Source organism: Aythya fuligula, chromosome 4 (assembly GCF_009819795.1).
Source record: "Aythya fuligula isolate bAytFul2 chromosome 4, bAytFul2.pri, whole genome shotgun sequence".
Lineage (NCBI taxonomy): Eukaryota > Metazoa > Chordata > Aves > Anseriformes > Anatidae > Aythya > Aythya fuligula.
This window is the reverse complement of record NC_045562.1, coordinates 35,485,484-35,729,276: the sequence shown is the minus strand read 5'-3', so window position 1 is coordinate 35,729,276 and position 243,793 is coordinate 35,485,484. Positions and strand designations below refer to the sequence as shown.

The 243,793-nt window shown below is 38.9% G+C and overlaps 3 protein-coding genes across 5 annotated transcripts; 2 read left to right on the top strand and 1 right to left on the bottom strand.

The window, feature by feature from the left end:
- Positions 1-2,579: 2,579 nt before the first annotated feature.
- GAB1 (GRB2 associated binding protein 1) lies at positions 2,580-99,379 on the top strand. 3 transcript variants are annotated; one of them, XM_032187502.1, is made up of 11 exons: positions 2,580-2,936; positions 57,576-57,870; positions 68,959-69,172; positions 75,631-76,235; positions 78,158-78,243; positions 78,542-78,752; positions 91,319-91,408; positions 93,549-93,642; positions 93,976-94,099; positions 97,108-97,230; positions 97,478-99,379. In XM_032187502.1, the coding sequence occupies exons 1-11, from the start codon at positions 2,865-2,867 to the stop codon at positions 97,634-97,636; spliced, it is 2,073 nt and encodes a 690-aa protein (XP_032043393.1). In that variant the 5' UTR covers positions 2,580-2,864; the 3' UTR covers positions 97,637-99,379. The 3 variants fall into 3 exon arrangements, with proteins under 3 accessions (XP_032043393.1, XP_032043391.1, XP_032043392.1); XM_032187500.1 differs by having other exon boundaries at positions 2,581-2,936; positions 78,449-78,752; XM_032187501.1 differs by lacking the exon at positions 91,319-91,408 and having other exon boundaries at positions 2,582-2,936; positions 78,449-78,752.
- A 9,261-nt stretch (positions 99,380-108,640) lies between these two features.
- Positions 108,641-132,453, top strand: SMARCA5 (SWI/SNF related, matrix associated, actin dependent regulator of chromatin, subfamily a, member 5). The gene is made up of 24 exons (XM_032186253.1): positions 108,641-108,820; positions 110,803-110,877; positions 113,679-113,845; positions 114,584-114,684; positions 115,349-115,449; positions 117,329-117,508; positions 118,310-118,465; positions 118,563-118,694; positions 119,640-119,708; positions 120,268-120,377; positions 120,956-121,182; positions 122,760-122,881; positions 122,971-123,123; positions 124,310-124,442; positions 125,097-125,245; positions 125,490-125,609; positions 125,838-125,948; positions 126,510-126,623; positions 126,821-126,943; positions 128,206-128,338; positions 129,283-129,401; positions 130,426-130,638; positions 131,113-131,223; positions 132,125-132,453. The coding sequence occupies exons 1-24, from the start codon at positions 108,641-108,643 to the stop codon at positions 132,188-132,190; spliced, it is 3,165 nt and encodes a 1,054-aa protein (XP_032042144.1). The 3' UTR covers positions 132,191-132,453.
- A 5,986-nt stretch (positions 132,454-138,439) lies between these two features.
- Positions 138,440-143,146, bottom strand: FREM3 (FRAS1 related extracellular matrix 3). The gene is made up of 4 exons (XM_032186252.1): positions 143,089-143,146; positions 142,717-142,842; positions 141,172-141,423; positions 138,440-138,558 (listed from the first exon to the last, which is right to left on the bottom strand). Exons 1-4 carry the CDS (start codon positions 143,144-143,146, stop codon positions 138,521-138,523), a joined length of 474 nt encoding a protein of 157 aa, XP_032042143.1. The 3' UTR covers positions 138,440-138,520.
- Between the last annotated feature and the right edge of the window lie 100,647 nt (positions 143,147-243,793).

Below are 243,793 nucleotides of genomic sequence, written 5' to 3'. Positions count from 1 at the left end.
TGCACTGTTTACGCATTTCATTAGAGTTCTTAATTGCTTTGGTTTCCCTTACTATGAGATACCTAAATTACGAACTGTGGAACCTTGCTGGTTATGCATGGAAATCCACTGTATTAATATTCTTGGTTTTGCTAGATGTTAACTTACTTTGAAGAAGTACTGCTTCACGCAGCCCTTTCTTGACATTGCTAGTGAAAGTGCAGGTGGGACTGTGAATGGGTAATTCAAATAGCTGAGAGCAGGAAGGGAAATCCACTGTCATGATTAGAAAAGGAGCAGTCCAATAGACAAGATCTTAATTAGGCACTTGGAAATCTTTCTTTGATATGTTATATTTTCATAAACTGAACAATTTTACAAGATTCAGCAACAAGATATGGTCTAAAAGAAAGTTTTTATTGAGTTCTAATTATTTATCACTATTGTTGACATTAACTCCTTTTCCCTAACTTGTGATTTATCATTATATGGCAGGGATGACACCTACACATAGAATTTGTCTCTGGACAGCTATTTTCAAGCAAGTAGATTCTTACCGAAGCTATATGACAAACTAATGCTGGACTCCAGGCTAACATTGGTTTCAGGGTATTTTAAAGTGCAAATGTAGTGTTTTGAAATTCGAACTCAGGGGCAATTTTGTGTCTTTGGGCCAGAAAGCTTGTTCGGTTGGTGCTTCCATAGAGTCTGCTTAGCTAAAAGACTGTCTGTCTTTGATTAGCCCTCAAGATTGGGGTTAATTAATGGGATTTAAATGAATGATTGGATCATACTTTAACATGCTAATGACAATGGTATTTTTAGTATGTTCACACCCATTCTATGTGATTGTGCTCTGATAATACTCAATTGTCTCCAGGTTTCTAAAGAAAACTGGACAATTTTGTGGTCTTATCTGACATTTGGAAGTAAACTCAAATGTCAAGATTCTTAAAAAACTGCATTAGCAACTTAAGCGAGGTATAGTGAAACCCAGCTTGAAATCTAAACCTAACACTACAATTTCAAGTTATGCTACCAGCTGCATGCATCATGTCACTTTCCTTATTATTCCTGTCAATAGCCCAATGAGGCTGTTGCAAGGATGTTGTGTAGAAATGTCAGTGAGGGTGTTTTGGATGCTAGGATGTGTGCAGTTCTTAACATTGACAAAGCACATAATTAACCTATTTTCTCTTTTTAAATGTTTTTGGCAAAAAAAAAAAAAATATATATATATATATATATATATTTGCTCGTTGATGATCTTTCTTTTACCACTGAATAGCATTTCACCTGTCATAACACTTGAAGGATTAATGAAAATAATTATGTGTGAAGATTTACAGTGAATTGATGTACTGGTTTTAATCCCTTCAGGCTTTCACCTTTAATTTTCCTGTTATTTCTGCAAATGATCCCATTAAAACGATACAGACGTTGTTTTGCAGCTCTTTAATGTGATACACCTTGATGGATCAGAGCAAGCGGAACAACACGCTGCCTTCAACAAAGGCACACTAGGGGGACTAGCTCTCTGTGGTGGAAGAGAACTGTTGCTAGCAAACAACACAGCAGCCCCATCCCAGAAGGCTGCAATTAAATAATCTGTAAAATAATAAAGCAATAATCATAATAAAAGACTTTTTATTAGGAGATACTTTTCGGCGGAGTGCAAAAGACGGAGAGCACTATCAGCAGACTTGCTCCGGAGAGGAGCGGCTCTGCCGTTTGCCTTTTCTGCTCTCAGAGACCAACTTTGTATGTGGGGATTTTTTTTCATAATAATTATTTTTTTTCCGTCAAGGCAGTTTGAAACTTGCTGCGAGGCGTTTACTTCTGCTGAAGTGCTTTTAATGCACTTTTAAAAGTTTACTTTACTGAGGTGTTTTTTCATGCAGATTTTTTAGTTTTTGTTTGTTTGTTTCTCATCTCAAACGAAAGATTTTGCGGTGCGTTTCACCGAATTCACCAACACTTGGGCGCCGGCTTTAACATTTCTTCTCCACACAGCCGCTCGCCTCAGCCACCCGGCCGTGGCAGCCGGGACCCCCTCACCGCCCCGCCGCTCCCCACGCCCCAAACCGGCCCTAAAACCGGAGCGGCTGGGCTGGGGGCGGCGGGGCTGCGTTTTTCGGTGTGTTAGTGTGCCGGTTTATCGTTTTTTCCCCTTTTTTTTCCTCCCCTCAGCGAAGGGCCCGCGCCCCCCTCACGCCTACAGCTCCCAGGATCCCTCGGGGATGGCGGTCCCGCCTCTCCCCTGCCGGCCCTTGTTGTTGGGAATGGCGGGGGGGGGTGCCGTGCCCGGCCCCCTAATGGCCGGCAGGGGGAGGACCCGGCCCCGCCGTGCGCTCGGGCCGCTCCCCTCGGAGGAGGAGGAGGAAGGGGAAGGGGCGAGCCCAGCCCAGCCCGCGGAGCCGCTGAGGGAGGGGAGTGGAAGGAGAGGGGGAGCCCCCAGCGGGAGGATCCCGGGGGGCGGCGCCGGCTGAGGCGGGGCGGCGGCTGGATCCTGCCCCGGGACGGCGGAGCCCAAGTTGCGGCGGGGCGGCGGCCGCCCCTGTCTGCCTGCCTGCCGCTGCCGGGGCCAGCAGCAGGAGGAGGAGGAGGAGGAGGAAGGGGGGAGCCTCCCGCCTCAGCCCCGCTGCCGCTCCGCTTGTTGTGCGTGAGAGACAGACACACACACGCCGCTCCCCGTCCCTCCTCCCTCCCTCTCTCCTTCCCTCCCTCCCTCCCCTTCCCTCGCCCCGCACAGCCCCAGGAGGCCGGAGCGGGCGCGGCGCTGCCGCCGCGTCTCGGGGCTCCCTCGGCCCGGCCCGGAGGAGGAGGACGAGGAGGAGGAAGAGGAGGACGAGGAGCGCCCCGGCGGAGGGGCGGGCGGCCCAGCCATGAGCGGCGGGGAGGTGGTCTGCTCGGGCTGGCTCCGAAAGTCGCCACCGGAGAAGAAGTTGAAGCGCTACGTGAGTGCCCTCGCCCTCCCTTCTCTTCTCTTCGCCTCCCTTCCCTCCCTTCCCTTCGTTTCCCTTCCCTTCTCTCCCCTTCCCCGCGTCCCCCCTCGCCCTGCCCGGCCTCCTTCGCCCCGTCCCTCCCGGCCGGGCCCGGCGCCCTTCGCCCGCTCCCGCAGCCCGCCGGGCTCCCCCCGTCCCTCTCTTTCCCTCCCCTCCCTTTCCCTTTTTTCTTCTTTTTTTTTCCCCAACTCCTTTCTGCTTTCCCCCTCGAAGCGCCGAGCGGTCAGCTCTGCCCTGCCGCGGCTTTATCGCCTTTCCCAGCAGAGTGGGGAGAGGGGCGGAGTTTTTCCGCCTTCCCCGGGGCTCCGGGCTCGGGATATTTCGGGTTTTTTGCCTCTAAACACTGCTGCCCCGGCCCCGGGCGGCCCCCCCAGGCGGGGATGCCCCGGGAGCGCTCCCCGTAGGGCCGGGGGAGCCTTTGCCCTTGGGACCGGAGCCCTGCAGGAGGAGGGAGCTGCGAGCCAAGCGCCTTTTCCTCGTGTTTCCCCCAGCTGCCCGCCGGTGCTCAGGAGGAAATATTTTAGCGGAGCCGAGCCGGAGCTCGCAGGAAAATGGAGCGTGTTTGCTGAGAGGGCAGATTTCGTGACAGGGCAGCGGCCAGGCGGCTGGTGCTGCTCGGGGCTGGCGGCGACGCTGCTGTCAAGTCACGTAGGAGGCAGGGGTGATGCCAGAAGTCAGCTCTGCTCAGCCCTTTCCCATTGGCACCGCCGCAGCCTCATGGTATCTGTGTAATTGGTACAAAATGTGTGTTTTTTTTAATTCTTTTTTCCTCTCTTTCCGTCTTTGTTTAGCCCGTTGGGTGGTATTTAAGTAGGAACGGCCCTCGCAGCTCGGCGTCGTTTGGAGAGGCAGCTCAGCCTTTGCTTGAGAGCTGAACCTCAACGCAACCCGGCTGCTGTCCGTCAGCTGGCGATTCGCGGCCACTACTTGGGAAGGAGCTGTTGTAGGCAACTTGTTAAATGGCAGGGGATTGGTGAAATCGGCTCTTAAAGTTAGTTGTTTAAAAAAAAAAAAAAAAAAAAAAAAAAAAAAGAATAGCCCGTTCACCGGTTCCCAGTGACAAAAACCCTGCTCTCGCCAAGGGCACAGGATCAGACTTGCCGAGAATGACCTGATGGGTCACGGGAGGGCTGTGCTTCCCCGCTGAATCGGACACAGGCTGTATTTTTGGCTGAGCCTCTGTGTGTGTATTCAGAGCGTGCTGCTTCACCAGTGTGCAAGAAGTGGGAAAACTATTAATGTTTTTAAAGTTTGAGTTAATTTCCCACTCAAGCCCTAAATCGTGTACAGTTACACTGTCTGTTAGTGGAAGAAAGCGTAAGTGAGAGTTGGCTGCTCTAAATCAATGCCATAAATCAGTCCCTAACATGTTAGCTATTTTCCATATAACTTTCTGTTCAGCATATTTCTAGCTCTGTTTCTGTATCAGAATAGTATCAGAACCTTTGAGGGTAAAAGTAGCCGTAGCGTTGGTCAGGTGGATCCCTGTCCTAACAGAGTAGTTCCTTCATTTTCACTTAAAACAGGGATCTGCTTTTTGAGGAGGCAGAGTATCAGTGATAGTATGGTTGGCCTGTGTTGGCAGGGCTTCGTGTAACATCTGTGTGCACCCAAGGCCATAAGGTCAGAAGTTTAAATCTTGCATGCTGTCGCAGATGACTTTCTGCTTGTATTCTCCCGTGTAAGAGAAAGGAGAGACTGTGTTTAAAGGAGGACTTGAAGTAAAATTCCTCTTGCTTGTCTGCGGTGCTCGATCAGTTGTAGGCTAAAGGGTCACACTCATTTTTAAAGCCATAAAAATGACCTTGACGTCGTGATCGCAATCTTTAAGCAAAGAGAAAGTTGACAAATAAATTGGAACTGAGTGCAGTGATTGAAGCATTGGCTTCTGCTCTCTGTAATTCTAAACTTCTGCTAGGGCACAGAAAAGCTATGTTTTTAAAGCCATATTTTATCCTGGTGATATTTCAAGAGACTGCACCAGGAGAAAAGATGGGAAAGTGATTTCAATAGGAAACTGCTTTTCTGCAACGCATACTTTTCACATATATATATGGAAAATTGTAACTTCACGCCCTATTAGATTTTGCATGCAAGTGTTGGGGCAAATCCAGGTTACCATCTGGGAAGGGAGATAAAAAGTCTGAAATTGCAGTTAAATATGGCTTCAGTTCTTAGGAAGGGTGAAAAGGAGCACTTTGAAGCTAGTGCATAGACATGTGTTTCACAGGGACTTCAATTTTTAGTTTGAAACAGTTGGACATGGTATTAAAGCTATCTTGCAATCATTTGGGGGCTAAAAAAAGAAAGTAAACTGGCCTACAGGTGGCAAAAACAGATTTACTTGGATATATGCCTTAATGCCATGTATATTTTCTCCCCCTCAAAGCAGTCATATTTTGATGTCATGTTCCTGTGTTTCAGGTGTGCAAGTAACTTTGCAATAACCATTTGCACCTGTTGTTCGTTCCCCGGAGCTGGTGTTCAGAACAGTTTCTTTGCTGGAATAGGTTTTCAGCAGGAGATTCTGGGGGGAGAATACTGTGGCTCCAAGATCAGGATGTGGATTTAGGAGACAAGTAGGGAAAGAGTATTGGGGCTAAATCCTGCACAGGTCTCTACAGCCTGTGCAATGCTTCCATGAGTAGCAGGAAAGGACTTGTGTCTGCATGGGGAAGCAGGACCGCTATATTTTATGGCTTCTGTTACCTTCTGTGTTGTTTGCTATTGCAACTTCTGTTGCCTTCAATTTTGGGAACTTCTGTGCCCTTGTTTTAACCCACTGTCACCAACTTGCACTTTTACTGCTCTTGTTCCCTTATTTTTAAAGACATAATTGGAAATCCACTTTATCCCAATTTGTACTTCAAAAAGCACTTGCAAACCCTGGCTTCGTAGTTCTCTGCTACATTGCACATGCCAGTTAAAATAGCTTGTTCTTTGTGGTAGCAGTACAGAGAATTTTCTACTGTCATAGTGTTAAGAAGCAACCAGATATTTAAACACAGCTGTCCTTGGTAAAGCAAGGAAGGAAGGAAAAACTTGAGTGAACGGGAGTAAGTCTTCTCAATTCTCTCCTAGGATGACTATGCTTTCATTTGGGTGGTGTCTGGGGCTCAGTGGGACGACCGAATATGCTTAAAACCAGGGTCTTAGCGTTGATGCTTGGTTTATACAATTGATTTGTAGTGTCTACTGAGGTAAAGAGCAGCTCGTGCCTTTTTGATTTTTAAATCTAAGTGTGGTGTAGCTGAAGCTAAGCTTTTTTTTTTTTTTTCATACCCATACTTAAGACAGTGTAGGTATGGAAGTAATAAAAGTGGAATATTTTACTGTGGTTTTGCTTGGCGTTTACTCTTTGGCACTAATCACATAGGTACCTTTTTGCTCTTGAGTAATACTTAAGCGTGCTAAGATATGTAATGGTGTTAAGAAATGTTTTATTCAGCAGAACAGTTGTAATCTGGTAGAAGCTGAAGTGCATGACAAAAGCTCATTTTCTGGAAGACACCTGTTTGTGTTAAAACCTTCTGTGATCTTGCATCAGCGTAGTGAGCAAATCTGAGAATCCAGTTGATTTACATGCATGAACACACATACACAAAAAACACAACAAGATGAGCTTGTTTCACATCGAGAGCTGTCCCTGTAAAGCTGGGTGGTCAAGTTAACTCAAGGTAGGTGAGTGTAATCAGGTAATGTTCTGTGACATCTTAGTATTCAGAACTTGATTATACTTGTGCCTCCTGCAGAAGTTGGTGAAGATCTTGCAGGAAGCAGTGCAGAAGTGTTAGTGCAGAAGCCTTACGTCTTGGACAGAAGTCGGTCCCTTCCCTTCTTCTGTGCACACTGCAGGAACCAGTATCTTGCCTTCTGATATTTGTAAACATAAGTTAGTGAACCCTAAGCCACGTATTTGAAAGCACAAGTAAACATAATGCTTGTGTTGCTGATTGAAGGAAGCTGCGTTGTTTTATGTGCTGACTGAAGGTGCTAAAATGGACTTGGTTATAACTTTGGGGGTATACCTACATTGCAAGCTTGATCTTTGGGCGTAAATCTCAGTTCTGCAGCACAGAACTCAATCTGCAAGTATTTATCCTGTGCAGATTTGCGAAGAAAGACAGTTTTCTTCCACTAGTTAGTCTGATTTTTTTTTTTTTTTTTTTTTTTTAGGTAATATACCATACTGATATACACTGTGAATTTAAATGTTTCTTATTGTGGATGGTCAGACAGCTAGTACCTGAACTGTTTGAGCACTTGTTGCTGGGGCAAGTAGGAAAATCAAGAGGAAAGCGCAATTTCTGTTACTTCAGTCTGAAGTGTGGGTGAACTGCTGGATGCAGGAAACAAGCCATATATTTCTGAAGATGTTTCTTGATGAGAACAGTTTTTCTTAATTCTGTTAAATAGTAACATTTATTTTGAGACCAGAAGTTCTGAGAGATGATAAAATACTCGAATTCTGACTTAATGTTATTGAAGATCATTCTCAGTTGGATCTATAGCAGGCTGTGGATACCCTTTCATCGTGGTTCTTTCTTGGTAGATGTGTTAATAAGATTTGGTGCAGCTAATCACAAGGGATTACAATTCAATGAAGACTAACTGGGAGCAGGGGGAGGAAGTGGCAAAGCCAATTATTGTCTCCAGCTTTCTGTGATGCTGCACAACATCTGCTATTCCGCGTAAGCACAAAATCTTGCGGTGCTGAACATTGAGTTTATGCAACATATATATTAAAGCCGAAGGAAATCATGAAATACCATAAACTTAGCTTTCAGTTTTCTGCAGATGACCTTGTTTTGCCTGTCTTCCAGTCAACTGTAAGCCAGAATGCTAGAGAAAGCAGCTATCTTAAATAAATGTGAATTGGATATCTTGAGAAAAGGAATGTTTTTATTGGACAGTTTAGTTCTAAAAAGTCTAGGCCTTGACTGTCAAAAAGAGCATATATTTTGGAGGCTGCTGGAGTGCTTTATTACTCCCCAGTGTGTGCATAGCAGTGGTGTTATTTTTGGTTGATGAGGACACCTTTCAGATGGGATATAATCCCTCCATTTTCCTTCTGTTTTGGTATTGAACAGCCTGCTATTTAGAAAGGGGAGAGTGCTAGTCAGAAAACTGTTTCCAGTGTCCTTTTTTCCTCTGAAAATTTTAAAATCTTGGAATGATGGCTTAGAAATTCTGGGGTGTGTAGTGTTTTGTTTTTTTTTTTTTTAAACTTTGCTAGCCTTTTTTGACATGGCTTTTGGATCATACAGCTAGAATCCAATTTAATCTCATGCAAACGTTTAAAACATATTTATTTCTCATTAAATTTGGCTCCTGGCTTTGACGGAAGTCTCACTTAAAAAGTGAAAGGAGCATCAGTGATTCAAGATGTAGCAGTCTTAATTAAGAGTAATTCCATGTATTGTAGATAGCTTTGGTTTGGGTATTTCATGTGTTTTTAGTTTTGCTATCTTTTTTTCTAGTCTAAAAATGGACTTGACCAAACTATATTAGGTAAAATGTTTTCTTAAATCAAGAAGGTGAGTACAACTGATGGGATGCAAGTTTCGTTTTTACACAGAGCAAATCAAATCAAGATATTATTTTATATTACCTTATAGTTTCATCCACAAATCTGTTTTCTCCTTATTTTCATCCAAACCTCTTCTGTAGCATTGCAGTGACAGTGTCTTGGGACTTTTCTTAAACTGACCTTAAAATTTTCCATGCTTCAATGACTAAACATTTTATTGCCAATAGAAGCAATTTAATCTGTTGCAATTTAATTGCAGTATTTCATTAGGAGGGACAGACCTTGTGTCATGCAAATTACTTGTGCAAGGCAGGCAGAAAGATCAGACAGAAAAGGATAATCTTGTCAAGGCAGGTATGTTGTGTACAGGTGAACATTGTTAGTCCAATACAATTTGCTGCTGTTCTAGGGGCTCTAATGTGAATTAAGATCCTTATATGTACAAACAAGTATTTCTAAGGCAGTATTACATTTTTCTTTTTGGGGGGATGGGGGAAGAACAAATTCTGCTATCTCCAGATCAAAAGGAAAGTGCTGTGTGTTTGTAATTCCTGCTTTACCAATTCTTGAATAGGCTATTGCAGTTCTTTTTTATAGATTTCTGGCTTGTTTACTTTAGAAAGTGTTTGTAGTTGTACAAATAGTATTAGCTTTATGCTGGTTGTAGTTTTTCAAAACCGGCTTCTAATAAAATTACGTAGTCTGTTTTTTCTGCTTGTATTTGGTCTTGCTTCCAGCTGTTAACAAAAGTTTTGTTTCTCATGATTAACTTCTGAAGCTTTTTGGAACATTCTGCACACTTTCAGTTGTAGAAAATAATCTCACTTTATAGTGTTTGCCTTCTTAGTGGTGTACATGAGGGAGGTGTTCATAAGCGAACTTTAACTGAGATGAAAGAGACTGAATTAACTGCTGAACTCTCTAACCATCTTTTTTTATTATTATTTTTTTTAACCAAAGCCTCATATAGGAAGGACTGTATTTAATTGCATTACTTTGCACCAAAATTACAACTTCAGGATCAAAATACCTGAGGCTATGGTGACGTACTTTCCTTCCTTTTTGCAGGTAAATGGCAGCAATTTTGGATAAATGACAACGTGATAGTTGTCTGTCTTGGAGCTGGTGGTATTACAACATGTAATTAAGAATCAGGCATTTGTGTCCGTATGGCTTGTGTATTATTAAATATAATATCTGTTCATAATAATACAAGTAATTCCGTGTAAAAACATACCTTGAAGAAGTGCCACTTCTAGAAGAACGTGCCAAGATAGCATAGTAGTCTGTCACTTCTGGGCAAAGCTGAGTTTAGGCCCCACGTCAAGAACTGAATTAAGTGAGAAGGTTTTGTTCATAGAGCAATTCATTGGCAGAGTGACTTGAGGAAAAAAAAAGATGCATTTTCAGGAGCTACTTTCTTTGAGAATTTGGGGCAAGCCTCAAGCTTTGCCTTCTCTGCTTTTTCTGAAACAGGTAACTTTGGTTTTCTGGCAAACCCTGGTAAACTTGGATTAGGGGTTCTGGTGTTTGCAGATGGGGCCCTGTGGTTTTACCCCGTGGCTCTGCAGGTAGAGGTGGGTGGGAATGACAGTAGGACATGTGGATGACCTTGCCTAGCAGGAGGAAAGCAACCTCGTGTCTTTGCCTGTTTTCCACACTAGAGTTTCCCAGCAAGCTAGCTGGTCACATGTTGGTTGTCCTGCTCTTTTATAAGTGAAAACAACAACAGATAAACCCTTCATGGCAGTGGAGATAGTGGCTGTCACAAACTGAATCTGCTTCTCCACCCATTTTCCAGCACAGCCAGCCTTGGGGCAGGGTGATGGCAGATCTACTGCCTGCCTTCCTTGAGGGTAAGTCTGTCTCCACCCCAAAAGGAATGCGATGGGTTTCAGAGGTGCAGGCAAGCACGTTCCTCTCCTCTGGGGTTACAGCTACTTCCAGGCTCTTCGGTATTTTTGCCTCAGAAGAAAAGCAAAAAGAAAAACAACACAAAAATAGACAGACTTCAGTTTATTTTTCTGTGTTGTCTGGGGCTTGGGATTTAAAAGCAAAATAAACCTGTAGGTGTTTATTGCTGACAGTAGGAGTTCATGGGATTAGTCTTGGGGTATGGAATAAGAATACAGGAAGCTATTCAAACACAGTTAATACCCCTGCCTTCAAATAGACTTTTGATATGACCAACACAAAAGAATTACGTTGCACTTGGAAGAGTTACTGTAAGTGAAGATATGTACATAGTATCAAATGAAAAACAGGTTTTGAATTTTAAGACTTAAAGTAGAATGATAGCCGTTAATAAAAAAAAAAAATATCTGGGAAATCTGGGAATAGTGTCAGTTTGTCGTCATCTCTTTGTATAGAGAACTGCACTGAGTCACGTAATGTGCTAGACAAATGTTCCCCTTCACACTTAATGCATGTTTCTTTTACTATTTTCTGACGCTTGTGTTTCCATGTAGGTTCTTAAACAGCATCAGATGTAGTAAAGAAGCTGGGCTTGATTTTTTTGGGGGGGATGGTGCAGAAGAGGATTGACGCGTCTGATGGATTGCTTGTTGGAACAGCTAGATCTAGAGTGTATGAGCCATAGTTAATCAAGTCCAAGGCCATATGCAGAATTTGACAGTTATAATTAAAAAAACAAAGCATATAAATCATTAGAAATGTAGTGAAATACAGACAGTAAGTCTGCGCTTTCCCAGCAAGCACTAAGAAGAAAAAAGAATATTAGGTAAAATTGTTGGGATCATTTATCTGATGCTTGTAGTGGATATGGTACAGATTGGTGTTGTGTACTTGTCAAGAAACAGCTAAGAGAGAATATCAGAGTCATCATGTGTGGACTTAAGGAAATGAATGGGCAATTTGTCTTTCCATGGTTCAATTAAAAAATAATAATAAGGAGGGAGTAAGAATGAAGAGGAGAGGGTACTTGCTGCAGTTTGAGTCTGAAGAGGCTTGCCCTACCTGGAACAGATTAGGCAGCGGAGCGCCCTGCCACACGGAAGTGTCAGAGGTAGGCTAGGGGTGGGATCCAGTCTGGCAATTCAGCTTTCCTAGAAAGTAGTGATCTGTATGAACTTGATTTGAGATTTAAGCCACAAACTAATAGAACTTTATCCCCTTTGATTATTTCACTTGTTACATAACTCCACGGGGTTTTCAGGGATTTTTTTTTTTTTTTTCTTCTCTCTGTGGTGCTATGTTTCTTTCAATTATATGTTTTACTGAGTGATGTTCTCAGGGTGGCATTAGAGAAACTTTTTATTTACAAAATCCTGTTCTGTTGCTACAGGAGATAACTTTTTAAAAAAGTGCAAGGGTAAGTATGAAGTGCAACAGTATCTTCTGGTTCTCGCATGTGCTATTGTCATCTCAGGTATGGTATGCAATTATTACTGCGAGTTTGCATCATGCTGTGCTTTTTGCAGTCTAATGACTTGTTTCTTATCTAGTGAGAAAACATCCTGAAAGCTCAATGCTGAGGTTATGTCATGTTCTGGGTTGTGACCTAAAAGTTGCCTGTGTGCACAATTCAAGTTGAAATGCATAAATTTGTCAGCACGGTGAAAAGTAACTTAAGCTGCTGTTCGCTATTAGAGGTCCGTCAGCAGACAAGATGCTTACACAGACTCCAGAGTTCGTTCTTTCTAAGTTGTCACCTGTCTTCTCCTTGCTGGGGTTTTGGGAAGGGAAACTTTTTGAGGGGTGGGTGGGAGGGGGAGAGAGATAAAGTGAAGAGTAGCATTTAAATGAGTCATTAGTGTAAATTGGGAAACATAGCCTTGGTTTCATCCCAGAGTAATTTTGTCCCAGGACAAGTAACTGCAGAGTTTTCTGCTGTGGTGTGTACTTTAATGCTAAGTTAATTGCCTTTTCACACTCCTTTGCATTTTTCCTTGACCTGACATCTCTGTGAATCTCTACTGCTCTGAGATGAAATAATAATAAAAAAAAAAAAAAAAGACATGAATTTATTGTCTGATTTATAAAGAATGGCAGGGATGTCTTTACTGATTATATAAATGAGGCACCATCATCATTACCTAAACTTGTCAGTGTTCTTTGGTGGCATTTTCTTGTCATACAGCCATAGCCGACTGATTCAAATCTTCCAGTTCACTGTTTGGGCCTTGGAATGGGCACATCTTTAAATTGCAGTAATAGTCCGCATAATTACACCTTTTTGCTGGGCATGTGCTGTTGGGAGCTTGATCTAAAACTCCGTGGAGAGGAGGTGCAAAGTCATTAGCAACACTGGTGAGATGCCTGACAGCTTCCAAGGACTGCTGGCGAGGCAGAAGCGTTCCCAGCGGGGGTGCTTCTGCGCTCTGCTTACGGGAAGAGGTTTTCCTGTCAGCCTCTGTTACCGGTGTCCAGCAAAGCCAAAGCATGTTCCTGCCTTCTTAGGTGGCTGGGATGTGAGCCTTCTTTCTGGTACCTTTTTCCCGTGTCCATTTTTTTCCAGTGCTCCCTTCTCAGCGTGTTGCTTCCCATTGCGGGCAGCGTGGTACGGGCTGGGAAGGTGGCAGAGGCCTTTCTGGTGACCTCCTTCATGGTGGTTTCTGTTACTTCAGGATGCCCAGTGACAGCAAAACCAACCCGAGTGTCACGGCTGCTGCTCACACTTGTGATGTGGTTGATATAGAGGGAAGAAAATGTTCACTTGGGAGTGGTTCGAATCCTTTGCTGCTGGTGGCTGTTGTTCAGAGGGAGGGCGGGATGGAGCCTTCCCCTCTGAAATGTAACTGCTTAAAAGAACTAGGGAACAGGCAAGACTGTGATCAATCCTTCCCAGCTGGGCGACCGAGCCGGACAGATGTTTCTTACTCAGTGCTGAGGAGGAAAGTCCCTGGCCAGCAGCTCTAGGGTAAGGGTTGAAAGGTGAAGAAATCCTGCGGGGGGCCTCCTGCTGTGATGATGGCTTCAGCCCTGCACAAGTGAGAGAAGATCCAAAACTTGTCTCTCGTGTCCTTTCCTCCTCCTTCCCCTTGTTGCAACTATTTTCTGTTTATTTTCCTACTTGTAAATTGCATAATTTAGTCCTTCCTGTCACTTCCTAATGTCTGAATCATAGGTAGCTCTTCCTGCCTGCAGTAAACAAACATTTTACTCCTGGCGCTTCTCCAGAAGTTGAAATTGTATTTATGGAGGTGGGGGGGTCCCCCTGGCAATGTGCTTGGGAAGCTACATGTAATTCACTTGTGTACAGATGGGAAAACAAAGACATCAGCTGGCTGCAGAGGGGTGAAGTAAGCAGCTTATCCAGTCTTCTAAACTGATGTAGCTGTTCAGCTGATCAGGACAAGCAGGTGAATGGTAGCACATGATAACAGGGTATAAACAGTGGGTTACAAGCTTCTGAAGTTGGAAATGTTATCAGCTAGGGAGAACCATCAAGTCTTCCTGTCGCTGCTGTTACATCTTTATCCAGTCGCAGACCTTGCGTGTAGGTACAGTGCTGAGATGCAGGGGGTCTGTCATTTAACCAGTGACTTTTGAGCAGCGCTGTCTGGTCTGACAGCAGGGCTTTGCTCACTTTTGTTTTTTTTTTTTTTTTTTTCCTATTTTAGCACAGGACAAGAAGATAATACAGGGCACTTGGGGATACAAGGTCTGCCTCCATTAGCCTGCTGGACTTCTTAGGCCATATCTGCAAAAGCTGCAAAACAGATGTCAACCTGGCTTTTCCTGTTACTCCTATTATTTTTAAGCTGTGAAGAGCCTTCATTTTATTTTAATTTTTAGATTGACTGAGTCCACAATGAAGCATGGAAGCTAAAACTAACCCATGGAGGCCTCCTACCTCCTTCTCTCTTGCTCTCTCCTTCTCACTCCCTGTTGGTCTGTCTTGAATCTTGGTAGACGAGCCTTGTGGCTGGCACAGCTCCCTACATTGAAGCTACATGTGGAACTGTTAAATGAGTTTAAAATGGTAAACAGAGACAACAGAGGAAAGATGCAGTTCTTGTTATGGCAACTTGGCATTTGTACCTTCCCATCAGTCTCTGCATCCTCACTTCCCTGATTGCTCCTGCTAAAACGAGAAGGTGTGAATAAGTCAGATTTATTAAGGACAGACTAGATGAGGTAAGAGCACTCTGTGTGTCACACTGATGTCCTAATTGTTTTCTTGAAAAAGAGATTCTCTTCTTTTTAAATGTTACAACCTACCTTGATTTTAACTGCTCTTCATATAGCATGGGAAGCAGATGATTTAAAAAATAAAGATACAAACGGCGGATTGTGCCAATCAAAGCAATAGAATATTACTCCAGCTAAGTTTTATACCAATTTCAGAAAAAATGGTTGAAGCAAAACCAAAAACCAGCACCTACCCTCACCCTATACCTAAAAAACCCCACTGCTGTTACATGCCATCGAAAAACTCATGTTCCAGCTTCTCCTGGCCGAGATTACATAAGCGCAGCAGTAGGTTTTTCATGGGCCATTTGTTCCCTTCCAGTCAGCAAAAGAAAGGATGGATTTCCTCACAAAGAGAAATTTTGGAACTATTAGTTCGTCTTGGAAGTTGTGAATGAGTTACTCTTTCTGTCATCATCTTCTATTTGCACTATTTCCCTACGTGTAATGAAGGAATCTAGATTTCTTTCCACAATGCTGGGAGGAGTTCTTGATTCCCATGGTTGGGCTTGAATTGAATTTTCTGTATTTGGAGTGTAAAAATAATTTTGTGGATGCTGTTTGGGTAATGAATAATGGTTGAGAATGGTAATGAATAATGGTAACTGAGAAGAATGCAAGTGTGATAGAAGACAGTATGCTGTTTATAACACTGCTCTAGTATGATGGCAAGCTAGTTCTTAAAAACACTCTACCATGTGGGAAATAAATTCTGAAACAACCATATTTAAGGTGTTTTCATTACTGTCCTTTTGCTACCTGCATTTTGCAGTTTTTGGAACTTAATAGTACAAATTGAAGTAAATGCCATGTTAAATAATGTAGGAAATACTTGTGTGTCCTTTGTACGCTGCATGGTGGACGTTTTGCTGAATCAGAAGCAAAAATGCAAGGGCTGGGTCCTGTAATTATAGTATTACAGGACCTGTCTACTATTGCCTTTTAATTTATGTTTGTAATATGAAGTTTTTCTGGTTAGAATAAAGATAACACTGAACAAAGAATAATGAATCCCAATTTTTCTACCTTTTGCATTATTTTAAGTTGTCTTGTAGTGTTCCATGGTGATATTTTGTCAGTTCTAGTCGATAAATTATCGCATTGGTTTGTGAATCTTTTAATTTGAACTTGAAGCTTTAAAATTATGATCTTGCAATAAATTGCAATGATTGTTACTGGCACTGCTCATTTAAGAAGATGACAGTCATGCCCTCTCAAAGAGTGTTGGGTGTTTTTCTTGAAGAAGGCATAAGTAATATTGAAGTCAAATCTGTTGGAGAGTTTTATGATTTTTTATTTTTTTTAGCGAATAGTTAAAGCAGTGCTTCTATGAGCTGCTTGTGAAATTGCAGTAAGTCTCAATTTAGAATGCAAATATTTCTCTAGGTAATTGAACTACATAGCCTTTAGTTGCTATAAAACACCTTTATAGCATTAAGAAAAAAAATCATGCTAAGTTCTATACCAAAACTTGTAACTCTGAGAGCAGGCGTAAGCCAAGAAAATGGTTGGGACTGTAGTGGAAACATACTTTCCCACGAAATAAAATCCAAGGATGTAGCCACCATAATTGTGCAATGAATTATCATAAGTGTGATGTCATAGTCTCTGCAACCTACTGAAGGGGTAGTCTGATTTTGAAATCAACCAAGTAGTGAATAACAAGTTTCTGAATTGGCCCAGACAACAGCAGACATGTCTGCATCGTTTGGGGAAAGCAGTCATCTCCGTAGAGAATTAAACTATTTCAAAATAGAATTTGTTGACTTAATGTGTTAATCTTGGCTTTCCATGAAGAAGTGCAGCATCCCGCACATATTAATTACTTTTAACAGATCACTAAACTACTACTGGCTTTGTAGGTAAAAGACTGATTGAAAGAAGGTTCATTGAGGCCATTAGGTGTTTAAATCCTACTGGACAGTAATTACAGTTTAGAGGAACTACAACTTCTTACTCTCCCTTGTGGAGAAGGGTCCCAGATACAGAGGTGTAATTGCAGGATTGTAGCTTTGGATTTACAGGGATAAATCCACAGGTTTGCCCAAGGGTGTATTTTGAGGATCAGGCAGAACCAACAACCTTTAAGGTATGAATAGTACAATTTAGAAACTTTATGATAATTATTGTATGTGATAAGAAAAATACATTGCTTGAACACCAGCTCTGTTAGGCATGCGTTATCTTACTGTAAAACAACCAAGTGAACGAGTCCTTTGTTTGTCACACTTTTGGATTAAAAATTAAGTATTGATCATTAAATTATTAGAACAAGTTGAACTTAATTTAAGTGTAGTAAATACTTGTCTCATTGTCCAAATGAGTATATATTCTAAATATAACAAAGCACAGTATACATTTTTAATCTTTTACTATAACTTCTTGGTGTGGTTATATAATAACTAAAACAAACAATTTATAAACTAGTGATGTGCCCACGAAAGATCTCTTCACTTTCTTAGCAGAAAAATCTTTACACCCATCCCTGTGTCCTTCAGGCAGAAACCTGGGTAAATAAACAGGCCTTGCAGTATGCCCAGAGGGTTATCGGTAAGGGGGAGGCGGGAGCAAAATCGAGAGCCAAGAGCCTTCCCAGAAAACTATCTGCTGGTATGTTCCATGTTTGGGAAACCTTGGCTTCCGCATGGTTCAGTCTTTCCTCATGACTCTTACAGATGCATACAGGTGACCTTTTCCAAGCTAGTTTCTCATGTCAGCGGTTCGTTTGTTCTTCTTATGTGTTTTTTCCTTCCATCTTTATTCACTTTAGAAACAGTCAAAACCTGCTTGTTTGAGCTCTTACATATAGCCTTGTTATGCTATAGCCTGCTATTCTGGTAACCTGATTAGTGTTTCCACTAAAGGATAGTAGGTTTTGCTTCTTTTTTGATTTTGGTCTCACTTTCTCTTGGGGAAGTGCAACTTCTGTATTACTGTGTATCTCTTTGTTGGTATCGACCTGTCCCTGGATGAGTACCCATGCTCATTTTACTTATGTTTTACATCAATGGCACTTTCTTCATTCTTTCTGTTCCTAAATCTTGCCTCTTCTCTGAATTGTTTTCTGTATGTTGCTATCATACTCCATTTGTTAGTGCAACATTAATATGTTCTGTTTTCTTGTAAGAAGTTTTTGCAGTTCACATTCTCCATTACTTTAAATTATACCCATGTTTTCCTAACAAGCAAGTCTCTTGCACACGAGTTGGCCATTCCAGGAATATGTAGATGACATGGCCTGCACTTGTCATTGGATTAGGCATGTAGACTTTTTCCAGACAATACAGACTATAGTTGCTGTCATTTTTTTGTCAGCCCTGCTAATCAAATTGTACATTTCTAAATGCAACAACTAATTTTGTCATAAATGCATGAAATGCAGATGATGTGAAGGTGGTATCCAAAGCCTTTTGTAACTACAGTGTGTCCTTAGAGAGACTTATATAATTTTTTTTACTTGTTTGCTCCAGCAGATTTATTTTTTTTAACTCCATGTTAAGTTAAGCATTTCACCCCTAAGTCCTCTCTAGATTATTAGAACTTGAGTTTTCTCATTCAGTTCTGACTTAAGGCTGACCTATGATGCGTACAGATGAACTGCAGGTTATATTTAACACATACATGAAATACTCCTGCCTAGAAGGGTAAGGTTCAGTTTTGGACAACAAGAACGGTTGTTACTCTGGGTGTGTTATTTAGCACGTTATTTGTCATGTTTAAAAATGACAATAAATGTATTACAACTTTTTCACAAATATGCTAAATGGCCACAAATCCCTTGAAGAGCAACTGACTTAAGTAACCATGTCCCCATTTTCCTTCTGTCTCCCGTCTTTCTGAGATAGTATGCTACTGAGGGAAGGAGCTTGTGGACTATGCTGTGAGGAGAGTTTACACTGAAAATGGTCTCATCTCTCTGCTTGGAAAGCACGTTGTAGACTTTAAAAGAAATGATTCTTATTTAGTAATAATATGGGTAGAGTGAGAAATCCCTCTGTAGCTAGGGCTTTGACTGTGTAGAGATCCATAAGGCTGAAACAGATTGAATTAGTGCATAGGAACAATTGACTGAATACCAAGTGGAGAGCATGGGAATTATCTGCGCTCTGTTAGGAGCGCTGCCAAGATAAGCTGCTGTCTTCTGTATCAGCTGCAAAGTTTCTTCGTGGTCATCCCTCAGTAAAGCCCCAAATAGTGCACGTGGTTTGAATTCCATTGAGATATGAAAGCAAACACAAATATGAAAGCCGACTCCTGAAAGAATGAAACATTTTTTAATTTTTAAGCCAAATTTTCTTTCACTTGATGATCTCACTGTTCTAATAAAAAAAAAAAAAAAAAGTGAAGCCAGCAGAGTCCCTCATCTGAAGGGGCTGAAAAGCTTCTTCTCAGTCTTCAAATACTTCCTTCAGTGTCCGCGCTGCCTCTCCCGGGCTGAGCCTCTGTCAGGTACGCGTCTCCCGGCCTGTGGCGGGCCAGGCCCAGACAGGCTGTGTGGGGCTGGGGGCTGTGCTTACAGCACTGATCGGACTTCGGGGGCTTCTTGCTGTTTTCACAGATCTTAAAAACGCTCTGTAAGTCAGTTATTGGAAAACTGAACTGATTGCTCAGCCAAGAAGTGGATCTCTGTATCCCAGATACTGCAGCGCGTCCAAGCCCCTCGCTCTGGGAGAGGAAGCAGTTGTGGAGCTACCTCAGGGCTGTGCGTGTACCGAGGGAGGTCAAGGCACCAGAGGTGGCTGCTGCTAGCGTTAAAACTAACCAGCCTGTGCATTTTGGTTTTGCCATGACCAGTGGTAGATGCCTGGGGGGAAATAGATAGAGCTGTCTGCATGTAGACGTAAAAGTCACCTGGAAGTGATCCAGAAATATTGCTTACTCTGGCAGTTGTTCTCTTGCACCTCTCCGTGCAAGAGATTCCTGGAGCGGAGGGATGGAGATGATGACTTGTTATTTTCTGATCTTGCTAACCTGCAGTGTTCTTAATGGGAATAACTGGAAATGAAGAGGCTACTCAGGTGTAATGAGGTTTAACTAATGTAACCAATGTTTCAACTTGTTCTACTGCATGTTTGCTCTAAGGCTTGTTTACGTATTGTATAAGCCAAACTCGCCTGTCTCGTTGGGTGAGTGTGGTTAAAAGTCTGCAGAGCTAAGTGAACTGCTGTAATATCTTACATAGCATTAACAAAATATGCCCCTGTGGTATGACACATGGCATATGAAATTTAAGTGCTTTTGAGACACGCCTCATAATGGTGATAGGCTTTTTTTTTTTTTTTTTTCAGATGGTGGGAAATTAAGCTTGCTCAAAATGTATTGTAACTATCTTTAGCTAATCAAAGAAAAAAAATCAAAGGCAGAGGGGCAGGGATCAGAGGCCCTAAGGAAGGTAAATGGAAACTGAAAACTCTCACCACTGGTCCTTGGGCTTGTTATGAAATGAATTAGAAATGTTTGCATTGATGGACAGTTTGTATCCTGTGAGGTGATTTTTTTTTATTTTTTTTTTCTCCCCCAACTTCCCAAGTACACTGCCTTCTTGGGCTTCGGGTGAGCTTTTTGGAGTTCATCATGTGAATATTTTTGGTATATTATATATTATCACTTCTTTGGCCAACTTCTTTCACTGAGATCTAGTGTAAGAAGAATGTACTAGTCACTCAGATAACACTTTCAATACCAAGGGAAACTGTACCACTCCACGTTTTTTCCTCTAGTCCTAAACTTAATGAGTTAATACGAAGCTAAATTTAGTAAAGAATTTTTCAAGTAAGCTGCTTATTCAGAACTACTGTAACTTAATCAGTATTTTGCTAAATACTTTTTGCTAATATGAAGTAAGTCTGGTTTTGAACCAAGTTCTGTAGTTAATCTTTTTTGCCAGTTTTGCTCATGAGAGCTGCTTCAGCTGTAGGATATGGTTTGTTGTAAAAGCCTTTTGTGCTTAGAATTGCTTTTTGTGGTCCCTTGTTAATGCTAGCATGTAACATCTGCATTCCTGTAAGAACCTGAAGAGTCTCCAACTTTCCAGGGTCCTATCAGAAGTGCTATCTAATGGAAATATTTCCTTATAACACATTGACATAAGGAACTTTCATAGAAATGTTTATTTTGAGAAAAATAAAAAATATTTAATTTTAATGTCACAGGAAAAGTATTTTAACAAGAAAACAGATAAATTCTTCAGAAGTCTAAAAATAAAGCTACAGTGAAGCAAAAGACTTCCACATTATTTTTTCCTTTATACATTCCCTGCTCTACTAAAAAGTTGGAAGGAAACGCAGCTCTGTAATCTCAGGGTTTCCTGGTTTTTGTCTTCTGATGGTCTTCCTAATATGTGTGGCATGGTTTGCTTAGTACTGACGGTCTAAAGTTTTCTAGGGTAATGTAGATAGTAGGCATGTACTCATGTAAAGATGTGTTGTGGTTTGTATCTCAGTTCTTCAGTGTAGTTCTCTGACCTTAATCTGTGTTACTGGAAAGAGGCTTGTGCAAAACGCTGGCTCCTAAGGCCATACAGGTGATTTTCATCTAGAAACAGTGGCTTCAAGGGAATATGCTGCCTTGTGTGAAGTTTCCTAGTAGTTTTTTCATTATATCCATTTTCAGTCCGAGTGTTTTGAGTGTCAGGCAAGAAACTGCAGTCGCCAGACTGCACTGGCATGAGCGCACTGAGTTGCGTAGTGATGAGGGTCTGGCTTTTCCCCTGGGATCCCGATGTGAAAGTGAAGCCAATGAGGGTTTAGAAGCACTGCAAAGATGCTAGACATAGCAGTTCTTCATTGTGCTGTGAAATTTCTTTATGGCTTAAAAATTTCTGCATGGTAGGGCAAGTTCCAGGTGGTAGATCAGTCTTGAAATTAAGGAGGTTGTAACTGGTCAACTTTTCTCTGGAATAGGACAGATCTGTTTATCCAGCAAATGAGAGGTGGTATAAGAACGCCTTGCTCTTCTTACTGCCTTAAATTGAGAAGAAGGAGAGAGGAATCCAATAGTGTGAGCTGAGTGCACCATGGGTGAGTGGATGGCCTTGTGTATTTACATTTGACTTATTATAGTGTAGTCATTCTTCTTCGTCTTCTAAAATTAGCAGAGCACAGCATAATTATAATACTTTCATGCTTCAGGATAACCTTTGCATTTCATTAGTTCATTGGTTCTTATTTATGCTACGTCAGTTCAGGAAGAAAAATGCTAAACTGGAAGAACTTGTTTTGAAAGTTCAGTACAAGTGTGTGCTTTCTTCATCTCTAATTTTGTATCTCCCACCTCTTCTCTGAATGTGAAAGTCTGTTTGCCTTGTCCTTTATAGTAAATGGGAGACTTCACTGTGAAGCAGCATCAAAGCAGTTTATTTGCCTTCAAATACATGTATGTATTTGATTAGAAGTTGAGTTGACACCCCTTAAATCCTCCTTTCTTCCTCCTCCCCCACGCAAATATTTTTAGGACAAGATTTACTGGTAAAAATAGTAACAGGTTTGAGGCGTCTTGCTTTTTCTTAGCTCTGCTTTCCATTCTGCACTCAGGCTTGTGCATCTCAGCGAGGTGCGGTGGTGTTTGGACCCTGCCAGCTGATGTTGGGTCAGCAGCACGGTGCTGTGCTGCGAGCAGCTGCTGGCTAACAGGCAGCTCGTCTCACACACGTCGGTGCAGGTTTTTCCCATAAGAAGTTGTGGCTTTCGGTGACTGTGCAGTACAGGGGTTTCTAACTATTTTGGGAGCTTTTCTGGAGGGACAAGTAGGCAATCTGGGGGCAGGTTCTTTTCCTCTCTGGTAGCCCTATCCAGTGTGGGACTGGTGGCTGCTCCCTCCCCTTGGCCATGGGCTCTGTGGGGCCACATCTTACCCTGGATATCATCACCTGAACATTTGGCTTCACTGTCACTGTGTGTAGCAGTGTGTGGCCAGCTGTCCGGGCCCACCCGGGTGTCCCTGCTTGGTGCTGGCATGATTTGCTTGCACGCCTGGCTGGGTCTCACCTGCAGCAGGCTTGTGCTTTGCTGCTTGGGAACTGCGGGTGTGGAAGATGCCCGTGTTCCTATGGGAAGGGAGGCTTTGGTGTTTATCTGCCTGGAACACCACTTGAAAGGTAGCCGGCGAGGAATGTGCACCCTTTAAAGATCACAGTCTTGTAGTATTTTATGGATACTTTGAAAGGCAAAAGAGTGTTTGACAGGGTTAGCGGGCAAATAAATGTATGTGGCCCTGGGGCTCTTCACCCTGTTGTGCTAACATAGCTTTCAGACAAAACCAGAAGGATGAGCTAGTCATATTCTCTTCCTTCTGTGACTTGTTGCAGAGACTGGAGTGAAAAATGAAACATTTGCGCTTCAGACCGCTCTCAAGTGTACGACGCGTACTTCATCTTAGTGTCTTTCCTTGCCGTTGATGTTAATGGAAATAACCTTTTTCGCCACCCATTTTTCTTGTTCACAGTCTTTTATGTGACCTTGCAGTGAAGTCATAAAAGCTTGAATCTTTGCTATCGCAATCCTTGCCATAGCAACATGCGTCATAGCCGTATAATTATTTATTTAATGGGTTTAATTATGAAAACTGGAAAAGGCACTTATGAAAACTGGATCAGGTAGGAAAAAAAAAGTAGTACTTTTTTAAAAGGAAAAAATACTTTCCAGATAACTTGAGAAAGGAATAAGTTAAGTTCTGGAGTGTTTGTTTTAAACTTTATTCCCTTGCCTACCTTTTCCTCCTTTTTCATTGTTTTTTTTTTGTCCGCTGTGCAAGAACTATGCAGCTGCTTCAGTGACTTTTTTCCCCTTTGCCGACCTATAAATACACTTCCTTTGTCATGTTGTTTCCTAAGAGCTTGGCTTCTAGATAGCTTTGCTGTTTAGAATTTTTCTTCTTTGAATTTCATGTTCTCATGTAAGAAAAAGTAATTGGAAATCCTGAAAAACAAATGCTCTTTGTTGCTCTTTAGATTTTAGGTTGTTGCAGCTTTCACTTCTCACATTATGAAGTCAGCTTTGCTACTGACAATCATTCCCACAATAATCTACAGGAATAAAATTTGAAGTTTTTAAGACCATACAGACACTTGCATATTCACAGAGCAGAGAAGTTTTTTATAACTCAGTGCTGTGCTTCGGAAATTCTCTTCATTTGTTTATTGACAGCATGTATACACCAGAAGTTATGCAATCAGCAGTGTCTTGCAGGAGTACGCAGGTCATGAGTTCTGATTAACAGCTGAAAGCAATGGGTCCTTTTCCTTAATTCATGAGGGAAGAATGAAATGCGACAGCTGTATTGATTCCTCTTCAGACTCACTGACATGTTGTGAACCTTTCGATATAAATCAATAGACAGCTCTGATGCAGTAGCAGGAAAATACCTGATGTTCTGGCAGAGTTGCCCTTTCCTGTATCTCTGCCTTCAGGCTGCGCTGGAGTCATGAATGAGAGTGGGAGCTGGTGGAGTGGTAGCATCAGAGCAGGTCTTGGCAGCTTAAGATTTTATAGGCATTCCTTCTACAACTACATTAAAGGCTGGTTGTGAAATATGACTTGGTGACAGAGCAGTGAATTGTTAATCCAGGACGGGGCTAGAATTTCAAATTTGTGAACTTCTTGGCATGGAGGTAAGGGTGGGGTTTTGCAAGGAATTTCATGAGTTGGTTCGTGATATAAAACACCTCCTAGATCAGGTTGGCCAAAGCCCCATCCAGCCTGGCCTTGAACACCCCAGAGATGGGGCATCCACAGCTTCTCTGGGCATTATTGTGCAAGTTCCTCTAGGCCTTCAGAGAAAAAGCAATATGAAATTAAAAGTACTGCGAAGGGACACGGAAGTCTGTATGAACTTGACATCTATCTCTGTATCTGTTTTTACTTAAACTAATAATATTTCCTTTAGTCAAACATCTGAAACCTGGAGGAGAAGTTGAAGTGGAAAGTGGACAATTAAAAGTGACAGGAGAACTCGTGTTTGAAATCACTACGCTGTCTTGTCAAATTAGATATGCAAGAACTATATCAAGTCTTCTGCAGCACTTTGTAGGTTTTGTCACAGTTGCTGAGGAACTGTTGATGTCTTAGTGGTGGCTGGCAGGCATCTTCAGATGCATCTCTGTTTGGTTGAACTTTGAGGGCTCAAAAACTGTCGTTTGAGTCTAGCGTAGCCTTTGCATTTGGAAAGGCAGATGGAGTGTACTTTCTTCTGAAGTTTCTCTTCCCTTTTCTGGAACAAAGTGGTCCTTCCATAAGTCTGCCACCACCTGGGGTTTGTGGTTGCTATGGGTGCGTGTGTGTTTGTGAATTTCTGTCTGCAGCAGCAATGTAGCTCATCCATGGTGGGGCTCTTTGCTGTCTTATTGAGTGACACTTGAAGAAAAATGGTTTTGTACAACAAGAACTGCTACATCTTTACAGACTGACTCCTTTCTGTGCTGCTGCTTATCTCTGCTGGGTGCCTTCTCTCCTGACTTGATGAATGTGTCTCACTTAGGTAGCAGCTTTTCTTCTTTTTTTTTTTTTGGGGGGGAAGGCTGTGGGAATACAGAGACTTGGGGAGTAGCTGTCCTGTAACAGCAGAACGGGCTGCACTGGGGTGCAGAGGTGGTTTACTGGGAGCTTTACAAGTGAACCTACACCTGGTGAGAAGGGAGTGGCGGGAATAACTTGCACCTAAGAAAACAAACAAACAAAGCGGAATAGGCGAATTCTGTAATGGTACAATCTCTTCCACTCGCCTAAGGCAAGGTCACTACATTCACCTTTCACTTCTGGAAAGCTTTCGCTTGTGTTACAGGGCTTCCCACACCAGTAACTACTGCAAAAAAATCCCGTTTATTCTTTCATGTTCTTTTTTTACTTGCCTGTATTTTGACAATTCAGCCTTGTTTCTTCTGAGGAAGATCAGATGTTCTTTTAACATTGCAGCAAAACTGTACCACTTAACCATGTTTTGATGCATAATGTAATCAGCTTGATTGCTTTTTAATATGTCATTCAGACATACAGTTACTGTCAGCTGGGCTGAATAGGTTCTCTTGGGGAATTTCTGTAATGCGTTCTGGTGGATCACAGCACCTGATGGTAATTTTTTTTTTTCTTGAGGCCAAATCTGTGTCCCAGGAGTAAATGGTGATGTTACTGTGTAAAGCTGAAGCGAGTTGTGGAAGAGATGCTGGATTCTTTGTCTTCCCCTGCTGCAGTGGGGAGGAAAGGCCAGTTTTTCCTTGGGTGGAGGAGCTGAGGGGAGGTGAATTGGCAGCTTGGAGCTGTGCTACTGGGAAGTCTTCCTCCTTGGTTATCAGTTGTGCACACCTCATTGTAGTTTGATCACCGAAAATCTAGCACTGAGTCTGTAACAGCTTTAAATGCGGTCCTGTTCGTTTTGCAAATCGTAGTGCCAGGCTGCATTAAGACACAGCTTACTTTTTTAAGTGTTTTGTTCTTAAAGAGCTTTACTGAGTGTGTGAGGTGTGAAAATAATGCAAGCATGTGGTTGTGCTTTTTCTTTTGTCTGATTGTGGTGGTGTATCAGCTTTAAGGTGAATATGATCTCACTGAAGGATCAGCTGGTTGAATGTGGGACCTCTTAATGTTATGCGTTACTGATTACTTATACCCATGTACTTTGTAACTAATTACATTTTTTTTTCAATTTTCTTATTGGTATGTGATGGTCCTAGGAGATACAGGTGTCTCCTTTTTTCTTCATTGAAAGGAAGCATAAAAAAATCCACGTGGGCTCATTGGATGTCTGGAAAGTACATAGATAAGAATTTACACTTGACTTTTTCGTGTGTTTGCTTACTTAAGCACGCTGCTCTTCAGTGATCATTCTCTTCAGAGCAGTGTGCTTTGCTTTGAACTTCGGGGTAGTGATGCTTGGCTGCAGCTTGCATTAGTGGAAAGTGGTGGGTGGCCATTTTGTGTGTACTGTAAGAGTTTTTCCTGATGTAATGAGGTACCTGTGAAGTGTCCTTAAGGGAAACAAGATCTCTGCATGGCAGTGTGAAGAAGGGTTAAAAGCGAGGCAGTGAGTGGTCCCCCTTTCCTCTTTTTGAAGAAATAAGGATTTCCAAGTAACATTGACTAAATTATTAGAAAGGGTTCAAGATGGGAGAATATTGGTGAAAACAAGACTGATAGCTCACCTCTTCAGGCTGATTGTGCACGGCAGGCAGCTTTTTATTTTGTGTAACACAGAAGATAGTGATTTCTTATTGTCACATCTGCTCCTCTGTTCTTTCCTCCACCCCTCTTTTTTTCTTCAGAAAATTTCTTGGCGAGGCTATCGATGCAAATTTGACCTTTAAGTTTTTGACGGAGCAGCTCGTGTTTCAGGAAATAGTTGAGAATGTGCAAGATAATTTATTGCAGGAATTCGGTGCGTTTTTATCACGCTTTGAAGCTGTCAAGGCCATGTAAAAAATCCATCCCTTTCATCTTACCTTACACCGTGGAGGCACAGGTCCTGCTCACGGCGCACTCTGGGGGGGGTGCTCATTGCTGTGGGCGCTGCACCTTGACGTGCTTCGTCACTGGGCTGTGGGCTGTGGACAGTGAGAACCACCTGGAGGGTAGGAGGCATGTACATGGCTCTTGGTTTTGTTCTGAGCCACATCGAGGCCTGCCTCAGGTGGCACAGCAGTACCAGTAATGCTGCAGGGCTGATGCTGTGTGAGGCTGGGGGCTTCCAGCTCTCTGCTAGCAGCAGTGGCAGGCCTGAGCTCACCCTGTGGCCTGCTCCATGTTCTTCTGCTGTCCCCTGTGCATTGCTTCTGTTAAAACAGAGCAGCTGAAGACACTGAGCTGTGCTTGTGGAGACCACCCCAACCAGCTGTGGAGGTGAGGTGAGTCGGAGGGAGAGAGGCAGCGACAGGGGAGGTGAGTTGGGTCCTTTTGTCCTGCCTGCTTCAGCATAGCCAAGTCCCGCTCCTGCACTTGCTGTCTCCTTTCTTCTCCTGACTAGCCTCACTTTCTATCCCACTGGGGTAATTTTACTTTCTTTCTGGTTAGACAAACCGACGCTGTTTTGTAAGCTAATGGTCTGTCTCCATTAAGTCATTAAGGAACCGTGTTTCATTGATGAAAGTCAAGTTCAACAGACCTGGTGTTTAAGGTCAGTAGACTATCTGTGTAATAAGTGCAGGTGTGCAGTCATGAGTGTATCATGCAAGCTGGTTTTCTTTAAATCATATGTTCTTTCACACATGATAATTACTGGTAGAATAGAAATACCAGCAAGGTTCATCTTGAAAGCTTCTGTATTTACCTTCCATTTCTTTACAAATGTTGCAGCCAAGTGTTTTCTCTAAATTACAGAAGTTAGTTAAGTAATAGTGAAAAACCATGTGAAAACTGAGATCATCTTGACAGGAATTCTGTGTCATAATTTGATAATCCATTTCACATACTTATTACTTGTTATTTCTTTCTGCTTGTCATCTCAGGTTTTTATTTGGATGTTCAGACTTTAAATGTGGTAAGGAGGAAACCCTAACTGGATTTATTATGTTCAATATGCTTTTCCTTGAAAGAGCGTTGGTCAATTTTGAAAGAGCTATTTTTCATAATCTTGTATGAGTTCTCCTCAAGTGTGTAATAATAACAAAAGGGAAGATGTTTGAAAACATACCACAGAAAGTTAGGGGGAAAAAAATCAAAACAAAACAATGAGTTGTACCTCCTCAAAACATGAAGGGGGAAAAAAAATCCTGTTAGGGTTTTGCTAATAATCAAAGTTCTCTTAACTATTGGAGAAAAAAAAAAAATAATAAAAATTAACAGTTGAAAGACAGTCCTTGGTGCTAAGGCATCTTTTAAATCTGTGATAGTGCAGCAATCTGAGTGTTTGTTTAAATTTCTGACTACTAGTTTACTAAGGGTGTTGCAAAACTTTTTGTTTATTGCTAGTGCATTAGATAGAAGTATCTGATAAGTGATTCACTCTATGCTTTTAAGAAAAAACTCTGGGATAGGCAAAGAGAAAATAAGGAAAGTGTGTTTTGGAGATGTGCATTGCCTCTTCTGGGAAGAACAGGTTTTTTTGTTTCCCTTGTGCTGCACCTGTGTTAAAGAAGCCATTGGGAGTTAATGTGTTCTCCAAAGATACCTGGCAGTGAAAGATCTCTTAGAGAATAAAAGTAAAACTAACCTTGGCTGCTGTCAAATTCTAGGTACTGGTATTCCCATTTTGAAAATAAGCGAGCTATTGCACTGTGTCTGCTTTTAGGAGTGCTCATACTGATTTTGCTTTAAAGTAGGAACTTCTGACTACACCTTCAAATGAACAAATTACATAGCAGTAACACCCGTGCAGAAGGCTGGCTGATTTTTTTTAGTAATTGCAGACCTTTTGGTATGTGATCATCAGGCTGGGGCCTGAGATACTATGTGGTTTGTGTGAATTCCTGTATTTTATATCTGTAGTCTTCACCTGCAATGGTCTCCCTTCCTGTAACGTATGAAAAAAAAAAAATATTTTCCTTTGGCTGCATTTAACTATCCAGTCAGAAGCGTAGGAGAAGAATTTGAAGGTATGTTCTGAGCAGCAGAATTCCTTCAAGGCTGGTGTGAAATAGAACGAGGCTTTCTCATTCAGGTGTAAGGACCTGATACCAAGTTAAAATGAGAACATCTGCAGAGAGGTGAAAGAGTTTCCAGTCACTTATTTTGATGTGAGTTATTCAGACTTTCTGTATGCTTAATAAAAGGGAAAGAGAGTATTAAGTGGCAAAGCAGAGAGGGAACTGGGGAGATAGCAAGGCGTTTCTTCATCTGCTGTCTGTCAGATCAGATAGCATAAAATTGAGTGTGGTGTTAAACATTTTCTGTGTGCACGTTTCTCCTTGTGTTTATATATTTTGTTAATACAGCACTTCTAGGAGTGCCAAAAGTGTCCCTTAAGCTTCATTACAGGTAGCGTATGTGTTCTTGGCGTAAATCCCGATCTTAAACCTTCACCCCAACGTGGATTTGTCATGAACAAAAAATTGTTTATGCTCTGCTCTTACCCATAGTTTTTAGGTGATTATTTGTAGTTCTCAGATGATAATTTCCTGTTAAGAACACATTTACATAATTCCAATTGATCCATTGCTTCTCATTTTCTAATGATCTAAGGACAAAGTAAAAATGGGGTGTGACAGGAACCGGTGTGTTCTCTTCACGGATCAGTGCTTTCTCCTCGTATTGACTCCTTTAAATTGTTTGATCTACAAACTTGGTTTTATTCCACTTAAATAGCATTAGAGTGGCGAGATGGATTCTGTCTCCCCTAATGTACCCCTGGTAAATAAGATAGATGTGTGTTTCCTGGCGATTGAAGTGAGGCAATCAGCTAATACCAGGATAGTGAGGAAATATCTATCCAAACGCTGGAGTTGTTTGTTTGGACTGTATATGACCTTCTGTCATCACTGTTGATATTCAACATAAGCAAAACCTAAAACCAATATGGCAGCTGAGATTTTTGCCTGGCAATTTTGGAGATTTCTGAGAACCTTAGTGCTTAGCTTGTTCTTGGAGCTACCGCTGCTATTGCTGGGCAGTTGGGTGTCTGAAAATGGACCAAGTTCATGGTTTAAATAGTTGCTTATCACCAGAAAATTAGAATTTGCCTGTGTGGACAGCACATCTTTGAAATTTCCATGCTACTTGTGGACCTGCAGGTGATAGCAAGAGTAGTCTTGCATTCAAAGGATATATCAAGAAAACTCCTTGCATGTGACAAACAAGAAAAAGCAGTGTATAAAACAGTTGGTAGCAAGTTTTTGCATATGCGACGCTCCACAAAAACTACCTGTATTAAATGGAACAAACTTGTCCAATTTAGTAAAGCTTCTTTTTGGATAATCCACTTAGGGAACTTCTTTTTGTCCTGTACAGAAGCGGAGAGGGATTTAAAAAGCTGACGAGGCAAAAAATGACACTTTAAAAGGAGTTGGTTAATTGAATATCGTAACAGGGAATGTGTTCTGTTCTTGCTCAGAAGAGAATCCGTAACTTTGTACCTGGCTCTATTTTTCCATTTGAACTACTCTTCATTTTGTCAAGACCCAGGCTAACTGGAAAAAAGAGAGTGCTCTACTCTCACTAGCTACACTAACATCCTCAGCAGTATTGTGTATCAGTGTAACTGTTTTAAGTTCTTCACTAATATTAGAGGACGACCCCCGGAAACTGTTTCCTTCATTTTGATTATTTATGTGTTAGCATTGAGTCTGACAGAAACAATTGTCCTCATTAATGTGGAACTGAGACTATATTAATTCTGTTGCTCAGAAATAACTTCTTTCTAACAAGATGCTACTGTGCAATTCTATTCCTTAAAAGTACTTTTACTTTAATCTTTAAGTACTTTTTTGCATTGGAGCCTCAGCTGGGCTTCAAATCAATGACCATATAGTTAAAGTTCATCAGCTTTAGTCCATGAAACTTATTCTGACTTTTTTTTTCTGGATAGTTGGGACTGCGTGATCAATTTTTGCCCGTGGCATAGCATGCAGATAATAATGGTCTTAATGAAGGGATCGTGGAACTGAGGCAGTTGCTAGAAGTATATTATTTTATTTCATAAATGACGGTCACAGTACCAAAGCACACCAAGAGCAGTTGTAATCCAAAAGAAACACATCTAACAGTTGAAAATCAGAGCATCACATCTTGATGACATCTTTTACTTTCTTTATGGAGGAAATGTCATCAGCATCTTCTTGAACTTAACTTATTCCCTTGTTTTTGCAAATTGGTAGTAGAAGACTTCTAATATTCCTTTGACTTCAAGATGTAGGCCACAACTAATTTGCAAGCTCCTTCAGTTGAAGCTTCTTCATTAGAGATAATGCATAATCATGGTTAATGACAGTATTTATTGTAATAGAGTATAGTCTGGAGCAGCTTCAAGTAGTGATTTGTTACTCAATTCTGCTGAATAATTAAGTTGTTCCAGCAATCACCCTGTCCATCACTGTTTCTTACAACAACACCCTGTATTGGAATATGTTTGTCTGCCTTTACGTACATGCAGTGGTATATCTATAACTTGATCCTTTCTTCAGCACGCAAGATGCCTAGGTGATCCAAGCTGTCATCCCGTTCCCTGACTCCTCCTAGAAACCATTCAACTGCTGAATGTGCTCTGAAGCCTGCCAGAGAACAGCAGAGTTCTTAGAAAGACTGCAGTGGTTCTGTCTTCCAGGACCTGTAAAGCTGAGGCAACATTTTTGGTTTATTTTCCTTTACAAGACATGCTGCTTGTCTGCAAGTAAGACTAACCTTAGGCTTGTGTGACTCTGTAATGGCAAAACTTACTGCACAGAATTTAGGCACCTCTCTTACTGCACACACCCCAAGCGTTACCAGTGTTTTGTTCAGTTTACATCATTATCTCATGTAGATAAAACAAATTACTTTTTCTAAGTATAATTTAATAAGCATTTACACAATGTAGTTTAGTGTGGATGACCCTTAATCACTTGTGATTCAACTCCTTGCATGAGCAAATTTTACAGTAGCTATTTTATCGAAAACACAGAAATGCAACTTTTAAATTAGAGCATGTGTTAGCACAACTGAATAATTCAGACAACTGTGCGTCATATTGAGCAACTGAGGACAGTTGATTGCAGGAAGTCTAAAAATACTATGTATAAGTTCATTGCTTCATGCACACTTGAAGTGGCTAGAAACTCAAATGTATGTTTGTTAATGTCCCACAGCTTGAAATTCCAGGACTCGGGTGGAACAGAGAGCCCCTGTAGAAAAACTAGTGAAATCTTGAATTTGTGTGTGCAGAATAAAGTGCTTATGCAGTCAGCTTTCTCGTCTTGTGCAAAATTATTATGGTTTGTCCTTCCCCTTGTAAACATCTGGAATTGTGATAACTCTCTACATCACCTTGGGGGAGAGGGAGGCCAGACAAATAAACAGGACATTACATTTTCAGGAAATCAATTGTTGTTCTAATTCTTCCAAAATACATCTGCAAGCTCATGTGCACACATGCACAACTTGTAGGAGATGCTTGAAGGATGAGCAAGCGTTGTTTTCCTGTGTGTTCAGGACACGGTGCAGTGTGTGGAGTGCGGTGTGTCTCTCCCACCAGAGCTGGAGGGGGCACCAAGCTGGTCCTGTGCAGGCAGGGCTCGGCACTGACGTGCATCGTGTCTTGCTGCTTGCTGATGCGTTGGGTCTTCCTTGGGGCTGATTGAGTATCCTCCTTCTTCCAGACGAGGTTTTTCCATAATATTTTGCACCTGCAGGAGCTAGCCAGTACTTCCCTCTCTTCCACAAAACCCACTGTACTTTGTGAAATACTTCCTGTGTGCTTTTAATCCAGTTAGATTGAAACTGCTTGGTTTTGCTTTTTGACTGTAGTTTTTTACTGTAAGATCTCACATAACTTCAGGAATGGCCTAATACAGTGACTACTTGGTAGTCTTGAAACCGTGTCTGAAATCATTTTACCAAATGTCAGTCAAGTATAATTATACAATCATGTAATTTCTGATGTGTGCATATCATATCACTGTGTGATAATGTAGAACAGAAATTAGGGGCAGGAGGTAGAGTCCAAAAAAGATATTATGCTTTATTTTCAGATCTAAATCCCCACTACAGAGATTGGAAGATAGCGCCGGTCGCTTATTAGCAACATCTTGGGCTCAGGGTTCATTCTGCTCGAGCTCTGCTGCCTCTGCAGACTTGTCTAGGCCAGCTTTTTATTTTGACTGTTAGTAAGACAACGCCCTGGAGCTGGTTACCCTTCAGATGGTCTGTCCTCTGATAAAAATTGTTCACCGCTCTCCTGTCTGAAAGGCTGTCGGGAGCAGTATCAGTGGAAGCCATCGGGCTTACCTTGTCCTGAACTGTTTGGATACAGTTCATTTATCAGCCTCTATATGGACCGTATATCTTGTCTGGAGCTGCTCCCTTGGGTTTTTTTAGTATATTAGACAGGAACAGCCAGGGCAGGCTGAGATATGCCTTTTTACAGACGTGGTCTCGGCGGTGCCATACAGCACATATGTTGAGGTTTGTGGTTCTGAACTATATCCATTGTAAATCCAGTAGGTGAGGTTTGAAAGCACGTTGGCCTAAGGAGCACCTGCACTTTCCCAGGACAGACTCTTTTAAATATGCAAAAATACAAAAAACACCCAAACAACCCCAATCCCATATGCAGTGTGGTCAAATGTCCATCTCCAGAAGCATTTTCTCATCTTTAAAGTTTTCTGTGGGTGTAAATTCCAGCACAGCTTCACACTCTGCTTCATCATAATGGAGTCAGAAAGAAATTACTGTCAGGTGGGAAGATCTTTCTTAAAATGTTCTTTCAACATTTGTGTCTATTGCAATGTGTTGGTTAGAAGTGTGGAGCAATCTGTAGGTTTTGACCAACAAGAAATGTGTCAGAAATGTCATGTTTTTATGACCCAAAATAACTTGTCAGACATTCAGCATTATTATAGTCGTATATAGTAAGCTTGAGATGATAGTTTCTTGATATATGGCAATAATTGCAAAATTCTTTCTGAAACTGCAGTTCAGTCTGCACATTTCTATTTCCTGTGATCACGTGCTGCAAATCAGTTTCTTCCTGTCTTTTGCTCTTTCTCATTCATTGGTCACTTCTGTGCTTATGGAGTTTCAATGCGCTTATAGGATACCTCACACTAGGAAAAATACTTTGCGAACTAGGAGTTCAATAAAAATGAACTTAGAAATTGGATGAACGTTACTTCTTGTCTATGAAATAGGTGGCTGGCAGTTTCGTCTCAGTCTATTTCCGACTAAGTTGCGTGCATTAGTTCTTACTTACTGATTTCTTCCTCTAATTCCACACGCTCAATAAAAATGAACAGAAAAGTGAGTAATGGCACCTCTCCTGAATGATACAATCTTGTTCTAATTTCTAAAAGTATCTTATGAAATGTAAACGATCAGGAGGGATTGCTAAATGGCAGTCTAAATCTTGCTGTCTTTAGAAAGTGGTGACTTAAATAGGTGTGTGGGGGAAAAACCCACCCCTGAACTTCAGTTCGGTAAACCTTTTCCTATTTTTTCTTTTTTTTTTTTTTTCCAGGGCAATGTATTTTTCTTGTCTTTTATCCTCTGAGCACTCTTGGTGATTCACCACTGTATTACCTACAAGAACAAGTGCTTGAGCATCCGTGTGACGCTCAGACTCGGTTTAGTCAGCAAGTACTCGCTTGGAAGCGTGTGCCTTTTGACTGTGAATAACAAATATTGTGGGAAAATAATGGTACTGCTGATAACTGAATCGCAGAAACCCGTTGAAGTTTGCTCTCTGTTATTAGAAACAAAGTCACCCATCGTTACGTGGCTGTGCTTCCCTAAGCTTCGTGTGACTTTTCTACCTGGGCTTTGAATTCTGTTTATCTAAATGACAGTTTTACAGAACATCAGCCAGAGGCATTGAGCAAACTTGGGATGCATGGGGAAACAAACATAATAAGAATTCGATCTCTCTCTGGTATTTCTTCCATGCTGAGGGTGCAACTTGCACTTTTCTTACTTTTCATTTAATTAGCATTTCAGATCTCTATAGAAATTAACATAATAACCTGAGGTGCCTTATTACAGATAGACCAGCCAATGAATATCCAAGTTCTAGGTTGCCTATGGTATTATTATAGTAGCTTCTTAATCACGTTTAAGCTGGTTGTGCTTACAATTTATCTCATCTGGACATGAGATAAAGGTAAGTTGAGCATGTGTGAGAAAAGGAGTGAAAATAAGACACTTATTGGATCATGTTTAAGGAAGATGTCCTCCCCTGTGGTTCAGCTCTTTTAGTAGCTACATCGAGAAACTCTTAAAATACATTAAAATACAGTATTTTTCAATATGAAGTGTATATAGGAGATGGGAAGGAACATCTTGGTTTCAGAAGGCTGCTAGCAGACTTGATGAATATTGTTCAGATTTGGAAGAAATACTAAGTTGCTGAGTGGGACAATTAAATATTTAGACCTATTAAACAAAAAAAATAAAAAATACACTCGTGCATTGCCAGTGTTCCAGTTACCAGTGTTGTGATTAATGTCATGAACTTCATGTTGAAGTGTATAAAATTGTCTTATAGTAGTTAGATTCTTACAAAGAGTATGTTGCTCTTTCTAGGTAGACTTCAGTGCTGTGCTCAGGAAAACAAAACAAAAGCAGAAAAGAGAAGAAAAGCTGTCGAAATGGCTCATGGCAGAATAATGCTGTTTTTAAGGTTGATATTTGCTGTTTCAAGTGGAGAAGGGGCGTAAAGAGTATTTTTCATATTCCTTTGAAGCTGATAGAAGTCAAATGAATTTCCCCTTGCTCCGATATTGTCTCCTTATTGTCATTGCAGTTATTTTGATGGGATGGTGGAATACGTGATTGTGGTTTGTAGCTAGATGTCTATTTACAGAGTTTCACCACTACAAAGGGAGAGATCAGGCTGTGTAGCAGCTTGTCTACCTACCTTGCTATTTCAGCTGTATTTCTCATTAGGAGTTCACAGATTACTGAAAATTGCTTCCTAAAGAGTAAATTATTTTGTTTTCAGAATGCTCTTGCTCAATAGATGATGTTTCAAATCACAGAGGATTCTAAGGTCTTTGCTTATGCAAACTGTCTTTTGGCTGTGCACTTGTGGGGGAAAAAACAAACTTCTAAACAGTCAACAAAACACAATGCTTGACAGCTGCTTGATTATATATTAACAGAATTACAGAGATTGGAAGGGACCTCTGGAGATGTAGTCCAACCCCCCTGCTCAGAGCAGGGTCAGCTAGAGCAAGTTGTTCATGGCCATGTCTGTTTTGTTGAGCATCTGCAAGGACAGAGCCCTTTATGCAACCTGACTCCGTGTTCAGTCAGCCTCACGATGAAGTTTTTTTCACACTTTTACAAGGAATTACTTGCACCTCAGTTTGTGCCTGTGGCCTCTTGTTGGACTTCGCTGTCTTTGCTTCCAACCACCAGGTATTTATTACACCTTGATAATATCACTTTCTTCCCTAGGCTAAAGAGCCTTCCCTGGAAAGCTGCTTTTGGGCTGGCTGGCCCCCATCCTACATTGATGCCTGGCTTATTCCTCCCAGGTGCGGGACTTCGTATTTCCTTTAGCTGAACTCTGTGAGATTCTCCTTGGCCCATTTTGCCAGCCTGTTGAGGTCCCTCTGAGTGGCAGCATAGCCATCTGCTGTATCAATTTCTCCTCTCGGTTTTGTATTGTCTGTGAACCTGCTGAGGGTGTGTTCTGCCCCATCAGTAGTGAAGGTACTGAACTGTATTGGCCCCAGCATTGACCCTTGGGGTACACCACCAGTAACTGATCTCCAGCTGGTCTTCATGCTGCTGGTCACAAGCCTGGAAGTACAGCCTCTGCAGTCCATGTCGCTGTCCATTTATCTAGCCCATGTCTCACTGTGTTCCTCTCTGAGGATGCCATGGGGATACAGTGCTGAAAGCCTTCCTGAAGTCAAGATAAGGGAAATTGACTGGTTGTTCATCCACCAAGCCATTTATTTCATCAGGCTAGTGAGGCGTGTTTTTTCCTTTCACAAATCCATGCTGTCTACACTCAATTACTGTCTTGGCCTTATTTGTTTGGAAGTGCTTTCCAGGGTTATTTGCTTCATCAAGGTAAGGCTGACCCATCTGTAGTTCACTAGATACACCTCCTTACCCTTCTTGAAGACAGCAGTGACTTGCTTTCTGGAGGTGTTCAACACCAGGTTGGAAGAGACTTTGGCAACCTGGTCTAGTGGGAGGTGTTTCTGTCTGTGGCAGGGGGATTAGAATTAGATGGTCTGTAAGCTCCCTTGCAGCCCGAGACATTTTATGATTCTACGAATATGGTTATATGAAACCAGAAGAGAAAACCTAGATGCTTTTAGCAATGAGGTGTTTTACATGGAATGTCAAATGCAACTAGGTTACCTTTTAATACTATACCCTCCATTTAAAAAAAAAAAAAAATAAAGTTTTCAAGAGGGGGAGAGACAAATCCTTGTTTCAGCTGGCGCATATGAATGTTTTTTTGATCTCGTCATCCAGTCATTGTGCTGACTTTCGTGTTTGTGTTTTAAATGAGTATCATGGCAGTGGATTGAGAAGCTTTCAGTAAAATTGAGGGATTTTACTTGGTGTATTAAAATGGGCTGATAGCAACAGGGTTGTAAAGGCTTAAGGCTACTTCATACTTTGTCTACAGCAGTTTCTTTTGTTGCTGTTGATTCTTGCTTTTTACAGTTGTCGAGTCTTAGGGGTTCTGTGCATTTCCAGCCTAACTACTACAAGATCATAGCCTTCTGTACTGCCTGATCTCCTTTATTTCACTTTGTTCCCTTGCCCTTACTGAAAGTAGCTAATAGCAAAAGGGTACTTCAGGGAAGGTGCTTTGTGGTTTAGGGGGCAATGCATTGGAGTCCCCAGTCAGGTCTAGATGTGTCTGTTGTCTTCAGAGAAGGAAATCATATTGTGAACTGTGTTTTAATATCTGTGCTTATGCTTCTGTGTTTTTTCTTGCATTGAATAAAGATGTGTAGAAATTCTGGTAGTGCTGATGTTTTCAAGAATCTGGGGAAAAGGAAAGATGAGATGCAAGTGCGATAAGGTAGCACAGTGCAATTTAAAATGTCTTAGATTTCTGCCCATGAATCTTGTGCTTCTTTGGACAAGGTGCTTAATCTCTCCTGTATGAAATGCAGATACTAGAGGGGCTTGCTTTGTTTGTCGTGCAAGCTATGTAGTATGGCTAGCTTTTTTTTTTTTTTTTTTTTAACTGCATGAGCAATAACTGGATCACCTTGTTGCCTATGTTGCCTAGAAAGACATTAGAACTCGGGGCTATTTTTTCCCATGCAACTGAAGAACAAAATACAGGCTAAGCTTAGTTTTAATAATTAAATCTTCTCATTAGCCTCATCTGTGAAATAGAACAAGTTTTATTTGTTCAGATGTTACGTTACTTAGAGGTTGGCTGTGTCTTGATTTGGTAAGTGAATGGCGTTAATTACTGTACCATTTTCATACTGGTAGTAGTAGAACAGCCAGTGCATTGGGCTGTGTGGTCTCCATTTGATGAGTTGAAGCTTGCATTTGGGGGAAATACAGCTACTGACACCATTCTATCAAGCTTGATAAATTTCATATCAGAAAACTATGAGCTGTGAACATATAAACTGCTGTATCTGAGCTTTGTGTTCTCTATATAGGAGCTGTTGTACTCGGCTCTGATTGAATATAGAATATACATAAAATTTCAAACGGGACCATAGCTCCTAACCTGTTGAATATGAATGGCATTAATGTTATGGATTGATCTATCAGTGTTTTCTGATAGCTTGGGTAAAACCTGGATCACAGTTTTTTAATCCTGTGAGTGTTGCTGCAATGAGGTAGATACTTCACAGCTCTGGTTTCTGTGCATGGCAGTCATCTAGTTGTAGGGGTGATATCAGAGTAAGCTGATTAGCATGATTGATACTGCATGTCAGGGCACTGGCGTAATGGGCTACCATTGAGACTGCTTTGTGAAACCACACGCAGATGAGGTAATCTCATTAGAAGATTAAAACCTTCATTGAGTCTGCAAGATTGCAGAGCTTTCAGTTGTATTGCAGTTGGGAACCGATGCTAAGTGAGCGTAGTGCTCTCCTCGAGTGATGCGGAGATGGAGACCTTCCTGGGTTTTTCTCCTAGATGAGTCGCCGCAGCCCGGATAAAAGCCGATGCAGGATTTTCCATCTGGCGGTGTCTTAAAGTAAGGTTTGGGGTGGTGGAATTACTTTCTTCCATAGTCAGCATCTGTCTCGTTAGTTGACTTTTTATCATGCTTTGCTGTTCTTTGTGAAATTCTGTAGCATTAGTGTTAAAATTGTGTTTCTGCTTTATGTAGCTTCCCATGCCCCTATACCAAGGGGGAATATTAAGGGTTGTGTTGCTGGCAGCAGCAGTTATAGCTTTTTATTAAGTAACTGGCTTTTTTTTTTTTGTTTAGTTTTCCCTGAAGGTCGACTTTGCCTTGGCCCAGGAAGAGGTCGGGTGTAAATGGCACTCCTTCTCTTGTTTACAAATAGTACGGCAGGTAGTGCGTGCACGTGCTACAACAGGTGCTATACAGAAATCCCATTTGGCTGGGTCATATGCTATGTGTTAAGGAGCTCATCAAAGGACATGGAATTTTAAGTCAAAAGTAGTGTATTTGGTCACATCCTTAAGCTTTGTTTTTGCTAGCCAAACTAAAAGGGAAAAACAAAAGCTTCCAATTCTGGGACTTCATTGTTACAGTATTCATGATGCAGGCATTTAGGAAGACAGATTACTGGCAATAACTGCTCTAGCTGTATGGCTGAATTATTCTATGTTAAAGATTAGCCCAGTAATCTGCTTGGGGAGGTGGGGGAGCAACAACACTTCCAACTGGCATTGCGTATTGTGAGCAGTTGGTCCATCCTGTTGCTTAAGGAAAATACTGTGACACTAATATGCATGTATGCACATCTAGTGAGACAAAAACAAGCACAAATTCCATGTTGGCAAGGGAACCCCTGTGATGTTATCTCTTCTGAGCTCCATTTTCAAATGTGGTCTATTTATTCAGCAATCCTGCAAGGAAGTGATCTTTGTCTAAGAGCTATTGAAGATACAGTGTCAAAAAACACCTCACCAGAACCCCATGAGGACCTGTTCCAGCATGTCAAAAAGTGGGAAATATGCACACTGTGACAAGAATGTTCTTTCATGTGCATTTGACAGAATATAAAAATACAAATCTGTGCAAGTTACTAAGGGTTTATAGACAATGATGTGCTGTGAAATATAATCAGTACAGTAACTACACACAGCAAGATTTCAGTTTTAATTTTCCTTATTAGTAATAATGGCGTAAGTTGATAGTATCAAATCATCTCCTATTGGTTTTAAGACTCAAGGTCATGCTGGATATCAGTGATAAGCAAGTAATAGGCAGGCCCACAATTAGCATGCAAAGCCAAGTTGACAGACTAAAATGAATTGCTTGACAGTTTAAATCTCTGCTATATATAGGTATGGAAACATTTTCCCTTTCGTCTTGAACTTGCTCTCTAAATGTACTGTCTGCATTGAGGAATCTCAAGATCTTTCATTCAGAGACCTTGGTCAAGCCCTGGTGTTGCCCGAGATGCTGGAAGGGACTCAGTTGAACTTGTTTGTACCTACTGGTTAGTTAATGGGCAAAGCAAGCTCCATACACAGCTGCATGTTGTCTGCAAAGGATCTGTTGCTCTGAATAGAATTTAAAATTATAGAGTATTTCCAGTGAAATGAGGCAACTGTTTTGATTACAAAAATAGAAATGTCCTTTGTTGGTATGAGTGCAAAGCAGCTTATTCTTTCCAGAATGTCTGCCTTGAACAGAAGAGAGCAAATCATAAATGAGAACTGTCACAAGATAGTTTTCAATGGGAGACCTGGTGTTGTCACTTCTGCTGTCTGCATGTTGTGTCCACTGGAGATGCCTGAAGAAACAAATCAGCAGGAATTACGTTGTTTGAACAGTCCAGTGATTCCAGGTTCACTGAGGCAGAGTTGAAGACAGGGAGATTAATCCATGAATTGTGCTTGTTACTCTGCCATTCTTATTTAAATGTTGCAACTTTTTTTTCTTTACATAGGCTGGCTGTAATATTTGGGAAATCCAGAGGCTGTTGGTTCCTACATACTTGCTTTCAACTCTACCTATACACTGCCTTGGTAAACAACTGCAAACAGCCTGTCTTAAAACACTTATGCTTTGAAGTGTGTGTGTGGAAATATCTTTTTAAATGTCTCTTTGATATCTTTGTTTTAACGTCATTTCTCACAGAAAGGGGAATTAGGGCCAGGTGCCAGAGCAATCCCAGAAGAGTAGGATTAAGACTGAGCCCTTATCTGCAGGGACTAACTGGGAGATCTGGACTATGCAGAAATTATTTTTGTCCTTACTCTTAGCTCATAAAGAAACAAATAGGTTTTTCTGTATCAAGTAAAATTTTGCTGATGGTAATTTCTGTTTTGAGTGCTAATTTAACTTTAATTGTAAGAAATCTAGACTTGCAGTGTTTCTTTTGCCTTGAGTAAAGCATGCTGATTAGAAATCGCTTGATGTGTGTATCTCCATATGAAATATTCAGAAGTTATTTTGCTGCATATGAACCAGCTATTGAGCTTATTTTTTTTTTCCAGAAAACTTTCTAATCTTCTTAAAATAGTGATCACAAAATATTTTGCTCTGCTGTTGTGTTCTGTTTTCTTCCTTCCCACCCGCTGTTCCCTCTCCATAACAACATGGTGTGTGAGCCCAAGAAGAAGCTAATGTTCTACCTCTGAACTCTTTCTTTTGTAGTATATTTGTTGAGCTAGCTGGCCTGCTTCCAGAAGTGCATGAGCATGTTTATACATCTAGCCTAACAATAGTATCATAACACCAATTTGTTTAACCTGGGCTGGAAATAACAGTCTAAATGTTGTGAATCAATGAGAAAGCAGTCCTTTGTGTATGTACTGTGTCAGCTCATTTGTGCTACCTGATAAAAATCACTGGAACTTAGTTGCTGTTCTGCGGGCAACGTGTCAGTTCTGGGAGTGCGATGTGATACCTCTTGTAAAGGCTCAGAGAAGCTCAGCCGTAGCTTTTCCTTCGAGCACTATCACACGCTGTCATCAGCTTGCTCGGGCAGACGGTGTTTAATTTGTATGGCCAGTTCAAGCACATATTACTGCGGAAAATCAGCTATCCCCAACACTTTGGAGAGGGTGTTTGTAGTATAATAGGCTATTAAATAGTTTGCCTAAGTTATTTTTATTACAGCATTTGAGCCGAGTTGTGAGGGGGTGGAAAGCATGTGATTAATGCTGGTTATGCTTATTTATTGCTCACAAAGCAACTCACTGATTGATTGGCGTATTTTACTTAAGGTGCCAAGAATTCGGGATAAATGCTTTTTACTGTTGCTTTGATTCAGCGACTTTGCCAAAATAATTTTTCTCTGGATTTAGGCAATTTGGACAGTGTTTATTAGCAACTGCTGTTAGGAGTCCTGGCAGTGCTTAGACTCTTAATATGCCATGGGGCCTCACATTTTAGAAGTGAATGGGAAAAAAAGAAAAAAAAAGCAGCACACTTGTTTTGAACTAAAATTTGTTTTGAACCAAAATGAAGTGATATTGAGGTTTTAAACATTTGTACTTCACCATCTCATCCTCAGCCTTCTGATCTTCGCTCTGTAATAATTTAGTTTTAATCTAGCAAAATCTGAGCGGACGCCTCATCTGCTGAAGTCTCACTTTTTATGACAAATTTTGAAGTTGAGAGTAAGAACGGGTATTCCTGCCACCTTAGCAAGTGAGCATGTTTTTAAAAGTGAGTATATTTGTTTCCATGTTATTCAGTCTTTGCCCTCCCTACTTACCAAGAAAAACGAGTGCTCTCTAATGATGCACTAGCTTGGGTGAAGTGGCACCTGTTTAATAGGGGACTGACTGCAGCAGTACAATGATATGACGTTTGTAGGTGTCTGATCTTTGCAGTTGGTGACAGTGAAGATACAATCATTCTGCATCAGCAGCTTCTAAAATTATGGCTTGGCGTTGTTGTTGGTCTTCCAGTTCTTCTGTCACGATTCACGTAGTGAATAAGCAGCTTCAGCTCTACAGCTCTGTAGAAGAAAGATGCTTGTGACAGAGGCAGAACTAACCTGACCAAATGTGAAGGGCAGCTGAGTATTGCTTAGAGGAGCTGCTTACATTTTTTTCAGCACTTTTGCTGGCCTTTAGGTCTGGGAGGGAGGGTGGATGATTGTACAAGTATGGGAGCCGTTCACTTGGAGACTTCAGTACATGCCTTAAATCTGTTCAGCCTTAAATCAGTGAGTTGCTTTGTGAGCAATAAATAAGCATAACCAGCATTAATCACATGCTTAAATGTGTCTTGTCACACACCCTAACATACGTGGCACTGGTGGTTCCTGGGGGGAAGAGCCTTTGGGTGCCCCTGTAAGTGAGGGGAAAATGAGAAGCTTCCTTCACTTGCTTCAAGTTTGATATGCTGTTATGGTGGTGTATCTTTATATATAAAGATAAAATTATTTTTTTAAAAAGCTGAACTTCAATGAATGACTTCGGTTACAAATGATGTGATATTTTCTGAAGAGCTGGAAGATTCGTACAAGATTTTAAATCTTCTTTCTGAACTCACACTGCTCTGCTGCTCCAGAACACTTCCTATCTGAAGGATTAAGTAATGGTCATGTTGGGGGGGGAAAAAAAAAAAGAATAAACCTTTTCCAAGTCATCATAATACAGATACTGGGGGGAAGAAAAGAGTTTCATAGGGATCTGGCAATCCCTAGTACTCACAGTTCCAGAATGAAAAGGGTTAAGTTAGGAGTTCAAACAAAGTACCTGCTGAGGTAGTTTGTTTTTTCCATCTACCAGCAATTAAAAATATTTTCAGCCTGCTGCATGTGTACCTTATAATTCTGTTAGAAGACAAAAAAAAAAAAAATTTAGAAAAACATGTTTTCCCCTTTCCACAGTTACATTGTTCCTGTGCTGGCAGTAGTAAGAGCTCCCAGAGTGTAAACAAAGCAGATATCCTTTAGATGTATAGAGAGCCGATTCAGTAAGTAACAGGGCATCCAGTTTTAGAGTTCCTTTGCTGCCTGTAAGTTAAAAATTAAACAATCATTATAGTAAGTGAAACTCTAACAAAAAGGTGTAAAAAGCAGTTGGATAATGCAGTGCTTGCTTTTCACGTCAAAGAGCAAAGCTTAAAAATGTGAAGTGCTTTGCAAACCAGCTGAAGTAAAGGGGCTGTAACACTTGAATCTACTCAAAATTTAAGAAGAAATACAAAAAATAAACCCCTGACATTTAATTTCTCATAGCAGTGTTGGTGGTTTAATGATTAGTTATTTCATTTTATCTATTTTTAATGTTTTTCTGCGCTTTGTGATGTGATCTGATACAAATGAAGACATGAACAGTCTCACTGTACTGAGCAAACAGCAGGCTAATTGTTCGCTTTATCTAGTGCACAGAGGAGGAGGGGAATGAAGTTTGTGGTGAGATCAGAAATTCTGTGCAATTCTTATTCGCTTAGCAGTTATTCATCAGAAGGATGCTGTGCTTAAAACGAACAACAACAAAAAATACCCAGAAGGCTAGACATCTTCTTAATATATGCAACAACAACAAAAAACACCAAATCCTTCTTAGAACTTAAAGGGAAAGATGAATGATGATATTAAGCATGTCTGGGTTTGGGGCATTGTTTAGATGAGAAAGTTGATACTAAAGTGCATTTTGCCTTATCTTGTTGTTTATCCTAGGAAATATTTGGCATAAGGATTGTGTTTTCTGTGCATTTAATGTTGAAAACAATGCCATTTGAATTTTATATCCTTAGGTGATACTGGAGATGTTTGCATTCATGTACTAATCATATGCACAAAGTGCCATTTTTTGTATCATGTTTAGATCAAGTCTTACATGTCGGATGGTTTTAACTGATCGAGCTGTGAGCTGCTGCCTGTTTGGTAAACTCAATGCCCTTTGTTGGGTGGTGCCACGTCGGGAGCTGTTCAGCTGGGAGCTTGGCCCATGTAGCAGAGAGCCCTGCTGCAGCACAGCTGTGGTGGCTGGCCTCTGAAATTCGGGCTGAGAAACAAGCTCCTTCTTTCATGATGCAGCTACATAAAGATATTATTCTGCATTTACTTACTTTCTGTCATATGATGCTTACAGTGAAAGAGTACTAGTCAAAATGACCAGAGCTGTGCAGTCGGATTTCTCACAGCAGTTTTCAAAGGAAATGCTGCATTTCTAGAGAAAACAACATAACGCTTCCTATCTTTCCACTTACTTAAACTAAGCATGCAGGCTTGATTCAAGGTGAGTCTGGGAAGAAGTGTGATTTTCTTGTATCTTGTAGTTCACTTCTGTTCTCTCAAGTACGCTTACCTCCTTAATATTTCTTGAAGTGAAGTATCTGTGGGCCCTGGAGGTTGGCCATTAATTTTAGGCCATTGTGTGAATGCTAACTACTTAAAAATAGTCATGGAGCCAACCTTGCTTCCTCTCAGGGTTTATCAGTTGGAAGCATCTTCTTTTTATCCCATGTGTAAGCAGAGACCTCTCTGGATTGATGATTTGATCTGTATAGTGGAAAATCTAGGCAGGATATCCTTTCTCTGTTATTCCTTGGTGTGATGGCATCAGGGTCTGTCTTAACATGGGGGAAGGGAAAGGAGGATCCTATTAACAGGCAGAGTGGTTTCAAGGGACTCCTAAACTATGAACTCGCAGAGAACCTCACATTTACTTTCCTTGTTGAAGCATTTGTGCTTTGAGCTATGATTACGCGGTGTGGCTTCTGCTGCTGAGCTGAAAAGCTTGCTGGTGTGCAGTCCAGCCATCTCGCATTTGGAAGCGGTTGTGGGCATTGTGCTGGAATATATCATCAGGAGCTCCTCTGTGGTTAGTGAGAGTGCTTGCAGGCCTTAATGAAATACCGGGCTGATGGGCTAGATCCAGTCTTATACTGTAGAAAGGCAGTGCCCGAGCTTCCCCTGCTAACGAAAGAGTATTTCGAGTGCATTTCTGTGACTGAAACGCTTCTAAAACCATGCAGTCAGTGCCTGATGTACGGTAGAGGTTCAGTGAATGCATGATCGAGTGTGTCCGCAGGGTAGCAAGCATGCTCGGAATTGTGTTGGGATGTTATTAGGACCTTGTGTTTTGGCATGCTTGTAATTATTCCCCAGTACTACCCCTAGCCTGAAATTTCTTAGCACTTCCAAGGCAGAGGGATGTTATCAGCTTCGGTGACTGAGGAAGAACCTTTGATCTAGTAGCCCTAAGCTCCCCACAAGGAGGCCATATAAAAATGGCACTGATTATTTTTCCCCCTTGTTCCCCTCTTCAGGAGACGCAGTAGGGCTCCCTTTGAGAGGGGTGAGTCCCTTTCGGAGTCGGCTCGTTCTGCTCCTATCTTGGTGACCTGCTTGTGTTGCGGTGTAACCGCAAAGGAGGAACCTGAAGCCTTTGGGGAGGGATGACAAAGACAGGACGTGATTGTGGGTTTGCAAGACAGCAATCAACCGGGACTTGGAATGCAAGACAAAATCATTAGAACTAATGAAAAGAAATGCTTTAATTGCCTGTCTGGACTTCGGAATCTATAACTCTGGAGTGTTCATGCCAAGACGTTAGTAAAATGTAAAGCACATGACTTTTATATTGGTAATGAAAATGTCTGTGGTGTCATTGCATGGGCTTTTACATGAGGGAAGGATAAAGACCTTTCCCTCTGTAACGTGAAGTGCTCTTTGACTACATCAAACTAGGAAAGTCCTTCTCATTAGCAGACTGTTCAGTGACTTTTGATCATAGGACTCTTTTAATTCTTTTAACTGCAGTGTGTAAATGGACTACTGGTTACATTTCACACGAGGATGTAATAATGATTTGGAAAACAAGATACAATGCTGCAAGAAACTTCTATTGCCTTTTACTGCTTCCACTATCATAAAATTGAGTCGGTTTTATGAAACAGTGTAATGACTGACTTCAATGCAGAACCTCAATATATGCAAGAATTTGTACCTCTGTACACTGAATAATGTTGCACAGTTCTAACTTAGTTCAGCCTTGCATCTGGAACAAACATCGTGAGCCTATGAAGCTAGCATGCTTTTTAAGCAACGTTTCGAAAACCAAAGCAAGGGAAGGTTTTTCAAGTCTTAAACCCACCCCTCATGTATTAAATCATTCGAAATCTTACAATTGCTGTTATTTTCAGGCCATTGTGTCTACTTCCTCTTGGTCAAAGGTTATGAGGATAGGGTGGTGTATAGCGAGATGGAAAGCCGACAGGAAAAAGAAAGCCTTGCTTATTTTGGGGTAGACACAACTACAGAAATGGCCAGGACGTTGCCTAAGTTTTCTGAAGACTTAAAGAGGTAAACTAGAAAAAACTGCTCCTGTTGTTTATTTTTCTGCTTTTTAATTCATGTGTACGGAAAATGATTTGGCTTAAGTAAACAGGGGCTTCCTTACAGAATGGTATCTTTCTGCTTGAAATATGTTTTTTTTTTTTTTTTTTTTTTTTAAGAAGTGGTTTAGCTTTTTAGCTTTTGTTTTGTTTCAGAAGTGGACTTGATAAAACTTTCTGAAGCACTAGTCGAAACCTCCACCCGTTTGTTCACTTGTATTGCTAACTCATTAAAAAAAAAAAGGAAGTTTAATGCCACAAAGTGCAAGTAGGAGTTCTGTGATGTATTGCTTCAGTGCATTACAGGCATATGTGGGCATACGTAGGTGTGTTAATGCAGTCCTCTAAAACACTTAGCTTATCTTAATATTTGTATCATTATTCAAGAACCATATGTTATTTCTTGGCTGTTAAAACAGTAGTGCGAGTCCTTCAGTTTTGTCAACACGCAGGCTTGCAGCGAGCTGTTGGGAGCAGATGCTGCCTGGCTGGGGCTTGGCGTGCCGGCGCTCAGGTTCCTCCGGCAGGGCGCCTCGGCTCTTGTGGTAAGCAATTGTGGCCAAGCCATTCCGAGGATTTGGTTTCAGAACAAATCTGGATTCACAAGGCTGCTCAGGGGTGGGAAGAGAAGAGATAAATTAGTTGGTCGTGGTGGTTAAATTCTACAAAACTGTTGATCTAATAATAAGTTGTGTGATGGGACTGTTAGAAGCTAAGAAACAAAAACCATTTTTACAGGAGTTGATGAGAGCAAGTAGCTTTTTGTAAGCTACTCAGCCTTGTTATACTGAAGCTTCTTAATTTTCAAGTATGCTGGTATATAGTTAGGTATGCAATGTAGCTGATTTTTCATCTTAACCCTTTTGTAACTACCAGTGACTTATTTGAACCTTAAAAAGTATATTGTTCGCAGTCTAGGAAAAACAGTATTTGTATTATAATAGAATCTCAGCGTAATATAAGCAAATTATGTTATAATGCATTGGTAATTTTGACTGTGCTGGTTTATTTAGAAATGATTTCTTTCTCTGGAGTTCTTCAGGTCAGCTGTGAAAATGCTCTGAGCAGTTTCGTGGTGTTTCTCAGTGATTAAGGGTGGATGTATGTATCGAACACAATGCTGACTTTTGTTTTATGTTTGGATTTTCTTAGCAGCTCTTTTGCCGTGTCTGCCCACTTGATTCATGCACATTACAGACCTGATGATTTGTAGTGGGAAGGTTGATAATTTTGCTCCTAAAATAATGTAAACAACACTGAGCATGCCCTTTCTATTTCTTCCCCTTCCCTGCAACAAGTAATTCCTTGCAATGCCTTACAGTATTTAAAATATAGCGTGTTGATCTTCGCTGTAATACCTTGGCAGAACAATAGCTTTCCCTTCAGCATGCCCAAAGTGGCCCAAGAAAGTATGAGCCCTCTCATTGCCGTAATAGTGGCTGACTCATGTACAGAAGAGGCTCCAGCTTTAGTCTGCAGATGCTTGACTTGCAAAAATGTCAGCTAGCACACAGAGCATACAGCCTTGGTCTCACAAGGAATGGAGAAGGATGGAGTGTCAACATGTCCTAAATTTTATTTGTAAAGATTATTTAAATAGTCTGGAATTTCCTTTGGAGACTTCTCCATGAGTGTTAATAGATGTCCAACAGCTTCTTCCAGTAGGCAAGCAACTAGTAGCTTAAGCCACGCTAGCTAGATGGGGAGGCAGTGTGTAGAAATTATGGGTTAACTTTGCACTGTCCTCAACTCCACCTTAATTCGTCATCCCTTGTTGAATTTGGAGAAAATGCAGCTTCTGTAGCCCAAATCCCCTTTCTTTTATGGGGAGTACAAAACCCAGCATTTAAGCCAAGGAATATTTTGACATGCAGAATGCCTGGCCTGTGTGCTCATCTGTAGCATTGTCTGTCTTGTACGCAGCATCAGCACACTTGAGTGATCCAAACATGAAACAGTGAAGCATGTGTTGTATGTTTGCTCACTGCAACTTCAGTGTCCTTTAAAGGATCCAAAATAGTGAAGGAGTTTTTACACAGTTCTAATGTCTTGCTTTTCCTTGTATTTAAGGCTTTCTCAGGTTATGAAGATAGATATCTGCACAGGCAAGTAAGGGGAAAAAAAGGAAGACTGAATCTGTACAAAATATTAAAAAAAAAAAAAAAAAAAGCAGCACTGTGTTTGTGAGCTGGAAGACGAGCAATTTTTCACACCCTGTTACAAGCACCACTTCGAAATGACTACCCAGCTAGGGAATGAAAAATGAGTAGACAGAAATAAATGGTAGAATATTTCATCCCCTGCCACTGGTGGGAAAGCAGCTGGAGATATCCATGAAGTGTAGGCTTGACATTTCAGCTGTAGATTAATTGTGCCTTTATAAGTACTGATATTTTTTCTGGTTTTCTACGCATTGTTCTTGTGTGACTTGTCACGATGTGTACTCCTGAACTCAGGACAGTGAAGCTGGAGTCAAACACAGTGTGGCTTGCTTCTTGCCTGGGTTGTTGTGTGCAGGGAGTCTTGTCAGCGCCGTAGTAATTCTTGTAATAAGAACTGTACAGTCATTTAATAATAATAATTTAAAAAAAAAAAGGGCAGAACCTACCCTGAATGTTTTGCTTTCTTAGATTAAGATTAGGAGGGGGAAGGGACTTGTAATTAAGAACTGATGAAAAGACTCAAGTTAACTTCTGTTTTTTTTTTTTTTTTAAAAAAAAGGGCAAAAACCCCAAGAACTATATCACCTTTCCCTGATAAATACACAAAAACATGACTATATACATATGGGAAAGATGAGAGGAAGGTTCCCAGGATGATGAGAGAGGAAAAGATGAAATGTGGGAGATGTTCTGTGAAAAAGGGCAGCAAGCCAAAGGTGCTACGCAGATATGTGGGTAAGGGACCTGCAACAAACTTCTCTGTATGCCATGAAAAGTGTTTGTCCTGGTTTCAGCTAGGATAGGGTTAACTTTCCTCCTAGCAGCTGATATGGTGTTACGTTTCCATTGCTGACAAAACAGTGAGAGGAGATGGTGAAGCTCATTTTTGTCATAGGGAGCGTGTTGTTGGCAAGACTGCTGTGAAGGTGTGTGTTAGCCACCCAGGGTGGGTGGAGTGAAGCAGAACAAAGCAAAAAGGTAAGCTTGTAAGAGATAAGAAACAGCGGAATATAGGTGTTAAGGGGTGGGTGAGATAATGTAGGAAGCTGGAAGGATGGTCTGGTCACTGGTCCTAGCTTGGAGCCAGGAACTGGGCCATCACGTCTCCGCTGGAGGTGTGTTTCATTGCATTACCTCCGTGAGTCAGTTTGCCTTTGGTGAAGGTGCAGCGATAGTTCTCTGCTGTGCAGGAGTGTTGCAGAGAAACTAGTGCTTGACATTACAAAATTTCTGACATAGCGCAGAAAAGTGTTGAAGTGGCTGATGCTACCAGTCCTGATAAGGATCAGTGTGATATGGAGAAGATGATACAGATTTGGCTGTATAATTACGCTGGGAATAGGCACAAGACTTGAATAAAAAAATAAAAAAAAATAAAAATGGTGAAGGATTATGAAAACATTCAATTAGTTCTAGATTGACAAAACAGCACTTGCAGTGCTAAAATTATCGTCTGAGTTGTATTTTGTCCTGTTTTTGATGCTTTAATTAGCTGCGTAATGCTGGGAGACTAGTTAGTTCACATGCTGAACCATCACTTATGAAACAGTGCTCACAGCAAATCTGTGTGCAAGTATTGTTCTGCTGTATTTGCAGTGTTTTCTTTTGTTTGTTTAACAAGCTAAAGTTAGAATCGACAGCACAAGACTAGAAAATGGTGACAATAGTTTGAAAACAGGAAATTTTGGCCTTGTGTGTATTCGGAACAGATGATCAGGATGATGGCCAGGAGAGTGGAAACTTCCACTGAGACTGTTTTTTCCTTATTTTGCTCAGTGAGAAAAGATGGTGCTTCCTGGAAAACAAGTCTTAAGTATTTAAAGAAAGTAATAGTATATCCAGTGTTTTCCTCATATCACGTTTGTTTGTTTTGCAGCAATCTGTTTACACTCCTTAGTGCTTAATGCTGCTAAAAGTGGAACACGGGGACTGTTATGAAATCTTGGAAGTGAAGTTTCTGCTCTTAGAGTTAAGATACTAACAAGCTTTATTTTGTGCTGAGTTTATGCGGTATGTTGTATTTTTTTTTTTTTTTTTTAAAGGCATCTCTTTTTCAGGAAGAGCGTGGCTGCTCCCAGTTGGCGTTACGGCAACGACTTCAAAAAGTAACTAATAATTCTTTGTTCTTGAGTTGTGGTGCTTATAGTAGGGCCATTTATTAAAGGCTTCCTAGAAACGCTTTCTGAAAAACATCCCTTAATCTATTTCCATGTAGAAATATACAAGTGCTAATTTCTCAGGGAAAAACTCAGCCAAACTTCTAATTTCACCATTTAGGATTTCTGCAAGTGGAAACAGTGAAGTACTGTGCTTGAAGTAACATTATTTAAGGTGACCTAGTTTAGCTGCTTCCCGGCCGTCCTCCCAGGTACGTGCATTGTGGTAACGAAGCTCGCTGGTGACAGCTGTCACTGCCCTGTGCCCAAAACAAACAGGACCTAAAAAGAAGCCTAGTGCGAAGGAACGCTGCGGTTTGTCATTTGGGCTTCTGAAGGGATGCAGAGCTGAGGTCCAACATGTGAGTCAGCGAGGCAGCATCGGAGGTGTTTGGTTCCTGCGATGAATGGAAGGAACACCTGGGAACTAGAAATGGGGAGGTGAAGAGGGGAAGAACTATTCAGCTTCTGGTTGCCATCCTTCTTCCTGTTTGTCCAAGACATGCAGCTATGTTCCTTGTTTAACTGCAGCACTGGAAAAAAGGGAGAGAGATGGATGAAACGGAGCACAAGCATGAAGAAAATAAAACCTTAATGTGGCAGATGAGTCAAGCGACCTCAGCAGTAGGTTCAGGACTAAACCAAAAGTTCAAAAGAGGGTTCTGAAGTGACGTGGGCTGCCTTCCCCCTTCCTTGACTTCTCTCTAGTTCACGTTCCGCATCTTTTGTCCTTACTTGAGAAGTTCTTTTGGAGCAAGGCGATGTTTTGTCACATGTTTGTAAAATATGAAGTGATCTTTTGGATCCTTCCCTGTGCCCCTGGGTGCGTTGCGTCTTACTTCCAAGGCTTAGTTTACTTCTCTGGAAAAGAAAAATGGCAAATACTGCCCTTTGCAAGTACTTTGCAGAATACTAAGATGAAAAGTTGAGCATGTGCCTACTGGAGAGATGAGAAGGAAGGTCTTGGAGCTGGGCAGTGCTCAACAATTCTGGAGATTTTTTTTTCACTGGGTTCTACCTGAGAGAAAAGCAGATGTTATTTGTGCTAGTAAGGGAAAAGCAACTTTAAATGATGCGAGGGTTATGGGTCATAATACTTAGCAAACCAGACAAGGACAATCGACAGTTTGTCAGTAAGCAGTTATTTGACCACGTGAGAACTGTAAAAAAAAGATTGGCCAGAACAAGTTGTTTTTGATTTATTTAGCAGCTCTAAGCTTTTAAACACTTCATGCAACTATTTTGGCCTCTTGAGCAGCAGCTTGAGGGGATCTAAATGGAACATTAAGTCCTTTTTAAAATAAAAAGGCAAATTATCTATTCTTTCCGGACCCCTTCCTCCTTCCTTTCCCTCTCCACTTAGACACACATCCCGTATTTCCTACATCTTTGAACTAGTGCCAGCAGCTGAACGAGGTACATCTCAAATACATATGACAAGAAGATAAATAAATAAATCCATAAAAATTTAAGGGAAGTATAGCTAAAGTGTGGTTGACATCTTCAGCAGATATACCTCATGTAAGGAGATGATATTGCATACAGTCTTAGCTACAAGCTTTCAAAATCAACGAGAAAAAATAAAAACAAAACCACCACTGTGATAAGTAATGCTTTCTACTCGTATTTTAGCTGATTGACTCTTTTCTAAGTCAAAATTTTACATGTGAGTGACTGAGTGGGAGAAATTAATAAGAATTTATTTCGGTTTTATAATCTACTCAAAATGCTGCTTGAAAAATCCTGGATTCCAGTATTACTCTGATCATTTGATGCTCTGTGGGTGAGCAGCTTGTCACATTTTAGCCTACTTCAAAACCAAGCAAACAAGCCTGTTTCTATAGTTATGATGGTCTCATGATATAAACAGGACAATGTTTGGCAAGAGTGGTGGAGTCCTATGTTAGACCAGCTGATACGCTTTGTGGCTCTCGGAGAAAACAAGCTGAGAGGCACACAAGTCCTTTCTTAGTCGGAAACAAAAGCAACAAACCTTGTTTTGCAGTAAATTATGTTAGAAGCCTACACGGGCTTCTGGTGAGCTTGAGTCGCGTGACATTTGCCTTGTTACCCTTTCAAAAGCACCAGTTTTACTTCAGAATTAGGGGTTGAAATGCATGCAGTTTTGTAGCTAGTAGTGTAAGTACATACTTTAGAATTTAATTTATTAATAACATTTTCATATGTCTATTTATCATTTCAAATAAACGCATTTTCCCTTATTAAACACGGGTTTTCTGTGCTAGAAATCAACTAGATTAAGCCTGAGAAGGTAAAAATATACTCAGTAGGTTACGGGATTTGAACATTGTTCCAATACCAATATTGTTTAAGCCTGGAAAAATATTTGAGTAGATAATGTATGGTTGGTAGTTGTAAGTGACATGACAGATAATTAGTACTTAGAATATTCCTGTGGCTTAAACCAGTTGCTTTTTTCTTTCTTTGGTGATTAAAAGAGAGAGCTCTATGCAAAATTTTCAGACAATGTCGAAAAGGATTAAAAAATTAAGTATACATAAATACATCTTCGCACATGTGCCTGCTGTCTTTTAGAGAGCTCTTTGGAAAGCAATTACTGAAGAAGCTCCTTCATTACATAGATAGCCCAGGATTTTGTACTTCAGTGAGGCAGTATACAGCTTTCATTACAACGACAAATACTGAAATGTTAAAAATAGATCAAGCTTTAAGAATCCCAGATATTTTCAAATAACAAAGAGTGATTTATGTGGGCTCATTTTGCACTTTGACAAAATATAGAGGCGCTTTTGTACTATGATTAGCAAGGGTGCTGATGTCAGTTCTCTTGTCTAGCTTTAAGCTTTATTCTGCTGCTAAATTGTGCTTTGTACTGTAATCCAGAGAACCTTTGTATCTGCCTTATTAGTGTGTAGTTTATGGAATTGCTTTTGTTTTTGAATATAATCTGTGCCAGTTCCAGTGAGCGTGACTCATTATCAGACTGAAATAAACATTCACATATGCACTATGTGAAAACTCTTCAAAAATAGTAGCAGGTGCTGCTGGGCTAAATTCGATGTTTTAAGTACTTAATAGTTGCTGTTTTGTAGCCCGAAGGGCTCAAAACAAATTCTGTTTAGCTGGTTGATTTTCTGAATTTAAGAGTGCTGTTTACTCATTAGTTCTCAACAAAGACTGGTGGGATTGATAATATGAATCTTTCACTTGTTACCACGGTATTGGAACTGAGCTTTCATGAGAGGCATGCTTGATGGGTACAGAGTTTATTTCTGTTCTGTGAATCGTGAGACAAATGCATCTTGTAGCTTTCTTTCTTTAATCTTTCCTCCTCATTTGAGCATCAACCAAGTTCTCTGACTGACTGAAGGCTGAGGTTCGAGATAAGTCCAGTTTGTGAAGTATGAGTTCTGCAGTTCATACAGAAGTTATCTGTGGTCAGCTTTGTCTGAAGAGAATGCCTCTGATACTGCTGTTTCCTGTTATCCCAGAATCGAAGTTGTCACTTGGCTTGGAAACAGGAAACCAAAAGAAATTCTACTAGTGTTTTGGGTCAGTTACACAATGCTTAGCAGCTGTGCTACTACAAGATGCTCCTTCTGGAAATTAAGGTGTTTGGTTTGCTCCATCGTCCTCCTTCCCCAGTTGAACTTGGTGGTGCTGTGTACATCAGTGCTTGAGGCCTTGACTTGATTCATTCCACATTACAAGGCAGATGCTGTGTTCACAGCTACAATGAATGCACTTACTTTACCAAGTGTAAAAGTTGTCTTAAAATCAAATATTTTTTGTAGTTTTGTAGCCGGAGAAAAGATCTTCCATTTTCTGTGTTATCTTCTCAGCTTCAGGAGCTTGATACCCCAAAAAGTGCATGCACTTGCTAATGAGCAGTTGGTGAGTCTCCAGGGCAGAGCTGATGGCAGTGGTTTGGAGCTGGGAGATGGTGGTACAGTTCTGAATGTTCCCCATATCTTCCTCCATTGGTTTGTTCAAAGATTATAGCTTCATAAAAACTAAATAAAACCTCTCTTACTTCCTGAGAAAATAGGTCTGAGTCTTCTTTCCTAATGTGTTGTCAGAAACTCTTGACTGCAAAGTTACATTGCAGTGTGTAAAGGATATCACGTCTCAACTTCCTCTGGAACAATCCCTGTTGGTTCCCTTTCTTTCTTTCCTTTAGCCTTTTGTTCTGCCATGGCTCGTGTGCAGGCAGGGTTAGCTGATACTCACCTACCTATTTTTTTGGGTTTGTTTTGTTGTTTTTTGTTTGGACTTGCTTGTAACTTTACTTGAATATCCTAAGAAAGTTTTTAAATGAGCAACTTCTTGCCCTAAAGACTTGTACTGTGCCCCATACAGTGGTTTGTCTACTGTGTTCACGTGCCTTGGTCTCCAACTTTGCTGAAAAGCGGTGGGAAAAAAACACACACACAAAAAAAAAACCATCATGTGATGGCTCTCCATCATGGCATCTCCATGGCTCATCCAGGCTGTAGTCAAAATTGTGAGAACGCAATGCACCTCTTCCAGCGGGCTGTAGCATTATATCTGGTTTCTTCTACCATGCCGTTTTTCCTAATGTGCATGTAAGGGAGCTTACAGTGTAGGATGCTGTGCTGTTGGTAGGGCTGAGGAACCAAAAAAACAAAATGCAGTGAAGTGGGGAAACAAGAATGCTGTTGGTAACATCAAGACAGATGTTAGCAAACATTGCTCTCTTGGTTTGAGTTAGCATCTTTGGAGTGTTTTATGTGAAGCATGTTTTATGGTAAGTGATGGAGGACCCCAGCAATGAAAGGCAGCTTAGGATTAGTTGGACGATGAAGCAGTTTAGTTTTGGTCTTATCCCTGGCCAGCTTCTATATGTAGCAGCAGGGAGGTTTGTATAACAAGTGCAGTAATTGTAATGTTTTTGCTGTGGATGTACCTTATGCAGGGACTTTTCATGTGGTAAAACTAGACAAAAACCTAGACAATTCGGTCATTTTTCCCCCTACACCTCTAACTTTTTCTGAAATAATAATGTAGGTTGTTCTCTGTAACAACTACTACTGTGAAATGTTAAGAGGTTCTGAGGGCAGAGATGGCTTAACATCAAGAGGAGTGTGTGGTGTGAACAGTGTGCTCTTGAACTATCAGGTTGCTATCATTGAGTATCAGTTTTTTAAAAAAAAAAAAAAAAAAAAAGCTAGAATCTGTCAGTCTGAAGCGGCCAATACTCGGGGGGGGGATACACAATGGAGAACTTAGACATATTTTGCTTCTGCTTCCTTCAGAAGTTTTTTTTTGGTGCTTTTTCCCTTTCTCCTGGCCTCGTCCCCACCTTTTTCTCTTTACTAAATTCATCCTTTCTCCTTTTTTAAGTAGTGACTTAATTATATGTTCTCTTTTTTAAAAACAAAGCTTGAATACAGAAGAAATAAACCTTGAAATACAAACTCACTGATCCTCTAGTCCATTGCTGTAATAACAAGTAAATGGATTGTGTTAAATTCAGCTGTTGAATTATAACTTCTTATTACTACTCAGGCTGAAACCATATGCAAAATGTAACAATTATAAAGTATTCCTACTTCTAATTTTTTCCCTTTTTCTCACTAATTTTCAGGCATGGAAGAGGAGATGGTTTGTGCTTCGCAGTGGCCGTTTAACAGGAGATCCAGATGTATTGGAATACTACAAAAATGACCATGCCAAGAAGCCTATCCGAATTATTGACTTAAATTTATGTCAGCAAGTGGATGCTGGATTAACGTTCAACAAAAAAGAGTTTGAAAACAGTTATATTTTTGATATCAACACTATAGACAGAGTTTTCTATTTGGTGGCAGACAGCGAGGAGGAGATGAATAAGTGGGTCCGATGCATCTGTGATATCTGTGGGTTCAACCCTACAGATGAGGGTAAGTTCTGTTGTCTTTTTTTTTTTTTTTTCTAAGAAATTGGGCTATCTACATGCAAAGACTGTTCCAAAGATCAAATGACTATTTTTAGCTAGCATATGTTTTAAAACTCATATGCATTGACTGTGAAACTTCCTTGTTACTTTGAAAAAATGTAAGCAGAACAGAGGGAGATACTAAGAATTCATTACAAATTAAGTGTGCCGTAGAAATGGAATGATGCTCTTCAGTTTTGCATGATGTTAGGTCTTGAGAATATAGGGAAAATCAAAGAGAAATCATGCAAAACAGAAGATAATCATCAAAGGAATCCTGTGTGGTATAAAGCACATGGCTGTGCAAGCAGAAATGGGTGCAAAACGTCCGGTTTCTAATACTGCCATTTCTCCATCTGCTTTGCAACTTGGAAAAAATGTCCTCTCCTCACTGGTTGAAACAAGCAAAAAATAACTTGTAGCTCTCCACTAACCAGCTCAGATCCTACCAAAATAGACATCGTGTGAAAGCAGCTTGTAGGAAACATGATGGTGTTAAATACCTACAAACAACTCATTGCCATTGCTTCTTCTGAAGCTAGCCTTATTTATTTGCTTATTAGTGGGTTGCATGAACAGCTGTAGCCGTGTGCACAGTCACACAGGGGGTCACAAGAGGCTTGCCTGACTGAACAGGGGGCTGTAATTTAATCCCTTTTTTTTTTTTTGGGGGGGGGGGGGGTGGGGAAGGGAAAGGGGGGTTGTGGGTTGAGGTAGGAGGAAAAAGGTTGAGGTAGGGCTTTTATCTCTCCTTCTACTCCAGCTCAATGGCCAAAAATGACTGAAAAACATTGTTGCTTTCTGAAGAGGGGTTCTTCTCTTTCTCCTTAATGCAGTTTTGAACTAAAACTTTGTCATGAAAGCTCCATCTATGGATTACCACTCTAACAGCAAACTCAGAGAAGGGCACTTATTTTGACAGTTACAGCATGTTTTTATGACATCCTTAATATAACTGAGACCACCCACAGCACATTTCTAAAAGTGATTGCCATATGAATCAGTATTCAGTCTGCCAGGCATCTGTTACGTACAGGAGAGGGGCAGGCAGGTGATTGCTTTCTGATGGATAACGCACTAGCACACCACTGCAACTGTGGGGAGGAGATGCTCAGAAATCATGGGTTCTGGGGACAAACCAGGAATCTGGGAAGTGAAGAGGAAATCTGGCTGCTGCAGTGTACGTGAGAGCGCATGTCCCCTCTGTGTAATGGAAAAGTAGGGTCACCTCAAAACCACGAGGCCTTCTCTTGCTTGAGGGCTGATGTATTAATTAGTCCTTAATTTTCTGTTGATGAAATTCTCTATGAACGCAGAGAGCTGACAGTAGCCTGTTTGGATCTGTTCTTTTTTTGTTTGTTGGAATCAATTTTATTAACAGAACTTCTCCCCATTATGCTCTCATTGTCTTATCTTTAGCATTTTAGTGTTGTCTGAGTTATCCCAACCCCATCACTTCATGTAATTGAAAGCTGGCAGTTCTGTCTGCTTCATGGGATTAGTGAGCTCTTGCAATATGTAGGAGAGGAATTAAAAAAGGGAAATCAGAAAATCAGTTGCTGAGGGTCTGTGTATTGCCAAATTCTTATTTTATAGGATATATCTAGCTGTGAATGGAAGACTTTGTCATAAGCATACTTAAAAAATTTGTGTTAATGTGCAGTTTGTTTGGAAGTTAAAGAACAGGTGAAATTTACCACAGGCAATAAACAAACTCTGTTACTTCAGTTTGGATCTAGACAACAAGACAACGTATGGGCCAGAACCAACCTTCCCTTCAGCCTATGGAAATGGAAGATGGTTTTCTTTGGAGCTGGACAATGTCTCTTGCCAGACTGGTTGCAGGTCTTGTGAGAGGACTGTCATTAGCCACTATTACTAGATCAAGGACTGGGGCTCACCACCAGCCTGCAGCTCCTGCTGCTGTTTGTCTGGAAGCCCAGTCCAATTGTCTCCTTTAGATTGATGAAGAGACCTTCAGAGAAGGTGGCACTTGATGCTGTTAGAAACTGAATATGGAGTTGCTGTTTGAGTTTGGGAGGAATAAGGGGGAAAGAGAGACAGTCAAAACTGGGCAGAGATGAAAAAAGGTTGCTTCAGTCTAGTACTAAACTGTTCCTCCCGTACTTAGTGAAAATTCAGAGATTCATGTGATACTAAGCCTGTATTATTTTCTTGTTCTTTTTTTAAAATTGATTTTCACAGTAATTTATGATTAATGCTCCATTGTTACCTTCCAACTAGAAATTGATTTTTGCATGTGAAATCTATTCATTCGGGAGATCTGCAAGATTATTTTTGTATTTGGAGAGTAAGAGTAACTTACATTCCTTTGTTACTGTTACAAGTCATTGAGTCTCCAGCTTTTTGATTGCATTGACTTGTGTGATCTGTAGCAGTTATAATATAACTGTATGTTTTTAATAGGAATTTGCTTTAACTTAGGCTTTAAAATTATTTAGATTATCTCTTAAGATTACAATGAGCCCAAAACATCAAGGAAACGTTTATTTTCTAATAACCTCAGTAATTCCACTACTTCTATATAGAAAATTGTGAGTGCATTTTACAGCTTGTTCATTAAATGCTTTTTGTTTTCAAGTGGAATATTTTTAAAACGTGTATGAAAAGGGGGGGGGGGGGGAGCTACACATGAGCATGATTCTCAGTTGCTTTACCACCAATTTCCATACTGTATTTTTAGAATTCGTATTTTCTGTGTAAGGTCATAATACAAGGTAGGTATGGTTTAGTCATGTAGAGGTTAAACTGTAACTATAAGTGAAAACATGCTGCCAGTAATTTGTGTGCTTGGAACTCCAGTGAGACCTTCTGGGATGGAGAAGCAAAACGGACATGGGAAATGACCATTCTCTTCTCCTTGGCGCTGTGGAGATCTCAGCCCAAATACTGTGGTCTGAGTTTTCAGGAGGATGAGGATAAATGTTTAAAGAACAATAGGAGTAGAGGAAGTGGATTTTCAAGTGATCGATGAGGAGAACAGTTAAAACAGTTTCTTTGCTTCCCAGAAACAAAATACCTAGGGAATAGTTGGCTTTAAAAGTATAAAAGCTTGTGATAAGCAGGATATGGATCAATTGTTATCTAAAGAGAAGCAATTTATTTTTCGTGAGAGATGTAACAATAAGGGAAAACTTTCCCAGAATATTTAAGCACAGGTCCTGAAAGAAGGCTGTGAAGGTCCCTCCCTAGAATTCAGTAGACATTTGTGATCAATGTTTTACACGTAATCGAGCTCCGTGTTTCTGTAGTTCAGTGAATTGCGTATTTGGCAGTGCAAGGGAAGGAGGAAATGATCTTACTATATGCAAACATGTTACTTTTATGTAGTCTTTGGAATAAAGACAGCAATGATGAAGTGAAATGAGAAAAAAAGGAGACGAAAAAAATGTTGAAAGCTATACTTGCGTTTCACAAATAATATACATGTGTTCAAGAACATTTCCCTTGTCATAAGAAGTGTAGCATAGATCGTGCATTGAAGAAAGTGCAACTTGCCTCACACAACATTTTCAAATTTTGCAGAATTCCTGTTCAGGCAATTGCTGTCTGGTCTTTGCCTCTCATGCCTTCAATATTTTGAACAACAAAATTGTCAACTAACTTCCTTTATCATGTACTGATAATACATGTGTTTGTTATATTTGGACACTTCATCATAGCATGTGTGTAAGAGCAATGACTGGCAGGACGAACATAACTCTACCTTCCTACCTGCTCCTTGTATTCTCTCCAGTAAGGAACCATGCTGCATGGCCAGGTATCACTGCTGCTGTACTTGGCTCAGGATCTCTGTATCAGATCAGGATACCTGTAGCACAAGTGTGGAACAGAAAACAGGTCTTGTGATCATCTACCTTATTATATATGTGTGTGTGTATATATGTATACACATAATATATATTATATATAAAATAATATAATTATATAGTAATATATAATTATATATTAATATGTAATATAAATTAATATATTAATAATATATGTGTGTATATATATATATGCACACATAGATACACACCTTATCTACCTTGTCATATACTACCTTATCTATGGTAGGAGGCATCAGCATGTAAACAGAGGAGTAGGAAGAAGTTAGTTTTAGAATAAAACTTTAGAATAAGGCAATTTTGATTACAGTGACAGCTCAGTTCACGTAGTCCTTCAGTTATTGGACTGTGTTGAACTCTGGGATTACTGAGAAGAAATTATCAAGGGGACTTAGATAAGTAAAGTTGGATGTTAGACATATTTAGGGTGCCCTTCCTGTATGAAGGGGCAGCCTATAAGAGACACAATGCTCTTATCTTAGTGGATGATAGGGGCTGGCTTGCTTGTGAAATCAAAATCGTTATCAATAACATGATGAATTTTGGGTACTTTGGTCATGAAAGGTCTCAGAGGTGAGAAATAGATGGAGGAATGCTAAGAAAAATGCATTGTCAGAGTAATAAACATATTTAAGAGTTTTGTCAATGGATATGAGTGGAGTAGTAAAGGAAATAGAAATTTGTTACTCTTAGACACGAGGTGGAAACAGACTGAGAAGGCTGGTTTATTTTAATGGGCATGATAATAGGACATTGCACGGTAGACATGATGTATGTAATGACAGTCTGTGACTTTTGACACTTCTTGGATGTGACTAATTGAAAGGAGAGTCATCTTGAAGATGACGTGACTGGTGACACTGAATGGGGTTCAGAATAACGCGGACGGATGGAGTTAAGTGTTAGGAGAGAGACCCTCCAGATAAGGATTGTGGGTCAGTTATCTCCGAACTGAGGCAATCGTTTTAGAGGTAGCAGCAGTGCAGAGGCATCTATCATGGGGGATTTTTTGGATGATTACTTCAAGTAAAGGAAATGGCTGGTGAGATGTAGAAATGTGATTTCTCGGTGAGAATGTCATTGCTAAGAGTGAAGTCAGAATGTGAAGGAAGTTGTCACGGTCACCAAATACCACCTAGAGAAACTGCAGAGTAGTAATAAAATTTGAAGTGGGTCCAGAGAAAGACTTGAAATTTGGCATTGTAGATTTCGTAGAGGTAGCTGATGGCTAAAGACCTGAGTTGGAAGGTGGCAAAGCTGACATAATCATTGTCCATCTCCAAAGGAGAAAAGGAATACAGGACAGAACATGAAGCTGTCTTCAACTTCTGATGATGTGTTTAAGGAGGGTGGCTATGAGCAAATGAGCACAAAATCTGTGGTGGTACATCTTCTCTTGGAAGTACATGATGAAAAACTACCCACATAAAAAGCATGCAGTCAGAACTTTCATGTTGAGTGTTTGGGGGTTTTATGTTGAACTGCTAGCTGCCTTCAACAGAATATCCCGTGGAAAGTTGATTTTTCTTTTCCTTGAGAAAAATAGTGTGAATCTAATTTGCATAGGTAATTAAGTTATTTTTTTCCCTCTGGTTCCTGCTGGACATCTTCTGTGGCATTAAAATTGCCTGATGAGCTGCGTGGAGAAGGGGATTGCAGGAGGGTGGCTTGGAAGATGCTTGCAGATTGCTACTTACTGAGTCGGGAGGTGCTGTTCACCATGATGCCGAATGCTAAAAAACATCTTTTTGGAAGCCTGTAGATGTCTGTGGTTGCAGCCAGTGTGCTGCAGCTGGGTAAACTCGCCATGTGACGAGAGCAGCCTGTTCTAGGAGGAGAGCTCTAGACCTTTATAGTGAAGGAAAAAGCTTTTTCATGTGGTGAGCTGCACTGTTTCTCTTCACAAGCACCTACAGAAGTTACCCTGTAACAGTACTTGTTGATTATTTTTCCTGCGTCACCCAGCCTGCGTACCATCTGAAGATGGAGAGAACGGGCTACATCTGTTGCTTTTTCCTTTTTCCCCCTTTTGAAAGAACAGCCTTCAAAAGAAAATTGCAGGTGGAGAAGGGGGAAGAAATTCGGAGTGGAAATGCTTTTGGTGTTTTTGAATCTTAAATGGGTAACCAAAAGGGCAGCTTAAGATTACTTAATGCCTGCAGTTCATATGTACTAAATCGTACAATTGAGCTCCGAAAGCGGGAAATGTTAGGATGTGATAGAAACTTAGAGCAGTTGGTCATGGTTCTGCTTTGTATGCGGGAGCTAGGGCTGTCCTGAACATAAAATACAGTAAGCAACTGCTGAATTCTTTATTACCTTCTTTAAAAAGGGTATTGTTATCCTCAGGAAAAGAGGGAAGAGATACTTGAGATGACATTAAGTTAACAAAACACTTCCAAAATGCATAGGGATTTTTAAAGAACTTAGGAGGATTTGATCCCCGTATAGCAGCAAGGTTCAGAAGGGAGGCTTGCTGCATAGATTTCCTATTGATTGTAAGCTGATCACTTCTGCTGAAAACCTCTCTTACGAAAGTTTGGTGTGCTGCCAAACCCTGACTAACGTGTCCGTGCATCTTCTGGGCTGGATCTGGCTTGCATCTATTGAGTTAAATATGTGAACAGAGCAAGTGCTTGTTTGTTTGCACCCATTGGCATATGCATGCTTGTGCTGTGTACATGCACACGCACACATGTGGCCCTTTGATTCCAGGATCTTCCATCTGAGACCGTGTAGAAGCTGAGATGAGAGGAAGCTTGAGCAGTGTATTTTGGGATGTATGGTACTACGTTAGGCAGCAGAGATAATGACTTAACAGACTAACTTAAAAAAAAAGTCCTTTTAAGGATTGAAGTATTTAATCACATGTACCATGTATTTGAAATTATTTCACATATGTGCAGCTTGCATAGATACAGTAAAATGAGTAATATAAGAGCAGAAATTATTAGTGAATTTGCTGTACCATAGCATTTTTTATGGCCAACACTGTTGTATCTGAAAAATTCTGTACAAGGGTATTGCTAATATTTTGTTGGCCACTGATTGTTTTAATAAGAACATCTGCACCATGGTAAATAGACTGAATGAGACAGAGTAGAATCACGTGGTTATGTATCTGTTGCTGATTCATTATTACAACGGGAAAATCCCACTTCTATTTTTGTTTTTCTACCTATGTTGCACAAAGAATGCATTTTTCTTACTCGGATTGCAATTTTGGTACGTAATGAAGTGGTGATTCTTGTAATGAAACTGTATGTTGCTCACGGTGAGAGTATTTGAAGTGTTTGCATTATCAGGATACTGAGAAGAGAATGTATATCACTGTGCAGTGCACAAAGATTTAATTTCTGACTTTAAAAAAAAAAAAAAAGCAGCACCAAGTGTGAACTCCCACACTCAAATCTTCTAGATTATTTGTAGTATTCTTATTCAGAAAGTTTTCCTATTTACCTCCTTGAGTTTTGATTGTTTCAGTATTGGGGTAATTATGAGTATAGCTGTGAGAAAAAAGTGTAAATTGTAGAAAAAGTGATGCCTCTAACTGCTTTTAGCAATTCAAGTGACAAAAGTATCTTCTGAGAAAGCTGCTTATTCTAGCTGTACTGAATGCAAGAATTATAAAAACAAAACAGGATTCTTTTTACGCTCGTTTGCATGTTAAATATTCTGGATGTTTTTCCAGCTCCCAGTTGTTTCAAAGCAGTTCTAGTGTCTGGGCTCTGGGAACAAACCAAATGACTTCCAAGGCTCTTTGGTGTGCAGATGACTCCTTCCCCAAAAATCTGCTGGTTCAAAATGAAGCCAACTGATTATTTTACTCTTTGAAATCATAATAGGCTGCTGGGATAAACCCTCTTCTTCATATCAGCTTGTGAAGTAAGTGGCTGAAGAGAATATTCTTGAGGGTTCAGATAGGCAAACAGCACTCGTTTGATCAGTGATAAGTCATTAACATTTCTGTTTTCTTGGTAGTCAAATTTGAAATAGCTTGAATGTATAAGGTGAGTAAGAAGTGGCACCACAATGAAGAACTTGAGATTGAATTAAAGCAGGCAATAGCCTACACCATTTAACACCTGCAAAATACCAGGGGGAAAAAAAAAAGCACACCACCAATGAAAAATAAATAATCTGTAGAAGGACTCAGGGATTTTGTCAAATTTGTCCCTCAAAGTAAACGAGGCAGCCTGTCATAAGGAAAGCGCTGCTAATGATCCCTTAATGCTAATTGGCTCCAAATGCTTGCTTAGAGAAGAGATCATGAGCGCCTTTGAGGCATTTTGACAGTGTCACCTTTAATAATCAGTAATAATCAAAAGCCAAATGGTTGGAACAGGAGGAGTGAAATATCACTATGTCTTTGTAAATCAGTAAGTGTGATCAAATTTTGTGCGTTTTATGCAACGGTTAGTTTCCCTCTTTGGGAAAGAATTAATAGAGCTAGGAAAGGTGAGAGTGAAGGAAAACAAGCTCTCCAATGAGACGGTTTCTGTACCAAGACAAAAATAGGCAGTACCAAGTCAGTGAAGCTGTGACAAAGATCCATGAAGTTGAGAATATCCCCATTGAATGGGGGAGCAATGAATTGGGAACAAATGTTCATTATTTCCCTTAGGAGAGGAGCTGAAGGATATCAAATGAAGTGATCAAGCTGAAGGTTTGAATCAATAGTAAGTAGTTTTTCATGCCACACAAAGTATCTTGTGGAACCATTGTCACGGGATGTTGTGGGAGTCAAAAATAAATACAGGTACTCAAAAGAGGTAAGAGATTCAGAGAGAAGTCTGTCAGGGGCTGGTAAGCACAAACTCTGGATGCCACTTCTGCACTGGGATGTCCCAAAGCCTCAGAGCCCCCAAAGCTGGGGGCAGGATGTCAGGCTTGCCTTGCTGCTTGTGCTCAGCCTATCTGCAACAGGCCACTATCAGAGGTGGCATCCTGGGCTTAGAGACTTGACATCTGAGCCACTATATTTAGCCTGATGGCCTTCATCACCTTACCCTCATCACCATTTACAAGGTGAAGTGAGCCTTCAACTTCTATTTTTTTCTCACTTTTTTTTTTTTTTTTTTTTTAGAAGAAAGTAACTTTTCTTTCTCCAAATTTTCTGTATTGGTCCTCTATGCTGTTTGTTCCTCCTTCAAGCTTCTTGATTTTGTTTTTCCCCTGGAAAGTTACTATTGAATCTGTTTTTCTTCCTGGGAATGCCAACACGTGATTTTGTTGAAATGCCTCAGCCTTCTGTAGACAGGCATCTTGCTATGTACTTGCTAAGCTCTCCTGACTACCTACAGTCTAATTGACATACCCATCTTCCCCGAAAGCTTCAGGGACATCCTGTTTGATTTCTTTCTTTTTTATTTTTTATTTTTTTTCCCTTGTGTGAACTCAGCACCAACCAGTTCTAATGATGTGAAGGTCGTGTAGTCAAAGACATGGAACAGGGGCTGGTGATTTGGGTACTCTGAAGCCCTCATAGATCTTGCTTCTCAGTAAACGTAGGTAGAGTATGTAGTATATCTGGCTATTCTCTTGCTCTCTTAGTGATGTGTAAGCTTTGTGCATGGTTCCTAGCTCTGGAAGGCTCAGAGAGCTGCCTGTCCCTTCCTCTGCTGCTTCTTTTTCCGGGAGCAAGAAGGTACGTGCCCGATAAGGCCATTCAGACACCTCTCTGTTTCTGCTATTGAACCCCCAATATTAGGGGAATGAAGAAATATCAGTTGCGTTATTTAATGCAGATGCCTCAGATATGCTCCTACAAGCTCTTGAAATTCCAAAATAATAGAACATTGTTCATATTTTCATATTTTAACGTGTAGCAAAGAAACCATTTTATTGTTGTGTGTGTGATCATTGGGTGCAGTCTGGTATTGCCTTTGTTGTGCTGACGAGTTTGATGGATAGGTTAGGTCCAGCCTTCTACAAAAGCTTCTTGTAGGTTATCCTACCTTTTCAGGTAGGCTGAGTTGAGAAACTTTGGTACATCTAGACTTCTTCCACCCACATAGGTGTGGTGGGATTTAATTTCTGAGCCTGTGTAAGTGCTAGGGGAGTTCAAAGCAAGTACTGCTATTCCTATTTCCACATTGAAATCACCTGTACCTTGTGTACGCAGAGCTGGAAGCAGATGGGCTATGTTCTGGTCTGTTCAGCTGGTGTTTACCAGGGTAGTGCTGGGGAGCAGAAGCTGAATGAAGTCATTTTGTAGTCCATACCTGGCCTGTGAGCTTTAAAGGAGCAGTTTCGCTTGGATAATATGTTCATTTAAACAGTGTTCATAATCAGTCTCTGTTCATGCGATGCACAAATTGGAAATGACAATGAGTTGTAAGTATGCGAGAACCTTGATAATTAAGGAGTAGTTTGTTTAATTATGTTGTTCTTAGTCTATGAATCATTGAAACAATGCAAAAAATGAAACTTGTATTTGATAATGCCAATATTTTCCAGTATCCCAGGTAATTTAATAGTCAGGAGAGGGAAAAAAAAAAAATCATAGTATATATTTGAATAGGAATATATAAAAATTACAGTGCCTTAAAAAAAAAAAAAAAGGCATAACCACATTTACTGTACTAAAATATAAAGTTGGTGTATGTAATGAGGAGTGCCTAGAGGAACAGGGTAGCTATTGTCCCTCTTTTAGCCATAAGGAATCTTCCATTGCAAAAGCAGCATCTTTCTGGTTGCTTTTCAGCTATTGAGAGAGGCCAGTTCTCGAAGGGTGACTAATCTGAAATGAAGTGACCTTGGTTGCTGAAGGATGAATATATATAGATAGATATGCGAGTGCTGACTCAGGTTTTGAAATTCAGGTAATAAGCTATGGGCCTGTGTCTGCTCTTGATTAAAACAATAGAATTGTGTTCTTAGCTGTTTTAGTGCAGCTGTCAGCATCTTTGTTTTTTCTGTGACTCAAAAACAGGTTAAATAAGTCATACAGCCAAGTCGTAACCTTTATTGTCAGGGCAAACTTAAGAGTTTGATTACAGTTTGAAAAAATATAAAGAGATTACAGGGATTTAAAGATAAATACAATCATTGGTATCCAGAACTAAGGTTTTCTTATGTCTACTGACTTTACAATGTTGAATTTAAAAACAATACAAACTTACATTGTGTTAAGAAATGTTCTTACAACACTACAAAAACATTTCTTCATTGTACCAAGTACTATGCTTTTGTGTTTGCAGATGCTGTGAAGCCACCGGTCAGTTCTTTACAAACATCTGCTGAGTTACCCTTGCCTGTCAACACTTCACCGCCTTCCATGCAAGCAGAATCTTCCCTACCTCCTCCTTATCAGCTTATTAATATCCCCCCACTAGAGTCTTCCTCTGGTCAAGAAGATCCTCAAGACTACCTACTGCTAATAAACTGCCAGAGTAAAAAACCTGAACCTATGAGGTAAGTTATGTTGTTTTTCTAATAACACTTATTTGTACAGGCCAAGGATATTAGTGCTAAAAGCACTTTATTCTTGTTGAGTCGCCACAGATTTGGTTGCCTGTGAACTGTGGGAGAAGTTGCCAATAACTTTTGCTTCTCCTCTTTTTGTGCTTCAACTTTTTGTAGCAATACTAAGTTGTTTGAGCACCAGGCCCACGTTGCACTGTTGAAAAGAAATCACCAATCAGAGGCATCAAATTAATGCAGTGGTTCCAGGCTGAATTAAATGCATATTTATTTCCAACTGCTGCTTCTAACTTAAATAGATGTGCAGCACCTTCTGCATAGGAGGATGTGATAACTACAATAACTGCATAGGAGGATGTGATAATTACAGTAACTACCTGGGAAATGTTACTGTTTTTTCTGGAATGTATCATGGTAGCAACCCCAAGGAGTTAGTAAAATCTATATCCTTTGAGATTTAAAAGCAAACAAGCAAACAAAAAACTTGACTGGGTGAGGAGGCCCTGGGGAGCCTCACCTGACTTTGAAGTTGGCTCTACTTAGAGGTATTGGAAGAGCTGGACCAGATAATCTCCAGAACTCCTTCCAACCTTGAATATTATCTGGGAGAAAGTTACAAGTCTCTTGAAAGCTGCTTTTCTGCAGTAATTTAAAATAAAATACACTGAGAGGGTATTTGCAGTTTAAGAAACAAAACAGCATATTCTTTTGGTGATAGCAAGAAAATATATTGAAGGCTGAGAAAAGTTTCCTTTGAAAAGTGTTTTTGTGAGTGTTTCGCATACTCCCTTAGGGCCATACCTTTTAGTGGCGGTGCCTTCTTCCTCAGCACCTTGATGCTCTGCCAGTTTTACTTGTGCCATGTGCTCTCTGCTCCCTTGGCATTTTTACTTGCTCTGTTGTGCCTGAGGAGTTTCCTGCTCCGTTCACCGATGATTGCATGGTAGGCAAGTATGCACTTTTCACAGTCTTCATTATAAAACGGAGGAATGAGCCTACAGTTCCCCCGGTGTATGGAATGTGCAGCTTGCAGGCAGTATGGCATGCCCCAAAGCATCCTGTAGAGAAAGGGAAACACAGAGTCTGACTGGAGTGGTGGTTACATGCTTAGTGATGTGTAGAAGCTGAAGGTGCCTGAGAGGTATGTATTTTTTTCCCCCAAAAAATTATCAAAAAGTTTGGTTCTGTTTCCGTAATGGCTTGCCAAAGCAGTCTCTGCTCATTTCAGAGCCCTGACTCATCAGATATGTGTCTGAGTGCCCATTTGTTTCCGCAAGGGATGGGCACAGAGTGGATTTCCAGCACCAAATGAAGAGTTTTTTGGGTTTTTTTTTGAGTGATCAAGGCTGGGATATGAAATTGATCTGACTTCAGCAGTTGTATGGCTTGTGGGTTAAGTAGAGACAGTGAAGTCTAAGACCATAGATGACGGCACAAAATGAGGCAAGGTAATAGAGTCCATGGATAGCCTCCAAAATTGCTTGAGAAAGACATTGGTAATACAGGAGAAGAAGGTGTTTGGGTGTTTGCGGAAGGTACAATGTCCAGTGGAGATAAAAATGAAAAGAGAAATTGTTAAGATCTGAATGAAGTAATTGGGAGTGTAGAGATGGTTTAAATGTGTTTTAAACACACATGATACAGGCTTTCTCAATTACATTTAAGTAAATTCATTAGTTATGTCCTTTTATTAATGAGGCTTTAGTAATGAAAATTCACAATAGTAGTTACGCTGGGGTTTGTTCAATGTGAAAAGGTTGTATATGTCTCATTTGGTACAGGTATTGTGATGGATTTGGGCCAACATATACAGGCTATAGACCTTTTCCTATGGAATTAGAGGTTTATGCATCTTTGTAGGATGTTATTAAATGATATGTTAGAGGACACTGTGTTCATTACCCCAGTCCACCTCCTTGCAGGTAAAGAAGAAATACAAGTCTGCAGCATTCTGCATCATTTTCCTATTGATTCCAAATTTGGAACAATTCATTTGTGTGTTTCAGGCAACCTTTATTTTAATGGGGAAGAATAGTATGCAAACATCCATTAAAAGCAAATCTTAATAAATAGGTACTGTTTACATTAAAATAATAGGTAGGTGGTGTTACTTGAATGGTTTATTTCTGTAGTGTTTTATATTTGGATTTTCAAGTTGCCAGTATGCAAAGGCATGTTTTCTGCTCTGATTTTGCATGTTATTTTATAGGTAAGCTGGGAACAACTGAATTTGCTTTTAAAACTTGGGGGTTCTTTTACAGGTGAGGCGGGTAACTGAGAAACACAGAGGTTGTGGCCAACCTGCCTGTTCAGAATTTTTTGGAGTTCTTGTGTTTCAGAACACATAATTTCAAAATGCTTCCTTATGGTGTCATGCAATACACCACATAGTGTTGTGAGATGATTTTGGACACAGTACTTGCAGTTATAATTATCATGCTGTATTTTGTCTAAAATAGTTTTATGCTCTGATCACTGTTGGCTTGAGAAAGAGTATTGTTCAAGTGTAGCTTTTAGTGCGATTGTGACGTTCATATTTGGATCATAAATTAGAAAATGAAGCCAAACACTGTTTCCGAAACCCTTATTGTTCTGGCTCATTCAAGATGTATATGGAAATAATGTTGTCTTCCTCATCTTTCTTATGTTTATGAACCAGCCAAGGGTCACCCTTTATCTCTGAAGAAGGGCAGGAATACCTTCTCTTAGAAGATTTTGAAAGTAAAAAGATACCACTGCAGTGAGTGAACAGTAGCTGTTGTTGGAACGTGTGTGAGAATTTAATCACAGAGCCATTAACTTGCCTGAAAATATTTGTTTCAGATATGTCTTGCATGGTGTTCTGTGAGTTTTAATAGAAGAAACTGTGTAACCTTGGCTTCCATTTTCTGAAAATAGCTGTAATCACCATAGAGCTGTTTTATCCACATTTTTGACTATGCTTGCTGTTTCTGTCCCAGATTGCTGGCACACAAGAGCGTTTTTGCTGCCACTTTGTTTATAGTATTCTATTTATCTATTGTGTTGATTCCTGCAGATGCAAAAAGAATCAGCTTGAAAGGATGACCGGCCAAGCCAGATCATACCCAGCATATTCCAAAATGGGAGATTGCTCCTCAGACTAAAACATTTTGAAATCTTTTCTCTTCCGTCTCTGTCAACATTTAGTTTTCAGTGCATGGCAATGGACTTGCTTGTTTTGCCCCCAATATCCCACCTTTGCTCTGTGAGTCCTAGTGCACAGTCCTTGTGAACCTACTGATTACACAATTATCTCTTCTTCGTACTGAGTAAGAAATAGTTTGGCCACTTAGCATAATCTGTAGATGCAGTGCACACATCTGCAAACACTGAGTTCATTAGTCATCCTCTGCTTATAAAGAGGGTTAGTAGTTTTTGTTGTTATATGGGATTTTGCCTTTATTTTAATCTGAAGTGCAAAGAAACCTTATTATCTTATTAACCAAAAGTTAATGGAGGTGTTTAAGCCAACTGATTTTTTTTGGTGTTGTTGCAAACATGGCAGATGTCATCAAGCATCCTGTATCAGAAGTTTTTAAAATAAAATCTGTTACGGATCTGTGGTCCTAATCCAACTTTCCTTGAGGTAACAGGAATCAAACATAGAGTTAGATTTTTTAAATTGTAAATGTTCTTCTTGTCATGATCAGTAGTTAATACTGGCTTGTGAAATCTATTTAAACTTCAAAGGCTGAATTCCATCTTCATTTTGGCATAAACTGCTTTCTCGGACTGTCTTCAAATCTTTGGTCTTGCAAAATCAGATTGGTTGCAACACATTCATATTTTGAAAACTATTTCAATAGACTAAGAATTTGATTCCGAAAGATTTCATTTCAAAATCTGAAGTAAATCAGAAAAGCCCTCTTGTAATGAGCAATGTGTACTGCTGCCATCAGCTAAGCAATTAACTGGTCTGGCTGCCTTGTGTCAGCTTTTGAAAGTCTTATGTTTTCACAACTGCTTGTGGTCAAGAAAGAATTAGCAGCATTTACTGAGACCTGGAAGAACTCCTAAATGTTGCTTCCATGTGATGGGTAATGCTTAAGCGATGGCATCGTACATGTGCTGTAGTTGCATCTTGAGCTTTGGATATATACCCCTGCATGTTGTGCTTATTTAGAGTCAAATATAACTTGGCATCATTATAATATGTCTCTATGTCTATAAAACCACCGTAGTGCCTACAACTGGTAAGATTTTTAAGGACCCCTGCTCTGCTTTTGTGTGTGAAACTGTTTTATAGGTTGAGTTCTGGTGCACGGCTAAATGGATGGAAGTGATCCCAGTACATGTACAAGCCAAGAACTGAAAAATAAGATTGAGTCAACCCTTTTTTGATTAAGTGCACTTCTATACTCTTTTTTTGTAAGATATATGGTAGTGCTTATATTATTTCTGTAGTTTGGGGAATTCTTTCATTTAAAAATATATCATGGTCAACCGGAATTAAAATTCCGATTCTACAATTAACTGTCAATGTCCAGCTTCTCTAGACTGCCCGCTTTTTGTAGCACATAAAATACAGATCACAATCCATCCTGTATTTGCTCAAGTACAATGCACGTGAATTTTACTGTGAGTTTGGCCCAGATGAATACCACAGAGCTAGAAGAGTGTCTTGAAGTGAGTTTTTGAATCCTTAAAATAGAGAGCAAGGACTGCATCAGAGGCGAAGCTGTGTTACTACTCACAATGTTCACAATCTGTAAAGCGCACTGTAACCTCATGTAGGTCCTTCAGTTGTATGTGCTGTATTTTTTTTTGCAGTTGTGTTAAATTTCCTGTGGTTCATTAGTTCAATTTTTGAAGCTCTGAGACAAAGGACATAAACTGTTAACAAAGAAGAGATGCATGTTTTTGATGGTTGGCAATATAAGGAATATAAGATTATTCACTTCCTTGGTTTTGCCAAGAGTAAATACTTATAGAGAACTTCTTTTAGGGGGTTCCTATTAAACCAAATGCAGATTAATGGTCAGAGACAGAAACTAATTCTGACCATTGAGCAAGAACGTTAAAAATAGTAACCAGAGCAAAATTGGTATATTAAAATCAAAAAGTGCAAAAAACAAGCTAATCGAAATAAATGTCGTAATTAAAGGTAGAGAAAACATTTCGTAGGCCATTCAGGCTGATGGAAGATAGCATCTCTGCTGTTAAATACAGTTTAAAAAAAAAAAAAAAGTGTTTAGCATTTTTCTTGACTGCAAATGTCCACTCTAAGCTAATCACATCAGTTCCCTTGATAGCTGGTGGAGAGAGGCACTTTAAGAGTCATCATTTTTGAGTAGATATTCAAGAAGAATGGGTTGTTTCATGCTATATCCATTTCTCCAATGACTGCAGAGGAAACCTAAGTGAATAGTTCAACTTGTATTCCTTTCTCCTCAGGTTACCAGAACCCTTTGAGATAAATCCAGCTGTCCCTTAAGTAGAAAAAAATAATAATAATAAAAAAAAGTGATCTTATTGACAATTTGAAATTTGAATATGAAGGTCTAGTTGTGATCACTCTTAGAATCTCTAGGATGAGAGTCTTTTAAGGGAAAAAAATCTTCTGGCGGTGCTCATACTGTTGACTTCCTGATTTTGTTCCTCAGAAGCTTTGCAAACTGCATGGTCCAGTTGCTTAATGCGAGTAGTATAGCAGCTATTCCTTGATGCATACACATGCTGAGGTATTTACATATGTATGTATAAACAAGCACAATCATATAGTCCTGTGGTAATTAAAAAGGGAATTATGATAAAATAAACTGTATGAACTGCATTAACTGCACCTCTGTTACTATTTTTGCCGTTGTCTTGACTTGGATTTAAACAAGGAGTAAGGCTTGGAATTTCTCTGCCATGTGGAGAAATGTAACTGGGGGGGCTTACGTACCATCCCACCTCCTCTTCCCACCAGAATAAAAGAAATGACAGTTTTTGGCTTTTCCCATTGGGGAAAGTTGTATCAGTCATATTCGATCCTCTTTTTCACGCTGTTTAGAATTGGCAAGTATTGTGAACTCAAGGATTGCGTGCATTTTCACCTTAAGCACATCAAAGTGCTGCTAGTTCACAGGATGGGTTAAAACATAAATCTTTCAACCCCTAAACAAACTCTGCTTTAGTTTGGCTTGGTATCTTTCTGGAAATCACTTGCTTTATGAAACATCAACTTGTTGAGCTGCTACTAAAGCTGCACACTTGTGTTGTTACCTGTTTCACATGCATGGGTTTGTATACATGTAATCACTTAGGATTCTGCTTAAATACTACTGTTTGTTTAATAGTTAGGTTCCTGCATCTCATTTTGGAAAAGCTGGAAAAGGCTGCCACACTTTTCAGTTGTTTACACTTCATATGTTGTGTTTACTATGTGTAATGTTTGTTTTCTTTGTATGTTCATCAATGTTTTAATCTCTTGATCTCCTGTGTAGATCTCATGCTGACTCTGCAAAATCCAGCTCTTCTGAAACAGACTGCAATGATAACGTGCCCTCCCACAAAAATCCTGCTCCATCAGTGAGCAAGCATGCTGTGAATGGCTTTTTTCAGCAGCAAGGTGTCTATGACTCTCCTCCTTCCCGTACGGGACTGGCATTGGCAGACTCCAGCCTTTATAACCTGCCTAGGAGTTATTCACAGGATGTTTTACCGAAGGCAGCGTCTCCAACTGGGACTGATGCAGAAGGAGAGCAGCATGTTTTCAACACGCCATCAGCAACATCTTTGTTAGATGCGCAGTTGAGACACATCTCCATTAGTTATGACATTCCCCCCACACCTGGAGGTACTTACCAGATTCCACGAACTTTTCCAGAAGGAACAATGTCTCAGACATCAAAACTAGAGACTATTCCAGATATTCCTCCACCTCGGCCACCAAAACCTCACCACGCTGCAGATCGATCTCCTGTGGAAACATGTAGCATTACGCGTACTGCTTCAGATACTGATAGTAGTTATTGCATCCCTACAGCAGGAATGCCACCCTCACGCAGTAATACCATTTCAACTGTAGATCTGAATATCTTTCGTAAAGGTCAGTATTCCATGCTTTGCTTTGCTTTTGCAGGTATTGTGTTAGACAATATTGATCTTGTGAAGAAAGATGTAATATGAATGGGTTGAATAATATGGGGGTTTGTTTTGTCACATACTTGCTTTTCAAGGACATTTTACAAAGCACTCTATGACAGTGAGGCTTAAAACATGTAAGAAAGCAGAGAAATAAGATTATTCAAGGAAACAGTCAAAATAGCAAAGCAGAGAACGTTGATACACGTATGTTGCACTGTGGTGTTCGGCTTCAGCTAAAAACATTGGAAGCCCTAGACATCTTCATAGTATTATTAGTTTTTAGAGAACAGCAGTGAAGAATTAATCATAATTCTTCTTTGCTAATAAGGTCATATAGCTGAGTTCAAAACTGCTGCTATCTGTTCATCAGAACAGCCAAGGTAAGGTTAGCATGTTGTGGTCTGAATTTGCAGAAGCTGAAAGTATATCACTAAGTTAGTAGGACTTGGTGTGCATCCAGAGCTTTGAGATCAACCCTGATCTGGTTATTGGTGCCACAGAACTTTTTCTCTCTTTGTGGCGGATATCCATACTGACATTTTAAAGTAAAATTAAAATTGTTCCTTATAGACACTTAAATGTTGGCATTTCAGACTTGCTAATGCATTTCTGTTATTTTTTTTTTCCTTCAGCAGCTGGATATATTTCTGGGTACTAGCAAATCTGGTGGAGCTACTTTTACTTAAAGACTTTGGTGTATCTTGTTTTTCTGCCTGTTTGTTTGTTCCCATTCTCGTTTTCTCAGAGAACTTCTTGTTACAGAAAGCAGCTGTAGTTGTATTAACAACTCTTGGGCTGAGAGTTTGATTTCTTTCAGGTTCTCGAGACAAGTGGGCCTAAAGCTGTTATTTTTAAAGAAATTGTCAAATGGTTCGAGCTGATGCTAATGTTTGAGGGGATTTTAGAGTTGAGTTGTACTACCTATGGGATGGGAGGCAGAAATGAGGAAGGAGACAGGGACAAGGCTTTTGCAGGAGGCAATATACAGAAGGGGTGTGATTGTACAGGCACTCAGATATTATTCAATTTGTCATTCTTTTTTTTAGGCTAGGTGCAGTGTTATTGGTGGACTCCTGCTCTACTTTGCTATAAATGAGCAAAATGAGAGATGATAAAAAAATTTTGCATTAAAACTGAGATGATTAAAACAGAGATTATTAGCCTAAGGAAAAAGTAGCCTTCCAGTAAATGTTCTTTTAATTTAGCTCTCAGTAGCAGAAGTGTTTATTTTTCCTTCAAAGTGAAGATCTTTAAAAATAAATAAAATGAAAAAATCCTCCTCTTCTTAATGTGGGCTGCCAAGAGCCAGGACCCTGAAAAGCATGAGATCTTTGTTTCTGTAGATGTTCATTCAAACTGAAAAACCCTGGAGACCCTAACAGGGGAGCTGAGAGGAGGGGGGCAGGGGATACATGAGAGGAATTTACCTGTTATTGCACTGGATTAAATTCTGTTGAATCAGCACTTTGCAAGGGCAGGGTATTCGGTCAGAAAATTTCTCTTCAGACTTAAATTTACATCTGTTGTTCATTTATTTTAGAATAGGTTTCTCATGAGGGCCCTGTATCTCAAAACCTGCTTTTATGTTAAGTTCTTAATGCCTGTCTATTTGAAAGGAAGAATTAACTGATTCTGTAAAAATTACTGTTGCTTTTCCTGCCATGGAAAACATCACTGTAAGATTTTCAAGTTGACTGGTAAGTGCTAAGTTTGTTTATGAATACAGTCAGCTCAAGTATATAGATAAAATCTGTTGGCCACAGCTTCAGGAGTTGTGTTTGCACGGTCTCAGAAGCAGACAGTAAATAACAGGCTCTGGATGTCTGGTGCCAAGTGACAGGAACAGGGATGATAAATAGCCACTTTCTCTTCTTGTTTCTTTAGAAATTAGTTCTCAAGACTGTTATGATATTCCACGAACGTTTCCGAATGACAGATCTAATTCATTGGAGGGCTTCCATAACCACTTTGTAAGTATGACTTGATCTTATGAGAGATGGCAGTGACAGTGCTTGAATGCTTTTTGTTCCCATGTAAGAAGGCAAGCCGTACAGTGTTTGTGTTTTTCAGTTTCAAAAGAATATATTAATCTGAGTAGATTAGGTTAAGAGATTCATGTGATTCACAGCTGATTGCATAACTTATTTTGTTAAAGGAAATATATGTTAATTCTAGAAAAACAGAAGCATGTTGACAGTGGGAAGTGTTTCAAGTGAAGAACTAGATGAAAATTATGTCCCAATGAATCCCAACTCTCCTCCACGACAGCATTCCAGCAGCTTCACTGAACCCATCCAGGAAACAAATTATGTACCAATGACACCAGGCACGTTTGATTTTCCGTTATTTGGAAAGCAAGTCCCTCCTCCTGCTCACATGGGTTTCAGGTCCAGTCCAAAAACCCCTCCCAGACGGTCTGTTCCTGTTGCAGAATGTGAGCCACCGCCAGTGGATCGGAACCTCAAACCAGACAGAAAAGGTGAGGAAAATGTCCAATAGAAGTTGATTCTTTCCATCTAATAAAATAGCTGTTGCAACTTAAATGATCATTTTCAGATATTATAACGATTTTTATCCTGTTAGCTATCCATACAATAGAAGAGTTCTAGAATGTTTTCATGATGTTTTAACATCACAGTAACAATGCCAAATACAAGCATAGGTTTACATTTAATTTCTGTAGTTATTAATCAAATATTAGCATAGAATTGCCAGCACTCAGAAGTATGAGTTTAGTCCTTGCACAGAGAGGACAGCCAACTTACCATGAACAGAGCACGCAAAGAACTATATAGAATACCAGTATATAGGCATAATAATGCTTGGTACAGGAGCAGCACACATTTCCATTATATGATGTAAAAATTAATAACTATTTTAGGTATTTGCTTTTGATGTCAACATTGTTAGGAATTATATGAGAAGATTTGTGTATTGTGTGCTTTTTAGCCCTATTCCAAGTATGTAGTAGTCATAGAATAATTCTTACAAAAGCGTTTGAGTGAAGGAAAAAAATAGATTGAAGGAAGTGTTAACCAGTAATTACAAACTGAAATGAAGCTTTAACATGATGTATAAGCAAGGAAAATCACTTGATGTTTGGGCTGCCCAGTGCTTAAGTGGTAGCAGCCACACAGGGCAGTCACAGGAAGATGTTTAACATGGGCTACGAGGTTACCATATAGGTTTTCCTTGGAATCCAAATGGGAGAAGGAAACTGCTAATTCAAGACAGTTGTTAAGGTATGTTCACTGTATTGCACAAGCTTGGTGCCATACTTGCATTGCTATTTGTATAAACTGCAGTAAGTGAAAGCATATGAGCCTAGATTTTGAATTTTGGTGTCTTTATAGACTGTGATAGATTAAACAGTCATAAAGCAAAAATAAAAGTGGCTTCATGTGGGAATACTTTAAAGAGCTGAATGTGTGAGAGAGAACTGTTAAAAGTTTGATGGTGCTGCAACAACTTCAGTGACAAAAAAGGAAAAAAAATAAATTTGTACATGTCCTGCCAAAGCTATCCTTAAAACAAAACAAAACAAAAAACCACTCTTAAACGTAGTGCACTGGGTTTACTTTGCCTTAAAATATGGATTATTTAGGTAATGGGTGGTATTAATCAGCAAATACTACGTGTTCAGATGAGGTTATTTGTGTAGAGAATCACTGATAAATGGTTTAGACTTCCCAGTCAATCTGAAATGTTTTATCAGCCTATCAGAAATGCCTAAATTGTAGAAGAGGGAACTCAAGAAATTTAGGTTATATGTCTGCACTACTTTGTATTTGAGTAAATTCTGTTTGTAGAACTATGTTTAGGGAAAAAAAAAAGTATTTAGATTTAGAGTGGCTGGTTTGATTTTGGAGAAAAACTCATGTCCTAAGCAGATGATCCAAAATATTAAGCAAATAAAATTTTATTTGGACATTTTTTTCCCTTAAGTGAAAGCAGCCTGTAAATAAGTTCATTGGACAGTATCATTATGATATAGATCATCTCAATGTAAAATGGGAAGTGCCACGTTTCATTCTGACTGTCCATGTTCAGAAAATTAAATATGTCTTGTTTCAAAACCTTGGCAGTCTTCTTGTGCCTAATTATTTCAGTGTTAACAGACAGTAGTTCTGTTTTATTTTTAAGAAATACTGGACAGTAACAGATTGAAACATGATACTGGAAAATATTCTTGAAATAAACACTGAACTGCTTGAAAATATTTTCCCCGACTGGCTGGTTTGTGTATTTTACTGATAAAATGCTTGACCTTCAAAACTGTTTAATTTTTATGTTGAAAAGCTTGGTTGATGGTGCAAAGCAGTCACATTGGTGCCTGCTGAGGCAGCGTTGCTATTCTTGCATCTCTCTTCTTGAAGCTAAGTTAGTGTTTTACCTTTTAAAAGTGGTGTGTAAGACTTCTGCTTTGCTCCTGTCCGCCAATGCTTTACAGCTAAGACAGACCTAGCCAACAAGAGGGAAGAGATTTTGAGATATACTAACACATCTCTTAATAAGTATAGAGGTGCCTAGTGTAACTTCTATTGGCCATATTTTTGCCTGCTGACTTTTAGAAGCTGAATCACTGTAAATTGCGTGATTATTTTATGCAGTGTAAAGGATAACATCACTTTAAGGCTAGCCATGAAAGTACATACTTTGTAGTGAATGCCTAGGGTCTGAAAAAAGAACACAGCTCTGTGAAGATCTCGAGCTACCAAGAATGATAATGATTCTGATTTATCAGTGAGGGTTTTATCTTAGTAACACATGCATTAGCTCACTCAAGTTTTATCAAGTCTGATACTGTGAGACTTCCATTGTTGTGAAGAGCAGATACAATGATGCATCGGGATGGTAATATTCCCATTTCAGTAGCTGCTCTTCATGCAAATCACTTCTTCCAGAAGTACTTTTTGGGAGAATAAAACTGCAGTTCATGTTGAACTAAAATGGGATAAAACTTTGCTTTTAATTGGACCCTTACATGATGAAAGCAAGTATATGCCTCATGTCCTACTGCGTTGCTGTTTCAGCTTTCAAGTTCTTGTAGCAACTTCTATTATAAAGTTGTTTATGGTCATATAAATGTTTTGCAATGGTACTTTGCCACATATTAGTGCATAAAAAGTAAAAAGTGGGCCAGTATGTTTAATAATATCTAGGTAGACATAGGGATGAAATGGCACATAAAATAGTTAAGCTCTGGGTATCGATCTTTTTATTTTTCTTTTAATATGATTGGTTCAAGAACTTATGTTGGAAACCACCACTGCTTCTCTAGATGTGATGTTACTGCCCTTACTGAGATCTGGTGTATTGGGTGCGCAAGGCTTCCAGGTGTATGAGGGCTGTATTGTGTTCTGTCTGAAGAAGCCAGTGTGCTTTTTTCATTGGTTACGGACATTACTGCAAAAATTGTATTTTGCACGGCCTACAAGTAGCTATTCCTTCTTTGTAGGCGTATTGAGAAGTATCATCACCTTTAACTTACTGAGCCAGAGCTAATGCTTCATGTTTCTGTGTGGGCCAGTGAAGTTTGTCAAATGTGATTTTAGCACTGAATGTCACAAAGAAATAATGCAGTGAAACTAGCACATAAGGAAGGCATTGCTTTTTAGTGTCAAATGTACATGCTTATGCATCTCCTCTGTTCTACACTTGTAAGTTTACAGACAGTGTAGTTTGGCAATGGTAGGTAATGGATATACGGTAGTGATCTATACATGCTTGATCACTGATGTTCTTTGGAGAAGCATGTACTAGGCAACAAAGATCTGGCAATTTGTCTATCAGCAGCAATGAGTGAAGGTGTAGGTCTTCACAGCTCTGATCTAAACACCTAAAGTTCTAGGGAATTTCTTAAAATTTTCTCAGTTGTGACAGAGGAATGAATTACGAAAATCAGTGATGCTGATAAACTAAATGTCAGCAAAACATATTTCTAAAAGTCACTAAGCTACATGCACAGTGTGTGGGCACTTCTTCACTTTTTGAAAGCCAGAAGTTCTTCAGCCTTCCCAGTAGGAGTAGCCTGAGCAGGAGGCCATGGTGCTATGAGATGCTCTGTGTCATTTTCCTCTGTTTTCTAGAATGGCTTTCTTCTAAGCATGAGGGGCTGGAGGGGCGGGGGAGAAAATGCAGTGCAATCTCAAGTCTTTTATGTAGTTTCACTCTTCTGGCTCACAGCTGCTTCTGTAAGCAGGGAGGGCTTCCAGTACTTTCTGCAAGTCTTGAAAGTAATTTCAAAACATGGTGTTGGCTTATGGTCCCAGTAGCTGGAATCAAAGCATTTTACTGTTTCTTTAGAGAAGCATACCAAAAGGTAAGTGGTATATTACTTGGGACAAAATTGAGAGCATTTGGCCAGATGCTTTTCTGCAGTCATCTGTAACTGAATGAAGAAAAAATACCTTTCCTTAAAAATGTGTTTTATTCAGGGTGCTGTTTTTTAATATATTATTATTATTATTATTATTATATATTGTCTGCACTGATTTTGTATTTCTGCTTTTTGGCTCTGGCTTGCTATGGTTGCATGTAATCATGATGCTAAATTGGAAGCACTGTTGCTAGCAAAAGGCTTCAGCTGGCATCAATGTTGCATCCATCCTTGCAGCTGGGTATGTTCTCTGAGTTGTTAAAAGGCTCTGTGACTGGTTCTGCTGGAGAATGGTGCTTTGGCATTTTACCTTGGGGCTCTCACATGTTCCTTTTTCAAAATGCTGCTTATCAAAGAAGGAGCAGTAGAATTAAAAGTACCCAAGTGCAGTGAGGTGAGCTAAGGAAAGCTAAGGCTGCAGAGAGCAAACAGCCAGGTTCTCTTCTCCACCTTGTGCTTTCCTAGGGCTCTTCAAAATATCTAAAAAATAGCAGTATATCAGCAAAAAATAGCAAAATATCAGCATAGCAAAATGTCTTGGACAGGCAGATGCTGGCTGGCTGTGCTGGCAGTCTGTGGGAAGGTTTTAAGGCCTGACAGAAATCTGTGAGCTCAAGCAACCTTAATCTTCAATACAAATGTGGTATTTATTTGTAGATGAAGGGAAGCACATGGATGAAAACACAAGGGGTGGGGGTTTTGAAATAGGTTTTGTTGGTCAGGAGATAGCTGGAGCAGGAGTGAGCCTCTGTACCAGCTGCTGTGAAAACTCACTTAGCTAAGCTGAGACAGTATTTGAATGAGATGGGTTGTCTGTGTGCATGGTAATGACACCCCCAGTTGTAATTTTTCAAAGTTATTTTTTTTTCAGTTGTGATTTTTCCCAAATCAAACAATTTTGTGATGGAATTTGTAGCAGAAGTTTGTTCTTCAGAGTCTTAGTCTGGTGCTCTGCTTAGGGTAATGTGGTAACTTCCATTTTCTAAAGGGTAGCATGCCTTCATACAGGAGGGGCTTTTTTTTTTTAAGGTTCTAAAAAAGAAAAACATGAACTGTGAGCATAGTGCTCAATTAACAAGTCATGCCCACTATGGAATGAAAATCAAAAGTTAAAACTCACTTGATTAAAGTGTAGTGCTACTATTTTTGTAATGCTGTCGATCCACGGTATTTAAAAAAAACACTTCACAGAAGTCAGATTCATGCAGATACCGGTTCAGGGTCACTGGGAGGTGTGATGGAATGATGTATCGGTAAGGGAATTGCTAATGGTCAAGAACTCAGGATTCCCTGTTCCTTAGATACAACATTGTACTGGATTTTGTTCCTTGTGTCTTCACTGGCAATTATATTTATTTGAATGTCATTAGAGTTGAATTACGTTCAAGATGATTAAGATTTTCATTCTTAGTCTTGGATTGAATTTCACAGCTTATTTTGCTGATGGCAAGAATAACAAATAGCTAGTGTAATGCCTTTTCACTTTTTTTTTTTTTCCAAAAAATGATTTGTCTTTCAACAAAAATAAATCATCACAATTTTGTGTAGCGATGTTTCTTGCAACTTCAGTCCATGTGATTATCTTGAAAAGAAACTGCTGCTGGCCCTGGTAATTTTAAGCCCAGCAAACAGTAAACTAGGATTTAGAGAGAGTTAGTGATGTACTCATTTCTCTTTGTGCAAATAAAATACCCAGTTGCACATTAAAAGAAACAAAGGGAGAGGGGGAAAAAAGTCTCAGAGTTGGTACTTGTGACTATTTTAAAAATGTTGCTGCTTCTTGTTGAGTTCACTTAATCTGGTTGTTTTCCTTAGAATTTTTTTTATCATTTAAGATGTTACATGACATAATTTATGTGATCAAACCACACAAGTGGACTGCTTATAAAAATCTGTCTTTTCCGTAAGTACTCATGAGCATCTCCCAACCAGATTAACCTCATAAATTATTTCTTTTCCAAAGTACATTTAAAAGTGTAGGCCCACTTTGAAGAGGGATTTATGCACAGAACTTTCACATGTGACAGGAAGCATCTGCCCTATTCTGGCCACCATATGACCCACTGATATGCTTCTGGATGACAGTCATAATCACCCATTGCAGTAGTTCAGTATGAGCCTTTAAAAATCTCAAGCAAAATCATTACTTGTTAAGGAAATTAAGAACCCTCATTAATAATGAAGTTTAGTTATAAATAGCCTAGTGAATAGTTGCCTTGTTAAATATTTACATGTGTTGAGCTGGATGATGTGAACATACTGTACATCCTGATATAGCAGGAGCACCACACCAGCATCCTGAAATAAAACTTCAGAGAAACAATTGAAACGTGACAACAGGAGATAAGGCTTACTTTAAAAAAGATGGAAAAGAGGAGGAAAAAAAAGGGGGAGAGGTCTAAAAGAAGTTGGCAACGCTGCAGAGTTCCACACTATCATGATAGCTGCGCATTCTTAAATGAAATATCACTTAGGCTTCAGGACAAGTAGGCAATTAAAGATTGTGAATGATGGTTTTAATCCATAGAAAGAACTAAAATGAAGATCTGATGAATCAGCAACTAATTTTCATGAAGACTTTTTAGAGCAGAACTACTGTTTGTTCTGTTTTAGGAAATCCAAGTGCTTAATTGTTCTATTTACTCTTGGAAGTTACACTTACTATTTGTTTTGTTTAAGAATTAAAAAAAAACAAAAAAACAAAACAACACACTGGGGGATATTTTGGTGCTTACTCAGCATCCCTAAAGCAGGATGAATACAAATTTACTGATTCTTCCTTCAAACTCCAAAGCCTTCCTCCACTTGTAGTACTGCAGGAGTATTATACTTCCTCCATGGCAGTACTAAATTACTTCTATTAGGCTAGTTTTTGGTTACAAGCTTTAAATTAATTTAATAGTGCCTTGCTATGGTCCACCAATCCTTAACTTGCAGCTGTGATTGGTCTCAGAGAACTTTGAAACAGCAAATAATTCCAAGACTTCCTTGGATAGCTACATTACAGCTAATGAAGCTATTTCAGTAAATGAAGCTATGGCTTCGTGGACGTAACCGTTTTAAAAAATTAAACAAGTTTTCTAAAGACAAACTGCAAGAATTACTCTTATACTTGTAGAGATGGTGTTGTACAACTTCAGAGATCCCAGGGAGAGCAGGAACAGGAGAATACTGGTGATAACCCTCCATATTTTTCCTCTCATTTTTTTTTCTTCCCTGTATTTTAATGCCTCTTTAAGCAAACATATATATTTTTATGTACATAGTCATGCTATCCCTTTAGCATTTTTACCGTTTTAATATTATGCTCAATTTTTTCAAGGAACAAGTTGCTCCATTTTTCAGTTTTCGTTTAAAAAAAAAATAAAAGTGAAAGCAATCTTAAGTAGTGTCCCTTGGACTTCATACATCTTAGTACAGCTTTAAGCTCCTAATCAATAAACACATCAGAACTCTGTACTTTGGTCTTAAACCACTACCTTTGGTATTGAAGGCTTTTAGTTGATCATGCGTTGGGGGATTGTTAAATATAGACATGTAGAATTACTTTCAAATTAGGGCAGTCAAATAGTATTTGGGTGATTAATAGCTTTGGTATTCTCTGAATAGTTTTTGTGGCATTTGGCAAGTATTTCATGAATACCAGTGAACCTTAACTGTCAGATACAGTTTGCCTTTATAATCAGATGTTTTTTCTAATTTCTCCTTAATTTCTGTAGTATCCAAAGTACCGGTGCTCCAAGAGAAATTGCTCCAAGAGAAATTATTTGGAGAATATAAAGGTGTCCAAGAAAACTGGAGAGCATCTCTTTAGATGACTGATTTTAATTCATAATTTTGAAAGAATGAGCTGGTTCTGCTTTGTTTTTACTGTTGTAAAGAGACCAGTCATTGTTGTCTGTGTGGAACCACTGACCAGAGCTAAGCAGAGTATCGATATTCCTATTTGTTGCAGGATACTAGTATAGAAACGGATATGAATTTTGTACAACTAAATACATGTTTCTAATTAGAAGTACCTTGGCAGGAAAGAGCCTTAATAAAAACAGAGATGAAAAAGCAAATTCAGGATATTTGTGGAGCTTCATGTTGAAGACCATGTACTCAGGAATTGGAGTTCACTGGGGTGAGGAAGAGGAGGAAAGGGGGAGGTTATTCTGCATAATTGAAAGTCAAATAATAAACCCTGTGAGATTGAGACTGAGCTTCAGCCTCTTTTTTTTTTTTTTTTTTTTTTTTTTTTTAAGGAAAAGGACACAGCAGTTCTGAGTACTGGAATTCTTGGACCTGTGTGAATTTCAGTTTCTCTAAAAAAAAAAAATAAAATAAAATAAATGCAGCATCTTTATGTATTTAATGGAAACTGAAAAATGCTCTTAGTTATGTTGTTCTCAAAATACTTCTGTCGATGCAGGATGCTCATGGATGTTTTTCCTTCTTGCTCTCCCCTTTCTATTCCAAGTAAAGCACTGCTTTAGCATTCCTATGTCTGATCTCCTTGTCTCGTGAGGATTAGAGTCCTGCTGGCCAGGAAACAGCATTAGCAGATCACACATTTCTGAAATTTTATGTCACATTAGTAGGTTTACTTGAAAATTTTAAGCTCTAAATACCTGGCGTTAAAAGAGTGTGTTGGCCTCATTCATGAGGATGTTTGCAATTTCCTGATGTAAAATCCATTGCCAGCAAGCTGTGGAGAGCAAGCAATCGCTCAAAAAACAAGCTTCTTTTTAACAGAAGTCTTGTTAGTACTATTGCTTCAAGGCTATAGCCTGAAAACAAAATGAGACTCTTCACTGGGCGCCTTATGTTCTCAAAACCAAAACTGCACCTACCTACTGTGGTGCTGCAGTGGGAAGCCTTCCTCTCTGCTTCCCCCTCGCCCTTCCCACGTCGTATTTCAAGGTGTTTTTGGCAAACAAGAGAATACATTAGGTAATGGGGGAAAAAAACAGCAACAAAACTAAAACAAAAAGATTCTTCAGTTATGCCATTATTTGAAATAAAATCAAACAAGTGAAATGGACTCCTCCTGATGACTTGTGAGACAAAGGCAGCATTGACACACACCAAAATGCCAGGAGCAGAATTCATGTCATCTGACTGTACTCTAACGCTGGATCCATAATCACTTGTTCTACTTGGCAGTTTTTACAAGCAGCCATTTGTTAGAAAAATAGACTTTGTTAGTGATGTTTCAGCACAGAGTGCCCTTGCACAGTAGTTGTATCACAGTGTGTAGAAACTGAGTTTTTCTGGCTGTAGCGTTTTGCATTTTACAGGTGGTGACTTGACTGAACAATAAAAACATCTAATTTTCACTTCTTGTTTGGTTGGTTTCACTTGCTGTAACTTATTTGGTGTTTTGGCTTTTTTTCTTCTGTGGGATCATATGCAGTTGTTTTAACATCACTTGTCTCCTTTTAGTTCAAAAAAAAAAAAAACTAAACTGAATTTTAACCCAGATTTGTCATTCCTGGAATAGGTTTGTAAGTTAAAAGCATTGCCTCGTATGAGTGCCTAAACATTAGCTGAGGTAAACTAGGGTGAGTGGGCCTAAACCATAGGAAATGCATTTTTTAGTGTCACTGGTGTTGGAATGCCGTATGGAGCTGCGAGCTCCACAGACACTTTGCATCACCTTTAGTAAAGTAATTAAGGGAATGGTCCTATCACACTTCTTGGGAGATTGTTTTGGAGAATAAACATTGGAGACCAGTCCATTGTACAGGTACGATGCATTTTCTCTATTATATTCAACTTTTTACTCTGAGAGCACTTTGCTTCCTGCAGGCTTGGAGGAGCAAAGTAGAAAGGTTAGGTTGGGATAGCATCAGGGATTTCAATTGTAGTATTTAAGCTTTTTCAATTCTAAAAATTTGGATTTCTGTTTGTAGATATGACTAATAGAGTAGCAGAACTGCTGATATTTAGATAAAGAATGGCAGTTTGAAATTCTTTGATGGGTTTATTTAAAATGTGCCTTTTGAGGGAGTTAGAGATATTATCAAGAACTTTTCTGTGCCAGAGCCTTACGTTATTTTTTTCTTAAATGAACAAAAATGGAGTAGAGGAGTTCTGCAATACAGACCCAAAAATAAGAAACATCAGTCTCGTGATTGTGATTTTCCCCCAACTCCTTTTCCTTTGCCTGGTGTCAGTTTTTTTCTATTGAGATGTAAGCTCCTCAAAAGAGATTAGACTGTGTGGTTTTTTTTTGATTTTGTAGAGACGGAAAACTTGCGCAAGTATTTTAATTCCCTATGACAAACTAACTAGGGTAACTGCATTATCCTGGCTATCTGGTAGCAGCAAGCTGTTTTGCCACTAAATTTATTTTAGGTTGAACAGTCTTTCTGCAGGAAGAGATGAAAACTCAGTCTATTTTATGCTGGAACATTTTGTATGTTCTTGTCTGATGCGCAAGAGAAATATTATAGGGACCTGTACTTATTTATATAGCTCTTCAGAAAGCCTCAGAACAGTTTCGAAGTGCTAAATTAAGTATGAGGCAGGCACTTACATAATGCCCATATTTTACAAACAGGGATAATCAGGAAGGTTAGCTTCAGGAGTTAGTTCAGGAAGGTCAGCTGCATGAGACCACATAGAATCATTAACAAAAGCAGAAATAATGAGTCACAGCCCTGACTTCCCTGTGCTTCTCTCCCATACTGTTGGTTTCAGTTGCTTCAGCCTACATTTGGTTGTAAGAGGAGAGGTTATAAAGTACACGCTGGTTAAATCACTTCATTAACCCTATTACGTGTGCTAGATTTCTCACTGTATTTAAGATTGATGCTCATGTGTAAGTATGTTGATTGGCATTTTAAATTGAGTTGTCTTGGCCTGAATTTATTTAAATCAGGTAATAAAACTGAAACAGAATGAATATGACTAGGTAAGGATGTTGAGCATCAAATTGTTTTTATTAGACAACATTGGAATTTGAACTTCTAAATCTGTTCAACTGAGCTTGAGATCTTGGCCTTTTGTATAGGCAAGCTTTTATCATAGAGTTGTAGGCAAGGTACTTAGGAATATTGAATCAGCTCAGAATAAACTTGGCAGCGTGTTGGGTCATGCTTTTGATCTAGGTCCAGTCAACAGCATACTTCACGGAAATACCGTGTGTACCATTTGACAGTCCAAGTCTTTGGTCAGCATTGCCCAGCCACTTGGTCTTTTCATCAGCACTTCTAGCCCTTTAAGGGATCGTCTGGTTTTGAAATTAGAAAAGAAGCCTTTGCGTGAAAATCATTTCATGTTCTTTTGTTTTAAAGCTGCTATGTGGCAATATTAGTAAATAAATAGTCTTACCTGCATGGTCTCTTGGAAGTGCTGTGTAAAATTTAAGATACAGTAAAAAAAAAAAAAAAAAATGTTTACCTTCCTTATTTGATTACTCCCAATACTTAGCGATAACAGTAATAGAGCACTTCATATGCAAAACCCTTGGGGTAGGGATTTGCAAACTCCTGGTGTTCATTGCCAAATCTATTTTTTTACAAAGCCTTCTCACTCATTGCTGGTAGTACCAGCCCACATCTGAGTCTATGCCAGTCCTTTTTCCTTTTGTGCTGTAGGGCAACTTTTGAACATTATCAGCCTTAAACTTACTTGGTTTATTGTAAATCTTTCTTTCATATGGCTTCTCGGTGTACCACTTGAAGGCACTCACTTTTTGTAATATTAAACAAACCCTTTGTCAGGTAGACTTTCATGACAAGTTAGTTATCGTGCATTATCGATCATATTTATTTAAAAAACACAGTGTGACCAGAACTGCTTGCAGAGTTCGAAGTTGGCTAAGAGGTTCCTTACTGAGAAGGGGGTTATATTACTACTGCCTGGAGGGAGCTTGTTAAATCTCAAATGTTTTCTTATTTTGTACTCATCTTGTTGCCAGGTTCATTTAAAAGGTTGCGTTGTGTGATAGCATAGAATATTAGGGAATGATTAGTGCATCTGTTGCAATTGCACATGTTCATATACAACGGGAAAAAGAATTAGATGTCATTTTCTGATAGGGCTGTTTGCGGTGAGGACTGGAATGCTCTGTGCTGTATGCAGGCTGGGAGCTTGGAAAGAAAGTCACCCTGCTTCTGCAGTGTCAGGGAGGAGATTTTGATGCAGATCTGTACAGACCTCTCGGTAACAAGTTTAACTACAGTGTGGAGCTCCTGGTGGCTTCTCAGCTAAGGGGGTACGTAGTGGGTAGGACATTTCCCAAGACCATCCCTATTTCCAAAGTAATACTGGAGCTAAAGAGGACTTAAGTCAAGCTACCCTCAAAGAAATTATGCCTGAAAGGTGACTGTTTTCTTGTCATGCTAGATATTCCTCAAATATGGAATTTATTTAATACAACTTGAAAAAAGTGGTCAGTTACAACATTTGTTGATACATGTTTTAGGCTTTTTGTACAGCTTTTATGCTTGCCTCCAGCAAATGACTTGCATGCAGTGTTTTCTTTGTTTCAAGTTTGGTGCTTAAAGCCTTTAGCGTGAGACCTAACTAGACTGTAAAACTCTTCCTTCAGCAGCTTGCTTGTGCTTGTGGTGTTAACCTTTCTGCAGGGGGTTGCGCTGTTTATTTAAAAAAAAATCCATTTTCCAGTTATAAAAAGAATACTATATTAAGAGAGTCTTCTTTTTACCAATTAGGTCAAAGTCCTAAAATTTTAAGACCTAAACCACATGGTTTAGAGCGAACTGATTCACAAACCGTAGGTGACTTTACTACAAGAAGAAAGGGTATGTACTTGAGCACTGTATGTATATGGAGCTTTATAAAAATAAATAAAACTTACGCGAACTGTTACTCTATAACTCTCCTCTAGTCTTCTTACTTCTTTATCATCTAAGATCATAAACTTGTATCCCATGCCAAGCAAAAAACTATGTAAGAAAGTATAGCCTTTCTGTTGTGAACAGCAGATGAATACATTACCTTGACATCAACGTAGATGCTAGATCTCTTAAATTTTAGCTATTCATATTTACTTTTAGCTGTTCGATTTACTTTTTTGTTTGTTTAGAAACAAGTATGTGTGACTCACATGTAAGTTGCTTGAACTGTCTTTTGTTAGGCAGTAAACCTGAAATCACCGTTTACTTGGGTCTTCTACTGTAGGTCAAATGCTGAAGTAAGGCAAAATATAATCCTGTAACTATTTAATAATAATGTGATTTACATAGATAATTTAATGAACGTTGCATTTAGTCTGGGCTTAAATCAAGATGCTGAGGTAGTGCTTGATATTGGCACGCAAAGTAAAGTAAATTACAGATAGCAACACTTCTGTGAGATTTTTGATGTTGTTCAGTACCTTTGGTTGTTAAAGCCCATTGCAACCAGATGAAATATTCCTTTGACCAAGTCCTTTACTCTTTCTGCTGGAGTGGTACCTTGGCCACCGATTGTACCTGCCATTTAGCCTCAGGCCTTGACAGAGGACTGGAGCTGAGCTGATAATTTTTGTGTCACTCAATCTTCAGGATCATCTTGCCTGTGTAAAGTTCAGTTCTGCCACCCTATCTCATATGATACCTTATACCTTGACACAGATGAGTTGTAGGTCCTCTTCTGAGGCTGTGGTGACAGCTTTTTATGAGCAAGTGAGTTAAAGTGGCACAATTACTGAAGCAGGCTTGATATGCTTTGAGTAATTATGACTTTTTAATTAAAGGAGAAAATTGTTTGGAATGCTGAAGACTTGTACTTATCCAGAAAATGTGAATCATAAGCCTTTGTTTGATATGTAAGATAGCTGACTTTTCAGTAAACTCTATCTGAGGAGTGAGTATAATGAAAGTATGATGAGTACAGTTCTGTTTTTTCCCTTGCAAGACAACCACGCTGATTAAGCAACTGATTTCTGTCAGTTCCTCATGTGGTCATTTATGACAGTTCTTATTCTACATGAACTAGTTCTGCATGCCTGATACTTGATCTTGGTGAATTTGTTAATATGCAGCAAACAGATAATTTGGGGGACGGGTGGGGCTGGATGTTACTTCAATGGCTTTGCTTTCTATCTTCTTAAAACAGTTTTAGGGAGAATGAAATTGAGATTTGAACCATGGCAACAGTTTAACCATATGTAATTTTGTTCCTTAAGAGTCCCATGATCCTTCTTGATTTTTTTTTTTTTTAAAGGCTTAGGACGGACGAAACAAAAGTTGGATAAAGAGATGATGTTTCTCACTAACAATCAACTTGTGTTTCTGTTCTGAAAATGGAATTAAAAAATGGCATCTTTTCTAGCACATTAGCTGTCACTGATGGCACAAACACGCTGCTCTGCTCTCCAGTTGGTGAGCACTGAAGCAAGCCAAACACCTTTTGGAACTTAAGTATTGGCTCATCTCTCCGTTCTGAAAACTTAGTTGCAGATTCTGCCCACACTTTGAGCTGTGAAACCTAATCTGTAGGGGCACATGCATGCAGTGAGAGCAGAGTTTGCATAATAATCATTGTCCACGAGCCAGGAAAAGTATACGGAGCTGGCTGTGCTGGCATTTTAAGCCGAAGCTGTCAACCCTATCTGCACTTGTCAGTTCAGCAAGTCATTGTGCCACTGTAAACACAGAACATGATGCTGCCATTTCAGTCTGTTCGAAATGTAAATTATATGTTTGAGTGTATCTTGCAAATTCTTAATTTGTGTTTTTTTTTTTTTTTCTAAATACTGTTGCTTTTTAGTAACTGGGAAATTTAAACTGCAAGTTAATGTATCATAGCTTTATAGGAATTGAAGTGTCTCCTTTTCTTAACTAGTTTTCACAATTTGAAAAACAGTATTTCTTTTTGGCATTTACACTTTGAAAAGCTATTAAATTTAAGTTTGTTTGGGAATGTTCCGTGCTTTAAGGTCGTCTGTTTCTTATATAGCAAAACCAGCTCCACTAGAAATAAAACCGCTGCCTGAATGGGAAGAATTACAAGCCCCAGTTAGATCTCCTATCACCAGAAGTTTTGCACGAGAGTAAGTTCCTGGCTTTTCTTCATCTGGATTAACTGTTTTTGTTGACTAGTGCTAGTATATGTGTATACACATCTGTGTTATATTCTCAGCCTGTGTAATACAGATTGAGGTTTCCTTTTGAAGTATGTGTGTATATGCATGCATGCGTTAAGACAAAGTATGTCAATGATTTTTTATTTTGTAATATATGTAAAAGACAACATAACCAAAAAAATGCAACACTCTAGTAATCTTCAATGAAAATTTCAGCTCTAATGTGCTTATTTTTGTTGTTTACCAGGAGGTTTAAGATATTCAAGATGTATTGTTTGTAAAATAATTCCTGGTAATTAGCTCCTCCAGGTTTCCCATGTCTCCCAGACCGGATTCAGTTCATAGCACAACTTCCAGCAGTGACTCGCATGACAGTGAAGAGAATTATGTTTCCATGAATCCAAATCAGTCCACTGAAGACCCAGTATGTAAAATCTACATCTTAACTACTCTCTTCCTGTGCAGTCCTTACTTCTAAATCATGCAAACACAATACAAATTCTTCCACTCAACATCATCTTCTTTTATATCTCTAGATCAAAATAATAAATCTGTGTAATAGAACTGTAGTTTTGTTAGGATTTCACTGAGGAAGTTAAAAGTATAGTCATTTATAGAGGCTATGGTTAGTATATATGTCTGTTGTACAAAACAAGTCAACATTTGACTTTTTCTTTTACCTAGAAACTGTCTCCTCTTGTCTGCCATTGTTAGTTCTAGACTAGCAATTCAGTATCAGAGCATCAAGGGAAATAAATTATTCATAGAACTTCTAAGACATGCTTAAAAACCTTTACTAAAAGGAGATCTTCCATGAAATGTGGAAAGAATTGAGGGGAAAAAAATAAGGATCGATATGTTTATATTCTGTTGAAAACAACAACAACAACAAAGAACTGAGCTACCTCTGCTTTTATTAGATTAAAAAAAAATAAAAATAAAAAAATAATTAAAAAAAAAAAAAGGTCAAATGGGGCTTTGTATACTAAATATCTATTTTTTTTTCGCTTTGGGGAGAGCTAATTCAGATGGTAGTTTCAAATATTTAGCTTGCAGTGCTGTCAGAGCCAGTTAAGAAAAATTAGTGATGTGTTCTGTGTGGTGGTTTGTTTTTGTTTTAACTGGGGAGAGAGAAAATGCAATAGCATTTTCAAGTAAAAGAACAGCAGTAGGTCTAGTCCTGGAGTGAGACATGGTCCAGAATATCCCTAAAGCAGTAGGGGGATACCTGCGTTTTTGCCCCAGGATTTAAGTCAGGATAGTTTCAATGCAATTACAACATTTTTAATGCTTGGATTCTCTTTTAGTGGGGAATACATTTTTCACCTTTAAAGCCTTATGAAGCTATGGTTTCCAAACCTTCTCTGGGGTAGAGCCTGCCTGCTGCCACCTTTTTTTTTGTGCTGTTCATTTGTCTGCCTTCCTATATGGCATGTGCTATCCCGTTTCACTACGCCCTAGACTTTTCTCACAGTGCTGCTTGCTACCCACCCTCTGCTGTCCCACATACCCTCCCCAGTTCCCTCCAGCCTTCTACCTCCCGTGCTCCATGGCTGCCTGTGGATACCACCTCTTAGGTCCCCCAAGCAAGCCCCTCCTGCTGACTTCTCTGTGGTAGCTCGGACTCAATGCAAGCTTAGGAGCCCGCAGAAAGTCTGGCTCATGTTTTGTGCGGTGTCCGACCTGCTGGCAATGCAAGTGCGCTTCTCAGATGAAGCGTGCTTCAGCAGTGGGGTGCCAGTGAGGTAAAAACCTAGCCCATCTCTTACAAGAGCACTGTGCGAGAGGCACTGGTAAGTAATTGGTCACATCCCGTTTTACAGATGCAAGAAGTGTCCCGTTTTGCACAAATGTTTGGAGTCGCTTCTGCCCATAAGCAGAATTGCAGAATCGCAATTAGAAGTGGAGACTTCTGTTGATTCTTACAATGCCGTTTCAGGGGGTTTAATTTCAGTGCTAAGATGGTGTATTTAATATTGCAGCCAAAATGGCCTGTCGTTAGTATCTTCTGTTTGCTTGCACCATTCTTTCTTCAAGGTTGTTCTACAGATATCCTTCCATTTTCATTTAAGTATATTTTAAGCTTGTTTTCTAATGCTTATGTTCTGCCTGTCTAGTTCGTTTGACATAACATATCCTTTTCTGTTTAATGAGTAAGAGCTTTTTAAGTTTATTCTGGAAACCTTTACACAGATCCCAATTTTTGTTAAATATGCAGAAATATGTTTAGAGAGTTTGGGCAACAAAAATGAACCTTTGTCATAGTTGTTTGTGTTTGTCCTTGTTTACCACTTAATGAGTTGGACGATACAGGTGCAATGGATAACATGAATTGAAAGAGCCCAGCCCATTAAGATTTAACCAATAAAATATTTTATTTCCTAGAGAACCTGAATGTTTCCAGATATGTCAAGGCCTTTGTTTTAATGTGTGCTAATGAATTATATAGACTTCTCAAAAGTTTTGATTTGTTCCAACAACATCTTAGAAAGGAGTCCAGACTTTTTTCATCCTTTTCTGTCATCAGCTTTGAACCATCTTGTTTGGACATGTTGCACTTCTGTTTTATTTAATAAAATCAGCAATATTCTGCTTTCTTTCAAGTTGCTGTCAGCCTTACCCTTCTGTCTTTCCTTCTGCCTTCCTCTTCATTTTTTGCTGACTGCTGCCCTCTGTCTTCCTTTTTTTTCTTTATCTTTTAGAGAAGAGTCCTTCTATTGTACTGTTCCTATAACACCTGTTAAGAGGGAGGGATCAGGCTGGGAGAGGACAGAGGAGGTGAGGTTGTAAAAGTATGGGCTAATTGAAATTTAGGTTTATGCAATACAACTTCAGTTCAGGCAGCTTTGCACAAATTTCCCAAAGTTTTAATATTTCAGTTTTATTAATTGAATAATACCTTTTGATTTTAAATTTAATTATGATAGCTTTTGAGTGACATGCAAAAGTTTCATTTGGAGCTTTACCACTATTGTAAGGCTGAAATTCTCCTAAGATATTTAATAGCAATTATTTTTTATAATTGTAATTAAGAAATGCTAGATTTGAGATGTAACAAATTCTTTAAGAAATAAATAAATGAAGGAAACACCAAAACTATTCCATTCTTATGTTGTGATATGAAAGGGGTACTAGGTGGAAGACAGACTGATTTGGTTGCAACCTTAACTTTGGGGGGTTGGTTTTTGGGTTCCGTTACCCAACCCCTCTTGGCTTTTGATTCTGTCCCAAGTTCAACATTGTTCCATTTCCACTTAAATTTGAATATACTTGTTGCACAATGTCAATAAAACTTGCATGGTTTAACTGATTGTAAGAGCTCAGCCAGTTTTTTAACCTTGAATATTTTGACAGTTTATAATAAGCATATTTGATAATTTCAACTATTAACATGTACATTTGCAGCTGAAATTATTTGTATTATAATTTCAGAATTTGTTCGGTAGCAACAGTCTTGATGGAGGAAGCAGTCCCATGGTAAAACCTAAAGGAGATAAACAAGTAGAATATTTAGATCTGGACCTAGATTCAGGAAAATCTACCCCGCCTCGTAAGGTGAGCAAATTTTGAACTTGTGCATGAGGTGCTTAGAATTTTTTCACAAGTAGTTGCTGGGAAAGAACCTCCAGCAAGATCACCCTAATTAGCTTGTCAAAAGGTCAGTTGGAGAGGTTCTGTTGGACCGGTCATTGAAAGTTACTTGTTCTGTATCTGTTTGAGACAGACATTTTATTTTCTAATAAATAAATTGTATGTTTTAACTTTTTTTTTTTTTTTTTTGTCCTCCCTTGTTTTTATCCAGAACAAGAGCAGTGGTTCAGGCAGCAGTGTGGCAGACGAAAGAGTTGATTATGTTGTGGTTGACCAGCAGAAAACACTAGCACTGAAGAGCACACGGGAGGCATGGACTGATGGGAGACAGTCTACAGAGTCTGAAACACCAACAAAAAGCGTGAAGTGAATATACTGCCTTTTCTATGGAGAACAGAAAGGAGTGAATTTTGAAGAATTACAGGACCACAATGGCAGCATGGCTTGACTGTACAGTATTCACTGGTGCGTGAATAGGTTCTTGACCGAATAGGATGGAAGCCAAATGACACTTCAAATGTATCAAAAGAATTTTAAGATCATAAATCGGCTATGTGGTCTCTGGAAAATTTGCAACCTGTAAATAACGTGTAAAATAGTATTGCTTAGCTTTCAGAAAACTTTTTGTTCTGTAGTTAACACATCTGTAGTATTACCATGTTTATGCACTTTTTCAGTTACAATGTTGGTTCAGGTATTCCCAGTTAGTGTACCTTAATGCCTAATTTGTCTGGAGATTTTTTTCTTTACACTACTATTTCTTACAATGTTAGGTTAATTAAGCTACATGTAGATATGGAAATTAATATTTGAACTTCATTTAACAACTTAAAATTGATTTTTGCAGAAATACTTTCACAATTGAATAATCTACTTGAAATGTCAAGAGATGACCGTTAGTTACCTACTTGTTTATATTTAATACATGCGGAAGATTATTTGGAAGTCTACAGGTTACCTTCCTAACAAAAATTGCTGTGAGTTAATAATAATGAACTATACTGGGTTTAGACCTACAATCCTGGCTTATATGTTAGTTGTTAGTGGTGGAACTTCTATTGTATTTTATTAATGACAGTGTTCTGTGTTCGATGGGTGAAGATTCTGCAGGGTGGGATCTTACACTTTTAAAGACTGAATAATTAAATATCAAGTAAGCCTGCAAACCACTGATGGCATGCAGTAATATTGTGATCTCACACTTATTAACAAGAAATAACCTTTATATTATTTACAGAAGGTAGAGTATATAAATCAGGTACGTACCAAGCACTATTGTGCTAATACACTGATCAGGTTTAGACAATGAGCTTTAGTTTTGTACTATTTAGAAGTTCTAATGTCAGTTTTCAGTTCAAGATTAATGGGACAGTTTGGCATTCACTGTTTGTAGTACTAGCAAAATACTGTGATTTTGAATTAGACATAATTCAAACGGAAATACTATGTTTTGACACCATAGTGCCCTTCTTACGATCTTTATTTTACTTCAATCTCCTGCTTGGCCTTATATTTAAATCCCTATGCAACTGATATTTTGTATCTCTGTTTTTAAAAATTAGGTAATATTCTTAAATGATCCCCTTGTAAACCACTTGTCGCTCTTTCCTGGTACAGGATTTTAAGCTCTGTATACTGTGATCCTTTATTTTACTATGCCAGTTCCAAATAATAATCTGCCTTGGTTTAGAAACGTGTTGTTTTTATCTGGAAGAACATAGAGCTCTTTAAATACATGAACGAGTTAGGTCTAGATAGAAAATTTGCTAACGCTTTTTTTTTACACAAATGCCCGTAAGTAAGCGGTTGGTTTTATTTTCCCACCCAATTGTTTTATTTTGTCCAAGTCATTTAAAAGTTGAGTATAAAGCTGTGTTGTTTTCCAGCGTGTTGGCCTTAGTACTGTGCCTATTCTACCATTGGTTGTTTCTCTCCCCTCACAGCCACAATCTGCCATATGTAAATTATGTTATTTTTAACAAAGGTTCTTTTTAAATTAGTAATATTTTGATGCTTTGAATGTTCATTTAAAAACAAACAAACAAACAACTAAACACAATGCATTTTGAGGTGGATTTTAAATAAATCAAGTTGTTCAGTTTTGATGTGTAAATTCTGTCCTGTGAAACAGTGAATGGGTATTAATGTGTGTGTAAAGGCGCCTAGATACAAACCACTTTTTTTTTCCCAAAGTTGTACATTATCTCATAGTATCTTTCAAACAAAAAGCATCTGGAAGAGTTTTCAAAACAAATCTCTGATGTAAAACCCTGCTGCAAGCAACTAAATATATCTGGGTCCCAGCCTTCTGGGAGCCAGGAAAAGTGATGCGAGCCAGGGGACCTCGATGGCTTAATCAAAAATAGTTGAAATCCTTAAAGACTCTGGAGCTATAACTCAACTCTGCTTTGAAGGTCTTATTCAATACTGAACTGCTCCTCACTGATGCTACAGCTGACAAAGCCACAGGCATGGTGAATAATTGGTAAGTCTAATGTTTGGTTTAGGACATACTGGTTTTAATCATTTTATTGGTACAATTGCAACTGTGTACCTCCACTGATGAGTTGCCTCTAATTTGTTAGCAGAAGTGATTAGATAATCACTGCTCCTGTTTACGCATCGTAGTTACTTTGCTTACCGTTGTGGTAAAGAGTCATGCTCTGTACTCCTGCACTTGCGCATATACCCAAGGAGTACTTATGATCTTAGAATATTTCAAAGCTGTAGTTGTTTATTTTCTCAATGCACAAACAAATCCGGGGGAGAAAGTTTGGAAGAGCTGCTAATCCTTTACACATTCCTAAGCCCTCCTTCCTTGAAACATTTGCTGACTGCACAACTACATTTTTCTATATATAAATATATATATTTATATACTGTGGTTGTGGTTTTTTTTTGTAGTTGAGCACTGACAGTTTAGGTATCAATGGTATTTTTTCAGATATTTTGAGCGTCTCTGATAGTGAAGTATAAATGCCTGAAAAAATAGGTTTCCTAAGCTGGCCTCTCCTCTTGAGCTAGTGACACAAGTTGGTTTTGCTGTTTGCTGACATCAGTACTTGGTTTACAGATTATACTTATTTTTTCTTCATTTTAAATTTGACAGCATTCATAGCATTATTATGATTGACATTTTGAGGATATTTTCCTTGTTAAGGGAAATACGTTTTCTACGTTAGGTAGTAGAATACAAAGTAGTTGTCTGGAACTTCTCTTTAGTTTATTAGATTTCTTTGCTGTTTTCTCCCCTTAATTCAAGTGTTTTTTCTACTTCCATGTTGACCAAAGATTGTTCGGAATCAGAGACGTGATACTAACTTTGATGATATTTCACCTAGAAAGCTAGAGTGGGACTTTGTGTTGCAGGTTTGTCAGAGCTCTGGAAATTCCTAAGGATGTGAATATTACATTAAAAATTAGTTCTAAAATTTCAAGTCATAGAAAGAAAGCTAGACTGTTGTTAAATGTGCAATTTTCAATTACAAGCTTCCAGAGAACACTCTGGTAGCAGGGATGGATGCCGATGGAAACTGCAGTAGAGATCAGTGCAGAAGCAGTTTGTTGAGTGTTCCTTTTCAAACAGGTAAGGTCTTGTTTCACTAAAACACTGTTTTCATTTGTAAATATAGTTTTAATTGCTGTGTCATAGATGAGTCATTTTGAACTGCAAATGTATGTGTAAATCTTGGTCACAAAAATCAGAAGAAAAACTTAGTGCCTTGTACGGTAAGATCAACTCTGAAAATGTTTTGGCATCTCCTTTCCCTACAATCTGAGCAATTGCTTTCCTGGTAAATACTGCTGGCCACACTTAAACACTGACTTAATGATTATAGCCTCATAAATTGCAGGTGCAGAAGCAGAGCTGTTACATTCTGCTAGAAATATGTTTAATGACCCTGAAAAAGATGACAATATAAACATGACTGTTAGTCTTTTTTTTTTTTTTTTTTTTTTTAGCTTTTTTGAGATTTTCATTTATATGAAAGAAAAATCTTGCAATCCATTTGTGTATGGTAGTTGATGCAGTGCCACACACAGGTCATGCAGACAAATTACAATCTTGCCATTTTAATTATGTAATTTAGAATTCATTGCTCCATATAGCTAAATGGGGAGAGATGAGCAGCTCCTTAGCTTTCAAATTCCATTATGAGCTAAGCAATATCTTTATCACAATGACATTTAAGCTTAGTTATTAATGATTGCAGCAGTCAATTTATATATATATATATATATATATACATATACATATATATATATATATATATATATATATATAAAAATTAGTCTTGCAAAACTACCTTGGAAACTTACCAGCCCTGAATGAACCCTCCATTCCCTCCTTAACCATTGAGGTTTGTATCATAAAAGCCAGAGGATATACATTTTTTCTCAAGGAAAAGCTTTTGCCGTGCTATGTCAGTGTACAGTTTTAGAGAGCAATAATACTACGTAGTGGGTTTTTTTTTTTTTTTGATTTTTTTTTACACTTAAAACTCTTAAGAAGCAGAGTGCTGTCCACAGGCAGACTTAAATGTGGAGATTGTCCTCTATATTTCTTGTATTTGGTTGGGGTTTCTGTGTATTACATCAAACACTTCTTGACGTTCATTTCCTCTCATCTTACTGTATGTAAATACTAAGGTGATCCATCACAACATAAACGAGTGCTTGTCCAGCAAACAGTGTAAGCAATGTTCCACAAAAATGTGGCAATTTGCTGTGGATGAACTGAAGACCAAGATGTGATTTTATTTGTTAAACTTCTATTTTAACTTAACAAGGTATAGTTAAGTTATAAAATCAATATTTGTACTAATCCATGCTTGAATATTCTTACAGGATTCTTGATTTATCCCAAGCCTTTTCCTAGTAAGGTGGATCTGCAGTGAAACGAGAAGAAAATACGTGTCACGTGAATTTTGAGAAAAGCCAATAAGAATTTGGGTCCTATTACAAGATTTGATTAAATGCTGTTTGAAGTTCTCTTCAGCTGTTGCATGTTAGTGTATGTGGGACTTGTTCAGTGTGCCCAGATGACCTGATTTGCATTTTGGGAGATGGTATGGAAATCCAGTCTTACGAAGATATTTAAAAGGTGTAATACCTAGTAAAACCATTCTTAGCATTACTTTTGGAATTGACTGAGCATTTTCAGGTATGAAATTAAGTGATTTTGACTGAGGAAAAAATGAAAGGCTTACAGTAGGACAACTTGATATTTTATCCAAGTTTAGCTGTTGTCATTTCATTGCAGGAGAGTTGAGCTGTTCTTGGATTAGCTGTAACTAGCTAGTGACTAGCAGTGTAACCTAGCAGTGCAGAGCCCAGTGCATGCCCAAGAAACAACAATTAAGGAATGCTGCAGGTAAAGTACAGATTTCTATTTTAAAATCCTGTTTACAGACAAAAGGTTCCTATCTTGCATCATTGTTAGTGAATGTGAACAAATGCAGCTGAGCAGCTGAAAGTTGCCTTTACTGCTTTTTCTTAATCAGGTTGCCAGAATAGGAGAAAGTGTAATTAGTATCTTATTTTTGATCAATTCCTATCAGATATTAAGTTATATAAGACATCATACTTGTAGGCTGTTTTCAGGGAATTTGTAGGCTGTTTTCAGGCTTAGATGAAGTAATCACTACTTGTTTTTGTGCAGTTGTGCTGTGGATTTACATGCACACGTTATGCAGGTTAATTGAAATGGTTTAGGATTTTTTCCCCTTACTGTCAGTGGTGAAAGATTCTGGCCAGGGAGTTGTGGAAATGCCTCAGACTGGCCTGCTGGAATACCTCAGCTTGTGTCTGGAGTTAATCGCATCCAAATGGTGTTTCAACCCTCTGCTGATGTCTTCATAGTACCACAGATAAATCATATTGTACATATTTATTAAGTTAATTGTAATTGAGGCCAGAAGGTTAAAACGAATGGTGTTCAGTAATCTGTAGTTAGGCCTAGAGCAGCATTTCTGAAAGGTATTGAGTGTAATAGGGTTGCAAGTTCCCCAGGCACATAAACCCACTCTGTGATCTTTTGAGAAGCAGATGTTGATTGTCACAGAATCACAGAATTGGAAGGGACCTCGAAAGATCATCGGGTCCAACACCCCCTGCAAAAGCAGGTCCCCTAGAGCAGGCTGCCCAGGTAGGCATCCAGCCAGGCCTTGAATATCTCTAGAGAAGGAGACTCCACAACCTCCCTGGGCAGCCTGTCCCAGTGCTCCATTCCCCTCACTGTGAAGTTCTTCTGCATGTTGGTGTGGAACTTCCTGTGATCCGTTTTGTGGCCATTGCCCCTTGTCCTGTCCCCACAAACCACTGAAAAGAGGTTGGCCAAACCGCTGTCTCCCACACTTAAGATATTTGTAAACATTAATAAGATCTCCTCTCAGTCTTCTTTTCTTGAGGCTGAACAGACCCAGGTCTCTCAGCCTTTCCCCATAAAATAGCCAGACACTGGTGATGCAATCTGATGGCTAATAATGATATTACACTCTTGCAGTGATAGAAGGTCCATGACAACTTTGAGTAATACTGAATAATGAAATTATGGATGAATTAGTGTTAAAAGCTTCATTGAGAAGTATATCACTTATTCAGCAGCCTTTGGATCTCTGACACTATTGCATTGTTATCCTATTAGGGTTAGCAAAAAATACTCATGATGTTGCCAGTTCTATACAGCCACAAGACTGACTTTCAGTTCAGTCAGTGCCTGTGGATGCAGTAGTTTGCTTTTGTGAGGGAATGGCTCTGCTTACCTTGTCTTGTTCTCATTGCCATGCCATTTGGTGAGAAGTGAACTTCATGACTGTGACAAAACATTGCCAGCTGACCACTGGCAGGAATGAGAATCTGAAGCTTTGAAGAAGGAAGGATGTGTCTTCATAATGAACTATGTCTATGTGCATATTGTGTTGTTTTGTGTTATTTTTATATGTAAAAATACATAATTGTGCATTTTGTTTGAGCCTTTTTTAGCCACAGTGGCTTCCAAAAAATAAAAGCATTATCTAGTGTGGGTTTCTTCTGTGAGAGTGCTACTTGTTACAGAATCTCCTTTCTTTCAGGATTACTATAACAAGTATCAACAGTTGACACTTTTTATGGGTAGTTCTTGCTCTAAATCGGACACAAGCAAAGACTGATATGCCCTGTGGATGTACATTACAGCTTTAAGCACTGTGGATGAACTCAGTGCCACTTGTTTTCTATGAAGCACAGTGTTAGCATGGTTACTCTGTAATTTGAATAACTTCAATGTCATCTTCCCAGTAAAGGCTACATGGATAGATATTTATACTTCAGTGGTAAACACTTAAACTTTGTTTCCATTGCATTAAGGAATCTATTGAAATTAATATACAGAATCTTCTGTGTGTGTTTTTATCCACTGAAAGTCAATGCATCGTCAGTTAGGATGCAGCTGCACCTCTGTTATTGGGCAGTATCTAACTTCTATCTAACTTATTCTGTGTAGCATTTTACTTTTGCATTTTAAACTATACTTAAAAACAAGTAATATCTGAATACAAACCAGATACTTTCCCTTTTCCTAGCTTCTTGAAATCAAATAGCCTGCATGTGTCTGATGTTGTGACCACAAACCATTCTGTTTCATTCCTTTCCCAAACTTTGATAAGATTTAGTGTTTAATGCATGTGCAGCAACACCTATTAACGTAATTGCTGCACAGCTAATAGCATCATTTTGAGTTGCTCTTACTTGTGGTGTTTTCATTTAAATTTAACAAGAAGTCATCTCAAGAATATTAATTATGATTACACAACTGAGCAACAAAATTGAAAGATGTCACCCAAGAGATTTGACAAAAATCTGTAATTAAAGAGCTCTTTACTAACTTTATAAGCAAGTTAATAATTAGTTTTCTCTACAATGTGGTACTGGCTGAGGGATGATTTTTATGCCTTATTGTGTGTTTAACCATATGTTGGTGTTTAACACATCAATAACCTCTGTCATGAGCTTCTTTATGCCCCTGGTTGCTTTTAATTTAAGGTTTCCATTTTGTGGCTTTGTATGGACCATTATGATTTTGTGCATTTATGAACATGTTAACTTCAGAGGTCCTTTTTTCTTTTTGTTCTTGCTTAGTCTTCTGTGCTTTTAGAGCGTTAGAAATTTCAAACCTTTGGATTTTTTTTTTTAATTATAGCTGCCTTCTGTATTGCTTTGAAGTCTAATAGTTTGCTTTATTTTTGCCTGTAGTTCTGCTTTTTCTTCTGACCATGAGATTTTGTAACTGTCTTGTTTTTGGCTGGGATAGCGTTAATTTTCTTCCTAGTAGCTGTTACGGTTCTGTGTTTTGGATTTAGGAGGAGAATAATGGTGATAGCACACACTTTTTCAGTTGCTGCAGAGCAATGCTTACACAGAGCCAAGGACTTTGCTGCTTTTCATACTGCCTTGTATGGGGCAAGGAGACTGGGGGTGCTGGGAGGGGACAGAACCAGGACAGCTGGCTCAAGCGGATGGCAGGGATGTCCCTTCCCTTAGGATGCCATGCTCAGCAATAACAGCTGAGGGGAATTGGCAAGGGGGGCTGCCATTGCCTGGGGACTGGCTGGGCATCTGTTACCTGGCAGTGAGCAACAGTTCTGTTCATCATTTGCTTTTTTATTTTTTCCTTTCACTTGTCTTTTTCTTATTAAACTGTCTTTTCCTCAACCCCTGAGTTCTTGCACTTACACCTTTTTCAATTCTATCCCCCATCTTGCTGTAGGGAAGGGCATGATTGAACAGCTGTGTGGTGCTTAGCTGCCTGCTGGGTTAAGCCACAACAGTAACTCCTGCTGCTGCTTCACAGCATGGCTCTCTTTGCTTGGAAATAGTTTGTCTAAAATTCGGATTTAAGAGTTGATTCCTAGTGATATTGCACTCTTGCAGTGATACAGCATCCATGACAACTTAATGTAAGTAGTATTGAATAATGAAATTATGGATGAATTAGAGGTAAGAGTTTTTTTTTGTGAAGTACTAAATCATATTCAGAAGCCTTTGGGTATATGAAACTATTTCACTGATATCCTATTAGGGTTATCAAAAAATACTCATACAATGTTGCAAGTTCTTTGCAGCTGCAAGACTGATTTTTATTTCTTGCCTCTGCAGAGAGGAAAAAAAAAAAGATTTTCTGGTTTTATTGTGGAATTCAGGTTTTGGCTAGGATTTTTTTTTTTTTTTGCAATATTTCCCTGTATGTGAACAAAATACTTGAGGCTGGTACTTTATTTAATGTTAACTTAGATATTTAAGCAACAAGAGTTGTTCCTTTATCATAAAAGTAGAATTTCTGTAAAGTGAGGAAAACGGAGAAGCTAAAGCAGTAGCCACTAAGAGAGAAGAAGCAAGTTTGAAGTAAAGATGAAAGGTTTATTAATATTTTCTGAGGCCCAAAAGTATCTCAGCACCTCTCACTGACTTGCTGGGTGGCCAAGGTTCAATGAGGTTTGAATGGAGACAGTAAGAAAAGGGAGAAAAATACCAACAATTCTCTCCTACCAACCTTTATGATCTTACCTGGCAATTTTATACTGACAAGTGATGGTGACGGTGCTGAAACATCAGCCTCTTTCCAAATACCTGATTACTTCCTGAATGCCCCACTCTTCTTCACCAGGGATCTTCCAAGTGTGGTTTTGAGTGCTTTTCTGGGGAAACAGTGAAAAATCAGGAAGGGGGGAATCCTGCTTCCTAGCCTCACGTACTGTCCACACCACACAGATAGTACTGCATCATCAGAAGCAGCTCTAGAAGAGGAGAGGAGAAGGGGCAGGAGCTAAGGCAGAGCAGATTAAAATTGAAGACAAGTCTAATGGTGGATAAATCAATAAACTTAGTATAATTTGCTACTGCTTATATTGAGAAGTTAAAGCTGTCTCACTGAATGTAGAGGAGAACCTTCAGCAAAGCCCTGGGACTGGATTTCCATCTATGATGAGAAATGATAACAAACAGTGACTAACCATGTCAGGAAATTTGTTACTATTTGAGAAATCCTGTTCTAGGAAAACTGAAAATTTCTGAGAAGTTACTACTCTTCTGAGTAGTTAGGGAGAAATTAGTTGACATAGTTGTTTCGAAATGTCAAAGCAAACTATTTTAACTTCAAAAAAATGTTAAAGTCTCTGAACAAAAAAATTGTAATAATCATAGGAGTGATTTTGCCATTTATCCACTACTTCCCCCTACCCCCCAGCCCCGTGTGGTACATGTAGCTTTGCAATCCTGCAGCCTATGCTCAGGGGCTGTCCCTCCATTAACACTGCTTGTTAATGCAGGTGCATCCACAGCTGAACCCTTTCTACTTATAATTGCAGAGCAGTTCAGCTGCAGTACCCAGTGTCCACCTTTATCTATGAACCAAAGGGTGAGGGAGCTTCAGCCTGGCTGTGGCTGGCTCCTTTGGCCTCAGCCTCTGTCAGCAGCTGGCGGACACTAGTGGTGCTCACAGAATTCTCCTTCCCAGTCAGGACTGCACCAAGTGGGTGAGGCTGAGTTCTGTGTTACCTGTCAGGGTGAGCAGGGGTGTGTGGGGTGGCTTTTTGGGAGTGTGCCTCAGGTAGCAGAGGCTGTTGTAGAGCAGCTCCCTTGCCTCATCCAGCAGGGAGATGCAGTGCAGGGGGGGTTTGGGACAGCAGCTGGCACTCGGCTTCATTCCATTGTCTAATTAAACAATACCTCTCCCCCCAGCCCTGGCCTGGATCCTCGGATCCCCAGATCCTATTTTGTGGGCTGGCAGGAGATGAGAGAGCAGGGGGCTGGCGGGGTTGGCTCTGCCACCTGTTCTGGTGACTGATCAGCTCCTGGTCCTGCAGCTGGAGCTGCCTTATGGTGTTGCCCTGAGACAAACAGGGCTTTTATTGCCGGCTATCCTACTCGTGCAGACCTGTGTTTTCTTTTGGCAAAGGGCACGGAGCTCCCCCTCACACTCGGTGCGGGGCAGCGTGGCGATGTTATGTTAACTGTGAGCGTTAAAAGCGAAACCAGCGCCTCCCTTCGGCACGGGTAACACCCGCCCCCCCCCCCCCCCCCCCCCCTCCCCAACGCGCACGCGGCGCGGCCGTTAACGGCCCCCACGCTCGAGCGGGCGCGCGAGGCGGCCCCGCCCCGTCCCTCCCCGCCCCTCCGGCGGCCGTTGCGCGCTCCCCACAGCGCCGCCACTCAGCGGCCGGAGCAGCAGGAGGAGGAGGCGGCCGGGCTCTCGCGAGAGCGGGCACCGGCTCGGGCTCGGTTCCTGGTTGGTGGGAGCCCGCCGGGAGAGCCGGGGCGGCAGCGGGGACGGGCCTCCACCGGCACCGGGCTGCGCGCCGCCCACCCCCGCCGCCAGGCCCCGTCCGCCGCAGGGATCATGTCCGCCGGCCAGCAGGGGACAACAACAGCAACGACAACGCCGCCGCCGCCGCCGCAACCGGACGAGCCGCCCGCGCCGCCGCCGCAGCCGCCCGCCCCGCCGGGCGCCGCCAGCAGCGAGGCCGCGGGGACGGCTCCCCCCGCCGCCGGCCCGGCCGCAGGCGACGCGGCGATGGAGGTCAGGAGGCTCCCCGCACCCCCCCCTCACCCCCGCACCCCGTAAGGCGCCGGGCGGGCGGCAGGTGCCCGCCACGAGGCCGGCGGCGCGGCCCCGGCAGACAATGGAGGGGCCGGGGCGGGCGGGGCGCCGCCGGCACCGGGCGCGGGGCCCTCGGGGGCCGCCCTCTGCCCCCGGAACGCTCCGCGCCCGGCCGCGCCGCAGCGCGCCCCGTGGGGCCGTGTCCCTCCGCCGCGCCGCGTGTGTGAGGGGAGGCGGGCGGGTGGGGGGAAGGGGGGGGGACGGGACTCGGGGTGTTTCCCCCCCCCCTTTCTTTTTTTTTTTTTTTTTTTTTATTTTTGGCAACAGGTGCTTCTTCCAGAAATTTCATAGGGGTTGAACGCGTGCCTGCAGACGCTAATTGTATCGCAGCTTTGTTCCTTCCTGCGCGGATAGGAAGGGAACGGGCCGGTGCTGCTGGCGGGGCTCTGAGTCACGGCGCGCAAGGCAGGGCAGGGCCGGCCCCGCCAGCTTTGGGGTGAGCGGGCAGCCGAGCACTGTGGGTAATGGGGAATGGGTGCTGCCTCTGCGCCTCGGGAGCCGGCAGCCCTACACGCTGAGAAGTGTCTAAGTGCCGTCCCGGTACTGCCCATCACCTCAGCGCATCGGTTTTCTTGCTCTCCAGCGAAATCGCAAGGCTTCGCTGTGTTTGTCGCACGGGAAGAGGTCAGGCGGCGTGCTGCTGCGCCGCTGTGCTTCACCCAGCCAGGAGGAACGGGAGTATGGGAGTATTGTACACCAGTTCAAACAGCCCTGTCCTCGCGCTCCCTGGTAGATGGGTATCAGCCAAACCCAGCAGGAGATGAGCCAGAAGATCTGGTATAAGGCTGGAAGACCTTTAGCTGTAATTTTTCATGCTCTGCTCTTTAATTTTGACTTTTGAATGAGACGTCTGTTAGGCTGCTTCTGTTGCCACAGGCTTTACCTTGCCAGAGTTATGTGAGGAGACGCCCGCCCACAAACATCCCATGTCTTGCCTTCCTTTGTTTCACGTTGTTTCTTGTTTTCGTGTTCCTTGGGTCTACGTTGGCTAGGAAAGACTTAACTTAGCTCTTACTTCGCTCAGCTAGACAGCTGATTATTAATAATTTTGAGGATATCTCATTTGTTTCCATTTCTTAGCCTTTAAAAGGTGGTTTTGTGATGTACTGTGTTAAACTGATATAGCAGAGAGGGGTTGTCCTGTCGGGTTTGGTTGTAAGAACTGAAGGAGAAATTACACGTGGGGGACGATGGGGAAAGAATTAACCTAATAAGGGGAGATGAGGACAAAACCCGATCTGAAAGAGCAGTTGAAGGCAGTATGGCAAGGACTTGGCAGGAAGGGGATGAGGGAGGACTGCCCCCTCCTGCCTGCCTGCTTTTCTGTTAGAAGCAGTACTGGTGGTGATAACAAATTACGTGACTTATTAAACCAAACAGGGGAGAAATACAGTTTCTCTTAAATTCCTACTCTTCTTTCAGGACAGAAGTGCAGTCCAGGTGTTTTTTATTTAGATTTATTCCCTTGATACAGAACGATAAGGAATTGGGGTAACCTGGAAAAGGAAAAAACTTGAAACCACTCTTGCCCCAGGACTGGTTCTTTCCTGGTGCTCTACAGAGTCAGCTTTAGAGGGTTTGGGCACAGCACCCTTGAAGTGGTGTGCTGAGCTTCTGGACAACAGCTGGCTCTCTCATCCACCTTGATGTGATGCTTTAATGATGGAGCTAAATTAGATTATAGAGAGCTAGCTCTGTCCGTCACCTTGTGGCAGAGATCTTTGATCCATCTCCAGGTAATTTTACAGTAAGTAATAGAGAGCTGACTATATCAAAGCAGCAAAAGATGGATGTGCCATCTGATGTGAATAGAGGGTAATTTGCAGGGAGCTTATGCTCTTCTACATGGCTGTATTCTCCTCTTCAGATAATAAGTTCTTTCTAATTCTTTTTCATCTCAGGAATCTTTTGATGATGCGTCACCAGGAAAACAAAAAGAAATCCAGGAAGCAGATCCTACATATGAAGAGAAAATGGTATGTAACGCTTGGGAACGCGTACAGTTATCCAGTATTTAGGCCCTGCTTACGGTAGACTTAGTGTTCTGCTCTTTTGAAGTCTCATAACTGGCTTTATAAGACCTTGTCTAGTCATTCAAAAATAAAATCTAAGTAATTTGAAACAAATAACAGAAACAACGTATAGACCCTTTTCATTTTTAGCATTTTGTTCTCTGTTCCTTCTCCTTTTCCACTGTGGTATTCTGTGGGAACAGCTGTTAACGTGTTTTGCCATTCCTAGGAAGTCTAGTCTGAGCAGCTTTGAAGTGCCCTAAGTTTAGAAGAATCGTATAATGGAAAGTATTCAAATTTAAGTGGAAAAAAAAAAGAGAAATATTGTAATGTTGGTTTTGAAATTGACTGCAGAGTTGTCCTGCAGGCAAGGAGGGTAATGAAGATTTGGGTATTCACTGTCTCAGAAGGAGAAAAGATTCTCTAGGGAAGCATCCATTAGTTTCTAAATGGCTGCTACCTTACTTTCTGAACGTGTAGAATCAGTTGAAGTCCAGGATCTTTTTATATCACTACCGAATACAGGAAAACAATTCCAAAATAATTCTTTTTGAACTGCAGGATCAGTAGTCCTTTGTAGGAAAAGTATAAGGCTTAAGGCTTTGAGTAGACACTGTATACTATAATACATTATAACCTACACTGTATGCTATAGAAATATATTCTGGCAGGGGGACTTCATAATAAGCAAGTTCTTTCAAGCAGTACAGTGTATGGGACAAAGTAAATAAAAGCTTTTAAAAGCTTTTTCACAGGAGGCTGAGAAAATGTTTGCTGTTCAGTACAAGTGCTAACTGTAAGCCTTGTTAAACTTTTCAACACTTTCACTTTGTCAAGACTGAAAGGGATCGTGTTAGCTTTTCTGAAGTTTAATTTGTTCGTCATGAAGCTCTAGTTAAGACCGCTCAAGCATGAAGATGGCTAATTCTGTGCTTCACATGTTACATAAGAGAAAACATTTCCTTATTTTTTAGCTTTTATGGTATCCAGAGTGTAGGAGATGGAGTCACACACTCCTCACCATTCCATCACATATCCTTGCTCTATTCTTTCTGCTTTTCCTTTCTTCCTGTTCATAGTTCTAGTGTCTGTGACTGCATGTGGAATTTCTTCATAGCAAAGTGAAACTGATTCTTATAATTTGCTGCTTCCTGTGTTTCTTCTTACCACTGAAAATAACCCAGTCTTCTGCTGATTTATTTGTGCTACTTCCTAGAAGTGAACTTGGATTTGTCTCTTCTAGTCTCTAAATAGGCACAATTACAAGAAAGATTGTATTTTATTGTCAAAATAGTCAGAAGATGCACTGCAAAAGAAAACAGGGAAAGTTTCTCTGTCTGTTGGCATGGGGATAGCTCAAGGTTGCGTAGTACAGCCTGTTCTTGTCTGCGTCCTATCTAAAAGATACAGACAATGTTTGTTAGTCTCTTAAAGGAATATCCTGAAGTGCATTGAAAGTGGGTTGTGGCGTGTGTGTGCAGTGCCAAAACTTATGGAAAGTTCCTTGCTAACGTTTTTGAACAAGGAAACGTGTGCAACGCAGTTTGTATTTCTTATCTTTTGTACAGCCAGTGAAAAGTACTTGCAAATAAGGATTAGTGATGTGGATAGTAATGAGGTCTTACCTAGTTTAAATGTCAGAAGCTGTTAGGAAGCAAAACAAAACAATCTTTGAGGGATAGACAGGAAAGCTGCAATTCGGGGTCTGTGGATTGTAGCTGTGTTAATCAAGCTTAAACTATGGCTAGAGTCAGACTCTTGTGGTATGTACGGGGTTTGCTGCTTTCTTGATCTCCCTTCACCCCTGTCTTTCCGTCTCTCATGCCAAGTAAGATCTGCTTAAAGAGGAGAATACTCAGAGCGCTGGCATTGCTCTTGCAGAAGTCTGGAACATATGTTCCTTTTTACTAAGAAAACTGACTTCCTGTAACTGTGCAAGTTGCTAAATACCAGGTTATGTTGTGGCAGCTGGCAGAATGTCAGGGTGGTTGCTGGTAAACATGGAGCTGTCTTCGGAAGTTCCTGTAAGCTCAGGATACTTGGAGTGGCGCTGGGAAGGTGTGTTGATTCCAGACGGAACCTGTCTCTCAGGAGCTAAACTTTTATTGTCTCCTGTAATCTTTTTCGTGCAGCAGAAATGGCGACTCGTAACAAAGGGTACACTCCAAATGCAGCTTAGGCTGAACGTATCTAACAACTCTTTGCCACTAAAATAGTTTTTCTGGCTTCCAGCTATGGGCTCTTCTGCTGTCTCCCACGCCTTTCATGCCAGCCCTTTTGCTTATCTGACACCTCAGCGAGGTGGTTTATCTCACAAAGCAGAAGAAAAGAGAATAGTTGTTGCCAGGTGGGCAAGACGAACAAGTTCACTGACGAATCCTGTGCATCCTGAGTGGGAGTCAATTTCTGGGAACGGGACCATCATTTTGGATAGGAGAAGGTTGTTAAAGGGACTCTGCTGCCTTGTTTAGTGACACTGGCGCAACCTTTGTGCCCAAGTCAGATGTCAGTCTTAACGCAGATCTGTCGTGCAACTTTGATCTTACTGTTTAGCAATGGTTAGCTTCGATCCAATGAAAGAATATTGAATGTGTCAGCGCCAGTTATATTGTTGATGTTAATCATCTCTTTTTTTGCTATTGTAGTTATGTATGTGAAGAGATGTGAATCTGTATTGTGTAAAAAACATTTGTTAGCTTTGTCTTTTAAATGAATGCATATTGTAACGTCTCACACTTGTTCTGCTTAATTTCCCTTGTCAACAGCAAACAGACAGAGCAAACAGATTTGAGTATCTGTTGAAGCAGACTGAGCTGTTTGCTCACTTCATCCAGCCTGCTGCTCAGAAAACTCCAACTTCACCTTTGAAAATGAAACCAGGACGTCCACGAATAAAGAAGGATGAGAAACAGAATTTACTGTCAGTTGGCGAGTGAGTGATGACATGTAGGCCACCTTGTACTGTAATTAAGGATTTTAGTGTACTTTAGAAGCGTAAGTTAAACTTGCTAGCCTTTCGTCCTGTTTGGGTGTGTGTTTTACACTGTGTAATTGTGTTTTTTTCAACTGCCCACTTGTAAGTGGAGGGTTGTCTAAGAACTCGAGGAGTTAGAAGAATTTTGTGGTGGTGGTAAAGCACTATCGATTAAAAGTATTCCAGCATGAAGAAAGGTGGGGGCAGAAAAGTAGAGCATTCATGGCTGTAAGAGTTCATGGAGAACATAATGCATCTTACAGGCACCTTGAAAATCCTAAGTCTAGAAATTTGGATTGCCTTCATTGCAGCTTGTGTGTCTGCACTATTTCTGGAACTTCTGGCAGATGTTGCAGAGTTCTTAAACAGTGTCATTCCTTGTCCTGTAGTTAAAGGCCAGGACTGATGCACCCTGACTGTGTGGTTTATCCCTTTCCAGTCACACTGCTCTAACATTTGAGCCTCCAACATGAGCCAGAATGCCATGGACATCTTATTGTTAAGAAGCTACTCATTCTAAAGAGTCAAAAAGCATTTCAATTCATGAGCTTAATTTTAGAGTTCTTTTAAAGAAAACTGCAAGAAACTTCTTTGTGTATTTGTGATCTGTATGTACTGCAGTGCCATTACATTTTGGAACAGTTTAGTGTCTTTTCAGTTCAGCAAGAAACTTACTTCTTTCTTCCACTTTTTCAGCTACCGACACCGTAGAACAGAACAGGAAGAGGACGAGGAGCTGTTAACAGAAAGCTCCAAGACAACAAATGTCTGCACTCGATTTGAAGAATCTCCATCATGTGTGTTTCCTCTCTTCCTTTTTTCCCCCTTGAAAGTTATTTACCTTCAAAAGTCAAACCTTTGGAGTTTAAAAGAGGAGTTTATTTTCACCCTTCCCAAAGAAAATGAGTCAATTTTTGGGTGGCAAGAGAGAGAGAAAACAATAACCAGCACCAGTCTGATGGAGCAAAATACATTAAGGACTGTTTATATTCTGGCAGGCTAGAAGGAAGGTCCAGTGAATCCTGTCCTGTAGAAATCCAGTTGCCATGCCATAGTTACTGGGAAAGAGCTAGCTTTTAAGTTGGTCATCTTAAAATTTTGAGGTGGAACCGATCTTCTGATTCAATTTAAAGTACATAATGGCTTCCAGTTAGTTTAACAGAGAATTTAATATTCTGTTGATTTACTGTTGTACTGTGTTCTGATTTTGGGAGGGATTATAGGGTTAAAATTTCAATATAACTTGTGTGTTTTCAGAAATCAAAGCTGTTGAAGCAGCTCACAGAAACAAAATGAGTATGTCACTTGCGTCCGGTCTGCTTCATCCTCGGAATTTACTGCGTAGGGTGTACTACTTGATTTTGTTCTGTAGCTTAGATAATCAGTGTCAATTAGCAGGAAAGGAATGGCTCTTTGGCAAGTCTTTACAAATCTTTAAGTCTATTCTTTTATGTCTTGTAGATGTTAAATGGGGAAAGCTGCGTGATTATCAGGTCCGAGGACTGAACTGGCTCATTTCTTTGTATGAAAATGGCATCAATGGTATCCTAGCAGATGAAATGGTATGCACGGAGCCTGCGTTTCTACTGGGGGGCTTGATAGCACACGTTACCAATAGAATTTTAAATCAGCAATGTACTTTTTTACATAGCACAAAATGCAATGTATGATTTCCCAAATTTTATTTTTATAGTGTGTTTTTAGGTCACTAATGTTAAAACAGTTTCACATGTATGTTAATTTAAATAAACCCTACAGGCAGTTTTAGAAACAGGCATGAAAAGGGGATCTGTTAAACTTTAGAACAATATAATTAAGGGGGGAAACGTTTTATAGAACGACGTGTCCTGTATATTTTCTCAAAACCCCAGCTATTTTGCTAGGGTATTCTGAAGCTGCCCTTGTGAAGAGAGCGTCATTCATGAAAAGAGCAACAAATGTGGGAACGCTTCCTGTTATTAGGATATAAAATACAGATAGCACGATACGAGTGTCCTTTGTGGATTGATGTTCTCAGCAGGAAGAACTGCAACACTGGGAAACTTTCCAGGAAAAATGATGCTAAGTTGTAGCTAGAGAGCTGTGTTTTCATTCGCACCATGACCGTGGACTTTTCAGTCAGTGCTAGCCATAGCATCTTTTGTTTCTGCTTTTGTTCTTTTTCCCTGGATGAGAAGGGATGAGGGCAAAAGAAATTGTAGTAGTTGGAGAGGCAGATAGGTTTTTGTCCTCCTCCTTTAATTGCATCTGATTTTTAACAGGAGCAGATAAGGAAAAACAAAAGTTGAATTATATATTGGTATGATGCATTTCTCATATCTTACTGATAGTTGCTTTTATGTATAAAACTTCAAGATAAATTAGAGACAAGTAACTTCATTGTTTAGGAACACATTTGATTTTGAAATAGATCAAGGATTTTCTTCAACGTACAAGTTTATGAATAGAGGATTTTCTTTGGCAAGTAGAGTTCTAAGTGGAGCAGGGTTGTGTTAACAAAGAAGTTTGGGAAACTTTCTAAGTCTGTAGATTCATGGTCTTCCAAAATTTGTTTTGGACTGAGGAGTTTAAATGCTTGCTGTTAAGTATTTTTGGATTTATTCTTAAATATTTATCCTTTTGAATTTATCTATGTCTTTCACACAGCCTGTAAACACTTTTCCACATCTTACGCCAGGTGGAATGTGGTCATTTTGAAGACAAAGACTTGAATTTTGGAAACAAAAATAACTTGCATTGATTTTTTCTTCTTAAATCCTATGCAACTGAGTCACAGTTTTTTGAATTATGTAAATGATACATAGGGTCTGGCGTTTGTGTATTTTCCTGTTTTGTTTTAATTAAAACTATGCGGTGAAGATACAAGATTTTTAATATTTCTGTTGAATAATGAACAGTGCTTTAGAAAGTACTTCTAAAGCCACTCAGTATTTGTTTTATTTTTTGATATATGCAGCTGTTTATATTTACTTATGCTTCACTTTATTCTCATGAGAACTGACGACATGTTGTGGCCTGCAAAAGTCATCTTACAGGGTTCCTAATTTATTCACTTAATTTCACGTTTAAGATAATGAGTACATGTATGTCAGTTTTTAAAGTTCATTGACCTCTAAATAATCTGAGTATACCCTATCCTACAAAAATAAATCTTTTGAAATAATGTTTTCATGCACTTCTAAGAATTTCTTACTCGAGGGATAAGGCGAAGTTCTAACTTCATAATCCCATGTTTGAATATGTTACTCTATTACTTTTTTTTTTTTTTAGTTGTGCAATGCTGTATAAGCTTTTAGTAACTAAGGTGTTGATGCCTTTTATTGTACCTTAGCAATTTGTTTAGGCTGCTGTGGCTTCTGTAATGTACTCAGAGCTCACTGTTGAGCTTTTTAAAGGTGCTTGCTGAGAGATTTTTTTCTGACACGTTAATGCTTTTCACAGGGTCTCGGGAAGACACTGCAAACAATTTCTCTTCTTGGATATATGAAACACTACAGAAATATTCCTGGTCCTCACATGGTGTTAGTTCCAAAATCCACTCTACATAACTGGATGAATGAATTTAAGAGATGGGTACCTACACTTCGAGCAGTGTGTTTGATAGGTGACAAAGACCAGCGAGTAAGTTTTGATGTTATTTTTCCTGCATTCACACATGTTAAATCCAGCATGTGATCCATGCTGTTTGGCAGCAGGTTTTTTTTGATTATTCTTCTAAGGGTACCTAGTTCTACTTTAAAAGTTTGTTGTTAGAAATTACAAACATACTGGTTAAACTTTTAAATAATAAATAATAAACTTTTAAATAATTCTGGAAGTCATTGATCCAGATATGATACCTTGTGATTTTTTAGTGTCTTTTTAGAATTCAAAAGTCCATGCTCTTCTTTTAGTAGAATGTTTCTCATTTACGTGAATTAACCTCTTAATATCTGTATACCTCTAAAATTTGAATTCTTAATAATTGTCGTGTCCTCTCTTAATCCTTGGATGTCAGCTTTCTAGAAATCAAGTTGCCAAATAATGCTGTTTGGGATTATTTTTCAATTTAAAAAAATCCTTGTCTAAACTAGGACTCAAAATAGATTTTCTGCTTGTTTGGTAGTTTTTTTTGTTTGATTTTTTTTTTTAATTTATTTTTAGTTCTTAAATTTTAATACTACAGTTTAGCTATTGAAAACCTTATTTGAAGTTCCTGAACTGAAATTCCTTCTCTGCTCTGCCCCAAGGGTTTTAGCAGCCTCAGCACTGACAGGTCTTACAGTCCTTAAGTCTTACAGCGACTGTATGTTTTATTGACTCTGTAATTAATCTTATTTTCAAATTCAGCAGCCTTGTTTTAAGATCTTAGCAGCTCTAGTGTGTTCTTTTTGTTTTAGTTTTGACAAAGCCTCAATAAAGACCTGTCACCTTGCTGTCTAGGCTGCCTTTGTCAGAGATGTGTTGTTGCCAGGAGAATGGGATGTCTGCGTAACATCGTATGAAATGCTTATCAAAGAAAAATCAGTATTCAAGAAGTTTAACTGGAGATACCTAGTTATAGATGAAGCCCACAGGATTAAAAATGAAAAATCAAAGGTAATTTTTATTTTCACTGAAATAGATACTGTTCTGAGTTGCTAGGTGGTAGTACTAGTGGTATATTTATATTCATTTATGTCTTAATCTCCTTCAGTTATCAGAAATTGTGAGGGAATTCAAGACTACAAATCGGCTGCTATTAACTGGAACTCCACTTCAGAACAACCTACATGAACTCTGGGCACTTCTTAACTTCCTTTTGCCAGATGTCTTTAACTCATCTGAAGTAAGTGTTAATTTCCATTAACAAGTGAATGTTGGTGGTTTTCCAGACTTGGAAAGGCCTGAAATGTAATATATACACATGTATGTGTGTGTGTGTGTGTTTGTATATATATGTAGATAGAGATATATAGCCAGATGTATCAGTTGCTTATAACTATAGACTGGCAGTCAGTGCATGTTTCCAACATTGTATGTTATAAGTACAGTACATGAACTAATTTCCCCAGCTTGTCCATTTTTAAGGGCTGTTGTGAGCTTAGCAGATGTGAGAGGTATTTCAAGTTAGAGTGTGGAGGTGATCTCTATTGCATTGCAAAATAGGAGTAAACATTGCAGTTGGTAAAACAACTTTGTTCTTACATTTAACTAAGTTACCTTACTGTTTATCTAAACTTGTTTACTGTGAGATGGGAGATACTATGTAATTAGCAAAAGACTTCATTAAGTGGCACCTCTGCTGAGCATCGTAGTATGGTTTCAGGAAGATACTTTTTATTATTGCTGGTATTTTTTGCCCTTTTCAAGAATGTGTTTAACTGGTTTTGAGCGTAACTGAATTGGGAGCTTAACATCTATAGAAGTGGAAATCTTGTGATGTATTACACCAGAATTTTCCTTCTTTGTTTTCAATTTTCATCAAATGCTGCAGTGGTATACTTCTTCCAGCTGGAATTCATCCACTGGAGTGATAGGAGTGAATCAGATTCCTTTTCAAGAAAAAATTATTATTATTATTATTTTTTAACTCCCAGTGGTTTGTTGTTGTTGTTTTAGTTTAAAGATACAGTGATATGTATCTTCCCAAGAAAACAGACCAAAAGGGATGATTTGTTCTTTTATTCACTCTGTGTGTTAGAGAATCACTTGAATTGCATTTTTTCACCACTGTAATGATACTGCACCTTGAAAGAAAAGTTCTTACATGCCAATTATTTTGTTGATACAGGATTTTGATTCATGGTTTGATACAAACAACTGTCTAGGGGATCAAAAGTTGGTGGAACGTCTCCATATGGTAAGTCTTTCTGCTTTTTGTGTGCTCTCATAACATCTACATTAGGTTATAAATAATTCTTTTAATATTTCTTGTGACAGGATATTAGGCTAAGATAGCTTATTCCAGAAACCATGGTGGGCTTTCAGAAAAGGTTGGTGAAGTGCAGAATGTGTCTATGTTTTGAAAAGAAAGTTGTTTTGGAGGATAGAGAAGGGTTGACAGTTCTGGCTTTGAAGGTTTTCAGATACTTGCATTTAGAATATTGGCTATGAAGACACTACAAAGATTTCAGTCAAGCAAAGTTTTATTTTTTATTTTTTTCACTTGAAAGATCAAGAGTGTTCTACTGAAAAACTGGAAGACTTTTAGGAATCTTCTGTTAAAAGACTTGTCCTAGAAGATTTAGAGTCTTCCAAAGAAAGCTCAAGTATAATAATCTGCTGATATGGATTGCTTTTTCATGTCATCTGGTAATAGGTCTGGTGATTTAGCATTTATAAGTATGCCTGCACTGGTGTTGTTGACCCCTTCAGTATTTGAATTTCCAAAATACAGATAATAATGCAATCTCTTTCAGGTGCTACGACCGTTCCTCCTACGTCGCATTAAAGCTGATGTAGAGAAAAGTTTGCCTCCAAAGAAGGAAGTTAAAATTTATGTGGGTCTCAGCAAAATGCAGCGAGAATGGTAATTGAGATTGTTGTTTATGCTGTGGTTAAGGTTCAGAAGGAATGTGCTGCTTGTGACTCAATGATTGTGCAGAACTTGATTTAATTCCTTCTGCTATACTAAATTTCTCTGTATGTATTTCCTTGTGACACTTTTATGGTGACGAAACTGTGCAGATCAGTGCAAGTTATCTGCTGAAATGGGGGCGGGGGGGGGGGCTTTTGACTACACCATATTCTCTTTGTCAAGGAGTGTAGTGATAGGGCAAGGAGTAATGGTTTGAAACTAAAAACTAAACTAGACTAAAAAAAGGGTAGATTCAGATTAAATATGAGAAAGGAATTCTTCACTCAAAGGATGGTGAGGCCCTGGCACAGGCTGCCCAGAGCAGCTGTGGATGCCCCATCCCTGGAGGTGCTCAAGGCCAGGCTGGATGGGGGTTTGGGAAGCCTGGGCTGGGGGGAGGTGTCCCTGCCCATGGCAGGGCGGTGGAACTGGGTGGGCTTTAAGGTTCCTTCCAACCCCCAAACCATGCTGTGCTTAGTGAAGCAAAGGGCAACTGTTTTATAGTTACAAAAGTTTTTTCTTTGATACAGGTATACAAGGATCTTAATGAAGGATATAGATATATTGAATTCTGCTGGAAAGTTGGACAAAATGAGACTGTTGAATATCCTTATGCAACTACGAAAATGTTGCAATCATCCATATCTCTTTGATGGAGCAGAACCTGGTCCACCTTACACAACAGATATGCATTTGGTCACCAACAGTGGCAAAATGGTAGTATTGGACAAATTACTGCCGAAGTTGAAAGAGCAAGGTACGCATCTTTTTGTTGTATTGCTGCTTGCAAGCTGTTTGGTTTAATGACAAAAACTGAAGTCACGTCTTGTGAGCAAAAAATCAGCACACATTATGTAGGACCATAGTTGATACCTACCATGATAGTGGCTTCTCAAGCACTGCATAATAAAAAGTTGATCCGGAAGGACTTGTGAAGTGCCTTTATAAGTAACTTTTTTTTTGTGACTGCAAAGGGGTTTGTTTGCTTGTTTACTTTCCAGTTGAGACCACAGAAGCATCAGTTGGTCTGTGCTTTAGGTTTCTCAGCAACATGAGCTGTTTGAAACCTAATTGTGTAATATTTTAACCACTGCTTTGGTTTGCCGTGAAATACCGTTATAGATTCAAAGTCTTCATGTAGGGTTAAAGTCCAGTCATTTGTGAAGTGGTTTTTGTTCTTTCTGGATATGATTTTAAACAGCACTTGAGTTTTTTTTATGCAAAACTGGGGGAACACTGTTATTTTAAAATGCTTTTCTTTTTTTATATTTTATATTTTCAATAGTAGGGACAAAGCTCTGGCATACATTACTGTCACTTCACTAAAGTGAAGGAAAGTTTGTGAATGGGGAGACGTTATTGATAAAAAAAAAAAAAAAATCAAACCTTAGTCTTAGGTAATATAAAAGTAACCTGTGCCCAGTATCTGGATAGTATTCAAACAGCTGTGGAGATATGCGTTGCTGTAAGACTGAAAAAAAGTTAACTGGCTACTGTGCTTTTTTTAATTTTGGTTTCTTTCTGATGTGAGACTCATTGTTGGGACATTACAAATAGAATTGGTATGGTTTTAAATCAACTGCTGATGTTAACCAAAAGAGAGCATTTAATTATTAGACCTTGAGTCCAAAGAACAAAAGTCATACTGGGAGCGTGTAGGGGGAAGCAGAAACTTTGTAACATTCTGTGTTTTATTTAAATCCCTTAAGTACATTTGAAACATTTGGCTGTGTCTATATATACATTTACATTAATACATATTTACATTTTTGAATGTTGTTCTTAGCAGGTAAGTAAGCTGACTGACAAGTCTTTAAGAAGAATTTAATTTCTAGATATCTCAAATCCAAAATGCTTTAACATTTTGTTCTTTTTACTTCTTGATTTGTTATATTTGAAAGAGAATTTTCTTCTACATCACTTGTCCCAAGAAATTTTCATTCGCACAATAAATACACATAGGCATTTAAAGAATACAGAAATATAAATTTTAAATATTAGAAATTCATTACAGTACTTGAAAGCAACATCTGCAGACCCGTATTATATATTAGGCTGTGTAATTCATAGACATCCCAGCTGACATCATCAGACCTTTCTAATTCTTTCACATTCTAATGGCTGTTCAATAAAAATACTAGGTATTGTTTTAAATACATGTATATATATTTAGCCCTGAAAACTTACCTTCATTACATTACTTAAATCAGTCTTTTTATTTATAACTACTCTTACATGTAACTGCCCTCCTTCCCTTTCTGACTGGCAAACTTTTGTGAAGTTTAATGAATCTTAAGTTTTGATGAAAACATAAAACCTTTTTACCCCAAACAGATTCAAGAGTCTTAATCTTCAGCCAGATGACCAGAGTCCTGGACATCTTGGAAGATTATTGTATGTGGCGAAATTATGAATACTGTAGATTGGATGGACAAACACCTCATGATGAGAGACAGGTATTTAAAATTTTAAGTATTTCACTTAAGTAAAAATAGTATTTATGAAACATTTAGTTCAACTGATCATGTTCTTTTTATTTATTTAGGCTTCTATTAACGCATACAATGAACCTGGTAGCTCAAAATTTGTATTCATGTTGAGTACACGGGCAGGAGGTCTTGGAATCAATTTGGCTACTGCTGATGTTGTAATTCTGTATGATTCAGACTGGAATCCACAAGTAGATCTTCAGGCTATGGTAAGAATCCAGATAGAAATGTCCTTGTTTCCTCATATAACTGCCCTAGAAATGCATATGCTGTATGACATAGTATTTTCAAATTTAAATGTCATTTTTCCAGTTTAGCATAATATTAATAGTATTTTTAAGACTGATTTTTCAGTTGCAGTGCAGCTTCCACTTTGTGGAACATGTAGTCACATTTGGACTTTGCAGGAGGGAATGCCGTGGTATATGCTACAGTACCCTTAGTAGTGTTTAATGAAAATAGCCTTTTTTAGTTTTAAAAACTAATGGCATGTGTTAACTCCAAAATTATAAAACCATCCCTCTCTGGAAAGTAGACCTTACTGTATTTACGCTGTCTTCAGTGAGACTTTGGAAAAGAGGCAAATAAAATTTGAATTACAGTTTTTAAAAAGCAAGCTTCTGTTAGCAACTTCCTTTATTTAATTTTTTAAAGTAGATTTATATGCATTTTCAGCCATGGTACCTATCAAGAACACTACTGATTGCAGAAGAAAGTAAAGCTGCTATTTAAAAATCTACCAGTGTTACCATTGGCAAATAAGGCCTTTCAGTGACAAACCTTGTAAATTCAATCTGTATGTTCTCAAGTATTCTAACAAAAATTAGTTCAAAAGAATGACAGAACCAGTGCCTGGAAGCTAAATCAAGAAAATTCCAGTTACCACTAAAAGTGTATGTTCAGAATACTAATTCTCATAGTGGTTAATGATCAGCCAGTCAGGTGAGGTGTGGTACATTGTATTTTTCTTCAAATATTCATAGCATGACTGAACGATTTGGGGATAGGTAGCTTCTGGTCAGTACAGAGAGAATTTCTTAAATATTTTGATTTTACAGAAGGTTACCTAATGCCAGAAGCATCCGGTCTTCTCCCACATGATGTAATGCACACGTGCGCGCACACACAAACACAAAACAAAAAGGAAAAGCTATTTTTAGGTATGAAATTTAGAAACATACTTGTTGTTGATGTTGCCTAACAACAAAAAACTTGAACTGCAAGTGTGGTATCTCAGGTAGTCACATTAAATTGACTTCTGTAAAGATTTAACTAATCTACACCATTCTGTTTTACAAGTTAGTTTGCTGAAACTAATTAAATTGAAGATGATTATGTATTCACACTAGAAAGTAAGTATTGATTTACTTTTTTTTTTTTTTTTTTTTCCCCTAGGATCGAGCACACAGAATTGGCCAAACAAAGACTGTAAGAGTGTTCAGATTTATCACGGACAATACAGTGGAAGAAAGAATAGTGGAACGTGCAGAAATGAAACTCCGGCTAGATTCCATAGTCATCCAGCAAGGCAAGTAGTTGGAGGCAATTTTTTTTTTTTAACAACACTGCAGACAAATCATGTAGTAAGAATTAATGGGAACGTTGCTTTTGCCTCAGCTGTATTCTGAATATAGAGTGCAAAGACCCGAAAATTTTACAGCAAGAATAGGCTTTTCCTCATTAACTTTTTAATTACTTCCCCAGTGATAAATACATGTATGTAGACAAGGGGGTATAGCTAGACAAACTTGTTTTGAAGCACTCAACTTCCACTTGTAAACAGAGAAATTAATGCCTTGGCCTTTTTTTTTTTATAGATGTGGAGAAGCTATGAGGATGTTTGGTTGGTTGGTTTGATTGGAGTCAGTAACTATTATGCAAAAAGGATTCAGCAGGGTTTGGTTTTGAAATTACAAAAATATGCACACCATAACATAAAGCTTGTATATAAGGTCTTGCATCCAAAATGTTCAAACACAAATAAAGCACAGTAAAGAGAATGCATGTTGTCCCTGGCTAGATTTTGCTGGATTTTATTTTATTTTACTGTTTTTTTTTTTCACGTGAGGGAAGGGCAAAAGTAAGGGAATGTATGGGAATGTAAGGGAAGGGGGAACTCATATGTTGTTCCTTCAGTAATATAAATTTTTTAATTGCTACCTTTCAATGCTTTTATCTTCAGGAAGACTGGTGGATCAAAACTTGAATAAACTTGGGAAGGATGAAATGCTGCAAATGATTAGACATGGAGCAACACATGTGTTTGCCTCAAAGGAAAGTGAGATTACAGATGAAGATATTGATCACATTTTGGAAAGAGGTGCAAAGAAGGTGAGATCAAGTTTAAAAGAAAAAAAACCAACAGACCTCCCCCTAGACTTAAATTGTGTGGTAATATAGTGGATTACTGGATGATAGCTTCATTATTAGCTGGAGAAAATAGAGTGGTTGTTAGTGAGAAGCTTCATATTGGTCAAATGTGTTAATTTTTTTAATGCTGTTATAACTGAGATGTTTTATAATGAAGTACCTTACAAAAAAGGTTACTGTTCATTTCACTCTTTCCTGCCCCCAGACTGCAGAAATGAATGAAAAACTTTCGAAGATGGGTGAAAGCTCCCTCCGAAATTTCACAATGGATACAGAGTCCAGCGTGTATAATTTTGAAGGGGAGGACTACAGAGAAAAACAGAAGGTAATATTTAAGTTTCTTTTGGAGGGAAGCACTGATTTGTATGAGTAAAGCATACTTTTATGATACATTGGTTAAATAAAATACAATGCAGCTATAAAAATAATTTGTAAATTTAGTTACTTAATGAAGTATATGTAGAGTTTTTTATATAGAACTCATAGCTGGTCTGACTGTTTTGCAAGACTTAGTCTTAATACTTCTTGGGGGTGGTGGGATTTGTTTTTATAGATGGCATTTACAGAGTGGATTGAACCACCTAAACGAGAAAGAAAAGCCAATTATGCTGTGGATGCTTACTTCAGAGAAGCTCTTCGAGTCAGCGAGCCAAAAGCACCCAAGGTGAGTTGACTAATTAAAAAACAAATAAATAAATAAACTGGTCAAATATACTTGAGAAGTGGTCAAAGCTGAAAGCAAGAAATTGCTAATTCATTTGGTTTCATAAATTGAGGAGGCACTTGAAGGATTTAAATTTAGAAAAATCCAAAGTAATTAAGACAAATTTCTGTGAGGAGGAAGTAAGAACAGTATGGAACTTACAGGATTTTAGGATGGCAAGGATATAGGGTATTTCATATTTTATTTTTATATTCTTTAAGCAGTAGAATTTTCTTACCTATGGAACATACCCTTACTGCTACTCAAATGCATTAACTTTGTTCAAGGGGATGCATGTGCGAATCTTTCCCCACCATTCCCTTTCCAGAAGACCCTGTCTGCTTTTCTCACATACCTTTTACTTCTCTAAGCCTTCATGGTTGTACCTGACTTGCACCCTGTTTTAGGGTATTTTTTGTAAAAATGAAGGGTTTTTTTTTTCTCACAGACAGGACTCAGTTACTAGCAAACAGATTCTGGATGTGAACAGGAGTCAAATACAAGCATTTTTGTGTATTTCAGGCACCACGGCCTCCAAAGCAGCCAAATGTACAAGACTTTCAGTTCTTTCCTCCACGGCTCTTTGAACTGTTGGAAAAAGAGATTCTCTACTACAGGAAAACAATCGGGTACAAGGTAACAGAATTCATTCACTGCATTAGTGTATTTTATTGCAGCAGTTACTGGTAGGAGAGTATGTACTTGTCCTGCCTTTCACGCTGATTTAAATGAAATCATGGTAATCTGAACAAATGATTAGGTTGTATTAATGGAGAAGCTACTCCAAGCACTGGTGAAAAGTCATCAATTTTACAAAATGTATAATCTTTCAGGTACCTCGTAATCCTGATCTGCCCAATGCAGCCCAAGCACAAAAGGAAGAGCAGCTTAAGATTGACGAGGCTGAACCTCTTAATGATGAAGAACTAGAAGAAAAAGAGAAGCTTCTAACCCAGGTATCACTGGTTCTTTAGTGAGACTGACATCATCTGAAGTTTGGGTTGTGTTTTACAGTGTTACATGAACATTTCTTAGTGATTTACAAATGCCATATTAAAATTAATATGGCTGCAAATCTTGGTTCATGCTGAAAAAAAGTTTAGTATTGGGTTTGTTATGGGTTTAGATACCTTTGAAGGACACTTTGAAATTAGTGTATTTAGGTTTTACTGAACCTGATCTACATACAGTCTGTATGTTTTTAAGTAAGAGTTATGTCCAGAGTCTGACTTGGCAAGTTCATGTTGACTGTAGCCTGTGACATCTTTTCTCAGCTGGGGGACCATGCAGACTGGTTGCAGAGCTGCATGTGCGACTTTCCATGTAATTTAAAGCAGAGCCTTTGCCAAAATGTCACATTCACATGTACTAACTATACGCTGCAGGGCGAAGGGGCAGATTTCTTAAACTAAGACTAGAAGTGATAACGTCCCCCTCTTAGAGAAGATATAAGCTGAATAGGTACATAATTAGGTAGCTTGTACATTTAAATAATTCAATGAAGGTTAATACCTGTTACTCCTTGTCTGTGTATTGTATTTTCACATGTGTTTTGTGGGTAATTTTAGGACAAGAGTTCTTGTTTGAGTAGTACTGCATTGGAGCAGTTCACTATTAAAAGTCAGTACAATCAAATAAGCTCTGGTTAAATCATATAATGTCTGGCTGAATATTATTGTACTTTTTCTTTTAAAAATTAATACAAAAATGCAGTTAGTCTGGCTTGGCAGCTGATAACTTCAGCATTGCTTTTCCTGTCCCTGCTGCATAACATCACACAAAATACCTACAGACTTTGAGGGAGAGAGACCAGGGAAGATGCAGAAGGCTGGTGGTATCTGCAGGGCACTTGGTGGTCCTATGTAACTAAACAAAACCATTACAGAGACTACTGGCCTCTCTTCAGGGACTTTTTTTCTTAAAAAGTGATCCCATGTTGTCTCAGAGAATAGTGGGTTAGAGGGGTTAATTTATGAACTGAAGTAGTAATTAAAGAAGCAGTGCTAATTATTAGGTAGTTTTTAGATGGAGAGAGACTATAGTGATCGCGCCATAAAAGCAGTTTTTCTGCTACCATCAAACTGCAGGAAAGCAGAGGTTTAATATTGTTGGAATTACAGAAGTGTTACTCAGTCATTTTAAATTATCTGTTGAAAGAAATGTGGAGATGGACAAATCCTGAACTTTTGTGCCATGTTTGCTTTTAATTGCTGTAAAGGGATTTACTAACTGGAATAAGAGAGATTTTAACCAGTTCATCAAAGCTAATGAGAAGTGGGGCCGTGATGATATCGAAAATATAGCACGAGAAGTAGAAGGAAAAACCCCAGAGGAAGTCATCGAGTATTCAGGTAACTTACTTTTCAAGTAGTCAACTCTGTAGTATCTAATGCTGCTTTCCTAGTTTGAAATGCCTATGAACAAGCTGACCATTTTACTTGTATGAGCTCCCTGTATGACCCTTTAAGGGTGAGATTGTGCTAATGGATTTGGGGTCTGCTGATAAAGATTTTAGTACGTTTAGTCCCTGCATAGTTAAAACTGTACTGAAATGTGCACATGCTCTATTGATGACACACTTTCATATATTCTAACTGGTGTTAGATATATTCTGGATAGTGCTGGTTTCAATTCTTGTTAATTTCTGAAAAAAAGGAAATGATGAGGAAAAAAATACTTAGATGGAGAATTCTCTTTTCCTTAGATTTAACAACCAGTAACTGTCTTGACTCCCTGCCCCTTTATTATTTCACATTGTTAAAGCTAGGGATACTGTAAACATTCTGTGACTGACTAATGAACATTGTTTTTTGTAACTGAAGACCAGTTGATTACTTTAACCACTGATGTTTCAGAGAAGGGTCTTTTCCTGTAGTGCAGCTGCAAGGTTCTGGGACTTTGTTTTTTATGGTATACAGCTGCTTACTTATAGAGGTAACACTTTACTTAAATACCTAATTGTCTTTTAGACACTTGCTCCTGTCTTTGGCTACTTAGAGTGGCAATCCCACTTCCTTCTGTATTACTGTTTTATCAGTTTCCCTGTTAAGGCTTTCTTTGAGAAGGAAATTAGCTGGCCAAATCATACCTCAATTAAAATGAGGGCTCCTGTACCTACCCTCTTCAAAATAGTATTTGTAATACTCCCAACACAAGTTCAGGAAGTGAAGGTCCCTTATCAGGTAAAGGCATATCTATATTTATACAGCAGTAAGGTCTGGTAAAAGGAAATAACATCTTTTAAGGCAAAAACCTAATTCTGTGATTAGAAACTAACCATTTGTTCTTTTCTTAGCTGTGTTCTGGGAAAGGTGCAACGAACTCCAAGACATTGAGAAGATCATGGCTCAGATAGAAAGAGGAGAAGCCAGAATTCAGAGACGAATTAGCATAAAAAAAGCACTTGATACAAAGGTACCCTTGCTGTGTTTCTTGCTTCCTTTATTTCCCTGTGCCAATGAGGTGAGCTCCCATGCTGTATGCCTAGCCAATGTTACAGTACATTAAGAAGACATGTTAGGCCTAATGTTCCTCTCTTACCTGTTCCTCAGCAGTTGCTGCCTTCTGCTTTTCTAATTCTATTGAACTGCTGTCCTTTGCAGTTTCTACTCTTGAATTTAACTGCATTTGGTAGGTTTAAACTTCCTATTTTGGTTGATAGCTATGGTGATAACTTCAGGTGTGGCCTTCTGTTGTTTGTAACAATCGTCGTTATATGGCACTATGAACTGATTGTACTGTGATCCACTCCCAGTAACTATGTGCTTTTTGAAGAAGCACAATTTCTGATTGGACCCACATTGCTGAAAATGCTACATATATTTTTAGAGGACTTAAAAAGAGAAGACTTACCAGTCAGCGGAGTTTTCTTTGATCCTGCGCGTTTCACCAGCCAGGGCTTGGTAACAAACAGATTTGTAATACGTTAAGACACTTGAAATAAATACCAGACATTTTTACTCACCTTAGGCTTGACTAGCTCCTCTTCTAAAGAAGTCAAGGGAAAAACAGTGTCTCACTCCATTAACCAAAATGCAGCTGAGCCATGTACCTTTTTATTTTCCTTTGCTTTTGACCATTTCTGAGGATTTTCTTGTTAAAAAGAATCATTGCCCGTTGCAGGCTGGCAGATTTTAACTATTTTCAAATGTAGTGTCAGGCCTGCACTGCACAATCAAAAGATTTGTCAAACAGGCAAGCAGACAAACGTGACAAAGCTGGCTGCTTAGATGATATTAGTAAATGAAATTAGTGAATTAGTGTCTAGAATCTACAGTTCCTTAAACATGGTGACTTTAAGGACCAGAGATCATAAAAGCTCTAGTTTTCTAATATGGTATTGTTCGTCTGCCTGGCAGGTGATTTTTTTTGCTTTCAGAGAAAACAGTTCTATGTTTCCAAAGGATTTCTTAGTTATGTATGGTCTTGTTTTGTTTAGATTGGCAGATACAAAGCCCCCTTCCACCAGCTAAGAATATCATATGGTACCAATAAGGGGAAGAATTATACTGAAGAAGAGGATCGCTTTCTGATCTGTATGCTTCACAAGCTAGGATTTGATAAGGAGAACGTCTATGATGAATTAAGACAGTGTATCCGAAACTCACCACAATTCAGATTTGACTGGTTTCTCAAGTCCAGAACTGCAATGGTATGTATTAATCTGTTGTGCTCTTTGGCTCACGAACACCTGTGACAGCACACCGCGGTTACATAGCAAGCTTACTAAATCACTTCTGAAATAGTCAGGTATGTGCGTGTGGTCGCTATATTAATTTTTAAAGACTTTCCACAGCAACTGTAATGGATGACAAATGCAATAAACTAAAAAGTCTCCTGAGAGAAGAAATGTAAATTCCAAGCTACTGTGTTTCAAAATCAACATGAATTTGAATTAAATACAAATCTGTTTTAAAAACAAACATCTGTGATCAAATCCATTCCTATGAAGCCAGCCAGTAACTACCATAAAAAATTTGTTTCATTCCTTTTTCACTCTGCCAAGGTTTTGCATGATGAAAAACAAACAAACTTACTACTTACTGGCATTTCTAGTATTCTGACATGATGCTTTTTACATGAACTGGCTGCCTAAAGTAGTGAGTGACTATGTTTTGCAATTTAGGAGCTGCAAAGGAGATGCAATACTTTAATCACCCTGATTGAAAGAGAAAACATGGAACTGGAAGAAAAGGAAAAGGCAGAAAAGAAGAAACGTGGACCAAAACCATCTTCGGTAAGATTTAAAAAAGCATTTTTGTAGAAAAGCTCACTTGAAGACAGTGTGCTTTTCTAATTGTCTAGGCTAAGTGATAGCTATTTCTTTAATTAAAGAAAGCACACAACAAAAAACCTTATAGGGCAGTCCTAAGTGCTGCTTAAAGTTTACTACTGTCATTCAGTTAAGTATCCTAGCGGATGCAAAATAAGTTTGGGTTCTAAACTGTAGCTCACATACATGCTTTGGAGCAGATAGCTTGTTACGTTTCTGATCACTGAGTTCTGGGCTATACGAATTTACCTTGATAAAATGCAATTAAGATTTACTTAGCCTTTTTATTAGTTTTTATCCAAAAAGAAATGATGCCTGCCACTGAGGGGTGGTATGTAGTTGATGTAGACATTGCTGCCTGCCATCGTGTGCTTTATTTTGGGTGGTGGTGGTCATGAAATGGTCTCTAGAGCTAGATTTGGGAAAACAAGCACATATGCATGACAGTACTCTGCTAAGTGAAGTACTGCTAAACGTGCAGACCTTTTCTGTAAAGGAAGTTACAACTTCTACCCATTTTCTTACCTATATTTTGTTTTTGAAGTTGTTACAAAGAACTGTTCTCAAAATCCTTAAACAGGCATTCAGAAATACCATTCCTTAAGTAAGCAAGCTTTATTTATAAGCTCCTTATTTGTTTCTATACTTTTTTTTTCCTCTGTGAAATGGTATTATTTCAGGATTAGAGAGTACAAGACCATTACTGTCCTGAGTGGGATGTGCATATTCACATATTCTGCATTTGTGATTTATCACCTTTTAAGCTGCCAGGGTTGCCCTGTGATTTCTAGCTATTTTGACTTGAAATGCACTACTTAAAATTTTTCTCTGTCACAATAACTTACTTTAAAAACTTACCTTACAGGCACAGAAGCGCAAAATGGATGGTACTCCTGATGGTCGTGGAAGAAAAAAGAAGCTAAAGCTGTGAATGCAGAATTTTTGTAATCACTAAGTTTAAAAAGTAGTTCTTTAATTTACGGGTCTTCATAAGATGTACTGTATAATGCTCAACTATTATGTCATTAAAGGACATCGGGTTCATCTGTTTACTGAACTAGAAACATAGTACTTACTGTAGGTTCACTTTTTTAAATGCAACAGCTGTGCTGAATTTTTTTTACCATTAACACTTGAAGTAATAAATAGGCTTCATTTATTAATAACGTTTCACTTGACTTTTTTTTATTAATGTTTCTACTTCAATACCTATTTATTTAGCCACTCCAAAATTGTGTCTTTGGATCTAAGGATGTTGCAAATAGTGCTTTTATGCTAAGAAAAATAGACTTACTTAGGTGAATTTTTTTTTGTTGTTTTTTTTTGTTGTTTTTTTTCCTAAAAGCCACAACCCATCAAGTCCCCCCTTTCTGGAAATTCTGTGGCTTGGTTTTTAACTTAATTAAACTTAATTTTACTACACAAATGTACATTGTTTTTTGACATTAGTGGTAAGGCCAGGTATTTACCTCAAGAACTAATGATGAACATGTAGATAGGAACAAAATCATAACATTTTTCTACTTACAGTGGCAGCAGAAAGGTAAGTGACACTGAAGTTTGTATTTAATTAGAATGGCCTAAAAATGGTAGCATTATTTTTATTGGAAAATAGCAGCAAGTCATAACATAAAACTTAAGTGTGTGTAACAACCCACACATCTCTAATACAGCTGTGGAAAATGCAGGTATGGTCCTGATTCCTGTGAAAACAACTGACGCTGACTGTAAGCATGCAAGATTCTGTGTTGTCATCACACTGCCATCCACGCCGTTCGACTGCTCTAGTCAAACAAATGGTACCATTCAGGAGTGTTTCCTATGCTGCCCTATTGTCTCTGGCACATTATTATCAAGATTAAATCATGCAGTTCCCAATCACCTAGTTCAACATAATTTTGAAATCCACTAGAGAAAAAAAAGGTCAAATTCTCAATTTGAATTGAGTAACCTTAAGCCAATCCACTAAAAAAAAAAAATCTAAATGCTGCAATGTCATGACAGCCCTAAAAAATGTTACTCAAAATCCACTTTAACTTATGCTTAGTGTACTCTAAACAAAAAAGCTTTACTGCTGAAAATGTCTATAAAATCATCCCATTGCAAAGCATCCCTCTTTGCAAAAAAGAATAAACCCACAACAAACAACCCAACAGCAGAAAACAAAACCCCAGACCAATCAAATAAGCCATGATAGTTTGTTTATAACTAGCCTAAATAAAATTCTCGAGAGGAAGGATATATTATATAGCTGAGCAGCAATTCCTTTGTGCTAGTACTTTACAAGCACAAGTTGGCAGAATTAAATGAACTAAACTTCAGAAAGTCCCAAATGGCATGCCTACGAGTTGTATAAAGTCAATTTTCTTTCTTCCTTTCTTCCTTCCTTTCTTTCTTGTAGATGTTAAAGCAAAATATTTGCTCTAGATGATACAAGTGCATTCCCCCAATGCTATCTATCTGGCTATCTATCTATCAAATACTCAAGCAAAGGAAGATAAGCAATTACTGTCCACTATGGGAAAGCTGTCAGTACGGTTTTGAAATGCTCGAATCTGTTTAAGCATGTTTGAAAACAGTTAATGCCAATACCTGAAAAATTAATGTATTATTTATCTAGTGTGGCTTCATGAAGTGCCTGGATGAGGTGCTACAAGATACGATTTAGTAGCTTAGTGGGTAGTATTGGTGATAGGAGGATGGTTGGATTAGATGATCTTGTAGGTCCTTTCCAACCCTGTGTTTCTATGATTGTATGATTTACAATATAGTTCTAACATTTGTTGCTCCTACATAAACATTCTCCTCATAGGTAATAACGACAGAGCTGCACTTGCAGCCTTACCTGTGTTGAGTCTTCCACTGCTGTCCACAGGTCCAGAGTTCTTATTAAAGTGAGACAAACCCATCCACTGTGAAGAACACTCTGCTACTTAGCATCCATTCTACTGCTACCACCACCACCTTCCTCCCCACAAATAATTAACAATAAAAAAGCAAAACACTTATAGGAAAGCTAGGATAATATACTTGTAACTAAAAGCAGCATCTCGTTAAGCACCAGGATTCCTTGAGGGATATAAGGATGCTTATCAGCTCCAATGTCCTGCATCAAGACCGGGGCATCTGGGTTGGCTCTTCTGCTGCGTTTAGAGGTTGTGGTGCTAACTCTTCCACTAGCAGAGGACAACACATGGTGGTAGTCAAGACTTCCTTTGCGGTCGTGCCTGTATGTGTTTTCCTTTAATCAGACTGCGTTAGTCGTGTGAATGTACTATTTTCGGCCTCCTGCCACCTTCAGAAAAACAAACAAACCCCAAAACCTCTTCCCCCACCCCCCATGCACATTGACTGTAAACTAGAAGATGCCAGACATCAGATTAATCCAGCTAGAGGTCCAAGTTCACTGCAAATATGTCTATTAAAGCCAATGACTGAAATACACCTTTGGTGGTAAGATTAATCTATTTTAATGTATCCTTCTGAAGTAGGCCAGGTAAAGCATGTTTTAATAGGCTCTATTTATTCTTAGTGTTAACATGAAGAAACTATTGCAGCTGCCTAACACATACTAGTCTTAATTTCAGTGAGAAAAATCCAACCTCAGGAGACCAAAAAAAAAGACCTAAGAAAATTGAATTCATCTGCAAAAATCATGATGCACAGCTTTATTTCCTATCATATACAAACTGATTATTTCTTTTTTTCCCATTGCAAGAAAACTCAGTTTATTTCTATTTTTTTTTCTAACCCCCAATACCTGCTCACAGTAACACCTGCAGTAACAGCAAGGCAGCAGAAGAGGAGGTCCAGTGTTATGAAGCATTGGTGTCATTTTTTCGGTGCTATTATGGAAGGGAAACAAAGTAAATGTGTTACCGAAGTCTGCCCTGTCTTGCTGACTGACAGCACCCACCCATCATTATCTGTATGCCGTCTTTTCCATCTTAGTATTTTTCGCTTGAAGGAATGTTTCTGTGATATAATTATCAACTTACCTGGAAGAGTGCAGCAGACAACATGCTGAAGCCATCAGAACCAGGCTGTTTTACTAGAGGAAAAAAAACTGTGTGGTCAGCTGCTTAATGTAGCACGAAACTCCAGGTTTCCAAAGGCTCTTGCTTGTGTCTCAGGTTGAGCTTTACCCTAAAGGAAGCAAATTTCGTATTTACAGGTTCACTTGGAAGTCAAGGATCTAAAAATGCCCACTACCATGTCTATTTACATACCAGGATCTTCACTCTGTACGTGAGTGAGGGTGAGTCAGCCATACACCCATGTTCTTGGTTGTCTGAGCTGTGCTTGGGCACGCACCCATCAGCACCAGTGCCAAGGAACACCTCGATGGTGCAGCTGAAGGAGTCACCAAGGTTCTGAACAGGATCCACCATCACTCAGCCACAGATTTCACATCCTAGCAAAACAGATTGATGCATTTCACATTTTGCTAGTCAATTTAAAATTATTAAAGCAAGTTATTGCCAAGCCATTGTGTCTGTGGTTCTCAGGACAGAAATTACCTAGGTTTAAGAGTATTTCCCTTTGCACTTCAAGACAATGCACTCCGTGATTGCTACTACCAATTTATCATAGGCTTGTCTCTTTTTCTGTTACAATTCATACTGATGGGCTTCTTACAGTACAGATCTTTTCTGAGTAAGCTTTTCCCTTCTCTTCACTAGAGGGCAACCCATATTCACATATAAGAAGCTACCCACTGATAGCAATATATCAAGCAAAATAAAGTTATTAACAAATATTATTAGTTATTAACCCAGTTATTACTGGGTTCTCATTGGGTTTCAGACCAGTAGCTCAAATAAGGGACCAATTAAAGACAAAGTTATTTCTGATCTAATACTGCCTTTACCAGGAGTTTCCTTAGAAGCTGTTAACAGCTGCAATTGGTGAGTGCTGGTTGGGAGAGCACTGTACCCTGGGCCAGAACTCAAAAAACAAACAAACAAACAAACAAACAAACAAAAAATCAAGACAGAGTGAGCAGCTTGGCTGAAACGAGATGCAGGTATTGTGCACCTGGTCTGCACTGGGAATAGCTGCAGGATCGAGTCCTGAGGAGTCCCAGGTGTACAACACACCTGACTAGAACAACTGAAGGAAAGGACTGAAAGTACTCATCCCTCTCAAAATAGGGCAACAAGTTCTAGAGTAGGCAGCTTTAAAGCAAAACCACCACAGTGAAGGGAATGTGTGGTTATATAATAGCTGAGCAACAGTTTTCAGAACTGGTTTCATTTATAGGAACCTGAATTTTGCACCTCCCTTTGGAATGCTTCTCCTCTTAGAGCCCATAAGGAGAACCAAAGTCTGTTGCCATTATACTAAATTAAATCATATTTTAGCATTTCTGCATTTTACTTTTCTGCAACAGAAATACATAGACACAAAAATGTTGCTAAAGGAGATATAAAACTAGTAAAATATGTATTCATCTCTTGTTAAATGCCTTTCTCTTAGCTTTCATAAAATGCTGAATGTGCAAGTGACTCCTTACCTTCTGTAAAAGCTTCATCAGCTCCATCCCATTGACCCATCAGATATCCAAAGCTCCTTTTTAGACAGCAGAAGCATCTGAGTATTTAGATTGAACTCTGCGGCCACTGGGTCACTGACCTGTGGGGAAAAGGAACCAAATAATAAAATCACCTTAGCTGTAGCATTATGATGATCATTATTCACCATTGCCATAGTAGTAATGTGCTGATCAAGAATTTCAGTATACAGTGATTGTACACAGGGAACTGTGCAGTTAATTCAAATACGCAACTGCTACCACCTCCATGGCTATTTCCTTCATCTCCAAATCCTTTTCTTGTGTAGCATTAATTTCCTGTGTTATAAGGTAGCCACATGAAGACTACTACTTAAATGGTATCTTTAAATTGAAATAACATTTCAGTTCACTCAATTGTTTTGAGCGAACCAGATTGAGACATTCATTTAATTTGCATGCAGTACAGTTGTCTCTACAATTGTCAAGGCATTCAAAACTGGATAATGAAGCAGAAAGATAAAGACCAGCTCTAACGTTCAAAAAGGTTAAATAGTTCTGACACATGGGCTTTGAAATATCCAGTACTTTGGGGGAAAAAAAAAAAAAAAAAAAAAAAAAAGGTCCTTTTCATATACTGGCTTAAGGATGCAATGTTATTCTAAGAGATTTTTAACAAGTCTTGTATATTCATTAAAAGTCTCTACAATAGTTTACAACAGTAAGTTAGGGCTACTTGGTGCACTTTATTTTTTCTTTAATATAAACAGGAAAATTGTCAGAAAACCAGGCTCACACTTAATGAAGTGTTTTACCACTTCTTTGAGAAATAACTCTACTGATTCAATTCTATTACACTGATTACCAGTTTAAAAAAAAAAAAAAAAAAAAATCAGTCTCAGAACAGGTTAATTTTGAAACCAATCTTGCTTAGAACTAAACCAACACTACTCCCTGCCCATTCCCTCACCTTGCTGGAAAAAAAAAAAAAAAAAAGCTAAGTACTTAGGAATAGGTCGGACTATGAGGTAAATAAATGGGAAAAAAATAATTATATGAAAAAAGAAAACCAAAAACATTTAGTTCAATTTTATCTTACCAGAAATGATGAAATCTACAGCAACCTAAAAGCACTGTAAAAATCTCCATCTGAAAACACTTGACTTTCTCCTGACAACTGCTACTGGATGGCCTATACCATATCACCTGTTTCAGTGGTTACAGAACACCTGCCACCCAACCTTCATTTGCTTTTGGCCAGTTTTGCCCATTAGGCCTCAAGAAAAAATTTTTAAGTCCTAACTAAAAGGCTGTACCTGTTGGAACCTGATGTCCATGTCAGACACAACTGCAGCAGGAGCTGCAGGATCACAGCCAGGACAACACTGAGGGTGACAACATTAAGGCAAATTCTTCAAGACTGCCCACGGCTCTAGCACTGGCCTACTCAATGGAAGGTGCTCACTAGGATTCAGGCCTCCAGACTTGAGATCCAGGGACACCAGGGACTTCTGACTGTTCCTTATGCAATGAAAGCATCTGATTGCATCCCAATGAGTTGATGCTTACTGATCTTATACTGCTGATAACTGTGTGGAAAATATGTTTAAAAAAATGACAATTCCCCTTGCTTCTATAGATTGAAATTAGAGTGGACTCACAGCAAAATCAGAGATAAAACTCCACTGCTGCACAGGCTGATGGAAGGTTGGCTCGCTTCCTAACAGTGTAAATGCAAGGCCAGGGTGGTCAGCAGACACCGATGACAGAACAGAACATTGATATTCCTGAAAGAAAAAAAGAGTAAACTGTAATTTGCCAAATTACTACTAGTAATTGGCATGGTGGCATGATAAAACATCTGACATGGTATAAAATCAGCATGCAAAAGCAAAGAAGTGAGAGTGGAAAAGAAATTAACTTTCTGATGAGAGGCAAGGAATGCTTACTTGTATACAAGCCACCTACCATAATGCAGCTCTGCGCATTGTGAAGAACAACAATTCTTGCACAGGTTTTGTTCTTTCCTTAATCAAATACTATGCGCATAGTTATTTCACATACAACCATATTAAGATTTTTTTGTGTCCACAAAACTCTATAAATACATGAAATCAGGAAAAGATCTAGTGAAGAGGATATTTTTTCATAATCTTGTAACTAGGCTTTTATAAAAATGATTTTTAATTATATATATACAGTTAGAAATGCAACATTAGTTCACTACCTTACACACAACAAAGAAAATCCCATAGGACTAATCTAATTTATTCACCTGAATGGTGAGTGAATCATTTACCATGTCTATTTTGTTAACCACTTCTCTGCTCTTCAGTAACTGTAGTTAAATTCCATTTCTATATACCCACTCGTTAATTAACTTCAAATGATACATGCTGCAGTTACTACAATTCTTTGTTATTTTGGCAGCAAATCTGATCATCTATCACATACATATTTAAAAAGAAAATTTTGCCTTCAGCTTGATTAACCTGAGTATCTCTGAAGACTTATCTGTCTCTTGCCAGCGTATCATCAATTTTCAGGGCTGAACAGAGAAAGTCTCATCAATGCAACTGATTTCCTTGACATCCAGCAGCTATAACTTTTTTCCATCTAATTCTTGAATACTTTCCTTCATTTATGTCACTGTGGTGCTATGCGAATGAGTGTAAAAATTAGTTTCAGAAATATTTGAGCTTTAAACCTTTTCAATCCCCAAGTTTTATGTAACTGGCGCCTCTTGAGACCTAATAATGAGTTATTTCTGTTTTTTACATAATATGACTCAATGAGGAGCTATGGCTTGAGGAGCTATCACTTGAGGCAGTCTGTGGCAGGCATCTGCTTATGACAGCAACAACACAATCTTAGGACCCTTTTCTATATAAAGTCTGTTCATTTTAAATAATCCCTGGGCATATGTTTCCCAAACCATACTCGATCATACATTTTGATCGATGCCTTTCTCCTTATGCACAAATCACATCAGACTCTAGTAGAGGTGGTGGAAATGTGAATCCTTCTGATGTAAAATGGGCATAATTCTTCTATGACTGTAATTTGAGAGGTGAAAAGCAGGTCCACGTACAGACAATACTGAATTTTTTCATGCGTTTCCCAGAAAAAAAAAAGTCACTGTATCACATGCTTTATTTTCCAGTATTAGGACATTATGCAGAACCATTTCTTTAAAAATGTAGTAACATAGGGCCCTTCTCAGAGGGATACACGAATACATGGAAACAAAAACAAAAACCAACCCGAAGCAGTAAAACTAGCAAACTACATTCCCCTCCATCCTCACACACACACACAGCACTGTGGATACCACTGATCTCAGCAGCTTTATGAAACTCTCGTGAGACATCTCAACAGAACAGCTAGCAAGACAAAAATATTTCCATTCCCAACTCTGCTCTGGTATCTGACTTTCAGAATGGGAATAGTAACTAAAATAACGTAAAAGTTCAATATCTGTATTTATCTCACCTTAGTGTACATTATTTTTACTGACTGCATGGATTTTCTGAAATATGCATGACTTGTGAACCACTCTGTGTAAATATTGAAATTGCACCATCAGAAAATCCAACAACATACCAGACTGCTTTCTTTGATGACACTAAATGGTTTTCCTTCTTGCTGCAAAGCTTAATGCAAGTAAAAACTTTGTCTCTCCATTTCTTTCTTTTTCTCCTCTCCTTGTTGTTAGAGGCATCACAGTACACTTCATCAAGACTAATTTGACCAAGGACTGTGCAAATACTGTCGTGTCACATCCTGTATCAGAACTGTGCTCAGCTCTTTTCAGTTGGAAAGAGGCACTTTCAGGCTTACTATTGCCTTATTCCTTTGCTGAGTCTAGCAATTAATTCAAGCTTTGTATGTATACTTTGACTATTAGCATACTGCACTTAGAAGAACTTTAATCTTGACATACTGAGAATCAACGTGCATGTCAAACTAGCCTCTAGTAACTCTACTTTTCTGCTTTAACTGATGGTTTCCAAATTATTTCATCTATATTATTGTCACAAAATTAATAGTGTACCTGTGGAAACTACGGCAATCACAGGCTCTGCTGCAGTAATGTAAATCTAGTCCTTGCAGAGCTACTTCAGGGTAACGAAGCTACTTCTATATCTGTAACGAGAATAAAATCTAATCCTCAACCCCTTCTGAAGCAACAAAACAGTGAAAGCCAAAATGAATGATTTATATTTACACTGTATCTTAAAAATAGTTCATGCCTGTCCTGCCAGTTGTTATAAGGAGTAAGTGAATCTTAGACCCAAAGTTTCAGATGCTTAAAAAACAAAATCACAAAGAGAATATTTATCAGTAAAAGTTCTAAAGAGGAAAGTCCCAGCAAAACAAACATGTTTCTTTGTACTCACCATCATCTATGTCAACCAAGATTATTACTTCAGTGCTCAGGAATTCAGTACCAACTTGGCCTCCTCGTGGCATGCTCAGGGAAATATTGAAGGTCTCTTCTTCCTCATAAAGGGAGTCATCAATAATGATAATATGACAGCTTTTCTCAGTCTCATTCTTATTAAAATAAACAACACTGGAATGACCTTCAGGATGTGAGATGTAGTCAGAAAAAGACAAGACAGTAGATGGTACAGTACCAGCAGCTGAACCTATGAGGAGAGAAATTAAATGTCTTACAGGGAGTCATGACATTAAAGAAGCAGAAGAAAAACAGTCCTTTAAATTAAACAAATTGAAAAGAACGTTTTATGCTGGAACTGAGTAACAAATACACATTAATAAGTTAAACACAAGCAATTCTTCCTATTCATTTATGGTTACATTTTTTCCAGTAGGAAAGTGACTTAGCGGATTCTTACCATCATCTGGCACCCTCATGAAACCTGTCCTGCTCCTGATATCCTATTCACTCCAGTTATCCTGACTCATCTTTTCTGTAGGGCTTTACTTCAATTGTGTTAGTGAAGTGAGTAAAATAACCAAAAAAAAAAAGCTCCCAAAAATATGCTTTGATCTAAATCATTTAGAGTACAGCCCCACCAGCAGTTCAACAGTCACAATGTAAGGCAATTTTGAGCAGGAAGAAGGAAAGAATGCAGGAACGGCTTTTCCTTTTAATTTCTATGTGCCATCCTTTCATGGACCAGAATGCAGGAAAGTTTCTGGGACTTTAGGATGAGCTTATCCTGTACTAACAAATGTGAATCTGAACTTCACTTTTACCTCATTGTGCAATTCCTACAAGGAATAAATAAATAAATACATCACTCCACCTTACTTACGCTGCATTTGTTTGAAATACATCTTCAAAAAGTATAAGTCTAATACACAGTATAAACCTAAGTCAAAAGGGATATAAGGACAAAAAGTTTTCGCTAACTTGGTAAGAATTTCTGTGCCCCGATGCACAACAAAAAAGGGGAAAATGAGGCTGAGCTCTTTTAAGTCACTGATGAAGTAACAAATGACAGAATCCCTAACTCTCTGAGGATTCCTGCTGTCCACTCAGGCTGACTCTTATAGGTAAAGGTAAAATAGAAACAAAAGACATCAGAAGGATTTTTTTCAACTAGAAGTTTAAGCAAGTCACAGACCTAAGGATGCTTTCCCATTATCCTTGCCCATGAAGCATACCTAATGATCATATCCTCTAAACAGTCTTTTTTTTTCCTCCTCTAAACAATCACTGCAGGGACAGGCACTTTCTCTTCTGCAAGAAAAAGCTGCAGGCAATAAAATGGTCTCTTCCAAAAATACACATACATGCATGTGTGTACACATGCACACAGGCACTTACATTTTGGTCTTCAAAATATTCTTTAGGCAGAGAACTACACAAATTAAAACAACATGCAAGTTGTCTGCAAAATCACTTGTTTCAACTACTGAAATTACTGGAAATACCTGCTAACAGGTGGATGTTTCCCAGCTAGATAACATACCTTGGAGTGCAGAACAAATGACCATCAATTGTTGAATGACATCACCAGATCTTCTAGGAGGAATTAGCAGTCCACCTACGTCTTCCTCTACTCTGTATGCCAGTTGAGGAATATATGCTGTAGATACTGGGAAGAAAAACAAGATGAGAAAAGGGGGGATACAGGCTGAACACCTGCATGACATTACATACAGAGTAAGCAGGTAGCCAGAGAAGTGCTTCAATAAAGAATACAAATTCCTTGTGCAGCTAGTTGAAGCTTTAAGACAGGATGGAACAACAGAACAAAGAAAGATGAGGTACTTACGGGGCTTGCAAGTGATCAGTACTGCACCTAATCACAATTTTTCAGGGAACAAGAAGTGATACATACCATCACCAGGATCCACAATTTCAACTATTACCAATTCTGGAATCTCAAAGGCAGCCATAACTGGGTCAGACAAAACAATCTGGAATGTTTCAGATGCTTCATATTCGTTGTCTACAAATACCCTCACTCACCAGGTAGCAGAAGCCTGTCCTGGATTGAACGGGACCTGTTTCTGAGGTTTCCCCTTGAAGTCTTTACCCTAACTGCTGTACCATCTTTGGTTCCAACAGCTGAGTAAAAATTCAGAGGAATTACTCTCCACATATTTTAATAAAATTAAAACAACAACAACAAACAATTTTTAAACGCTCATTTGGAAGTTAGTGACCTTGAAAAAAATAATAAGACAGTTACACAACACTTTTCACTAACACTGTTGCATAGCTCATTAAAAATAAATAAATTAGGGTAGGGTCCTGCTAATGTGTGCATAAGGAATTGTATTTACTTTAATAATTCCATTGACTTCACCTGCTGAGCACTTGAAAACTATACAAATATAAAAAAGGTTAACACATGAGGATATTTATCAAATATAACTTAAGAGAACTATTCAGCAGAGCCAATTTTCCCATTTGTATAAAAACATGTGGATTGAGTTTTCCAGTTATGCCTTCAGAAAAGCTATAATAGCCTTTTAAGAAAATTATTCATGTCACTCTGGATGTTCAAGGCTTCGCTGAAAGTGTAACTTGGTCATGTACATTTAAAAACAAACAAACAAACATCACACCATTATATTTACTACTTTGTGCTGAAAGTTTCTGTTACCTCTCTGTGTCTGTGTCGTACTCATACACACTTAATGTTTGTGAAGTTCTTTCATCACTGCTACCTTTGCACTAAATAAACCCTAAAGACTTGTCTCATCTGTCCAAATCTTGCTTGCATGCTCTCTTAGCAAGATTAGTAAATAACTGGACATTTGACATAGAATTGCAGCTCAGTGAGACAGAATAATGTTCTCAGGGTTTACTGTGTACACTATGCTATGCAGATTTGCTTTTTCTCTCCCACCCCCACTTTTTCTTCCTTATTTAACTCTAAAATGCAGTAACTTGTCAGATGTCTATCATCTCTGCTGGGGTATTATCCCAGCAGAATCTTTTCACTGTCCAGGTTTACAAGACTGCGTGTCCTCACCTTGACAAAAATCAGAGAGGTTTGTGTCACAGAGATTCCAGAGCCAGAGATGAATCCATTTAGTTCAAAGTAAAGCAGCAGATGATGATTTAACTCAAAGTAGGCTTTTCTTTCTATTCAGATCAGAAGGCTTTTGTTGTAGCATGAGTTCATAAAATAATGTTAAAGCATGACGGTTTTGTAGAGCAACAACGTAATACTCAGAAATTGGAACGTGCTTTATTGTGAACTTGCAAGCAGGATGCTACAACTGATGCAAAGTTTCATTCTGCTTTTGTTACTTAATGCAGTAAAAACACTCAATGTTATGATTATTTTAAATTATTATTATTATTTTTTTAAGTGAAGCTGTACAATATGTACAAAAAATGTCAGGGAAAGGAATCGGTAGAAGATTTTTATTTTTTTTTATGTGAAGTGTTTTTACAAAATTTTAATCCTGCATAGCTTTATAGCTAGGTTTCTTGTTTGTTTTAATCAAAGGTGCACACATACTGGCAGAATCCAACTGTGGATGTAATGAAGCAGAGATCTGTAACTCACCGTGGGGTTTTGAAATTCATTACCACCTTTGGGTTTCAATCCAGCGTTAGTTCACATATATGAGCATTTTTTTATTGAGGTTCAACAGCAGCAATTATGACACACTTTATTTACCTCCCCAGCTGAGAATAATTAATCCCTCTCAAGTCAACAGCCTACATGACTGGGGGAGAATCTGATGGCTCGTGAAGAGCTTCTGAAGGCAGTGGAGTATGAAATCATTCCTAAAATAGAACTTGCAGTTTCTCTAGTATAAAACTACTTAGGCTTTAAATGTCTGATTTAATCTGCAGATAATATGCTGATATATTTGTGTTGAGCAAAGCAAATATTGTGAAGTGTGGGTTTAAATGATAAAACACTTAAAACCTTAACCCCTTTTTTTTGTTAACTTGTTTTTAAATAAGGAGAAAAAAACCTTTCTGCTCAGTGCTTCTCAAATTCCTCGATGCAAAGAAGATTTCTCTGATTTCTATTTTACTCTGCAGAGCTGTCACAAGTGGGTACTCTCCTATCCCATGACAGCACACTCATAACTTGTGTGCTTCACACCTGACATGTCTCTTAGCAGACAACCCTTTGAGAATATCTAGCAGCTTTCAGATTTTCTTGTCACTCAAAGGCCAGCATAACACTGCCCTTGTAAAATGTGGAGTTGTAACTCACTTCATAAGTTGGTTCTGCAAGCAGAGACAGGCTACTTCAAGATATCTAACAAATAACTTATTTATCAACTGAAGTTAATATGAAATGTATCTTCCTGCCAAAATAAAACGTGTAATTTTCCAGGACTGAATGGGCACAGATCAGGAGACAGAGCATCCTGATTTCTATTGTTTCACAACTGACTTCAGGAAAAAAGCACTGGATAAACAGCAGAAAAAGTACTGGATAAACAGCAGAAGCTTATTTACTGATTTGTTCTTATTTCTACTGATATATACTCACTTAGATTTATTGGAAAATGAAACACAGAGACATATCTGAGCAATAAATATCTATACCATTGTTATTCTCATTATTATTTTGCATTTATTATATATAAACAGATGAACAAGCAACTGTGGAACAGCTCCTTAGCAGCTGCCTTTCCTGTTGCAAGAAATTTCAAACATTAAAGATTTACTTACTGATAAAAGAGGTTTCTCCCAGATATCCTCTGCATCTTATGGTCACTTCCAGAAATTTCTAGTTCTCATCCACTATGCAGTACTCCCTCTCCAGCGAAATCCAAGCCCAGTTCAGTCAAAATGGTTGACTCTTTAACACATTCCCCGCTGTGTAGAAGAAAAAGTGTCCTGAATATTACTTACTTACAGTTAGCAAAATGCAACTAGAATTCCCTTAGATCATAGCTTAAATACATTTATATTTACCTCAGGACAAAACCAATCTCCTTTTTCACCTGTGCATACGAGAGCAAGAGGTGCATCACATGAACCACAATGCCTCAGTTCTCCCAGAACTTCCATAGGCAACTGGCACATATCTTCCACGTGATGGGGTCTAGCTCAGGGGTCACAGCCTCTGCCTTAGCACACCAGCTCCCTAACTGAGCTACCTCTTAGCTCTCAAAGATTACTTTTTCAAAGATTACTCCTGTCAGGAGCAGGATTAAGCTGGGAAAATAATTCTTTGGAGCCCTTTGGTGGGTGATGTTGCAGTCTTACATTACTGACTCTCTTTAACAATGCTAGCACGCACCTATAAACATCAAACATGAGCACAAGCCGAATTCAGCATCTTTTTTTGCTGTTGTTAAAATTAATGTTAGTTACATTATTCTTCCAGTCTGTAATTATGCACTTTTGTTACAGAAGGGTCACAATCAAGATCAACCAACCAACTCAAGCACTCAACGTAGCAAGCATCGGAAATGTTGGATTAAAGGATTTCATTCTCTACTAGTGCCCAGCTGGCATGTAATCAAAATCACCTCACAATTCTGATTTGCTTCAACATCGCAAATACTTAGACTAACATCTCTACAGGAGTTGCCTACGCACTTGAAAGGCCTGAGGGCAAAGTCCAGCACAGGATTCTCCTGTTAACTGGAAGCTATTCCAGATTATTCGTTACATGTAATTTCAGTAAAAAAATAGAGAGGTTATGGCTGTGTAACACCTGTCAGCCTGGAGTCAGTTTTAAGATGTTTTAAGTAGTTACGATTAGTAAATAATTGTGCCTTTGATGAAAAAGTGCAAGGCATTCAGCAGTGTTGTGAAAACAACATGGACTAAAAATAGATTTCTGAAATCACCTTAGCTGTAAGCTGAACTTTAAACTTATAAATAAGTTATAGTATATAGCTGAAATATATATATATATAAGTATATATATATGTAAAAATCAATTTAGCTGATACTATATTACTACATATAGGCTAGAAAAAGACTTGTGAAAGCATCATTCACATACTTCTTGGTGATTACTTCATTACAGAAAATACCGTATTTATCTTCAATAAAGATCCCCGTGGATGACATTTTTGCTGCCAACAAAAAATGCTTTTTGTCATTATATTTCTACTAGATATCTTTAATGAGCCTTTATCTCTTGACAGCCTCCTTTTTTTTTTTTTTTTTTTTTTTTTTTTTTTTTTTTTTAAATGTAGTGCTCCAAATTAACAAAGACTCATCAGCTTAGAAACAAACGACTGGAAACAAAGGGAAACTCTGACTTCAGGCTAGATTAAAAAACAACACACACACACACAAAAAACAACACTTAAATTCAAGAACAAATTAATGATCAACTAGCAAATTTCCTATCAGTCTACAACTGCAGGCAAAAAGCTCAAGCGTGAAGTTACTGACAAACTGCTGCATCGCTCTTTACAGAGCTAAAACCCACACGTAATGGGACCACCCATACACTTGTTTCCAGTCACAAGCACTGACATCTCTGAGGTCAGCATTTGCACTGGAAAGCCCTCCCATGCACATACAAAACATACAGCTTCCTCTTTCACACACATGAAGCACACTTAAATGCGTAGGTAAACACACTGTGGTGTGTGGTTGTTTGGCAAAGACGTTCATCATTCCTCAGATATTCTCTACTTATTTTCTCCTGGAAATGTCTTTCAGGACAGGAAGGTTTTTGAGAGGGCCAATCTGCAATGCAACCATCTCCAGACTATTGAGCCATGACATAACATTGCTGGAAAAAAAAAAAATAAAATAAAAAAAAAAGAATAAAACACCCCTTACACCATTATCGTTAATGTGCAGCATGCACACAACCCTCCTGCATACTGTAGGGAAACAAACCCATATTGCTTATTCTCAGCTATAGCATTAGCAATCTTGGCACAGCGCGTATCACAGGACCTGATGACTGACTGCTGGAGCTGATGATGCAGAGCAGCTGCCATGAATCCTCTGAAAATGTCTTTTGCTTTCATCATCACTAGGAGAGAGATGAGAGCAAGAGCTCAGAAACTGATACTATGCACAATACCAAGGCTCAACACTTGTTTACCATCACAACTTCTTCACCCATTCCTTATATCAGAATTAAGAAAAGGCCGGAGTAGGAAGCAGTTAGATTTAAGGAACGTATTTTCTGTAGTTTTTAATAAAGTGTAATCTAAGGAATCTATGTTGAGGATTTAATACGACTTTACTTTAAAAATAACAGGAGAATCTTATTCTGTAAACTATGTTCCAAATATACACTTAAATCTCTATATTTTCTTATTTAAACACAAACTTGTTAGATTATTTGTACATACATCAAAACGCATAAAACTTTTTGGCCTCCCAGTTTTGCAATTTTTAGGGAGAATATATTTGCAGGGTCAATTGCCAGGAAACTTATACATTTGTGTTAAATATTTTATATCTGCATTTTTCAGAGAAACGGAGAACACTGAAAATGACAACAAAACTATCTTGCAAACTGGCCGGTATGAAACATTCAAATTAGACTGTTGCTAGTTCTGTATCTGTGACAAACAGAGGTACTGCATCAAGTTATTATAATTAATAAGGCCCATAACTCTTTCACTACACAGCCCACCAACATTTTCCTTTCCAAAGAGGGAAGTCTTCAAGGGATGTCTCATAGAAGCAGCTTCATCAATCTAAGAAAGCCAGCACTGTTTTTCTCCTGTCAGAAGAAACTTCATAAAACTCTCCTGCCTTTCATAAAGGAGAACATTCCATGTTCAGTGCTTTCCTAAAAATACTATCCTTGGTTTTATTAACCCTATGCTAGTATTGATGTCATGCCAAGTGTTATTAGATTTGGAGGAAAAGACTAGAAGAATACAGGGAGGTAAAAGCTGGTCATGTGCTTGGCACATGGGGCCTACACGCTATGAAACATCGATTTTGTTGGTGTAGCCCTCACAGAGGGACCAAAAATATATTCAGCAGTTTTAAATTAGTAAAGAATAGTACATTAATAAGCCAAATGGCAGAACACTTTCTTTCTTTTTGCTCTGGTGAAAAGTACATCTGACCACCATCTCAGACGTTGTTTTAGCTTGGGTGGTTGGCAGGGTTTCTATCAATTCCATCAAGTGAAATTATGTCTCTTTACAACAGCTGCTCTGTGGATGCATGCATATTTGCACTTGATTTTGATTTGCAGATAACTAAGATTTACTGAAAGGGATCAGAAAGGGAGAAAACGGTTCAGATGAATAAACTGTAAAGGAAATAAACGGAATGAGAAGTTTGAGAAGCACAGAAGGAAAAAAGAACAAAAACCATCAGCTCAGAAAAAGTATATACATATATATATTACACGTATGTATGAAAAGGAAATAGTTCCAAAAGATGGAAAATTTACAAAGGAGATGAGAGGGAGCAGAAAACTTAAATTCATTTGTAACTTTAGCTAAAGCATTAAGGTGCAGCAAAGTCACAAATGAGCAGCTCTCCTCCCATTGTACAAAAATCTTCACAAATTGTTGGTCAAGAGAAAGGTGGTGGCTCAGAAAACAGAGTTTGTTGGCAGTTTGTGTCTTTACCTGGAACAAAATGAATCTCGCACTACTGCAGAGCATTCATTTTTTCAGAGATGGTAATTTCCAAGAAAATAAAACAAAACAAAACAAAACACAATGCCGTCCCCTGCTGCAGATATCACCTTTCCCTGCATTTACACAGATGTACAGATTTAAATGTTTTTTTTGTTGGTGGTGAAGGTGGTTGGTTTTTAAGATGTTTTAAAAAATGACTAGTTCTTTGTCTTGACTTTTGACACAATAAGTAGATTTTTTCCCTCCTAAACATCTCAGTAGTTGAAATAACAGCATAGGCTATCAACCTATCAACCACTTTTTTCAGGAATGAGTCATCTTCCTTGGCCTGTTCCAAGCCCTCTCATTCTTCATTTTAATAGTCATTTTGTATCTCAGCAAAAGAAAAATCTGGAGAAATACTGGATTACTGGTGGAATTACTTTCTAAATAAATGAGTCAGTCTGGTCTACTAAACACCTTAAGTCTGATTATAACATAAATTCCATTTTAAGAACATGCCAGCATTTGAAAAAACCTTAGAGTTGACTTGGCAGAACAAACAAGTAAAAAGAGAGTCAGAAAGTTAGATATTAAACAAAAAAAGTAATTTTATAAATGCAGAATACATGTCAAAAGTGGTTGCTGAACAGTACTGCACTTTTTCTTTAAGTGCTTATAAGTAAAAACAGCAGAAAAATGTGGGTTTTGGAAAAGAGGACTAACTTCCAAAAGAGTAAAACGTAGCTGACAATAAAATGCACTGATCATTTTCAATGCTCAAATCTCAAATAGTGGCACTGCCTCTTGGTAAATCCTTTTACATGGCCTTTAAATCAGTATTTAATAGGTCTTTCACAATTAATGCCTAATTTCACTTATTGTCAGGAAATTTTGAGACCTTAATCAAACTGCATAAGGCTGCTTATACTCACTTTTTTTTTTCCTCCCCTTTTTGATGTTGTTAGAGAGGGCATCAAAGGAACAAGCATCTTGCGGTTCACATTTCACTGAAGCCAATTCCATTACTGCAGCTTGTGGTGGAGGGCTGGCACGCACAGGTTGCATTACCTTGTCGTCCATTTCTAAATCCAACCCAATTATGAGGATTTCATCCTTTCATCCTTCTGAATTCCAAGAGACCTGGAAGTTGACAGAAAAAAATTTCATTTGCGAATGATAAGTCAGTGCCTACAGTGAAACATTTATTGAGCTTGTGCAGCAGCAGACCAAAAGTCATACCTTTTCTCTGCCTTTGCTTGCCCACCCTTCCCCACTCATGCTCTGGGCTTAAATTATTACAGAGATACAGCCAAATTTGTTAGAAGTCATTCACACATGCAGTCATAGATGCTCTGCTTCGTATGAATTAAGTCTAGCTCCTACTTCTCAGTTAAGAGCAAACTGATTGTCTTCATCTACTCAGGTAGCTCAAACAATTGACCATGAAATCAGGCCTATAGTCCAACAAAGATATATACAAAACAGATGGGAAATAGGAGTTTTCTAGTTGTCACTTCACAAAAAGCTTTGTCTAGAAAGACCAGGAGACAAAAGGAGGGAGAGAAATGGCAGAAAACAGGAACATCAGAACAGCAGCGATTAAAATAAGATTTTAAAAATAATAAAAAAATATTATTAATAATGATAAAAGATAAAATAAAAATATATATATTGGGACATGTTCCTGAGGAAAGCTAAGAGTGAGCTTGTTAGGACTTGATAAGAAAGACAGCAGAAATACAAGCAGAGATGCTGACTCTTGTTTTAATTTGCTGTGATTCAGGTAACAACATTTTGTACAGTGTCTGGAAAAATGATCCTTATTCACTTTACACATTAATTACAACAAGCACAAAACAGAATTTTTGGCTAACCATTTCTCTGACAGAAGAAAACCTCTTTTTCAAAAATAAGCTCAGAAACTTGTCAGTTCTTTGTTCTAGACGGTGCTCAGATTTTTATTATGCAGAAGACTATTAAGGAAGTGCATTGTCTGCAGAAAGTGCTGAGTGTTGCTTGAAAAATATGTATAACTATGTTAATGCTAAAGTTACTGCTTTTTGGTACTATATATGGCCTGAAAGAAGTCGTGGTAACTGAAATTTATTCTTTGACCACCATCCTTTTTTTGTATTAATTATATCCAAAACTGTATTCTAAGGAATCATCTTAATTTCCACACTTAGTCTAATTACAGAAACTATCTACCACTGCAGCAGCACCAATATCAACCAATTCATTTAATTAGACAGTCTAAATCGTGCACTACTGAATTTTGCAAACAGTCTGTACGCTGAAGATGATTTGACCATGTGAATTCTGTTTGATCTTCACAACGACAAATACACTGCAGAATTCTGCAAGCCATCTGCACTGATAAACCAGCAAAACTTACGCGATAAATTCTTCATTAGAAATTTCCTTCCCCAGTCAGTCATCATCTTACATATATTTATGGCCTATCTGCACTTTGATCTTAATCCAGCCTAATTCATCTCATCTAATTTAGGCTTCCTCACAGTATCAGTTGTTTCAAACAGCTATCGATCCATTTGTAAGCTGCCACCTCTGGTTACCTATAGAAATTTTTTACCAAAACTCTAAAACATTAAGAGAACAATACACAGAATATGATTTTTAACAAAGATCCTTTTATTACCAGAATATAAATGCCTTCCAGACTCTACTACAAGTCTATGAAAGGGCAGCATGGTAAACGTGCTTTATGGATGCTGTACAGTGGCCAAGGAACGTGAACATACAAGATAAACTATAAATGAAACTAGAAATGCTGATCAGCGATCTCCATTGACTCCTGTCTAAATTCTGGAGAAGCGGCAAGAGGTACCACAGAAACGTAAGATCTGTTTCTTTCATGCTTCAGTCCATGGAGCTCATTCTCCTGATCTCATCTTTTCCCATTTAATCCTGGAGAAATGCCAATTGAGTCTCAAAGAGCCCTGCCACACTGCCATTTCACAGAGCCATAGCAAGAGCAGCACATGGGGACAGATGACGACAGTGAGGTTCCCTGAACTCTCCAACCACTTGACGCTGGCTGAAGTTCCACAACAGGGCCATGACCCGCAGCCTCTCTGGGAATGTTACAGAAATCACCATTTGTCTGACAAGTGTCAGCATTACAGGAAGCAATGACTGCCTCTGCCTCCCTTTCTCTTGATTTTCTGCCCCTGTAACTCTGTGACAGCCTTGATTTCTTCACGCATGAAAGCTGCCTGCCCATACATCCCGTCCTTTGACACCCTCACAAGGGAGTGCTGGCTGGGTTGTTTGAAGAAGCATGCTTGTTCTGTTTCAAGACAACGATCGTTTTTTGTTTAACTGTATCTCGCAGACAATCTATAAAGAAACACTACAGCACCGTGAAAGGTGCTCATGTTATCATACTTAGCCTCAACATTCTCTAGGCAAGCCTGTGTAAACGAGAGAAAGAGAAGCAGAAAGAAACAGAAATGAAAGCTTCTGAATACAACTTTGCTCACTTTTACTGACAGAGCTCACGAAGCAGAAAAGTCGTCGCTAGGTAAGAGCTTCATCATCACTTACATACTGTGTTGCAGTGAAGAAAGCTTGGTAGCAACTCCATGACGTGGCAAGTGAGTGATGCCGATGCCATTTACTCACAGAGCAGATGCTTTGGTTGAAATTAGGAAATAAGTGTTGCAAACTTAAGAGCAGCCAAACTCCACAAGTAAACAGACTGCCCCTGAAGAAAAACTGATGATTGAATTATCAAGTGTGGTACACAAAGGAGAAGAAAAATATCTTCTACCCCTGGATGTACTGATTTGGCAAGCATTTCTTTATGTTAATCCTAAATCTGAAAAAAATAAAAATAAAATATATATATACACACACATGTACATACATATAAATATAAAAAAATCACAATCTAGTTAAGTAGCTCTGCAAACAAATTAACTGGTGCACATTTACTTTTCAAAAATACTCTAATACTCTTCAAACTTCTGTCCTAAAAAATACTCAGCAGAGAAAATCTTTGGATCTTTAGCTCTTCTGATAAGGTAACTGAATCTAAAAAGAATCTCTACTTGACCTATCAGCGACAGCTAAACTTATCAGCAGCACTTGTGGTCTCCTTCCCAACAACTTGGTCGATGCCTATGACTATGTCAGTATATGGCAACAACAATAATAGTAATAAAAAGTTATCTGGTACCTCACATTGACTGCATTTAATAGAAGGTAGAGTAATGTGTTCCATTCATGGTAAACTATGATGAAATGACTGTGCAATGTAATCTTATAGAATATAAGAATTCAAAATGCACTACCTGGATTGGATGAGAACTACACAAATCTTTCAAGTGCATCAGAGGCCTGATTTTGAGGTAGACTATTATTGTTTGAGCTGCCTGATTAAGAAGCCAAATTTGTTCACTGTGGAACACTTGGAACAAGGTCAAAGTGATGTAGATAGATTTATACATCAGACTGGATATACACGACAAGTATCGTAAAAAAAAAAAAAAGAAAGAAAAAAAAGTAAAAGAGTATTCTTTATATGTTCTTTAAGTGGTATTCAACATACAGTTATAAATGCAATCCTTGCCTTGGAGACCAACAATTCTTTGAATCACTGGCTACTTTTGGAGAAAGTAGAAGGAAAGATCAAAGGATGAATTCATACTGTGCTCCTGCATACTCACCCTGGAAAAATATAATTTCAGTTTTGCTGTTAAATGGTCAGTGCCAAAATGCACTAAATTTCTTTACTAACAAATTAAGTAGGGAAGAAAGACATATTATGAAGTTCATCATTCTCTGTGCAAAGATAACACCATGACTGACAACATGCATTTTCAAAGAACAAAGCAGGCAATTGTCTTATGTTAATCATAACTCAGAAATGCAGAGATTTTATTATAAACAAAACACCTCTACATTTTTCAAAATGTGAATTCCATATGTGTTAGCATAAGACAAACCTGTCTGTTGACAATGCAAATGGCAGCTTTAGTTATAAATGAAATTCCTACCCTGAATCAATACTTTTTTGCAACACACTTGAATAAATTTGGCATTTCAGGACCCTGCCTGAAGAAGTTGAGGCCTTAGAAATGCAGTGCAAGAGATTTATGTTCCAATTTGACCTTTAGAGTATTCCAAGAAGAAGCAGCTGAATTAACCACATTTTGAATCAGCAGGGTTCATAAACACGATGGTTGTCTTGGAAACTTATGGCCTTCATAATTCCCCAAATTACATCAACGTGTCAAAACTTGGCAACTCAGTTGATACTACAGGTGGTCATAAGGAAATGGTTCTTATCGTGGCATACTGGGTGGAGACTGAGGCTGAAAAACTGACAGCACCTCTGAGAAATGAGAAAGAACTTTGCTCGCTGAGAATATGTTATTTATTTCTTATCTGCAATCAAAAAGAAACATAAATTCCTACAGTGTTAGAAAAAGCACCTGTCTGACGTCAGAGAAAGGCTGATGCAATTGTTGTGATTGCTGCTGATCTGTGTAGCCATTTCCTGCCTAACAAAGCGAAACACACTCTAGGTGACACGGGCACAAGCCAGAATAATTCACGGGAACATAGCTGACGTTGGAAAAAGTCATCTCATCACCAGTGCCTTCTAGAACCAAACAACGTGTGAGAAGTCAAATGCCATAAGAAGTATTTTCCTAGTCACAGCATTGTAAGGAGAAAATCCTGTGCTCTTCTACCACATCCCATACTGTGGTGGAGCACTGGAAAAGGCAGAGAAGACCCTGCTTTACAAAGAGCACAAGAGCACTCTGTGTACATGGGAGATGAATCAAACAAGCTGAGACCACCTTCATCAACACGAGTGCTACAAATGCAGCTGCTGCGCCCCAGCAGAAAACTCAGTGTCTTGACTCTTGATAACAAACCCTTCCTAGGCTCCTTTGAAAGACAGTGCTTTAGTGCAATGTCTGGTCTACACATTCTGTCCATTAAAGCATGCTCAATTTTTTCCAGATGAGTAGCAATACTTAAATGCATTTTCTAGTATTTCAGAATAGCTGACTTCTAAGAACTGATAACAGGCTGAAACAAACGGAAAGTATTAGAATCACATATCAAAGAGCTTATTGTTAAGAAGCTTTTTACTGATACTGACAACAAAGTTCAAGGAAATTTAGGTGGAACCAGATAAGAAGTTTGCAACTGGTTTACTATTTTAAAATTTCCATATTGCAAAACTTGAGTTCCAAACACCTGAAACTGAATCCCATGGTATCCCCAAACCATTTTGGCTACTATAGGAGATGCATGTTGAACAGAACAGAAATTTATATTCAGATTGTGAGAGGCATATATAGAACAGGTTTCTATGTTTTCTCCTATTCCCCTAATTTCTGGATAGTGACAGAGGAAGTAAAAACCACATCGTCCTGAATGTACCACACGTGTAAGTGGCATGACCAATACCCAACAGAAAAGCACATAAAAAGACATTTTAAAATTAATTAGGTCTATATAATTTACAAATGACCTCTGGATTAATATTTTGCACTTTGAACCTGTATTTCATTTCCTAATTACCCATCTGTCTATTCAGATGATTCACCAGATATGAATGGAATTACAGTGGAATCTCTGCCCCTCTAAATTACAAGAGGTTAAACCAGAAGCCATTTCATACCATTTTGAATGTGCATTTAATCCTCATGCTAAAATACCCATCACTGGCAAAGCTTAGTGAATGCAAATATTTTCCTTTTAATAATACTATAAAGAAAATTACCTACTTACGCTATCAAAGACTTTAGAAATGCAAATCACAGGCCCATGAACAGAAACACCCATAGCAAACCCATGCAGACATAAATTCCATCTCCTGAAAATAATGACTGCATCGTAACTTCAAGCGTGATGGCCAAATGTTAGCATAAACTCCTAAATATTCCTTTGAGATAGGTTATTCTTTTAACTTAAAGAGCTCAGAAACAAACAAAAAAAAACAACAACAAAACACAAAACAGGAGGAAAAAAAAGAAAAAAAAAACAAAAACTCTCTGCAGCCAATACTATAAAGGTTAAACAAAACCAGAAGAAAACCCCAGCAGTTCTATGGACACTGTGAAAACCGAACTCGTCATTCATCAAAGCAACTTACTATGAACAACTCAATCCCTTGTGCAAGGTCAAAACCACAACCATTTTGTATTACTTGCTACAGCAAGCTTTGTGGCATATACTCGTGTCTTTGCTATTGTCAAAACCAGGCTTAATTTCATTGTATTTAAACAATTATTGAAAACCTTGTAACTGCTCTCATCTGTTAGTTATAACACTGGAGAACACATGCACCAGGACTTCACTGTGGTAGACGTTATAAAAATCGTTATAAAGACGATTTTAAAAAGATGTTATAATAATCGTTATATATAAGACATTGTAAAAAATCACAGACCAAAATGACCTCCCACCTGAGAAACAGAATGGGGACAACATGAGGAAATATGACAGTCTGCATGACAGATAGTAGCAATATGTAGCATAGTCTCACTGTCACCAAAATATTTGTAAACTTCACAGCAAAGGACAGCTAAAAAATCCAAAGGTGGATGTTGATGTACTTTGGTGGATCTCTACAGGAAACTTTTCTACTTCAAGGGATAGCAGGGAAAAACCTTGAAGATGCTTGCTGGTAAAGCTCATAAGAAAGAATTGGAGGCTTGTACCATGAGCTCGATGGAGAACACAATGACATCTGCAACAGCTACAGAAAGGAAGACAATATTTTTCAATATACAGGATGATGAGAACCCAATAAAAACATGTAGCTGGATCAATGAACAGGAAAGACAATGCAGCAGGATCATTTTTCTGAAAGATTTAGTTTGGGCTTAGATTTAAGGTAATAATGTCAGAGAGGACAACCTAGAAGTTGACGTTGAACCACTGGTAGGGAGAAAATGCCATCAGGAAAGATATGCAAGCAGTGACAAGGATGAAGACTCCATACTAAGTTACATCTGATGGTTAGATAATACTACCCACATTCACAATACAGTATCAGCTGACTGGGGTAACTGTGTTTTGTTTCAGTTTCCATTCCACTTCTGTTACTGTTCTGAAGCAATGACAAATACCTCAGTGCCTGATCTACAAAAACCTTTCTGATATGTTCTACACATCTCATAACTGAACAAGTGTATCTGTTTACCTGTATACATTCAATCAGAAACTGAAGAATTCTGTAATTTCATGCTACAGTTACGACAACACCAAAATGGAACGTATTATCCACAGTGGGAAAGGAAGTCAAATGCATTAATTCCATAAAAAATGGTTGCCTAAAAATAGGTTAATTTCAACATTAAGTCATAAAAGTCCTTAATTGACCCTTAATGCTACATGTACATTATCAAAGGAAGATGTAAACAAACTGAGACATGAAGAAATTCTAATCAGTGTCCACAGATGAATTGCCCAAGACGGTCATTCCATGGATGACTCCTCTCATATCATTTTCCTTCTCTCTCACTCCTGCTCTCACTTGCACACTCTCTCTCACACTCTGAAATTTTGTCTTATGGCTACAAGGGCAGAGAACAAGCCTTGTAGTAAAATCAGAGAACAAAGGATAATTATGTTCTGGTGCTTTAAGGCTTTCATCATTCTTGGTGAACTCTTATGCTGCAAGCTCTGAACCAACCCACTAATGAAAAAAATACAATAGACCAGTTGAACTTTCTTTAGGAACTGCCAAAATGTCCAAGCCCACCAAAGAATTACGACGGGGATAGGCAGACAGATCTGAGGGCTTCAACACTTGAGCAAATTATGGCAGTAACATACGAGGCTTCGTCTGTAATAACTCTGTTTGCATGCTCTGAGACTGCAAACAATGAAAAAAAATAAATTACTGAAGTCCCATTTCCTTTAGTTTATGCAGGCATTGAGAGAAACATATGCAGAGCACATGAATCCACGATACTCTTGCAGCCACGCTTTAAACAAGTGTATAAAAACATTTTGAGTGTGATTGTATTTGTAGAACCCACATCCTTCTTACATTCTTGGGTGGCCATCAAGAAAACAATCTACTAGAACTTCTGGCTTCACAAGTAATCTCTGCACTGGTTGCACAAGAAGTACAGAAATCGATCAGATATTTTGCTTGACACAAGAACACTATGTAAACTAGCAGCAACGTGTTAACTGGAAAAACAGTAATGATATTTTTATCAAGTATTTTGCTTGCTCTCAAAAGCGTAAGAGAAAGCCTTTGTTGCATTTTGTAGTTGCTTTCCTTGATCTTACCCAGATGCAAGACACAGTAACCTTTATTTTATCTTCTACCATTAGGATACAGAACCAAAACCACGAAGACAAAATGTCTGCGTAACATTCAGCTCTGGTTTTGTTTGTTTTTTACCTGCAGCATGTACTTAATAAAAGAGATGCCCCGAGAGACTGAATTAATCTTCCGATTTCCTACAAAAAGTTAAAGGGAAAACACAGTCTCCAGTTCACTCTGTTCACTCCACAGCAACATTAATAGTTGTTTTAACAACAAGGAGCACTAAAAAAAGTATTCTATCAAAGTGAAGTTTAATTCACCTATTAGAAGAAGATCAAAGCACACAACTCAATGATGTCTTTTACTGCTACTACTATTTAATCATATTCTTACTATAGACAGTTTGGTGCCCCCCCTGTACAGCAAAATACATAGCTGTTTGTGGTGTTTGTTTGTTTGTTTGCTTTAAACATGTATTTAAAACTTACAATGTTCACCTTTAGTTTTTAGTTTAAAATGAGCTAGGCTAAATGAAAAACATACTTGTGGATGGATCAAAGACAGCAATTAAATCTACACATAGCTGACTGGAAAGGCAATTAAGCTACCACAGGTGGTAGAGGTATTTGGTAAGGTCAGATGAGAAACATCTCTTTTTTTCTGGTAGTCTCCTTAGACAAAGTACAAGCGATATCACAATAGCTTTGGAAGAGCAAGATGCAGGTCCCAACGCAACTACCACATGAATATTAAGGCAGCCAAATTTCTGTTTGAAGAACACATTTTATTTCAAGCTTTAGTTCAATAAAAAGATACTGGCAAGGAATTATTTAATATACATGATTTTGAAAAGTTAAAATAGGTTTCTCTGTATTCTGGCATGACCAAATATGAGTACTCAGCCATGAGATCTTCTACATATAAAGAAAGGGGCATTAAACCTTGCCAATTTCCTGTGTTTAGTTTTTTTATACTGTACTTGTAAGACGTTTTCAAATGACTACAGCTTCCTTTGCTATTACCATCTCTCTTCACAACTGCATATGCTGGCATTGATGTTTAAATATGGGATTTAAACAAGATTTTTTTTTCAATATAATCAGAATAGTTCAGTTAGAAGGGACCTAGAAAGATCACCTATTCCAACTGTCTGACCACTCCAGGGCCAAAGAAAAGTTAAAGCGTGTCACTGAAGGCACTGTCCAAACGCCTCTTGAACACTGACAGGCCTCACCCACTCAGGGGCACCAACCACCTCCCTAGGAAGCCCGATCCAGGGTTTGACCACACTCACAGTAAAGAAACGTTTCCTAATGTCCAGTACGTACCTCCCCTGGGGCAGCTCTGCACCATTCCCATGTGTCCTGCCTTCCACCTCCTTAGCTGCCTTCCTCTGGATGCTTTCAAGTACCTTAACAGTCTTTTTATGCCAAGAAGCCCAGAACTACACAGAATACTCACAACAAGGCTGCACCAATACTAAATATAGCAGGGGAATCACTCCTATGACCGGCTGGCCATGCTGTGTTTAATGCACCCCAAAATGCAGTTTGCCCTCTTAGCTGCCAGGGCACATCACTGACTCACACTGAGCCTGCTGTTGACCAGCACCACCAGATCCCTTTCTGCTGAGCTGCTCTCCAGCCACTTGGCTCCCAGTCTGTACCTGTATCTGGCATTGCTCCATCCTAGGTGCAGAACCGGCATTTCACTTTGCTGAATGTCATGTTACTGGTGATTGCCCAGTGCTCCAATCTATCTAGATCCCTCTGCAAGGCCATATGTCCCTTGAGTGAGTCAACAGTGCCTCCCAGTTTAGTACTGTCACCAAACTTGCTAAGGATGTATTCTGCTCCTGCATCCAGATCATTGATAAAAATGTTGAACAGGACTGGCCCTGGAAGAGAGCCCTGGGGAACAGTGCTAGTGCCTGGCTGCTGGCCAGATCAGCCCCATCTCAACAGCCCTTGGAGAACCACCATCAGGCTGGTTCATCACCCAGCGTAGCATGTTCCTGTCATCTCACAGCTGGATAATTTGTCCAGGATAGGGTGAGAGACAGTATCAAAAGCCTTACTATAGTCCAGAAAGACTACATCCACTGCTTTCCTTTCATCTACCAAGCAGGTGGTCTTATTGTTCTACAGTAAGGAGATCAAACTACTACGGCAAGACTTTTCCTCCATGAACCCAGGTAAACTATGCCTGACAATAGCTTTGTTCTTCAAATGCTTTCCAATAGCACACAGGATGATCACCATAACTTCTCCAGGTACTGAGGTAAGACCAACAGGTGTGTATTTTCCTGGTTCTTCTTTTCTGCCCTTCTTGTAGATCGGGATAATGTTGGCTAGCTTCCAGTCAGTGGGGACTTCCCCAGGCTCCCAAGACCTTTGGTAAACTGCAAAGCAGTTCGCAGTGTGTGTCTCTGAGCACGCATAACAGGGTGGTCTCAGATGAAGACTGATGAAGGCAAAAACACAGTTGCTTTGCTTGCCCCAGCAATCATCCCAGGCACCGAGAACAGATCTGTGCAGCAGATCCCAGCTACTTAACAAATTCAAGATTTAGCACCATTCACTATGTTCAGCGCAAACACTCTGGGGGATTTTTTTTTTATTTGAATCCCAATATGCAATACTGCAATAACCACTGCACTGATAAGAAAACATTGTTAAAAAGCCTATGCGTAGCCTGCAAAAATCCCTTTCTCTCCATTTAAATTGCTTCAATATGCTCAAATCATGATAACCCCCATTAATAGTAATACAATACAGATCAGCTTTCACCATTAAGGTTTTGAAAGCTTTCAGTGGAATATCAAAGATCACACTCCAAAATGAATCTGACCTCAGACATAACTAGACACGTGTGGATCTGCAGATAAAGCACATAGGACTTTCAAGAAAGAAATGAAATGAAAGAAAAAAAAAAAATCAAGCGCTTTTCCCTAAAGGTCAATGTTACTGTTTGAATCCAGCAAACCCATCAGACTGAAAAGTACATTCTAAAGAGACACAGTATTGGTCAAAGCTCCCTTCCAGTCAATATCTTCTAAAGTAGGTCTTGCTGTGACATTGATAATGAGTAAGTTCTACATGAGTGAATTTTCAGCATTTAGAGTCTCCTGGTTTTAATTTCATTCACACTGAAGCAATCCTACAATTACTTCTGTAGCATACACATTAAATTTCTTAAAATTCTTTGAATTTCAACAACAGTTCTTCAATCTGATCTAGAACCTAGGCCTCACATGCAGTTACTACAAGAAACAACAGTCACTGGAGTACAATTAACATGGAATGAGACTTGGATTTTTTTTTTTTTTTTGAGGAAGTCCTCAAAATCCAAACAAAACATACAATTTTCTTATTGCATCCACTGCAGGTGAGTGAATAACTCTCAATACTGGCATATTTGCTGCTTTTTCTGTGCCTTAGAAGATCCAAGACAAAAAATCTTCTAACATAAAGGCAAAACAGAGGGCAGCACCTTCACAATATTTGTTTACCGTGCAAGCAGCTTACATCCAGAGTACTAGCACTAACATTGTATGCTCACACTTCAGATACTCATCCTATTCGCTGCACACACATAAAAGGTACAGATTACCTAAGGACACTGACTAGAGAAGAATCTCACTGCTAGGACAGGAGTTGCACATAGTAGAAAATAACGAAGCCTTTACAAATACGACCTTCCAGCTCTTAAGTACCAAAAAGTCACAATCAAGGAGATAACAACTCTGCAAATATCTAGCATGCCTCAGTGAAGACAAGAAAGCAGCAATTTCGAAAACAGCAGTACATAAGCTAATGAGAAACAGAGAGCAATCAGTAAGAAACAGAAAGTACCAAATGCCAAATGTTGGGGTTATGCTTTTGAACAGGTATCTGTTCAGTGGTAACGATATTCTCTAGATACTATGTCTTTGGTAGCCCTTGCTGTTGATGTTGCCAGAACAGAACTGGTTAGCTAGTAGAGCTCAGCTTCTTCAAGCTGTTACCTGTTAAACCCTTAACATTCTACATTCCTGTCTCTTGTTCTGGGCTTGCTGTGGCATTGAGTAATGATACAGAGGAAAAAATAAATAAATAAATAAATAAATAAATAAAGTTAGCACTTTTAAATCAAAGAATCATTCTTTCCACTCCAGAGATTCAAAACCTAGAGAGCTTTTTGTTTGTTTGTTTGTTTTTTAAATCCAAAGAAATTTTGAAATTACTGATTTTGGAATGACAGAACCATTCACTAGAGATTTCCATTCTTTTGACAGAAGCAGACCAATAGCCTTGCAGTACATGAGAATAAACTATTTCTAAAGCAACATAAACCACTATTTTCTCAAGCACCACCAGAGAGAATTGAACACGAGCTACTTAAGGTACATACTTCTAGAAATAACCAAAATCCTGTATGGAAGTATCAAATCATTTGATACAGTATCCTGATGTACCCATTTGATACAGTATCCTGTATCAAATAGCTCTGATCCACATCAGGTCCTCATTCCCAATGTTACTGCATTTTGACAGTGAACCACTACCCAGTGCAGACCTCCAGCCAGACTTTGCACTTGTCTAATGGCTGGTCTGCCTGAACAATTGGTTGCCAAATTGCTTGAAAAACATTGGCCTTATTGTATAATCTTACCCACTCTATTCCTTCTGTCCCCCTCACTTGTCAGGACACAGCTGACCCTAGCTGGCTGTCATCCCTTCAGGATCACAGAAAAAAGAGCTGGCTGCCATCACTGCAGGTATCAGTACCACTCACTTCGCTATTGAGGAACTAAGCTTCTTCTACACCAGTTTTTCATTTCCTTTTTGTAATTACTGTTAATTAAAATATTCTTCTGGGTTTTTCTATCCTTATAGAATCCTTTGAGCTTCCACATGATATATTTGAGAGTTGCAGTTTCTACTTTACCTAGCATTAACCTGAACCAGGTTTCCTTAAACTTCACTTGACACAGATGATGCACAGTCAAACTGTACAGCATCTCACAACTCCCCATCTGCAGCCAGTGCCCCTTGAGCACATAGTCTTCAAGTTACCTTCTAGATGCTTAAAAACATCTTATTCCTACACACTTCAAAACAGCTTATTTGAAATCACCTAACTTTTCTAAATATATTCTTATATATTGACCTGATCAATTTCCTGATGTACCCATTTCCTTGTTACACATTTAACACTGAACTGCAGAGGAGGCTGATAAGAGTCTTCTGTTACACAGCAGTAAAAATAAAAACCTTGCACCTGCAGAAATGGTATCCAACAACTTTTTTGTCTTAAATAATCTGATTTTGTATCCAAAAAAAAAAAAAAAAAAAAGTGGTAAAACAATACTTGCAATGTCTGCAAACTATTTTCAGATCTGTGGATATAAGGAGATAAATGTAAAAACCACTAAAAGGGGGCATTTTTTTGCAAAAGGAAGATGCACTGATTTGCATGCGGTAACACAATGCTGATTTGTAAAATCATCCATTAGGGGAGGTCTTACATGTAGAAGTAGATAGATAAATCTAGTAATTAACACAAATCTCATGAGATAAAAAAGTTTATGAGAAAAAAAGTTTACAAGCTTAAAGATAAAAAGCTGAGGCTCCTTGTATCAGCCTCAGAGAAGCCTGGGTCAGCCCTGGAACAATTACTTATATGCATAGTCCAAAGTCTTTGAAACACAACAGCTAAGTAAAAAGGTGGAAAAATGACATCCTTCCTGCAAAGTTTTCCTCAGGGCTTTTGCCCAGCCCCACCTCCCCGATGCAATTTATTTGCAGTAGCATCGATCAAATAGGGGTGAGAAGGCCCCTGAATGAAATCCCTGGCCAACTAAAATGAATAAATAGCAAGGCTCACATTAACTGCAGCTTGGTCAGATTTTCACACCTGGAACTGCATCAAACAAAACACGCAGAACAAATTCACACTTTAGAGTCACATTCTACATTTTTCTTTCTCCAGAGCTACTTATGGGTAGCAAGGTGTACATAACACAGATTTTCCTTGATATTTCATGGTTTGCAAATACTCCTTCGAGCATTTCAGTAGGATTCCTTTACCCAAAGGGAATTCTAAGTTTTAAAACCACATTCCACACAACATCTGAAAGAAGCCTGAACTAGTCCCACAAAGCTCGCGTTAGCAAAACCTTGTAGCTGTCAGTATCAGCAACCTCTCATTACTCTTTTGTCAACAGTAATTGAAAAAAAAAGTCTGGAGGGCAGCAATGGCAGCAGTGTCAAAAGGTTAAGTGTACTGAAAACTAAAAAATAAACAAGGTGAATGCTATAGGTAAATGAAAGAGTCACTCATACAAAACATCACTGAATATGAAACAGGTGGAGATGCATTGGACTAAACAGTTAACTAAGAAGATCTTTGCAGGAAAATCAATGAAAAACAACACATGCTTCCAAAATCAGATATGGTAAAGTCAAACATAACCACTCCGGGTTTATGGCTTGTCATAGCTCTACTATAAATCTTCGAACAACCTTAACATTATGCTATCTGTATACTCAGCTCAAGAGTAAAACATTAAGAACAGCTGAAACCTACCTACTTCAGATTCAGTTTATACAGACTGTGAAATGAACTGTAGATTCAACGCTGGACACTCACAGTTCAGAGCTGCCAGTGTGCACCATGACTAGCAGGTTAAAATTATAGTATTTCTGTCCAAATCTTCAGTTTAATGGTGGGAACTGGAACAGTTTCCTCAAATGAGAGGGATCGTCTTTTCTGAAAATGTACTCCTGGCATTACTTCTCACACGTATCACCAACAGAGGTTTCCCAACAATTCTCTTAAATAGCAGAACAAATAGTTATCCAGATCAAGAATCTAAAGGAATCTTTCCTACCCTCATGTTGGGCAAAATCTTCAGAAGGTATACTCTGACATTAAAGGTTAACACTTCTGTCTGAAACAACTTGTTTGTGCTTGGGCAAGGGAAGTGACAAGAAAGAAAAATACACATTTTCTCCTCACATTTGTTTTCTACATTTAACAACAACAGTACACACACTGTTTTCATTGCTCATTTTCCGTAGAACTGATGCAATTTTAAATAGTTTTAAGAATATTTTCCTCACATTCCGCACACAGATAGAACATAGAAACATGGAAAACGTCAGACTTTTTTGTGTGTTTTGCTGAACCAGTTGTAAATTGTACTAAAGCAGTATATGCTCTCTTCTCCTGGTATGCCTTTAGATATTTTTTCCTAAGCTGTACAACAACTATTACACTTGTGCCATTTTTAGGCACTCCTCTGGGAGGTAAACACCCCCGGGGAAATATGTCTAATGTACTTCTAAGCACCAAAGCCATCAAAAGCCTAATCCAGATAGAATTTCTTTTAAAAGCATTTCCCTGTGCTAAAACAGTAATGACAGAATTGACTTTTCAACCTTCTTTCCCACACCAAGCAAGTTTTAAGTGAACTTCCAGATGTTACTCACTCAGCACACTTTCCTGAAGCCACGCACTCTTCCTGTAGTTGTGCCAGTCACATCAGTATACAAAACCCCTTCAGTCAGTACATACTTTCATTGTAAGCATAGCTGCACACATCTCTTGCCACATCTTTTCTTACTCTCTTTTTTGATATCTGGAGCAGATAGATGATCAAGTGATCTAGCTGAAAGAATCACTCCATTTAGCACAGATACAAAGTGCTGTTAATGAAAACATCTAGCAGCTGACACCCTTGTGTCCCTGAGAGCACAAGGGATAAGAATTACCATCTGTTTGGTCATATAATTCTTTTTTTTTTTTTTTCCCTCATTGTTTCTCATCATTATTACTCCATTTAGTCATGCTATGGCTGGTGAAAGACTCATATATTCGTCAACTGACAAAAATATAATGTAAGAAACCCAAGTGGCAAGTTCCCAGCACCTTCTCTCGTGTGCTAAATTAAATGTAAGCAAAAATAGACAGGGAATGCATCTTCCATTTTCTTAAATGAATAGCCCTGTTTGATTTTAACTGCATCAGTTACACACTACTACAAAAAGAGCTAGAAAATAATTGGCCTATGAAATTTAGCTTGTTTTATTCACCCCCCTCCCCCCCCTCCTTGGCTGGCCAATGTCCAACCTTTTCTTTCAGCATAACCCAAGGAAGCACAAAGCCAGAGCCATTTTCAGTCTGCCATAGCTTTGTCTCCCTATTACTCTACCAACTCCTAAACAGAAAGATCTTTCCAGCTGTAAAGTTGCCAAGGATGCAAAGTGCCAGCCACAGAATATGGGTTGGTACATTCTTTGATTATGAAACTGAGGTTTACCAATTTCCTGAAGCCTGGTACAACCACAGCTGAATGAAGTGATTTGCTTACCCAAACCTTAACTAGAAAGGAACTTCACACCATGAATATCGTGCATTTCCCACTGCCCACTATTCCATCCTCATCTGTAAACATCAAAAACTTATCCTTGACAGGATCTCAGTGAACCAGAGCCAAGGTTGATCTAATATTGAAAAGCTTTTTAAAGTCCCTTAAGCTATAAAACCTTTCAGATACAAACAAAGTGACAATAACAAATGACTGGTTCCAAATGCTCAATTGCTTCTTGGACAATTGAAAATAAACAAGTCACATTTCCTTGTTTTGCTAACTGATGCCTTCAGTGTACTGTCTGAAAACAATGTATGTTGCCCTACAAACACTATAAAGAAAATAGTGGAAGCCATATTCAAGGCACTTGTATTCAAGTCATAAAACAAATGAGTCCAGCTAATCAAAGTGTCTCAGCTAAACAGAGTGCAAGATTATTATTATCCCATAATCAAATGCTTATTTGTCAGGCACATGCTTACCTGTGGTGGGATTGGTTTATAACAAACAGTGGAGTATTGTTTGTTTACATTATTAGTAGTATAGGACAAAATAGTTTGATTTGATAGCTAGCAAAAATCTCATGGTTAAGATCTAGGCAAATCTAGTAATTCTGAAGTACCTGTGTCGTGACCAAGAGCATCTTCCTCTCTTCATATTTGACATACCATTAGAAGAGGAAACCTACTGTACATATTCAAGAAAGCCACTGATGGGGGGAAGATGTACAACCATGGTACAGTACAGCATCACACATACCAATGGGAGAGGCCAAGAACAGTATATATCCTCCCTGAACTATGCTGAGTTTCTGTATGACCCCTAAGCCAAAATTCGTATGATCCTGTTAATGTTTGATGTCTTGAAGATAGTTCATCTTTTGCAATCTTTTATCTTACCTCTGGAGAAAGATAGGCTTGAAGATGAAACAATAATCTTCAGAGTCTGGTTGGTTTTAACTTAAAACCAGTTAAGTCTCTAAAGTACAACAATTTATACTGCTGTAAGAACAGAAACAGACTGATTACAGACAGAATATAGTAACTGGTTTTCAAGAGACCAAGATACATATTTTCTGGTTTGCAGTAACTAGAACAGGAAGCCTTAGCAAGCTCAAATAACCTATTGCTTTTCAGTGACTGTCACACATGACCAACATGGATTTCTTTTTACTGATTCTACCAACTTCAGACAAAATATTTTAATGGTGTTTCAAACTTGTTTTGAGGCCTGTTAGGAAATGCTCGCAAATTCAGCTTCCCATCAAATGTTATTCCAAAACCTTCTGTGCTCTCAGGATTACATCAAAGTAGTCAGAAAGTTTACAGAGCTTATTGAGAAGGCAAATCCTTACAGATGTTATTCAAGTGAATTGAGAACTTTCCTTCAGGACATAGCTGATCATTTCATCAATATCAGCTATGAGAGAAATACGCCAAATGAATCACCATAGCATTTTACTGCAGAATACAGGACATAGTTTATTCTACTTTTAGTACCCTATGCCACAGAAGCCTTCTTCTTTTGCTTTTCTTTCTTTTTCTTCTCTTTAATACAAACACATTCAGGGTATCTCTAAAATGCTTTTACACTCCATTCAGCATTAAGCTGTTCTAGACCTCATTCCGATCTACCAAAATACTTGCTCCCCTGGGGTTGCCAGCTGCTCTTGTTGTGGCACTGCAGATCTGTGTGCTTTCTGTCAACTGACAAACGTATGAAAATGATTTTCACAGCACTGTAGCTTGAGAGATGAACTGCAGCCTTCTCGGCGGGGTTTCCAAGTGCTCAGCAGGCAGTAAGTCCGGAGCGAGCGCCAAGCGCATCACCTGCACCACCAACAGCGCCAGAAGCCCGGCTCGGGCAGGGCAGCCGGTGGGCAGGGCCGGCCCTGGGCGTCCAGCAGCCGGGCAGGGGCAGCGGGGTGAGGCGGCAGCGACATCCCCGAGCTCTCCGCCGGTCCCACCGCGGCTCATCAGGGGCCGGGGCGGTGGCACTGCTCGCCCCGGTGTGGCTGGGGTTGCCCCCGGCGAGCTGAGGGAAGGGGACAAGGAGCGGTGGGGGCGCACAGGGCTGCTGCAGCCTGCCCCTCGGGGACGGCTGCTCCCCACCTACCCCAAAACGTAGGATGTGTGCTTTGTGCAGGCAGGAAAAGGGCTTTAAAACAACAACAGAAGTTGTTGGGATCGCTACTGCCCTTTTTAATATTTTGAAAACATACCCTGTTAATTTCATTAAATGGACATGTTGCTTGAAGTTTTATTTAACTCTATGATTTTTCCAGCTCCTTCAGACAAATACCAGCAGCTTTGTCCCATTTTGCATTAGGATTAATTGCTTTCCCACTCCTGACTGCCGTAAAATAGGACTGGGTTTTTCATTCTTCAGTTTACTTGCGTGTGCTCTGGTATTTTTATTTGTAAAGATGCGCTCCTTATTAATAAAGTGCACAGGGAAACCAAGCATGTTTGTGTTTCAGTGAACAACTCAAACCCCATACTATTGGTTTATCGTTGACTAAACACGAGGACTTCTCATGCGCAGACAGGACATACACACACAGGCATGCAAAGTTCAGAAATATCTTTATTCCCCCCCACGCATTTAACCAACCTAAGCATTTCTTCTGTGGTAAGGAACTGTGGCAGCACACAAGGTCTGCATGAAGCTCAGTGGTTGTATGCTGATGCCCTCTTTTTTTTTTTTTTTTTTTTAAATGCAAGAAATTCTCATCAAATGCAATGATAAATCTATTCAATCACAATTTTTCTAAGGAGAAAGCGAAGGATTGTTTTCCTGTGCATGTGCTCAGCCTACTGCTCCTTTTCACAGCTTGGTGTGAAGCAATATTTATCAGGAGTATGAAGGCACGTCATTAGATGAATTCAGAAGGCTGCAGACAGTGCATGAGGAAGTTACACAGAGCTGGTAGTGCTTTAAAGCACTGCCAAACTCCATGCAAACAGCATTTAATAGCTCAGTCTTGCTTCTACCCATTGACTTTGTGCACAGCACAAGAACTTTTATCCTCTTTGTTTCACTGGCTTTTAAATTATTTCATCTTGCTTATGTCACTGAAGCCCATCCTGTAAGTATACAGATGCTGCTATTACATACCAGTAGTCTTGTAAAAACTGTAAATAGATATGAAAGCATTCCCATCAAAAAAGGAGCATTTCCTTCAGCTCTCAGAACCTAATTCAGAGCCCTCTGCAATCACCTTTCAAGTTGCCTTTGATGGGCTTTGGATCAACGTTAGTTATAGAAGATATTTAGAATCAAGTTCAAAGAACTGTTGACGTAAACTTCAAAGTACTTTCTCTTCACTGGGCCTCAAATAAGCTAAGTAGTTTCCTTCATGAAGGAATATTCCAGAGTTAAAAAAAATAAAACCACAGTACTCCAATATTAAAACAAGCAATGTCTAACAGTAGAGATCAGTCTATAAAAACATGGATGCTTGATATCAGTGAACGTTTCTAGATATCTTGATTTGCCACCATGTTACTCCAGCATTACAGTAGTGTAACTACAAAGAGATGGAAGTTGCCCATTTTTCCTCTATATTCTACATATTTTTTATTAATACTCCAAGGTTCCAAACTGGGCTCAAGAACATTTTTTTCCCAACATTTACTGGAGAACATAAGGCAACCACAGGTATCAGGTAGTCCAAACCTTGGTGCAGCACAGTATACATAGCTAGATCCTCAGAGGTCACCCAGAGCTAGTGGGTGCCAGACCTGCCTGTTTAGAGGCTGCAAATAGTGCACCAGCCCCTGGCACTGCACAGCCAGGGATTCTTCGCACCACACAGAGAGGAGAAGCTGTCTTTTTCCATGGAGAAGAGTTTACTTTTCCTCCCTGTACCTACACTGCTGAGACCTGTGGTCATGTCTGGCATTCACCACAGTATGGCATAACCTGCCAGGGGAAAACTGGGATTCTTCTTCCCCCAGCTGTAACATTGGAGCAAACGAAAACTTGCGAAGTCTTCCCAGGGGACAGGCCCCAGGTGAATGTGCAGATGCCCAAGTCTGTTGCAGAATGCCTGGCTAGCCTGCGCTCGGACCTTCCCTTCCAAGGCCAAAGAGTGAAGGCTGTCTGTGCTGCATCAGCTTGGATAATCAACTAATGACTCTGTAGAAAATGTCATTCCTCCAGACTTTTAGCAGATAATATCTGCCTTTATCCTCTAACCTGTTGGGTATCCGTCTTTTCCTACAGAGATCTTCATTAACATCATGCTCACTTTTAACCTATTACCAAAAATCTCAATACTAGCATGAACTAGGCAAATAACTGGTCAGCAAATCAAACTAAGTCCTTTCAGAGTTTGTGCCTAAAAGCTGTTAGGACATTCACAGATACTTCTGAGCAAAAATGAAGGGGAAAAAAAAAAAAAAAAAAAAAAAGTATTCACAGTTCCAAACAAATTTGCGCTTGATATCTGCACTGGCTATGATATGTCAACATACATGGGAATAGCTGAGTATTGTTAGAAACTATAGTATGAAGCTAGAGCTATCTACTTCTGTACTTTTTCATACATTACAAATATCTCTACAACTACATGTGTAACTAGAATATGAAAAATATCCATGGTAAGTAAAAAATAATAATAATAATAATAAATCTACGTACAGTAGGGATAGGAAAAAGGTTGGAAAATAAAATCAAGTTAGTTTATATAATGTCAGGCTAGTTTTATTAAGTTTCACTTCAAATAAGCATTCCACGGCTGGAGATGCTTAAAGAGAGTTTTACTGGGTCAGCATCATGACACCTCACCTTTGAATAATTAGAGGACAACAAAAAGTATCCAAGAGACTATTTAAGTAGAGATAGGAATAACATTAATATCTTCAATGCAAAACCAGCCTTATATTGAAGAACACTAAGATCTTGCACACTTGGTCATTCATCCATCCTCTCACTACATAAATCAACAAGAATATAAAGGTTGAGATAAGGATTATTAGGTATGTTTTATCTTCAAAGAAAGAGGAGGCCATTCGCATTCAGAAGCCCATGAAACATACTCTTTCCTACTAAAGCTGATGTTACTGATCTCACCAGATACAGGGATGTTCAAAGCCTCCTTCTCCAAGTTTAGGAGGCTGTTACGGAATCTGAAATGATTATTCATGCATCCCCTGCACGCTCCCCTCCAAGTGACACTGAAACACTGACTTAGGTATTTCATGTTAAAGCATGGGGCCCCTTGCATTCTGGATGAACAGTTAGGATAAACAAGAGTAAACACACCAATTATAAGTTTTCCATATAAAATAATCCTGGAGTTAAACGCATCATTACGAACACACAAGCTATTTAAATCAATATGTATAGTGAGAGAGCTCCCTCTGAGGTTTATTAAAGTAAATCTATGAATAGTCAGGCTTTACTTAAAATTGAGCATCTTCCACCTTTGCACAAGTGTATACAATGGCTTCAAGATGCTAATAAAACAATTTTGCATATTAGTGTAAAAATGCAGTTATTAATGAAGATCCTGGTAATTAGTCCAAAACAGTCAAACATTGTGACAGTTTCCTAAGCAAATGGTATATGACCAGCTAAAAATATATACAAATTCCTTCTTATAAGCACTGAAAATATAAATAGTAACTAGTCAATCTATAATACTCTTTCCTTACAGATTTGTTAGCTCTTAGAAATTTTATATTGAAATTACATGCGTTCTGCAAGCGATTAGGTACTACTCAACTTTTAGAAATGGCTAGTCCATTTAAACAGGGGAAAAACTCATGCTGCAGCTGCCCATCCTCAGGACCTCTTTTGACCCTCTCTCTCTCAGAGCTGCAAAACACAAATGAAGTTCGGGAGCTCCCCCACGGAATGCTCCCATGGGCATTTCATACCATAACTCTCTCCCCAGTGGAGCCAGAGGCTTCACTGAGTTTGACTGACAAGGTGGAGCAACTGGGCAGTGACACACACAGACATCAAGAAACCCCCCTGTGCATAACGCTCCCAAACTTTGCTGTGCATTTCAGGGGCTTTGCTGGTTCAGTGGCATTCTGGGGTACATAGACATGGCTTGCAGCTAATTACAGATTTTGAAAAGACCAACATTTTCTTTGCTTAAACTAAATGTCAGACTGAAAGCATTGTGCCCAGACTAAATATTTTTCTACTCTTCTTGTGGTAGAATACAAACACATCATAGATCTGTATCTGGCTAGAGGCTCCATATGTAATATTTTATATTGGAGAGGCATATTGTGAATGAAATAAGCTTTCTGAATCAACTTTAAATTGTTAGAAGCCAGTGATAATCCATGAAAATAAAATCAGGAGTTCTCTGTTTCTGTTCTGGACTATCATGTGGATTCACATATTGTTGTGTAACACATTTAATGGAGAGAAAATAGTTAAGACTATGACCAAAGACTTGGATAAGACACTGCTATTTCATACATTCATTTCTATTAACACTTGTGACATTCTGACAAGCATACCACGCGCACCTTCTAAAACTTCACTTGTATACAAGAAGAGTGAGATTCCAATGGTTGTGTGCTTTTGCAGAAGTATAGAAACAAACCAGTTTTATACTTATGCTCAGTTATGTTCCAAAAACATTTCAGTCTCCTGTATGCACACTTCATACATCTGATTTCTGGCAGCCAAGTAGCTACCCAGTCACGTTTACCAAGTGCACAGCATGGGTTTCCTTCCATCCTTCATGCTGCTGTGTTCCTTGTGTGACATTTCCCAATTTAAAAACAAACAAACAAACAAAAAAATTATACAGATTTCTGCCCGGGTAGGCCAGATTGCTAATTTATCTAATGGTCTGCTGCCCATGATCTCCCTTTCCATCTTAAAAGAAATCCTAAGCCACACACTGGGTTCTCTGAAATGAATAGGCTAGTCCTTCTCTCCTCAATACCCCTGAGCACTCTTTATCATACAAAGTAAATGCCAGTGAGGCTGTTCAAATAAACACTGCCCAACATCAGAGAGGACTACAGAACTGACAGCTGTCCTCAGATCTGCTCAGGCAGGCTAGTGAGCACTTCATGCAGAAAGCCTGGGGAGTTGGGATCCACTGTGAAGCATAAATATTTATTTGAAAGGTGTGGGATCCTTTAGCTGTCTCCCCCTTGAAGTAGAAACCATTCAATTTTAGGCTAGATCTCACCACCTACCAAAGTTAGCAGCAATGAAAAAGGACATGAAAGCAAGTCAATGGAAGATAAACAAAAAACAAAACAAAAACAAACAAACAAAAAATATTAAGATAAAGCATCTGCCACATATTTTATCACAATACAGGAATACAGCAATATATTATAGCCATTAAGTATTTACGGATGTTAAAGGATCTTTTTTAGCAAATCATTTACAAACAAGTCAAAGTGCTGACACATCTTTACAGATTTCATCACAGTAAATTCCATCATGCAAAATGAAAGTGGCTGATATATAGTTTCCTTCATATCTTTGCTCCAATTTGTTCTAAATCAGGACAGCTTACTTCAGTTTAGGCTTCCACAATGATTTGGTGCATTTTATCAACTGGTTTAGTTTTCATCAAATCTCTAACCTAGTAACTTAACTACAAAAATAGCAATTTTTCCTTAGATCCATTCTCCAGCAGAGTACGATTTGATAGATTTTCACTTGCCCATAATTATTACAAGCTATTGCCACTCTGGAGATTTACTCCTTATATTTACAAACTAAAAGCAGTTGGGCAGCTCTAAGAACTGGCTGCTTTTCATATTTTAAAAGAGAAAATTGTATGATTTTTGTAACATTTGATGGCTCATTAATTACAAGAAGATAACGTACAGCAGTTGGATTGGTCAGAAGTTTCAGCAAACTGAAATTAAGATAATTCCCAGTTTCATGTGTAAAAGCCAAAGTTACTCTGTACTGTTTTAATGGTATTAGTCTTTCCTGAAGTGTAACCCAGATATAGGAAATCTAAGCTGAATCTGTCCCTGATGACTCTCAGACCTTGTAGCAACTATTCAATTTGTTCTTTGAGGAAGAAATGTGGTAGAAACCTTCACCAATTACAACCAAGCACTTCAATATTCTACTAGAGATGGACTTGAGGTTGTCCTGTGTTTGTATCAGGGTTTTTTCACATGGGTTTATCTTTAACAACATGCTGAGGATTTTTGGCATATGATGCATTACACTGATGCAGCAATTTTTGTGTTTTGGGAAAAAAAAAAAAGCAAAAATGCATTGCTAGATCCCTGCAGCAGCTGAACTTTTCCAAGATTTCTTTCCCATAAAGTAAGAAATAGTCCCTGCTTGTTCAGCTTCCCTGTACAGCAGCAAAATAAGAGTAGTCTACTATTGATGCTAAACATTTGAAAAAAATTCCCCTTCTCCACCACATAAAGATATATCTAGTCACACATATTCTTTAAGAGATTTTAATACTAGTTTTCTCCCTCTTACTCCATTGCTTCTATTTACTGCTAAATAGAAAGCCATTTAGATTTCTGGAATAAAAGAATTTAGGTATATGTAATATACTAAGTTACTCAAAACAGCCCACAGGGGAAGAGACTAAAAGCAATGAAACCACTTTTCGGCATTTATATGTCAAGTAGGAAAGATTAGACTAGGGTTCACCCAGAGGTTTTGCTCGTTTTCCTTTTCTCCCCCCTCCTTTTTTTTTTTTTTTTTTTTTTTTTTTTTGAGAAAAGGCCCTTTCCCAAAGGAAAACATCAGTTTCACAGGGAAAGGGAGGGGGAGCTTTTGAATACCAGCACCTACTTGAGTGGTATGAAGCAGAGACTTATGAAGAGGCGAGCACTCATTAAAGCAGCAGAACCAGCTGACTGCAGGCAGGACTCACAAGACAGGTTCAAACTCAGGCTGCAGGCAACAAGGCTACAGAGGAGTGTGGTGCCATAAAGAAATGCTGCGGCATGCCACCTGGAAGCCTGGGGACATTGGCAAAGTGGGTACTTGAACAGTCTCCCACAGCCCAAATTAATAACTAGACTAGATCTGGTGAATCCACCTCCGTGGAGGATCTCACACCATCCTTAACACAGAATGATGAAACACCTTTTTAAGGCTTCTGACATCGGAGCGTGCAGCTTCTTGTCTATTCTAAAAATCAAGAAGCTTGAGCAATTCATTTGCTGCATGTCCCAACTTTGAGAAAACAGTTTCTACCTTAAATCTTTTAGAAAACCAAACCTATAAAGCCTACAGAAAACAAATACAGGATATGTATGTCAACACAGATGTTGATAGTAGTATGGTCATGCACTCTATATGCACACCCAAATTAGCTATTGCTCAGAAATTCATCCTAATTCAGTTGAGGCACTAGAAATGCTGATGAAGAACTATAGGATGAATGTTGCAAACAGCACTAGGAAGATGCTGCTCTGTGAGAGCACACAGGCAAGAAGCCATCGATGCCATGTCTTCTCTTACCTATGTCATCCCCCTGCCTCCACAATACAAGAGTCACTTTGCCTTTTAAGGAATACATCCTACTTTCTTCCCCAACTTCTTTTATACTATTATTCTTCTGTGAACAAGAATTGGCACCATTAAAAGATCAGGCAGCTTTGTGAAAAGGAAGAACCCTCACAGTAACATTAACAAACAGCAAGCTAGAAACAGAAGTAGTGAGAGAGCAAGCGCGCACATACTTTTCTTGAAGCAAGAAACCTCTTTCAAGAAGTTTTGCTTCGGTGGAGATGCCACAACTTACTGATTGAGTCATCACAAGCAAGACACTATGCACAAAACCTTTCTCAACTACCACAATTTTTCTCCCAGGATCCCCAACTGTGCAGGGAAAGTAAACAGCTATGCCTCCAGCTGAGGCAGAGGAGACTTATCAACCCATTTCTCAGCCCCTATATTGCTACGACTTCAGAGCCAGTAATAAAGCAAGAGCTATAGAGATGAATCAGACACCACAGGCATTGTGCGAGCCTTCTGTGACAGTCCTACTTCCCTTCAAGTCCCCTGTCAATAACCAGACACCATCACTAGAGCAGCAACAGCTTGTGCTTACCAGTAGCCCCTCAGCAACAGGTGCTGCTACACAGCATTGTATCAAATCTAACACTTGTTGACTACTTGGTCTCAAAATAAATAAATAAATAAAGGTAATAACCAAGTGATTTTTATTGATTGAATTTTAACTTTTCAGCAGTATCACTGAGGCTAGCAGTTGGATTTCCTAATGCAGATACTGTCATGTTTGCTCTCTCTAGGAAGAGTCTCAAATACATGCTCGAAGTTCAATTGTGTACAGGAATAGCAATCACATCTCAACAACTTTTTCCTATTCCTAGTATTTTTTAAAAAAAAAAAAAAAAAAAACAACAACTTGTGTTTGAGATTGAAGTTTGATAGTTCTGTGGTCAGTAAGCCAACAGAGGTGCTTTATTGTAGAATATACATGTGGAAAATTGCGTTGAAGACTGCCTCTAGATTTCTGTGTTTTGTAGAGCCCTGCACAAGTTTGTAACTCTTTTCAACTCAAACTCTGAAGTATTAGAAAAGCCCAAGACAGTGTTAAATTTCATATTCTATTATTATACCACAATGTAGTATAAGTAGTAAGTATCAGGAAATGCAAAGCTCTAAGTAACAAAGGAGAGTTTGCATGCCAGGAACTTCACAGAGTTCTACAGCTAAGTGCTCCTCTGAGCTTTAGAAAAGGATCTGAAAGCCTGCTAGACTAATATTAAAAACCTCATTAGCAGCACTTTGTGGTAGCTCAGGATGCAGATATGGTGTAGCCTGATAACAACCAGGAAGCTCCTAAGAACTCCAGCAGCAACAAGAACACCTTTGTTCCAACTGAAGAGTTTTCTTGAAAGTTAGAACACTTCTTCAAGACTAATTGGTAGAGTTCAGTGTAGGCGCTATCAAGTTTAAGCTGAAGAGCATTCACTAATACAATACTTTACATTGTCAGTGCAAACAGAGACAAATACCAATCCTGAACAACATCACAAGTTCATAATCATCTCATATAATTTGGCTATTAACATACAAGCACTCATTACTTTGTTCTGTGCTACTAAGCTCTTTTCTCTATTGATTCTACACCTAAGGAAGGAGACTGTTTCAATGCAGCATCAACAGACTGCAACTATCATCAGACATCTTCAGAATCCACATCTTTGGATTGGGACGACAAGCTTATAGACCATACTTGAAAACAACTGCAAAGTCTGCAGCACAGCACAGGAACTCATAGGCAGTTTGAACAATAATTGTAAGCAATTAGGGGCTTAAAGAGAACCCGCTGTACACAGGTACAGGCACAAACACAAGGCATCAGATATATCAGTGAGGTTAACACCGGTAAGAGAACCTCACAAGTACAGAGTATTATCACTGCACTGAAGTGTAAATAAAGTTACTTCCAATTAAGAAACTATCCTCCTGCTTCTCTCCTCTAGAGAGCCTCACATACTCTCAGTTGGTTGGGTCTGAGTGCCCAAGACACTTGTTTGTATAATCCTACAGACATCAAAGCCAACTAGAAGGAATTCTCCCACCTGCCCAGTAAAAAAGTTTGAAAAAAGGTTGTTGTTCACAGATTGAGACTTCAAAAGCTGATACTGTCCTCCATTATCTCGTTTTTTTTTTTTTTTTTTTTTTTTTCAAAAAAGAAACACTCCCCTTCATTTATGTTCACACACTTGATTATAAATAAATACAAATTAGAGAGCCAGTGACACACCTGGAAGGACATGAACATGCTTACAGTTACACTGCTGTATCACCATCACCATAACCTCTCATGTACAGCAGCTGCTGTTGGTAAGCTAAGGCAGTACCAATATTATTTTTATCTAGTTTTATTTCATACCTTCCTGAGCAACTTAGTGACTAGAATGCAGTTCACAAATCAGAGCAGTAGCAAGCTTTTCCCAAGGTCACAAACATCCCATACCATGCCATTATCATGGCACGCTCTAGCTAGGAGCATCGCCTAGCTATGGCAGGAGCTCTAGCTGAAACAAACTTGACTTTTCTATCAGGAACACAGTCTCCTGAAAAAAATCTGTAGTGTTTCTGTTCTTTCACCCTTTCCCTTGATTAAATGGGGTCACATCATCTGAGCCTCCTACTTCTCCCCAGCAGAATCACAAAAATTTCAGCAAACCACTTTGTAAAAGCAAGCAAACCAAAAGGACACATGTGCACACACCCCAGCCAGAAAACAAAACCCAAACAAGCCTATTTTTAATATGAAATAGAAGCTAAACAAGGAACAATATTTTTTTAAAAAGACCGATTGAAGAGCCATTCTAGTTGGATTATCAGCAAGAAAAACATTTCCACATTTAGAAATGCAAACAAACCAAAACCAGACTTATTAATTCATTCAAACCTATAAAGAGAAAAGCTGCCTACCTCTACAGCTAGTAGTAGTGTTCTCTGAGAACTTCTACGCTCCAAGGTCTGCTTCCCCTTTCAGGTGTTATGAGCAGGTGTTGCCGGACTGGCCTGAGTGGCACCAGCCTTCCTTTGCACCTGGGGAAGGTGCTGCCCGGCCCTGCTGAGCAGCTGAGACCCACAGAGTCACCATGTACAGGGAACTCTTGCTCTCAGTTTGCAAGACTGGAGGTTAAACAAAAGAAGAAATGCACTTTGGATCTAAAGCATGTAATTTCTTTGTTTTTTAAAAAGCTTACAGCCTTTGAGAGGAAGAGACTTTACAATGAAATCTTCTGCTATAATTTGTAGCTGCTTTGAAGGCAGGTTTTAGATCACAGAATAATCACGTTATCACAAAGAGCTCGCTACAAAGAGGGTACTGTAAGTCTCTCATTACAAACACTGATGTCCTTCATTAAAAAAAAAAAAAAAAAAAAAAAAAAGCCAGCCACCCCCCAGCACTCTAATGTGACTCCCTCATCAAAACTTCTTTCTCCACCCTAATAATGTGTTTGGAAACACTGAACAAGGACAGCAATTCATCTCAGTCTATGGGATGTGTACAAGCCCTCAGTATAGCTAATATTTGAAGGTTATTGGTTATTCTCCATTTCCAGCACTTTGCTTCACAACAGGTAGATTTGTTTATTAACTTCTGTGCTTTGATGAGCCTAGATACAAGCCATTTTGACTTAGCTCCTCTGGTGGTTAGTTAAGTCTTTTATTTGAACAACCTCTCAGAGGTTATGGGCACAAAAGCTCTAGTCTGAAGAATACCACTATTGCATTATATATGTCCTTACATTTTTCTAACTACTTAGTTAACCCTAAATGCACGATGTAATTTATATTAAACAAAAGTATGACACATCATAGCATCTTCTCATTACATTCTCTTAGATTTCCTATCTTCTAAACTCTCTAAATTTAATGCTTTTCTTATTATCATAAACATTAGCATTCCGTGCTGCTGGTATCTGTGCTTGCTAGTACCAAGGCTACAAAAAGGTGAGATCATCTTCCTGCTTCTGTCAGTTACTGTCTTGGTTATACATCCAAAATTCATGTTAACTCACTTCTAATGTTAACTCCAATATAATCAATATCCCCTAATTAGTGGGAAAACTCATTTAATATCCCTTAATTAACTCTTTTTGTCCCTGTAGCACTATACCTAGCCTTCTTTCAAGGTATTTTAGAATCTAAAGGATGCATAGCAATTATCTGTGAGACTCTAAAACCTTCAAGATTTTAAAAAACAGTGATTTCCATCCTGCCTATATTTCTTACAAATTTCCTCCCCACCTTTGTATAGTAATGAACAAAAATCTGTCACCAGAAAAAATGTTATTCCTATCTGGCTTTAAAAAGATGTATTTTAATATCTTTATTATCCTTAAAGCTATTCCTTCTGTATGCTAAACTTAGGGTTTGCCAAATGAAAGCATGCTATAATTCTTTTTAAGCACGTTCTTATTAGTATGAAGATTAGTACAGAAGTATGAAGATTTAGTAAAGAAGATTGTAGCATGCTCAGTCCTAAGGTCCTGACCACAAAAAGTGCTAGTGAAACCTTGCTCCTGCTGAAGTCAATGGAAGCTTAGCAACCAAGTTCCACAAGAACTTGGGTCACTAGTAACAAACTTCCAAATTTCACCCATTTCTATGGTCACTTATTCTGTCTAAAGTACAGAAAATATCTTTGCAGGTTTCAGATTTCTGCATGCTTATCAAACAGTTAGGTATGCTTAGGCCAGCTAACAGACACCTCTGGAGTAGCAGGCCTTGAGGAATGGACAGCATAGCAGAGCTTGACTAGAAGGTATTTTATTATGTTGGGCACATCATGTGTTGCAAGTAAGGTCATCATGGGCCCTTCTTTGGGGCAAGTTCCTGTTCCTCATCATATTTGTCTAGGAATGTAGGTTCATTTTTAATTAAATAAAAAGCCCAAAAAACTAACCACTACAGTATGAAACTTTATTGTCTTTTAAAGGAAGCAGAGTTGGGACAGCAGCCATTTGCTTAATTCCTTTCCATTCATTCATTTCTATTTTACTGAAATCAGCTGAAGGGAAGAGGGGCAGACATTTACAATGAAACCAACAGCATTTCTCCTGTCATTGTTTAAGTCCTCTTCCCTGACAATTAGAAGGATTCCAGCTATATTAGTGTAGATGTGCACATCTCATCACTTCTATGTAAATTTTTGCCCACACAGATTCTGCAGTTGAACAACTGAAGCTACAGAAGAGGCACAGGTCTCATGTTGGCTGTGCCTAGAAAGTAGGTATGGCATGTAAGAAAAGGAATTCGGGTCACAGAGTCAAAACACAGAGACAAGCCTAATTCAGGAACAAAAGCTTAGGTACAACATGATTGACTAAGGCATTTTACACAGTTTACTTATTTGTAATGGTTGCATGCATCCCCTAGATTAACATGAACTCCAGACCTCAGCTAGCTTGGTATCCTATTGTCACACTTGCATACCATTCTACTGCAGAGGCAAGCTGATCTTTCCAGGACAATCTCACTTGGCCACACCTTTGAGGGCATCAAAGACAACTTCTGCACTAAGGCTCAGTCCAGGCGCACCTCCTCCATGTTGTACCCAGCACACACTTTTCCTGGATCTGCTCCCAGTCCTCTCAGGTGGTTTCTGTGACTTAAGACCTGAGCCCTAAAACAACACTTACTGGCTGACCTAACTCTCACCCTTCTGGAGCTAGTAATGTCACTCAGTTCTTCAAGAGGGGAAGGTGAGCCAGACCAACACAGGTGCAATTCAGCTCCAACATCCTCCCAGGGCCAGTCCACCCTGTGCTGCTACCAGCAGTCCTGAAATTAGAGACTCAAGCACACATGAGTTTTCTTCTCCTCATTAGTTCCACAGTAAAAAAGGCCAACAAAATTACCCAGAAAAACAAAAAAAAAAGAAAAAAAAAAAAACAACAGCAGTTGCTGCAGTTGCTCACTAATCCTTTTTTTTTTTTTTTTTTTTTTGGAAGATATCTTACAGGGGGTTGTTTTCTTTACCTATAAAAAAGAATGTGTTGAAGTTCTTTGATACTGTAAATTCTTTGGGAATAAAGTTGGCCTTTGAATGGAAATCTATACCAACACGTAACAATATCATGCAACAGTGTTCCTCTGGAAACTAAAAATTTAGTATCAAGGGGAAAAATAAACAGACAAGAAAAATAAAGGTAGTGGAATTTGATTTATACATTAGATGTGATCAATGCAACCTTTAAGTTTGGAGGCGCGATAATGTGATATAAAGTATTCTGCTATGAGAACAATAGTGTTTAAAACAAAAGGTATTTTTTTTTCCAATCCTCAGAGAAGGGCTGCTCCTCTCTGAATTTAAGTGAAGGAAGTAATTCTTCCATCAATTTTGTGTATTTCTCAATGATAATTCATTGTTATATTAGGTAACACCACACTTCCATAACAAAAGATGGAAAATCCATAGGGAACTATATAGTGTGTGTGCCTGTTTGAGAATGTGAAATCTCTCTCCCTCCCCCATGAAAACAGAAGCTCCTTTCCTCCTTTTCCATTTTCTCATAGAAAACATTCAGAAAGTTGCTGCTGTCTGATCTGTAATTTGTTATATGTGGGCAATGTGCTTTGCTTTAAATCATCCTGATTTGGAAGGATCAGAGTGATTTACACAGGTAGGGAGAACCAGTAGAGATGCAAGTAACATTATCTAGTTACTATAATACTCTATTGGCAATGACACCTAAAACCATTTGACTAATCTTGTTCTACTTGACACGTTTCTTAATGGAAGCAATGAATAATCTCTTGGTTTCAGAGACTTCCTGGATGCCTGACTACTTCAGCTTCTCTGTTGACTTACTTTGTTATATCTGTGATATATGGTTTTAACAAATCCCACTTGTGTCTAATTCCTTATTCTCAGATGGCCAATGGGTCCAATTATGAAACTTGAATAATTCTGCAAAAGAGGAAAAAGCACAAACTCCTCTCCACCCTTCTGAAGTCCTGCCATTCATCTGTCTCTTGGCTTTAAAACAAAACTATAATCCATGGTCACAGCACTTAGAAAAAATATACAATGCTTAATTACAACAAGCGAACAAATATCAGGTTACTTCATACTTAAACATCATTTCAATCTGAAGCTTAATGGCTTTTGGTTGTCTTGAAAATCCATCTTCACAACTAGTAAAACAGGTAAGTAAAGCACAGCCCATCCACCCAACCAATTCAGTAAAACTTTGGAACTTCGCGGATAGCTCATACTCAGTGTTCCTGCATCCAACAGACACAGGGACAGAGACATACAGCAAGTGTACATGTACAAACAGGGCAGAGACGTCAGGGCAGGCCTCTTCCCATGGTCTCTGAAAATGGCAGATGGAGATAAACTGCTTGAGGAGAAAGTCTTGCTACACTCCCAGTAAAGTGCTACAGCTCACAGAGCAGTCTGCCTCGTTGTCCTGGTGAGGCTTCTTTCTCCCAGTACTACCTGGCTGACTTAACTCTGCTTACCCAAAAATTTCTTCTGAGGAGCTGGTGGCATAAGGAACTGTTCATGTAAAACGGAACTGACAAAGCCTTCTGGAAGTAGCCTTCCTCTTGAAACTGATTTCGCCTGCTTTCTCAAACAGATGAAAGTAATTTAGGAAATACTGGTAAGAGTTTTGCCACCAATGACTGCCAAAGATGAGGCAGCAGGGAAAGGATTATACTGTGAGAGGAGTTAATGTTTTTCACCTTAATAATTTGGGGGCCAGTTACCAAAATAGAATGGTTATAGGTAGTAAAGACTGTCTTTGAAATTTCAGTTTACTCCTCTTGGGACAACATCTCCAAATGCAAAATCAATTTGTTAGTATTTTGTTTATTTTAATTCTTGTTATCAATATATCTTTTGTTTGAGTATGGCCCAATGCAGCACATTCCTGAATTCTGTGGATCAGTCCCTTTTCTACAACATAAAACAAACAAACAAGATGGAACGTCAGGTATAAGTTCTCCTACACACAAATTCTTGCAATATCACTATGTGGTCTCCTTATATTATAACTCACTTACAGGACAGCTCTTCAAACTTTACTACTGCCTGGGGCATTCCAGACACAACATTATTCAAAGATGGTTCATAAGTTACTCGTAAGTGTTTAAAATAATGTCACAGGTCTGTTTTCAAATACACAAAAGCCAGGAAACTGGGAGTGAAGATTGAAATGGCAGTCCTGAACTTTCTTCTCCTGTCTTTGGCTAAGCATGACAGCACGTGCAGACATACACCTGAAATACACAGGCACAGTGAGATAAATTAAGGATCAATCCTAACTCTAATTTCAGGTTTCTTTGCAATTTAAGACAGACCTCTGACCTTGTTTTTCCTCATAGTTCTTTGTAGCAATAAAATTGGCAGATGGTGGATAGAAGAAAGAAAGAAATGGCTTTGAAAATTGATGGAAGATCCTACTCCACCTCACTGATGAGATTACCAGGGGTAGATCTCCCTACTCGTTAGGTAACCGGATGGTCCAACAGCACTTCTTTAACACATTGATCATCCATTTAAATGAAAGGTGAACTCCTTTAATGAGATTCACAGAAGAATTTAATTCACAACACAAAGATCCTTCAGACAATCCCTCATTTTTTATACAACGTAATGACAAACCACTGGACACTGTGATACTCGCACAGAAGATTCACGCTCATCTTGTTATCTGGATCTCTCTGCATCTTTGGCAAGCACAGAAGCATATGGACTTGGCAAATTAGAACAACCTTCCTAAGAAAACTGAAAACAGTCTCCTGGGGATGGCGGATGCCCTCCAGGGAGAAAGATGATGTAGCAGGAAAATGAATGGTTGTGTTTCTGTATATTAAATGAGCTCCCCAACCACCAGGCTAACAAGAACTGACAGATGAGCACAATCTTCCCTTCCGCCTTTTTTTTTTTTTCCCTCCCAAGTATTTTAAACTTGCTCATTTCATCTGCATGTGGAATAGGAATTTCTTTTGAAATTGCAAATAGTTCCATGGGAATGAAATAGAATTTCCCATATGGTTTTAGGAAAATCAATTTGAAACAATGGTCTGTCCTTTAGCATGGCTAGTGTTTGTTGGTTGAAAAGGAACGATTTTCCTTTCTTTATCTCCTGATTTCCTCTAAATGAAGTTACAAATATATTTGACTATATTTGTGTATGCCACAACATGGTTCCTTTCTATGCTTTAAGACAGCTGTACAGAATTTACCTGCTTTCTTCCTGTAATCACAAATCACTGCCATGAGAGGTGTCCCATCTTCTTTAAGTAAATCAAAAGACTTAATTTTTTGGAAATCGGAAATAAGCTAGGGCTCCTGTTTGACTGAAACAGATGCCTGAAATGGTAAATAGTTTACTTAGCATTTGATTAGTGTTCTTCCACGTTATTTGAACAATCGTAACAAGCCTCATAGAACAGTAACATACAAACTGTTTTTGCCAGGGAGATACTCAGGAAAGCAACCCTGGAGTTCAGATTATAAACCACTACAATTTAGAACAAATAAACGAATACGAAAAGCAGTTTATTGGCCATCAAAGCTAACGAGATAAAAGTCTGTAAGCAAGCCAAATACCCTTAAAGCATTCAGGCATGAAGTGCCAGCAAATTCTTTAACCAAAAGCCTGTATTCTTAAGTAAACCGCAGTATTTGTTATTTTCTACTACTTTCCATGCTATGTGAAACTATTTGCATCTCATCAAGCTTTTCATAGAAGTTATTTACTAGCCAGTGTGGAAAAAACATCTAATTTTAAACATTAACGACATTCAGTGCAAGCCTACCAAGATGCAATTATAGTTAATATTTCTATTACTTCTGTTTGCTACATCAGTCTTTAAGAAAATTTGTGTTTCACTCCTCATCATTTCCCTGCTTTTCATTCGCACTACCTATTTAATTCAACTTCGGAATTATTTGAGGATATTTTTGATATAAAAAGATACTGCATCAACAGAAGAAATTATCTGTGTGTCTCTGGCTGAATCCGTAACGTTTGCTAACAGAGGTGTCTAGATGACAGTTGTTTACAACCTAATAAACTGCATACTCCAGTTTAAAGCCTCTTTTAGAGAAAGAGAGACATTAGTGTTTCTGTGCAAGTTCAAGACATTTTACCAGTATTTCACTGTAGTCTGTGTGACTTAAGGACACTGGCAATATTTGTAAGTAGCTGGGATAAAATCATATAAATTTCCAGGCATACAAACTGATTTTCAGAGATTCCTTGCATGGCCAAAGTTGCCTATTTTTCCTTATTTCCACTTGAATTAATTGGAGATATCATCTCTACCTTTGAACTTTGTCCTGACAGATATCTTTGGCCTTCTGGATGTTTCTTAGTCAGGTTTTATTCATGCATTCTGTCCAGGGCTAGCTCCACGCCCTTTTCCCAAACTGGCAAACTTGGGTACATTTTCCTCTGGTTTAAAATTGGGGGCACAAGGCAGCTGTCCATGCCTCTGCAAGCAGGAGCACAGGATTAGCTTCTGTGGCTGCCACAACCTACATCCCTCTTTGTGGTTCCCCTGATGGGCATTTCCCCCCAGGCTCCATAAGAACAGTTGCCAGTGGAAAATTGTTTGGATTTTGTCCTCTGACTTGCTACAAAACACAACTTTTGGAAACATGACTTGTGAATGATGGCAAGGCTACGAATGATCTCTTGAGGCCAGCAGTTTTGACAGTTCCAGCACTCTGATGTTTATTCTAGGCACATTGTATTTTGGAGTGATGTCTTCCCTGAGACATTTCTTATGCCTCAATATTACCCCTGCGACACGCCCATAGTATTTTAACACCTGAACTAGTGGTTCAAAACAAATTCAGTAATACAAGATGTTTCTCACTTTGAAAAGGAGGGAGAACGGGGTTTCAGATGAGCTGACCTCTCTGATCACGAGGCAGTCTCAGCTAATTAGGGACACAGGACAAATACCATTAGACATACACCACTTCAAGCATCTTAACATGCACAACTTCGCAGGGCAATACTTTACTGACAGTCAGAGCAAAAGGTGACCTCTTCAAAGCTGCCTGAGAAACCCGTGAATAAAAATACAGGACTGACAATGGCTTGTTTGCTAACATTAATCAAATTTGAACCAGGCAAACTTTATTTATTTCAAATGTACTTCCTTCAGTCTAAATACTTCAGGCCGTTTTGCTAAAAAGATGAAATTTCCTTTGTTAAAAAAAAAAAAAAAAAAAGCAAGCTTTAATTTTGTCTTCCATTTTTCTCCAAGCAATGGTTAATATCCAGAACAATCATTGTGGCAGCCCTTGTAATGAGAGGGCAGAAGAACAGCAAAGAAGAATTGACAAAGAGAATTCTGGAGAAGGTTAACAGCCCAAAAGATCACATTTTAGGGAGTTAATTAACCGTGCTGTTGTTGCAACAATGGAATAAAAATAATTTAGTTCCTTTGATATTTGACCATTTACAGCATATATATCTTTCAGAGAATGGATTTGTTTGTCATTGTTTCTTATTGCCAAACTGGTGACCATGAAATCTTCCTATGCTGTGTCCTCTCCTTCAGTAAGCAGCTGTACACTTTTCAGTATGTTCCAAGATACTTGCAGGGAGGGAGTGTTGTTTATTATCTGTTCAAAACCATGTACTCCTGCATGTAGGAGTGTAGGTAGACTTAACAATGCTTAAAAGAGTATTTTTTTTCTTTTGGTTTGATTTTAACACCTTTCTTGGGGCCACTCTGCCACCTGCCTACAGCCAACAGAACTGTGTAATATAATTAACCTTTGCAAACAGAAGCTAGTTAGGTTAAAGATATGCAAAAATATACATAGGCTGAAGGCATCAACCACTGATAGTGCCTCTCCATCTGAACCTTGTCAGGAGCACACTCAAATGTTTTAGTCAACTGAAAGTAAAAACAGCAAGTGAAGGAAGTTCCTCTGGAAATCTGCAGAAGTAAAACCTCACCTAAGTCATTCATGTCGCAACCAGCTCTCACAGTCATCAACTCTGACAGCTGCCAGAGCCTTCATCTTTTCAATTTCTGCCAACTGGGTGTTGCTGTTCTGTCTCTTTCTAAATGCCTTTATAGATTATTTCACCACATGAAGAAGCATCTTGCCATTCAATTGCCTCTCAGAAGAACGTCCTTCATGCTCTGTGGGAGGCAGGACTGACCCAAGCACATGAATGGAGATACCCTCTGTTGGTAAACTAAGGAATAGCTCAGTCTTAAAGTGCAGAAATATCCTATTTTTATTACTTTTTCTTTTCTTTTGTAACTGCTTAGAAAAATCTTGTATTTTGTTTTCATACTTTGATTTTTATTCAAAAAGTTTTCTCATAGATGTTATACAATATTTGAGAATATGGGTTCCTTGTCACTGAGATTAGAGTTCCTGAAACAGCACTGGAAAACAGGGAATTTGGAATCATTCTCTGGCTGCCACGTGAGAACGAATGCAGAGTGATGAAAAGTAAGAGTCCAGGTGTAATTTACATCGAGCTGTAATAATTATATATAGTGAAATATAGTCTACATACAGTGTATATCTCAGCTGAACATTAAGTTGACTCAAGGTCAAGTTGCCTTAACAAATCAAGAACTGAGCTGGATGATGATTCAGTGCTCTAGTTCCCTGTCAGCAGTCAGCCTGTGATAAGATGGAATTTTAAGTCTACATGGTAGCAGAATTATTGAGGAAAAAGTGTCCCCACAACATTGTTATTTTTGCTAAAAACAGTAAGACAATTTAGAACTTTGCAAGTAACGTTAGTTTGACTTGTTTCTCCAGGCTTCACTGTTTCTGGAGAAAAATGAGACAGGGTTGGCCATGTAATGCTCTCCCCAGTTGTATTGTGATTAGTTTTGTGTATGATTGCCACAGTAAGGGCAAATCTTCTGAATTTCTCTTCTAGGCTTTAAATTCATTTTGACAGAATTAATGAGCCAGACTGCTTAATTACCCTTATTCATGTTTACATTACAAACAAGACTGGACCTTGAGTAGGGCTCCAAAAATGCCACAGATGAAGTAAATAGGAGCAATACACAGAAACAGTAGAAAGATATTCCCTCCTCTCCCTGCAGCGTGTCTACCGGGGAAAAGAAAAAACTAACTGGGTGAAGATGATCACACATTCCAGGAAATTATTATTAGTTTTTGTATAGCATGGCCAAACCTGGTTTTTACGCAAGAAATATTTAGATTTTTTTTTTTTAAATCTAAATGTTATCTAAGTTATCCACATCTCGATTAAATCTATTACATCTCACTGCTTTTTCCATAGCAATCAATGGTCCAGGTTCAGAGACATTTTTACTGCCACTTTTATTGTATTTCTAATGTAACCACTATAACAATTATTTATTTTTTCTAGTAGTACATCTGATATTCCCATTCCTAGTTAACCCAAAACCAAAAAGCATCTTATGGCCACTTCCACTTGATACTCGGTTAATTTTATTAAGATGACTCTGCCAACTGATTGCAAATATACAGCTGAGTGGAACAAATAAAGGAGTTACACTTACCTGAACATCCCATCCTTACTTTTTTTGTCCAGTGTGTGAAGGAAAAAAAAAAAAAAGGCTGTTTTAAATGAAGTATGTACCATGCACATTAGAAGTTTATATCATAAACTGTTTTCTTTAGGGAAGGAGACCACACCAGTCTTCTACAGCTACCAGCGCAGCCGTACAGATGAGTTTATACATACTTACTAATAGTGGTACCAAGGTTTTGCTTTCATTTCCCACTAGGCTACCAAGATGGTACCTGGCTAGCAGTTGTTGAAAAAGATGGACAATGCAGGAAATTTTTTTTTTTTTGAGTGGTGATTGTATCGTTTCATTTGGTAACTGGGCTGCTTTCTAAGGGTACTTCATGGATTTTGACTAATGCATGGTTCTTTCTGTTAGCATGTTTCTCACTGCTCATCACCACTAGCAACGTAAGCTGATTTTTTCAAGCTGTCTTGTTATTTGATGCTGTCTGAGCACAGGGGACAGCTTAATCTTAGGAGAACCTGATGCAATCTGCTACAACATCAATGACTGAGATAAAAGTCTGGAAAAACTGAATCTTTTTAAATATTTTGTGCCGTTTAAATTATTCTACCAATATCAATCCAGAGCATTAACGCTTGTGATATGTTTGGAAAAAGGGGAAAAGAAGTGAAAAAGAGGAGACACTTCTACCTCTGAAGCAGGTCTGTCCAATTGCTGTCAGAATTGCATCCACTGACAGAATGCAGCCATGTCTCTTTAAAGATCGCCAAGCCTGGCAGTGGCTTGGCAGCTGTTCGTTATTCATGAAAGACAGCTTGAATGCAAGTAACTTAAGCTCTCACTGAAGCTGCATGACTAAGTGTTTAGTTGATTGAGAAAGTTAACTCATTTCAGAGCTGTTGTTCTGGCCACCTGACACAGTTTGAAGTCAAAAGCATTCTTGAATGTTAGCAAGAAGTCTTTCCCTATGATAGAGTAAAACCATAAGAGCTGTATGAAACCCAGAAAGGAGAAGAAAATGATCTGATCCAGCATGTTGTATTCTAAAAGCTTGAAGTTTTTCCTAACTTAAAAGTTTTAAATTTTTAAGCTGGAAAACACAAACCTCAAGAATCAAGCCTACTGAGGCATGTTAATTACTGCACAGCTCAACAGACTTCTGCCTGTGCAAGTTTACCACGTTACGCAAGAAACTGACATTTAGAAACTGCTTACCAAGCAAATTTCCTAACTAATTTATTTGTTCTAATATGCTGGCCACTTTGTGGTTAAGTTTTCATCTGTTTTAAACTCAGAGGCTGTTGACCCAAACGCTTATCTTTCAGAGAGAGCTTCAGAAGGTATATACTCTCCCAAGTGGCTCACCTTCTCTGCTTTGTAGTTGTGTTGTGCTTTTGTGAGTGACAGATTATTCTTAGGGTCTGGTTAGGCTTCCTGAGGTGCAGGCTTATCATACAGCAAAACCTGTATTTCGCATACAACAGCTGTTTTGTTTGTTTTATGTTCTAATCATGACATCTTTGAAGCGCATGAATTAGAAGAATACAGAAGTATAAATCTAATCCCAGAAGAAGTTTTGCATGGTACATTAGTGTCAGTTCTAAGTATCAGTTCAAGTGTCTTAGCCATAAAAACACACAATCCAGTAAGTTCCTGAAATACCATTTACAATCTTTCTGTAGACTTCTGACTTCCAACTAGGAATACTCATGGCCAAAGCGAAAACCACGGTTATTTATTTTCTCTAAGCTTTGAGATTAAAACACAGGTTTTAAAAACCGGCAAAATAAACACCTGAAAACTGGCAAATACTTGATTAACACTATTCACATCTATGCATCTGAATTCCTGTCAGTGGCAATTCAGGCCTTGCCGGTTCTCCACAGATCACACATCTATCATGTCCAAAGCATTTTATGAGAGCCCTATGTTAACACCTCCCTGCACTTTGGAGTTCAAAAATGTGCTGTCCTTATTCTCTGACAGGTTATTAGAAAACTAAGTGCGAAACGTTACTTCCCTCATTAGCTTCTTTTTCAATACGTGCAAGTTTTTCATCTGTTCTCAGGGTGAAATTAAAACTCTGCTAAGGAGTGTGCTCCACACATGAAACATGACTGATAAAGACTAAGACTGAAACAGAAGAAAAACAACCAAAACAGCTAAGGAGGAAATAATATATAAGGAAATAATTATTTTAAAAGCTCTTTATTTTTCCTCTAACCCTAGCCTCACAGCACATAGATTGGTACAGCAATAAAACGTAGTAAGTTTTCTATAGTCACGTATAGTTCAGAATTATGTACACTAATTTTATGACAGTAAGTATACTCTTCCAATTCTCAGTTTGAATATTTCCTCTCTGAGCTGTAGGGCACCATAAAGGCCTATTGCATATTGCAAGGGTCTGCTGTATTTAAGCTTATACCATACATCCAGCTGTAGGAACATGTGTTGGCAAGTGGAAAAGGTGAGGCAAAAGAGAGTGAAGTGAGGAAAATGCTCTAACAGTTCTTTAAAGACATCTAAAGCTTCAGCATACTTTTTTTTTTTTTTTTTTTTTTTTTTTAAATAAATGAGGTCTATTACATAGCACTCATGGGGATATATATCTACTAGTTGAGCAGCTGAAACAGCTGTAAGACACTTGGCTTTTTGTGGTCTTTGTCTTTGCAACAATGAAAAGTAGCAATATTCCTTATGTAATCTCTATGATAAATTTGTTTAGTCATTTAATTCAGTAAAATTAGTACTGTTCTCACCAGTACTTTGTCTGTATTCCCTGTATTTCCCCGTATTACTTTGGCAGCTTTTCCCATCAAACCCACTTATTAACTGGGTATGGTAATACTGACACCCACCTAGAAAACTGCATCATCCTGTCTTACCCTGAGAGAATTCAATTTGGCACAGAAACAATTGGATACAAAATCATGAAATACTTATTTCAAGCTAGAGTCACTAATGTAGTAGCAAGTTTATCAATCAGTTCTAACTTTAAAATTTTATACTCTAGGCCTGCCTTGCACACACTAAAAATAATCAAGCTCACTGCTTTCAGAAGCAAGTGACTCTCTCTAAATTACAGTATTTTTATTTGGAAGCATCAACTTTGCTATAGACACTAAGTTCCTGAAGTCTTTAAACAAAACTGCATGTTTTCGGGCCTAGCAGAAATTCTCCTGTGCTTTTTAAAAGACGTTTTCCTAGTCTACCTTGTTATCGCCTTCCCATTCCTTCCTATTTCAGTGATGTGTTTTTTTTTTTTTTTTTTGAAAATTCCCTTTAAATACAATTATTTATATTAATCATTCCAACAACCTATTAAAGATATTTTTATTATGATGCACTTGAAATACTAAAAAAAAAAAAAAAAAAAAGCAGCTCCTTCTCCAGAACATCACCTCATCTAGCACCCACTCCACTACTTTTTTACCACACATGAAAGTAACGTAAAGAGAAAACTTATTAAAAGATAAGCCAATTATCCCATCTCATACAATTATGTTAACCAAATGCATACATTTGTCTGAAAGAGCAGGAGTTAAACCAACAACATTCCGTATCATTATATGAAGATTAAGCTTGGTGTATGTAAAAATTTTAAATAATTATTGTTTAAAAAAAAAACGAAATAAAGAGCATTCCTGTCATATAACATGATGTATACAAAGATGTGTGTGTACTTACCTGGCCAGAACTGGATCCAAAATGCTAATTTGCATCAATTTTTATTAAATCCACAAAAAAGGATTGTATTTTCAAAAGCATATTATTACTTGTAAATAGGTAGGTTTAACAGTAAACTTCCACCTGCTTTAAAAGCGATAGCTAGGGAACTGTCTTGCCATCACTATCTCTTTACTTTTACCTTTTTGTCTCCTGTGAACAGGCTGGCAGATTGCTCTGTACTGCGTGATGGATGAAAGCTTAGGATGGAAATCTGAGCCAGTAATCATTCAGGAATGACTGACATTTCTCAGAGTGTCCCTCTAGAAGACTTCATCTCCAGAAAACTTTGTAGGACAATGGCGTCACACAGTAAATCCTAAAAAGAGAAAAAAAGAACACGGTCAGAAATAACTTGCAACATCACTTTCACGCAGGTACATGAGAGTTGGTTGTCATTTAATATATTCAATACACATGGTTATTCTCAGAGGGTTCCTCTGGGATTCAAACCACTGGTGTTGAGCTTTTCCCTTCTAGCTGCAGCGTGCCCCTATAAGCATACTTAATGCTTGCTTATGAACAGGATGCAGAAAAAAAAATTGAAATCCCTTTGCATTTCCTGTCTTAAGTGGAAGTTTTTGTTAGCAATACATTGCAAAAACACAATGGAAACACAGACCCTCTACCATTTGGAATCCAGACTACCTTTGCTCCTGTGTGAACCAAGCATTAGTGACAGACTGAAACAAGCCTCACGTGCACAGACGCCGTAAGGGCAGAGAGAAGCTCACTAACTGCTGCACAGACTAACCACAGAGCCACGAGTACACAAAGGTACGCTCTGAGGTCACACAACCCGCCAGCAAGAGGAAGCACAGATTTGGAATCCGTTCACAGGATACTGCACAGGGTTAATAAGCGTTGAAGAAACACTTGCAGACCCAGCCACATGCTTTTGTGGACACAGCCCAGTGAATTTGCCTTTTGCTGTTATGCGTTAAATTCCTAGCTCAGTTTTTCAATAGTTAGGAGGTGTCTGCTTTATTAAGCTAACAACAGATTTTTGGAAGAGACAAAGGCAGTGTTTTCATACATATAGTGTCACAGTTTGGCTCAAGCAATAGTGGTAGAAGAGTCAGTATTAACATCCTCAGATTTTCCTTCCTGAGGACTTCTTTTCAGTTTTTTATAGACTGACCAAAATACCTCTTGCATCTCCTTGACAGCTTGTGATGGTGAATGTAACAAGAAATATGAATCAACAGAGGCGTGCTCGGACACCTTCCTCACTAGTAAAATGGAAAGTGTCTTTGAACTGATGACGACAACTGGAATAACAGATCATGACACATCTTCAGGATGGCAGTTCTCTAAGCAAGGCTCTGCATGACACATGGAAAAGTTAATAGGCTCATTTTTTTTCAAAAAGACTCACAGTAAACTTTGAATGAAAACAAGGTTATTCACCTTTTTGAACAAACATTATTTGTTACATCTTTGGATGTATTTTGTGCTTTTTTTTTTTTTTTTTAATTTGTAATCACACTGGAAATTTCACACACAAATTTCTTCTAACTGTAGCAAATGAGTAAAGGATGAGCAAACTTCATCCTTTATCGTACACATCTGATACATCATTTTCAGATGTAACAAATTAGCTTTAAAACACCTGTTATCTGAAATAAGTGATGACAGGTATTTGTTGATTTCAAGGAATATGGAATAATTTAACTCCTATCTAAATACAGCTCATATAAAAAGCGTACTTTTATCATTGAATAAATTAGGATTTTTTTTTCCTTCCTAGCTTGTACGAATTCTGCAGGCTGAGTGATGATTACAACAAACATTACCAATTCCTGAAGAGAAACACTACTGAATTGTGATAAACATTTCTGTTCTTTGGCAACAGGCTCTCTACTGCCAGCACTTTTCCTTTGCACAGCACTGGTTCTTGGTTCCTTAGTTCTGATGTTATGAGCTTGTGGTGAACTTCTTCAGTTCATTAGTAATTAACGAAAGGCAAAGAGGAAGGATTACCTTGCTACATTGCCACACAGGAGCAACCACCCAGGCAGACAAACACACCTCCCATACAGTAATTATACAGCAGCTTTGCTTCCCAGTTTTATATATTTCCTCACCATTTATCATTCTGATTTAGGCCCTTATGCATGCCAAGTGATTCACTTAAAACCATGGCAAATGCTTCAAGGTTTTACACAATTTTAGAAGAAAAAGATGCTCCAGCTGCACGTGAGCAGAGTTTATGGAGAAGACTGTATGATGACTGACCAGGAGGTTCAGATGCTGACAGGTACTGACTGCACAGACTGCTTGAAAAGGAAGTGCTTTTTCCATCGTATTATTTCTTGCATATCTGTAATCTCTTTTCTGGCTGAATTCACTTCCTCTCCTATACTGTTGTTACTGCCAGGCTCTTACGGCCTGAAATCTGTCACATTCATCAAGTCACAAACTTCACTTGGACTCCTGCCCTAAGGGACCTGACTCAGGAACCCGCAATAGCTTTGCTGTTACCATCTTGACTTCATTCTTCCTTGTCAATGGGAATGCCTGATAAGAAAAACTCCCTTCAAAATGTCCGTGTAATTGGATAGGAAATGCTTTTCCGCTTTAACAAATGTTAGAGTCTAAAACAGTATTTCCCTTTCTCAGTTGGGGAATTCACTGCTACTTACAGTGGCTAAGGAACACATAAACACAATGAATATTGCTTATCAAGAATGATTACATGAAATGAAAACCAAATTACTGCAATTTAAAGCCTAAATACAATTCAAAGTAGTAAATAATCCCATTAGGATTATTATCCCATCTAAAATGACATTCTCTGAAGCACACTAAGACTATTTAAAAATGTATACACTGCAAACCATCAAATCCCTAGGCAACAAAACATCTCTTTGGAGGTCCTTCCTTTCACTAGTATCTCGTAAGACTAGCCAGTTCAAATGCTGCTTCTCTGTCTTTGTATTTACACAGCCCACCTCAGCTGGGGACATGGCAACCCACTCAGGGAGAACAGGGCAGCCTCTTCCTTCAGATACCAGGAGCTGGTAGAAAACTTGGAGTGAATCTTTTGTCAGCAGCTAATGCACAGCACTGGGTGTTCTGACATGAAGGGATAGACGTGCGTGAGATTAATAACTCATCCACAGCAGGGCTTCCTGCAGAAAACGAGTTTTGCAAGCTATTATGTATCCCCAGCCTGCAGATACTGCTTGTTGAAGTGCTAATTTTTGCAGTTTAAGTCTCAGTAGCACCCTGGATGCAATAGTAGACATGCAAAGGAGTATCTAAACTTGCATTTTACTCCGAGGAACACCATAACGAGAACCTAGTCGGTAAGTTATAGATGATCTGACTTTGGGTGGTAGCCAGTCGTAGGCTTGTACTTGTCTGATAGGCTAGAAACAGCAGTGAAAATCTAAACTTTTTTCAAATTATTTGCAACAAAATGGCTTTCCGAAACCTCATGGGAAACTTTAAGAATATGTTCATAGGATTTCAAGAAAGATGAGTGTTCTAATTTGTTTTTGCTTCAGGCTTAGGCTGGGCTTGGTGTGGTCTATTGATAGATGCTTCCAACTGGGGTTTCAAGTTTGCATTTTGCTTGCTTAGGACTTTTTGTAATGGCTGTTGTTTTGATGACTGTGGTACACTGCCCAGCACCACACATTTCTCTGATCTAAAAATACATAAACTTACAGCAGCAACATAGTCATACAGCTCATCCCTCAAAAGGCAGTCTGCAAAGCACACCCCGGTAATCTGCAACTGAAAAAACAGCTCTAGCTCTTTCCTTTTTCTCGCTGATTAGCAAAAGAAGATGAAAATGCAAACATCTAACAAGTTTCCAAGCAAGCAGCTCAAGTATTTAAAGCTAAAACTTGTACTGATTTCTGGGACTAGGAGCACAAAGTGAAAGCAGCAAATGCACCACGCTGTGTGTGCATCCCTCTGTACCACGCTTCCACCATCTCGTTACAGAGATTGAGCATTTCCATGTGAGTCCTACCGACTCTTTGCAACCCTTCAACAAGTAGTTTTGCCACAGAGCTGAAAGTTACCTTGTCTCAGGATGGAAGGACAGGTGAGAAGACGCCTGACTTTACTAGCTCATTTCATGGGTCCTTTACCATGCTTGCCTCCTTATCCACTGGAACATAAACCCCAAATGAAGCTCAGAACTATTTTCTGGATTAGCTAAAGTTGTCTCAACTGTATTTGGCTTGCCCTGTCCTGAATTCCCCCCACCCTACACCATTATTCTTCACTGGACTTTTGCCAGGGAATTTAGCTCATAGGGACTAACAACATCCAGCCGTGCACAAGCCATGGGGCCCGGTACTGCACAACTCCAGTCCAGTCCCACGGCAAGTGCGGAGTCAGGAAGGACGAAGTCTCAGAGCTGCTACAGCTGCACCGACTGGGATCTCCATTCAGGAGGTTTTCTCGTCTCTCTGCAAGAGAGAGAGAAAGAAAACATTGCCATTGAATTCCCTGTGGGATCTGCTATGAATGGGAATTAACAAGGCTTTCTACACTGCAAGAAATATCTCCCGTTCTTGGAAAGCGTGAAGGTTAGACATAGTGGCTGCCTGTTTTGAGGCTGCTTGCCTGACTGCTATTTAGAAGAATGTGTTTTGTAGCCTGGACAAGATAAATGTTCTATGTATGCAGGATAACCACATTACCTATATAGCAAAATAAGAATGTAGGCCTGAAGGCAGTTTTACTCTTGCAAAAAATATTTTTACTGCTTGCTACAGCTACAGCACAGCCATCAGCAGTGGATTCTTTCTTAGTATATAACACAGCCTCTGTGCTTGAAGATCCTTCTATTAATTTTCTGGTTTTAGAGGACAGTAATGTTTTATTTCATCTCCTACAATACATATTTCTAGTCATCTGAAGAACACAAGTTTAACTTTGTTATTACTCAGACCCTCCTGTGCACTTTAATTCACCCTGCATGCTCCTTCACTGGTAGCAGTTACACAAGTCTGTTGCTTCATTTTACCTCTCAATAGGTGCAAATACAGATTGAATACTGCTACCAATCCCATGCACAAAGTTGTTAAATGAATTACTGTTACAACCGCAGTAAATGTTGCCAGTGTTTTTCAAAGCAAATACTTTTGTCCAAGGTCTATGAAGAGACAGTTACAACCAGGCCAAGTTGATGCTTCAGAATCTGGTCTAGCTTTGGTTCCTTTTCTCTACCTACGATCAGACAGATCCATTTCATATTCCAGTGACTTCACATTGCGATCACAAGATTCTCAGTGCTTGCTCTTCCTGCTCCCTTTAGGTTTAAGCACAGTAAAGATTTTTCTTCATTTCCCTTTAAGAAGGTTCTGATAGCTGCAACAAACACCTGGAAGACATCCAACGTTACAGAAAAGAGGAAAATACCTACCTACCCTTTTGGTAAATCACCTGTAAAGACAAATATGCTTGTCTATTTGAGAGCTTTGCTATGCTAACAGTAAACCTCCAAGTTTTATGCTCAACTCTTGAGCTTTGAAATTCCTCCTACCAAGTGTATTTCATCCCTTCCCACATCCTATAGGTCAGAAGTACTGTTTCTACGTGCACAGGCAACGGACTTGGATCAAATGCTCAGCTTCTTCACCTCTGCTCTGCAAGCAGTTCTGCCCAAGAAAGCATCTGGCACAACAGACATTTCCAACAGCACTTGCCCTAAAGCATGTTCGGTGGCACTTTAACCGAGAAACCTTTGGGGAGCAAGGAAGAGGCTTGTTAAAAACTTACTGACAATTTAAGGGAACTTGTAAATGATCTTATAGAGAGCAGAACATCAGACTTTTGTAGAGTGACTCAAGAAGGGGCATTGTACTGAGTAGTAGAGAACATTCATGTTTACTGGAATGCAGTTTTCACAACCGTTTCTACACTTCCTCTGGGATTTCCAGCTTCAATAGCTGTCTACATTTTGGACTTCCAAGCTCTGCAGAGTAAAACTCATTTTGTCAGCACTGAAGGTCTGACAACACTGCTGTTATCTCCTAAGACTGACAGATGTTTGTACTTTACCACGTTTTGAAGCTTATGCTACCAACTGCAATTCTTGATTAATGAAGGTGCCTTGGGAAAAAACCTACAGAATAGGAACATGGCATTGTGTCACACCCTTTTTATTTCCAAAGACTGCATCTGTAAAACTTCACACTCCACAGTGCATGTCAAAGTGACACACGGAAGACTGAGCGAGTATTTGAACTGTCATCTCCTGTACGTGGTGTCACATCGGTCTCATGTCAGATCCCAGAACACTTGCCTCTGTACTGACCCATAAGTCTATAGCTGCAGGGGTAGGAGGAAAAGCAAGTCACATGAAAATCTGCAGGACTGGACATTCCAACAGCACATCACAGTGTGCTCATCACTTAGTCTAAGAGCTCAGCAAGTATAGAAATTGCCAACCACTTTCTTCCTAAGCAGACAAACCATTTCAGGCCAGGTCCAACAAACACCAGTTATTACAGATCAAGAAGTGGTACGGTAGGGAAAAGGGTCAGACACTCTTCTACTTCGATTCTGCTTGGCTTAACTGGGAGAGGAAGATTTGCGTCTGAATGACCCCCACTGGTGGGCTTGGACTCCAGCACAGAGTCCCTCAGGCCTCATGGGGCTTTGTGAATGTACCACCTAGCTGCAGACAGGAATGAGGCATTCTCACCTAGGGGAGCTGTGAAGCCTTTGCCAGGTTCTTGGCCCTAAAGTGGTGGTACTGGGCTCCTTTTCACTTCAAATCATCCATTTCTACAAATGCAATAATTTTACTAGAAGCTCAAGGATGTTCTAAAGAAATATTTTCTTTTGGCTTTGAGCTCACATTGGTTTGTATCAGAAATGGCTTGAAGGTTCTGCCTGAAACTAAGGGGTTCCCTTCCTCCAAAAGGGAGTTACATAATCCAAGATCTTGTCTGTTCCCATGCTATCTTCCTCACCCTCTTCCTCTTGCTTTTGCAAAACATGTGTTCTCCAGCTTATCTCAAGGAGAAAAATCACATTTTTCTCTTAGTTGTACAAGCCAACAAGTCAGTGCTCTGCATCTTCCCTGACCACCATGTAAGAAGAAAGATCTCTGGCATCCTGTTAGGAACACCCAGAATTATGATGTTCCCAATGGTTCATGCAGTAATATATATAGCAGGGTTTCGTTTGTTACTTTTCTGGCGTACAGTCATTCTGTGTTGGCTGGCTCTGCAGTACTTAGCAATTGTTCCTTGCTTATGTGGAAATATTTCTTGGATTAGAATTCAGTCTCTGTGCAGCTTATTTGTTAAACTATGCAGTAATAGAAATGTTATTTCGCCCTTAATCATTGTTAACAGAAACACAACCATGACCGAACTATCTTGGATATAGATGCGATATTCAATATCATGTATAACAAAAAGCACTGCATTAAAAATTTCTATTGAGTGTCAATGGTTTTAGTTACAACCTATAAAATTACACATAATGAATCCCATAACATTTCACTTACTAGCATTTCTGACTATAGCAAATACTGAATTGGGAACTGCAGAAGGAGTACCACATCGATTCTCATAATAAAAGGGTTCATTGTAGTCATTCTACATAATCCTACATAACTCGCAGTTTCCAAGTTTGCGATCCTTTGATGCTTATTTGGCTACAAAAAGAAAGCCACGTCTCCAAATAATGAAGGAAAAGAAGGTTGTCCTGGACCATTTACTGTCTGAGAATATTTGCTTCTCTCATTGCTCACAGCTAGGTTTATAAAGGACCAGTTTTTAATTTTTTATTTATTTATTTATTTTGCAAGACAAGCCTAACGTACAGGCTTAGTTCTGATTTGTAGCACAACTAGTCACCATAAAGAAGGTATTATCTTTGTGAAGCAAATGCATGCAGTAATTAAAAAGCAGATCACAAACTATTTAATAAAACAGAGAGAGGAAGTGGACAGCTGTTTCAACATAGAAACAATTTCTGTTACGTGTACACTCTTAATTTCAGCCAGAAAGCTTGAATTCACCTGGAAGCTGAAATCTGACTGAAGCCTTCCATTTTTTCTTGCGCTTTTCCATTTGATCTGGAATTCAGCAGTCACCTCAACTGCCATTAATGACTGCACCTGTTTTTCTCCATGACACCATGCCTACCCGTCAAACTGAAGGACTAAGACCCAATAGAGTAAAATAGATTAAAAGAAATTTGCAGCTTAGTTCTCTGTTACAATTTCTCTCTATGGAAATTAAATTTTGCTCCTACTAAGACCTGAGTAGAGTGTCACAGTGCAGAGAAATCAAGAGAAATCCCACAAAACAATATTTGAGCAGTCTTCACTGTATTTTTGTATTTTCAAAGCAAATTTGCGGCAACACAGCAGAACGCATAGGCAGCTAAGCTCAGCATATCAAACACCACTGAAAGGGCACTTGGATCCCCCCCAAAAGAACAGAAGAGACAGGGGAAAAGTAAGAATGTACAATGAATCCTGCTTATGATAGATTTGCATCCATGCAGCTGACTTGAAAACAAGACTGACACACGGACAAAGATAAGACACCTGATTCAAAGGAATTTGGACCTATTTTGGGCCTTGCTTAAGTGAAAGCTGGTTATATTTCCCAATCAGACCCCAGGATTAGGGGTACGTTATACCTGAATTGATAGCCTTGGGAAACATGTAAGCAGACTGTCAGCAGACTTGGGGTTACACCAAGACTAAGAGAATCTGTCCCTTCTGACCTAAGGAAGGGAACAGAGCTTCTGCTAAGCTAAGGGTAATGCGAACTTGGTTAAGAAAATTCACATGGGAGCCTGTTGAGAACATGAGTTTCTTTTGGTAAAAAGACACCTTTACCTAGAACGTGATTTTTTTGGAATCATGGATGAAAAGTATGCTCTCCAAGGACAAAAGCATTGGACTTAAGGGCTCATGAGAAGCCAGAGATCCAGTCTGAGCCTAGCACCAGGGTCTGTATGAGAGAACAGAAGTGTTTCCAAAGGAGCGTATGTGACCATCTGAAGTGCAGTTTTATATACAGGGAACAGAGAGCACTTTGATCTGGGGTAAGATTCATAGAACAGTTTGGGTTGGAAGGGACCTTAAAGCCCACCACCCTGCCATGGGCAGGGACACCTCCCACCAGCCCAGGTTGCCCAAAGCCCCATCCAGCCTGGCCTTGAGCACCTCCAGGGATGGGGCATCCACAGCTTCTCTGGGCAGCCTGTGCCAGGGCCTCACCACCCTGAGTGAAGAATTTCCTCCTAGCCTCTAACCTGCAAGATTATATAGAAGAGAAGCACCCTTGTGCAGAACAACAACTAACCTAGTAGTGCACTCTATTTTGGATCCGGGCTATGCCTTTTTATATCTCTTAGGTATTGTACTTACACATCCCATTTTCTGGACAAACACTGAAACAGTTAAGAAAAGGTAAGGATGGACACCAGCACCATCAATTCCACTTTGGTTTAAGAGAAGGTCTTCCTGCACATGTTCTGTGGGGACTGGATCCTACCTCAAAGTGTTGAGCATACACTAAACACATCTACCAGACTAGAACAGGTAAGGAATTTTAAAACAGTGAGTGTTAACTCTGGGTATCCTCGTTACATTTACAACTCAACTAATTACAGTCTTGCTGCTTCCCCTTTGGGCTACCTACACTGGAGATTCAAATTTGTACTCTGCTGACCTCATGGAAATTGTTATTTTAGGTCTAAAGCAACAGAAGACTTCTGTTTTAGAACGCACTCTTGAGGTACCTTGTAGATGCCTATTTAGATTACAGGAGCAAACAACGTACCCATACCCAGACATCAATGTAACGGCATGAGGCTTTACCAAGCCCTTAGAAGACAGGCAAGCCTGTATAACTAGAACGTGAAGGATCCGCAGCACACTAGGCTCACAGAAGTGGAGTCTATGTTAGCTAAAGTGGTGCCTAATCTAAAGTGATCTGGGGTCAAGCCTAGATCTAAGAGACTCTTTCTGTGGCTGCAAGCAAGCCTTACCTCACACCAAAATCTTTCTAAAGAAGGTGATGGGCTGCAATGCTGTAAAGAAACATGAGTCTGTACAAAGCAGCAGCACTGTGACTTCAGTACTGCGTAGCCTCAGCTGCTGGGGTGGTGTGCGCTGCCATGCAGAGGTGGTTAAGAACAGTTTGGCATAGCTGCGTGTTGTATCAGTTTCCTGCTGGATACAGATCCTTGAGGTCCTACACTAGAATGCCAACCAAAACCAACAGGAGAATGGAAACATGAAAAATAAGCTCTTGACCTCTGCTTTGCAGTTACCAAGCTATAAAGAAAAGGGAATAGTCCTCTGCTTCTAACGGTGATAATTGCTACCGAAAACCCTGTGCATTAACAGTACATAAAGTGCTACCTGGAAAATCTGCTGTGTGTTTTCATTGCTCACTTGATAGCTCTCAAAATATTCTGACTTGGCACAGGGTACAGAAATCACAATCAGACAAATGGTTTCTAAAAAAAAAAAAAAAAAAAAAAATAAGCAGCTTGATTTATGACAGATTCTGTTTAATTCTGTTTATAGAGAATCCTGCTGCTGGGAGAAACTGCTCTTGGCACTGACATGTTAATATAACACTACCAAGGGTGAAAATGAACCATCAAGATCACAGCTATGAGAACGTGTAAGTAGTATTGGCTGCTAGGTTTTTATGTAGATGTGCATATTATTATACCACAACTACTCACAGTGGTGCAAAATATTTGTAGGAACAGTTAACATTCCAGCTGAGAAATTTATCTCAACCTCTTTACATAAATAATACAAGTGTCTTGCTTCTTGCAACTATTTCTTCCTGTTAATTACTGGGACAAAGCATGTTGAATGTAGCATATTTTAAAACCTGGAGAATAAAACAGACCATAACACTTGTATTGCTTACTAAGAAGAAACAGTTTGCTTTTTAAAGTGTTTTAAGGTATAAGGTGATTATGGATTTCACAGTTTATGTGGGTATTGGACTGCAACTACTCTGGTACACACAAAGGACAGGCACAGTGGAACAAGTTTATCCATCTCTCTAGCCTAGGCTTATTATTTAGTAAGACTATAAAAGGAGAAATGAAGGAAGTGCTTAGCCCTACAGTAGTCAGCACAAATGTTAAGTATTTTTTTTTCTCTGCATCTTTTTCAGTGGTTTCTAAAATCCCCCAGTACTGTCTACATTACTTTGTCCTTTGCTGACAGGCTTATGTTACATTATTGCAGCCCCAGTCACTGAAATAAAGTTGTAAGAAATCAGATCACATCTCAGGATCATACAATACTGCAAGCATTTGCAGGACAACAGGGTGTCTCATGTTAAGTTAAGTACAATTATAAGCAAATACTGTCACTATTTTCCTTGGATTTCATGCTTTTATCCTGCTTTCTGTTCTCAGACCATGAGCTCCAGAAGGTAACTTTTTTTTTTTCCTCTCATTACAAAGCATTAGATGCTTCTATTTTTGCATCCCCAGGTACAAATCTTGACCCTGCAAAAGCGATGCTAGACTTTCATCAGCTGGAAACACATCTTACTGTTTGTTGGTAGAGATACACAGTTGTAAGCACTACAATTTCAAGTGACTTCACATGACTCTATCGATAGAATAAGATATCGAGTATGATCATGATACATGTTAGCAGTTTGGTCTTGGAAGGAAACAGATGAGAAAGGGGAACATTTGGCTGTTTAGGTTCCCTTATATTATGTCTACTATTACCACTAGTAGTTTTTTTTTTTTTTTTAATAGATGCTTTCTCAGCTACTTCTCAGACATTTGATGTTTATCAAAGCAACCTATGTCAGCTGGAACAAAAACCATCTGCTCCTTCTTACTTGCGATCCATGTTATTACAATCCTTCTAGTTCCTCCTAGAGTGCAAAAATGCTCATCCAAATAATCTGCAAATGGAAGCATGCTCATTTATGGCACGTGAGCTATATTACAAATATGTTGAACCAGATGAGAAGAACTATAAGATAGGTGGGACATGCTACATTTCACAAAAATCTTGTGGTACTTGCCATCAAACACAATATCCACACCATTCCTGAAGGAAAGAAAGGTATTTCTTATATTTGAGGTCTAAGCATGTGAGGCACATGCCTGTATGTTTACTGTCACACTAACGTCACATCCAGCCTTTCCAAAACCCAGTTTGTGGAAATTCTTCTGGGCTAACTAGGACTGATAGTAATTGTAGCAGTCAACACTGCCCCCCAGTGCGGGTTGTTTCAACTCCATTCTGCAATGGCTTCCTTTTTCGGGGTTAATAAATGTATTTGGAATGTACTGTTGAGTATATCATTAGACAAGTAAATTTAACTTTCTTTTAAGAAATTAATTTTAAAAGCCAGCGTTTATCAACCTCTACTCCCCTACACAAAGAACTACTACACAAACATAAAAAAGGAAATGTGTAAATACAGAAATATTGGTTTTAGCACTTACATTTGTCGTATATTATATTTCTATATATAAATATATATGTGTATATATATATATAAAGTTCCACAGGTCTAGTGGATCAGACACACAGATGATATGTAATGCAGCGTGGATTCATCTTCTGTAAAAGTTTCTGTATGTTTTATCTATAAGCAAATCTGATGGTACTTACAGAACAGAAGCCTACCAAAGAGCCGGCAGAACATATGTATTTAAGGACATGCCTATCTCTTCAGTGAATGCCATTAACCTGTTTACAATGAGGACATTCAATTGCATATAAAGACTTAATCGAAAATTCACTGACATCAACAGGAGACTCTTCAGTGGACTTTGGGAGAGATGAAGGACTTGATACTCTCATATACTGAGCACTCCAACTATGATCTTATAGCAAACCATGCTTGACACACAAAGCGTCAAACTGTTCAGAAGCAGTTCTGCTGAAATCAGAAGTCTTCAGAACACAGTTATGAACCTGCAACCAACCATCCCATTCACAGCCTCTAAATCATCCTGCTACACTAGCATCCCTGTGCTGCCAGGCTACAGACCACCACAGGAAAACAAACAAACAAACTAACAAAAAAACACACAAGCTAGTTAGCACTATCCCAACAGGGCATACAAAAAAAAAAAAAAAAAAAGCTGAGTTTATCAATAGGCAGAAACATTTAGCGAGAACCCTGGCAGATCTTTAAGTGACAGTAAAGAGAATCAAAGCCAATATCCCAGCAGATTTCTGATAGCCCACATAGCATGAAGAAGAATAAAAAGTGATGGAAGAGATGGAGAGGACACTTCGATTTTCAGATATTCATCACAAGAGGACTCTCTTACAATGGAAAAAAAAAAGTTACGTATTTTGCATGCAGAAGTTGAAACATTCAGGAGAGAAGAATGGCTACGTGCATTTCCTGACTACTAACACTTTTGTGGAAAAAATGACTACAACAATTTCAAACTTGCAGTTATTTGTCACAATTTAAAAGAATACACTACCAGAATGCACAGCAAAATATCCTGATGTAGCAGTAGTCACTCATACAAGCAGTAGCAGTCTCTCAAACAAGACAGGCGAAGTGCATTGCCAGTATCTATCACCTTTTGCACACATTAGCAACGCTACTTAAAAACTTGTCAGCTAGGCTTAAGAGAGAAAAGGGATAAAAGTTAGTTAACTACCTTGCAAAATGCAGGAGCCTTAGGAATACTTGCTTTTATTATTGAACCTTTTTTCTATTACTCATTTAGAATACACTATTGAATTTTAATCCTGAATTGCATGAAAAAAAATTGCATTCATGCAACACTAAGTTAGCATGCTCAAGTACTTCCATTCAACAAGATCCAGAAAGGTTAATTTAGCCACATAATTTCCATATTTTGTATTAACATATTGAACAATTACTGGAGCATGCATTTAGTAAGGAAAGGAAGGGGTTCCCAAGTAGTTTCTCTGCTCACAATTGAAGGACAGTTTCTACACATTTGGGATTCTTCATCATTTAAGATTGCCCGTATGTGTCTGCAAGATTTTGTTATTTCTACAATTGCAGAGAGTACTGTAGAGAATAATTTCCATAGTCCAAAAATCTATATAGATCTGTGCATGAACACATACCTCAAATATCTTTTCCTCAAATGAAGACACTTCCCACAATCATTAAATGAAATGGTAGTGTGGAGGAAAAGGTTAGCACCAAGAGCACTGTGGTTCAGATACAAGCTATAGTGTATTAATCCAGTATAAAATTCAATTGGAGCTTGCTAAAAATTCCTCTGATATTAGTAGAGCATCAGTTACAGTATAGATGCTGTAGTACAAGTGTTATAGAAATACAGTGCTTCACTGGTCTAGGTGAAGTAAGTAATATGGTTTTGACCTGCATGTATATAGCTGGAAATTCATAATGAAACTGTGTATGTGGTGAGGGGACAGTGGGACAGAAGGTGCTCCCATCCTCTATGAAAACAGACCATAGAAAAAAAGTCAGAAAAGCACATTAAAGTTAAGAAGTAGGTAGGCCATGATTTCAATTTCAGTTTTCATGAGGAAAAAAAACAAATGGTCACAATAGTTTCACAACATTATAAAACAACTGTTTTGTGAAACCATAGCTATGGGTTGCCACCCAGCTGTGAAGTAGCCATGTCACCAAACATCCTCCTTTCCTGGGCAGTGCAATCCCCTCCATGTCGGTACACACTGTTATCCCGTCCCCTGCTTTGGTTTGCATTGCATCTGATCTTTGAGTAAATAAATGCTGATGGAATTGCTGCTCAGCTTGGCTTCTCCTCACCCCCCTGCTGGCACCAGCAGTTGTTCCCAGTCTTTCTATTGCCAGCAACACGGGAGGTTTCATGCCAGGCAATGGCAACTGCTAGTGTCAAGGGTCAGCTCCACGGCCTCTTGTCTTTGTCAGCAGCTCTCACAGCTGGCTGGCATCAATTTATTCTATTCTTTCAGGAGTTTACAGTCAGCTTGAGACTTCCCTCTTCACCAAGTTTTCTTCCCCCTGCAACCCTAGTAACCTTTACTTGAAATAATTCGTATTGCCAAATTCTGAGGTAGTTTAGCTGCCCCTTCAGGCATCAAATCAGTTTCTGTGTCCTTTCAACAACCTTGCGTATGTATATGCAGTTGTCAGCTGCCATCAAGTGGCAGAACACGTTTCAGAGTTTTCTGTTCTGCACTGACACAGCCCCAGTATCGACCCCCGGGGTACAGCACTAATGACTGGCCTCCAGCTGGACTTCACGCTGCTGATCACAACGCTTTGAGCCAGCAGTTCAGACGCTTTTCAAACCACCTCCCAGTCCATATATTTAGCCTGTTCTTCATCAGCTTGTCTACAAGGATGCTATGGGAGACAGTCTCAGCAGCCTTGCTGAAGCTGAGGTAAACACCCGCTGCTCTCATCTCCTCCTCCAAGTCAGTGATTGCATTGGAGAAGGCTATCAGGTTGGTGAAAGATGACTTCCCCTTCAGTGCGTGCTGACTGCTCCCAATCACCACCTTGTCCCGCTCATGTTTGGACACTACTTGCAGGATTAGTTGCTCCATCAAGTCCCCAAGGTGAGGGTGACCAATCTGTAGTTTCCCAGATCCTCCTTGCTCTTCTTGATGATAGGAGTGACATTGCTTTCTTCCTCAGGAATCTCCAAGAACCACCAGGACTGCTCAAAGATTATTGAGAACTGATTCCCAGTCTCTCCTCACACTACATCAGCAATATCTCTGTTCTAGATTTATTAGTTGTAGGCTTCTCATTCCTCATTTTAAGGAAATTACAACAGCAGTGTAGAAAGCAATCTACATTTTTAAAATTTCAGGGATTAAACCTTTTCACTGCAGCACCAATTGAATAAACACTAATTTACAGATTATTGGTCCCTAGATGCTAACGACAAGTCACTCAATAACATAAGGCAATCAAACTTATATCACTCCATCTGCTGGAGGCAAAAGCTGCATGTTTACTTGAACACTGGCCATGAAACAGAAACATTTTGCCATTGTTTTGCATGCTCACTAAGAAAAGGACCTGAAGGAAAAAGTGCTGGGTTTGTATTTCATCATTCTCCAGAGGCATTTCTTGACTTGAATTCAGACCAATTCCCCAATCACTATCTTCTAATGCAATCTCATTGCCCCAAGTCATTCCACTGGATAGCTAGAAACCTCCAGAAAAGGAGAAATTCACAAACACTCACGAGTGATGGAAAAGTTACCTCCCATTGGATAATGTTGTAATGGTTTTAGTGAAACTAGTGTCATGGTATTGGATAGCTCTTACACAGAGTAGTTCCCTCAGTAAAAAGTAAAATGTGAATTCATAAGTACTTTGACCCTCCATTTTCCCCCCATGAAATTCTAAATCTTCAAGGTGACAAATAATTTTTACCTTCAGATATTCTAAGTAAAGAAAATAATAATAATAATAATAATAAAAATCTAAGTCCTATTATGGTTTTCCATGGCTCAGGCTACATACAAAAAAGGTGGGAGAATTTCATTCCCTGGAATGAGCCCAGGGGGAGTGAGTTTATAGCAAAAGTAGGAGAAACATTGTACTACAGACCCAGTCAGAGCCCTCAAGTAGACTGTTCTCCCCTTTGAAATATTTTTCTTTCCTCCCACTTTAGTCTATCTTTGCATAATCTCTTTTATTTTTTTCAAGTGAAGCAGCAAGAAATTCTCCCTCTTTTTTTTTTTTTTTTTTTTTTCTTGAGAAGAACTGTTGGTACTCAGTTTCTGATGGGAAAAAAAACACAGACTGAGGCACAGTCCTGGCTCACACCTCCTACATTATTCACTCTGATGCAGTAAGAAGCCAATGTGCACTAATTGCTGTGATCTCTCCATTTGGCTTTTAACTTAAATAGCCATCTGCAGAAGAATCTCAGCCGCTTTCAGCAGACAGAAGCACTTGAAAACAGCAGCCCCCTAACATTGTTTAATTTTTACAACTCTGAGGTCACGAAAGAGACCACTAACTGTTTCAATGAAACTCCATAGGATGGGCTTGGCTGGATGATTTGTTTCTGCTTTAGGATTTAATTTGAACAATATGGACTTTTCCCCATTAGCATAAAATAAATCAGCACGTTGCACTAGTTTCCCACGCATCACTTTCAACAGGCTGCCAACATTAGGATCATGTGGACAGATGACAAGCACTCAAACTACTTACATGTATTAGAGTCCACTGGTCACACCAGCTCTTGGTTTTGATCATCTTTCTTTAAGTTGTATATCATTGTTACTTACTTTCCACAGTCACCAGGTTTAACATACATACATGCCCTGTAATTCAGCCACAAAGCATTTTTAGACAGTCATAAATTTAAATCAGGTAGCATGGATTTGAACGATGTAAGACATTTTCCCTTAGCGAGGCAGATATTTCAACACACCACAGCCATACTTCCAGGATTTCAAGGAGATTAAGTATCAGAATTTGTATTTTCCTTCACCAGTTCTTCATATTCATGTCAGCACGTAAAATGCTATTTTATTCACAAATGATTTTGTTCCATAAGTCTAAGATAAGTTTGAGATTTATTGAAGTAAAGACCAGTAATTTCAGTTCATCTTCAAAATAATGTGGGATGAAAAAAATAAACCAAGTTAATAATCGTAAAACATTGAGCTCGCTGGAAAAACAAAGATGTTCTTCCAAGAAAATCTTCCAGGGTTCTTCTCCACACCACCCCAACCCACCTTATCGTACCATGTCATATGAGGCATCACAAGCTGACAGGAAAATGCACTACATTTATGCAAAAAACACCAAGTGAGCATGTTCTTGGTGCCCTCACCCCTTACTGGCTGTACCACCCTGTGCCCTTAGCAGTAAGGACACAAACAAGGCTGCACCCAAACTCACCTTGCTTCTCTGTGCTTCCACTGAGGTGGCCTCAGCCCTGCAGCCCGCGTGGCGTGACACAACATGGCTGCTGCCACGCTGGTGGGCCAAGGCTGCCCCCAGACCCACTCACAGCAGCCCCAAGGTGTCCCCTACCCTTCCCTACAGCCACACGCCACCTTGAGCTTTCTGTCTTGGCTGTACAGTAACTCAGCCCTCACCGTCAGGAGGATGAGCAGTGTCAAGTCTGCCTTGCTCTGTAATGGCGGTCCCTGTAATGGCGGCCCACCTGCCTTGCCATGTAATGGCGGCCCTCCTGTCTCACCCCCCAGGGGCTGCTAAGCTTTCTGCCTGAGCCCCACCCTCCTTCCCTGCCACCTCAGCCAATTCATGGGGTGCCTTTACTCCTTTTCTACCCCAAAACAAGGGAAGCAGTGACTCACCTCATGCCATGGGATGTGGCAGCAAGCTCTTCAAAAGGCCAAGTGGCTGCTCTGTGGCAGGGTGCCAGGTGGTGCGAGCCACACTGATTGCTGAGGGGGCTGGCTCCTCAGGGGAGGCCAGCAGCAGCCTCTTTACCTTTTTTTAAATTGCCACCAGGGATAGCCCACATAAGATAACATGCTTTTTATCTGTGCTAATTAATATGGTGCCATGTAAATTGTTGTACATCTCCACTCCAACAAGTTGTTCAAAAAAGCCTTAAAAATAGTAATACAAAAAGGGTTATTCTGAAGTCTTCTATTGCTCCTATGGCTATTACATTTGTGATCCTGTATCTGATACTGAGAAGCAGGTGGGCAGTGCCACCAGGTGTGCCTCATTAACCAGTACACATTTTCTGGGGACAGAGCCAGAGGTCACAGGTGCTGCAACTGGTGTGTAACTGGTGTGAAGCCCCAGTGACTGGCCTGTGATGGACAGAGGTGACACCCTTGCTGGAGCTGGGTTTTGGGGTGTAGGGCTTGTACAAAAAACTAAAATCTGAAAAAGTAAATGCCATTTTTATTTGTTCTGTGAGTTCGCATACTATTTAAAAATGGTTTCTGGATTTTCTTTTTGTGAAGAGGGTATGTCCTCAACTATTGATAACTAAGGCCCAAACTAGGGGGAGATTTACAAAGAGAAAGGAGGGGGAGAAAAAAAAAAGAAAAAAGATAAAACTAACCAGAAACTGAACTATGGCATGCACAGAGGAAAAGAATGTAATTCCTGGCTGTAGTTACAGCAGACAGTATTAGCAATCTTCTGGGTGTGTCCGTATGGAGATATTTTCTACAAACTGTTTTGCAAACTACAGCAGAGGTCCCAAATATTTACAAAACATTTGGAAAGACAGACTATCACTCAGCTTCCTGCTGCAAGTGAAAATATTTATCCTACCCTTATACCCTTATTAAGGGGCTTTACCTATGCCTAGACATATCTATACTTATCTTTTTCAGATCCAGTTATCTCCAGCCCAAATTACCTGCAAGGCTGCTTGTGTACTGTTTGTATATTGTATCTGTAAAATTAGATACCAGTTTTAGTTATGAAAGGAAAATGGGCTTGCTGAAGAAATATGTATCTAAAAACTACAACAAAACAAACTGCAGATGCTTCTCTAAGAAACACAGCAGATTAAATCAGGATTTTTTTTTTCTAAACACTTCATATTTCAATTGGCAGCTATAAGCCAGATTACTAACCCCTGAAAGAACACTCATACAGATGTATCAAAATTTCATGCAGAAACTATTTTGAAAATGAGGGGATTTTTCTTAAGACTTTACATGGATAGACTAAACATTTCTAGATTTTATAAAATATACAAAAATAGATGTTGTCCAACTGCTAAATCACTGAGGTCAAATAGGAAAAAAAATTGCTCCAAAATCACAACTGAATTTTTGTGCATAAAACCACAGTGTGAGCAGCTTTGATTAAACAAAATATTGAACTAAAAATGTAGCTTCAGATTTTGTGTTAACAAGTGATCATTTTTACTGTACCACTGAACAGCATTAATTCAAGCACAGCTGCAACCAGACTCCTTGGATGCAAAGTCCTCCATTTCTGCATTTCCCTAAGATTTCATTGTGCAACAGCTCTAAGCAAGCAATCTTTCAATAAAATCTATTAAAACCATAGCAATAGACATAAAATAAGACACTAAAACTTGTCAACCAAAGAAATTAGCTGCAATTATGTATCAGTGTCTTATCTTCACTAAATCTTCTAAAGCAGGCATTCTCTAAAGAATACAGAAGCATGTTTCTGCACGTCTTCACGTATTTTCATTATCCTGAAGTATGATAGAAGAGTTTCCCAGTGATGTTATAATGGTTGGAAACAGCTGAAGAAAGTTAGATATTTTTATCCTGTCAGAAAGAGAAATGATCTGAATTTATAAAAACAAATAAATAAGCAAATAAGAAGTTAAGATGGATCCAAACCAATTCATTTACATTTCACTTCCTGTGCTTTTAAAACCTCTTATTATGTAGTTTATTTATGGCAATTTACACTTTCTTTTTTCTCACCCAAAAGGAAAAAGTTGTTATAAACAAGTAAATGAAGAAATGAAACCTTTTGTAACATTAACAAAATGTGTGTTTCATATAAAAGATGAAATATTTCACTGTCTTCAGAATCGCCTTTTCTCCCTGATGTGGCTGAATCTTTGTGCCAAAATGTATGCTTGATATTGGCATTCTTCATTCTTACTGACTGGGCTATGAAGCAGTATCAGAGAGCAGAAACTACCACCTCAGAGAACATACCAGTAGGACATTTTTTGAGTGAAAAATTCTAATACATGAAACCAGAATTGTCTAGTCGTTATTAGTATTTTTCACTTGTATCTCTCCAAGCATCCTTTAAAGGGAGTCAAGGTCCTTAGCAGGAAATGTACTAATTTCTTCTAAATAAGGGAAACATTATCTACAAGGAGTGTTTTGGTGGACAAATCTGACAATGGAGAATAATTATGAATAAACTGCTGTACTCATGGTACCTTCCTAGAGCAAGATGGGAACATTTCCAAACATTTCTAATAGCTGATGGGAAGAATAATGAAAATATTCAGAATTTTTTTTTTTTTAATTTTACTAAAGCAGAAACTGGCATCTGACCATAGATGAATGAAAAAGCCACCCTCTAGCAAAATGCAAGCATATGAAGCTCAGAAATATATGCAAACAGAGCTTGCACACCAAGATCAGGTATTTTGAAACCCAACTGAAAATTTGGATGTCTAGTTGAATAGCTGCATGTCTCATCACCCCATTTTTTATCATGAAATTTATATTCTTTAGGCATGTAGATGAGTTTGCCAATTTCTACTCTAATCTGCTTTCACTAGTGCAGAAGTAGCGGCCTAGTTTAGATATTACTTCACACTTAATTAAGGTGCCAAGCCAGGAAGTGGGTGAAAGATGAGGGAAAGGGACAGAGCATGTAGTTTAGAACCATCTGGACATATTTGCTAACATTTCTTTGGACAAAAACTGGAACCTCTGAAGATCTTCAAAGGCTCCTCCATTGATTGTGTAGGAATACTAGGTGTCTTCTGCTACTTGGGATCTAGAATATTTAACTTTGTATAGATAGATGCCTAGTGGAGTGAGAACACCTCTTACAAATAATAAAAATATAATATCATTGGTCAACACTACTGTCAATCTTAACATTCTCTTGCTTTACTGCATTACAGCAAAGGCAGCAATTTGCATGAACACCATGCGTATTGGAACTGCTCAAGATACAGCTTCCAAAAATTTGAAACCATTCTACAGTTTAAGTCTTTTCTCTGGAAGGGATTTCAGTTAGGTTAACAAAGAAATAAGTGATGAAGCCAAACATGTCTCCTGCCACATAACAAAATGAAACAAACCTGTCAAGGATTAGCAAGAATTCTCCACTAGAACAGGAAAGAGAGATTATTACTACCCTTTCACATAATGTTATATTGTTCATCATTAACTTATCCAGCTTGCATTGTGCACAAGAAAGATAAAATACCGTGACTCTGAATACATAAATTTTGAAAAAAAACGCTCTTCATTTTTGAAATCTACCTCTGCATCCACACAATCAGACTGCCGGGGTGTTGTGTAGAAATCATCACAGAAAGGGTTCATACCATTAGGAAAAGATTAAGACTCAGATTTAGAAACAATCCATCCTTTGGACAAAACTCCTATTTCCTCATTCACCCACTGTCTACAATTCAGAGACTCAAGATTTTCTATTCCATCGTGCAAGGAAAGAAAAGAGTTTTATTGTGTTGATTTCAGTCTGAACCGAAAGTACCAATGCCTTCAAGGAAAAAAAAAAAAAAAAAAAAAAAAAAGTAGGTAACCTATATCCAGCTTTTCACAAGCTGGTACCAATCTACTGACTTAAATATAATTGAAGTCTGTGCCCAACAGCTGTGTTTGTAAAGCTGCTGAAGGTACAAATTTATTTTATTTTTTTTAAAAAGGAGAATGCTTACATCATCAATATTTGGGCCAAAACACCCTGAGTTCAGGATTGCTTCCAAGTCCAATTTTGTTTTTCCCTTTTTATAAAGACAGTGTTGGCTTCCATTAATCAGGTCAGATATGAGCTCTTATTCTGAAACATGCTGGTCCTTTCTAATATTTGGGCACTTCAGATCAATATTCATGCCTTTTGTTTGCACTCATCTTTTGTTTTCAAATAGTAAATGCTGAGTTGCTTGATTTCACTCCCCTTCAAAATCTCAACATCTCCCTTCCATTTCCTTCTGTCTTGCTCGTTCAGGCTTCCACGCATCCAGCTCCAACTGTATCCCCTTCCTTCAATGATCTCTGCTTTTCCAACTTCATTGCTGGTTGCTTATTAGCTTGGCTACTTTCAGTCCCCGAATCTCAATCTGTTCTTCTGTCACTGGTCTTTTTGTACTCTTTGCTATTTCATACTTATACTTCTAGACCTATTTCTTCCATTTATGTAAACTATTTCTAACCCTGATCTTTTCTGTCCTTGCTTCATTCTTGCCCCCAGGCATCTCACATTGTCACTAAAGCCTTTACATCTGAACCAGAATATTTATCCCAAGTCTTGCTTAATCTCTCCAGTTCATTTATTCTTCACATTCTCCCAGCTCTCACTTTAAATTGAAAACACAGCTTCTTGCCATAGCATTTCAGAACTGCACTTTTTGATTTCTTACATCTTAGCAAAGGGGGGCATCTGTATCTGTATTATTTATATGCAGAAAGCATTTTGGTTATGCACTTTGTGTGACTACATAAAAATTGCATTGTTCTGTGTATCCACACCACCTCTGAGGGTTCCAGGATTCTGTGTGGTGAAAAAGCACAAGGGAATTTTGGAAGATCGTATTTTCCACTGACAGCTCATTCTGAGCTGAAGTGAGCACACACAGTAGTGACATTTTTAGCTGTGAGTCCAATTGAAATTGTTTTTTGTGGTAAAAGCCAAGCTTACCCTAGTATTCAAAGGCCTGTTGCTATATCCACTTTCTTCAGTTAATACTTGGCCCAACCGCATCTACCTCTAACCTGACATTCAGCATCAGTCTTGTGGGTTTTTTTGAATTTGGCATAATCTACATAGCTGTAAAATACTTAGTGCTAGCCTCCACTAGTCTGGAGTTGTCATTAAAGCATACCTAATACATCTTACAGACAGGAAACTGAAGATTCTGTGAAAAACAGATATGTTCTCATAAAGACAATCCTGCCATCAGACACTGCCTTATGAGCAGCTAGGACTGAACTGTGGCTTCTCAGTCATGCAGTGCACAGTCTTGGACCAGCATGTAATGCACCCCCCAGGGCAGAAAGAGGGATGCTGCCCCATTTCTTAGGTTGGGGTAAAAAAGCAGGAAGAGAAAAATTCTCATGTTTTTCTCCCACTTGGAGCAATGTAAAGGGCAGAAAACAAAGTACCCTAGTAGGAGAAGAACATTATAAAGCATACTGCTTGCTGAATATGAATGAACTCCGTGGTTTAATTTTTTTTCCTAATTGACTGGATTTTGTTCAGAGCAGAGCAATGAGCAGAATTCATTAATTGTAACATTAATGAAGTCTACATAAGCTGGGCTTAGGCATATACCTGTTCTTTGGCTGAGTACTCGAATCTAGTATAACCACTTTGGAGAAGAGCAGAGATGGATTACAACACTGTCATACAATTCAGGACTTTCTTCTAAGATCTTTCTACTAGGCCACATTCATGCTTACATCTCACTTCTTGCATTCTCTGTGAACGCCCTTCACAGCCCATGAAATAACAGGGAGTTCAAACCAGGAATGAAAGGAAGTTTTAAGACTCTGCAGCCAGGAAAATGGAAAGTACAATTTTTTCTTCCTTGCTTGCAGTAGTTGTTTTCTCCTCTAAACCCTAGCTGTTAGCTTTACACAGTCATATCCTGAGCTGCTGATTCACGCTGTTTTATGAGAAATGGACAACTGTGCCTGCCATAAACAGCCTCTTGAACACACTGCATTGCTCTGATTTACGTGTGTGTACATGAAGGGCTTTGCTGCTAACCACCACAAACACTATCAAGACTGGTAGAAGTTAAAGTGACTACCTTGATTTTTGATTCAAAGTATCTTTCCCTTACTCTTTTATGGCTATTTGTTATGTTGGTATGTGCAAGCAGATTATTTATATAGGTGAGAGCTGCATTTCCAAGACAGGATTTTTTTATGTTTCACAACTCTGCTCACAAGAGATAAGCTGACAGTTCAGAATGGCATACAGGTTGCAATTTCACCATGAATTTGCCCTGAATTTTTGCCATGAACACAATCTAGAGCCTTAGCTGGCATTGGTACAACACCGAACTGAAAGCTCTAGCTTGGCTGAGTAGCTGAAGTGGTAACCCATAAAATGATGGCAAACCATCTAACAATGTTCTGGGTAATTTCCTCCTGAAGTTAAAGTTTCAACTGCTTTTCCCAGTAGCATGCAATCCAATCGTGTTGACAATCATATTTATAATCAGCACATGCAAAACTGCTGATTTCCTCCACTGGTTCTCTATCAAATACACATGTATAGAAAAACAAAACAAACAAACAAACAAACATGCTTCTTATTGGTACTAACTAAAACAGCTGTTAGTAAAATTTGTGAATGAGAACTGAGATCCAGATTTCCAAACACACTAAAACACCTATGATCATTTCTAAAATCATTTTAAGTTTCCCGGCAAATAACTAAGTAGCCTGCAACCAAAGAAACATATACTTTTGCTTGGTTAGCCTAATATGAGCAAAATGCAATTTCTTCACATTAGCTTCATTAACACAAACTCAACAGTAGCCTAGCAAGATGAAACCATGTTTGATTTCCAGGGGAAACTATTTGTACATTTCTGAGGATGTGACAAATTTAGATTGAAAAATCTCATTTCAGCAGCATACAAATCAATTGTGACTTAAGGTCTTAAATGCCTAAATGACTTTTCAAAATGCCATATCTCTACCTAGGACCCTTATAAACTGCAACAATGAATACCTTAAAATAACTTTTTTAATCAGGGTTTGAATTGAGCAGTGATTAAGGCATTCTTCCTCCCTAAGTCTCCACCTCTCTGTCTTTCTCTATGTTCCTAATTTGTTCATTGCTTTTCATACACGCTAGGTGTTCCTGCAAAAGCATGTCTGAAAGCAAGCATGAAATCTTTAGTCACTACAAATCCCAGAAACCGATTCATCTTCTTACACAGAAGTACTACAAATATGTTTTGAATAAAAATTTTTAAGGGCTTAATAATACAAAATGATGCAAGGCAGGCACCTTTTAAAAGGTAGACTTTTTCACCCAGCTCTAAATCTTGGCTGATTTTATGAAAAAAAAACACATAACCTGAAGAGAGAAAATTTGTAATCTTTGAAAACCTTAAACATGCTGTCCCCTAGCTCCAGTTGTATATATTTCCTTCTTCTATTTCTGTTAAGCTATTAAATTAAGATAGCCATAACCCACTCTTTGTCCACAGGCTTCAAAGCTAACATCTCCTCTCGTGCTTTTAAAGCTTTTTGTAATACCACTATTTTTATAGGCACATTTCCAATGACTACAGTTTTTCTATCAACAAGGTCTGCCATCAGTCTTGAAATTCAATATCCAGATAAAAAAGCGAATCCAGACAACTGAGTAACCAGAGTGTCTCAAGGTGCTAGGATTCAAAATGCAGTGGTGATGAATTCATTCTCCTTCTAATCACTGTAGGATCAGAATTTGGGATGTCTTGTTAATCATCCCCACAAAAATCCCATCGTAAAATGTACTTATTCAATTCCAGGATTATACATCTTGATCAAAACGTATTGTCAAGTTACAATAGGGTGCCTGTAACAGGGCACAGACAGACTGCCTAGGTGTAATGAGGCTGATGGATGAATAACAATGTTGCTATTCATACACCCAGACCCTGCTGTATCTGAGCCATCTGCTGCTGAAATTGCCAATCTGTACTGAAGAATGGTAGATTATTTTTTCTCTTGTATTATTCAGAGAGAAATTTTCATTTGACATAACTTGTAGGCACTGGATCTATGCGTACTTGTGATAAATGAGTGTCTGAGACTATTTTTTATGGGCTTAAGACATTTTGCAAACTCAATAACATGCAGGGGTGAAATCATATTCTTAGAAAACAATGCCTAACAATAAAACTTTAAAAGGAATTCATTTGTTAACACAAAAGAGATCTAAAACTAGAGTTTTAGTTGAAAAGAAGTTGTAAGAAGGAAGAAAATATCACTTCAATACCTATTGCACAGAGCAAGAGAAAGGAAGGTCAGTAAGTTGCTCACACGAACAGTCTTGATGACTCCAGTGGATTACTGATGTGAGAAAATTTTACATAATTTGGCCCAAGGTTACACTGAACATTAATTCATTTTAGAAGTCATTGGCAATACTTCTGAAATCTCCTGAGTACTTAGTGCTTGACATGCAAGAGGCAGAAAGAAGTATGGTTGACTTCCAGAAAGGATGCAGAGCTGCTTACCACCAGTCGATGGCAGAAACTGGTAATGCAGAACATGGCAAAACCTATGTCAGATATAGAAGCAGTCTTCATGCAAAAATTAGATTTTTGCCATATATGAGGGAAGAAATTATGTCAATATATATATTTTTCTCTTTAAAACAATGACTGTTAACACATTCTCTATACATCTCTGTATTTATCTACCTAGCTTGTACCGTTAAACTTTCAGAATTCCTCTGGAGGTAGCTACAAAATATGAGTCAGCCTGCTGAAAAAAATTAGGTAAAGCGTCCTCCAGAAATTTCTTTTTTTCTTTTTATTTAAAATGGAGGTAAAAAACTGCTGCCAGATATACCTGATACATGGAAAGTAGATCTACTAAAATTAGAGCAAGCATTCCAATAAGGCTACAGCTATGCAAAATGATCCCTCACCATCTACAGGCTTCAGGAAGAATGAAGGAAGAATTCTCCCTTCCTGGAAATACTTTTGACGGTACAAGCCTGGCAAAAACCCCTCTGCTGCTTCTTGTTAAAAACAACCTTTGTATTGAAAAAAATAAAATAAAAAATTTGTCCAGCATAAAGTGAGAAAGAGGGTGTTTCCAGGTTAACTGAGGCAAGGAGGGGCACAATAGAACTTATCGCTACAAGGGGACCTCACACAAACCCTATCAATGGCATAAGTTACAACACACCTCTCCCTGCTCCTGTACAGAGACTGAAGTCCCCAAATCGGACTGCGCAGATGTTACGCTTTGGCACTTCTCTCTACTCTAACTTGAGCACACATTGGGAATTGAAAGCCACAGTCAATTACTTGCATAATACTAAAACATGATCATAGAGTGATGCCTGAGAACACAACTTAATGCTATGAAAACAACTGGTTTGCAATGCCCCATCAACTGGCCCGTGGCTTTTTATCAGAAGAACAAGTGTTATCAAGAAAAGACAACCCATTTGCCTCCAGCCTGGTTCAAAGCTCACTATTGGGAATGTTTATAAGACAGAAAGATATTTTGTGAGTGTATGTCTGTCTAGCACTTCCTGGCAAGGAATGCTGATTATCAGATGCTGTCCCACTGATTTTTGACAATTCACACTGCAAGGTGCTTTCACAGTCCTGTCTGAGATGGTGTGAGATGGCTTGCTGGTGATCACACCTGCTGTCTACCCCACAAATAAATTCTGTAACTACATACTACTTATCTGTTGACAGTGAGTAGGTAATAGTGATACTCGTTGTGTGAAAAAATTGACATAGTCGTCTTGCAGGTTATTGCTTAAACTAGAATGCTTCAGGAAATATGTACATGTGTCTGACTGAACAATCAGAATACAACTTTCTAAGCAAGATCAATATTCAAATATACTTACATCATTATTTTAAAGTGTGTATAACCTTCAATTTGTCTTGTTTGATAAATCATTTAGTTACATCCCAAAAGAGTTGAAAGGAACTCAGTATCTTCCTTCTTTATTTTAGGTTTTTGTCAGCTCTATTATATCTTCTAAAAGCAAGTGCTGCAGATTCAAAAGAGTGGTTTCAGGATTAAAAATGCCTAACTTCTAGCTGTCAGGCTGAAAATGTTTTTCTCTACATGAGAAAGAGGCTCATGGGACATATGGGTGAATCCTCCTATCTCCGTTTATGTTATGTGTAAGTCTTTTGGATTGAACAAGAAGGCTAACTAGCACATATAGATACAGGGATGATACAGAACTAATACAGGGGTGACAATATGAAATACTGTCAGTGCTCCTTAACAAAGCATACTGAAACTGAAGAAGCATGATTTTTTGCTTCTAACTTGTGTTCCATAGTGTCAACACTAACTTTTGAAACATTTTGCAGAAACTGTAAAAATCGCAACTATTACCTCAGAAAGTACAGTAAGCTTGCAATTTTCAGCCTCCAGTTATTAAAAGCAGATGTGTTTTCACATTTCTAAGGTGTTAAACCTTAGGTCAATGTACTGAAAGCAACACTGTTACTTTGGGGGACAAAACAATTATGTTCATGGCCTATAAAATCCTGAACAACACGGAAAAGGAGAAAAGAGAGTAACTGTCTACTGGTTTTGTTCATAGTAAAAAGATCAAGAGGACAATTAATAAGCTTACTACACAGTACATGAAAAAAAAAAAAAAGAAAAAAAAAAAGAAAGAGGGAAAAAGGAGATCTTGAGCTGCAGAACTCAGTAGCTCAAGATCTCCTCCATGTCTCTGGGGTGTTGTACCAGTCAAATCTATACTGTTGAAAAGTCTGTAAAGTTGAAAAAGGCTTAATACAAAGGGAAGAAAGTTACTCTAAACCTGCCCTGCTCTCACCTTTTCATTTAGACACCTATTAATAACATTGCTGACTGCAGAGTACTGAGCTCAGTAGGCCTTTGGTCTTACCTACTATGACCATTCTTACAACTTTATAGTACAGCAATAAACAAATCAGAAGTGCCTAAGGAAACCAATGGCATGGGCTGCATTATTGCTGTGACAGTACCGATGTGTGTGTAGTTTTCCCAAGGTATTGGTACTTTAGGACAGAGGGGATGATAAGCATCCACTTGCAGCCACAATAAGCCTCTTCTGACAGATCTGATTTCATGAATTCTGTCTGAAAAGGACACACACAAGTGGGGAAAGGAATTATTCTTACAGTCTTCAAATCTGTGAAGCAATGCTAAAGAAGTCTGAATTTATCATTCCAGAGGTATTGAGTTGATTTTCCATTATTTTCACTTGCAAGTTACTCACAAATATAGCTAGCTTTCTGCTGTCGTTATTTGTTACAAGTTGGAAATTCCCTAGTCCCTTGCCAAATCTCTCTAGCTTTTTTATTATATCTCATTTTCAAATCGGAGCCATGGCACACTGTTCTTTTAGTTTTTTTGTTATCTCATTGTATAAACCTACATTTTCGATGTCATCTCCCCACTGTTCTGCAGCAAGCTGCTACTGCCATCTACCCCATCCGTATGTAATGCCCATCAGTCTTTGCTGATCAGCACACTATGAAACTGCAGTGTAATGAGCCAAGCAAACTGCTTTGTGAGTGCATGTGTCAGGCCATATGTTGCACAGACTTCATTTACACAACTAATTTCAAGTTCACAGGTAGTTTAACCACAAAGTATTCAGCATCCACTCTTGCAGGACTGGTCACCCAAGCTAGAGAGAATTTTTCTGATTACTTGAACAATCACAAATGTTTTAGTGCAATAACAGGAAGTGAACACCAAATTACAAATAGTAAATATAATTTCTAGTACATGGATTCTGTAAAAGTTCAGATAAAATACAGCCATTCTGAAAACATTTCCAAAAGCAGAGTCATTTACAAAGGGGTTTGCAAATATCAAGTTAAAAGTAACATAAACATGGTTTCTATGAATTATTCCTGGAAAATGGACAAATGTTTGTTATACTTATTTCTTCTGCATCCAGCTAAACACTGTTTGTTGCCAAGGGCACCCTTGATCTACTATCTAGTAAAGCATTTAAGCATATAGTGCACTTCTGTTTAATGGAAAAAAAAAACAACACATAAGATGTACATTAAAACAACAACAACAACAACAACAAAAACATATGAAACAGCTATAGCACAACCTTCCCACCCCAAATAATACTGCTGCTCAGAATTAAACACACAGAAAAGAATAAATACCTTTATCTGTTGAGAAGATGGACTAAGTGGTTACCCTTCAATCATTCCTTTGCACAGAGAATGAACTTTTATTTCACTAAAGTCAAATGAAAATGTGTCCTTGGCTTTCATGAAGTAAGTCCAGACCCTGACAAAGAACAACTGCTTTTGTGCTTTTATTTGCATAAAATGTCAATCAATACCTCAAGCTGAATAGCATTCTTCTCTACTGTTACTAGGAAAATAATTGGCTTGGTAAGATTTACAGAGAAACACAATCTGTGTTTTCCCGCATATTTACAACTCTCAGCACAGCTTCATTACTGTGGGACTTAGACATGGCATGCTCTTAAATGTATTCATCTTCACAGATAAATATGAGGAAGGGACATGCTACCAGTTTTGTCCTGTAGAACTGGAGCGCAGATTCAGAAGTGAAGGTCACTTGCCAAAGCTCACACTGGAATGTTTTGGTAGTGCAATCTGACACTGTCTCAAACTTACCTCTTCAGTTCTGTTTCCCTTGACACATTACAGGAGGGCAGCTCTTTGGGCATGTGTCTGCTCACCCCTTCTGCCCCACATCCCCCAGACCCTGCTCAAGCAGAACCCCACTGAAGTCACTTGCTGCTGAGTGCCTCTGACACCAGTCAGTAAGTGCTACTCAATTAGGGGAGGTAGTGGAATAATGATGGTATCATCCAGTAAAGTTCAGGTTTTCAGCCTTAACTGACTCTTGATTATTATAATTATTAGTATTTTTATCAAGGACTGGAATTAGAGTACGGAAGGTCCATCAATTATATGGAGCAGTTAATCCTTTATAGACACAGTCACTTATGTTAATGGACAAGTTTTTACCAGTGTATCAACAGATCTTTCACACTCTATGGAAACAGTTTTTCCAGAAATTTCCGTATTTCCTCTCTTACAAAATAAATGTACTGAAAACTGCATTGCATGTCTTGTTGAGGCTATGGAATTTCTCTGGGCAGTAGGGGCAGCTTTGTCACAACATGGGGTTTCACACACTTAAATTTATGTAGCTTCTCAGAAGTGTATGCCAGGATATGAATTTACGCTGCACTAGTGATTTCTGCATTAACTTAGCTTGTATGTTTATCTTTTGCCTAAGGTCAAGGTATGAGACTATTCTGTTATTTTGTTCCATGAAATCATCTACTTACTGAGAGAGTGCAACGTAGTTTAACTTTTAAGTTCATGCTCCAGTCTAAGACATCTTAATAAGCTTACGACAGCAAGACTTATATTTAAATGACTAGATTTTTACACAGCTACAGTGCAGAAGCCAAACACAGTGCAGTGAGTAAATGAAGGTTTGCAGTGGCCAGCTTTGATTAATCACTGATAATATTTGTCCCTAAATGAGTGAATATGTACATCAAATATATCATTTAGAAATAGCTTTAAAAAATAAGAGTATGTATCTAGACTAGTAAATTAAACAATGTCTAGGAAACTCCCATGCACTGGAATGCTGTTGTTTATTCAGGTAACCTGGTTGTGGCACTTGCCAAATTTTGGAAGTTGGAGGCATCCAGGAGCCATTCCCAATAGGTAATACACACAATACAAGTTTAAACAAGGGCTATTCCAGCTATGTCTCAACAGTGCCAATGTTCCTGTGCAGGTTTAATTCCTTAGTATATACATAGCCTAAGTGTGCCATTTTCTATAACTTGGATCTCTTTAGTTTCAAGAATTTATTTTTTGAATATTCTGCTCTTGTGGAAGAGCCCTTTAAATATCTATCAACTGAGAGGATTTTCATTTCTTCTTTCCTCCTGAAAAGGACATAAGAAAAGAGAAAAATGAAAAATATTATTGGAATACGAGTAGGATAGAAACACACCTCACTGTAGTATATAGCAGATCAAATACATATTAAAGGCCATAAACACCGATGATTAATTTTCCCAAAGTCCCAAGTATCACACACATTTCACAGAACTCAATGTAGTTACGGTATTGATGAGGAAGGAGTTTATAAGGCTTGGGGCTCTGCAGCAGTTTAACGTTTCCCTTTTTATACTACAGGCAATGCATGCCAAGTGAGGTGGTATTTAAAATCCCCCGGTTTTAATGCTTTACCTAAAAGCATTGTCCAAGACTCTTTTAGTGACAGAGATTTCTTGTCATCTGACATTCCAAATTAGTTTTGAGTGATTTGAAATATTCACTGAAAAATGGGAAACTGCTGGCTCAGAGTCCCATAGTTTACACTACTCCGCCATACAGGTGCACTGACCAAGGGATAACACAACAGCTCTCCCACTGTCATTGTAATGCTCTTTCAAATGGCCACTCACATTGGTTCTCATAACTTGGTATTTTTTAAGGTCACCACAGCTTCACTGGAGGGGTCAGAGTTAATTTCAGCTGAACTTTCCTGTGCAAGAAACACAAATTTGTTATTATTGTTGCAGTATGCATCTAAGCTATGCAAACACAAAATCAATAATGTCAATATAATAATAGTATTAGTTTGTCTGGGATTTTTTCCTTACATTAACTTGCTTCATTAATGCAGTAGCGTATGTTTGCATACCTGAACCTTTAGTGTTACTGTATTATTCTTATTATAAGTTACTTTTTAATTTGTTAGCAATATTAACTTATGGTTGCAATGTAATCACTGCACCCAAAGTAACCCAGACAGATAAAACTCACTTGAATTGCTGAGTATCATCTCTGATGCAGGACCTTTAATGACAAAAACTGTCATTAAAGGGAGAATAAAACTGCAAAACAGGAACCATGCCTACTAAAATGTGAGCAGGTCTGACCAGGAAGGGAGGTCAGCTACTGTAAATTAAACCTTGATTACAAGATGACTAATTTAGGAATACTATGCAGTGGCAAAAAAATCCCAGAGAAGAAGCAACTACAGTACAAACAAGCGCCACACATCTGAGCGAAAAGTGGAAAAACCAGGCATCTGACACTTCATATTCTATAATGTGTGGATAGATATGCACACATAAATAAATATCCAAAGGTAGAAACTTCGACTTACCTTAGACGATTTCCATTTGAACCAAAGAAAAGCAATTACACAAATCAAGATGATCACAAGGGAAATGCTGATTCCTGCCACTAAAAGAGCAAAAAGAAATGTACTCGTGACTCTAAGTCATTGAGAAAAGGAAAAAAACTAAATACTTTCATTTGTGGTGGTTAATTATGCAATACTACATGCTATACAAAAATCTGGATCTTTATTTTTCCTACAAGCAAAAATCTCATTGAAGTCTGGATGAGTACAGAAATGAGCCAAGCATATTACAGCTCATTACAGTTGAAGATTTTTTGGCAATACAAAGAAACTTTCGTCTAGATTAAACCTGAACAAATCAGCTCCACATAACTCACCTCCAGTACATTCTAAAGCATCTGTTCAGTCATGAGAAATAATACTAAGATTAAAAACAGATTTATACGGAGTAATGCTCTTTCAAACCTGAGAGACCTTGTAAGGCCTTACTGTTTTCGTTTTTCTTTGTAAAAATGAAGCAGATTTTGCAATTTTCTCAACAATTTCTGCGACCCTACCTTGAGGAGGTTCAGTACACTTTAAGACTACAACAATCTCAGCTTTGATTTTGCAGGATTTTAAGCAATGTGCTATTTTTGTCTGACCATGCTTTTCATTGCATTTTTACAGTATTCAGCAGCACAACAGATCAGATACATAACACCAGGGAAAAACTCTGTCTAGTTATTCATATATAAAAAAGCGGACTTAAATTGTAATTAATGTTAATAATGCTGTGCTAATGTTAATTGTGTTAATGTCATTTTCAATTAATATTACTGCACATAATGTATGTGAATATTAACATAATTATGTAAAGTTAACATTTATTTCTGTCTCAAAACAGGTCTGTAAATGTAGTATAATAACATTTCCTTGACTTTACCTCTTCTGTTTATTATCACACATCAAAATGTGTTATATTTATCTCCAGTCTTAGTATACCAACAGTTACTACTGTTCACAATATTATTGGTACTACAGTTTTTACAGAAAGAAAAAGCCTCAAATATAAATTATTGTAATAAAATATCAAATTATTATGGTTTAATCTAGTACAGCGATATTCTTATTACTCACATATATCCACAGAGAAATATCATGATTTGTAATTATAAAGTGTATTCAATACTCTGTCATAACAACTAAGTTTTTCAGCCCAATGTATGCAAGTCCATACATATGTTTTTGTTTTTATAGCCAATAGCAGTAAAAGAAGTTGGAAATTAAAAACTTGGGTAAAGAAAAAAATATTTAAACAGAATTTTGCATCTTGAATTTGTCAACGTACCTACTGTAGATGACAAACGTTTTTCTGTTAAAAAAAAAAAAGAAATAAAATTAGAAACATGAGCAAACTGTACGACAATGTGTAATGAAGCTGAAAGCTGGTGTTTTTTTGGCAACTACAAAGCACTAAATTTAGTCACATGCTAGAAGCAAATTAACTCATTTTTTTCTGCCAAAAGAATAAATTGCAGTTATTAACTACTTTGTTCCTACATTACATTCACTTTACTTGTATGCTGATTTCTGTTAACCCTCCTTCAGATGTGTTTTGTCTGTTTGTCAGGTAAGGCTTTGTGTGCAAAGCCTCTCATATATTCAAAATTGTATATTTACATATAATTATAATTAGCATAACTAAGTCCAAATCAGAATGTTGATATTTTTCAGATCCTGACATGCTGAACAAGGAAGAAGTCAGCAAATAAGACTGTTGCAGCCAGAAGTTTCCTTCTTTTTCTTGCCTTTCTCCCGTCTTCACCAGTGAAACACCACACAAAACCTCATAAATGTAGGAATTAAGAAAGTACTAGCATCTGAAGCCCTGGCCTGTACCCAATGAAGTTTTGTGCAGCTTGTAGCTGTGATCATGAGAGTAAAAATGGGGCTTGTGAAAGCAGCCACTTCATAAAGCCTCCAGAAAGATGAGCAGGAGCTGGTTATCAGCTCAGATATGCACACAGGCAGGTGCTGGTGACCCTGCACAGGGGGGTGTCACAGTAAGAAGCAAGACATTTAGTGGGTCTGGGGGGGGAATATTTCTGCTGTGATCTTCCTCATCAGTTTTCTTCCTTTAGCACAGAATTCCAAGCTATCCACTGATCATGAGAAGCACCTGACATTTTATACTGAATGACTTATTTTCTGCTTCTTGACAGACAATTATTCAGGCTGTGTTATTAGAGATGTCTCAAATACTCTTTGTGCTTCAGCTTCCACCTCTGTAAAAACAATGGGAAACCTGTTTAAATCCATCACGGTGTTATACTGCCGCTAAGTTGGTCCATGTTCAAAACTTTTAAAAGACTTTTGAACAGAAAGTACTTTCAAAAGGCATGTCAGTATGAATACAGATTCACCTGTATTTCAATGCAAGGATACTGGCAGAGGCACCATTAGGGTACTCTCAGCAGCCTGCTCAGCATTTGGTATGGATTCAAGGACAAATAAATACTGACAAAGTGAGTTTTGGTCACATTTTGAAACAAAAGCAAGTCAGTCCCATTTCAGTTTCTCCTACAAGTAAACTACAGGTTTGGCCCTATGTCCATCACATAATGGTGAACAAAACAAGACCGAGGCACCTGCAGCTTGCTGCCTTTCCATAGCAATGCCAAGTTGCACCTCATTTTAAACACAGGATTAGGGTAAAATTGATCGAGTGACTTAACAAGTTCACCTCTGCAGAGTCACAGTAAGTAGCAGTAAGTCCATTCTTAGCTCATCTCAGTCATGAAGTAACTCATATTATTTTAACTACTATGTTTTATTTTACACCTGGAATGGGCTCAGTGTATCTATTATAGCAGGGCCATATATTGTTGCACTCTACAAGTTCCTGAAGGAAGGTTATGATGAGGAGCCTCTTCTCTCAGGTAACTAATGATAGGACTTGAGGAAATGGCCACAAGTTGTGCCTGGGGAAATTTAGATTAGATATCAGGAAAACTTTTCCTCTTGATGAATGCTTAGGCACTGGAACGTTGGAGGTGGTGGAGTCACTGTCCCTCACAGTGTTCAAGAAGCACCTGAACAAGGTGCTACGAGATATAATTTAGTAGCGTAGTGGGTAGTATTGGTGATAGGATGACGGTTGGACTAGATGATCGTGTAAGTCCTTTCCAACCTTGTATTTCTGTGTTTCTATGACTTCAGTATCTTAGGCAGCAGGCTTAATGATAGCTGAGAAAAGAAGCAACTTGCACTACAGTGACAGTGTCAAGATGCAGCAGGGCAAAATCAGACTGCAAACAGGGAGAGGCACATCAGGATATGCACAGAAAGAGTGGAGAACTTGCAAGAGTCAGCTGGTAGAAAACAACAGTGACAAAAATGAAAAGAGTAAATTCACAAGATTTAGGTATCCACGCTGCGGGAAGGACTGACATAGGATTTGTAGAAAGTAATAAATTAAGAAATGAACCTGGAACAGGACTCGACCCATTTTCTGGTCCGGTTGTTACTGGTTTTGATTCAGCTGCTGCTGTTTCTTGGTGAGAAGCTCCTGTTACATGGGAAGTAGTTGGCTTTAACGTTGATGTATATGCATGAACATGCATATTTTTAACAAAATACCCTAAAAAATAAACAAAATTAAAAATTAGCAAACTAAATTAAAAACAAATTAAAAAATAAAAATATTTAAAATATTAAAAAAATTAAACATTAAAAATAAACAAAAATTAAAAAATTAAACACCATTTAAAATAGAACTATTGCTGGAGTATTTCTTATTGCGATTGTCTCACAATTTCTGTTATAAATACTTTCTTGCTTTCAAATGCTTGTAACTTGGGCAATCTTGGCTCCTATTTTGCATTTGCAATATTTGCCTCCATCTAACTTTTCTGTTTGGACATTTCATTTGCAATTGTTAAGACATTTCATTTACTCAGGTTAAAAAAATATTTTCATAGACTTCTCAGAATTCTTCTCTGATATTGCAGTGCTTCCATGCTTTGGAGCAAGAGCATGAAATCCACCAAGGAATAGCAACAAAGCTGTAGCTTTTACTAGATCTGATCACTCTATGAAAATTAGAAAAAAACATTTTCATTTTCATTTTCATTTGCTTTGATGGGGCTTGAAAGGAAAAGGCAGCTAAATTCACCTGGGATGTTTACTGATATTCACCCTCTTTTTCACTTTTCTTCTTGCCTTTAATGCTTCTCAAATGGGAAGCAATCATGTTAATACAGATGAAACACATTATGTTGTTTTAGCTAACAAATGAAAACATCCTGTCTTTCAAATGCCTCCTCAACTTCAATTGAAAATTAATGAAAAAGAAGATTTGGGGAGGGGTGAAGGTTCCCTGAACTTTTTCTGAATGACAGGAAGAGAGGAAATCCCTACACTTTATTGAGTTACTGGAGAATTAAGCAGGTGCTTTCTTATACTTTCTCTGTTGTGACATTAAAAACAAAATAAAACCTCATCTATGGCAGCAAGTTTAACCAGTGAAATCCCAGAGGTTCCATATAGGACATAAGTGACTGAAACAGCATGGGGGGACAAAAAAAGTGGCACATGATAATCTTAGACATACGAGTTCAAAAGATTAACACCCTCAAACATCTTACATATTTATGGTCTCCCCTGAGGTCTTGCGTTCTATCAAGTTCTTCCTAGAATTACAGCATAACCTCCAGGGAAAAACTCCACAGCTTCTCTGAGAGGGAGCAAACAGATGCAATACATTGCAATGAAAAAGACCAGTACTCAGGGGAGGGGGCTGCCTCTCTCTGAGAATATACTGCTCTCACTAGCAATGGGTTTAAGTTGCTTGCTTTGTCACTGAAGCTTTTACAGGACTCTGCCAAGCAGAGCACCACTCTGCAGCATGTGTCTGAAGATATACATATCTCCATGAACTGCTTTGAAGGCGGATGGCATAAATGCTAAGCCAGGCCTGTGATCTTGAGAGCACATGCGCTCTCATGATAAGAAGGTCCATTAGCCACCTTCCCCCCAACCCTCTTAGCACCTTCTTAAATTCTTGGTCTATTGCTGCCTTTAGTGGGACAGAGGTGTAAAGATGTATGTCTTTGCACCAAGCTAATTATATATTTTTTTTTCTTTTTGCCATAGAAACAATGCTATAGTGAAATTTTATGAAACTGATACAGCTGGTCACAAATTCTAATGGCTAAATATAACATCCTTTTGTTAGACACATGTTGTAAGGGGACTCTGCTATATCATATTTAGTATGATATAATATCTAAGTAAATTTACAAAATCTTTGTGCAACAATGAGGAAGACCTGGTGTTTATGGTTGAATGACTTGAAATAATTCAATTTTTTGCCTTCCCTGCAGCATCAGTGTGACACTGCCACTGTTACTGTAACTAGCAGTGCTAACAAAAACGGCATGATCTGTATGTATTAACGTTTTTCTAGTTCTACTAATGATAGAATATTTATCATTATTGATGTTAACATTTATTTTCAGCATTCTTTAATGAAAATAAAATGCTGCAAAAAGAAGCCTTACCTTTTATTGGCATGTGTCTCTCTCTGTATTTGCAAGGGATTTCCTTAAATACAAGACTGACTTATTCTTCAAGTCTGATTATTAGGGGTGCTACAGAAAATTGTATGGCAAAATATTTTTATGCTTTTTATGTGAGTTTTATCTTACTGATACAGATGTAACTAAGGTAATCTTTCATGTGGTAAAATATAGTAATGCACAGAGAAACACCTTTGATAATTGTATAATGATTTGTAATGATCAAGTCATATTAAGCTTCATCTAAAATAAGCTTAGGAATATCTTCAAAAATTACTGAAAAGTATTAACGAGAAAGTAATAGCTGAAAAATATCTAAAGAAATGTTCACTCACCTGTAAGCAGCAGGATGAATGTAGGTATTGTCTTACACATCTTCATTTATTTGTTTTGTATCTGCCACAGTGCAAAAAAGACAGAAAACAAACCTGAAAAATCCCCACGTCACTGTCCCAACAGCAAAGAAACCTTGGCTGTTACCCCTAAGGCAACAGACCTCAAAAGACTAACCCTGCTGCATTTATCATTTCCTGAGCCACTTATTGGCTGTATCAGACTGTTTCAAAAAACAGCTGTTAGTAGGACTCCCGTGCCACATAAATTATATAACTACAGGAACTTTGCATACATTAAAAAGCATTTACTTATTACAAAGTGAAATGTGCAGGACAAAAATCACAAAGCCAACAACTAAACGACAAGCTCTATTCAGATGTAAAAACAAGTTATGAACTACACTTTTAGAAAAATACTCTAGTTGTGATGAGACTATTATCACTTCACACCTGCAGAGAGCCTTTGTGAACATCTTAAAGCACTTTGAAAGCATGGAAATGGTATCCTTTCACAGATGGGAAAGCCTGGCCACATGGAAGTGAAATGCCTGTTGATCACAAAGAACAACCATGTTCTTTTGCGCTAGTCACAGATCATACTATAATCCTAAATATTCAGTGCACCATAAAAATAAGTACTCAGAGCAAAAGCATTGCCAGCTTGTAAAGTTTAAATGATTACTTGCACACCTAATTATTTGGGATCCTTTGAAGAAACAGTATTACACATTCCAGAACTGCTTCCCAAGTGCACCTCAACATTGGTTGTCAGTGTTCCAGGTGGTCTGCCACAGGTATGTACTTCATCCAATAATATGCCACAGATGATGCTGAGTTAACTGTTGATAATTAGAATGAAAAGGAATTCAGCTTGTCATGGAAAAAGAGTCTGCTTGGCAAACTATCATCACATGGTCAAAATTCTTACCTTCTTCCTCTACTGAGACTACTTTTGTCAAAGCATAGCATCATGTAACACGAAATACTTGTGTCTCTATGGGCTCATGCACAGTAGTGTCACACAATGTTAGTAGGCTTTTCCTGGATGTTCATCAACCAGGCAACTTCACACATGAAAAATATACCAAGAGGCACAATTTTCATTTGTTATATAGATACAAGAATCTTGGCTGAGAGCAAGTTTCAGCTGGAACAACATGGTTTGTATCTTCCTCTTCAGCCACAGTCTGATTGCTTTAAATGTTGACACGTTTCCTTTTTCATTGTTTTAAAATAGGGACAAAGTAGGCCTATGAGATGATAGTCATCTGAATGGCAAATGAAAGCACAGAGTAACTCTGCAGTCCCCAAGACTTCGGGAAGTCTAGAGGACTTCTGATAGAAATTGGACAGTCCTGGGGTCAGAAAAGTTTTCCAAGGTTCACGCCCAGCCCTTGTTATCAAGACATGATTGAACAGAAAAATCCAGGTAGTACTACTAGGAGGTATTACAATGGAAAGGCTCTTTAAAGAAAGACTGATGGGCTTCCACTCTGAGGCAACTTGGAAGATGGAACAAAAAGAGAGCCTGAAGCAAAAAGGCCTAAAGCCAAAGGAAACTGACAGATCTGAAGGAGGACGGGCTTGAGACAGGAAAGGGAGGGATTCACAATGCTCCTTCTAAAAGGGGAATGCTTAATCCTGATGTCTATAATTGATTAGAAAATTTGGGGAGAATCAATGTCTCAAGATTCTCAAGTGCTGGAAATGCCATAACCCATGGGTGTGGGATCCATACACTTGGCATGGATCTAAATGCTAAGGAATGGAAATACCGTGTCCTGCCAACTGACAGAGCTTGCCCATAACTCCAGCCTTTTGGATCCCTATGCTGTAATTCATGAGGTCAAAAATATTTCTCCAAACACCTTCATGCATTCGAAAAAAATGCATTCACACACACACCCAAGCTTCCAGTACTGTTAGTTCACTTTGACACCATTTTCAGTTGTCGGTTACAGGGAGTATGTCAATAAAGTGTGTGTGCTACAGCAATACATATTAAGACATTTCAGGTGTTATCCTCCTTCTGAAACTCAGAGTATTGGTAATTCTCGCATACTTACTTTGTCTTATTAAGATAAATGTAACTGAGAAAAAACTGAGAACTGAAAATGATTTATGCGTTAGTGGTCAGCTGCAGGTGTGGTAATGGGGATGCAGGGACTCTTGTTAGATGTCACAAATGGAAAGTCCCGCATTTGGGACAAAACAATCTCATATAACACTACAGGCAGTAGTACAGAAATGGAGCTGAGGTCCTGGTGTACAAGCTTACCATGAACTGAACTAGAATTGAACACTGAGGCCTGGAAAGCTACAGCATCTGAAACACTCCTCAAAACGCTCATGGCTGGGGTGTCATATACAACTGGCAAACACAAAATTCTTCTGCGAAGTTTTGAAATGTATAATCTTAGCATGAGTATTGAAAAAGTTACTTATTTTGGAAATGAGTAACAGGATGTAACTGGATGCAGCTGACTGTACATATTTTTGTCCTTTATGTTCTCATCATGAAAGGATCTATACCTACACTTCACTAATTATGATTAACTAAACACACACTGCACATAAATTGCTACTGGATTAATAGCCACCAATGCTGAGGCCCAAGTGGTTAAACTTTTTAATCACAGTGGTACACCAATAAATGTTCAAGCAACTCCTGTCTTTAAAAAGGAGCTATTCGTCTGAGAAACTTACTATTTCTGAAAGAAGCAGATTAACATCATAGGCACCTAAAATTGACCCCATGCTTAAGTGATTTGTTGGATTTAGAGCTTTACAGACATCAGTTTGAAATCACCTGGAGGTTGAGACATGTTAGAAACTCAGGGCAGGACAGGGTATTTTTTCAGCATCACAAACTAGAACTAAAGTACACAATTTGAATGTGTCTCTGCATGAAATTTCTGTCACAACCAGTTGTCCGACACTTGAAAAACCTCTTCATTCAGCCAACTGGCAAACTAAGGCATGCAGTCCAACTGGCTTCTGATTCTAGAGTTGCTTTATTAGCTTGCTCAGCTCTTCAAGGATGGGTGCAAACAAAAAAATTCATTTTCATAAGTGCCAGACCTTTTATTCAGAAAGCTGCTGTACCACCAAATATTAACATCCCCCCCCCAAAAAAAAACCACACACACACAAAAAAAACAAAAAACAAAAAACAAAAAACACACACACAAAAAAACAAAAAACGAAAAACAACAACAACAAAAAAAGACAAAAAAAAAACAAAACAAAACAAAACAAAACAAAAAAAACCTTGCAGTCTTTCTGTTAGAGTGCCTGACAGCACTGAAACCAAGGAAACTAACAGGAGTAACATGCATTTGGGTAGACATCTCAGTTCAACAAAACAGCATAATAGTACGTTAACAATATTACATTAACAGCTTTTTTCTTGTAGTGCACACATCCTTATCTTTTCTTCTGAACATTTCTTTATCAGGTCATAGCAGACCTTTGCAGAAAGAAATGCTGGCACCATGTTTTCTGCCTTCCACGTTCATTGCTAACTGGCATAAGAATCACTTTCATTATGCATCCTTTTTCTTTTAGACTGCTCTCAAATTATTATATAACAGATGTTTTCTTCTCAGACTTCATTTGAGAATGTCTGTAATAAAATTATGTTTTCTGTGCCTTTGAATCTTACACAGATTTTTACTGAAGTAAGAAATAAATATTTTCATGCATCTCCTGTGTACACTAAGAAAAGGTTTCATGCAGATTCACTAAATAACAGAAGAACTAAGGCTGTATGTGAAGACAATGGAAAGAGGCAATTCAGAGGGAGAGTCCCAAACTGGTGGTGTGAATTTCTGCAATGCCAAAGCCTCAAAGGGACCTTTTGGAAGACTGAGCTCCTTTGCCTGAAGTCCTACTGTCTCATACTTGCCTAGAAGTCAGCCATTTTGCCTTATTTTTCTGCCTTCACTGAATGCACCTACAGGTGAGGAAGAAGGTAAAGAAAATGTGTAAGGATGCTCATCTGGAACTAAACATAGTAGAAAACTTCCCTTCCGCTACAGAGGAGCTCTGGAAACCATAAAGGTCAGCACCATTTTGACAGTGCTTCCATTCCCCCAGCTTCAAAGTGTAAAACTTTCACATCCACCGTTCCCTGACAAAAAATCTCTCAGTACCGACAAAACCTCTTTCCAGTATACACTTTAAAAAAAGGTACCAAAAAAACAGATCCACTCTTTAGGACAGACACCTCACCTAGGCTACCTGACTTATTGGGGAGTGCTGATCCCTATTACTTCATGGCCTTTCCTGAATATTTCAGAAAAAAGGACTGGGGGCAAAGCAGTGTATAGAGGAAAGCCAGTGTCATCTCTTCACAGAGAGGAAGGTTTTAGAAGAGAAATATACGAAATGCTTTAGAATCCTTGTGCATTCCACCAAATTTGCATGCCATAAACATCATGCCTGCTGCACCACCTACATGTTGCTGAATGCTAAATTAGTTGTACATTGTGTTACAAAAGAGCATTTAGAAAACAAAGTAAAGGTGATTAAACTGAAGATGTATCTCTGAAATAAAACACAGCACAAAACCTATGGCAAACCAACCAGAATTGCTTTGTTTTGTAGAAGTTATTAATACATTAAGAATTTGGTCATCCATGCCAAATTTTATTTTCTTAGTTGAAATCATAGGAACAATAATTAATGTAACAGACCGTTTTAATTTAAAAAGTGGGCAGTATTTATGATGGCCTGTCTGTCTAAAAAAATACTTGATGTGATTCTACATGGTGCACCAGATGGTGCACTGCCATGCTGCAGGCATTGTACAGATGCTTGACCAGAAACAATGCTTGCTTAAGAAATGGTTGAGCTTTGCCTCTCTGATTCTGTATACCAAACTCATTGTCTACAGACATGTGGATTCAAGCTCAGCTGCCTGCGTCAGTGTTTATGACTCATTTGACCTGACCCCAGGCCAGTGAGTTCAGATTCAACTGTAATTCTGTTTTCAAGCGCAGAGGTGAGGTACTGAGAGACAGGCTGTTAATGTATCTTCCTTCCTCCATGAGGGGGAACGTGAGTCCCCCCTGAAGGTGGTATCATATACAGACCTTCCCCACAGGAAATCCATACCAGAATGTCAGTGAAATTGTCACTGACAGGTTATTGACTGCTGAAGAACAGATGTGAAAGAATGAATCTGTTCTTCTAATTTTAAGAAGTGCCACAGCAGTAATAGGTGCATTGTATGACAAACCCCAGTAGATTAAAAAAAAAATAAAAAGGAGAAATAGGGAAAAAGTTTCAGAAAGCCACCTGTAAACCTCTCTGATGAAACTGGAAAATTAAGAAGCATTCCGTCAGTCCATTTCTTTCTAGTAAGCTGTCGAAACATCTGGAACTCTTACTCCAACCCTCCTCGCCTCTGTATTCTCATTTGCAGTCATTTTCCTGTCTGCTGTCACACAATCACATATTGGCACCTCAAGATGCCTGGAATGACAACAAATATGGGTATAGGCAACAGAGAAATAATTATGAAGTTCAGGTGAGTGCAGACTGCTAGGCAAACGTACAGTTGAGTGAAGGTAATGGAAAGGAGAACTGAAATCAGTGCACTTAACAACTCTTCACATAAGTATATTAATCACCAATTAAAAAAAGAGTTATCTGCAGTAGTTGACTTAATTGCAAACATGTGCTGATCCTGCTCTGGAAGAAATGAACTGTGACAAGTAACAATACCATCAAGTATGCAGAACAAAAAGCAAGGAAGTACAGTGTTTTACTATTATAGAAGTTGCCCTTTGTCTTTCCATATCTTGTTACCCTATATAATTCATTTAACATTAAATAAAGTCTTCTAGCTCCGTGGAGCAGAAAGCTTGTCTCAACATTTGTGCATAAAAACTCCAGCTTTTATATGTTGTAAAAAAAAAATAACTGTTTTTGATAATAATTATTCCCGTCAATAAATACTGCAGAATAGTATGAATTTATCCTTATGTAGCAACTTGCAAAATGTCTAAAGAGTTAAGTATTCTTTCAGTGACTTTAATGTCATGTGATCAGACAATGACTTGTTACAACATTTAAGAAACATATGGCCTGCAGTTCTAAAATTTTGGATTTTTTCAGAATAGTTTACCAACAGAAAAGTCCAAGTAGTAAGTTGAAAAACACTCTCTTATTTGCCCTGTACCTCATAGTAATGCTGTGTTATGTCAAGTTAAATAAATGCATGATACTTTCCATCTTCTAAACAGACCTCTTAATTTTAAGAAAAGAATACATTAGGAAGCATTTGTGTGACTTCACATTACTGACACAGCCTTGCACCTTACATAGCAGGTTAAGTTGTACTTACAGAATGTGATTGTTATTGTTTTCTATAGTGTGGAACCTTCCAAATATTGAGAAATTTCTCAAGCACCATATGATTGCAAAGAGCAATTGCAAATAGCAATTTTTGCATCATGTGTCACATACACTTATTTGCATCTCTATGCTCTGTGTGGCTTGATGTGGAATGATGCAAAGTAGCAAATTGGTATGAAGAGAAAATCATGATTCAGAAAAATAATAATCATTAAAACAGAAATTGTTCTACATTTAGTGACATACTTGCAAGGCAGCTTCAATTACTTATTAAAGAAGTGAGATACCTCCTAAACCAACAAGCTTTTACCAAGACATAAGATACTTACTACAGGGCAATAAAAAATCATTGCTGCTGCAGATTAAGCCATAGACATTATCGTTCACTGGTCTCTTTTCCTGTTACACATAAATATGCACATGTACACCCACAGTTACCTTTCTTCCTAAGCGAGGTCAAGGAGGAGGTCTACAGATAAGCCTGCTGAATTTTCCTCCGAATTATTCCCTTGAAGAAGTAGGGCTTAACCCCCTGGGAAACAGGGATCCCCCTTCTGCAGGTAAGTTTTCACAGAGCTAGTTGCTGACTTGTACAGTACTCTGTACAATACTGACATTACACATTGGGCAATGGCCACACTGAGATAACTGAACGGAGCAGACTTCCTGAATCCCTGTGGCTGATGAACACAACATAGTTGACATGTGGAAGAAATTCTGCCTAGTCTGATCTGCAGTAAGGTATAGGTAGTTTGTCTCTCAAAAAATAATGTAGAGCCCAATGGATATAGGAAGTGGAGATAAGTAGTTCATTCCTCTCCCTGCTTACCTTGGCATAACTACTGACACCACAAAAGAAGTCTGAGTATTGTGGACAGCAAACAGATATCATTGCTGTATTCTACCTCGCATTTGGAGGACTTAACATTTCATTTTATTATCTTTGCTTTTTGAATGGAAAATAACATGTTGGCATTTTACATTAACTCAGAGTCCTATCTGTCTGTGTTAGGACAGCAAATGGTGTTTAATTTGAAGAAATGGTCCTTTTTATACCAGATACTGCAGATGACTACAGTGCAAGATTTCTGTCTCAAAGCAGTTTTAGTTTTCCTTAGGTCTGTCCTGTTTCTCCTGCCAAAACTATGGATTCCCCATAACGCCTACAGAAACACAGGAGATTGAGCTGTGTATTGAATTAAATTCCCTTGAAGTTATTCCACAAAATTATCCCATTTATTTAGGAAGCATCTTTCACAGGCCTGGTGAAAACCTAACTCCTAATGCAGATGAAAGTTCCCCTCCTGTAGCAAACGTTTCATACTGTCCTCATTTTCGTGTTTCCATGTTTGTTTTGCAGTGGCATAGTTCTTCATTCACAAACTGCAGGTAGTAGTTTGAACTCAGCACCATCTAGAAGTTGCTGAAGTGAGAGACTGTCAGGTATTTATTTTTCACATGTGAGCATTTCATTCAGGAACCATAAAATGCTTCATCCTCTCTGCATTTTGTAACGGAGAATAACATTGAGCCCCTTGTGTTTTAGTTCCCTTGATCTATTGACCACACATTTTAAGGAGAGGCTGACAGCTAGCATGTCAGTTATTTTCAGATATCTGTCTCTGTCAAATACAGAAATCCCAAGAAAATAAACGAAGTGCAGGATTATAAATACATGTGAAATCAGAGCTGTCATCACTCTCAAGGATTTTCCATTGTGCCTGCTGCACTATTTTTAAGCTAAGATTTCCCAGATGTTTAGTAGGAATGTTTAGAGAGTAAAGCATTCATTTTAGATGGCTGCAATGTTCTTAAACTTAACCTATTCGTAATTGAGTTTATTAATTCCATTGTGCCTGATTTGTTATTCTGTGTAAGTAAAATAGAATAATAACAATGAAATTTAGCAAGCCCACGCAGCTCTCAGATGGCCTGAAAACCATTGTTTTGAATTTTCAGGTACCCTCCGTTATTCAGAAGAATAAAAAGCAGTGGAGACCCCCAGAAAGGATCCTCCTTGGGTCTGTTCACTCAGTCTTCAGAGACCAGCAATGGATCTCTATTGCTCTAAGCCACAGAGGAGCAGAGCAAGAATTGTCCAACACATTGTGCTCCTTCTGCTAACCAGTACTTTACCAAATGCAGCTCTGGCAATTCTGCCAAAATTACAAATTTGAATTATGATTTAAATTAGAAAAGGAAATTTTACCTAGAATGTTAATCTTATTTTACCTTGTTTATTGATACAATTGAATACCTCATTTTTTTCAGGTTAAGTAGGAGGATAGCTATACATTTTGATGTAAATGCAACATACAATATAAAATATAAATGTACTTTATTTATTTTTTGAACACGCTTAGAAACATAATTTTTTGATGGTTGAGAATGGTGACTGACCCACTTCCTGCGCCCTAACCTGCTTCATTTTTCCTTGCATTTTTTATCAAATTGCACATGGAAGGAAATCGGATTCCAACTGAAAATGTTTCAGAACTACAAGGTCTTATATCCTCACACTCATGATTTTTCATGTGAATTTTACTCTCATTCAGGTTCAGACTGTGAATGAGTCAGTCATTAACACAAACTTAAAGGCAGGAAATTATCTTGTCTGAGTCCTCAGAATAGGCTGCTATTGTTAGAATAGATCCAAGGTCCCCCACAGCCTTCAGGTACTTGAACAATGTCTCCCACTACAGTTTTTCAAGCATCAGCAGTGAACATGTATTACTTGAGTACTACTACTCTGTGTTACTTATTAATTTAAAATGGTGATTTAGCCCTCAAAATAAATTCCCAACCTTCAGATTCAGCTGTATATATACTTAGTTTAAGAAATGAAATATTTTCAATTTAAATAAAATGTCAAATTTGAAGCCACAATGTTAGTTTTATTTTTGGAGCCAAATAATAGTTTTACTTTGCACCTATCAGAGGATGGGGCTTAAGGCTTAGTTAGATTCACCACTTCTAAATTTTCCTGATGAACATGTAAGCCTGGGTAGAAGGGCTGTTGATTATGAAGATCTGTAAGCAGCTAATGATTGTGTGTTGCAAGTAAGGACTACGCTTCCTGAACAGGCTCTGAAAGGCAAAGAGGCTGACTAACAAAATGCACTTCCCTTTCTGTGACACATAAATCAATACCCACTACTAGTAAGTCGCACCACTGTACTGCTTCCAAAAGTGTGCTTCTTGTGTTCTGCATCCTGAAATTTTATTAAACTAAAAAAAATTTTGCTGTACTTTGTATGTAGCAAGCTACTGTAACTTATGTCCTGCTAAGTTTTTACATAATCAAGAAAAAATTAAAAAGTTGTAGCTAGGTGGCCTGTGTTCACTGCCCATAGTCATCAAACTGCATCAGAAATGAAGTTGTGTAATTGGCTTTGCCACCCAACAGAAAGATTTTAAGATTGCATTCACGTCTCTATATGTGTAAATGGATTTGGCATGGTTTATATTACTGGGAAGACTAGCTTTTGTACAGATCACCTTTTCTTCCCATACTCTTTTTCTCACACAAACATACACACTGTATTCCTCAAGAGATGCTCAATAACTATAATGCTAAAGTTCTCTGACCCTAGGCCATTAGCCCTCTCAGGACAGATCCAATAAACAACTGAAAGAGCTAAGAGTTTTAAGCATCTGATCTCTGGAGAAATCACCAGAACTCTGCTGATGTCTGTGAGGTGATGAGTGAGATGAAGGCCTGCATGCTGACCTGTGTGCTACCATCTCATAGCAAATGTTGATCATGCTGGCTGGCTGCAACCCTGAGCCTCTTGACGTAGTGCTGCAAGAAGGTGTGTTCATTCATCCAGGATCTTTAATTAAGTATCCATCTCAGGACCCTTCTCTTTTAAAAGGTAATCAGAGAAGAGGGACAACTGCCCACCTCTTCTGTAACAGAGCACTCAGAGATTCAATTCTTTTATCGATATGAGAAGACTGAAGTCCACATTGCCAGCGTCCTTTAGCACAACAAC

Bases quoted from the DNA above. Each gene is read 5' to 3' on its own strand.
- GAB1 (XM_032187500.1), top strand. From the start codon at position 2,865: ATGAGCGGCGGGGAGGTGGTCTGCTCGGGCTGGCTCCGAAAGTCGCCA. The intron at 76,236-78,157 runs GTCAGTATTCCA...TTGTTTCTTTAG, and splicing joins TCTGAATATCTTTCGTAAAG to AAATTAGTTCTCAAGACTGT. The intron at 91,409-93,548 runs GTATGTACTTGA...TTTCTTATATAG, and splicing joins CTTTACTACAAGAAGAAAGG to CAAAACCAGCTCCACTAGAA.
- SMARCA5 (XM_032186253.1), top strand. From the start codon at position 108,641: ATGTCCGCCGGCCAGCAGGGGACAACAACAGCAACGACAACGCCGCCG. The intron at 114,685-115,348 runs GTGTGTTTCCTC...TATGTCTTGTAG, and splicing joins ATTTGAAGAATCTCCATCAT to ATGTTAAATGGGGAAAGCTG. The intron at 119,709-120,267 runs GTAAGTCTTTCT...AATCTCTTTCAG, and splicing joins TGGTGGAACGTCTCCATATG to GTGCTACGACCGTTCCTCCT.
- FREM3 (XM_032186252.1), bottom strand. From the start codon at position 143,146: ATGGCTGCCTTTGAGATTCCAGAATTGGTAATAGTTGAAATTGTGGAT. The intron at 142,843-143,088 runs GTATGTATCACT...TTTTCTTCCCAG, and splicing joins AATTGTGGATCCTGGTGATG to TATCTACAGCATATATTCCT. The intron at 138,559-141,171 runs GTGAGTACAAAG...TTTTTCTTTCAG, and splicing joins CTTGGTTGACATAGATGATG to GAATATCAATGTTCTGTTCT.